Genomic DNA, 271,424 nt, shown 5'->3' with positions numbered 1-271,424 from the left:
AACTTTGCAGTAAGGTGTTAACTACTCTCAGTGTATTGAATCCTAATAGCTAGCGAAGTATACTCTTAGGAAATTATAAATATTCCTTATATGCTTGAGTTCTTAATGCCACATTCATGGCAACCAAGAAAAGATCTTAATCCTTATAATGTGTCCCAATTATACTTTATTTACACACACACACACACCCCATGGAAATTAATCCAGTCTTAATCCAGTATCTTTTAAAATGAACCATTAATAAAAAATACTCTTTGGACCATATTTAGTTGTTCATGTTATTTAATATAAACAATATAAATGCATTATTCAAGATGTGATATAACACATCTTTCTTTCATATTTTTGCACATAACAGAAAAAGATTTACATGCAAGATTCTTTTATTTCACTGGAAAGAATTTACATGCAAATGTGTTTTTCAAGATTTAACACCCCCCCGCCACCTTAATCATCTATTTGTACATATTCATTGCCATAGCAACATTACATCATGACTCCTGTATTCTCGTAAACCAAAAGATAACAACAACAAATAATTGAGGGGTTCATAGCCCATCAGTAAAACAGATTTTGTCTGAGTAAATCTTATATAAGCAAGGAATCCAGGTATAGGAACTGTAAATTGTAAAGATTTGATACATTGCAGAATAACACCCCAAGTTCATAAGGCAGAGAAATGTGTGTAATAATTGAACTTTGAAAAAGACTATCTGTTGGGTGTGGTTTTTTTGCTTGGGATTTTTTTTATCATGCAGGTTCCTTTTATTATTACGCTTTCCAGAATCTCCAAACCCATGCATCTTAATTTCTCATTTCATCTTGGAACATGAATTTATCATGGAATGAGCATATGGTGAGGAGGCATGCTACAATAATTTGCTATGCACTATCAAGGCCTAATCTTTTCTCATTTTACTGCATTTTTCCTTCCCCAAACTCATATTACCCCTAAAGAAGTGCATGGCACACTCAGCTCCACTCATCTCATCTCATCTCTTAATCCCAGAAATCTTTGCTTTGGGAAATCTTGGTTTCACTTCTATTCTTTTTTACTTTTTTTTTTTTTTTCAGTTCTTAATTTCCATTCCATGAAAATACTCATGTGTTTCAGGACCTTTATTGAAAATTTGCAATATGTGTCCTCAATGCATCTACCTCATGAGGCAGGTCTGGTTTCATAAAGAAGAAAATATGGACCCCTCTGTGGACATGGTTAACGAGGAGATATCAAACTGTTTCTTAGCTCAACTGCTACTGCTAAATCTTAAAGTCTATTTTCAGTACTTACATTATCTGTTTTCACCACCTTCCAAAGTGGTTACACTCCTTCACTAATTTTCTTTTCTTTATTTTTAAATTATTTTTATAGATTCAAGGGATGTAAGTGCAGTTTTGTTACATGCATATAATACATAGTGGTCAAGTCTGTGGTTTCAGTGTATCCAGCACCTGAACAGCGAATACTGTACCCAATAGATACTTTTTCAACCCTTACCACCTGGCTCCTTCATCTGCCCCTCTTTTGGAGTCTTCCTATCTTCATGTCCATGTGTACCCTTTGTTTAGTTCCCACTTACATGTGAAAACATGCAGTATTTGATTATCTGTTTCTGAGTTATTTCACTTAAGATAATGACCTCCAGCTCCATCCATGTTGCTGCAAAGGATATAATTTCATCCTTTTTATGGCTGATTAGTATTCCCTGATGTATATATACCACTTTTTCTTTATCCAACCATCTGTTGATGGACACTTAGACTGAATCCATGACTTTGCTATTGTTAATAGTGCTGTGATAAATATACAAGTTCAGGTGTCTTTTTTGAAATAATGATTTGTCTTCCTTTGGGTACATACCCAGTAGTGAGATTGCTGGGTTGAATTGTAGTTCTATTTTTAGTTCTTTAAGAAACCTTCATATTGCTTTCCATAGAGGTCATACAAATTTACATTCCCACAAAGAGTGTATAAGTGTTCCCCTTTCTCCACATCTTTACCAACATCTGTTGATTTTGACTTTTTAATAATGGCCATTCTGACTGGTATAAAATGGTATCTCATTGCTTACTGATTTTCATAGCCTTTTAATACTGTTGATAGGGTATTTTCCCATAACTCAAATTTTGTCTGTTTTTTCTTTCACTGATCAATGTCAGTATGCTGGGCTGATAAGCTATATTCTATATAGGCCCTACAAAAGGCAGGTCAGAGATTCAGTTCCAAGTAAGCAAGTCACACCACTTGGATGATTTTCTTAGAATTGGCCCATAATTACACCCTACCCGAATGAGGTCACAAGGATGTAAGAGAATTAGGTGGCAGAGTATAAGTCTATTACTTCCTGGGAAGACTCAAAGAAGATAGTTATTAAAAACCCCAGACAAAAACATGAGGGTTCTGATGATCTTGACTGAAGTAAATGAGTAGTTTAAAGCTGCTGTGTCAAAGGTGGCAGCCACTAGCCACTTGTGGCTATTGAGTACTTGAATGTCACTTGTCTAATTTGATGTATACTGTGAGTATGAAATACAAACTAGATTTCAAAGACTTAATACCAACAAAAAGAAACTTAAGTTATCTCAATAATGTTTATATTAATTACATGTTGAAATGATAATATTTTTGATATATTGGGTCAAATAAAATATATTGTTATTAAAATTAATTTTACTTTGTTACTTTTTAATACAGCTATTAGATCATAGATGTTGCTTTCATTATATTTCTACTGGATAATGCTCATCTAATGAATCCTTATTCAATATTAAGGATTATTTTTCCTGTACTTGAAATGTACCAGCAGCAAGACTATATGAGTCCATTCTCACACTGTTGTAAAGAAATACCCAAGACTGGGTAATTTATAAAGAAAAGAGGTTTAATTGACTCACAGCTCTGCATGGCTAGGGAGGCCTCAGGAAACTTATAATCATAGCAAGGTCAGGCGCAGTGGCTCACTCCTGTAATCCCAGGATTTCGGGAGGCCGAAGTGGGCAGATCACGAAGTCAGTAGATCAAGACCAGCCTGACCAACATAGTGAAACCCTGTCTCTGCTAAAAATACAAAAAATTAGCTGGGCATGGTGGCAGACGCCTGTAATCCCAGCTACTCTGGAGGCTGAGGCAGGAGGATCACTTAAACCCAGGAGTCAGAGGTTGCAATGAGCCGAGATCACGCCATTGCCAGGGTGGCAGTGCAAAACTCCGTCTCAAAAAAAAAAAAAAAAAAATTCATGGCAGAAGGCACTTCTTCACAGGGTGGCAGGAGAGAGAATGAGTGCCAGCAGGGGAAATGCCAGACACTTATAAAACCATCAGATCTCGTGAGACTCACTCACTATCAAGAAAATAACATGGGGGAAACTGCCCCCATGATTCAATTATCTCCCACCGAGTCCCTCCCGCAACGTATGAGGATTATGGGATTACAATTCAAGATGAGATTTCGGTGGGGACATGATGCCAAGCCATATCAAAGGTCTTTCTTCCAATCACATTGCTCCAAATGCAGTTATCTGTTGCTCTTTTCATTTCTTCAATAGTAATTCATATTCTGTCAATAAGCAAGTCACATTTATTTTTGTTTTATGTTGTCTATTATCACGTTAGCTGTTATTACCATAGTTGGAGCCAGAGTAATTTCATACCCGAATTGTTGTAATTACCAACTAAATCAACTCTGTATCTTCATGTTATCCCAATCTTAATGTATCCTCGAGGTTGCCATGAGGACAACTTTCTATTAGCATGACTCTTACTATGTTATTCCTTGCCCTCCAGTCTTTGATGATCACCCTTGCCTCTGGAATCAAGGCAAAATTTTCTAGCACAAAGGTTCTCAAATTTTGTATATCATTATCCCTTTTCACACTTCAGAAATTTTAAGGATCCCAAAGAGTTTACGTTTAAGTGGGCTACATCTATCAATATTTGCTATATTAGAAACTAAAATTGAGAAATTTTTAAAACACAGGAATATATGCAAAGACATATTTCATTGACCTTCAGAGCAATGACGTGATTATACATCACGTAGTCTCTGAAAAATTTCAGTGTATACTTGTGTGAGACCAAGAGAGGAAAAGGCAAATAACATCTCGGTATTACTTACAGAAGTAGTTTTCACTTTGTGGACGCTGAAAAGGTCTTGAGCACCCTCAGGTGTATCTGGGCCACATCTTGTGAACCACTGCCCTAGCTCATTTCCATACATTCTTCCTAGATGATATCCTCCACTCCCACAACTACAGCTTTGATTTCTGTTATGTGCTTAAGACACCCAAATCTCTGTCTCTAGCCTCGATCTTGCTTCTCAACTGCAAATCTGTATATCCTATCATCTTTACCTAAATAGCCCAAAAGTAGTCAAACCGAACATGTGTCAAGCAGAACCCTGATCCCCAAACCTGCTCCTCCTCCTGTCTCTTTTATTTCGGTAATTGTCACTACTGAAGCCAATTACCTTATTTTTCTCCTTATCACTTTCCTCTCCCTCATCCCTCATATCCAGTTAATCAGCAGTTTCTATGGATTCTAGTCTCTATAAAAGTCTCTCCAGTTTTTTCACTTCTCTCCACCTCACAGCCACCAGCCTAGTTCCATAAAAGAGTCTTGCTCTATTACCCAGTCTGGAGTGCAGTGGCACTATCCAGCCTAGTTCCATGAAATAGTCTTGCTCTATTGCCCAGGCTGGAGTGCAGTGGCATTATACAGCCTAACTCCATAAAAGAGTCTTGCTCTATTGCCCAGGCTGGAGTGCAGTGGCACTCTCAGGGCTCACTGCCTTGACCTCCTGGGCTCAAGCGATGCCCCTACCTCAACCTCCCAATTAGCTGGGATCAGAGGCGTGCAACACCAGACCCAGCGAATTCTCCCTTTCCTGAGGCTCGCTCCCTTCTGACCCATTCCAGAGCCATAAGCCAGAGAGATCTTCTTTTAGCACAAATGTGAGCATATCACTAAAAACCATCTAAAATATAATGCCTGATCTAACACTGGCATTATTTATTATTTAGCCTCTCTAAACTCTAGTTTCCTTATCTGTCAAATGAAGGTAACATTTGTAGCTGCTTCCTCGGCTTGAAGTTAAGATTAAATGGCATAGCACGGAGATGCCAAGGAGCATCTGGCACATGATGAGCATCAATCCACTTTAGCATGTTGAGTTATGAGGGTGGTGTTCATGATCCTGAGGCCACTGAAGATCAACTTAAAAAAAAAAAAAAAACCCTTGTACCCCAAACTCCCAACTTGATCATTACATATTCTACACATGTAACAAACACTCATACGCAACCCATATATATGTAAAATATCATGTCTCAATAAAATAAAAACAATAACAAAAACATAAAACCTTCCATGGTTTCAGGTAAAATTGCAAACCTCCTTTTCTGGCTTAAAGGTACTTTAACATCCAGCAAAATGGGAAAATCATATTTTCCCACACAAAAAACATTTGATAATGAGGTGAGATTATGGGAAATCCTTTTTGAATTAAAAAAAATTTTGGACAAATACAAGAAACAGGTTCTTAATTACTTATGTGAGAAAAAGAGTAGAATACTAAATATAATTAAAATTTACAAGTATTCACTTAGGTGGTTGATAAATGTCTTTGAAAAATACTAGAATCTCTGTTTTCCTTTTCTGATGATAAGAGTTTATGTACAGGCCGGGCGTGGTGGCTCAAGCCTGTAATCCCAGCACTTTGGGAGGCCGAGATGGGCCGATCACGAGGTCAGGAGATCGAGACCATCCTGGGTAACACGGTGAAACCCCGTCTCTACTAAAAAATACAAAAAACTAGCCGGGTGAGGTGGCGGGCACCTGTAGTCCCAGCTACTCGGGAGGCTGAGGCAGGAGAATGGTGTAAACCCGGGAGGCGGAGCTTCCAGTGAGCTGAGATCCGGCCACTGCACTCCAGCCCGGGCGACAGAGTAAGACTCCGTCTCAAAATAAAAAAAAAGAGTTTATGTACAGATATTGGTTTCCACAAGTGACCCATTTCCAAATGAAAGGGACCACATAATTGTGTTTGCTCTCTTCTATTTGCCTGTTTTTGTTTTGTCCAGCAGAAACTTGGTTCTCCATGTTTTTCAAAACAAAATGTAAAAACTGAAACACATTATAAATATGAAACCTAGTAGGAAAAGAAACTGAAAAAAAAAAAAAAAAACAACAATGATAGAAAACACTACTACCTAAGGTTCCAGTGGTGCAAATTTAAGAATGAGGAGGAAGATGCTAAAAGATCTCAATAAAAATTCAAATCTAATAGTATGCTGTTGGATTATCATGTGACCCAACAGCTTTTCCCATTCTACTGCCGAAAAGGATACCTTTCTTCTAATGAGAGCCCCAAAATGTGTCTCTGCTCTTAGGAATTAATAAGTGTATAATAAATCATTATCAAATCACCCATTTTTATTTAGATGAGTCCTACATTAAAACGATGAACTACTATATACAGCACGCTCTGACATTTTGGAAGATGAGTATATTATTTACTTGCTCCTCTGTCTTTACCTGTTGCGTGGAGATGTAAAATAACTCTGATACCTATAGTCATTAATTCTCTGAGAATCAAGTTTTTCTTAAGAAACTCTGCTGTGTTTGGGAGAAAACATCACCCAATACTTGATCCATCACGCAAAGCCAAGTTAGCTCAAAGTTTATCACCCCTACACCTCAGCTACACAGGGCCAAAGGACTTGGGCCAGGGCCTGTTGGTCCAAATCTAGTTAAAAGAAAATATGCCTCACCCTATGCCAAAAAGTTAAGTAACCCTAGCCCATCTTTGATTCTTTCCAGCTTTACTTATTTCGTATTTTTTTACTCCTTCCTCCCACACAGTGGCCTCCTGATCTCTCACCCATTCCTCCCATTCGGACAAGAAATGTTCAGAAATCATATGTTTATTGTTGACCATTTATATTTCACAGTAAACAAGATTCTGTCAGACTATTACTATAGCCAGCTATTTGTACATTGTGTCTATAAGCTTGTTTTGAAGAAGGAAAATTTATTCTTAAAAGACTTTCAGGAAATAGCAATCCCATTAGAGAGAAATCTGAGGTCAATGGAGAAACTTGAAATCTCACTGTCAAGCAGACTCCAAAGGTATTCCTGTAAGAAGACCAGAATCTGCCTTAATCGAGTATAATATCTTCTGAGGTTTCAGTGCAGAGAATATTGTCCTGTGGGGGAGAGGTAGATAAATAGACTTCTCGATCATTCTACCACCAGTACATGAGCCCAGAGTGGGGACATGAGAGACCACAAGTAGAAGAAAATGTTCACCCTCTAATACTCCAGCTCCAATGTGGTACAAAATTGTTTTCTAAATTCCTAGTATTAGAGTTAACACGGGGCTGGAACATGTCAACAAACTCCGTTTAAAGCTCACAGATAATAAAGAGGGAAACAAAACCAGATAGGAACACATAACCAGGAAATATAGCTCATAAAATATAATTTTCTCATGTTTTGTCTTGTGTTCTCCTAGACAGGCATCTCCTCCCCTGCTCCAGGCTCATTCTCCTGTGGCCCAGGCAGCAGAGGCAGCCTCTACCATGAATTGGAGGCAAATTCCTGAGAGCAACAGGCATTCCCTCTTGCCTCCTTAAAGCCCACCTTCTAAATTCTCATCCTTTTCCAAGAATCTACCTCTTCACCACATGATTGGGCCCAAAAATATCCAACTCTCTCAAGTGAGACCCCTCACTCTCCATCACCCAGTGTGTGTGGCCTTACCACTTCATAGAAGAACCATATCAGAATAAAAGAAAAGAGCACCAAAAGAGGCTTAGGCATACATACCCCTCGCCCCCACTACGACACTCCCCATCACCACAGTAGCAAAGAACTCAATCCATTGCAGCACTAGATTTATGTCTTTGTGGATGACTGACAGTCAAGTTTGCGTGCAAAAGCACCAGAGATGAGTTGCCCCTGAAGAAGGCGGCCTGTTCCATCACCCTGGCGCAGCTGTCCCTTAAGAGTCCAAACCTAGAAAACAAGGTAGGAGCTGAGAATTGGACAATCGGCTGTCATCTGCTTCTTCAAAGTCCTGGAACATGTGCTATAGCACTGATACACCTGTCAAACTCTTATGTCTTTAGGAAAAAATGGAGAAAGAGGATTTTCCATATTCTTTTATAAACTTCAGAAGTCAAATTATTTGACAGGCCATGGCACAGAGGCAGAGAGAAAAATTATGGTTTTCTGTATTGATTTGATTAAGATTATTTCCATAAAGTCTTAAAGTCTTACATAAGTTTTCAGGGTCTTTATACATCTTTAGAGTATATTGAAACTGTATTGCTAATATCTTTCTTTTCTTCATTAATTCCATAAATGAAGAAATATTACTGTGTGAAGAGAATGGTTTCTTGACACACACATCAAACAGATTTAGGTCGTAGTGTCCCCTTTTGTTAACAAAATTTTTAAAAATTGATATAATTTTTCAGACATAGTTCTTGAATGTCTTCCACATGGAATGTGTTATCATAGTCCTGTCATCCACAAGAAGATATGTCTGGTCCTGTTTCAAGGCAGTGGGCTTATTTTTCTTAATATATTGAATTGTTGCCATCTCTACCATGTGATAACTGTGTAACTATGATCAGTTTACTCCTTGGGTCTTTTTACTTTCCCATGAATTCACAGTGAATAATTATAAGAATTACATTAGAATTAGTATTCCTTGAATTACTTAAAGGCCTTGTAAATTGCAAGCTCTCAATAAATATAAATGCTCATCCTCTTACTTCTTGGTTTTTACTAAAATTTGTGCTTAGAATTAATTTTCCTATAATTAAATAATAGTTAAAAGTAAACTTTTAATAATTTCCACAAAGTAAAATCATATAACTATTTAGAGTGGGATTTTCTAACTAATTCAAATGGGTCATCTTTTATTACATAATTTGTTTATTAATTTTTTTAACACCTACTATGTGAAATGCAATATTCCAGGCACTGGGTATATAGAGTGAAAAAGAGATGCCATTCACTGTTCATGGAATTTATGTCAAACAAAAAAGAAATATCTTAAACAAGTAGTTACATGATTTATTAAATTACAATAAGTATTACCAAGAGCAAATACAGGGTACTATAAAAACCATAATGGACTGAATCTGTCAGAGATGGCGTGAAAGATTTTTCTTAGGAAGTGAGTCAAATATATCTTGACAGTAGAACAGACATTAGTTAGGCATCAGGAGTGTGTGTGTGTGTGTGTGTGTGTGTGTGTGTAAATGAGTCAAGGAAAGAAGGCAGTTGGTTTTAGAGGAAGCTAAATAAGACCAATGTGGCAAGATATGAAAAGTGCTAGAGATGACTCCAAAAAAGTATTCAGATCAGGCAGGCAGCTTTTAGGCCATGTTAAGGATTCGAGTCTTAATTTTTAAAGTAATGGGAAGTCATTGAAGAATTTCAAGCAAGGAAATGATATAATTAGATGGAAATGTTAAAAATGTCACTCTAGCTTCTGTATGGAGAGTGGGCTGTGGCTAGGCAAGAGTGAAATCTAGGCCACTAGCTGGGAGGATTATGCAGTCATCTGGGGGAAAAAAGATGTTAACAGAAACCAGTATGAGCAGGGGTGATGGAGAAAATAGAATTATGTTAAGGGAGGGGGAGGAGGTAGGAATAGAGTAGAATGATTCAAGGTATCCCCCAGGATTCTAATGTCTGCACTAGGTGGACAAAGATGCCATTCACTCAAGAGGGAACACTGAGAAGGGTCAGGTTGGATGCATACAAATTCCTTTTCCAACCTTAAGTTTGAAAGGACTGTAGATGCCAAGTAGAGCTAAGTCAGTAGGTAGCTATATAGATCTAGGGCTTAGAGGATTGGTTGTGGCTGGAAGTAAAACTTTGAGAGTTCTTTTATACAGAAGGTAATTAAAGCCAAGATTATGGGTAAGATTTTCTGGATACATGTTTTTAGACTAGACATTCAATGAAACTGTCTTGAAGTGCTCCCTGATTTTTCAGTCTTCTAGCAAAGCTCACAATTGGTTCAACCTGACTTAAAACATTACCAAGACTCTTGCTATGGCATCAAGGTTTAGACTCTTAACCAATTACTTATGGTAACTGCATAAGACAATTTAAAACTCTTTCCTAAGAAAAATATTGACTGTATGTGTAGATACCACTGTATTGGCCAACACGTGTGCCAGCATGTTGATTTTTTCACTAAGAGAGACTTCAATTTCATGTACTCAAGGGTACATAACTGAAAGAGAACTCTGTCCCTTTAATGCTGGAGTTTAAACCTTATTACTTTCATTCTATTCACAACACAAAATAGCTACAATACAGCTACTTCCTAGAAAATCCAATCATGAAAGAAATAAATCTATTTTTGCTTGAGAATAGTATTTGTCTGGGAGGAGGGAAGCAAGATATATTCCTCTATTAGTTAAATAATCAGCAAGAAAAGTGGTGGTGATTGAAGATATTATTTTAGTCTATTATGTTGCCCTAACTGGGGATTGTTTCCTTGCATCATTGAAGGTTAAGTTATTAAAGAACAAACTTCTGCAAATTTCAAAAGCTCTGCCTCTTTTGAAGCATGGCATGGTAGAAGAGAAAGAGGGAGAAAGAGTTAAAATTTTAATTTGTATTTCTATTTGTTCCACAAAGAATTTGAGATGCTTTATAAGAATATATGGAATAAAATATATGTATGTATATTCAGAACAAAAGAAAATACAAATTGGAGTAGATGACTATGACTGAGGGGGAAGTGAAAATGCAACATGTAGGCCAAAGACTCCTACATAGGTACTAAAGTTGGATTGCAGATTTGAGTCTGAAATTTTGGCCTTTGAGTAAAGAGAAACACCATTGTATTCTTTATTATACATAAGGATTTTTTTTTCTTCTAAACACAATTTATTACTTGGAATTTTGTTTTGAAGACACTGAAAAATACGGTAAGAAACATACTCAAAAACATTCCTAAAGTAAATACAGTAGTAGATTTTGTATACCTTTTTCTGGTAGAGTTTCTTAATTCTAGACTCAAACTTGATTCCAAAACAACTTAATAATAACAATTCTGTGAGGTGAGAGGAGTAGAAAGAAGAGGCTCAGTGTGACCCAGTGATGTGACTCTATAACAGACTAACTTAATTCTGAGCTAAACCCCAGAAGAGCTAGATGACTGATTCTTTGTTGTTTCAGATGAGATCTTCTAAGGAATCTGATGAAAGCTATGGACCCCCAGAAACACACTCATATACACATATAGAACATAGCATATAAATGCAGATGATTCACAAATCCCTTAGAGCCCAGGTGGAAACATGTGATGTCAAGTCTCTATAAAAAGTAATTTAGAAGTAGTATAAGGGAGTACTTAAGAGTATATGCTAGGCATCCAACAGATCGCAGTCTGATTTTGGGTTTTGCCACTTGCTAACTGTAGAGCTTTAAGCAAGCTATTGAACTGCCCTAAGCCTCAGTTTTCTCATCCTTAAAATGAGGGTCAGTAATATTGTTTATCTCATTGGGCAGAAGTAAGGATTAAATGAGATAATGCCTATGAAGTGCTTTGCATAATGTTTTTAACATAGTAAGGACTTAATAGTTATTATTAGCTTTATGCATTCATAATTAATTGAAGCTATTGTTACTGGCTATTAGTTATGCTGTTTCCATTTCCCTACATGACCAAGAATATTAGAGAAGGGGTTATCAGTTCACAAAACACTGTGCATATAGGTATATGTAAATGTAAAGTACTCTAGGAAGAATATGTATAATCTCTTTCTGATTTTCAATGAGGCCCATGATTAAAAAATGTAATGACACAATGGAAAGAGGCAAACATAAGTTGGCTGTGTTCTTCATGAAGGTACTGACTCATAGCCACTGTTCCCCACTCTCAATTTAGAGAGAACATTCATGTGCTCAGGGCACGCATTTATCTTCTATGTTGTTCCCCTAAGAAATAATAGTGGCCTCATTGGCTGTTAATGGCCCTAAGCGTTTATTGTTCGGATTCCATTTCTGGACACTCCGTTGTTGACTTTAATGCTCCTGACTCACCCCTTAAGTCCTTGATTGAGTCAAAGATATGTTAATATTAGAAATGATAGAAAATTTCCCAGGTAAGTTACTGAGCTATGCAAAATCACTTAAAAATCCCTCCCAAAATGCCAGTAGTCACCAATGCTTCCTCTGTTTTTGTCTGCTATCGCTCTTCTCCTATTCCCTGAGTTATTTTTTCCCCACAGCTCTATTGACCTTATTTTGGCCTAACCTCGACTCCCCATTTTTGTCCTTTTTAAAGCTGGCATTTGCAATAAGAATATTCCTTTTTGTTGTAGTTCACCAGACAACCAATCAGAGTAAATCTTCAAATCTTTACTCTTCTTTACAGTGTTCATTGCATCATAAAGATTCTATTTGGTTATTGAACATACAGCATAGATTCTTTTACTCTTTTCCCAATTCAGAACCATTTTGGACACCCGTATGAGTCTCCCTGCACAGAGCCAAGAAGGTACCCTTTTGACATGAACATCATAAAGCTTTAGGAAGTGAAAACTTTTCAAAAGCCTTACAAAACTAGGGTTAGAATCAAGATGAGAATTGAGGATCTAGAGGTCAGTGAGCTTTATTTACTGGAGCTTTGCTTTACTAATGTGTTTACATATTACGTGGCTCCAATAAAAGCCATCTCAGGATAACACCATTGCTATTTTTTTCTTTGTTTCAGTGTCACAATTTCTGTTTTTAACATTTAATGTAAATATAGCCATGAATTTTTCAGCTCAAGTAATTTAATTGAAATAATCAAAAAATGTAATTAAAATAAACCAAATAATTTAATTAAATATAAATTTAATATTTGGACAATATCCTCACAGCAAATAAATCAAACCCCTTATAAGTGCCTATGATAAAGAATAAATATAGCACACACCATATGCTAGTGGCACGCTATGATGCTGTCATACATTATCTCATTTTACCTCAATCACATTCTCCTGAGGATAGTTATCCTTCCCGTCTTGCAGGTGATATAAACTAAGGGCCAGAGGATTTGGGTGACTTGCCCTTGCTCAGTGAGTGCAAAGTTTTAATTTTTAACTCAAGTTTGTCTGACTATAAAGCCCTTGCTTCTCTGACTAATCAAGAAGGAGCCAATTAATTTCATCAGAAACAATGAAGGAACTTTACAAAATTATGTATGCTGAGCTCTTCAAGCTTCTAGTTCAGTAGATCTGGGTGGAACCTGGACCTGGAATACTTGTAAGAACTCAATTAATAGTATCTATTGTTAGTTATTAGTTATGCTGCTTTAGTTTTTCTAATAGGACAAAGAACATTAGAGAAGAAGTTATTAATATTCAAAGCATGTTGTAAATATGCAAATGTGCATCTCTCTGGGAAGCATTCCATAACCTTGTTCAAATTCTCAGTGAGGCTTTTAAACCCAGAAGGTTAAAAACCACTGGATAGAGGCAAACACAAGTTGGTTTGCTCTATTTTTTAATGAAGGTTTCTACTTACATCTGACCACACCTCATTCACCATTTGAGAACATCAATGTGCTTAGGGCAGGCATGTTTATTTTATATATTGTACTCTAAGCTATATAGGTCACTAAATGTCTCTTAGCTTTTTTACTGTTCAAATTACAAATACCTTGGGCCATTCCATTTTTCACATTTGTGCTATTCATCCATCCATAGCCCCTTGGAATTTCTAAAGCCCATGTGACTCAGAGTCATAGCCAGGTTTGAGAAGAACTAGAATTTATTGAATATCTTGGTATAATAATAATCCTACTTATTAACTAAAATCTCTTTATTAACTGGCACCAGTTAATGGCCTGAAATAATGGAAATTTTTCAAAATGCATCCCATTTGTGCACAGATACTAGAGCAGTCTTTAAATAGAATATGTCTTAACACCACAACTGAATTCATAGTAGTTATCACTCCTGTGCATCTTCTATGCTCCAAGTTGTTTATGAACATGAATCTCTAATCTTTAGAAATGCCATCTTTGGTGTGAGATGGCACTCAACATCCTAGCACTAGGACCTGTTCTTTGAATTGATTTCTAGATATGACATAGCACACACTGTTGGTTATTTCCTCAACACTCACTACCCTCTCCTTTCTGATGTGTTGGTTACAATGCATTCAGCTCCATGGAATAAACTGCCATTGGTCCAATTCATTCCCTTTTGCCAATGGTTAGGCTTACGACACGGTTTTGTCCAATGATATATAAGGGGAGGGCAGCTAAGGCTTCAGTGTTCATCTTAGGTCCCTGATATGAGACTAATGCTCAAGGAGAAAGGTTCTCTTTGCCCCCACTCTCTGCCTTCCTGCCAGGGACATTCTCATGAGGAAGTAATGTTTAGAGCAAGGCAGCCATTCTGAGACCGTAAGAAGAGGCAATGCTGACCCACTGAGCATGGCAGAAGAAAAAGAAAAGAAAAAACTTGGTTCTTTATGACAGTGTTGATCTACCAAACCAACACTGAGAGTGCCCACTTCTAGTTTCCTGCAATAAATACTACATAACTATATAAGTTAATCTGCTTGCTTTCAATCAAAAGCATCTTAATTGATGCAAATAATGACAAACTATTTTGAAATATGCACATAGCTATTCACAGACATGCCACTTCTCCCCAAAATTGTGACCAACAAGACAGCCTGAATGAGGAATGTAGAATAGCCAGTGGACATATCGGAATAAAAAGGTCTTCTTAGAAATGGGATTGACAACCCAGGAAAGAAAGTGTTTTTCTTCCTAGCCCAATGCTTTAATTAGACCAACACCTACTAGATGAAAATTTACATTATTCAAGTCTCAAAACCTTTCCAGAAATCCAAGTTTAGAAACCTAGAAGTAATGGTTCAGAGTCCTGATTCCAAACATACTTTTCATGTGTGCTCTCTCTTTCTCTTTCTACCTTCTCTCTCTCTCTCTACCTTCTCTCTCTCATTCTCTCTCTCTCTCTCTGTCTCTCTCTCTCTCTCTGTCTCTCTCTCTCTCTCTCATCACACACAAACTTCTTAGGGAAGACGGTGGGACCGTATCTTGGTGGGACCCAAATATTATTTGAGCATAGATCCTACACTATGGGTCATGATCAGAACAGAAACTGCACATGTATTACCTCTATCCACTTGCCTGTCCCCAAGATAGACATTACTAAAAGATCACCAATTGTTTTTTCCCCTCAACCTGGGGAACAGTGTGACACTCCTCCTCAAATCAGTGTTCCAGGCAACCACCATTAAAGGATGGGAATTTGCCTTTCAGATATATTGCATCTACCATCCCAATAATAGCTGATTGAAAGCTAGCCAGAAGCTGTGGTTGAGCTCTGTATACAGACATTGGGGAAGCTTGTTAAAAATACTGTTTTGAATTTAGTACATTTGAGTGGGGCCTGAGATTCTATATTTTTAATAACATTTACAGGTTGCAAAATGGTGCCCACCATTTGGTTTTCACATACGTTTTATAGGATTGACTACGTTATTTTTATATTTTATATTTACACTATCCAATATCTAAAACTTGAGGGGAAATTATATAAAATCAAGAAATTTTTAATGTGCCTCTCTTTAAAAATTAGAAAATCCACAACACTGGGCTCTGTTCCAACATGATAACAACCAACTGGAGCTAAACAGAGCTGCCTTCTTCAGATGGGGCATGCACTTACCGTTTTGTCTTAGTCCTCTTCCTTCCCTGATGCCTCCCTGACACTGCAGATGAATATCACTGATGTTTACCATCGTGTTTGCTCTGTTATTTCCTTATACAAATAGTTGTTAAAAACAGGAAAACAAATGACAGACCCAAAAGGTCAGTCTAAAAGACAGAAAATTTAGTGATATTAGGGCATCAATCTCTTTCTCATGAAATTTCAAGAAGGAAGATTAACAAGGTCCTAGAGCAAGGGCTTTGCCAAACAACTGTAAGTCCATTTCACAATTTCAGTGACAGCAGGGAAACTTTATACTGCCACTGTTTTTCTTACATGTTAAAGAGCAAAAGCTCCGTAGGATTACAGCAGAGAAAGTCCATTCCAGACTGTGACACTACTTGCTGCATAGCAGAATTTAGTATGATGGGGTTGGGTGCAGTTTACCAGCAAAAATCACCTCATTATAACCCATGTCCCACTCTAATGAGGAGCTAGGCATTATCTTAAAACGTGCTGCAGCAAAGCCAGCACCTATATTTGGTGGTTTGTGAACAATCCTGTCATATGCCCTGAATATTTGTAATTTCACAATTGATTCTCCAATTGTATTCCGAAAATATAAATTATCCTCGGCTAAATTTTAGAAGCAATCACTCCGTTACACATCACAGCAAACAGTATTATGTAAGGTTAACCACGGCATCTTTTTTCCAGTTTATTTACGGAAGCACACATGAATACGTTCTAGTTATAAACGTTTTTAACAACAAAGAGGTACAGAGAATAAGAAGTGAAAATCTCTCATATTCTTTTACCTCCCCACTGCCCTGCCCTCCTTGCTCCACTACTCTCTTTATTAGAAGCATTCTAAATTAACACTTAGTTGTGTGTTTTTCCAGACATTTTTCTATGTTTATATATATATATGACATGTACTTTTGTCTGGAGGATTTCTCATCACTTATGACACTATTACGCTATACATTTCTCATCACATACATTTTGTTTTGCGACTTGCTTTTTAAAATAATAATATGCTTGGGAAATCTTGCCATATCAGAATTTACTACATACTTCTTAACCATTATATAGCATTCCAAATCAACCATTCTTCTATGGATGAATATTTAGATTGTTTCTTCTTCTTTATGATGTTGCAATTAATTCCCTCAATCATATATCTTACTGTACACACATGAGTATGTAGAAGAGATATCTAGGAGTAACATTTGTCTGTTCAAAGTATACATATATTATTAATTTTTACCTACTCCCAAATTGCATTCTACCTGCAATGTATGAATACCTAATTCCCCATGCTCTTGGTTAGTATAAATATTTAAAATATTTGCCTATCTGAAGGCCAAAAACATATCTCTATTTTAATTTGCATTTAAACATTTTCACATTATTTATTAGCCATTTGTAATTCTTTGAATTTCTATTAGGCTGTCTTTTTCTTCTTAATTTGCATGAAATCCTTAGATACTAAGGTGGTTATCTTTTTATGTATATATGCTGCAAAATTTTTTACCAGGTTGACAATTGTCTTTTAACTTTGTTCTTTGACATCAATTGCACAGAAATATTCTGAATTTTTAAATATTAAAATCTGTTGAGGCTTTCTTTTATAACTTCAGAATTTTTGAATTCCCAGGAAGGTTTTACCTACCTCATGGTTATAAATATATTCTCCTTTATTTTCTATACCTGTTACCCACCAGGCCTGCTGGCCTGGATTTGGATCTCACAATTAGATGAATGTGAGTCTGCAGGCTTCTTGAAAAGCTTGGTGGACACTGGGCATAAGCAGGACCCTTCAAAGTCAAATGATAATGTGCAATGCACAATTAGCAAACAAGTCCTAACCAGCTCTAAAATTTTGTGGCTTTTGTGGTATGGCATGACTAGAGACAACACCTTAGACAATAACATTCCCACTAAGTGCATCGTTTACACCTTAGACAATAACATTCCCACTAAGTGCATCGTTTTTTGTTTGTTAGTTTGTTTTGTTTTGTTTTTTTAGATAGCATTTTGCCATATTGTCCAGGCTGGTCTTGAACTCCTGGGCTCAAGAGATGCACCCCCCGAGGAGGCGGCCTCCCAATGTGCTAAGATTACAGGTGTGAACCACAATGCCTTGGCACTAACTGCACCTTTGACATCACTGAAATCCTCTCCAGATCAGCAGAGAAAGCTATCTTATTGAGACTCTACTGGCAATTAATAACAACACAGTATTATCAATTATTAACAAAAACAACATTAATAATAATAGTGATGAAGATAACAGCTAACATTACCACGTACTTACTATATACCAGGCATTTAGCATGTGTCATCTCACTTAATCCTCACAGCAATCTTACGATAGCAACATTACGACTACTATGGCCATTAGCTTCTGCTGAGATTTCCTGAAGGTGCCTCAGCTAGTAAACAGAGTTATAATTGAAATCAAAGTCTATCTGACTTCAGAAGTCACAATTATAACCAAGGAATTGTTCTCTCTCATACCAGACAGTTTGTGAAATAATCCTTTGGGAATATCCAAAAAAACAACCAAGGGAGACTAATGGAATGGCTGATATAATCAAATCCAGTAAATAGGAGTTTGTGTAATATAAGATGATCATTAAATCAGTATAAGTAGATTTAAAACTTGGTATGTAAAAATAAACCAAGTAGTTTTCAGATGCATGTGAGAACTAACGGAGAAAAAAATAAGCTATAGAAGTACTAAAAAGATTAAGTGATTTTAAAAAACAATTTGGAAGAGGAAATAAACTTTCAATATCAAAGAAAACTCAGAAAGCACTAAAAATAGATGATAAATTCTATTAGGTAAAAATGAAAACTTTTTTCATTGCAAAATAATCACAAAGCCAGATGATAAATGATAAATTTTGCTTGAAGGGGGCGGGGTAGGTGAATTTGCAATTAATATCACCAATAAAAGGTTATATGTGAAGAGTTTACATGACTCTTCAATGTCCAAGAAATGTCCAAGAATCAAATTTGGAAGAAAAGGAAAAAAAAAAAAAATATATATATATATATATGTATATAGAAAAGATAATACAAATGGTTCTTAAACACATGAATTATTTTTCAGCCTCACTGATAATTTTAAAATATAGAAAACAAAACCATAATGAGGTATCATTTTTTAATCTATCAATTTGGACATGATAAAAAGAGAGGGGGAGAGAGAAAGAGAGAAATTGTGCTGGACAATTGTAGGGAAAATGCTTTTATATATTCCTAGTACAAGAGTATACTGTTACAACTTCTCCATACAAAAGGTTTAAAATCTGAAATTTTCCAGAACAAAATTGCATATGGTTTTTGACCTGCCGATTCCACATACATCTGATACTATAGACATATGTTCATCTGTGAAAATGGCATATGTATAAGGTAATAGAGAAGATGGAAAACAAATTAATAAGGAGCTATTTAATATTTAATGGGTTAAATAAATTACACTATATCCATATGATAGAATACTTCATAATAGAAAGAAAAAAGGGATAGGCAGTTTAAACCAACTGATCTATTATTAAGTAAAAGAGCAAGGCACATAGGAGTGTATAGATTATGGTAGCCTATGTGCAGAGAAATTTTGTATACATATACATACACACTAAATAATCCCCAGAAGAACTCTTTAAAAGCTGAGTGGTTAGGAAATAGGAGTAGGAGGGAGATTCATTTCTTAACATATATGTGCATATCTTGAATTTTGAGTCAAGTATGGATTTAATCAAGTATAAAAATCAGTATTAACGTTATTGGGAGATCTATCAGGATCTTTTCACCAGGAATCATTTTATAGAAAATAATTTAGAAGATGATTTCAATATCTGTAAATAAGGAAATTATTTTTTAAAAGATGATAGATGGAATAATATGTAACTGTTAAAAAATTAATTTAATCTTTATAGGTGGCTAAATTTAAGATTTAGAAAAACAGGTTACCATACAGTAAGTATAATCTGATCTCAATGTTTATAAAACAAAATTAAAAATGTGTCTGTAGATGCATATACGTAGATAAGTTTGTGAAAGAGAGCATGGAATTTTATACACTATGGATATGTAAGAAATAGAGAGTGGAGGTGGGCAATCACTTTTTTAAATTCACTTCTGTGTTGTTTGATTTTTACAAAGTAATGTGTTACATTCATGGTTAAAAATGTATGTTATTCATAATTTAAGTCATGGAGACATTATTTGTATTCAGAGGATGGATAAGTTAGGGATCCAGTGATTATATAATATTATTATTTTTGTCTGAGTTTCCATGGTATTTTCTACTTGATATACTCAATATACTCAAACATTAGGAAATACATATCAAATAACTGAAAAATATTTACTTGCTTACCATATGTTAAAGTTTATATGCTGAAATCAACCTATAGTCAACATTTAGACCTCAATGAAAAAGAGCTTAAAATAAAAGACACTTGATTTGGTCTCAAAACAACAACTGGGATTTCAAATTAAGTTAAGAAAACAGCCTCAATTCTAACTCTGAATTTTTTAGTATGTATTTATTCTTTTGAAGCTCTATGTCAGGCCAATTTACAGATGGTCTGGTGAGCCACAGGAAAATAACCCTGTTTAGCTCATGAATCATAAAGAGTTACTCTAAATAGTTATTAATGCAACTTCTCAAGGCATCTGCCTTAACGCAAGGGAATATTTTACCCGTAAGTTTAAATCTTGCTCAAAAGCAAACAGGTAGATTGATGCTCTGCTTATAAGTGAAACTGTCTCATAATGAAGCCCTTTGGGTACTCCATAATCTAAATTCCTCACCACAAAGAAGGATTAAAATTAGTTCATTAAAACCAGATTCTGTTCTGTAATTAATAGAACTTATAAGAAGAAACATGTTCTTTAGTTTTCACAATTGAATACTACTGAGTACCCTAAAATACTAGGAGACCTTCCCTTCCATATTTTTTAGAATGTCAGCTATTAAGATGAAGAAAGCTTATTTTCCACACGTTCTTTAGTGTACTTGAATCTTTTTTTTTTTTTTTTTTTTTTTTTGATAAAGAGTCTCTTCTGTCGCCAGGCTGGAGTGCAGTGGTGCAATCTTGGCTCACTGCACTCACTCTGCCTCCCGGGTTCAAGTGATTCTCCTGCCTCAGCCTGCCAAGTAGCTGGGATTACAGGTGCACGCCACCACACTCAGCTAATTTATTATTATTATTTTTTTTTTTAGTAGAGACGGGGTTTCACCATGTTGGCGAGGATGGTCTTGATCTCCTGACCTTGTGATCCGCCTACCTCGGCCTCCCAAAGTGCTGGGATTACAGGCGTGAGCCACCGCGCCCAGCCTACTTGAATCTTTAGTTGTATTCAGCACATATTAACCAATAGCAATATTTCAGTTTTCAAAACAAGCAACTTATTTATCTTGTATATACCTAAAGAACTAATCATGAACTGGCATGGAATGGTGCAAGGATTGAAAAAGGCAAGCCAAGTCTCATTCAAAGTTACTCAAGCACCGTTCAACTTTGTTCTAGGGCTGTGAATATTTAAATTTATTGTTATTACATACTAGAAAGGTATACTATGATTTCGTGATATAACTCAATATTACTCAGTTATGAATGATATGAAGACAATAGGTATAAAAATACTGGACTACAACCCTTCAGAATTAAGGATGCTGGAGATAAAATGGCTTCCCTAAAAGGCTAAAAACGAATCATTATTCTACGCCATTTATGAAATATCTTGGTTAACAGGGCCTCACAGGTAGTAATGAATATAAAAATAGCCCTAGAGTCCAATTTCATCAATAGACTGAGTCTCCACTCCTACCAAACATTGTATTTGTGAAAGAGTGTAAAGCTTTGGTTTCTACCTTTTTTCCCTTATGAAGTGGACATTCTAGTGGAGATTAGATTACCTAGAAAATAGGGGATAAAGTATAATATTAGATCACTGGACTAAAAGTCAAAAAATGTGAATTCTAATCAAAATTCTATCAAGAATTGGTTGACTGTCAAAGGAAAGCCAGTTATTTTCAATGGGCCTCAGTTTGCTCATTTTGCAAAATGAAGGACTAAAATTAAAATTGCCTAATGTCTCACCAGGTCAAAGGCAATATAGAATAATGTTTAAGAAACTGTCCTCAGTTATATAAACTAGGTACATACATTTGGGTAAATTATCAAACTTTTTGCCTCAGTTTCATAAAAATAATCAAGATAATAATATTATCTACCTCATTGACTTGTTGAAAATCACCAATGAGTTGATATGTGTTAAGTTGTTAACACGTGCTCAGTAATAATAATGGTGTCTTTGTCTGTCTTGTGCTGCTATAACAGAATATCTAAGGCTGAGTAATTTAAAATGAACAGAAATTTATTGGCTTACAGTTCTAGAGGCTAGAAAGTCCAGTTTCAAGGTGCTGGCATTTGGCAAAGGCCTTCTGGCTGCATTATAACACGGCAGGAGACAAGAAAGTAAGAGAAAGCAAGAGGGTCAAAATTAATTATTTTATAACGGTATGAACCTCACCCATGGGGTGGAGCCCTCATGGCCTAATGTCTTCTTAGAGGTCCCCCTTCTTAATACAATTACAATGGCAATTAAGTTTCAACGTGAGTTTTGGAGGGGACAAACATTCAAACCATAGCAGATGATAATGATGGAGAAGGTGATGATGGTTGTGATGAAGGTAATTTTATGTACTTAATGTTATAATGGAAGACTGTAAGGTAAAGAAAGTATTTGGATAATTTACAAACTACGTAACATTCTATAAAAGTACAAAGTGTGATTAAATATGGTGGTCAAGAAAGAAAGTGAGTAAATAAACTTTGTTTTATATATCTAATGCATGTTTATCATTTTTAAGGCAACTTTTGCCTAAGGCGCTTAATCATCGGGTAAGTAAATCTCCATTTCTATGAATTTCTTTAAATATAAAATTACATCAAATTTAAACATTTGACTGCATGTATAGGCATTGAACAACAGACAAGCTTTTTATTAGAAACAGAGATTTGAGAGTGAAACCAAATATGTTATCTGTGATGACTAATACTGAGTGTCAACTTGATTGGATTGAAGGATGCAAAGTATTGACACTGGGTGTGTCTGTGAGGGTGTTGCCAGAAAAGATTAACATTTGAGTCAGTGGGCTGGTGAGGGCAGACCCACCCTTAATCTGGTTGGGCGCCATCTAATCGCTGCCAGGGCAGCTAGAATATAAAGTAGGCAGAAAAATGAGAAAAGACAAAACTGGCCTAGCCTCCCAGCCTGCATCTTTCTCCCATGCTGGATGCTTCCTGCCCTGGAACATCGGACTCCAAGTCCTTCAGTTTTGGGACACAGACTGGCTCTCCTTGCCCTCAGCTTGCAGACAGCCTACTGCAGGACCTTGTGATCATGTGAGTTAATACTTAGGAAACTCCCCTTTACATATATATATATATATTCTATTAGTTCTGTCCCTCTAGAGAACCCTAACACATTATCCCTTGTCTTGTTCTTATCCAGTGGTATTCATCATACCATGCTTCACTCACCGTCTTAACCCAGAGACGGATATTTCTCAGTAATTTGGTCATAAAATGTTAATCTTTGAAGAGTGAGCCACTCATCCAAATGGATTACAAAAGCATGAGACAAGCACATACAAACATGTAAATGCAAGTCAAGCGATCTGCATTGTATTTGCAGCTCTCCCCATTTTGTTACTTACTCTGCTACTCTTGGTCAAATTCTCAGTTGCTCTGTGTCCAAATATGGGATTCTTAAAAGTGACTAAAGCACTATATATCCCTTTCCTATATCACTAAAAAAGATCAGAAATTTATAATTGATATCTCATCTTTAGCATCTTTAGATTCAAATATATACTTTTCCTTAGGTAACTAACATATTATAATTGTTTAAAATGTGAAAATGAAGCCCTTCTTTTTTACTGCCTCTTTCCTCCCCTCACAAACAGAAATACCATTGGGTCATACTTTATAAATCCACTCTCAGAAATATTCCTAAAATATTCCTGCAATAAATATTCCCACATATTCCTACAATTAAAAAAACCCTTCACAAGTCAATGAAGTAACAATGTACCACCTGCAAAAAGAAGTATTTAATCCATAATTTCTCTGCCCAGGTGACCAGTAGCAGTTTCACCCCAGAGTTGAGTGTGCCCACTGGTTCCCCTACTGATTCATAGAGCCTTTTTCTCATCACTCTTGCTGTTCTCTGGAGAAGCCTCCTCTAGCCACTGACATGATGCAACTTAGGCAGGCCCCAGGAAGTACTCCTTTGCCAAAAAAATGGTGTAACTCCAATTTGAGATTTTCTATTTGAAGTCCAGATCCTTATTAAAGAATGGGGTATAAGATTAAAAGCCACTCTCTTTTGGTTTGTGGGAACTCTGTAGTTGGTACTTGACTGGACCTGTTATCAATGCACTAGAACCATTGTCAGTTGCACACACCAGTGGAAAATGAGAGGGGATGAAGCAAAGGGTAAGGGATGCAGTTGTTTTCAATAAAAGCTGTGGTGGCTTTGAAAACAGACTTAAGCTCAATCACATCCTTCATAAGAAAAAGTCAAATCAAAATTGTCTGTTTTATGCTTCTTGTATTTCTAAAAATGCATTTTCAATACTATCTCCCAATTCAAGTGAACAGAACCAGCCCTCAACAAAATTATTAGTATTTTGGAGGGAAATCTTATCTCTTCTTTTGACTAATGCCCAAGGATAAGTAGGTTTCTTTTTAAATCTGCTGTGAGCTACAAGCAGACACCCAAACACATTAAAATTTTGTGTGAGATAGGAGTAAATTGGTTAAAACAAAGGCCTGAATTATTTTTCTGCAACTAAAGCACATGAGCTTTAGTTGATAGACCCAGTGACTTCTATTTTAGATGCTCAGAGGCTTATTTTTACTTACTGGATTGCTGTTATTTTTCAAAATTTGAGATTCTTGAATTAATGAGCTATTGCACCTAATGAGCACATTTGTCATCACCCATACAGTTGTTCAGTCATCTCCATCAGTCTATTACGTCTGCCATGAAGTATGAAGATGCAGAAAGCATGGGCTCTGCCTCAGCTCTTTCACACAAGTCCTATGTGGCATAGGCCATGTGGCACTTCTACTACTAAGTAAAAGCAACAAAAGAGATTGAAAAAACAACTTGAGTTTGGAATAAAAAATGAAATCCATATCTTCCTGTTTGGCATAGAGTCCATGAGGCCCAAAACAGTGATGCATTTACCTTTGTATCCCCAACAAGAAATGCAGTGTTGGCATATTACACATTCATTGCCTTAGTCATTACTTGCTGAAAATAAATAAATAAATAAAGCCTTTAAACTCACTTATGAAACAATGCAGCCTGGTGGAATGATGGGAACAGCTTCCCTCTGTGAGTCCAGTTTCTTCATCCACAATTTGACTGGAATAATGCCTGTCCTACAAGGTAATGGTAAGGAGTTACTGAAATAACCTGTGCTGACACAGGACTTGGCCCATAGAAGGTACTCTGGAGCTATTTGTGGAAATAGAATCATAGATACTTTTAAGTGAGTTAATAGACAAGGAAGGAGCATGCGTTTCACCCATTCACAGAGTTTATTTGGATCGGAACAGCTCGCTACAGAAGGAGGAGGTAAACTTCCCTCCATATGGAGAACATTTATAGATAGCCCCATTCCCTAGATATGTAGACTGCATTTATAACAGTGAAGGATTTTGACAAGAGCAACATGCAACAATCCAGAATCTTAAATCTGTATAATTGTCCCATTCACCCTGTGCTCCATCAAGTCATTCAAGGGTAGTAAGGAATACAACTAAAATTTAGAATTGCAAATCTCCTTGGGTCAGCGTCTCCAGCCCTTCCCACCTGAGAGACTACTTCAATGAATCTACATAACCAGCTTCATATTTCAAGGGCCTGAATACCCACTTTGGAACATTGAAGTCTCTTTTGTTTCTTTTAGACACAATTTTTATTTTAATTGATTCATTTGAAACTGCTTCAGAGATATGGTAAAGTGAAATAAAGAAAATTTTCAAAACCAATCAAAGGTATTATTTATTAGCTATAGAAATGGTTTTAGTAAGGGCAGAAAAAGGTGACATCAAAACCATGGTTTTTAATCCATTGCCATCTCCTGTTACAGTTATAAATTGAGAGTGCATAGGACTATTATCCTCAGGTTCCAAATGATACAAAGTGTACTTTTACGTAAATTAATATGGTAATACATTTAGAGCATGTTTTCCTCTTTAATAAAGGAATCTGAGCCCAAGGTTAGTGAAATAAAAGACTTGAGCAAAACAACAGCAACAAAAACAGGCAAACAAAACCAACTTCTGTGTCTTCCTCACTGCAACAAAATGTTTTAGGGATGGAGCTAATGATGAGATTTATTAAATTTCCTAGGTGGACACACTGGGTCTGTCCACTTGCAAAAGAGTACTCTGTGCCCTTGACTTTAGGTTTTATTTTGTATTATTTTGGAAGGGTAAACAAATCTCCTCCTCTAAAGGGGAACATCATGTGCTGCTGGAAACACTCTCTGCCTTACCACGTAACTAACTTACAGAATATTTCACAGCCCTTGCTAGTAATCACATGGAAGTTTTGTTTGATGGCAAACACTATCACACTGTTCCACTGCTCAACATGATTCTTACAGGGTTCCAGGAATTGTCCCCAGTGTGATGTCTCAAGAATAATAAAAAATAGCCTTCTTTTGCATGACTTTTTTTAAAAAAGTTAGAGCCACCAAAATAAATTATGAATAGCAAATGACAGCTTTTTAGAAATTCAACCCAGCCTCTCTTCCTCAAAGCTCAGAAACAGTGAAGTGGACAGAGAGTGGGGGTATTTTTGTCATTGCAATAAAATGGAGCACTGTGGTGTATAATAAAACAGCAACAACTTCTGACTAGCATCACTAATGCTCCACAGCCACTTCTGGGCTCAAAAAAGAAAAAAACATGCTCAGGGTTGGCCTCCTTGGCAAAGTACATGGCTGCTTAATGGTGTGATTTGAGGCATACTTAGAGTCCTTCCATCCTCCAAAATATTCACTTTGCCAATTTCCATAATCCTGAGATTCCATCACCAAGGCTTTATTTCTTGTGTTTAAAACATATAGCCTGTTAACGCAGTGATACTCCCAAAGCCCATTAATGTTAGGCCACCATCCAAACTATTTGCACATCCTAGAGGCAATGCATTATCAAGAGTGAGTTCTATTGGGGCCCTCCTCAGTCTCCAAAGATACTTAGATCAATGTTTCTCCAACATCGACATGCATATGAATCACCCGAGGATCTTATTAAAATACAGATTCTAACTTATTATGTTTGGGGATGGACCTAAGATTTCTGTATTCAAAGGAGACTCCTTCAGTCTGATGCTGCTGGTCCACAGACCACACTTGGAGTAGCAAACTCCTAGACTCTTCCCAAGATCTCCTAGATAAGGACTCAAGACCAGGGGTCAGCAAACTTTTATTGTAAAGGGTCAGATAGTAAATATTTTGGTTTTGTAGGCCACAGGGTCTTTGTTGCAACCACTCAGCTCTGCCATTATAGCAAGAATGTATCCATAGACAGTATGTAAATGAACGGATATGCCTGTGTTCCAATAAACTTTATTTACAAAAATAGGCTGCAGGCCAGATTTTGTCCACAGGTCGTGGTTTGCTAACCCCTGCTCTACCTATGCCTAATAAAGGTAAAGAAAAATACATTAGGAAGCCAAGAAAGCAATCAGAAAGCAAGCTGGGTTTGAGTATCTTTATAGGAAATTCGGAATCCCCTTCAAAAGCCAAAATTTGGTGCTCTAGACAGACAAGACATGAAAGGTGGAGGTGCAAGAGTATCAGTCACTTACCCTACTTCACAACTTTACATAGACCTTGACTGTGCTCATCTTGGGCTTTCCCTAGGGACCCTAGGAAAGGGAAAGGAATAAAGCAAGTTTATATTCTGTGAGTTTATATGCCAACAACTCGCCTTTTGTTAATACAGACAAAATCACACAACGCTTTTTTTCAGTAGCCAGGAGAAAAGGTATGCCTGAAGGGCAAGGTCTGTGTACAAGTAACACAGATGGCTCACCCCTTTGTCTCACTGTTAAACACCCTGTACCTATCCACTCCACTACTGAGGTCTTACAGGTGTTGATAATCTACTAGGCATTCTCATATGTCCAGATTTATTCATTTACTCATCAAATATTTCCTAAGCATCTATTTGATAACTGACAGAGCAGTAATTCCTGAGGAAAACATGGAAAAGACATCCCTGATCTTTGCCCTCAGAATCTATGCTATAGTGATGGCCTCAGACAAATATATGCACAGTTAAGCTTCAATGTGGAAAAAACCATGAGGGTAGAAATACTGGTGTCTGAGTGATGGTAGAACAGACATATAACAGAACCGTGCCATGACCTGAATAATGACTTGCCATTAGGTAACGTTGAAAGAAGATAAAAAATGACCCAGCAGGAGAGAAGAATATGGGCAGTAGACTGGAAGCCAAAAAAGAAGTATGTGTCAGGCATTTATGAGGCCAAAAACATATGAAAAAACGTTTGTCATCACTGGTTATTAGAGAAATGCAAATCAAAATCACAATGAGATACCATCTCACACCAGTTAGAATGCTAATTATTAGAAAGTCAGGAAACGGCCGGGCGTGGTGGCTCATGCCTCTAATTCCAGCACTTTGGGAGGCCGAGGTGGGCAGATCACAAGGTCAGGAGATTGAGACCATCCTGGCTAACACAGTCTCTACTAAACCCCATCTCTTCTAAAAATACATTAAAAATTAGCTGAGTGTGGTGGCAGACACCTGTAGTCCCAGCTACTCGGGAGGCTGAGGCAGGAGAATGGCATGAACCTGGGAGGTGGAGCTTACAGTGAGCCGAGATCGCACCACTGCACTCCAACCTGGGCAACAGAGTGAGACTGCATCTCAAAATAATAGTAATAATAATAATAATAAAGTCAGGAAACAACAGATGCTGGCGAGGCTGTGGAGAAATAGGAACAATTTTACACTGTTGGTGGGAGTGTAAATTAGTTCAACCCTTGTGAAAGGCAGTGTGGCGATTCCTCAAGAATCTAGAACTAGAAATACTATTTGATCCAACAGTCCCATTACTGGGTATATACCCAAATGATTATAAATCATTCCATTATAAAGACACATGCACACGTATGTTTATTGCAGCACTATTTACAATAGGAAAGACTTGGAACCAACGCAAATGCCCATCAAGGATAGACTGGATAAAGACAATGTGGCACATACACACCATGGAATACTATGCAGCCATAAAAAAGAATGAGATCATATCCTTTGCAGGGACATGGATGATGCTGGAAACCATCATTCTCAGCAAACTAACACAGGAAAAGAAAATCAGACACCATATGTTCTCACTCATAAGTGGGAGTTGAACAGTGAGAACACATGGACACAGGGAGGGGAATATCACACACCAGAGCCTGTTGTGGGGAAGGAGGCAGGGGTAGGGAGAGCATTAGAACAAATACCTAATGCATGTGAGGCTTAAAACCTAAATGACAGGTTGATGGGTGCAGCAAAGCACCAATGGCACATGTATAACTATGTAACAAACCTACATGTTCTGCACATGTATCCCAGGACTTAAAGTAAAACTAAAAAAAAAGAGTGTGTGTCAGAAGAACTGAAAGGCATTTAGTGATACTGGAGCAGAGTTCAGTTAGGGAATGGTGAGAAATAGGCTAAAAAGGTACGTAAAAACCCAGATGACAAAAAGCCTTATAAGTAGGGTAAGCATATAATCTATTGACCAGTCCTGGACACTTGTGAGAACTGTTAATAATTGTGCTGAAATAACAGGCACAAATTGAGACTTTAAAAGCATATAAAGAAGATAGGTCTATGTACAAAGGGCAATGGGAAGCTGTTGAATATTCAGAGTGAGTGGTGACATGACGAGATGTGTGCCTCAAAATGATCATTGTGTCTGCAGTTGCAGCAAAGCTGGACGGAGGAGATCATTAGGCAACTGCTGTAATATCCAAGTGCGAGAGGATGGTTGCCTCAAATAGGGTAGTGACAACAAAGATGAAAGAAGTAGATAGAGTCGAGAGCTGCTTCAGGCTTAGATCTGCAGAACTCAGTATCATTAGGCTGGCTGGGTGAGGTAGCAAGGGGAAAGAGGAAAGGAGGAGTAAGGATGAATTCTAGGTCTCCACCTTGAGCAAATGGATTCATAGTGGTGCCTTTCAATAAGATTAGGAAGCACGATGGTTGTTGTAGATAAGATGGAATAATTATGAATATAGTTTTATACATACTAAGTTTGAGAGGTCATGGAATATCCAGGTGGAAATACTCACAGGCAATTAGCTACATAGCTGGATCTGAAGCACGTGAGAAAAGGTCAGGCTGTAGAAATGATTGGATTGTCATTGGCTTGTAGATGGTAATCACCTTTGTAACCACAAGTTGCCCGTAGAGAATGTGCAGTATGAGAAGAGAAAGTACCTTAAGACTGAGCAGGTATGAATTTCACAAGCCCCAGACAAAGGCATGCAAAAATGTTAACTTCCTTTATTTTTAGAGGCATTGTATTACATTTTCACTGCCTCTCAGATGAATGTCCTTGGTAGAGTGAATTACTTTATTAAAGTTATCATTAAGTGTATATTCTGGCCGGGCGCGGTGGCTCAAGCCTGTAATCCCAGCACTTTGGGAGGCCGAGACGGGCGGATCACGAGGTCAGGAGATCGAGACCATCCTGGCTAACACGGTGAAACCCCGTCTCTACTAAAAAAATACAAAAAAAATTAGCCGGGCGAGATGGCGGGCGCCTGTAGTCCCAGCTACTCGGGAGGCTGAGGCGAGAGAATGGCGTAAACCCGGGAGGCGGAGCTTGCAGTGAGCTGAGATCCGGCCACTGCACTCCAGCCTGGGCGACAGAGCGAGACTCCGTCTCAACAACAAAAAAAAAAAAAAAAAAAAAAAAGTGTATATTCTACAGCAGGTGTTTACGTAGACTGGCACATAGTAGGCTTTTTATTGTATCTCTTATGCTAACAAATATCCAGACCACGTATTATTTACAGCAGTGGACCCAGTCATGATCAAATTAAAACTGCTAACTGAGGCAGATTCCTCCCTATAAATCTCTGAAACAGGGCCCACCACAGCAGTACTCAGGCCAGGAAGACTGTTACTGTGTAGTTTCTCATTTCTGAGTTAGATGCTTTGTTTGTCTTTAGCAAATCTGCTAACCTTTTGGACCCTACATTTCTGCAATGGGGAAACACTAATAAATAATTTTGTGATGCTAGTTATCGACTTAGTTCTCTCTTACCCTCTTTTACTTTCTGTTTCACTTCTAGTCCCCCCTTCTCTTGTTCCTTTCTTGTCAAGATTTGACAGAATCAGTGCCACATTTCACCCACACTGGGCAATTTGTCATTATTGTCCAAACCAATAAAACGTGAGTGTTGTGTATAATGACTCATATTTTAAAACATAATCCACGCTAATACCATTTATTAGGTGCTTAGTTTGCACCGGGTATTGACATGATGTAGCACAGAGTAGGCCTACATTACCATTTGATGAGCTTCACACAAAACTCTCCCGGCCATTCTTACCAACCTAAAAGAGAGTTTTATCTTCATTTCACAACCAGGGAAATTAAGGCATTGAAAGGTTATTTAACTTGTCAAAGTCAGAAGCTAGAAATGGCAGAAACATGTCTATGAGTCCCTGCTTAGGGCGTCTGATACACCAAGTAAGTAATTTTGTTGTTTGAGGTGTTTCTCAGTAACACTTACAGGAAACACTTAAAGGAACACTTAAGTAACACAGTAACACTTAAAGGAAACACTGAGAGTAACACTCTCTGAGGTAGTAAGTCCTTGTCTTCTAAATAGGTTTTTTTTTTTCTGTTCAATTGAAAGTTTTTGGCGCTCTTGATACCAGGTGCTATGACTAAAACAGGAGATTGGCACACCACGAATCCAAAGGCTCCTCTGATCTAGCAAAGTCATTACTTTATAATGGCAACAAGGACAAGGTTAATCAAAGCATATCAGGTAGAGCAGCAGAGAGAAAATGCTATACACAACTCACTTTTTAACAATCCATCCTTTATTAATTCAACAAATACTTAAGGAGTCTATTACCTACCAGGCACTATGCTTGGCACTGAGGTGCAGCTGTGAACAAGAAACAGTCCCTGCCGTCAATGGACTTCCAGCTCATTGAGGAAGATGGCAAGGAAACAGCGGACACAGCACAGAGTGGCAAGTTCTGTGACGGAATTAAATTTGTGTTGCTTTGGGAACATTTAAGAGGGGATACCCAGCCCAGTGTACGGGGAAGGAGAATAGTTCCTGATCTTGTCCCAGTAGTCTCAGAGACCACGCCCTTTGCCTCCTTTCTGTAAGATCATTTGTTTTAGATCACTGCCTCAGTTAACAGAAGTTTTATTCTGATCATGGCTGGGTCCACTGCTGGGAATAATACATGGTGCATATGTCCACTGCTATGTTCTCATAGAGGAAATCCAAATCCTTTTTATCTATTGGGCAATCGAGGGCACTGTGATACAGTTCTGAGTAGAAAGACATTTTTTTAAGACTTCAAGTTTTGTGGATTTAACCTTTTTATAAAGATCATTTATAATACTGTTTTAAAATGTGAGGCAATAAGAATTACTTTATGTTGGATCTGAGGAGCCTTTGGTAAAACAGTTTCATATAAAAGAAAGTGGCAATCCTCTTCTAAAACAGCAGTAACTGAAAATGAAAGTGTTAATTTTACCTTGTTTAAGTTATCAGGGAACTGAGTAAGTAATATCAAAGCATTTTATAAATGGCATCAAAGAAGAGTCAACAATGATCCAGTAATTCTATTTTGTAATATTGAGGGATAATTTTATTTTGTAACATTGAGGGTTATTAAACAGAATCATTCAGGACACTTTACAAACCTTTCTTATCTGGAAATAATGTCATTTATAAAGGGACATTTTTATGTTTTTCCCTTTTTTATGTTGGTTAATATAACACAAAGAGATGTTTAGGAAAATGCTTACTGATGAGGTTTATTCTATCTGTTTTGAAAGCACAGAGGTTGCATTCTAGATAACCTTGTTTATTAGCATGGCATATTTTAATCATTATTTGAGACTATACTGGGCCTGATTATTTTAGCTAAATTCTTGGAGATTGTGTGAGACAGGAAAGCATGCATCGAAAAATTTCTAACCACGGTTATTTAAGCATGATCTGAAAACATCTAGCCCAAAGGTAAGTTGCTATTTTCATCACAGTTGCCTATGCCCAGGGAATAAGCTGTATTCTTTATAATTGAATTGGTTTTTCCCGCTTCTAACTGGAAACAAAACAGAAGGGGTACCATAAATTTGAATAAGCAGAACATACTGTTCTCAACATACTGCAATCAAAAGGAGGAATTTCAGTGTGTCTCTGTGTGTGTATGAGAGAGAGGCTGTGTTCATGTGTTTCAAGGTCAGAACAGGTTTTTTTTCAACTTGGTCAGTAGAAAATGGACATCAAGTTTGAACAGATAAAGCACGGACAGCCTTTTGTTATTGAAATGCTTGTAGGTTTTGTGCCAATTTTCCACCACTGTTTACTTGGTTGCTATTTAAAACTGTATCAAATCTAACAGAAGAATAAATTATTTGTGATTAAAAAAAAAGAAATGAGAAGCTAAAGAGTAGAATTTGAGGTTTTCATTCTTTGTGCACGAAGGAGTTCTCACCAAGAATGGGCAGAATAAGGCCGGGTGCAGTGGCTCACTCCTGTAATCCCAGCACTTTGGGAGGCCTAGGCAGGTGGATCACCTGAAGTCAGGAGTTCGAGACTAGCCTGACCAACATGGTGAAACCCCATCTCTACAAAAAATACAAAACTTAGCCAGGAGTGGTGGTGTGTGCCTGTAATCCCAGCTGCTTGGGAGGCTGAAGCAGGAGAATCACTTGAACCTGGGAGGTAGAGGTTGCCTTGAACTGAGACAGTGACACTGCACTCCAGCCTGAGCAATAGTACAGACTCTAACCTCAAAAAAAAAAAAAAAGAATGGACAGAATAAGACTGTATATTTGAAATGTAAACATTTGGGTGTGTGCCTTGACAAATTCTTTACATTAAATCACGTGCAACCATTGACAGAGTTCCAATAGACGAGGCAACAGATGACAGACAGATTCTGGAGGCAATTAAAATAGCAATTTACTAGGTATGGAACACTAGAACATGAAATGGAAACAACAACTGTGATATTGCTGCTAAAGAATTTGGCCCACCTTTTTCTTCCCTAATTACTCACATTTCAGAATGAAAGAGAGTTGCATCCAAAAGTACTTCAATACACCGAATCAGCAAGCTTCATTCCAAATCGCCTTTCAACCACTAGAGTGGGCTCCTTTGATGTACTGGCAGGGTGAGCATCACTGATATGAAGATTAAACAGCTCCTCATTCCAAAATCTCTCCCCCAGATTATTTAGGGGTCTTAAAATATGAAAATATGTACTATTTGTTCAACTTTGTAAGAACTCTTTCAAGAAAACAATCAAAATAAGACAGAGTAGGTGCTTAAACATATATAGACTGAACAAATGCAATAATGAATATATGACTGACAGAAAGAAAGAAAGAAAGAAAGAAAGAAAAAGAAAAAATATTTTTGGCCAGAGTGAAGTATAACATAGTAAGGCAGAATATTAATTGTCCTAAGATCCATTTTACTCTCCTTCCTGTGCACATAGCCAAGATGTGGTCACAGCTAGATGAGACCATATGACCAAGTTTGGGCCAACTTCTGTGACATGCGCCACTCCCAGCTTATTTTTAACCTGAAGACAAACTACTTTCTTGATTTTTGACTTTTCTTTTTCACATGGGCTGGAACTTTGATATGACAATGACCAAGAGCTGGTAAAGCTATAATTAGAAGAAATGTGGATCCCTGAATGTCTTTGTGGAGCAGAGCTACCTAAACAACTTAGACTAACTATGAAACCATTATATGAGAGGGAGGGGAATCAACTAATATTTTATTTAGCCCACTATGTTCTGGGAGTCTCTGTTATACTAGCTAAGTCTTTACAATTTTACAGTAAGCAGCAGTATCAATGAAGATAGGGAAGGAGTTGAGGAGCATTGATGACAATCTTGAACTTTTTCACAAGTAAGCACCTCTCTAAGGTTCAAAGGAGACATAATTGATTGCAGTCATTTTCTTCACATACTTTAAAGCTTTGATTAGAAATAGAATGGGTGAGGACATAAAACGTTTTGAAGGATTTTGAAGAATCAGTAGTATTTTTGTAGGAGACTTTAAGTAGGGAATAAAATAAAGGTTCAAGATTTGAAGCTGGAGAATTGAGAAAGTAATTTTACCAAATGGGGAAAGTTGGGAAAGGAAGACAGCCAATTTGTGGCTGTCCCAAATGTTAACTTGGAGATAGGACTAAAAAAAAAAAAAAGCCATGAGAAAGGATTTCAAGATTGAGTTCCTTAATACAGTAGTTTTCCATACTTTTAATACACTAACGTGCAAGAGGAATCCCAAGAGGGAAGATACAGCATGATATCTAAACTTAGTTGATCACAGACCATCTCCTCAGAGAAGCTGAACTTGATGTTCCTTTTTTTTTTTTTTTTGAGACAGAGTCTTGCCCTGTCACCCAGGCTGGAGTGCAATGGCACGATCTCAGCTGACTGCAACCTCCACCACCTGGGTTCAAATGATTCTTGTGCCTCAGCCTCCGGAGTAGCTGGGATTACAGGTGCCCACCACCACGCCCAGTTAATTTTGGTATCTTTAGTAGAGAGAGGGTTTCACCCTATTGGCCAGGCTGGTCTTGAACTCCTGATCTCATGATCCGCCCGCCTCGGCCTCCCAATGTGCTGGGATTACAGGCATGAGCCACCATGCTCGGCCAGATGTTCTCTTGTTATGTTATGGCCTCTATCAAAGTTCAAATTTCAGATGCTGTGGTAATACCAGTAAAGAGGTGTGGGGCCTGGCTTTGAAAATAGTTGGATTGATTTTAATATAGTCATATTTTAGGAGACTATTCTAACATTCAACAGTCTCACTCCTGACCTTAAGAGAGCTATCCCTTTGTAAAAATTAGGCTGTGAGAGGTGAATGTAAGTATGGCAGTCCCGAGAAGACAACCAGGCAAGCTCCTTGATGGCCCAAAGTGGTATTGTAAAGCACCAGCTAAGGATGGACTTAGAATTTTCTGGAGTGATGAAAATGTTCTGTACCTTGATCTAGGTGATGGTTACATGGGCATATACTGTGTGAAAAAAGTCATCAAGCTGCACACTTAAGAGCTATGCTTTTTGCTATATGTTAATTATACCTCAATTTTTTTTCAAAAAGTAAGAAAAATGGAGGGGGGGCAGATTGCTTCTGGTGAATAAAGAAAGCATTTAAATAGATTTTATATAATGACAAAATAAGCAAACCTCACAGTCTGTGATACCTTCTCCCACTCAAGTCTCACACTTGATTACTAGAATGTCTAAAGTCACAAGGGTCTGAAGTTTATCACACATAATGAGATAGAGCCTGAATAGGAATGCTAATACAATTTAGTCTTTGGTCTTCAGAAAGAATTTATTGAGATCTCGCTACGCACCAAGGAATATAGAGTTTGGCCTAGATTAACTCATTTAATCTTCACAATAACCCTGGGATATAGGTACTATTACTGCTTCCTATACTATATTACAGATGAAAAATTTAAGATGCAATACATTGTCTACATTTATATTAAATCTAGGCAAACTGTCTCCAGAACTGTACTTTTTACCACTATGCTATATAGCCTCTCAATAAAGATGGTCATTTCTTTTGGAATCCAAATTTACATAGAACTATAACATTATCTTTTCAATGAGAAAGTTGAGTTTGCTTCTACTGCCTTCACATCTTCGTCATTTTGCCCCTGGATTGCTGCCACAGGTCTCGAATTGATTCTTCTATTTCTGATCTTGCCCTCCTCTAAATTTTAAAACATTCTTCACACTACTGTTATTTTTGTTTCACTTATCCATGTCTTCTAATCAGCCAACTTTAATCTTCTTAAGAACAATAAAGACCTTGCCTTTTTTTACTCCGTATCCTCAGGGTCCATCATCAGTACTTTGCACTTTATAAATATGCGATACATATTTGGTAATTAAACTAAAGCCGGAAGGTGAATGGAGCAGGGTGGGGAGAGAGAAGTTTGGAGCCAATAGCATTTAGTCAACTGTTAAAGGCGTGTCTCAAATGTTACCTCCTCTGCGAAGTATTCCCTAAATCCTGAGGCTGGAGGAATGTTTATTATTAGGTTGGTGCAAAAGTAATTGTGGTTTTTGCCATTAAAAGTAATGGCAAACAGTGTGATAATCTATATATAAATGTGTAATACCCCAAATCCAATCCTCCACCATTTCATCTATGCCAAAGTCAGTGACTCTTACTATATATACAAACTGAACTCAAGAAACAGGTTGTATATATAGTAAGCGTCTCAAAAAAAGATACATTTAATACATTGCTGACTCCAAATGCAGAGAAAATGTGTCATAACCAGCCTTGGATCCCAGAGCCTAGCACACCTGGAATATAGTAGATTCTCAATAAATATTTGATTGCTTAATGAGGGAAAACACTTTTGAAGGTGCTTGGGAAACTGTACTATCTTGTATATAAAATAGCAGCATTAAATTGATTGAACAGCAATCGAAACTGACAAATACACATTAAGATTAGTCATTGTCTGATTGCTAATTATCAGTCCGCTCTAATAGCCCTTGCATTTATTTGGCTAAGCAAACATTGTTTCCCAAAAATTAACTAGTAATTTTTGAAATCATTGACAAAATCCCCTCTATGAGTTCTTCCATCCATCCCCCCAAACTCCACCCTACAACCAACAATCTTGAGGAATCTATTAATGTGTTTCTTATTTTAACTTTTGCAATACTTGACAGAGTAAAGCATTTTATAATTTTGATTTCCTGTTTTTTGCAGCAACCTATACATTAGTGTTTAGATTTGAGTTCTGGATAGTTCCTTAGCCCAATCTACCAAATGTCCTTGTGAGAATTACTGGGGCTATACATCTGCTTCCGTGCTCAGGGCTCTAGCTGACCTTTTGAAATGATTCAGCCCTTTTCCCTAAAGCTTCTGAATCCTCCTCAACACATTATTCAAGACAGTCTCTACTAAATAACCAGTTGAAGCCTATGTGCTATTTCTTTCTTTTTTTTCTCTTTTCTTTTCTTTCTTTCTTTTTTTTTTTTTTGAGGGGGAGTCTCAAAACTCTGTCGCCCAGGCTGGAGTGCAGTGGCGCGATCTTGGCTCACTGCAAGCTCCGCCTCTGGGTCCACGCCATTCTCCTGCCTCGGCCTCCCGAGTAGCTGGGACTACAGGCGCCCGCCACCACGACTGGCTAATTTTTTGTATTTTTAGTAGAGACGGGGTTTCACTGTGTTAGCCAGGATGGTCTCGATCTCCTGACCTCGTGATCTGTCCTCCTCAGCCTCCCAAAGTGCTGGCATTACAGGCGTGAGCCACCACACCCGGCCCTATGTGCTGTTTCTGATGCCCAAGACCTATCTGTCCATACTGCCAGGTTTCCTTCCAAGCCATGTTTTTCCGGTCATTGTCTGTCTCCCTCTCATTCTTTCACATATACCTGAATCACCTAATAATGCTAAATTTGTAAAGTTGCCATAGTACTCAATGTTCTACTCCACCCCAGAGACTTGAAATTTTCTCTGCCCCTAAAGCTCTTGCAGGTCTGAAGGCCTTGGTCTTCTGGCTAGATTTTGAACCACTTGCTCCTTTCTCCATGAGTACTTTTTTTCCTCCTCACATGACATTCAGAAGATTCTATTCTTAAATTCATCAATTAAGGTCTTCCAGATTGAACTCAGTAAGTGCAATTTTCTATGCTTCTGAATCTCCAGGAAAAATAGAAAGTGTGAATACTCAGAAGAACCCTAGGAAACATTAACAAAGGGAAAAACCCAGAAAGAATCCTAAAAGATCCAATAAATCCTGTTGAACATAAAGTCTTCAGTCCCTTCATTAGCACACTATCATTGTGAATGCCAGATTTCCTAATGGTAATAACTGGAACTGGGTCTCCAATTAGTAACATAGTTTCATGAGTGGGGTTGCTGATAATGGAAAATTCCTAGAAGATGGGATAGTTTATACATAAATGCAGAATATCCCCAAATCCAAACCTCCACCTATGTCAAAGCCAGTGACTCTTACTATGTATACAACCTGAACTCAAGAAACAGATATATTTCATTGTTTATTGGCATAAATTAAGCCAAACTGAGTTGTTCCAAGTCTGTAACAACACTTACTGTCTCTCCATTCCTAGTGCACCTTTTCGCTAAGGAACTGCTTTTCATTTATCCCATGTGATCAAGGCCTGACCAGTCATCCTCTTGCTATCATTATTGGTCCACAAAGTAGGCAGTCAGGCAGTCAGAGTTCCCTCCAGACTTTTTTTTTTATATATGGGCGCTAAGACTGAAGCTTTTCTAATCTTCCAGTATGAAATCTCTGTATGGGCCACAGACTCAAGTTGACCATAATTCCCATCACATGGACAAAGTCTGACTAAAAGTCAAGGCAACACAGAGGAAAACAGATCCAGGAGATAAAGAAATTTCTGCTGACATTATCTAAGCATCCAGATCCATCCATATCTGACTCATTCTAACAATGACTTTGTCAATCACGTAGGCCAATAAAATTTTTTTTCTTGCTTAGAGTGTTTTAAGACAGGTTTCGGTCAACAGAAGAAACCTGATTAATATGTACCTGTATATAAAATAGACTTTATATATATGAAATATGATCTTGAAATTTGGGAAAACTAAACTGCATATTAAAATATACTCATTGGAGCTGCCACTATTCTAACTTGCTGCATCTAAACTACTCCCCTGAGTTGCTACCACCAAGGACCTAAGGATGAGCTAAAAACAAAAGCAAGAATGACTTCAATTTATTCCTCCTTTAGTTGGGTGACTCCACCTGCCTCTTGAGGTAGGTAGGTTGCTCTTCTTACCTCCTCTATATTACAACTAAAGCAATGCCATTAACATTCCTATCACTAACACAGCATGCACCCTCCCACTTTATACTCATATTTGTATATTAGATAGTCCCTCCTTAGCCCCGGGGGTCTTAGATTCCAGTGGATGCCTGAAACCATGGATAGCACCAAACCCAATATATACCATGTTTTGTCCTATCTATATACAATTATGATAAAATTTAATATATAAATCAGGCACAGTAAGAGAATAAAAACAACTAATAATAAAACACAACAATTATAACAGTATACTGTAATAAAAGTTATTTGAATGTGAGCTCTCTCTTTTAAATATCTTATTACAATGTACTTACCCTTCTTGCAATGACGTGAGATGATAAAAATGCCTACATGATGAGAGAAAGTGAAATGAGTGACGTAGGTGTTATGATATATGTAGTGTTAGGCTATTATTTACCTTCTGATGCTACATTAGAAAGAGGATCATCTGCTTCAGGTGATCCTGGGTCACAGAGCCATGACGATGTGGATGGTCGGATGTCAGGAGCAGATGATGTCGATGACTAACCGATGGGTAGCATGTACAGCGAGGATACGCTGGACAAAGGGATGATTCACATCCTGGGCGGGATGGAGTGGGAAGGTGTGAGATTTCACCACACTATTCAGAAGGGCACACAATTTAAAACTTATGAATTGTTTCTGGAATTTTCCATTTAATATTTTCAAACCATGGTTGACTGCAGGTAACCGAAACCATGGGAAGTGAAGCTGTGAACTAGGGGGACTACTATCCTATCTTTCTCCCTGACGAAATTGTGAGACCCTCAAGGAAAGAGACATATGTGTTTGGGTCCCCCAGAGCCCAGAGTGAAAGATCTGTCTCAAGAGTGTTTTCTGTGGATTTTTAAAAGTTGTCATGTGAAGTATTAGTTTTCCATACAGAATGCTTCAATGATTTATTGTGATTCTGGAGTTTCATTAGAGGCAGCAACTGCAAAGCAATCACTAAAACAGATTCTGGGTGAAAAATAGTTGCTGTATTGAATGTAGGCTCAAGCCTACAATTCTGTAGACTCAGCTTCTTCTAACTAAGCACACTCCCTAGTTAAATATTCTGCACAACTGTTCATTTACTTACTTCTGTGCCATAAAGCTAGAATAACTTTGAGAATTAGAACATTCTGGTGAATGTCTTACAGCTAACCTGAAATACCTTCACATCTACTCTCACTGCTAAAACCTCTTCTGAAATGTCTGTTTCCACTTTACTAAGTACAGATAGAACATAATTTAATGTGTATTTGATATAATGTATTTTAGTGCCGTCAGGTCATCATTTGCAATATATTTTTTGTCATTTAGATCTAGAAAGTGTGGAATGTGGCCCCACATCTCTTCAGCCCCAGAACACATACCAGAATATTTATTTTTAAATTTAACTAAATGCCCAGTTGTTACTTTTGAATTTGTTTCTCTCACCTAGAAGCTGAATGCAGTGGGGAAAATAATCAAACCAGCGGAAAGATTTGCACTTCTACGGTACTGTATTTAGATGAAGTCAAAGTTTATGAATGAGGCCGGGCGCAGTGGCTCATGCCTGTAATCCCAGCACTTTGGGAGGCTGAGGCAGGCAGATCACCTGAGGTCAGGAGTTTGGGACGGGCCTGGCCAACATGGTGAAACCCTGTCTCTGCTAAAAATACAAAAAATTAGCTGGGTGTGGTGATGGGCACCTGTAATCTCAGCCTACTCAGGAGGCCGAGGCAGGAGAATTGCTTGAACCCGGGAGGCAGAGGTTGCAGTGAGCTGAGATTGTGCCATTGCACTCCAGCCTGCACAACAGAGCAAGATCCCGTCTCAAAAACAAACAAAGAAACAAAACAAAACGAACAACAACAACAAAAACAAAGTTCATGAGTTCATGAATGAGTTTTTCTTTTATATACTATACTGTCAGGCTTTGGTAACCCCTCATTTAAGTCATAATTGACACATTAAGAGACACAAATGCTATTATAGTATTTGTGTATACTATTGAGGGGCCCTACGTTTTCCAAGGCACAAGGAACAGTGGAATTGCCACTAGACTTAATCTGGTCAACGTCTATATTTGCTAGAGTAGAAGAAAAAGCAGACCTTCAAATACATGTTTACATTTCCAGAACAAGATTTGGTAAAAGATACCACAAACAGAAGAGATCCCAGCCACAGACTTTTGGAAACTGAAAAAGAGATGGATGACTTAGCAGACCCAAGAAACTAAATCCTAAACTGACAGTGAGGAGAAGTGAGAAGCAGCTCATTTTACACTGTAGAACTCCTGAAGACACAGGAATTGCTGGTGCTAGGTACCTCTGGAAGCATGAAGGTAAGATTAAAATCAGAATGGTTGGTTCTAAGTGTTTTGAAGAAACAGTCTCCAAGATTCCTTCCCTCTCTTGGGAGAAAAGTGGAGCTCATTCTCCAGAGAAGGTAAAATAGAAGGTTTTGGGCTGGGAGACTCTAGACACAATTGACAGTGGGTGCCCCAACCAGAAACAAAAAGGAGAGGATGCGTATAAGTTGGTATAGTAAATTTTGTGACCCTCCCAATCTTTGCCCCACTTGGATTCCTTAGTATTGGCAGCCTAGCATATACCCTTTAGGTCAAAGATTGTAACAGTTTTCTCTAGGGATCCGACCAGCGGCTTTGAAGAAGATGACATTGAAAGCTTTTTAATTAAATGGCTTAGCCATGCACAAAGAGCTTTCAATCAGCTTTTTGGGGTCCGACTCTTACATATAATCAGCAAACATTTGGAAAACAACTCTAATATGAAGATACAAGTTTAAATTAATAAGAGGATATAACAGAGAGGAAACAATGTATTTTTATGAAGAAAAAAATCTGGAAAATCACACGAGCCATAATTAATATCCAGAGAATTCAAAGACAAATAGTGCAACCATTGAACAAAAATAAAATGTGTGTGTATGTGTGTACATATGTACATGTATTATATATATTCAGAAACAACGACAATAAGAAAAATCCCCTGGGAATTTAAATGGCAGTAGAAATTCATAAAAGTCCAAATAACTCTAGAAGGTAGAGTTGAGAAAATCTTCCCAAAAAGTAGGCCAATATGACCTAGTATGGAAATAAGGGAGAAAACATAAGAAGATTTCAGGAAGAGTCCAGATGGTCTAAAATCTGATTAACAGGTGTTTCTGAAAGAAAAGACAGAGAAAATGAAGGGAGGCAACCATCAAAGAAATAATTCAAGAAAATTTTCCCAAACTGAACAACATAATTTTCCAGACTGAAAAGGCTCATCAAAAGCTCAGTATGATGGAAGCAAAAAAGACCCGCACTGAATCAGACACCTCTTGTGTATCACATCAGATCCTCTTGGTCCCCGTTGTCTCTCATTTCAGTTGCTGTGATGGCAACCAGATCTGCCAGGCTCTGCCAAGCTTCACATATATCTCAACTCATGCCAGCACTGCAGGCTTCTTGACTCTTGCCCTAAGGCTTTTGGTTGGCATTGAAAAGTGGGATGCCCCAGAACCCTATTTTACACCGCACATGTTCCCACCCTGAAGTTCAGGACAAATCTTTGACCAGTGGGAAGTGGCAGCTCAAGGAGGAACTTCTTTCACCTTTCTTACCTCAGGTAGATGATCCTCAGATGCACTCTGTCCTATAGGGATAGTTCCATGTTGTCAGGGCATTAGTCATTCATCTTCATATTGGCTCTACTTCTTTTCTGTTTCACCCTCCTTGTCCCTTACTCTTAATGTCTGGATTTGCATTCACAATAAAGTAATAGCAAATAACTCTTTGCCTCAAGTTTACTTTCTGGGAAACCAGTGTTAACATATATCAAAATGTATCATCAAGAAATTTGAGAAGATTAGAGATAAAGGAAAAAATCTTAAAAGCTTCTGGAAAGAATAAAAGATAGGTCACATACAGACAGTCGAGTATCACAATAGTAACACTGGAAAGCTAGAAGGAATGGAGAAAAGTTTTCCAATTTCTGAAGAAAAAAATCTAACCTTTATATTTATTGCTACAGGCAGAAAAGGCATTAGATGAAAGTTAACACTCATTTATGAAAAAAACACTTAGAAAATAAGGGGAGAAAATATCTTCAATCAGGTAGGAGGTATTCATAAAATGTAACCAGCCAAACTATTAATCAAATAGGCAGGTAAAATTAAGGCATATGACTTTTTAAAAAGCAAACAAATAAAAACAAAATGAAATAAAACAAAAAGACTTCTTATGTACCCATTCTCAGTTAATTGCCAGAAGATTTGCTCCACCAAAAAAGAAATAGTGAACCAAAGAAAAAAAATATGGGATATAGGTGGCCAGACACAGTGGCTCACGCCTGTACTGCCATCACTTTGGGAGGCCAAGCAGTCGAATCACTAGAGGCCAGCAGTTCAAGACCAGCTTAGCCAACATGATCATATCCCATCTCCACTAAATATACAAAAATTAGCCAGGCATGCACGTGCCTGTAATCCCAGCTACTCAGGAGACTGAGGCAGGCGAATCACTCTAACTCAGGAGACAGAAGTTGCAGTAAGCCAAGATTGTGCCACTGCACTCTAGCCTGGGAAACAGAGTGTGAGACTCTGTCTCATAAAATAAAATATGGGATATAGGGAACAGTGATAACCCAAGAGAAAGGCAGAGGTAAACCTTAGGATAATGGTAAACTAAGATGCCAAGAAAAATGTTACACCCAGGACTCAGAGGACAAGATCATGTTAGAGAAGGTGAAAAGGCTCTAGAAACTTCTCCAGTAGCATGATAGAGATAAAATATCTGAGCTGTTTGAACAAAATAAAGTACTAAAGGAGATTTAGAGATGAACTTTTCTAGTCCTAGAAAATTAAGTAAATAAAAAAATCAAAATAGTTATCAACTCCAGGGAAACTAAAAAAAAAAAGTATGTAATAAAAATATTATAGTATACCATGAGACTCAGCTAGGAAAAATATTCACATACCATAATAATGTATACTGACTATCTAACCAAAATAACAATATACTAATATTGAAAGGATGGGGGATGGGAAAAGTATATGTATTGGGTAAGTTTGGAGAACATGATAGAGAGTCAACTCTACGTTCCCTGGTAGGAAGTCAATGTTTAAAAGCTAAAGACTTGGCCAGGCACAGTGGCTAATGCCTATAATCCCTGCACTTTGGGAGGCCAAGGCAGACAGATTGCTGGAGCCCAGGAGTTTGACACCAGCCTGGGTAACATGGCAAAACCCCATCTCTACAAAAAAATACAAAAATTAGCTGGCCATGGTGGCACACACCTGTAGTCCCAGCTACTAATTAATAGAAAGGTCTAAAAGCGATTGCCTTTGGGAGTGAGCAACAGGATCAAGGACAAGGGAGTGTGTAGTTTTGTTTTGTTTTTATAACAACTTTGCAACACTATTTTACTCTTTAAATTATGTGTATAACTTTGGATAAAAATTAAAATTATGACATATGCTTCTGGCCATTAGGAAGAAACAAAGTTTGGACTTACTGCTAGGCCATAATCAACTAGAAAACTGAACAAAATATATGGAACAAAGGTTTTCAGAAACATACCAATAGGCAGCAGAGAAGGAGTGTGATGTCTGAGAGATGGAAAGCAAATTAGGTAAACCCTGTGAGTACCTAGGAGTCCCAACTAGAGGTAATTTCCAAAACAGTGCAGAAAGAGGAAACCCAAAGATCCTCCCAAACTCTCACGGAGTTGAAGAGACAGAGTTCAGCATTCAAGGAGGCTTAGAAAGTTAGAGTGTGCAAGGAAGAGTAATAGAGAAGAGAAAAAGCTTCAGAAATATATGGGTCCCCTTTAGTCTTTGGTCAAATATTAATCTGCACTTGTACTGGGTAAAAGTCTACAAGTCTGTGCAAAAAGCACTTCTGAAGGGAGACCAATTTCCAGGGAGTTATAAGAAGAGTAATCCTATGGTTCACATGTGATTGGGACTATTTGGAGCACACATGAGCCAAAGTGAAATGACCTTGTTAAATAGAGATGACATTCAGTAGAGAACACAGAAGGGTCAACCCTTAGTAATGCTAGCCATAAAGTTAAAACCTGCTATAGACATTCCCTAATAAAGGTTTTAAAAAATAAATCTGGAAAGATTAATCAAATTGATCTGTCAATAATCTAAATGACTGCCAGAACAAAGTCCAAAAACACTTTTTAAAGGAAGACAACAAAATCTAGCACTGAACATAAAATTTATAATGTTCAGAATCTAATGAAAAATTACTACAAATGTATAAAAAAGAGGAAATATATAAACAGAAGGAATGTAGTTCTATAGTAATAAACCTAGAAATTACAGAGATATGGTTAGTAGACAGGAACTTTAAAACATCTATGATTATTATGCTTTAAAATTAAGGAAAAAATAAATACAAACAAGAGGGAAATGGAAGATATATAAAAAAGAAATTCTACAGATGAAAAAATCTGAAATAAAAATGTAACCGGATAGGACAAAAAGCAGATTACAAACTGAAAGAAAAAAAAGAGTGGATCTGAACACAATACTAGATAAACTCTCCGAAATGAAGTGAAGAGAGGAAGAAGACTTGAAGAAGAAGAGGAAAAATAAAGAGGAGGAGGAGAAAAAGGAGAAAGAGATGATGATTCTCAGTGACATGCAGAAAAACATCAAGGTGTCAAACAGAGTATACATGTAATTAGAATCCCACCAAAGGGGAATTATGTAAAGTTATATTGCCAATATTTTTCCAAATTTGAAGAAAACTGCAAACCAAGATTGAAGAAGCATGATGATCCCCAAACAGGGCAAGCATAAGGAAAACCACAGCACATCATAATTACACTGTTAAAAACCAGTTGATATAGTTTGGTTCTGTGTCTCCACCCAAATCTCATCTCTAATTGTAATCCCCATGTGTTGAGGGAGGGACCTCATGGGAGGTGATTGCATTATGGGGTTGGTTTCCCCCCTGGTGTTCTCGTGATAGTGAGTGAGTTCTCATGAGATCTGATGGTTTTAAAAGCGATGGTTTCTCCGTGCTCTCTCTCTCATTCCTGCCACCTTGCGAAGAAGGTGCCTGCCTCCCCTTCACCTTCCACCATGATTGTAAGTTTCCTGAGGCCCCCACAGCCATTCAAAACTGTGAGTCTATTAAATCTCTTTCCTTTATAAATTACCCCATTTGGGGCATTTCTTTATAGCAGTGTGAAAACAGACTAACACACCAATAATAAAGAGGAAAATATTAAACCAGTTAAATGGAAAAATAAAGGTCATTATATAAAGTGGAACAAATATAAGAATTACAGCAAGTTTCTCATCAAAAATTGTGAAAGCCAGAAGACAATGTAACAATATATTTAAGTGCTGGGAGAAATTTTCAATTCAGACTTCTATGCCCAGAGAAAATATTTTTTAAAAATAAAAGCATTTTCATATAAGCTAAAACTGACTGAATGCATTGCCAGTAGAACAAGAAAAAATATGTATCAGATGATAATTTAAATCTACATATAGAAATAAGGAGTAACAGAAATGTTAATTAGGTAAATAAAAGATATATTTCTTATTTGAAAAATTTTTAAAGATAGTTGACTGTTTAAAACAATAATAAATAAATAAATAAATAAAAATAAAACGATAATGAAAACAAGGTTTATAATTGTATAGAAGTAAAATGTATGACAATGAAGCCACAAGAGATGAGCAAGAGAAAATAAATTGTATTGTTACAAATGACTTACAATATATATAAAGTTTTTCAACATTTGAATATGCTAAGTTTAAAATGCATATTGAACATCTTAGAGCAAATACTTTAAAAAAATGAATCAGAAGTATAGTTAATAGGCCACTAGTAGAAATAAAGCGAAAAGAATAAATGATTAATCTAAAAAAAAGGAAAAGAAGAAATAAACAAGGAACAAATAGGACAAATAGAAAACAAATAGCAAATTATTAGATTTAAACTCAAACATAAATGTGCTAAATGTAAATAGTCCAAACTCTTCAATTAAAAGGCACATTACTGAACTGAGTAAAATGCAAGTTTCAATTATAGGCTGTCTTAAACAAACTCACTTTAAATGTGAAGACACCAGTATACTAAAAGTAAATGCATGGCAAAGACATATATTGCAATTAATAATCAAAAGAAAGCTAGAGTGGCTAAATTAAAACCAGACAAAGCAGACTTCAAGACAAGAATCGTCAGAATGGATAAAGAGGATTATTTCATAATAATAAAGGAATCAGTTCTTCAAGAAAATATAATAATTCTAAATGTGTATACACATGACAACAGAACTTCAAAATATCTGAAAAAAAAGACTGAAAGAATGAAAAGGACAAACAGAAAAATCCATAATTACAACTAGAAGTTTTAAAACTTCTCTCTCAGTAAATTATAAAGCATGTGGAGTACTTTAACAACACTGTAAAGCAAATGGACCAAATGACATGAATAGAACATTATACCAAAAACTATAGAATACACATTCTTCTTAGATGCACATGGTAAATTCACCAAAGTAGACTCTAATGCAATACAATAAATGTCAATACATTTAAAGAGTTGAAATAATACAGAATATTTTCTCTGAAGAAAATGGAATTAAATTAGAAATTAATAAAAATTTCCCAATATTTGGAAATTACATAACACATTTATAAGTAACCCATGAGTTTAAGAAGAAATCTCAAGGGAAATTAGAAAATATTTTGAACTGAATGAAAATGAAAACAAACATAAATGTTTGTGGGATGGAGTGATATTTAGAGATGTGCTGTCTAATACAGTAGCCACCAACCATGTTTGACCACTAACATTTTAATTTTAATTATAGAAGACTGATAAAATAAAAATGCATGTTCTCTGTCACACTAGCCAGATTTCAAGTGCTCAATAACCATGTGAGGCTAGTGACCACCTTACTGAACAGTAAACCATCACAGAAAGGTCTATTGGTCAGCACCCTCTTAGAAGAAATTGTCAATCATCAAATGATAATTTTAGGGGAAAAGTCCAAAATTAATTACCTAAATTTAGCCCTTAAAATGCTATAAAAAGAAGAGCGAATTAAATTCAAAGTAAGTAGAAGGAAGGAATAATGGAGATGAGAGTGGAAATTGATGAAATAAAAAACATAAATAACAAAGAAAATGTGATGACATCAAAAGCTGGTACTTTGAAAATTTCAATATAATTGATAAACCTCTAAGTAAACTGCATAAATGAGAGGGAAGTTGGTAATGTGATACCTCTGGCTTTGTTCTTTATGGTTAGAATTGCTTTGGCTATTCGGGCTATTTATTTATTTATTTATTTATTTATTTATTGGTACCATATGAATTTTAGAATAGTTTACATTAGTTTTGTGAAAAATGACATTGGTAGTTTGATAGCAATAGCATTGCATCTGTAGATTGCTTTGGGCAATGTGGCCATTTAACAATATTGATTCTTCCAATCCATGAGTGTGGAATGTTTGTGTCATCTGCGATTTCTTTCAGCAGTGTTTTGTAATTTTCCTTATAGAGATATTTTACCTCCTTGGTTAAATGTAATTCCTAGGTTTTTTTTGCAGGTGGCAATTGTAAATGGGATTGTGTTCTTGATTGGGCTCTCAGCATGAATGTTATTGGTGCACAGAAATGCTAATGATTTTTGTGTATTGATTTTGTATCCTGAAACTTTACTGAAGCTGTTTATCAGTTACAGTTCTTTTGGCAGAGTCTTTAGGGCTTTCTAAGTACAGAATCATAGCATCAGTGAAGAGATAGTTTGCTTTCTTCTTTCCCTTTTTGGATGCTTTTTATTTCTTTCTCTCACCTGATTGCTCTGGCTAGGACTTCAATACTATCTTGAGTAAGAGTGGTAAGAGTGCACACCATTGTCTTGTTCCAGTTCTCAAGGGGAATACTTCAAGCTATTGTCCATTCAGTATGATATTGGCTGTGGGTTTGTCATGGATGGCTCTTACTATTTTGAGGTATGTTCCTTTGATGCCTAGTTTGTTGAGGGTTTTTATAATAAAGGTATGATGGATTTTATCAAAGGTTTTTTCTGTTTCTATTGAGATGATCATATGGTTTTTTAAAAATTCTTTTTACATAGTGAATCAAAATTTATTCAAGTATGTTGAATCAACCTTGCATCCCAGGAAAAAAGTTGGCTTGATCATAGAGTTACTTTTTGATGTGCTGCTGAATTCAGTTTGCTAGCATTTTGCTGAGGACTTTTCTGTCTGTGTTCACCAGGGATATTTGCCTCTAGCTATAAGAATCAAAGGGGAAAACCTAGGAAACACCATTCTGGACATCAGACTTGGGAAATAATTTATGATTAAGTCCTCAAAAGCAATTGCAAAAAAACAAAAATTGACAAGTGAGATCTAATTAAACTAAAGAGTTTCTACACAGCAAAAGAAAGTATCAACAGAGTAAACAACCTACAGAGTGGCAGAAAATATTTGAAAACTGCATCCAACAAAAGTCTAATATCCAGACTCCATAAGGAACTTAGACAATTCAACAAGCAAAAAACAAATAACCTCATAAAAAGTATGCAAAATACATGAACAAACACTTTTCAAAAGAAGACATACAAGTGGCCAACGTATGAAAAAATGTTCAACATCACTAATCATCAGAAAAATTCAAATCAAAACCATAGTGAGATACCATCTTACACCAATCAGAATGGTTATGATTAAAAAGTCAAAAAAAGAAAAAAAAAAAACAGATGCTGGTGAGGCTGTGGAGAAAAATGGAACAACTTACACTGCTGGTGCAAATGTAAGTGTAAATTAGTTCAACCCCTGTGGAAAGTAGTTTGGAAATTTCTCAAAAAACTTAAAACAGAATTACCATTCAACCCAGCAATCCCATTACTGGGTATATATCCAAAAGAAAATAAATCACTCTACCAAAGAGACACATACACTCATATGTTCATCACAGTATTATTCACAATAGCAAAGATATGGAATCAACCTAGGTGCACATCAATGGTGGATTGGATAAAGAAAATGTGGAACATATACACCATGGAATACTACGCAGCTGTAAGAAAGAACAAAATCATATTCTTTGCAGCAACATGGATGCAGCTGGAGGCCATTATTCCAAGCAAATTAATGCAGGAGCAGAAAAGTAAGTACTGCACTTATTTAGTGGGAGCCAAACATTGGGAACTCATGGACATAAAGATGGCAACAGTAGACCCTGGGACTACTATGTGGAGGAGAGGGGGCAAAAACGGAGAGAAGGGGGAAAAGGTTGAAAACCTTACTATGGGTTATTATGCTCATCACCTGGGAGACTGGATCTTTCATATGCCCAAATTTCAGCATCACACAATATACTTACGTAACAAACTTGCACATGTATCCCCTTGAATCTAAAATAAAAATTGAGATTATAAAAAAAGTAAAACTGTCTTTATTTGCAGATGATATAATTATATATGTACACATACTTCAAAAATCTATTATTATGTAAGAATTTCCTGCAAGTAATAAGTTAATTTAGCAAGGTCTCAAGAAGCAATATTAACACACAAAGAAATTTGGATTTCTATATACTAGCAATAAACAATTGGGATGTTAAATTTAAAAATAAAACAACAAAATATTTAGAAGTAAATTTATGAAGAGATATACAAGAAGCTAGGCACAATGGCTCATGCCTATAATCCTAGCACTTTGGGAGGCCAAGGTGGCACATTGCTTGAGCCCAGGAGTTTGAGACCAGCCTGGGCAACATCATGAAGCACTGTCTACAAAAAATGCAAACATTAGCTGGGCATGGTGGCATGTGCCTGTAGTCCCAGTTATTGAGAAGCTAAGGTGGGAGAATTGCTTGAGCCCAGAAGGCAGAGGTGGAAATCTGCCAAGATCGCACCATGACACTCTGCCTTGGGTGACAGAGCCAGACCCTGTTTCCAAAAAAAAAAGGACAGAGATGCAAGATGTCTACACTAAAGTCTAAATTACATTACTAAGAAAAATTAGATTATAAAAAGAGACTTATACCATGTTCATGGACAGGAGGAACCAATATTTTTAAGATATCCATTCTGCCTAGATAGATTTAATGCAATTCTGATCAAAATCACAGTGAGCATTTTTGTAGAAATTGGCAAGCAGATTTTAAAATTAATATGAAAGTGCAATGGACCTAGAGCAGCTAAAATACTACACTAGAAAAAGAAAAACAGGATTTGAGGGCTTTCACACTTGATGAAGTCACAAGAATCAAGAGAGCTTGTTATTGGCATCAGGATAGACGTACAGATAACAGAACACAGATAACAAAAAATAGATTCCATAAATAAGGTCAGATGAGTGTGACAAAGGTGCCAAAGTAATTCAATGCGAGAAAAGAAAGAGTTTTCAACAGCTGGTGCTGGAAGTAAGCATCTTTATGGAAAAATGAGATTCGTGCCTCATATCCTTTGAAACCATTAACTCAAAATGGATTATGGGCCTAAATGCGAAACCTAAAACTCTGAACACTTCTAGACCAAAAAAAAAAAAAAAAAATTGAGTGAGGAATGAGGAAGTCTTTGCAACGTTAGAGTAGGCAAAGTTTTCTCAGGACACAAACAGCATGGATGATAAAAGCAAAAATAATAAATTGGTTGTCTTCTTCAAAATTTAAAACTTTTACTTCAAAAGTGGCCTAAAGAAAATGATAAGGCAAGACAAAAATCAGGAGAAAATATTTACAGTACATATACCTAAGAAACATACTTGCATCTAAAATATATATCAAACTTATGCAACTAAAAACTAAGAAAACAACTCAATTAAAATAAGCAAATATTTTAACAAAACCTTCACAAAAAATATACAAAATGCCATTAAGTCATGAAATGATGCTTAATATTACTTATCATCGGAAAAATGCAAATTAAAATCACAGTGAGATACTTCCACTTCCTACCTACTAGGGTGGCTAAAATTAAAAAAAAAAAAAGAAGATTGACAATGTCAAGTAGTGGAGAATATGTATGTAGAGCAACTGAAACATGCATACTTGCAACATGTATTTGTCACAACGACAAATGTGACTCCAAGAATGCAACATAATACTGGAATTTTCTTATAAAGTTGAACATACGCTTAACATATGACTCAGTAATTCTACTCCTACATATTTACTCAGAAGAAATGAAGATATATAACCACAGAAAGACTTGTACATAAATGTTCATTGCAGATTTATTCAGAATGGTCCCAAACTGGAAACAACCAAATTTCCAACACCTGGTAAATGGAGAAACAAATTGTAATACATTCATACAATAGAAAACCGTGCAGCAATTAAAAAGAACAAACTGCTGGTGCACACAACAACCTGAATAATCTCAGAAACATTATGTTGAGAGAAAAAGCCAGGCAGAAAAGAGTACCTACTGTAGGATTACATTCATATGAAACTCTAAAAGACAAATTTAATCTATGGTGATAAAAAGCAGATCAATAGTTACCTATGCTATGTTTGCAGTTGGAGATTGAATGGGAAGAGGTACAAAACTACCTTTTGATACCTGATATAAATGACGAATTGATGGGTGCTGACGAGTTGATGGGTGCAGCACACCAACATGGCACAAGTATACATATGTAACAAACCGGCACGTTATGCACATGTACCCTAGAACTTAAAGTATAATAAAAAAAAAAATTGAAAAAAAATTGAAAAAAAAAAAAGACTACCTTTTGTGGTGATGGAAATGTTCTATATTTTGATTGTGGTGGTGGATCCATATGTGTACACATTTTTCAAAAGTCGTTGCCTGCACAGTAAAATGTATGCATCTATTGTATGTAAATTATACCTCAATAACATTGATTAAAGCACTAAAGTAAAACTAAAAGAAGGTAACAAATGGAGAGATAAGAAAGGAAGAGAAAAAGAAACTGAAATAAAATAAAATTATGACCAAGTTAGGAAAGGGAAGAGGAAAAAGAAAATTGAAGAAAACAAGGAGGCAAAGTGGAGGGAGTCGCAAATTAACTCTTACAGAGATCACTGTCACAGGCTTGGCACATTACTACTTCTAATACAACAACCTTGCAAATTAGAGATAATTGCCCTCACTTTATTGAGAGATCAAATAATTTTCCAAATTTTTATATTTTGTCAGTGGCTTCCAAACATTTTCTAAATTAATAATAGCCTTTGGAAGTCAATTTTCACAGGGTGAGTTCTCCAGATTCAGATGCAGAGATGGAGTTTGCATGCAGAGTATGTATTAGGAATCAGCCTCTGTGGGAGTGGGGCTGAAGCAGCAGGACTGGGCAGAGGGGCATGTCAAACTGCAATGCAGGCCAAGAAAGTCTCTGGCAATATAAGGGGGTCACTGAAAAGTATATGGACCCTCAGAGTGTTCCATATTCGAGCAAAATGGCCACTTCTTAATACCAGAGCTGTGATCAGTCATTAAATATGGGATGTCCCCGGAAGGGCATAACCTTGGGTGAGATGGTCCCTTGCAACTCAAAGGTGACAACTGAAGGGCATGTTCTTACAGCTGGGGTGACAAGTCCTTGTTTAAAGAAGGATTTGGATGGCCCATCTCTGTGTCTACCACAACACGAAAAATATTAAAAAAAAAATAAATGGCATAAGAGGGGAAATATTCAGCTTTTCCCAACAGAAAAAGGATTGGGGAAAATGAATTTGTGTGGTGACAAATGTGACTCCAACTTGGATGCCGATCTGCCATGGTGACTTCTGATTAGCCCCAGTCCTGACAATGCCTCCTGATTCCTACTTTATTTACTTTCCTTAGTGCAAGAACATGCCAACCTTGATGTTTTCACACAAATTATAGGTTATGACACATACAACATTCTCACCTGTTCTGGTGAGAACCTGTTCAATCAAATCTGTTCAATTAAATCTGCCTTTAATTGTCTTACATAGAGCACTTACATCCTTTTCCTATGACATATCAGCCCGGGGTCTAGTGGTAACAGGTGTAGAGATCTACCTGTCTTGCAGCTGCCCAAGAACATGCTTCCATCTCTAAGTTTCCCAAATATCCTTTACAGACAAACTGTATTTGTCTGACTCGTTCTTTTTTTTCCATCTTATTTGGGATGTGGGGGCTGCTTTGCATATACAGCCCTTTCACAGAACAATTTGCAACCATTCATGTCCTCACCTCCCCATGTGCTGTGGCAGCTGCTGTCATGCAGGTCTAAAGGGAGGCATCCTCTCCTAGACAATGTCCCCTTTCACGGGCATGATTCCAAGACAAGAAAGAAAGGAGACAAAATCATACCAATAACTGTAATGAGGAACACAGTTGCTAATATGTTTCACGTGCCAGGGATGGTCCAAAGCATCATACATGTTTTAACTCATTTCAAACTCATAACAACCCTCCAAGGTAGATGCCAATTTTAAATCTCCACTTGACATTATGGAAACTGAGGCAGAGAAAGATTTAGCTTCCAGCCTAAGGCCACACAGCTAGGAAATGTCAGGATAGTATCTTATAGTCTGGCTCCGGGAGGACCCACCTTCTTAGCCCCTTCCCACTCACCGCCCCCACCCCCCCCAAACCAACACGACAGTTATCCCAGCCTCATAAAGACACCTATCCTTTATTCAGTGACATACTCTAGATATTCTTGATTGAATGCCACCTGGAGTCCCACAGCTCCTCAAAAAAAAGAAAAAAACATAGCCACCCACCAAAGTCCTCAGGTTGCTCTTCCATTTGAAACAAGAGCCTTCTGATTAAACACAGTCTTTTTTCTTCAAGCAATCTGTTTTGACCCACTTGGGCTTGAACCAACAGCTTTGCACATAGGAGCCTCCTACAGTGGCTTTAAGTTGTGAGGGAAATGCTCTAACTAAAGCAAAGAGCCACCTGGAGGGAAAACAGAGTGAATTTACTTTGAATTTGAAATGAAAGGTTTTTGGGTACCGATACCCTGCCTCCACTAAGCCCAGATTGGTCTGTAACACAATCTGACTCTTGAATACTTAAAAATAGAGATAATTGAACACCCCACGCTGTGATGTGGGGCCTTGAAATTCAGTACTGAATTCAGTGGTGGGAGGGCTGATTTGCATTAACTTAGTCATGCCCACCTCATCAACTTAGATAACTGATGCTAAGTCCCTCGAGTTTCCTAGGAACCTAAATGTGCCTAAGAACACAGCAGACTAGGAATCAGACAAGGATTTCATTCCCAGTTCTGCATTTAACCAGTTTTGTAATCTTAGATAATTCACCCTGTGTCTTGGGGTTTCAGTTTCTTCATCCATAAACTTTGGGGCTTGGATTGGATAAGGTCTTTTCCAGGTCGTTCTGTAATTTTCAGAAATTGAGCAGAAAACTTAAAGATCTGAGTACAGGAGACACAATAATTTAATTGGAAACCGTCCTTCCCTAAAATGTTTTTCTGGGCTTTGCTTCCGTAATGCAGGGGCACATTTTCCGCTTTCACCACATAAGAAGCCTCTTAAAGTGAACAGTGTCCTTAACATTCCCATGTTGAGATAAATGAGGGAACAGACAAGCCACAAAGGGATCAGCCCATTTTCAGGAGGCGGCATGATTTGTGGGAAGAGCCAGGCTTGGGAGAGAACTCTAGTGTAGCTCTCCCATAACTCATCCTACCTTCCTCTCTGTTAAACACGCTTCGTAGTAACTGTATCCTCCTCCCAGGAAAAAGGATCAAAGAATGAGAAAAAAGACATAAAGAACTCAGAAAGTAAATGTTGCCTATAAAATGAAGTGAGTTCAAGAACAAATTAAAGAGTTTACTTCACTGAGCATGTAAGATGCATTTTGAGTCCCCTAGATTTTATTTCCAAAACCATAAGACAGGTATTGAATATGACTACCTCTACTTCGAAAGAAAATTAGAAGGATAAAAGGGAAAGTTAAAATAGGCCTTGTATAGACAAGCTTCCCTCATTTCACTGTTAAGGAAATTGACAGCCAGGGAGAAAAACTGACTTGTACAGAGTTACGCAGAAAATTAACTGCAGATCTATTACTAGAATCCGGGTCTATATTCGTCTATTCATTGAGCACCTTGATAGAAAAGAAACCATCCTACCTTTGTGAGTGGACAATCAAATAATTCCATCTATATATAGAATTAGAGCTGTGGCAAGTGACAAGTAAGGCACAGAATGGTATGAGAGTGCAGAACGAGAAGGGAGATTGGAGAGGCGTGTTGAAGATAGACCATAAAAGACCTTGTAGGTCATGTTCATTCATTCATTCAGTCATTCTAACATAATGTATTCATTCAACACATTTTTTTGAACACTCACCAAGAAATAGGTATTGTACGAAGCACCAAAGATTCAGCTATGAGCAAAACAGTCCCTGCCCTCATGGGGATGACATTCTAGTAGGAGGGAGTAAGAAGTAAATAAAAATTATAATGTGTCAGGTAGTGAAAGGTACCATGAGGACAAATGAAGCAGGGAAAAAGAAACGGAGAGTGGTGGTGTGAAGTGTTATTTTAGAAAGAGTGACTGGAAAAGCTCCTTTACTAAGATACATTTTGAGCAGACAGAGAAGTGAAGGAGAGAGCCATTCAGCTACAGGAAGTGTGCTCCAAGTGGAGGAAACAGCACAGGCAAAGGGTCTGAGATGAAAAAGATGCTTTGAATATTTAAGTAATAGCAAAGAAGCCACTGTGCCTGGAGCCCAGTCAGCAAGAGGAAGAGTAAGGATCTGGGAAGAGGACTTAAAGGGATAGGGTTAAAGAGCCCTGGGGCTAAAGACTTTGACTTTGACTTTGACTCTGAATGGAATGGAAAGTGATTGGAGCGCTTTGAGCATAAGAACAAGATGATCTGACTTACGTTTTAGAATGATCATCCTGGCTGTTCTGTGGATATAGACAGGAGGAGAGTATGGGCAGAAGGGGAGAAAATTGTTGGTAATACATTGTAATAAACCAGGCACAAAAAAAAAAAAAAAAAAAAAGATGATGTCTTGGATGAGGGTGGTGATGGAAGGGACAAGAAGTGGTCAGATTCCGGATGCATTTCAAAGGCAGACACTGCATGATGTACAGATGACTCAGATGAAGGGTGTTAGTGAAAAAGGAGTCAAGGAGGAATCCAAGGTCTTGGCCTGAATCCTGGTTAAATGGAGTTGCCATTTGCTGGACAAGGAGAGGATGCTAAGACATTTTAAGTTGGAGAGAAGGGTGACATAATTATACGGTTGAATGGAGTTGCCATTTGCTGGACAAGGAGAGGCTGCTAAGGCATTTTAAGTTGGAGATAAGGGTTACATGATTATATTTGTATGTCCAAAATATCACTCTCGCTGTGATATGGGGGAATGCATTGGACAATGGACAAGAGTCCAATGAACAAAAGTGGATATGAAGTTCTTAGGAGGCTATATAGGTTGCCCAGACAAGACATCCATTAATGGATGATTTATGAATATTTTTCCTATTTTAACAGCTTCATTTAGTAGTTATATGTAATATATGTGTGTATATATATACATAACTACTATCTATGAATGATATATATGTCTATCTATCTACCTGTCTATCTAATGAACATTCAAAAAAAGCTAGACACATCAAACGTGTGACTTCAGGAAACTGCTTAAGAAGCAGGGTAACATGGTGCCTTAAATTTTAAGTAAGAAATATATTTAGTAAATAATGACGTAGTTGTTACTTTAAAATGGAAAGAAGGCTGAGGCAGGAGAATCACTTGAACTCAGTAGGCGGAGGTTGCAGTGAGCCAAGATTGCACCATTGCACTCCAGCCTGGGCAACAGGAGCGAAACTCCATCTCAAAAGAAAAAAAAAAAAAAAAAAAAAAAAAAAAACTATGTACATACCTTAATTTAAGAATATTTTATCACTAAAAAAAAAAAATGCTAACAATCATCTGAGCCTTCAACCTGAGTCATAATCTTTTTGCTGGCAGATGGCCTTGCCTCAATGTTGATGGCTGCTGACTGATCAGGGTGGTGGTTGCCGAAGGCTGGTGTGGCTGTGGCAATTTCTTAAAATCAGACAACAAAGAAGTTTGTCAAATTGATTGACTGTTGCTTTCACAAATAATTTCTCTGTAGCATCTGATGCTGTCTGATAGCATTTTACCCACAGTAGAACTTCTTTCAAAGTTGGAATCAACCTCAAACCCTGCAACTTCTTTATCAATTAAGTTTATTGAATATTCTAAATCCTTTGTTGTCATTTACACAATGTTCACAGTACCTTCATCAGAAGTGAGTTCCATCTGAAGAAACCACTTTTTAAACTCATCCGAAAGAAGCAACTCCTCTCATCTGTTCAAGTTTTATCACAAGATTGCAGCAATTGGCCAGGTGCGGTGGCTCATGCCTGTAATCCTAGTACTTTGGGAGGCCGAGGCAGGAGGATCACCTGAGGTCAGGAGTTTGAGACCAGCCTAGTCAACGTGGCAAAACGTCGTCACTACTAAAAATACAAAAATTAGCCAGGTATGGGGGTGCATGCCTGTAATCCCAAATACTCAGGAGGCTGAAGCAGGATAATTGCTTGAACCTGGGAGGGGGAGGTTGCAAAGAGGTGAGATTGTGGCACTGCACTCCAGCCTGGGTGACAGAGTGAGACTCCACCTCAAAAAAAGAAAAACAATTGCAGCAATTCAGTCACATCTTCTGGCTCCAGTTCTAATTCTAGTTCTCTTGCTATTTCCAATACATCAGCAGTGTCTTCCTCCACTGAAGTCTTAAATCCCCCAAAGCTATTATGAGGGTTAGAATCAACTTCTTCCTACTGTGCATGTTGGTATTTTGACCTCCTCTCCTCTCATGAATCATGAATGGTCTTCATGGCATCTAGAATGACGAATCTTTTCCAGAAGGGTTTCCATATATTTTTTTTTTTTTTTTTGAGATGGAGTTTTGCTCTTGTTGCCCAGGCTGGAGTGCAATGGCATGATCTCATCTCACCTCCACCTCCACCTCCTGGGTTCAAGTGATTCTCCTGCCTCAGCCTCCCGAGTAGCTGGGATTACAGGTGCCTGCCACCATGCCCAGCTAATTTTTGTATTTTAGTAGAGACAGGGTCTCGCCATGTTGGCCAGGCTGGCCTTGAACTCCTGACCTTGGGTGATCCACCTGCCTCAGCCTCGCAAAGTGCTGGGATTACAGGCATGAGTCACCGTATCTGGCTTTTTTTTTTTTCTTTTTTTTTTTTTTGCCTAGATGCTTCAGAGGAATTACTATGGTGGTTGCAGCCTTATGAAATGTATTTCTTAAGTAGTAAGACTGGAAAATCTAAATTACTTCTTAATCTATGGGCTGTAGAATGGATGTTATGTCAGCAGGCATTAAAACAACGTCAATCTCCTTTTACATCTCCATCAGAGCTCTTGGGTGAGCAGGTACATTGTCAAGCAGTAATAATATTTGGAAAGAAATATTTTTTCTGAGCAGTAGGTCTCAACAGTGAGCTTTAAATATTCAGTAAACCATGCTATAGACAGATGTACTGTCACCCACAGTTTGTTGTTCTATTTGTAAAGCATAGGCAGAGTAGATTTAGCATAATTCTTAAGGGCCCTAGGATTTTCAGAATGGTAGATAAGCATTGGCTTCAGCTTAAAGTCACCAGCTGCATCATTCCCTAATAAGAGAATTGGCCAGTCTTTCGAAGATTTGAAGCCGGGCACTGACTTTTCTTCTCTGGCTATGAACATTCTAGGTGGCATCTTCTTCCAGTATAAGGCTATTTCATCTACACTGAACAGACATTGTTTAGTGAAGCCACCTTCATCAATCATTTTAGTTAGATCTGGGTACCTTGCTGCAGATTCTACATCAGCATTTGCAGCTTCACCTTGTGCTTTTATGTTCTGAATACAGCGTCTTTCCTTAAACTTCATGAACCAACCTCTACCAGCTTCAAACTTTTCTTCTGCAGCTATCTCACTTCTCTTAGCCTTTATAGAATCAAAAACAGTGACAGCATTGCTCCGGATTAGGCTTTGGCTTAAGAGAACATTGAGGCTGGTTTAATCTACCCAGACCACTTAAACTTTCTCCATATCAGCAATAAGGTTGTTTTGCTTTATCATTTGTGTGTTCACTGGACTAGTACTTCTAATTTTCTTCAAGAACTTTTCCTTTACATTCACAGCTTGGCTGTTTGGTGCAAGATTCCTAGCTCTCGGCCTCTTTTGTCTTTCAGCATACCTTCCTCACTAACTTTAAACATTTTTAGCTTTTGATTTAAAGTAAGAGATGAGTGACTTCTTTTCACTTGAACACTTAGAGGCCACTGTAGGGTTATGAATTGACTTAATTTTAATATTTTGTGTTTCAGGAAATAGGGAGGCCAGAAGAGAAAAAGAGAGATGAGAGGACAGTGGGTTGGTGGAGCAGTGAAAATACACACAACATTTATCGATTAAGTTTTCTGTCTTATATGGGTATAGTTCATGGTACCCAAAAACAATTGTAATAGTAACATCAAAGATAATTGATTACAGATCACCATAACAGATATAATAATAAAGAAAAAGCTTGAGAAAAAAAGCAAGTATTATCAAAATGTGACAGAGACACGAAGTATGCACATGCTGTTGGAAAAATGGCACCAAGAGACTTGCTCGACGCAGGGTTGCCACAAACCTTCAATTTGTAAAAACGCAAAATCTGCTAAGTACAATAAAGCAAAGTGCAATAAAATGAAGTCTGCTTGTATTTCCAGAAGTGAGATTGCTGAATCATATGGTAGTTCTATTTTTTTAGTTTTTTTGGAAAACCTCCCTACTGTTTTCCAAGCTGTACTAATTTACAATACTACCAACAATGTACAAGGGTTCCCTTTTCTCCACATCCTCTCTAACACTTATCTTTCATCTTTTTCATGATAACCAATCTAACATGTGTGGGATGATATCTCTTTGTGGCTTTAATTTGCATTTCTCCTATAATTAAAGATGTTGAGTATGTTTTCATATGTCTGTTGGCCATTTGTATGTCTTCTTTTGAGAAATGTTTAATCGGGTCCTTCGCCCATTTTTAAAGAGTTATTTGTTTTCTTGCTATTGAGTAGTTTGAGTTCCTTGTGAATTTTGGATACTAGTTCCTTCTTTGATAGATGATTCCCAAATATTTTCTTCCAGTCTGTGGGTTGTCTCTTCACTCTGTACATTGTTTTCTTTGCTGTACAGAACCTTTCTAGTTCAATGCAATCCCATTTGTCTATTTTTGCTTTTGTTGCTTGTGTTTTGGCGTCTTATACAAGAAATTACTGCCGAGAACAATGTCATGGAGGTTTTCCCCTATGTTTTCTTCTAGTAGTTTTATAGTTTCCAGTATTACATTTTTGTCTGTAATCCATTTTGAATTTTTCGTGTATAAGGGGTGAGGTAAGGGTCAAATTTCATTCTTTTGCATGTGAATATCCAGTTTTCCCAACACCATTTATTAAAGAGGTTGTTTCTTCCCCAGCATGTATTTTTGGCATCAAAGAAACAATTTTAAATTATTAAATTTTATTAAAGTAGGTTTAAAAATTAATTGCTAACATTTTTTAAAAATCAGACTACTTCACATAAAAATCATTATTGAATTCCCACATTGTAGAAGAACAAGTGAAAGCACATCAAATTGATAAGTCTATTTCCAAATGAAGTAGGGTTTTGATGTCATCTAAAAGTCATAATGTTTTGCTTAAAAGTTACTACAAAGCATTGCATAACTAGATTTTCCTCACCTCATCCCTGACCCTACCTTATCCCCCTCAGCCATAACAGTTGTCTCTCTTTCTCCCAACAAATGTCAGAGCGGGGAAGAAACTGTGGCTAACAGAATCATGACAAGCCTCAACCACAGTATATGAAACTGCTCACAGATTGTAAATTTTATGTCACTGATCTATTTCTTGACTACAGTGAAAAATCAGGTATTTTGTTTTTTTTTTTTTTATTGAGATGGAAAATATAAATGAAAGAAAAACAATGAGCCACATTGCTTGCTTGATATAATGGAATTTAACATACAGAATTTTGAAATTTTTCTCTTTTATAAAATAGCCCATTTGAGAAATAACGATCAGAAAATTTTTAATAAAATGTGCTTATTTACCCATAGTGAACTTGGAGAGAGATCGATCATAACTGCATCCAATGCTTGTGTATCACCTGTGAGGCTTTGGAGGTTGGAGTATTGCCTTTTCCCTTAGGGAGGCCCCAGAAAGTCCCAGAGTTCTTTGTTACTCAGGTACTCCTTTAGTAATGCATTACTACTACTACTACTACTACCACCACCACCACCACCACCACCACTAGTACTACTGCTACTACTACTACCATCACCACTGGCAGCAATCACTACTGTTACCACCACATATTGTGTTTTTATTTTGTGTGAAGTACATCATATGAATAATTTCTAATGTTCACAATCACCCTAGAAGGTAGATACTATTATAGTCATTTTACACATATCTCAATGAATACATTTTCTTGAGGCCACAGGCTAGTAATCATAAAAAATGGGACTGAATACAGGATTACTGGAGTCTTCTCTTTACACCATTTTGCTCCATATGACATCTACTCTCCCACCAAACCTTTCATCTCATGGCCCACTCATTTAGGACATACTTTCTTTGGTTTATTTGGTAGAATGTTGCAAACTGATGAAGATTTCAGTTGTCGTTTTTCCTTAGATAATATCTTAAATAAGACCTTCCATGACCTAACTCCCAGAAGTGATTAATGACAGGAATCTTAAGCCATTACTGTGGCTCTATTTTGGTATTATTTTCACCCCAGAGGCATGTAACACTCTGCTAAAGTCATGCTGTTTGTGGTCATATCCTCTATCAACATCAGACTGACTCAGCTGGCACAGTGGGCTCTGGAATCTAAAGGTGGTGTCAGCAGATTTTTTTTTTATGAAGGGCCAGGTGGCTGAGATTTTTTGGCTTTGCAGGCCATGCAGTTTCTGTTGAGACTTCTCTGCCATGACTAATGCACTCTGTTGCTGTAGGGTAAAAGCAGCCACAGAAAATAGTATACAATTGGGTATGGCTGTGTCCCAAGAAAAGTTTATTTATAAAAAGAGACAGTGGGCCATATTTGGTCTACAAACTGCAGTTTGTCTACTCTCGGTCTAAGCTTGGTGTCAGACAAGCTCTGTGATTCTAGGGAAAGATACTCAAACCTTCCGAACTTCACTATTTCTATCAGTAAACATGGGGATACAACTACCATATCAACAACTTACGAAGATGATAAGGTTTTATTGAGGATGAAATTAGATAATTTATGTAAAATTATTTGATACGCTGCCTACTGCTAGTGTAATTGTTAAAAATGAGTACACAACACATTGAGGCTTAACCCACTAATACCGGCCTCTTGTAAACTATCACCTTTATTTTCCATTCTTTTATCTCTCTACCCAATTCTCCATCTATTTTTCCCTGTTCACTCTTCCTCCTACACATATGCCCATGTATGCACATGCACACACACACACACACACACACACACACACACACACAAGTCCTACATCCCTAGTGCTATATTCTTACTTGCTCCAGCTATATCCTTAGGCCCTCTTTTCCCATCCGTTCTCCACTAGGCTTGATTTTTACATGCTCCCTCTCAGTTGTCCCTCTTCAGATTAGACAGAATAAACATCATAACTGGCCCAACGTTTTTTCTAAACGGGATGATTTATAGATAAATGGCTTATTCCATGATGCTCCTGGAGCAGCTCACAAGAAAAAAAAACTATCAATTCAAGTGGAGTGTGTGATTCTTTGTAGAGTACATTAGATTACTTCTGAGAAATTCACTTATGACCAAAAGCAGCAATGCAGCTCTAGAAAACCGGAGAAATTTGGGCTTAGAGGATGCCAAGCGAAGCCACTTCCACACCGGGAGTTGTGTTTATAGGGCAGAAGCCATGGACAGTGTGCAAAGACAATACAGCTAGAGAGAAAGGCTAAGTCTGAACTCACCTGCCAGTTGCTGAAATGAACAAATTTTTTAAAATAATGGGTTATGGTAGTGGTGTGCTGCTGAAATGGCTCCCTTGGGGAAAGAAAAGAGAGAGAAAGAGAGCAGCCTGATTTGTAGAATTTATTAACTTCCATGATGTAAATCGGGGTGTCCAATCTTTTGGCTTCCCTGGCTAGAAGAACTCTCTTGGGCCACATGTAAAATACCTAATATTAACAATAGCTGATGAACTATTTAAAAATCACACACAAAAACTCATAATGTGGCCAGGCGCAGTGGCTCACAACCGTAATCCCAGCACTTTGGGAGGCTGAGGCGGGTGGATCATGAGGTCAGGAGATTGAGACCATCCTGGCCAACATGGGGAAACCCCATCTCTACTAAAAAAAAAAAAAAAAAAAAAAATATATATATATATATATATATATATATATATATAAATTAGCTGGGCCTGGTGGCAGGCACCTGTAGTCCCAGCTACTTGGGAAGCTGAGGCAGGAGAATCACTTGAACCTGGAAGGCAGAGGTTGCAGTGTGCTGAGATCATGCCACTGTACTCCAGCCTGGCAACAGAGCAAGACTCCGTCTCAAAAAAAAAAAAAATCATAATGTTTTAAGAAAGTTTACGAATTTGTGCTGGGCTGCATTCAAAGCCATCCTGGGCCACATGAGACCTGCAGGCCGTAGGCCTCACAAGCTTGGTGTAAATACTTCCACTATGGCCAGTGTCAGGCTACCAATAATTTAATAACTGTTAGTTCACAAAATGGCTGAATACTTCCCAATCACTTGTTCCTGCCAGCTCTGACACATCACTAGCTCCATCCATCACTAGCTTCAACTATTGGGAAGTTTAAATGATATAAAAATTTACCTCTAATAGTCCCTAGAGGAATGAAAGCCCTCAAATTTTCTAACTCAGATCAAGTAAGTCCATAATCAGAACCTTTTCTCCATTTCTTAATTCTTGTTTCCAAGAAAATGCACAGATATTAATGTTTTCCTCTGAATAAAATAGCATAAATAGTTAAACTATTTCATTCATCTACACACACACATACACACACACACACACACATACACACCTTACTACATTTTTTATAGGTTAAAGATTCTTTTTCTCCCTGAAGTTATGCACTCCACATGTTCTTTTATACATGTTAGGAAAATTTTTGACAATTACAAATCTAGGTTCTTGCTATTCAAAGTGTGTTCCTTAGAGAAGGAGAAGCGCATCACCTGAGAGCATATTAGAAAACTGAAATTTCAGATTGCACCCTTGATCTAATAAATCAGAATATGCATCTTAACCAGATTTGTATGTGCATTAACATTTGAAAAGAACTGCTGTAAGCTCCATTCAACTTACACTTAGGAGACAGACAAAAACCCTGATGAAATTTGCTGTTGCTCATACTACAAAAACAAATAATCAGTCTTGTCGCTTGCAGTAATTCTTAAAATTCTATATAGATTTTTTTCATTTAAGACTTTAAAATATTCCAGAAGTAGTGAGATTTAAAACACAAAAGCAAACTGTCTTTTGCAGAATCATGACAGTGTGCTCCTAGGTAACTACCAAAAAAGAAGGCAAATTAGACAAATGTTCTTGTGTGGGTTCCAACCTTCCTCTTCAACCTTATGTCCATCATTTAACTGTATGCTGTGATAAAAAGAATAATGCTTCCCTAGAATGTCCACTCTTAGTCTCTGAAGCCTGTGAACATGTAATCTTATGTAACAAAAGAGACTTTACAGATTAAGTCAGAGATCTTGAGAGAAGATTACCCTGGAATATCCAGGTGCCCAATGGAATCACAAGGTCCTTAAAAGGGAAAAAAGAAGGCAGGAGGGTAAGTAAAGATGTGATCATGGAAGCAGAGGTTGAAGTAAAGTAGGAACACAAGCCAAGGGACATGGGTGGCCTCTAGAAGCTTGAAAAGAAAAAATACACATATAAAAACAATTTTCCCCTAGAACCTCCAGATGGAACATGATCCTGCCAACACCTTGATTTCACCCCAGTGAAATCCATTTCAGACTTCTGACCTCCAGAATTGTAAGAAAACAATGTGTGTTGTTTTAAGCCACTAAATTCATGAGAATGTGTTACAGCATCAACAGGACACGAATACAAATGCCTTTCTCCCTGATTAGACTGTGAGCATTTCAAAGGGATGACTGTATCTTGCATATTTTGGTTGACTCCAGTGTTTAGCCAGTAGGTTCTTAATAATGATTTGAAGAAGAAATGAATGAATGATGTAGCAATCCATTCTTCCACACTGCAGCTAAAACTGATCTCATTGTCTTACTGCCTAAAACCCTTCAGTGGGTGTCCATTACTCTTAGAAAAAACAAAACCCTTAACATGCTCTAAGGACCGGCATGACCAAACCCATGCCCATTGGTTTAGCTGTGCCTCCAGCACTCACCGTCAGCTCTGTTGACCATTTTTCATGTTGAATCCACTACAGCAAGAACTCTTTCCCTCCCCTTTGCTTGTAGCTCCCCTATACAGGTTAATACCTATTTCTTTCTTCAGATGTCTCTCAAACGTCACTTCCTCTTTGCTTCATAAATTGTATTCCTTTCTTTTTTAGGACTTGTCTTCAATCATAAATACAAAAAGTTTTTCTTCTCTACTAGATTCTAAGCTCTGTGAGAGCAGAGACTGTGTCTATTGTACATTTCAGCACTACTTCAGGGCCTGGCATAGAGTAGGAACCCTGTAATTATTTGTTGAATGAAAAATATTTGTTAAAAAAAATTAGTCATTGAATGTATAAAATAAAAAGAAAAATGCTTTAGTAATTTCTCAGCTTCTAACTCATAAGGAATTATAAGGTAGAAAAACAATTTTAAGAAAAACTGAACTTTCTGGAGTCCTCATAGTACACAGTACCATTTTTAGATTTCATTCTCTAACCCTGATTTAGAATCCTCCACATTGAGCTACTGCCCACATTTAACAGTAGTTGTCATCTTTCTGTTAGGGAGCTGTTAATGACTCCCCAGATTGGTTAAGGTCCTTCAATCAACATTTCCTTCTAGGGCTGTTACTCAGAGCCAGTGCTGTGGAGTCAATTGTATGCATCTCTTTCCAATTTTGTAGTCATTCCACTTTGGTATTTTGAAATCTGCTTTGGTAGGAGTATTTACACACCATGGAAACGAGCAAATGCTACAAATCAGTTTTTCTTCTCTTTTCTTTTATTTGAGCCAGTTGCTAAACATAAACCTACAGACCACTACCTGGAGCCTTTTATTTCACAGACTTATTAAGTGGTACAGAGCTGGATATATGAAGTCTTGAGACATTGCCAGGAAATTCTAACATGGGAGCACCAATTCTAAATTAATTGTGTCAGGTCAGGCTCTGAGACAGTCATCTTCCCTCAAACCTCATTCTGTCATGAGCTCCAACTTCTCCCCAAAGTCAGCTAAGTTTGAATGACCTCTGATTCCTCTTAAAATTAAGGATTCTTCAAATTCATACATAGCACTCTTCCTTGATGGAGCTGGGCATTACGTCTTCCTGCACTTTGAGGTTGTAGGGAGAGAAAGAAATTGAATGACAAATCCCAAATACATTACTTTATATTCACAACTCATATATTTCAATAATTTAATATTATAATCTCATGGATGCATGCTTATGGGCTCAAACAGTTTAGAAGGTGTAATAAAAGCCATCCTTAAGTATCTCAATCTACAATTCAATGAGCCTTCTGGTTTTGGCCAAGCAAAAAAGCAATATTCATTTACCTGCCTCATAAATGTCTTGAACACTCATAGGAGGATAGACAGGACCCTTACAGTGACCACCAGTTGAGCAATAGTCTTAAATAGTTACCTTCTCTCAAGGTGGAAAAGCTCATGAGGTGTTTTTTGGGGGCTTTTACTTACTAATGACTCAAATCCCATTTAACAAATGCTTAATGGGGTGATAAAGTCTCTCTAAAGTCTGCTTATCACTGTTCTACACACAGTAGGGTTTTGCTAAATGATGAAGAGTGATTTCAACCATTGTAAATGCCCATTAGCATCCATTAACATAAAAGTTAATTACACTAATGACACTTTGTTTTACCATTTTCATGGGGTTGAAAAGCTTATTCTTTCATCCAGCGTGTTTTGGATGCTGCTTTAGCTCTTAGCAATGGTTATATATATAATCCAATTCTAAAGGAATTAAGTATATGAAGGAAAAAATTGCACTAGTAAGAAATTAAGTTAATCAGTAGATAAAAGAGAACATATCTTAAAAGAAACAGTAAAATAAAGTTAAAATTAAAAAATGAATTCTGGAATCTGGTTCAAGATGGCTAAGCAGAAGAATTTCATGTCTGTCTCCTTCACCTAGAATCACCAGAGTAGTATATAGATAGTCAAACTTTGAGCACATTACCCAAGAGAAAATGGTGGAATTCAACAGGGAATTTGGGACAGGGGACACAAAGCATGGAAGGAGAAGGAGAGGCAGTCTTACTGGCTGAGATCAGCTGGGAGCCAGGAGCTCCCCGGGAAAGGGGTTGGTTAGTAATAGAATTCCAGCAGCCTGCATTCCCACCTGCAATTGTGCAATCCTGGACACAGGAGAACCCCTCAACTCTCCCAACTGCTGAAACTAACATAGGAAGCTGCCAGGAGTCTGTGGGACAGAATTGCTCGGGAGAGAGAGCTCATGCTGGGCCCCACATCTTTCGTGAGACTGAAGTAGCTACAGCAAGATGCCATTTTCAAACCATCTTCCGGCAAACAGCATGCGGTCTGAGGAACCAAAGGCACTGGGACTTGGGCATTACAGAAACTCAGATTGTCGATACTGGACTGCCACTAAAGAGGGTGTAACTCCCATTGGTGGACGTAACCTGAGCTGGCAGGTGGGCAACATGTACCCCTTTTGCACTTTTGTCCTGGGAGTCCCAGGGGAGTAAGCCAAGAGCACTCCTTAAGCTGGGGCCATAAAGCAAGTGTGGCAGGGATGCAACCCCTGAATCTAACATAGGGAGCTGCCATGAGTACATGGAATGAAACTGCTCCAGAGAGGGAGTGCATGCTGGGTCACTCCAGCATTTCTGAGACCTAAGTGGCTACAGCAAGGTGTCATTTTCAAAACTAGCTTCTGGCAAACTGCATACCGTCCTGGGACCCAACGGTCCCAGGACTGAAACTCAAGCTGTCACTCCTAGGTCAGAGGAAGGAGCAGGGAGTCATCCCACAGCTGGGAAATGAGTGGGGCTTGTGTGGCAAATGCCAGTACCAAAAAGCAAACAATGCGAGAATCTGAGACAAGGATGTGAGTGGGGATGAGTTGTCTCTGATAACTGGTTGTGAACTGAGTGTGAGCTCCTGCAACCATAGCAGGTAGGGAGAAAACCCTACCAGGAATAGCATGTGAAAGGGACATACATCCCCCACCTGCTGGTCCAGGCTATGGCCACCAATAGTGGCTCCACCCTCTTCAGTGGCAAGGCCTAAGTACAGCTCCTATTGCATCTCACCTGAGCACTCCTTCTGGGACCTGAGGATCACCTGGCTCCCACCCATCATGGATGGTACCTATGCTCACCATTGGTGGGCCAGAGAGCAAGCTTGCTCAGGCCAGCTTTGCCACCTACTCCAAGACATAGCATGTAGCCTCGGGTCCTGGGGATTGTTCAACCCAATCCGCTACCTTGGGCACCTAAGCACTCCTCCAAGGGACCTGAGGATGGCCTAAATTCCTAGCCACTATCACTCAGCTGGCTCCCACCTCCAAGTGCCACCTGTGGGCCTGGAAACTGGCTTCCTCAGCCTACCCTATCTACCACCACCATTAATGCACATGACTTGGGACCCAGAGCATCATCCCATCAATGCTACTCTCATGCCATGCTGGCTCCCCAGGGGCCTAAGAACCTGTTGGCCCACTAGGTCTGCTGTTACCACTACTGAAACCTGAGTAAGCCACATGGAGGCCCAAGAACAAATCACTGGTAACTGTTGACACAGGTGTCAGCATACACTGTCATGGGGCACAAAGATAGGCATGCTCAGCCCACCTCTGCCACCACTGAAGACTGAAGACTGGCACACCTGGCATCCCAGTGCCCAGCACAACTTCACCACAGCCTCCACTAATTGCATCCTAGCCCACTAAGGAAATCACAGACACCATTAATGCTGTTTACAGCCAAATAAATCATAAACTATATTATTACACGCACCCAGAATGAAAGACAAAATATCCTACCCAACCAACACCATAGATACAACTTCAGGAAAAAGTCCTACCCTGTGAAAGCAAATTGATACATAGGAAGAAGTGACTGTTACACTAGATGCTCATATATCAAAGTAGGGACACAAGAAACATAAAAAAGCAAAGAAATATAACACCTCTAAAGGAACACAATAATCTTCCAGCAACAGATATTAAACAAAAAGAAAATTTTTAAATCCCAGATATATTAGTTTTAAAGAACCTTGAGGAGATACAAGAGAACTCTGAGAAACAATATAAATAAATCAGGAAAACAATTCAGGATATGAATGAGAAATTTACCAAAGAGATGGGTATTTTTTAAAAGAGACAAATAGAAATTCTGGAGATAAAGAATTCATTGAAGAAAATACAAAATACAATTAAAAGCTTAAGGAATGACTAGGTAAGCAGAAGAAAGAATCTCAGAACTTGAAAACAAGTCTTTTGAAATAATCTAGTCAGATACAAATAAAGAAAAAAGAATAAAAAAGAATGAGCCAAATCTTCATGACATTTGGGACAGCATAAGGTGAGTGAATTTACAAATTATCAGTCTCCTTAAGGACAAAGAAGCAAAGAAAGGATTAGAAAACCTATTTAACAAAATAATAGATGAAAACGTCTCATGTGCAGCAAGAGATTTAGACATTCAAACACAAGAGGCTTAATGATGCCCAAAGAGATACAATGTAAAGGGTCATGCCCATGGCACATTATAATCAGATTGTGTAAAATCAAAGTTAAAAAGCAAATCCTAAAAACAGTAAGATAAAAGCATCTAGTTACCTATAAAGAAAACCCCATTAGACTAACAGCAGATTTCTTTTTTTCTTTTTTAAATTTTTTTATTATACTTTATGTTCTAGGGTACATGTGCACAATGTGCAGGTAGATTAACAGCAGATTTCTAAGCAGAAACCTTACAGACCAGAAAAGAATGGGATGATATATTCAAAGGGCTGAAAGAAAAAAAACATGCTATCCAAGAATACTATATCTAGCAAAATTATCCTTTATAAATGAAGAAAAAATAAAGTCATTCTCAAACAAATAAATGCTGAGGATACTTGTTACCATTAGACTGGCCTTACAAGAAATGCTCAAGGAGGTCCTAAACTTGGAAATTAAAAGATAATATTTACCATCGTGAAAACACACGAAAGTACAAAACTCATTGCTAAAGCAATCACACAAAAGAGTAAGAGGAAGGACCCAAATTAAACCACTATAAAAATCCACTAAGCCAAAACAACAAACTATAAGAGAAAAAGAAAAGAACAAAGAATATATAAAACAATCAGAATAAAGTTAACAATATGACAGGAACAAAGCCTCATATATCAATAATAACCTTAAATATAAACATTAAATTCTCCTTTTAAAGATATAGAATGGCTGAATGAATAAGACATGATCTGAATACATGATGCTTAAAGAAACTCACCTTACCAGTAAAGACACATGTGGACTGATAGAAAAGCAATGGAAAAAGATTTTCCACACAAATAAAAATCAAAAGTGAACTAGAGTAGTTATATTTATATCAGATAAAGCAGACATTAAGCAAAGGACAGTAAAACCAAGACAAAGAAGGTCATTATATAATGATAAATGGATCAATCCAGCAAGAGGATATAGCAATTCTAAATACATATGTACCCAACACTGCAACATCCAGATTCATAAGCAAATATTATTAGATCTAACTAGAGAGACTGCAATATAATAATAGTAGGGACTTCAACACCCTACTTTCAGCATTAGACAGGTAACCTAGACAGAAAAGGAATAAAGAAACATTGGATTTAAACTGGAGGTTAGGGAAACCATCATTCTTAGCAAACTATCACAAGAAGAGAAAACCAAACACCGCATGTTCTCACTCATAGGTGGGAACTGAACAATGAGATCACTTGGACTCGGGAAGGGGAACATCACACACTGGGGCCTATCATGGGGAGGGGGGAGGAGGGAGGGATTGCATTGGGGAGTTATACATGATATAAACGTTATGCACATGTACCCTAGAACTTAAAGTATAATAAAAAATAAAAAAAGAAAAAAAAATAAAAAAAATAAAAGGTTAAAAACAAAAACAAAAAAACAAAAAAAAAAAAAACTGGATGTTAGATCAAATGGACCTAACAGACATTTGCAGAATAACTTCTCCAACAACTACAGAATGAACATTCTTTTCATCAACACACTGAACATTCATTCTCCAGGATAGACCGTGTTAGGCCACAAAATAAGCCTCAATAAAATTTAAAAAATCAAAATCATACCAAGTATTTTCTCATACCACAATGGAATAAAACTAAAAATCAATAGCAAGAGGAACTCTAGAAAATACAGAAATACATGGAAATTATACAACATGAGGTGACTGAATTTCCTGAATGACCATTGGGTTAACAAAAAAATTATGAAGAAAATAAAAATAAATTCTTGGAACAAATAAAAATGTAAACATAACATATCAAAACCTGTGGGATATAACAAAAGTAGTGTTATGAGGGATATTTATAGTAATGAACACCTACATCAAGAAAGTAAAGAGATTACAAACCAATAATCTAAGGAGGCATTTCAAGAAACTAGAAAAGCAGGAGCAAACCAAATCCAAAATTAGCAGAAGAAAAAATAAAAATAAAAATCAAGCAGAACGAAATAAAGTGGAGACTTAAAAAAACACATACACACAAAGTTGGTTCTTTAAAAAGGTAAACAAAATTGATAAGCTGCTAGCTAGAATAACCAAGAAAAGCAGAGAGAAGAACCAAATAAACAAAATCAGAAATGAAAAAAGACTTTGCAAATGATACCACAGAAATACAAATGATCTTTAAAGACTATAGAGACTATTATGAACTATACACTGGCAAACTGGAAAGACTTGAGGAAATACATACATTCCTAGAAACACATAACCTACCAAGATTGAACCAGGATGAAATAGAAAACCTGAACAGACCAATAAAATTAGTGACATTGAATCAGTAATGAAAAGTCTCCCAACAACAACAACAACAACAAAAAGCCCAGGACTGGATGGATTCACAGCTGAACTCTACCAAACACACAAAGAAGAACTGATAATACAAATCCTCCTGAAACTATCACAAAAACTCAAGGAGAGGATTCTCCATAACTCCACTATGATGCCAGCATTACCCAATTCCAAAACAGTAAACAAAGAAAACTACAGACCAACATCTCTGATTAATATAGATGCAACAATCCTCAACAAAATACTAGTAAACTGAATCAAACAGTACATTAAAAAGATAATGCAACATGGTCTGGTGGGATTTATTCCAGGGATTAAAGGATGGTTCAACATAAGCAAATCAATAAATGTGATATAACACATTAACAGAATGAAGGACAAAAACCATATAAGGCAGAAAATGTAGTTGATAAAATTAAACATCACCTCACGATAAAAATTCTCAACAAACTAGGCATAGTAGGAACATATCTCAAAATAATAAAGTCCATATATGAAAAACCCACAGCTAATCATATTAAATGGGTTGAATGCATTTCCCCTAAGAACTGGAAAAGGACAAGGATGCCCACTTCCACCACTCCTATTCAGCATTATGCTGGAAGTTCTAACCAGAGAAATCTAGCAAGAGAAGAAAATAAAAGGCATCCAAAGTGGAAAAGTGGAAGTCAATTTATTTCTGTTTGCTGATTATAAGATCTAATACCCAGAAAACCAAAAGTCCACCAAAAGTCTCCTAGATTTGCTAAATGAATTCAGTGAAGTTTCAGGATACAAAACCATGCACCAAAATCAATAGCATTCTTATACACCAGTAACATAAATCAAGGCAGCAATCCCATTTACAATAGCTACCAAAAAATGCTATAAATAAATTTTAAAAAGGTACTGAAAAATCTCTACAAAGAAAACTACAAAACACTCATCAAAGAAATTGAAGATGACACAAATGGAAAAACAAACCAAGCTCATGGATCAGAAGAATTAATATTGTTAAAATGGCCATGCTTCCCAAAGCAATTTACAAATTCAATGCTATTCCTATCAGATAACCAACATCATTTTTCACAGAACTAGAAAAAACTACTCTAAAATTCATATGGACCCAAAAATGAGCCCAAAATAGCCAAAGCAATCCTGTACAGAAAGAACGAAGTGGGAAGTATCACATTACCTGATTTCAAATTATGCTACAAGGCTATAGTAATCAAAACAGCATGGTACTGGTATAAAAATAGACACATAAGGTGGCTGGCAAGATGGCTGAATAGGAACAGCTCGGGTCTGTGGCTCCCAGCGAGATCAATGCAGAAGGCGGGTGATTTTTGCATTTCCAACTGAGGTACCTGGCTCATCTCACTGGGACTGGTTAGACAGTGAGTGCAGCCCACAGAGGTCAAGCAAAGCAGGGTGGGGTGTCACCTCACTTGGGAAGTGCAAGGATTTGGGGAACTCCCTCCTTTAGCCAAGGGAATCCCTGAGGGACTGTGCCTTGAGGAAAGGTGCACTCCAGTCCCAGATACTATGCTTTTCCCATGGTCTTCACAACTCCCAGACCAGGAGATTCCCTTTGATGCCTATGCCACCAGGGCCCTGGGTTTCAAGCACAAAACTGGGCGGCCATTTGGGCAGACACTGAGCTAGCTGCAGGAGTTTCTTTTTATACCTGAGTGGTGCCTGGAATGCCAGTGGGAAAGAACTGTTTATGCCCCTGGAAAGGGGGCTGAAGCCACGGAGCCTAGTGGTCTAGCTCAGTGGATCCCACCTCCGTGGAGTCCACCAAGCTAAGATCCACTGGCTTGAAATTCTCACTGCCAACACAGCAGTCTGAAGTCAACTGGGATGCTCAAGCTTGGTGGGGGGAGGGCCATCCGCCATTACTGAGGCTTTAGTAGGCAGTTTTCCCCTCACAGTGTAAACAAAGCTGCTGGGAAGTTCGAACTGGGTGGGAGCCCACTGCAGCTCAGCAAAGCTGCTGTAGCCAGACTGCCTCTCGAGATTCTTCAGCTCTGAGCAGGGCATCTCTGAAAGAAAGGCAGCAGCCCAGTCAAGGGCTTATAGATCAAACTCTTATCTCCCTGGGACAGAGCACTTGGGAGAACAGGCAGGTGCGGGCACAGCTTCAGCAAGCTTACACATCCCTCCCTGCCGGCTCTGAAAAGAACTCAAGCTCTGCTGAGGGACAGACTGCCTTCTCAAGTGGATCCCTGAGCCCCATGCCTCCTGACTGGGAGAAAACTCCCACTAGGGGTCGACAGGCACCTCAGACAGGGGAGTTCTGGCTGGCATCTGGTGGGTGCCCCTCTGGGACAAAGCCTCCAAAGGAAGGAACAGGCAGCAATCTTTGCTATTCTGCAGCCTCCATTGGTGATACCCAGGCAAGCAGGGTCTGGAGTGGACCTCCAGCAAACACCAGCAGACCTGCAGCAGAGGGGCCTGACTGTTAGAAGGAAAGCTAACAAATAGAAAGGAGGGGCATCAACACCAACAAAAAGGACGTCCACACAGAAACCCCATCCAAAGGTCACCAGCATCAAAGACCAAAGGTAGATAAATCCATGAAGATGAGGAAAAACCAGCACAAAAAGGCTGAAAATTCCAAAAACCAGAATGGCTCTTCTCCTACAAAGGATTACAACTCCTCGCCACCAAGAGAACAAAACTGGATGGAAAATGAGTTAGACAAATTGACAGAAGTAGGCTTCAGAAGGTGGGTAATAACAAACTCCTTCAAGCTAAAGGAGCATGTTCTAACCCAATACAAGGAAGCTAAGAACCTTAAAGAAAGGTTGGAGGAATTGCAAACTAAAATAAAAAATTTAGAGAAGAATATAAATGACCTGATGAAGCTGAAAAACACAGCACAAGTACTTCATGAAGCATATACAAGTATCAATAGCTGAATCGATCAAGCAGAAGGAAGGATATCAGGGATTGAAGATCAATTTAATGAAATAAAGCATGAAGACAAGATAAGAGAAAAAAGAATGAAAAGAAATGAACAAAGCCTCCTAGAAATATGGGACTATGTGAAAAGACCAAAGCTACGTTTGATTGGTGTACCTGAAAGTGACAGGGAGAACGGAACCAAGTTAGAAAACACTTCAGGATATCATCCAGAACTTCCCCAACCTAGCAAGACAGGCAAACATTCAAATTCAGGAAATACAGAGAACACCACAAAGATACTCCTTGAGAAGAACAACCCCAAAGCACATAATTGTCAGATTCACCAAGGTTGAAATGAAGGAAAAAATGTTAAGGGCAGTCAGAGAGAAAGGTTGGGTTACTCACAAAGGGAAGCCCATCAGACTAACAGTAGGTTTCTCTGCAGAAATCCTAGAAGCCAGAAGAGAGTGGGGGCCAATATTCAACATTCTTAAAGAAAGAATTTTCAATCCAGAATTTCATATCCAGCCAAACTAAGCTTCATAAGCAAAGGAGAAATAAAATCCTTTACAGACAAGCAAATGCTGAGAGATTTTGTCACCATCAAGCCTGCCTTACAAGAGCTCCTGAAGGAAGCACTAAATATGGAAAGGAAAAACCAGTACCAGGCACTGCAAAAACATACCAAATTGTAAAGACCATCAACACTATGAAGAAACTGCATCAATTAATGGGCAAAATAAACAGCTAGCATCATAATGGCATGATCAAATTCACACAAAACAATATTAACCTTAAATGTAAATGGGCTAAATGCCCTAATTAAAAGACACAGACTGGCAAATTGGATAAAGAGTCAAGACCCATCAGTGCGCTGTATTCAGGAGACCCATCTTATGTGCAAAGACACACATAGGCTCAAAATAAAGGGATGGAGGAATATTTACCAAGTAAATTGTAAGGAAAAAAAGCAGGGGTTGCAATCCTAGTCTCTGACAAAACAGACTTTAAACCAACAGAGATCAACAAAGACATGGAAGGGCATTACATAATGGTAAAGGGATCAATGCAACAAGAAGAGCTAACTATCCTAAATATGTATGCACCCAATATAGGAGCACCCAGATTCATAAAGCAGGTTCTTAAGAGTCCTACAAAGAGACTTAGATCCTCAAACAATAATAGTGGGAGATTTTAACACCCCACTGTCAATATTAGACAGATAAACGAGACAGAAAATTAACAAGGATATTCAGGATTTGAACTCAGCTCTGGACCAAGTAGACCTAATAGACACCTACAGAATTCTCCACACCAAATTAACAGAATATACATTCTTCTCAGCACTACATCACACTTATTCTAAAATTGACCATATAATTGGAAGTAAAACACTCCTCAGCAAATGCAAAAGAATGGAAATCATAACAAACAGTCTCTCAGACCACAGTGCAATCAAACTCAGTACAAAGAAACTCACTCAAAACCGTACAACTACACGGAAACTGTACAACCGGCTCCTGAATGACTACTGGGTAAATAACAAAATTAAGGCAAAAATATATAAGTTATTTGAAACCAATGAGAACAAAGACACAATGTACCAGAATCTCTGGGACACAGCTAAAGCAGTGTTTACAGGGAAATTTATAGCACTAAGTGCCCACAGGAGAAAGCAGGAAAGATCAAATATCGACACCCTAACATCACAATTAAAAGAATTAGAGAAGCAAGAGCAAACAAATTCAAAAGCTAGCAGAAGACAACAAATAACTAAGATCAGAGCAGAACTGACAGAGATAGAGACATGAAAAACCCTTCAAAAAATCAATGAATCCACGAGCTGGTTTTTTTAAAAGATCAACAAAATAGATAAGACTGCTAGCCAGACTAATAAAGAAGAAAAGAGAGAGGAATCAAATAAACACAATAAAAAGTGATAAAGGGGATATCACCACCGATCCCACAGAAATACAAACTACCATCAGAGAATAGTATAAATACCTCTATGCAAATAAACTAGAAAATCTAGAAGAAACAGACAAATTCCTGGACACATACACCCTCCCAAGACTAAACCAGGAAGAAGTCAAATCCCTGAATAGACCAATAACAAGTTCTGAAATTGAGGCAGTAATTAATAGCCTACCAACCAAAAAAAGTCCAGGACCAGACAGATTCACAGCTGAATTCTACCAGAGGTACAAGGAGGAGCTGGTACCATTCCTTCTGAAACTATTCCAAACAACAGAAAAAGAGGGACTCCTCCCTAACTCATGAGGACAGCATCATCCTGATACCAAAACCTGGCAGAGACACAACAAAAAAAGAAAATTTCAGGCCAATATCCCTAATGAACATCAATGCGAAAATCCTCAATAAAATACTGGCAAACCAAATCCAGCAGCATATCAAAAAGCTTATCCACCATGATCAAGTTGGCTTCATCCCTGGGATGCAAGGCTGGTTCAACATATGCAAATCAATAAATGTTATCCATCACATAAATAGAACCAATGACAAAAACCACATGATTATCTCAATAGATGCAAAAAAGGCCTTCAATAAAATGCAACAACCCTTCATGCTAAAAACTCTCAATAAACTAGGTATAGATGAAACGTATCTGAAAATAATAAGAGCTATTTATGACAAACCCACAGCCAATATCATACTGAATGGGCAAAAGCTGGAAGCATCCACTTTGAAAACTGGCACAAGACAAGGATGCCCTCTTTCTCCACTCCTATTCAACATAGTTTTGGAAGTTATGGCCAATGCAATAAGGCAAAAGAAAGAAATAAAGGGTATTCAAATAGGAAGACAGGAAGTCAAATTGTTTCTGTTTACAGATGACATGATTGTATATTTAGAAAACCCCATCGTCTCAGCCCAAAATCTCCTTAAGCTGATAAGCAACTTCAGCAAAGTCTCAGGATACCAAATCTTGTATGTGTAAAAATTACAACCATTTCTATACACAATAATAGACAGAGAGCCAAATCATGAATGAACTCCCATTCACAATTGCTACAAAGAGAATAAAATACCTATGAATACAACTTACCAGGGATGTGAAGGACCTCTTCAAGAAGAACTACAAACCACTGGTCAACGAAATAAAAGAGGACACAAACAAATGGAAAAACATTCCATGCTCATGGAGAGGAAGAATCAATATCATGAAAATGGCCATACTGCCCAAAGTAATTTATAGATTCAATGCTGTCCCCAAAAAGCTACCAGTGACTTTCTTCACAGAATTAGAAAAAAACTACTTTAAATTTCATATGGAACCAAAAAAGAGCCTGAATAGCCAAGACAATCCTAAGCAAAAAGAACAAACAAACTATAATACAAGGCTACAGTGACCAAAACAGCATGCAACTGGTACCAAAACAAAGATATAGACCAATGCAACAGAACAGAGGCCTCAGAAATAATGCCACACATCTACAACCATCTGATCTTTGACAAACCTGACAAAAACAAGGAATGGGGAAAGGATTCCCTATTTAATAAATGGTGTTGGGAAAACCGGCTAACCACATGCAGAAAACTGAAACTGGACCCCTTCCTTATACCTTATACAAAAATTAACTCAAGATGGATTAAAGACGTAAATGGAAGACCTAAAACCACAAAAACCCTAGAAGAAAACCTAGGCAATACCATTCAGGACCTAGGCATGGGCAAAGACTTCATGACGAAAACACCAAAAGCAATGGCAACAAAAGCCAAAATTAACGAATGGGACCTAATTAAACTAAAAAGCTTCTGCACAGCAAAAGAAACCATCATCAGAGTGAACAGGCAAGATACAGAATGAGAAAAAATTTTTGCAACCTATCCATCTGACAAATGGCTAATATCCAGAATCTACAAGGAACTTAAACAAATTTACAAGAAAAAAGCAACCTCATCAAAAAGTGGACAAAGGATGTGAACAGACACTTCTCAAAAGACGATATTTATGCGGCCAACAAACAGATGAAAAAAAGCTCATCATCACCGGTCATTAGATAAATGCAAATCAAAACCACAGTGAGATACCACCTCACGCCAGTTAGAATGGTGATCATTAAAAAGTCAGGAAACAACAGATGCTGGAGAGGATGTGGAGAAATAGGAACACTTTTACACTGTTGGTGGGACTGTAAACTAGTTTAACCATTGTGGAAGACAGTGTGGTGATTCCTCAAGGATCTAGAACTAGAAATACCACTTGACCCAGCAATCCCATTACTGGTATATATCCGAAGGATTATAAATCATTCTGCTATAAAGATACATGCACACATATGTTTATTGCAGCACTGTTCACAATAGCAAAGACGTGGAACCAACCCAAATGCCCATCAATGATAAACTGGATAAAGAAAATGTGGCACATTTTATACCATGGAATACTATGCAGCCATAAAAAAGGATGAGTTCATGTCCCCTGCAGGGATGTGGATGAAGCTGGAAACCATCATTCTCAGTAAACTATCACAAGAACAGAAAACCAAACACCGCATGTTCTCACTCATAAGTGGGAGTTGAATAATGAGAACTCATGGACACAGGGAGTGGAACATCACACACCAGGGCCTGTTGAGGGGTGGGAGGAGATAGGGGAGGGATAGCATTAGGAGAAATACCTAATGTAGATGACGGGTTGATGGGTGCAGCAAACCACCATGGCACATGTATACCTATGTAACAAACATGCATGTTCTGCACATGTATCCCAGGAAAAGTATAATAATAATAAAAAATAGATACATAGATCAATGAAACAGGATATAGAACCCAGAAATAAAGCCACATATTTACAGCCAACTGATCTTTGACAAAGGTACTAGTAACATGCATTTGAGAAAGGACACTCTTTTCAATAAATGGTGCTGGAAAAATTAGATAGTTGTACACAGAAAAGTGAAACTGGACCCCTGTTCTCACCATATATTAATACAAAAGTCATCTCAGATGGATTAAGGACTTAAACATTAGATATAAAAACTATAAAAATATTAGAAGAAGAAAACCTAGGAGAAACTCTTCTGGACATTGGTCTAAGCAAAGAATTTATGACTATGACCACAAAAACACAGGAAACAAAAACAAAATCAACAAATGGGACTTAAACTAAAAAGTCTTTGCACATAAAAAGAAACAATAAACAGAGTGAAGAGATAACTTGTTGAATAGATAAAATATTTGCAAACTATTCTTTTTTTTTTTTTGAGACGGAGTCTCGCTCTGTCGCCCAGGCTGGAGTGCAGTGGCCGAATCTCAGCTCACTGCAAGCTCCGCCTCCTGGGTTTATGCCATTCTCCTGCCTCAGCCTCCCGAGTAGCTGGGACTACAGGCACCCGCCACCTCGCCCGGCTAGTTTTTTGTATTTTTTAGTAGAGACGAGGTTTCACCATGTTCGCCAGGATGGTCTTGATCTCCCGACCTCGTGATCCGCCTGTCTCGGCCTCCCAAAGTGCTGGGATTACAGGCTTGAGCCACCGCGCCCGGCCAACAAACTATTCATCTGACAGGGACTAACATCCAGAATATAGAAGGAACTCAAACAACTACACAAAACTCCCAAATAATCCCATTAAAATGTGGGCGAAGGAGATGAATGGACATTTTGCCAAAGAAGACATGAAAATGGTGGACATATTCAACATTGCTCAATACCACTAATCATCAGAGAAATGCTAATCAAAACCACAATGAGATATTATTTTATCCTAATCAGAATGGCTATTAAAAAGACAAAAAAAAAAAAAAAAACATGTTGGTAAGGATGCAGAGAAAAGGGAACTCTTACACACTGTTGGTGGGAACGTAAATTAATACAGCCTATATAGAAAACAGTATAGAGATTTTTCAAATAACTAAAAATATAGCTATCATTCAATGCAGCAGTCCCACCACTAGGCCTCTACTCAAGGAAAAAGAAATCTATGTATCAAAAAGTTACCTGCACTTGTATGTTTATTGCAGCACTATCCACAATAGCAAAGGCATGAAATCAACCTGTGTCCATAAATGTACAAATGGTTAAAGAAAAGTTGGTATACATATACAATGGGATGCTATTTAGCCTTAAACGAGAATGAAATCATGTCTTTTGCAGCAACATGGAGGGAACTGCAGGTCATTATCTTAAATGAAACAAGCCAGGCACATTTGTGTCTTCCAAGGAATTTGTTCATTTCACTTTAGTTACCATATTTATTGGTATAAATGTATTCACATTTCCTTACTATCATTTGAATGTCTGTAGGATCTCTCATGATATTCCTTCTTGCATTCCTGATACTGATAATTTGTCTTATTTTTTTCTTGATGGTTGTGAACTATCAATTTTATACATTTTTTAAAATGTTATGCATTTTATTGTGTTTTTCAAAACAGCAGATATTTTCATTTTGTTTGTTCATTGTATATTTTACTGATTTCTGTTCTTATATTTATTTCCTTTATTTTTTACTTTGGATTTAATTTGCTTTTCACCATGTTGGCCAGGTTGGTCTTGAATTCCTGACCTCAAGTGATCTGCTTGCCTCGGCCTCCCAAAGTGCTAGGATTACAGGTGTGAGCCACCATGCCTGGCCTGTTCACAATATTTTCTACTCTTTCTTGTGATTTCTTCTTTGATTTATTGGTTACTTGGTTGTTCAATTCAAATTTTGGTAATTGTGTTAGTCCATTAGTGTTGCTATAAAGGAATACCTGAAGCTGGGTAATTTATAAAGGAAAGAGGTTTACATGGCTCATGGTTTTGCAGGCTGTACAAAAGGCATGACAGCAACATCTGCTTCTGTGGAGGGCCTTAGGAAGCTTACAGTCATGATGGAAGGCAAAGGAGGAGCAGTTGTGTCACATGGCAAGAAAGTGAGCAAGAGAGGAGGAGGTGCGAGGCTCTTAAGAATCAGAACTCACATGAACTAACAGAGCAAGAACTGACTCATTACTGCAGGGAGGGCACCAAGCCATTCATGAAGGATCTGCTTCCATGACCCAAAACCCACTACACCACTAGTCACCACCTCCCATTACATTTTGACATAAGATTTGCAGGGGACAAATATCCAAACTATTTATTACTGTTTATTGGGTTTTGTGTTCATTTGATTTCTTAGGGTTTTTTGAGCTTCTTAGATATGTATGTATATAGCATTCATTATATTTGTAAAATTTTTAGTCATTATTCCTTCAAATAATTTTCTTTCTCCTGCTTGCATTCTGGGACATCAATGACAGGTCAAAATCACTGAGGCTCTCTTCGTGGTCTCCAGTATTTCTTTCCTCTCTGGACTTCATTTCATGTTATTTTATTGTTATGTTTTCAAGTCCGCTAACTTTTATTTTTACTGTCTAATCTGCTGCTATCCTAGCCTGTACATTTTTTCATTTTATATATTGTAGTTTTCATCTTTAGAAGTTTCATTTTGTTCTTTCCATATCTTTCCTCTCTCTCATTATGTTCACATTTTCTTTTAAATTCACAAACAAATCAGACAGATTTAGAATAGCTGATTTAGCATCCATGCCTCATAATTCCATCATCTCTGCCATTTCTTGGTCTATGTAGGTTTCTGATTTTTTTCTTGGTAATGGAGCACATTATCCTGTTCTTGGGTAACAGATCACATTTTCCTGTTTCTTTGTATGTGTAATTTTTTACTTTATGTAAGATATTGTAAATTTTATGTTGCTGAGTGTGAGATCTTGAAAGAATTTTGAACTTTGACCTGGAGAATATTTATTTGTGAAACAGTTTGCTAATTAGAATGCTTGTTTTTATTCTTTAGAGTAATCCCACAAGAGCCTTTATTCTATGGTTGATTTAGCCCTGCCACTAGGGTGTAACCCTTCTGGAGGATCTATGGAATGTTTCATGAATTCAATGAAGATTCTTCAGGCTGGCTGTTGTGAACAAAGCTTAGGGAATTATTGGGCTTATAAAGCTCCCCTATGATCATTTATTCCTTAGCAGTTTTTATTGTCTAGTCTCTTTGGGTTTTAGCCTAAACATGTGCAAATTGTTCTTTACCCAAAGGTTCAAGCACATCCCTATAAACATTTCTGGTGCTCTTTCTCTGCATAGTTCCTTCTTCACCATTACTGCTGCCTCACAAATTCTGGATGCCTTGGTTTCTCCAATTTCCTCAACTCAGCAATATTGTGAACATATTTTGAGTTCTCCATTTCTATATTATAGAAATATGGTGTATGTGGGCTTACCTGATTTGTAAGGCTTACCTCATTTGACGTTCTGCTTTCTACAGCAGAAAGTGGGTATGATTATAGGGCTTACTTCATTTGTTTTCCTTCCTTAGCGTGTCACAGTCCTGTCTGATGTTTAAAACTGGCTTTTCATATATTTCATCCAGTTTTCTATTTATGGCAAAAGATTAATTTTGAACTTTATTATTAAATACTTTCTCATAGTCAGAAGCAGAAATCTACCGTGTTTTAGGTGAATTTTACTAACACTTCAAAACAAGTCTAATTTGACAAAATTGACTAATTTTAAGGTGTATTAATTTTCTACCCACTGCCATAACAAACTATCAAAAATTTATTCACTTACAATAATACAAACTTATTACCCCACAATTCTGTAGGTCAGAAGTTCAGCACAAGCTGGGCAAACAACGAGGTGTTGGCAGCATTGCAGTCCTTTCTGGAGACTCTAGGAGAGGATGTTTTCTTGCGTATTACAACCTCTAGAGACCCACTTCCTCCATCCACAAAGCTGTATTACAACTTCTAGAGACCCGCTTCCTCTATCCACAAAGCTGGAAATATTGTGTCTCCTGTGCCTTTCTTTCATAGTCAGATCTCCCTCTGACTCTCTCTTCTGTCTCCTTCCAATTTTAAGGACCTTTGTGATCCACAGGGTCCATGTGAATAATCCAGAATAATCTCTCTATTTTAAATTTAGTTTATTAGGCCAGGTGCAGTGGCTCACGCCTATAATCCCAACACTTTGGGAGGCTGAGGCAGGTGGATCACCTGAGGTAAGGAGTTTGAGACCAGCCTGATCAACACTGAGAAACTCCATCTCTACTAAAAATACAAAATTAGCCAGGCATGGTGGCACATGCCTGTAATCCCAGCTACTTGGGAGGCTGAGTCAAGAGAATCGCTTGAACCTGGGAGGTGGAGGTTGCGGTGAGCTGAGATCATGCTATTGCACTCGAGCCTGGGCAACAAGAGCAAAATTCCGTCTCAAAAAAATAAAATAAAATAAAATAAAATAAATTTAGCTGATTAGCAGTCTCAATTCCATTTGAACCCTTAATTTCTCTTTGTCATGCCATGTAACCTAACATATTGCCATGTAACAGTTCTGAGAATTTGAATGGGGACATCTTTGAGGGAAGATATTAGTCTGCTTACTACAAATGGTGCTTACCGTCTTAAAAATATCCTTGGCAGGCCGGGCGCGGTGGCTCAAGCCTGTAATCCCAGCACTTTGGGAGGCCGAGACGGGCGGATCACGAGGTCAGGAGATCGAGACCATCCTGGCTAGCATGGTGAAACCCCGTCTGTACTAAAAATACAAAAACTAGCCGGGCGAGGTGGCGGGCGCCTGTAGTCCCAGCTACTTGGGAGGCTGAGGCAGGAGAATGGCGTAAACCCGGGAGGTGGAGCTTGCAGTGAGCTGAGATCCGGCCACTGCACTCCAGTCCGGGCGACAGAGCGAGACTCCGCCTCAAAAAAAAAAAAAAAAAAAATCCTTGGCAATAAACTTTCTAAAGCACAAAATTAATTTTCATTTTGTATTTTTGTGAACTAGATGTGAAAGTGAATTTAAAATTCCCATTTATATATTTCTATGTTGGTCAGTTATTCATCTTAATATATGTTATAGCAAATAGATAGATAGATAGAGCTATAAAGAGAGTCATTATAGTTCATCTCCTGTATGGTAGCCACAGATTTTACTATAAAGCCATGTGCTTAAACAGATGCACATCTTCATTTCTAAGATGTGGGATCTTTCTGGTTTTTATTTGGTTATAATTCTCCTTTTCATACTAATATCTAATGTTTTAACCTAGGTCCAATCTAGGGACAATATTCACAATTAGGAATATGGTCTGAGAATGATGTTACTTGGAGGCCATATTAAGTTTTCATAATAGTTGGTAAAAGCTAATAAGGCTGAGGTCTTGTTAAGTATTAAAACAAGGGGAGAATATTTGACTTTATGTTTTGCAATATTACAGATTGCAATAGAGTGCAAAGTAAATAAGTGTTCATATGTGAGGCAAAACTGGCAGAGACTCTCAGTCAAAAGTCAGAATGCTTGCTTCCTTCTCTGATTTCTCTCATCTCCTCCTTCTCATTGTGCAACTTCTTTGAGTTTGCTCCCCTGTGGCTGGCTATGTTTTCTTCCCAAGCCAATTGTACATTTCTGAAAAGATAGACAGCACTTTTATTTCTTCTTACCTGTTGTTCCTCAGAAGTTACTTATGACTATGCCTAGTGCATAACAGGTGTTGAAGAAACAGAGAATCAGCAAATGCTTCTCATTCTCCTGAAGATGGTGCCATCCTCCAAAATAATCTTAACGCATTTCATATGAATGTATGATATTTTCAAAATCATCCTTGTGAAAAATTATTCTTTCAAACCTTGTGTACTGTTGTGGGCTTGTAGTAAACATTAATAATGATTATGAGTGTGACTGCAGGCAAAAGGAGTTTCTAGAAAACATTTCCACAAAGCAGCAGATGCCCCAAGAAGCAACTCAACAAGGACATTCCCTCTAACTCCAAAACAGATAAAGTTGCCACCCTGCCATTTTGACACCACAATGACAAAGCATCACACTTTCTTAGCTATATCCTATGAACAGCCACTTCAGTGACAGAATGCCCTGTTTGGGCAGTGTGGAGATTTTCTAGATTTTATCCATCATTCCAGAGGTGTTTTCATTGGTCTCCATTTTTCTCTAGCTCGTTCTCTCTCCTTTTGAAATCTTTGCCTGTAAGTTGACTCATCTGAATGTATCCCATTTACTGGTTTCATGACGGCTTCATCTGATCTGGTCTGTTACTGGATATCATCATAAACTACTGTTTTTGAGTGCTCAATTTGTGTGTCTTTATATAATAAATCATCTATAAAACAAAACTGTGATTTACCTTTCTTACAAAGTAAAACATGTGGAATTCATATAGAAAATTTGGACCTCAGGGCCAGGCGCAGTGGCTTGTGCCTGTAATCCCAGCACTTTGGGAGGCCAAGGCGGGTGGATCACGAGGTCAGGAGTTGGAAACCAGCCTGGTCAACATAGTGAAACTCCATCTCTACTAAAAATACAAAAATTAGCCGGGCGTGGTGGCACACACCTGTAGTCCCAGCTACTCGGGAGGCTGAGGCAGAAGAATTGCTTGAACCCAGGAGGCAGAGGTTGCAGTGAGCCTAGACCATGCCATTGCACTCCAGCCTGGGTGACAGAATGAGACTCTGTCTAAAAAAACAAAAAACAAAAAACAAAAAAAAAAAAAAAAGAAAAACAAATTTGGACCTTGGATTTTCTGGGATCAGCACAGTGTTTTTTAAATAGACAAATTTTACATAATAATCCAGATTCCTGACTTGTCTTGAACAACTAGAAAATTTGGCAACATGGGGTCATCATCATTTTTGCATGGCAGCAATTAGCTGGAAGTGAACAGCAGCTACCTCCATTAATTAGACATATACTCTCCAGTGTATCTTAGGCCCCACCACTCCCTCTTGTCTTACCCTTAGCCTACCTGATTCATTTAAATGTAAGAATGCTGAACCAGACAAAGCTGCCAAATAACGCTGGTACTATGTGAAGGTCCAGCAGCATTTATGACACCTTCAATCAGTATCTACTATGGGGAGAAAAAAAATAATATTTATTAGGTATCAAGTACATGCCAAATGATTCCTGCTGTTAAGTGACTCACATTCTAGAAGAAGACAAACAACCCAGGTGTAATAAAATACACACCAGGACCTAGCTAAGGTACAGTTTCTTGTTTGCAACTAGTATTCTTCTAGGCAGACACTGAGTGATTGCAGAAGCAAGAAAATATACACTTAGACATGGAAATCTGCATGTCCCCAAACTCCAACAACCAGAGGAGACTGTCACTGCAAGGATGGGGATTGTCTAAATTCTCCATACCTCAACTTCCTCATCTGCAAATGGAGATAGTCTCTCATCAGGTTGTTGTGAGAATTAAATGAGTTGAGGTATTAGATGAATTAATGGTAAGCCCTTAGAGACTGTTGGCATATATCAAATGGCTTATTAATATTAGTCATTAAATCACAATAATCATACTATAGTAACCTTTAAGACAGGGCTCTAAGGTAAGAACTTGATTATGGTGGTGGTGAGGTCAGGGAATGTGGGGACAGCAGATGAAGGCAGACTTGGTTACAGGGAACATGTGCAGAGTTCAGTGACTGTACCCAGGCAAAAGAGGCTGTACATACCTTGCCAAAGCAATAAAGAGCCACTGGCTCAGGACTCCTGATACACAGAGAGTATCCTTTACATTTTTGCATGGCTGTCTCCTTTGAAAGCAGCAAGGATACTTCTTGTTTTATGTCTCCTGTACCTCCTACAAGTTTGGCTCTTAGTAGATCATCATAAAAGATTATAGAAAAATGAAGTATGTGAACAAATGAGGACAGTTCAAACTGCACTGACACCATAGCCTTGGGAGTGGCTGGGCTGAGCCTAGAGATTAGGGTAAATGAGCACCAGCTAGGGGAGTAAACAGCTCTATGGGGGAATGATATATGGTAGCTATTTATTCAGTTCCTAAGTACTTACAACTTTGGGGCGGGCAATTATATCAATTGGGGATGCATATATCATCCAGCCATTAGTAAAATCCGTTTCTTTTTATATATATTACATCACTTTCTTGCACTATACAAGGTGTTTCTCAGGTTACCAATCTTTCCTTCCTAAATTAGGGTCTGATCAAGGACAGTCCCCTTTTTTTTTTTTTTTTTTGAGATGGAGTCTTGCTCTGCCCCCCAGCCTGGAGTGCAGCGGCGCAATCTCGGCTCACTGCAAGCTCCGCCTCCCGGGATCACGCCATTCTCCTGCCTCAGCCTCCCGAGTAGCTGGGACTACAGGCACCCGCCACCATGCCCGGCTAATTTTTTGTATTTTTTAGTAGAGATGGAGTTTCACCGTGTTAGCCAGCATGGTCTGGATCTCCTGACCTCGTGATCCGCCCGCCTCAGAGTTCCAAAGTGCTGGGATTACAGGCGTGAGGCGTCGTGCCCAGCCAGAGAGCCCCATTATTTTAAAATGAATAATTTTACCCTGTGGGAAGAAACAAACTATTTACAGAAACAAAGAGAGTAGTAACTTTTGTCTCCTTTTCTCTGTTCTTCTTGTCTCATGCTTGAATGACAGGAGAGGAGGAGCCATCATGTGGCCAAGGGAGACAGATCAAGAGGCAAGAGTGAGTCCTTTTAGACAAATCTGCCTGTCTGGGAAGCTGGCCCACTGCTGTTAAATGGCCATTTTTCTCCGGAAAAATGCTTTTGCCCAACATTTTTGCAACTCTTGTCCAATACATGCTGCCCTATGGCATGGACTCCTCTCCTCTTTATTGATGCTGCCAACTTCCCCCTGTGGAGCCAATAGCCTGTTTACCAGACATGGCACCAGGAACTAAGAAATCCCAAAGGCTAGGGACATGGTCCCTGGGCAGTCCCTTAGCTTATTAGCCTTGAAAACTTTACATGCACAATAGAATTAGTTACTGTTAGTGCTGAACTTTCTCATATCTCCCATACTCCCTCTGCTATAAGCGGGGAGGGGATTTGGAACGAATTTTTCTAACCAAAAAACTTTCCGAGAAGATGTTTTCTATTCCCTATATTCTCTTCAGCTTAAGTAACCCCTATCTTCAATTATCTGCCTGATTAGGGCCAACCTGGGTGCAGGTGAGATTGGCAGCTGCCTGATTATAAGGATTCGAAGGCACTTAAAGTGTTTTCTAAGACTCCTTCCCCCACGTACTCAAACTGTGCTTCTAAAGCACTGGTTCTCAAACTTTAGCACTTAACAGATTTATCCAGAGGGCTTGTTAATAGACATATTGCTGGCTCTACATTATGCCTCCTCACCCTGAGTTTCCAATTCTGTATGTCTGAATTGTGACCTAATAATTTGCATTTGTAATAAATTCCCAGGTGATACTGATACCATTGACTAGCAACCACATGTTGGAAACCACTGCCCTAAGGTGTCAACTCAAGATCTGAAAAAGTAATCACTCAGTATCACTCAAAACAGTACAAAGATTTCAAATGGGACTTTCTGCAAGCAAAGGCCTATAATTGTATGCACAGTATTCACCTGGGCACTAATCAGTATGTGTGTGAAGAAATTATCTAGAACAGGCTTAGGGGCTCATGCCTGTAATCCCAGCACTTTGGGAGGCCGAGGTGGGTGGATCACCTGAGGTCAGGAGTTCGAGACCAGCCTGGCCAATGTGGTGAAACCCCATCTCTACTAAAAATACGAAAAAAAAAAAAAATAGCCAGGTGTCGTGGTGGGCGCCTGTAATCCCAGCTGCTTGGGAGGCTGAGGCAGGAGAACCACTTGAACCCAGGAGGCAGAGGTTGCGGTGAGCCAAGATCATGCCATTGCACTCCAGGCTGGGCAACAACAGTGAAACTCTGTCTCAAAAAAAAAAAAAAAAAGAAAAGAAAGTATCTAAAACTGAAGAAGGAACAACCTGAAAGGATTATAAGCAACTGCCCTTAGTCTTCATACAGGGCCAGGAATAGTTTTGTTTCTATCAGGTAAAGTTGAAAAACTCATTGTTCATGGGGCACTGGCCAGATTGCATAGAACAGTTCTTGCCTTAGCAGTGGAGAATACCCCTAGGCTGAGCACTGCTCTAGTCCCACCTAACAAATCATAAAAAAAAAAAAAACTTAAAAAATCTTAAAAGCAAGATTCAAAAGGACCAAACTTTCCCAAGTAACTTAATTGTATTCTAGAAAAAAGTTTAGAAATATTTATAGAAATACAAAAATATCTGACACCCAGTAAGGTAATATTCATAATGTCTGGCATCCAATAAAACATTACCAAGATTGTAAAGAAACAAGAAAATATAACCTATAATGAGATCATTAAAAGTTATTATAACTATATTCCACATAGGCAAAACTTTAATTGGAGACATGGAAGATATTTTTTAAACATTCAATTTGAGCTTTTAAAGATAAAAAAAAACTCCTGCAATATGTGAGATGAAAAATACATTAAATGAGATTAATGGCAAATTGGACACAGCAGAAGAAAAACATTAATGAACTTGAAAACACAACAATAAAAAAAAAATCCATAATAAAATAGAGGGCAAAAAGACTTTTTTTGGGGGCGAAAAAAGACTTTTTTTTTTTTTTTGAAAAGGTCAGAGTATCAGTAAACTGTGGCAAAACTTCAAGCAGCCCTAACATCTGTGCTCCCTGATGAAAGTCCCCAAAAGAAAGAAGATGGGAAACGAAAAAAAAAGATGTTTGAAGAAATAATAAAAATGTTCCAAATTTGATAAAGACTAATACTCTCAGTTCCAAAAATCTCAAACACCAAGTACAAGAAAAATGAAAGAAAAAAAACCTCCAAAACACTGACACCAAGGCACAACAAAATCAAATTATCAAAAACAGTGAAAGAAACACACTCTTAAAAGCAGTCACAAGAGGGGCAAAAAGAGAAAGGAAGACAAATAAGAATGGCAGCAGATTTCTCACAGGAAACAATGCAAATGAAAAAACAGTGGAACAGCATATTTAAAGTACTGAAAGAAAAACTGTTAGTCAAAAACTCTATACTCAGCGAAAACATTTTTTCTTTTTTCAAAACTGGGGCTTTAAGACATACATAAGCTGGAAGAATTCATCGTTAGCAGGTGCACACTATAAGAAATGTTAAAGGAGGAAGGAAATTGACACCAGATGAAAGTATGGATCTACACAAAAAGAAAAAGAGCACTGGATATGGTAGCTACAAGGTTGAGTACATAAGATTTCAAAATTAGCATTTAAACTATTAAAACTTACCATTCAGCCTCTCTGGGTAACTAGGAATTATCTGGATGAGTTCTTTTTTCTCAACTTCTCACACCATCTCAGAAAAAAAGAAGAAGAACAAAAGCCTGGAAGACTGATAGGTAACATAAAACCCACCTGCCCTTGTCTTTTCAATGAAACAGAAAAAATTTCAACACGGAGTCTTAATAAATTTTTATCAATTTATAAATAAGGGTTGTGTTTTAATAAGACATAAGAGTCACAATGCAGTCAGCTTTTACATTTAAACTGACTTTTAAGAAGCTGCCCACTTTCTGGAGGGTTTCAGGTATGCCTTGTTACTCTTCTGGGAAAACTGTATTTTCCTCTTGCTCAGCTTCTTATTTTAGGGCTATCAAATCATCCTTTGTCATTAATTTTCCAAAAATCTTATGTCTGTATTATCCACATCCAAATCTATTTTATAAACAAAAATTGTTTTAGCCGCTTGTTAAACAACCAACTATAGAAAATCTAGAATTATTAAATGCAAGGTTTTCTCATAGAAAAACAAAACAAAAACCAAAAACCATTCATGATGATTCCTGAGGATTTATTTGGGTTCCCTCCAAGCCCCAGAAATAGCCAGAATCACATTATAGAAATAATCATTGCCTTCTGGATGCAGGAAATTGCCTCTTTCGGTCTAATCTCTGTTATCATAGCTCCCTTCAAACTTTCCCAGTCTATCCAGAGTTCTACAAATTACAAAATGACAAATGTAAAGGATCCATCATTTGATAGATAGGAAAGTACATTTTTAAGCACTCAGGCTTTGGACTCAAACTGACCTAGGTAGCGAAGGCTCAGCTCAGCCATTTAGTAAAAGTATAATCTTCAGCAAGTTCCTAACCTCTCTGAATTTGTTCTTTCATATGTAACAGAGGACAGATGGGAATTCATGAGAATCAAATTAGAAAGTCTAAAGTGCACTCACAGTTCCTATCATATGGTAAGTACCCAATAAATGGCCACTATTACCATATTCCTGCTCAAACAATGTCCAAAATCCTAACTTTAGTATATCTTTCTCTCTTTTGAACCAAGACAAAGCCATACTTAATCATATCTGACAAATCACAACTTAAATCTTTTTATATCATGTGACATTTACAATGTACCCCATTCAAAAGGCAACTTTGGACACAAATGTTGGAAGTGGAATGAGGTAAATAGTCTATGTGTATGATATACTCTAAAAAGTCTAGGGGCCGGGCATGGTGGCTCACGCCTATAATCTCAGCACTTTGGGAGGCTGAGGTGGGAAGATCACGAGGTCAGGAGTTCAAGACCAGCCTGGCCAACATGGTGAAATCCCGTCTCTACTAAAAATACAAAAATTAGCCAGGCATGGTGGCACAAACCTGTAATCCCAGCTACTTGGGAGGTTGAGGCACTACAATCCCTTGAACCTGGGAGATGGAGGTTGCAGTGATCTGAGATCACGACACTGCGCTCCAGCTTGGGCAATATAGTGAGACTTTGTCTCTAAATAAATAAATAAATTAAGTCTTGGGTCAGCATTATTTACAATAGCCCAAATGAGGAAACAATGCAAAAATCCATCCACAGAATGACTACACAAAATATAATACATACATACAATGGAATATTGTTCAGTCAGAAAAAGGAAGAAAACTCTGACATATGCTATAGCGTGGATAATTTACGTTAACACTATGCTAACCAAAACAAGCCAGACACAAAAAGACACTGTATGATTCCACTTATGTGAGATACCTATAGTAGTCAAATTCATAAAAACAGTAAAAGTAGAATGGTGGTTGCCAGGGACTACGGGGTAGAAGGAAATGAAGAATTATTGTTTAACGAGTATCGAGTTTCAGTTTTTCAAGATAAAAGGAGTTCTGGATATTGGTTTCACAACAATGTGAATGTATTTAACACTACTGAACTGTACAATTAAACATGGTTAAGATAGCAACTTTTATGTTACATATATTTTACCAGAATTTTTAAAAAAGGACTACATCCATGACCTAGCTGAATTTGAAACATTGTTAAGTGAAATAAGCGACACATAAAAGGGCAAATATTGTATAATTCCACTTATATGAGGTACCTAGTATAGTCAGATTCATAGAAACAAAGCAGAATAGTGGTTCCGGGGGTAAGAGGAGAGGGAATGGTGAATTATTTTTTAATGAGTAGTTTCTCCTTGGAATACAAACATTCTGGAAATAATACAAGTGGTTACACAACATAGAGAATGTACTTACTGCCACTGAAATATACACTTACAAAGAGTTAAAATGGTATAAGTTATATATATTTTGCCACCATAAAAAAAGCATATGATTTTTTTTTCCATTTTCTAACCAAAAGGATGCTTATAATAGAAGAAATTTAGGTGTTATATATTTTATATTTAGTGCTTTGTCTTTTCTAATTTTACATGTTGATCTACATACAGGGTTGCACATTTACATTTTTATCTATTAAATTCTTAGCACCTGCCCCAATTTTGCCCTTCTTGAGACTGGTCAATAATAAATTACACCTAATGGCATTTCCCCCTTTTCCTGGCCAAACAGCAGCACAAAAATAAATTTAGGCTGTTTTCTTAAGATGCATTTATTTTTGCATATTATTAGATTGTGCCTATAGAACTTTTTGCTAGAGTCTTTATAGAGATGGATCCAGTGGCAAGGACAGAACAGATTTCTTCCTAAGAAGGTACTTTGCTAATGAAGGTTTAGGAAGCAAGCACTTTAACTGATGGAGAGAAATAATATGAGAGAACAAAGTTTACTCCTTTCCTCTTGATCAAACAGACATTTATCTCTTGTGTCTGCAACAGCTGGAAATGAAGCTAGGGAAAAACTAAAAAAAAAAGTCAAAATGAATCAGCAAATCCCAAGAAGGCAGCTGCTTTCCTGCAGGCAGTTGTTTGCAGAGATCCTCTGAGTATCTCATGACCTTGACCACCCAACCACAGTGGCATGAAGTCCTTCGCAGTTCTTCAGAGTCCATCATACTTCTTCAAAGTACAGTTGTAGTTCTTCTAAGAACCAAATGAAAAATTCATACAACTGCTATACTGTAAGAAATATAAGATACAAAGGATAAAAGAGGGAACAGGATTTTATGAGTCATGATGGTCACTGAAGAGTACAATTTTTCTCTTCAGATGCTCTATGCCAACCACAGTAATCAAAACAAATGGATTGGTGGTGGAGATTATGGTATATTTAGTTTGCTGACTATTTGGTTTAAAAATCTGCTACTGGGAAGTATAGCAGTTAAGGGTCACTTAGACTCAAAGATTGGCTGTATGTCAGATTTCTGTATTTTATAGGCCTCTTTCTGCAGATGAAGCCTCAATTTAGTTTCTGTGGAGTTAATCAGGCCCCTAACTGAACTTCAGAGATACTGCATCAATACCTAGTTGGGTATACAATTTCTCCCTGTATTTTTCTAGCTTACTTCTAGTCATTAAGCATAAACTCTCTACCATTGCTGGCTTTCTCTAACTCCACCTCGTCTGCTTTTCAACCTCATTACAGTGACCCTCACATTTTCATTCCTCTCCCAAGCCTCTGGGGCTCTATATTTGTTCTTCCTTCTTTCTAGGATCCGTTGAGCTCTTCCATATAGTTTGTTTACTCAGGACCCTGCTCAAAAATCACTGCCTTGACCAATTACTGTCAATTTATACTGCTAAACTGGCATATATGCAATGTCTCTCAATTGAAATGTTTAAAAATCTACCATTGAGCAACAAAAGGTTGATGTCACTAAATCCAACTTAGGCTCAATTTCTGACTGTGGACTGACATACTGGTTAACTCTTAGGGATTATTTTCTCTGGACCTGAATTTTTACATTTTTATAAGGATAGAGATCATCTTCTGTTACAAACATCCTGGGCAATGAAAACGTTAATTCCAATAAAAAATTTTCAATCCATCGTGGGAAAAAGAAAAAACAACTTCTGCCATGTGGGTGACTAATGGAATGCTAGCACTGCAAAAGACCTTCAGCTAGATCACTTCTCACCCAAACTTTTCACTTGACTGAATAGAGACATGAAGAGAAGTCAAGTGCCTTACCCAGGTAAGTAATCTGGCAAGGAAATACTTGAACTTGAATTTCCTTATTCCACCTAATGTTCTTTCCCTACCACTTGTTCCAAAATGAATGTGGATGGCAACCACTTTCTCTGAATCACTACGGTGAGTCAAAAATTACAATCTCCCAGGCTCTAGCCAGAATGACGTATCTGGCATTCTTACTAAATAATCCACATTTTTAAGTCCTTAGTTCCAGAGAATCCTGATGTGCAGCTAAGTTTCCAACTACACCCTCCTGACTGCCTGGGATCTGAATTAGTTGACCCAGTGATGATGAGAAAGAGTCCCCAAAATGCAGGCTCTGGGGTCCATACATCACAGAGGTATACACGATGAACCACTGGGGGATGGAAAGAAATATATACATATATTTTACATCTAGAAAAAAAGATTTTAAGCATTACTAATATTAATCCAGGGGTGGGCACTGATAGCCTTACTGTGTCATATATCAGACAAAAAGAGAGGGTGATCTCCAATACAGATAAAGGGGGAAAAAAGAAGAATCCTGAAGAAGTGGAAACAAAAAAGGACTTAAAGAAGACTTTTAAAAAATCTGTGACATTCTCAGAGAGCTATATGAAGATGTAGCATCATATAACAAGAACAAGAATCTTTTAAAAAGTCCTTTCACAGCTGGGCATGGTGGCTCTCAGCTGTAATCCCAGCACTTTGGGAGGTCAAGGTAGGAGAACTGCATGAGACTAGGAGTTTGAGACCAGCCTGGACAAGATGGCAACACCCCATCTCTGCAAAAAATACAAAACATTAGCCGAGTGTGGTGGTGCAAGCCAGTAGTCCAGTTATGCCAGGCTGAGGTGGGAGGATCACTAGAGCCTGGGAAGTTGAGGCTGTACAGTGAGCCATGATCACACCACTATACTCCAGTCTGGAGCACAGACTGAGAGGCCCATCTCTAAAAATAATAAAGGTAAAATAAGAAGGTCCTTTCACAACTTTTGGAAATTAAAATATTGTTAAGAAATTACACACTAGGAAATAACATATATATGACTAAATATACAATAATAATGTAATAAGGTAAAACTGAATATTAAGAATAGCTGCGGTGGCTCAAGCCTGTAATCCCAGCACTTTGGGAGGCCGAGACGGGCGGATCACGAGGTCAGGAGATCGAGACCATCCTGGCTAACACGGTGAAACCCCGTCTCTACTAAAAAAAAAATACAAAAAATTAGCCGGGCGAGATGGCGGGCGCCTGTAGTCCCAGCTACTCGGGAGGCTGAGGCGAGAGAATGGCGTAAACCCGGGAGGCGGAGCTTGCAGTGAGCTGAGATCCGGCCACTGCACTCCAGCCTGGGCGACAGAGCAAGACTCCGTCTCAACAACAAAAAAAAAAAAAAAAAAAAAAGAATAGCTGATATTCATTGAGAATTACTAGGTGCCAGGCACTGTTCCAAGTACTTTACAGATATTAACTTATGCAATCCTCATAACTATATGAAATAGGTACTATTCTATATCCTCATAACTATATGAAATAGGTACTATTCTATAATTACCCTCCATTTTAAAGAGGAAGAAATTAAAAGCTTAAAGAAGTAAAGTGACTTGCCCAAAGTTAGACAGCTACTAAGCAGCAGGACTAGGACTATAATCGCACCATTGTTTTGTAGAGTCAATGTTCTTAATCTTTATGCTATACTGCAAACATAAAGATCTGGGAAACAGAAGAGATTTTCTAAACATTAGAAGATCAGCCCAGAAGTTCCAACATCCAAATAACAGGAGTTCCAGACTGAGAGAACTAGGGCTCTATTCTATATCCCACTGGGGATACATAACTAATTAGTTGTGAAGGTAAAATAAAGACATTTTCAGATCTGAAAGGTCACAAAGGATCTTACTGGAACATGCGCTTCAAAAAAACAACAGAGTAAATGATAAGGAAGATATCAGAAACCATATGTTTTCTATGTTTGTTTCCTACATAGAAACAAACCAGGGGAATTGTTTGGAAAGTGTTTGGTCAGGAATTAATGACAGTACAGTAAAAACTTAGCAACTGCAAATAAAAGAAAATGGCCAACTGCAGGGAAGACAAAATGCCTGTACAGGAAAGGAAATGTAATCACTAGTGAATTAATATTTACTTGGTGACAATAAAATAAACAGCAGACATTGACTTAACTCACAATTATACTCTGCAACGTTATCTGAAGGAAGAGATTTTTACTTGTTTTGCTCACTGCTTTTCTCTTGGCAATCAGAGCTGTGCCAAGCACATAGTAGGTGCCCAATAAATATATGTTGAATTTAAGAATAAATACAATGAGTCTGTAAGAGAGAGGATGTATATATGTGTGTAGGATGAGGGTGAGGAAATGCTGGTAAAAGAGCTCTATTAATGTTTACAACTCACAAAAAAAAAAAAAAAGAAATAGAAGGGTAATTATGCTATTTTGAAAAACAAAGCAAAGACCAGTAGAGATCATTTAAAAAACAGAAAATGTTCCAGGCACCACTGGGGTAGAGAATAAAATACCTAGGAATATAACTTACCAGGGATGTGAAGGACCTCTTCAAGGAGAACTACAAACCACTGCTCAACGAAATAAAACAGGACACAAACAAATGGAAAAACATTCCATGCTCATGGATAGAATCAATATTGTGAAAATGGTCATACTGCCCAAAGTAATTTATAAAGTCAATGCTATCCCCATCAAGCTACCATTGACTTTCTTGAAAAAATTAGAAAAAACTACTTTAAATTTCATATGGAACCAAAAAAGAGCCTGTATAGCCAAGACAATCCTAAGCAAAAAGAACAAAGCTGGAGACATCATGCTACCTTACTTCAAACTATAATACAAGGATACAGTTACCAAAACAGCATGGTACTGGTACCAAAACAGATATATAGACCAATGGAGCAGAACAGAGGCCTCAGAAATAACGTCACACATCTACAACCATCTGATCTTTGACAAACCTGACAAAAACAAGCAACAGGGAAAGGATTCCCTAGTTAATAAATTGTGTTGGGAAAACTGGCTAGCCATATGCAGAAAACTGAAACTGGACCCCTTCCTTACACCTTATACAAAAATTAACTCAAGATGGATTAAAGACATAAACGGAAGACCTAAAACCATAAAAACCCTAGAAGAAAACCTAGGCAACACCATTTAGGACAGAGGCATGGGCAAAGACTTCATGACTAAACCACCAAAAGCAATGACAACAAAAGCCAAAATTGACAATGGGATCTAATTAAACTAAAGAATTTCTACACAGCAAAAGAAACTACCATCAGAGTAAACAGGCAACCTATGGAATGGGAGAAAATTTTTGCAATCTATCCATCTGACAAAGGCTAATATTCAGAATCTATAAGGAACTTAAACAAATTTACGAGAAAAAAAAAAAAACCTCATCAAAAAGTGGGCGAAGGATATGAACAGACACTTCTCAAAAGAAGACATTTATGCAGCCAACAAACATATGAAAAAAAGCTCATCATCACTGGTCATTAAAGAAATGCAAATCAAAACCACAATGAGATACCATCTCATGCCAGTTAGAATGGCAATCATTAAAAAGTCAGTCAACAACAGATACTGGAGAGGATGTGCAGAAATAGGAATGCTTTTACACTGTTGCTGGGAGTGTAAATTAGTTCAACCATTGTGGAAGACAGTGTGGCGACTCCTCAAGGATCTAGAACCAGAAATACTATTTGACCCAGCAATCACATTACTGGGTATATACCGAAAGCATTATAAATCATTCTACTATAAAGACACATGCACACGTATGTTTATTGCAGCACTATTCACAATAGCAAAGACTTGGAACCAACCCAAATGCCCATCAATGATAGACTGGATAGAGAAAATGTGGCACATATACACCATGGAATACTATGCAGCCATAAAAAAGGATGAGTTCATGTCCTTTGCAGGGACCTGGATGAAGTTGGAAATCATCATTCTCAGCAAACTAACACAGGAACAGAAAACCAAGCACCACATGTTTTCACTCATGATTGGCAGTTGAATAATAAGAATACATGGACACACAGGGAGGGGAATATCACACACTAGGGCCTGTTGCGGGATGGGGAGCTGGGGGAGGGACAGCATTAGGAGAAATATCTAACGTAGATGACGAGTTGATGAGTGCAGTAAACCACCATGGCGCATGTATACGTATGTAACAAACCTGCATGTTCTGCACATGTATCCCAGAACTTAAAGTATAATTAAAAAAAAAAAAAAAATAGAAAATGGTTGCTACCGGGGAAGGGGAAAATGAAAGCAGAAAATAGCCCAAGATCGCTGCTTTTTATTATAAACCTTGTAGAACTCTATAGACCACCTGACCTCCCAAATCAGCACAAAACTGCCATAACTTCAACCTTCCAAAATACATTCTCATTTTAGAAAGATGGAAACCACAGAATGTGTGAAGAAATAACACAGAGCAACACCATTCAAAGATAATCATGTTAAATATTTTGGTATAACTGGATATTTTTTCCTAGGCATATTTTCAACAACTGACTTCATATCTGGCATGTAAATTGGTATCCTGAATTCATTTATAAAAACACTGAAACTAAATAAGAGGAAAAGATCATTTGCTGGAAAAAGAAAGCCAACTTCTCCCAACTCATAACACAGCAATTCAGTACGCATATTCTATTGAAAAGAAGTCAGTAACATTTTCACCCAAAAAAAAGGAGAAAAAAAATGTGTCATCTCTTTTAACAAACAGCCACATATTAATTAAGAGTCCAGGTGCTAGAATAGTCTACCTGGGCTCAAATTCCAACTCTACTGTTTTTGTGGTTGTGTGATGGGCACTATTATAACCTCCACAAGCCTCAGTTTCTCTAAATGTAAAATAAAAATAATAATGGTACCTACCTCCTAATATTTCTATGAGGAGTACCTGTTCAACAGTAAGCAAATAACCCAGCATGTTGTAAATGCTCAGTAAACATTAGCATTGCAATTATTATGATGAGTAACTATCTAATGGGTGAGACACAACAAAAATATGTAAGACCAGCAGAATAAACAAAGGGATTTAACAAAGCCAAACGCAAAGGGTCACCAGTGTGAGAGGAAGGACAGGACAGAAGCCTCTCCTCTCTGATATTTGACACTAAAATTTATTTGTCAAATAAGCAAATCATGGATGCACTTTAAATTTCAAGCTGAGGAGTTTCCGAGCAATTTTAGTGACCTCATCCAATAAGAGAGAGTTGCATGGAGAGGGTAACAGCTATTCAGGGTGATTCGGCTAATGAAAACTGTCAAAATGACAGTGCAGTGGGTCACACTCTAGAGTACAGGTCTTGCACAATAGGACACTCCTCAAAAATGTGAATTAATTAGGTTTTGAAATACAGTTGACCCTTAAACAACACAGGTTTAACGACACGGGTCCACTTATATTCACAAATTCAATCAAAAACACAATATTCGCAGAATGTAAAACCTGCATATAGGGAGAGCCAACGTTTCCTATGCAAGGGTTCTGCAAGGCCAACTGTGGGACTTGGGTGTGCATGAATTGGTGTCCTGGGACCAATTCCCTGCGTATACCGAGGGACAAGTCTACTGCATCCTGGGTCCCTGGCAGAGGGAGAATAAGAGTCAGAATGCCTTGAAAAGAAATCTTGGGAGCCAAAGAAGTGCTCACATATAACACAGGCCTGTACCGAATGAGAGAGTCCTTCAGGGCATTCCAATTTCAGTGAAGAAATGATTATTTTGGGATGCGGTGAGAGGAGACAGGAAGATCATCCCTTCTTGTTGCGGAGTAAATATTCTAGAAAAAAAAAGAGATTTGCCCAGGACTTGTGTCACTTGATCTTCCTGTGAAATATAAACACGTTAAGAAATAAAACAACAAATGTCGGGCCAAATGCCCTTTATTTTCTTAGTCCTTCCCCTAGGAAGATATATAAACTGAAAGGCAAGGGTGGGGATAGAGGTGAAGGAGTCACAGGTAACTAAGAGAGCTCTAGCCTAAAAACATAATAATTTTCTGTAATAATTATCTGATTTTAGTTCTGCTACTAATTAGCTGCACAATCACACTTCATCACTGCGGCAGTTTTCTGGTGTGTAATTTGGGGATATAACATCTGTTCTACCTACCTTAACAAGTATCATGAAAGAGATAATGAATGGGATAATGCTTTCATCAGTCCAAGTCCAGTCAGGTGACAGATACTACATCAGTTTTTTGTTATTTTTCAGTAGAGAGAATAGTTGACTAGCAATAACAAATTACTAATTATGTAACAGAAAAGGCCAAAAAGACATTAAAGTGGCATGGAGATAGCTGGGCATAGAGGTACACGACTGTAGTGCCAGCTACTTAGGAGGCTGAGATGGGAGAATCAGTGGAGCGCAGTTTGAAGCTGCAGTGAGCTGTGATTGCACCACTGCACTCCAGCCTGGGCAAAAGAGTGAGACCCCATCTCAAAAACAAAAACAAAAAGTACCACAGAGGAATCAGCCAGAGACAGCAGCTTGGCATTGTTGTGTCCATACCAAGATTTCCCCATGCAAATCTCAGCTTGAATTGTAGTTTCCATAACAATTGTAATCCCCTTGTGTCATGGGAGTGGGAGAGACCTGGTGGGAGACAACTGAATCATGGGAGTGGTTTCCCTCACACTATTCTCATGACAGTAAGTTCTCCTGAGATCTGATGGTTTTATAAGAGGCTCCCCACTTTGCTCAGTTCTCATTCTTCTCCCTGCTGCCATGTGAAGAAGGATATGTTTGCTTTCCTTTCTGTCATGACTGTAAGTTTCCTGAGGCCTCCCCAGCCATGCTGAACTGTGAGTCAATTAAACCTCTTTCCTTTATAAATTATCCAGTCTCGAGTATATCCTTATAGCAGCATAAGAACAGACTAATATACAGCTACACCAAGGCTAAAGGAACAAAGGGAAGTGGTTGGAATTACCAGAACTTTGAGGTTTAAAGGGGAGCACCCAGAGAGCTGATCCTTGGGCCTCTGAGGAGGAGGTCCTGTTGAGCTGATACTGGTGTCTCTGAGTTTGAGGGCAGGGCAGCCCTCTGGGGTGTGAACCCTGGTCAGTTGATACTGGCATCTCTGAGGTAAGGGTACAATAAAGGTGCTTCTGCAAATTTTAGAACTGCAAACTAGATTCACCTACTGCTACTGCAAAAAATGGCTGTTGCTGGGGTTAAGAAGGGAGGCTGGGGTAAGGCTGACAGAATAGGAAGCAGGATGGAAGGGCCAAGTCTCTTCAAAAAGACTCGCTTGAGGGGAATGACAAGAGCTCTTTAAATAGAATCAGTTATTCACTGTCTCTCCTTTGTGTCTTTGTTTTGCTGAAATGTGCATAATACTCAACAGAAAGACTAAAATGAAAAGTAAAAACATACTAAGTACTGTTGAAGATGGAGAACCAGAACTCTCATGGGCGGCTAATGGGAATAAACACTGAATAACCCTTTGTGAAGAAGACGGTTTGGTAACATATACTAAAGCCTAACATACACTGGACCCTGTTACCCAGAGAGTGCACTCCCGCATGTACACATCTTGTATGATTCCATTTATAAAGTCTTCAGTAAGAAATGAATATGATCAATGCTCTTAGCCGTCAGGAAGGTGGTTACTCTTGGGGTTGGAGAGTGAGGTAGCAGCAAGAGGGAGACTTCTGGCATGCTCTGCTTCCTCATCTGGGTGCTGCTTCCATGGATGTAATAAATTCATAAAAATTCATAGGGTTGTACACTTTTATATATGTATACTTTGGTGTGATTATGTAATATTTTAATAATAGTTAAATGTAACACCATTCCGCTTCTGGGCACATACGCAAAAGAGTAGAAAGCAAGAACTCAAAGAGACATTTGCATACTCATGTTCATGGCGGCATTATTCACAAAAGCCAAAAGATGGAAGCAACTCAAGTGTCCCTCAGTGGATGGATGGATAAGCAGTTTCTATATACAAATGTGGAGTATTATTCAGCCTGAAAAAGGAAGGAAATTCAAACACATGCTACAACATGAATGAACCTTGAAGATATAATGTTAAGTAAAATAAACCAGTCTCACAAAAGGACAAATACTACATGATTCCATGAGGTGCTTAGAGTAATCAAACTCACAGAGACACAGAGTAGAATAATGGTTGCCAGGGACCAAGGAGGGAGGAATGTGGAGTTATTGTTTGACAGATACAGTTTCAGTTTCACGTGAGTTCTGTGGATGGATGATGGCGATAGTAGCACAAGGTGAATGTAGTTAACGTACACTTTAAAATTAGTAAATTTTATGTTATCTGTAACACAAATTAAAATTTTAATTTTTAATTTAAAAAAAGTGATTCTAATATATACCTTCCAAGTAAATGCATGCATCCTAATGAAGTTATTAACTTACCTCTGGAAGACATTCTAGCACGTTCACACCTCTTCTCTTATTGGGCTACTGCTAACTCTACCTTTTTAATCTTGTGTACAAGAAGTGAAAAAATCAAGAATGGACTCTCCCAAGCAGTAAGGGGGGATGCATAAGATCACTTTACACTCACATGGAACCTTTCACTAACAAAATGCTTTAACATCCTCCTTCCCGTTTACACTCACTACACCCCCCTGCAAGAAAGGCAGGTCAGAGATATCTGTTACCCTCACCTTACAGCTGGAGAAACTGACTGAAAAAGAAAAAACCAAAAAATCACAGCCAAAGGAAGAAACAAATTTTCTTTTACCAAATTCAAGCTGTAAGACATCCTTATGATGTCTTACGTAAGTGCATGAGTAGATTTAAAAAGCAAATTCAATTTACAAATTAGTTTTGTGCTTCTGTTGCTCCCATAGTAAAATGCGTAATGTTACACAGATCTTTTTTATATTTTGAAAAACAATTTCACTGTTTGACTTGAAAACAGTTTATTTAATTTATACAAATAACTACTAAATACAAAAAGTAGATTAAAACAAAATAGTTATTTTTTTCTGGCAGAGTTTAAATGCACATAATGGATAATTCTGAAGAAAATGCATTTTCCCCATAGCGTTCAGGACTAAAATTCTACTGAAATCTTTGCTTCTAAATCAGTAATATATTCGGTGGTGTCACGTGGGTAATGGCTAAATACGTTCTGCATATGAACTGAAAAAAAGTTACAGTCTACACACATACAAATGTGAAGCACTTAAAATGTGAATTTAACTGATAATAAAAGAAAATGTCCATTTTAGAGTATAGTGTTAAAAACATTTCGGTAATAAAATCATAAGACCACATAAAAATAAGCTTTAACATATGCACGAAGCAGTTTTGTAAAAACTACCAAGTGCACAAGTAATAAATAATTTGCAAAGTTGTGTATAAACAATTCCTAATGTTCGGCATCATTGTAAACATCAGCACATGTGTAAAATGCAGCAAAGTCTGACATTACATTTTGTTTTGCCAAATTGAATTCCTATTATCCAAAGACAGACCAGTGGAGTACGCAGCCAACATTTTGGCAAGTTGGGTCTTTAAAATTAAGAGTAACAGTGCAAGTAAGGAATGCAAAGAATTCCTAGTGCAATAAAGAAGAGAAGCACAGGCAATATTGCTGATTAAAAATTCACCACCTCCTTGAGTTTCCCGTGGGGAGTGTCTAGGAGACTTGTGAAAGCTATGCAAAGCCACTGTCTTAATGCCCAGATCTCTTTTAGGATTTCTCTGTGTTCCTCCAGTCCCTACCTTTGCAACAGTGTCTGTCCAACATTAGTCTCTGCAGTGTGAACAGTTCGTGAAATGCCCAGTTCACAGTCATCGAGCGAGGTTAGGGTGGTTTTGATGTCTCCCCAACACATGGCTGGGTACGATGTCTGCCTTGTCAAAGCAGCCATTTGGGGAGGGAGACAGATGGATTCTGTTCTGACAACCAGTCAGGCCAGCATTAGGTCCCAGCTGGACAATGACAACAACGTCAAATCTTCCTTCTTGACACTATGAAAATGTCAACAGTCAGTTTTCAATTTGTCGAGGGAATTATCAATTTTGGTCAGAGTCTTTTTGATACGCAGTGCTGTGAGTCTTGCGGATGGATTTTGATACCAGCATTCTTTCATTAGCTTGGCCAGAGAGGTTAATGTCTGAGGAGAGAAAGAACAAATACTATAATGGCAAACTGGCTTTTTAGTGGCTCTGGAAGCTGGGCTGATATCATGTCAACTATTCTGAAGAACTCGCAGGTCTTGTGAAATTCGTGTTATGTTACTGTCATCTTCTTTAAACAAATATTCAAGCTTTAACCACTGATAAAGAGGCCACTCGTAGAGTTTCATGAACTCTGTCCTTTGGACTCTTAATGCTACCAATTTACTTTATCAGATAAATGACATAGGCCAGATTGGACCCCTTAATGATTTTATGGGTGCTAAAAGCAGCAATACTAACCTAGAGATAATCCTGAAATTTCCAAACAGGGTCATTTCTCATTGTTTTATATCTACTACTACTTATGAGTAGCAATACAGGATCTTCAGCATTCAGCAGCTTGTGTTTGGGATTTCAGATATGCAGAGATGGGAAGGAGGTTAAAAGCTTCACTTAAAGTCTCTTGGTTTACATATGAAACTGCAGTCTTAGGGCTAGTAGCGGTAGTCATGAGTCTCCCGATTCTTGGAGCTGCTCATTCATAGAAATTCTTACAAATATGGTCATTCACTAGCAAACCCTATCAGATATGGCTTCTTCGAGAATGGGAGTATTTGTCTGAGCTTACTCTACTAGATCTAAACCCTTCTACATAAAATAGGAAGAGAAAACAACAGATACACAGGACAGATCACTCAGATGCTATACCAGTTGAAACTCAAAGGGAAACAAATAGCAAACAATGGAAAAGAGCTCTAAAACTGAGACACTGGCATTCTTACCGGATCTGAGAACCATCTGTTGGGTATGTTTGGCCTTTGTTGATCCACACAGACTACTTTCCTCATATCTTCAAAACTTGGGTCATTGGGAACCACGTCGTAGAACGGTGGCTTGTAATCCTCCACTATACCTGCACACAAGGACAAGAATTGTGTTGGGTTAGCAAGAGAGTACAGGTTCCCCCAAGATTTCACTGATGGGTGTCACAGGTTATAATGTGACAGAAGAAAATACTAATCACCTTCCTCATACCTCAGGGCAGTCCTGGAAGCTAAAGGTAGGTCCTAAAACAGGCGGAGAAAAAGGCAATAAATATACACCCTGCAGGGCTACTGGAAGAAGGATAATTGTTAGAAGGAAATATGTGAAAACTTCTCATGTAATCATAACTATTAGCAAAATTCTCCCACAGTGTATATTAATAGCCCTGTAATGCCCAACAGGGCACTGGAGACATAGAACAAAAATTCCTTTGGTGATCAAAAACACCCAAGCCACCTAGGGAAAGCACATGAATCTAGTGGCTTCAAACCATAAATAGAAATAAAAAGTTGTCCACAAACTAGAGCTAGGGAGTAATAAACCAAGACCATCATCAAAATACCCCTTTTTTGTTATAAAAATATTTTGTTAAGAAAAACATTGTTATACATTAATCTCTTCCATTAGGAGGGATGCAAATAATATAATAGGAAATACTCATTTCCTCATTAATTCATTCTACATGTACTGAGTACCCACTAACTGCCAGGCACAGCTGTCTGACTGATGGTTCTATTATTTACAATCATATTGAAGGTATAAAATAGAATGTAAAGAGGATAGCCACGTGGGAAGGCAGAGGAAAAGAAGGATAAATAATGAGCTCTTCCTCTGCCCGAAAGCAAATGTGAAAAGTAGCTAATTTCAGCTTCTGCCCCTGCATGATTTCCAATGGCCTGGGAACCTTTTCTTTTCCAGCAGAATTATATCAACTCCTTAAACAGAAAAATGTTTAACTTCATTATTTGGAATTAGAAAATGGATTCTTCCCCTTCATAGACATAAAACCAAGACATCTATTATTTCTTTTCCCTCAACAAAGGGTTCAAACAATGAGGTAATAACTTGGTTTACTGCTCTCTCTTTTCTTCCTCCAGGTCTTTCTTCTATTCCTAAATACCTAAAAAGTTGTTGGAGGGCACAGAAGGAGACAGTGAGGCAAGTTGTAATTCAGTTGTTCTAGTTCCTAGAAGCCACCTGAAAAGCTTCAATTCCCTTTTCATTTATCATAGAAATTACTAACAGTGGGAATCTATTCTTACAAATTCCATACAAATACAAACCATTTATGCAAAAGATTAGCTATGATAAGGAGCATCTTTTCAAGAAATACTATAGATCTTTTTAAAACTTCACAAATTTGGCTAAATAAAGGTTTACATTTGAGATGGAAACTAGTCTAAATTATATTTTTAAAAAATCTAGGCTGGGTGTGGTGGTTCACGCCTGTAATCTCAGCACTTTGGGAGGCCAAGGCGGGTGGACCACTTGATGTCAGGGTTCGAGACAAGCCTGGGCAACATGGCAAGACCCTATCTCTACTAAAAATACAAAAATTAGCCGGGTGTAGTGGCATATGCCTGTAGTTCCAGCTAACTCAGGAGGCTGAGGCACAAGATTCGCTTGAACCCGAGAGATGGATGTTGCAATGAGCCAAGGTCACACCACTGCACCCCAGCCTGGGTGACAGAGTGAGATTCTGTCTCCCAAGAAAAAAAAACAAAACAAAAAAACTAGTTAATTCCAAATAACTTACCCACATTGTGTAACTGCATTTGAAATGCATATCAGTCAGTGGATTAAAACCTTCCTGGCAAATCATAAACAGGCCATACTGGGTATAAACTGCTACTCTCAGAAGTCTTGGAACACCTCATCTTAGAGGCCCTTCTTCTCCTGTAAGAATCCCAGGAAGCATTCAAACAAATATCTTTTAATTATTTTCAGTACTAACAGACACCATCTAAAATACAGCTGAACATGGACCTAGAGAGATATTTTATATGTTTTCTAGGGTCACAAAAATTTACAGAAAACAGTAAGACATGTGCCCTTCACCATCTCTCAATTTTTCTGAAAGAGAGTATATTTAATAGCCTACCTTAATATTTAAATATCTAGCATAACAGCCATCTATTTGGAGTAATTTATCTGTTGAGCTTAGAAAGGGTTATGTGAATGTGAACAGTAATACAAAGTTGAAGTTTTCTATAAATGCAAAAGAAAACAAAGCATGGCTGGATTTTTAAAACATGAGATCCGGTGATACCAAACAATGAATTTCACTATACAAAGCTGAAATTTACCCTTTTGTTTCCGTTTCCCATGTTTTAATTTTATTAAATGTCCCCATGTTTTAATAAAAGGAGTCAAGTTATTTTTAAAAGACCATTTAATTGATTATCCCTGGGACTTAGTCAAGCCTCTTTTTCCTCAATCATTGGCCAACTGTTGATTGTTTTCACCCGACGCTGGCCATACTTCTCCAAAATAAAATAAACCTGGGATTAAGCTCGAACAGTCACTAGGAACTCCCTCTGATCAAGGAAAGCAATAAATCAGTTGAAAGTGCATTACTACTATGGTGGGATGCCGTATTAAATGCTGAGAGTGATAAAAATATAAGACATGCTCTTGTTTTCCAAGGAAATCAAAATCTAGTGGAAAAGCAGGACAAGTCTCTCATTTTTTTTCCCCTTAGACAATGGAAATCTTGTCAAAAAGAACCTCAAAATATTTTTTTCACCCATTTATTTTATATCTTGAAAGGCAAAACCATATTAGAAATTCTCATTCTACTTTCACTCTGAGATCCTAAATTCTCAATGACCATTTTGATTAGCTGTGTGTGCCCGAGACTGCGCTTGGCAGGAGGAATAAAAAAAATGAAAAAAACAGTGGCTCATGCCTGTAATTCCAGCACTTTGGGAGGCCGAGGTGGATGGATCACACGGTCAAGAAATCAAGACCATCCTGGCAATATGGTGAAACCCCGTCTCTACTAAAAACACAAAAATTAGCTGGGTGTGGTGGCATGCGTCTGTAGTCCAGGCTACTCAGGAGGCTGAGGCAGGAGAATCGCTTGAACCTGGGAGGGGGAGGTTGCAGTGAGCAGAGATAGTGCCACTGCACTCCAGCCTAGTGACAGAGAGAGACTCTGTCTCCAAAAAAAAAAAGAAAAGAAAAGAAAGAAAAGAAAAAGATGCAGTGTTGGTGATGAGAATAATGAGAAAGGTGAAAGAAAAAAAATTACAGACTAGCTATAGAGGGAAGAGCACAGAGAAGACGGTGGGGAGGGACAGTGGCACTTGGCAGTGCTCACAGGAGAAAACACCTCCATGGTATCCCAAGTCCCCATATATAAACTGGGTGCCGTGGAAGCACAGGTAAGCTTTCCAGGAGGGAAGTGGGGCATGGGCAGAATAGAAAGATCAAGAGTTTGCAAGGCAGAAAAGATGACAGGGAAGAGAAACCCCCACGGAGTGGGTGCATTCCAGGCAGAGGGAGGTTATGGGGCAAGGACAAGAACTGACAAACCATCCTCTGATGTTGGAGAGATGGAGAGAAGTTCTCTGGGGCTGAAATGGGTGCATGTGGTGGCAGGAGAGCTGGGGGAGAAGAAAGGGACAGGAGGTGAGGCCAGGCTGCGAGGTGACGCATGTTGTCAAGGTAGGAAATAACTGATTGACAACAGTGCCTCATTTCTGCCAGAGAGTGATAATCAGCGTAGCCAGGCAAAAAAGTGAACTCTAAGTCCTTTAGAGGCAGCACCCAAGAAGTTACTGCCAAATCGTGAGCCAGCAAAGAGCACAGCATGAATTCAGGCAAGTAACTAAAAATACAAAGCACTTCAAGTGCCAAGTGAGCAGTACAAACAACAAACGACACAGGAAGGCAGGGGAAGAGGCGCTCTTAAATGGTGGCCAGGGACGGAACAGACTGAGCCAGGCCTCGCCTCCCATTTAAGGCGGTCAGCGTGACTCAAAGGGCCACGAGAAAGAAATCAAAAACATTATTCATAACCTACGCCCCCACAACTTTTGACAGGGGTGTCTGATTTATACAATAGTTTTTTCCTGGGCATATATCTAGTTGAAAGTTTTCTCTTTTCTGGGGTAAGCCTATCTTCATCAACCAATATCCCTCCCATTAGTTTGCTATACGGCTCTGAGTAAACCCCTTAGCTGCCAGGCCTTAGTTTTCCAATACCTTCAAACACACATCACAAAGCCAACGTGCAGATCAAATATGTCCTAGATATGCACTTCGAAAAGCATGAAACACCAGTGGCCTCACAAAGGTCGAGAAACAAGTCCTCCCTCAAGATCTTGCCCCCGAGGCCCCGAACTAGACACCTACTTTCTTTCCGCTTGACAGCTGCATGTGGGACACACAGGTCTCTCTACGTCGGTCCTTCCCTGCCAACCTCCACCCTATCCCACTGCCCCCAGTGAGATCTGTAGGAGAAAGTTGAGAAAGGAGCTCACCATGCCCCTCCTCTGCATGTATTCCATCAGTGCCGTCCATGGGAGCCCACTCCTTTCCCACTAAAGTCCATTCCCCACCACTGTATTTCACATACCTGGACATCAGCCACACCAGAATTACTTGTAGCTCCATCAATAGGGCACCTTTATGGGATCCTTCAGCTCTACCTTTTGTCTGACATACCAATTGTCATCATGGTCAAGTTTTATTTCTCATTCCCACCTGCACCTCACATCCTCCCAAGCTTGTCCAACTATGTTCTTATTCAACCCACGGACGACTCAGTTCATACTTCTCACCTTCCAAGAAGACTGTCCCATCCTGCTACCACAACGCAGAGGCTTAAATGCAGTTTAGTGCCCTCACCCCCATACTCAGTCACCTTCCTATATACCTCAACCACAGTGGCTTGATCTATTTATTTATAATAATTTGACTCTTCAACAAGAATGTAAGCACCTTTTAATCAGATATTCTGGGGGTTATTTTGCTCAAGTGCTTGAGCCTAACACACACCTAGTGTATTACAGACACTAAATACACAAATAAATGTTGATTATATATGTCCACAATCCTTTTTCAAAACTCTCAAGGTTAGATGCATTTGCCAAATTTGGAACTTTTAACATTTTATAAATGTAATAGCATACCCTATATTTTATGTGACATCGCCTCCAACTTGGGTAGTCACGTCAGATATCCAGGTAATAAGGACAGACTCTCTGGCATGTATATCCATACAGAGAGCTATTTTTAACAATTAACTCCTACAGAAGTGCTGAAATCCTTCAGAGAACAGAACATTAGAAGTATACTATTTTAGAGAGGGAAAAAAAGAAAATGGCCCATATCTGGCATCTGAGAGGACTATAAGTGAATACAGTGTTTCCTTCAGGTGTGGCACGTGAGAAAATTTGGTATGGTTCATGGACTAAACTTTTTCATCTCATTAGTTACACATTTATTTTCATAGTTACCTTCCATTTTATGCCATGTGATACTGGTTTTCCATTTCCAGCAGTGATAATAATTTCCTTTCAAAACAAAATTAACTTCAAAAAGAGCCAATTTGAAGGAAAAGATTCTGTAAATGATGGTACAAAGTAGCATTTGGATATGGAAAAAAATGATGAGGGCAGTATGAATGAATGAATCTTGGGAAACACCGAGTTCACAGAAAGGCATCATTCTTCCTGGTGAGACATGATTCAAAAAGGTATATCCAATATTTGTGTTACTTCACCTAACAGACCTCACAAGAGGGCTTTGAGATATTTCTCATCCCATGGCACAGATAAAATATGACTGATGAATAAATGGATGAGGTTGTTCATGGCAGAGGGGATGACAGCCCGAGTTCTGGCCCCTCGGCCCTGCTGCACTGCCAGAGGGTTATGAGAATCAGTACCTCAGGCATTCCTGTAACTCATGGCAGGCACTTCTTCCTGAAAGCAGGAGTTGGAAAGACAGCCTTGTCCCATGCTGGGTAAAGTACATGCTGTGACAGCTGTGTCCTGCCCCTCTAGCCCATTGTAATTCATGGGCTTACAGAACCATGTACATTACTCAAAGTCCAAACTAACTGCATTCTCAGGAATCTGTTAAAATTATAAAATTAATTTCTATTGTTGGAATTCTCATCGATGTAACATAGCAAAAGTAAATGGTTTATAGATTACTGTGTAGTTGGACCCTACTAAAAACATGTGTCAATATTACTGTAAGTTGCCAAAGGAGAGGGCAAAAAGCCTAGAGATGCTGCATGGCTATTCCCTGAGTTAAACTATGAACAAGACAGCCTTAGAGCTTGCATACCTCCAAAACTGAGAAAGAGAGGAGTACCACAAGAGTTCCAAACATTTGGTAGCTATGAAGGAAGGCTTCTTCAGAAAAATGTATCATTCACCGAATGTTGTGGCTGTTATAAGGCTTATGATACAGATATTTGTCTTGGTGGAAGACTGCTTTTAGAGGTGTGTCAAGGCAAAGAGACTACTAGTCAGTAAACAGCAGCCAATAAACTTTTTCAGCCTTTAATTTATTTTGTCATGAGGTTAGTTGACTACTCTCCTCTGTTCTGGATCTCTAAATCAGGCATATGAAATTCCAGGAAGTCGGGGAAAATAATTCTTCCCTCCCACCCCACCTCCATATTCCTGCCCCTAGTCACGTCCTAAATTTTAAAACCAAAACAAAAAAAAACAAAACTGAAATTAATATGAAAAATTGGCCCTAATATGATTCATCCTCTTATGCAAACCTTAATACACACAAAAGTAGGTAATTAACGTCATGAAACATGTTGAATATTGAGTTGCTGACAAAAATAAGAGTTGTCATGGTTTCCATACACAAGCCCCATTGCACTTAGGAGCAGAAGCACATAAGCAGCTCCCTGGCTGGCTCAAAGATTCATTAGAAGAGGTTCTTTTATCAAAGTAAGTGCACCAAATATAAGCTTATTCTAACAAGTATGTCCTAGTCCCTACCCCATAAGAGGCGCAGCTTGGCCAGCAAGGATTTTTCTATGAGATACAAGTGGTTTTTGATACATTTTAACCCTGGATTCCATCATAAAATAACCAAAGTCAGTAATAGTGAAAAAAGAGTATGTCCACAGAGCCTTCCTGTGGGCAGTGAAGAGGGGAAACAAATGTACCAGGGCCAAGAGGTAGCAAAACAAGAGGCAGAAGATGGCCACTGTGATCTGCAAGCTCCCGGGTGGCCTTCATCACCCATTTTCCATGGAAAGGAAACCGGACCAAAGCACTTTCTTCTTATACCAGACACACGGGATGCTTTACATATACGATCTCATTTTAATCACCATAACCCTTTAAAGTAGATATACATATATATTTTTTAATAACGAAACTGATGTAAGTCATTGAGTCAGAGAGTATGACGTCAGACCCTGGAATGTTAGTGATTCCATTTCACTGCCTCCCACAGACCCAGCACAAACCCCACACAGTTCTAGAGGGCACTCTTCACACAGGCTTCTTCTGTGTGCAGTGCAATGGCCCTAGGAGAACCACAGCAAAGAAGACAGAAGGACATCACGCTAACGTGTCCAACCAAATTGGTGTTTGTCTATTCAATCTGGGCACACTGTCTTTTTTCAAAAACCCTAGTGTGTATTTGGATGGGAGCCTTGGCATCACATTTTCTTACCTTAGAACTACCAAATCAGAAATGCTAGGGCTGGGCCCCAGGAATCTGTGTCTTAAGCACTCTAGGTGACTGTGATGCACATTCCAGTTTAAAAACTATTGATCCAAGTGAACCCCTGTCTTAAGTTCATATAGAAAATTCACACAGGGAAGGGAAGAAAACCATTTTCTTTCCTACCAATTCCAAATTCAATGTCAAATTAAACACCAAAAGTAAATTCCAAAGGACATTATTGAGAAATGTTCAGACGCAAAAACGGACTCAACTCTCATTTCCTGTAAAGAAACAGCATGAGGTTTATTATTAGTAGCAAATAAATGTAAAACTCCAATAAAAAATAAAAAATGCAACATATTTTTATGCTCATGGTTCACTTGAGGATCATAGTACTCCAAGAGAACTATCTGGTCATCAATTTTTATAATGGATTCAGAAACTCCAAGGATATATCATTATAATGACCTTCCTCACCGAAAATATTCATATATTTAAATGAGATACATTTTATATGCAATAATTTCAAAAATATATATTCTTTTAATGACAGTTCCTAAAGCTGGTAAGAAAATGAAATAAGTACATCACACCCTAGGGTATGGGGGATATTGTAAATTAGTACAGCTGTTATGAAAAGCAACTTGGCAATATGTGTCAAGCCATAAAAACACCCATATTCTTTGACCTATTAAGTCTACTTCTTTTCAGATTAAGAATCAGTTCCCCAGACGAAATCATCATATGCACAAAAATGTCTACAATAAGCCCCAAATGGTAGAAACAGGATATCTAACAATATGGAAATGGTTAAGCTAATAAGATGTCATGTGACCATTTAAAATAAAAAGAGACTATTAAGCAACATTTAACAAGCACGAATAAAAAAGATGATACGGAATTATATCTATATATGATTACAGCTACGTTTTAAAAATGAGTGCATACAGAAGTAGAAAAATATGTAAATGTTGAAATTTGAAGGCAAAATTTCTCTTTCTACTCTTTTTTTCTGTTTTGGGAGAGTAATAATTAAAAGATTAACAGTAGTAAAAACAGGTTTGCAAGCAGCATCGAATACTTACAGGTTTAAGTTTAGATAAACTGATTTGTGGGTGAGGGAGTATACATTGTGTGTGTACACACGTGAATGTTCATAGAAGAGGGAACAGAGAACAAAAAGAGAAAATATCAAATTAGTCATTGCCAAAGGACAGTAGATAATTTTAAATGAGACAGGAGATACCCTTACCGCCCCTCTAAAAAAATCAAACCACATCACAGCACAGAAGCTCAACCCACAACATTCTGGCAACTAGTTAACAGTCTTGGTGATGATGCAAGGGAGAGATCAATAAATCAGAAAACAATCAAAACATTCTCCCTTCCTCTACCGTCCTTTTTTTTTTTTTTTTCAAAAATAATGTTAAACACAGGCACTACCAAGCAAGCCACCATTTGTTGAGCTAAATTTTAAACTGATGACTCTGACTTCAAACTGACTACTATTAATCACAGCTGATCTTTAAAAGCCACTTGCGTTTATGCCTGCAACACAAGGAGCGGGTTTGCAACACGAGTTCCTACAAAGCCTGAATCCCAAGTCTCTGCTGAGCAGGCCTGCTTGGCTCAGCTCCGGCACCCCCACAGCTGGAAATGCTACTGTCTAGCTATGGAACGCCAACTTCCTCTTCATCTGGGGCAAGTTCCACATCACACAGTTTATTTGGACACCAATCCTTCTCTAAATTGTTAAGATAAACTAATCAGAATTAAAATTTTCAGTCTGAAGGTGTTCAAGAATGATTGGGGAGGGGGTGAGGAAATGGAGCTGATGTGCAATTTCAGGCAAAGTTCAGAACTTTATAAATCTGCAAAACAATTTCTCTGTTGCAAACAATTCTCAAGGGGCATCAAGGGCACAAACTGCAAGGCAGCAGCTTCCAATGGTTGAGAAACGATTACCAAGAAAACGTTCATATAAAAAAAAAAAGAAAAAGAACCGTCAATTTACAATCCATGTATGTTTAATCTGAACACTTACTTTGATATCCTCAGATGGTTTGTTCAAAGCAGATCCACTCTGCTATTAGAAAAAAAAGCCACCTAAAGGCATGCCAATTTTAATTATTGTACACCAAAACTATATAAATTACCCCAATTCCACTACCTCACAGAAAGTCCTCATCTCTGGCTGTGCTATTCACGAAAACTATGATTGTCCCACAAACCTCAATCCTTAGAAGAAAACATCAGTGGAACGTGGAATGGAAAACAGCTATTAGAGACTTCATGCATTATTTCTTCAAATCCAGGATTCCAGTGGGTCACAGGAGGCTAAAATGTAAAGCATCTTTTGGAAATGAACATTAATCTAAATATATGGCATTTTCTTCTGTTTTCCTGGAATAGTTTCAGACACATGCTCTGTGAAATAAGATTTTCAGTTGTGAAGATATGAAGAGGTTCATCTAGTTAATTCAAGGGATTTTGCTATAAAAACCACTTTGTGGGTAGTTGGGGCATGCCCAATTTGAAAGAGTATACTTAGTGCTTTCAGAATACAATGTACTGAAAGTAAAGTTCAACAGTATATTCGTGGCTGATTTGGGTACATGAAAGGCAAGGGTGAGAGCGCACTGTAGGGAACACAGGTTAAAAATGACAAGTGCTTCTTTAACTGCTAAGGCATCGCCATTTAATAAAACTACTTACAAGCAGATCAACATGGGCCATCTATCCAGGGTTTCCTGCATTTAAATTTGACTCGTTCAGTAGGTACAGTCTGCTCATTATAAATAAGTGACTTCTGAATGCAAAAATTGAGCCTTTTCTCAACAATCCAAACTTAACAAGTAAAAACACCTAAAAAATAGCAGAATTCACCCTTAGATTTACTTGATCATTCTCCTCAAGTTAAACCTTCCTTGTGAGAAGAGCAAAAAAGTAAGGAGGGTGGGAAGAAAGGTAAAATAGGAAGATGGAGGAAGACAAGAATGAAATACGAACCAGTCCACTCACTATCCCTGATGTCTATAGGCATGATCAGAGGGGTCTGAAAACAGGCCTGCCCCACTCACCACTAGGGCCCAAGCATGCCATCTGGAGGTCTGAAGAAAGGTTTCCTCCACCAAGAATCACCACGTGCAGTGCCTAAGCACAACTTCCAAGGGTCTAGGGATGAACTTGCTCCACCCATCACAGCCTGCACCCATGTGCACCAATGGGAGGCCTGAGGACAGGTTCATCCCACCCAGTGCTGCCCCTGTCAGGGCCCATATGCATCATCTGGGGGCCTAGGGATTGTCTGCTCAGCCCCCTGCCACCACCAGTGTGTGTGTATACCTTCTGGGGGATTGAGGATGAGCCCATCCACCCTGCCAGCACCCGCACACACATCATCTGACAGCCTAGGGAGTGACCTGCCCTGCTGGTCACCACTGGGGCCTGCGCATGCCTCCTGGGGACCTGGCGACTGGCCTTCCCAGTTGGCTGGTACCCAAGCTTGCTGCCGGGAGGCCCAATGGCTGGCCAATTCCACTACTGCCATCATCAATGCCACACATGCCACCCAGAAGCCTGATGACCAGCCTGTCTACCTAACCCACTGCTGCCACTGCTGGGCCCTAAGCAAGATGCCTGGAGACACAAGGATTAGTCCATTGGACTTGATTCCACTGGTGCTCACATATGCCACTGAGAAGCAAAGGATCAGCATGCCTGGCTTGCTGCCATAACCACTTGTCCCAAGGACCAGTCTTCCTGGCATCCCCATTCCAAGAAAAGCCTCACCATAGCCTCCATTAATCTCAGCCTAAACTAAAAAAGACTCACAGACACCCTGGCGCCAATAACAGCTGAAGTAATCATACGGATACTACACTAGTGAACCTACCCAGAATGAAAGCACCCTACCAACCCAATATAGGAAATAGTCTTTCCCTACAAAAACCAAACCATAAAACTGGGAGAAACAAAGGTTACACTAGATGTGCTGATATCAATGTAAAGACACAAAGAACATGAAAAAAACAATTAAACACGACACAGTAAAGGAACACAATAAATCTCTAGCAACAGATTCCAATGAAGAAAAACTAGGTAAAATGCCTGAAAAAAAATTCAAAATAATATTAAAGAAGCTCAGTGAGATATCAGAGAACACGTTAAAAATACACAAAGAAATTGGAAAAACAATTCACAATCTGTGGCAAATTCAACAAACAAATAGGTATCATTTAAAAAAATCAAACAGAGGTTAAGGAAAAGATGACAGATAGGGGGCATGACTAAATTGCAGCTCCCACTCGGACAGAACAACGTATGGAGACTCGCACCATAAACCTTTGCTCCAATAACTACTCCAGGAATATACCAGGAAATCTGAAAGAATCAACGGACCCTTTGAAGGAAGTGGATTGCTCCTGCAGGACCTGGGAGATAGCCCAAATACTCTGAGGGCCCAAACTATTAAAGTGGGAAAGGAGGACTGACTGTCCACCCCAAACACACACTCTCACTGGGGAATCTGAAGATCCAGATTATGGAAGAAGGATTTGACCTTACCTGGAGCTGAAACAATTGAGAGAGCTGAATGAAATACAGGGGCACGGGAAGCAGCGGGAAATGCCCTATGGGCTCTCGGTCCCCAGGGAAGCCATTTCTGACTTGCCTTACAGTGGTCCTTGGGAACAGCTGCTGGAGGAACTGGGAAAAGACCACAGGGAGAAGGAAACCTCCAGCTGAACTTTGTAAAAATTCCAACCGAATGCAGTTTCCTTGCCCGAACTCAGGGGAGGGCATGAATCTGGTGTCCAGACTCGACAAGTGGGAAGGCATGCAAGCCCTGCTTGCTTCCTCAGCCGGAAAGCTGGTAGCCTGAAGCAAGTTCTCAGCCCTGCTGGCCCACTGCCTGGAAACAAACTTGGTGCTGTTGAGGGGGTGGGGAGCATGGTGGGAGTGAGACATGCCTTTTGGGTTGCGTGGGAGCTGGGTGAGGCCTATAACTGCTGGCTTTCCCCTACTTCCCTGACAACCTGCATGACACAGCAGAGGCAGCCATAATACTGGGAACAAAGCTCCACTGACATGGGAACCACAACCCCATTCCCCACAGCAGCCACAGCAAGCACCACCCAAGGAGAGTCTGAGTTCAGACACGCCTAACCCTGCCCCTAGCTGATGGTCTTTCTCTACTCATCCTAGTAGCTGAAGATAAAGGTCATATTCTCTTGGGAGTTCTATGGCCCTGCCCACCACCTGATGCTCCCCTATACTACCATAGCTAATACTCTCTTGAAAGCGCCACCTCCTGGCAGGAGGCCAACCTGCACAAAGCTAGCACATCAAATAACAACAACTAAAGACCCTCACAGAGTCGACTTCACTCCCCTGCCACATCCACCAGAGCAGGTGCCGGTATCCATGGTTGCGAGACCTGAAGACAGTTCACATCACAGGACTCTGTGAAGACACCCCCCAATACCAGCCTGGATACTGGTAGCCCTGTGTGGGTGGCTAGATCCAGAAGAGAAATAATAATGACTACAGTTCGGCTCTCAGAAAGCCACATCCCGAGGAAAAGGGGGAGAGTACTACATAAAAGGAGCACCCTGTGGGACGAAAGAATCTGAACAGCAGCCTTGAGCCCTAGACCTTCCCTCTGACATAGCCTATCCAAATGAGAAAGAATCAGAAAAACAATTCTAGTAACATGACAAAACAAGGTTCTTTAACAACCCCCCAAAATCACACTAGCTCACCAGCACAGAATCCAAACCAAGAAGAAAACCCCTGAATTGCCAGAAAAAGAATTCAGAAGGTCTATTATTAAGCTAATCAAGGAGGCACCAGAGAAAGGTGAAGTTCAACTTAAGGAAATCCAAAAAATGATACAAGACCTATCAGATTAACAGCAGATTTCTCAGCAGAGATCCCAGAAGCTAGAAGGGATTGGGGCCCTATCTTCAGTCTCCTTAAACAAAACAATTATGAGCCAATAATTTTGTATGCCCTGAAACTAAGACTGATAAATGAAGGAAAGATTCGGTCTTTTTCAGATAAACAAATGCTGACAATTCGCCACTACCAAGCCAGCACTAACAAGAACTGCTAAAAGGAGCTCTAAATCATGAAACAAATCCTGGAAATACATCAGAACGGAACCTCTTTAAAACATGAATCTCACAGGACCTATAAAACAAAAAAATATATAATAAATACATTTTTTAAAAACCAAGGTATTCAGGCAACAAATAACATGATGAATAGGAATAGCACCTCATATCTCAATACTAATGCTGAATGTAAATGGCCTAAATGCTCCACTGAAAAGATACAGAATTGCAGAATAGGTAAGAATTCACCAAGCAACTATCTGCTGCCTTCAAGAGACTCACCTAACACGTAAGGACTCAAATAAACTTAAAGGGGTCAAAAAGATATTCCATGCAAATGGATACCAAAAGCGAGCAAGGGTAGCTATTCTTATATCAGACAAAACAAACTTTAAAGCAACAGCATTTTAAAAAGACAAGAGGAACACTAAATAATGATAAAAGGCCTTGTCAGCCGGGCGTGGTGGCTCACGCCTGTAATCCCAACACTTTGGGAGGCGGAGGTGGGCAGATCACGAGGTCAGGAGTTTGACACTGGCCTGGTCAAAATGGTGAAACCCTGTCTCTCCTAAAAATACAAAAATTAGCCAGGCCTGGTGGTGGGAGCCTGTAATCCCAGCTACTCAAGAGGCTGAGGCAGGAGAATCGCTTGAACCTGGGAGGTGGAGGTTGCTGTGAGCCAAGATCGCACCACTGCACTCCAACCTGGGTGACAGAGCGAGACTCCATCTCAAAATAAAAGCCTCGTCCAGCAGGAAAATATCACAATCCTAAACATATATGTACCTAACACTGGAGCTAGCAGATTTATAAAACAATTATTACTAGACCTAAGAAATGAGACAGACAGCAACACAATAATAGTGGGGGACTTCAATACTCCACTGATAGCACTAGACAGGTCAAGACAGAAAGATAAGAAAGAAACAACGGATTTAAACTATACCCTAGAACAAATGGACTTAACATATTTACAGAACATTCTACCCAACAACTACAGAATATCCATTCTATTCATCAATGCAGGGAACTTTCTCCAAGATGACCATATGATAGGCCACAAAACAAGTCTCAATAAACTTAAGAAAACTGAAATTACATCAAGTATTCTCTCAGACGACAGTGAAATAAAATTGGAAATCAACTCCAGAAGGAACCTTCAAAACCATGCAAATAGATGGAAATTAAATTGCCTGCTCCTGAATGATCACTGGGTCAACAATGAAATCAAGATGGAAATTAAACATTTCTTTGAACTGAATGATAATAGTGACACAACCTAACAAAACCTCTGGAATAGAGCAAAGGCAGTGCTAAGAGGAAAGTTCATAGCCTTAAATGCATACATCAAAACATCTGAAAGAGCACAAACAGGCAATCTAAGGCCTCACCTCAAGGAACTAGAGAAACAAGAACAAACCAAACTCAAACCCAGCAGAAGAAATAACCAAGTTCAGAGCAGAACTAAATGAAATCGAAACAAAAAATACAAAAGATAAATGAAACAAAAAGCTGGTTCTCTGAAAATATAAATAAAATTGATAGACCATTAGCAAGATTAACCAAGAAGAGAGAAGATCCAAATAAGCTCAATTAGAAATGAAATGGGAAATATTACAACCAACACCACAGAAATACAAAAGATCATTCAAGGCTACTACGAATACCTTTAAGTGCACAAACTAGAAAACCTAGAGGAGACAGATAAATTCCTAGAAATATACAATCCTCCTAGCTTAAACCAGGAAGAATTAGAAACCCTGAACAAACCAATAACAAGCAGCAAGATTGAAATGGTAATTAAACAATTACCAATGAAAAAGAAGTCCAGGACCAGATGAATTCACAGCTGAATTCTATCAGACATCCAAAGAATTGGTACCAATCTTACTGACACTATTCTGCAAGATAGAGAAAGAAAGAATCTTCTCTAAATCATTCTATAAAACCAGTATCACCCTAATACCCAAACCAAGAAAGAATATAACAAAAAAAGAAAAGTACAGACCAATATCCCTGATGAACATAGGTGCAAACATCCTTAACAAAACACTAGTGAACCAAGTCCCACACCGTATCAAAAAAATAATCTACCATGATCAAGTGGGTGTCATACCAGGGATGAAGGGATGGTTTAACATATGCAAGTCAGTAAATGTGATACACCACATAAACAGAAATAAAAACAAAAATCACATGATCATTTCAATAGATGCAGAAAAAGCATTTAACAAAATCCAGCATCCCTTTATGATTAAAACCCTCAACAAAACTGGCATACAAGAGACATACCTCAATTTAATAAAAGTCATCTATGACAAACCTACAGCCAACATACTGAACAGGGAAAAAGTTGAAAGCATTCCCTCGGAGAATTGTAACAAGATAACAACGTCCACTCTCACCACTTCTATTCAACATAATACTGGAAGTCCTAGCCAGAGCAATCAGACAAGACAAAGAAATAAATGGCACGCAAATCGGTAAAGAGGAAGTCTAACTGTCACTGTTTGCTGATAATATAACTGTATACCTAGAAAATCCTAAAGACTCCTCCAAAAAGCTCCTATAACTGATAAAAGAACTTACCAAAGTTTCTGGGTGCAAAATTAATGTACACAGATCAATTGCTCTGCTATACACCAACAGCAACCAAGCTGAGAGTCAAATCAAGAACTCAATCCCTTTTACAGTAGCTGCAAACAATACAATACAATACAATACAATACAATACAATACCTTAGGAATATACCTAACAAAGGAAGGGGAAGACGTCTACAAGGAACTACAAGACACTGCTAAAAGAAATCATAGATGACACAAACGAATGGAAACATATCCCATGCTCATGGATAGGTAGAATTAATTATTGTGAAAGTCACCATAATGCCAAGAGCAATCTACAAATTCAATGAAATTCCCAAAAAACTACCACTGTCATTCTTCACAAAACTAGAACAAGCAATCCTAAAATGTATATGGAACCAAAAAAAAGCCGACATAGCCAAAGCAAGACTAAGCAAAAGGAACAAATCTGGAAATAATGTATTACCTGACTTCAAACTATACTATACAGCCATAGTCACCAAAACAGCATGGTACTGGTATAAAAATAGGCACATAGACCAATGGAACAGAATAGAGAACCCAGAAATAAACCCAAATACTTACAGCCAACTGATCTTTGACACAGCAAACAAAAACATAAAGTGGGGAAGGATGTCCTATTTAACAAATGGTGCTGGGATAACTGGCAAGCCACATGTAGGAGAATGAAACTGGATCCTCATCCTTCACCTTATATAAAAATAGTTAAGGGAGTGAGGAGCAAGATGGCCGAATAGGAACAGCTCCAGTCTCCAACTCCCAGCGCGAGCGACACAGAAGACCGGTGATTTCTGCATTTTCAACTGAGGTACTGGGGTCATCTCTCTAGGGAGTGCCGGACAATCGGTGCTGGTCAGCTGCTGCAGCCTGACCAGCGTGAGCTGAAGCAGGGCCAGGCATCGCCTCACCTGGAAGCGCAAGGGGGAAGGGAATCCCTTTTCCTAGCCAGGGGAACTGAGACACACAACACCTGGAAAATCGGGTAACTCCCACCCCAATACTGTGCTTTAAGGAAACAGGCACACCAGGAGAATATATCCCACACCTGGCCGGGAGGGTCCCACGCCCACGGAGCCTCCCTCACTGCTAACACAGCCGTCTGCGGCGATCTATCCGCAAGGCAGCAGCGAGGCTGGGGGAGGGGCGCCCGCCATTGCTGAGGCTTAAGTAGGTAAACAAAGCCGCTGGGAAGCTTGAACTGGGTGGAGCTCACAGCAGCTCAAGGAAGCCTGCCTGTCTCTGTAGACTCTTCCTCTGCGGACAGCGCACAGCTGCAGCCCAATAGGGGAAAGAGCGGGGGCCGGTGCAGACGAGAACGACTCTGTCTGACAGCTTTGGGGAGAGCCGTGGATCTCCTAACGTGGAGGTTGAGATCTGAAAACGGACAGACTGCCTGCTCAGGTGGGTCCCTGACCCCTGAGTAGCCTAGCTGGGAGACATCCCCCACTAGGGGCAGTCTGACACCCCACACCTCACAGGGTGGAGTCACCCCTGAGAGGAAACTTCCAAAGAAAGAATCAGACAGGTACACTCGCTGTTCAGCAATATTCTATCTTCGGCAACCTCTGCTGCTGATACCCAGGCAAACAGGGTCTGGAGTGGACCTCAAGCAATCTCCAACAGACCAACAGACAGTCCTTCTGACTGTCAGACGGAAAACTATCAAACAGGAAGGACACCTATACCAAAACCCCATCAGTACGTCACCATCATCAAAGACCAGAGACAGATAAAACCACAAAGATGGGGAAGAAGCAGGGCAGAAAAGCTGGAAATTCAAAAAATAAGAGCGCATCTCCCCCGCAAAGGAGCGCAGCCCATCGCCAGCAACGGATCAAAGCTGGTCAGAGAATGACTTTGACGAGATGAGAGAAGAAGGCTTCAGTCCATCAAACCTCTCAGAGCTAAAGGAGGAATTACGTACCCAGCGCAAAGAAACTAAAAATCTTGAAAAAAGAGTGGAAGAATTGACAGCTAGACTAATTAATGCAGAGAAGATCATAAATGAAATGACACAGATGAAAACCATGACACGAGAAATACGTGACAAATGCACAAGCTTCAGTAACCGACTCGATCAACTGGAAGAAAGAGTATCAGCGATTGAGGATCAAATGAATGAAATGAAGCGAGAAGAGAAACCAAAAGAAAAAAGAAGAAAAAGAAATGAACAAAGTCTGCAAGAAGTATGGGATTATGTAAAAAGACCAAATCTACGTCTGATTGGGGTGCCTGAAAGTGAGGGGGAAAATGGAACCAAGTTGGAAAACACTCTTCAGGATATCATCCAGGAGAACTTCCCCAACCTAGTAGGGCAGGCCAACATTCAAATTCAGGAAATACAGAGAACACCACAAAGATATTCCTCCAGAAGAGGAACTCCAAGACACATAATTGCCAGATTCACCAAAGTTGAAATGAAGGAAAAAATCTTAAGGGCAGCCAGAGAGAAAGGTCGGGTTACCCACAAAGGGAAGCCCATCAGACTAACAGCAGACCTCTCGGCAGAAACTCTACAAGCCAGAAGAGAGTGGGGGCCAATATTCAACGTTCTTAAAGAAAAGAATTTGCAACCCAGAATTTCATATCCAGCCAAACTAAGCTTCATCAGTGAAGGAGAAATAAAATCCTTTACAGATGAGCAAATGCTTAGAGATTTTGTCACCACCAGGCCTGCCTTACAAGAGACCCTGAAGGAAGCCCTAAACATGGAAAGGAACAACCGGTACCAGCCATTGCAAAAACATGCCAAAATGTAAAGACCATCGAGGCTAGGAAGAAACTGCATCAACTAACGAGCAAAATAACCAGTTAATATCATAATGACAGGATCAAGTTCACACATAACAATATTAACCTTAAATGTCAATGGACTAAATGCTCCAATTAAAAGACACAGACTGGCAAACTGGATAAAGAGTCAAGACCCATCAGTCTGCTGTATTCAGGAGACCCATCTCACATGCAGAGACATACATAGGCTCAAAATAAAGGGATGGAGGAAGATCTACCAAGCAAATGGAGAACAAAAAAAAGCAGGGGTCGCAATCCTAGTCTCTGATAAAACAGACTTTAAACCATCAAAGATCAAAAGAGACAAAGAAGGCCATGACATAATGGTAAAGGGATCAATTCAACAGGAAGAGCTAACTATCCTAAATATATATGCACCCAATACAGGAGCACCCAGATTCATAAAGCAAGTCCTTAGAGACCTACAAAGAGACTTAGACTCCCATACAATAATAATGGAGACTTCAACACTCCACTGTCAACATTAGACAGATCAACGAGACAGAAAGTTAACAAGGATATCCAGGAATTGAACTCAGCTCTGCACCAAGCGGACCTAATAGACATCTATAGAACTCTCCACCCCAAATCAACAGAATATACATTCTTCTCAGCACCACATCGCACTTATTCCAAAATTGACCACATCATTGGAAGTAAAGCACTCCTCAGCAAATGTACAAGAACAGAAATTATAACAAACTGTCTCTCAGACCACAGTGCAATCAAACTAGAACTCAGGACTAAGAAACTCATCAAAACCGCTCAACTACATGGAAACTGAACAACCTGCTCCTGAATGACTACTGGGTACATAACGAAATGAAAGCAGAAATAAAGATGTTCTTTGAAACCAATGAGAACAAAGATACAACATACCAGAATCTCTGGGACACATTTAAAGCGGTGTGTAGAGGGAAATTTATAGCACTAAATGCCCACAAGAGAAAGCAGGAGAGATCTAAAATTGACACTCTAATATCACAATTAAAAGAACTAGAGAGGCAAGAGCAAACACATTCAAAAGCTAGCAGAAGGCAAGAAATAACTAAGATCAGAGCAGAACTGAAGGAGATAGAGACACAAAAAACCCTCCAAAAAATCAATGAATCCAGGAGTTGGTTTTTTGAAAAGATCAACAAAATTGACAGACCGCTAGCTAGACTAATAAAGAAGAAAAGAGAGAGGAATCAAATAGACGCAATAAAAAATGATAAAGGGGATATCACCACCGACCCCACAGAAATACAAACAACCATCAGAGAATACTATAAATGCCTCTACGCAAATCAACTAGAAAATCTAGAAGAAATGGATAATTTCCTGGACACTTACACTCTCCCAAGACTAAACCAGGAAGAAGTTGAATCCGTAAATAGACCAATAGCAGGCTCTGAAATTGAGGCAACAATTAATAGCCTACCCACCAAAAAAAGTCCAGGACCAGATGGATTCACAGCTGAATTCTACCAGAGGTACAAGGAGGAGCTGGTACCTTTCCTTCTGAAACTATTTCAATCAATAGAAAAAGAGGGAATCCTCCCTAACTCTTTTTATGAGGCCAACATCATCCTGATACCAAAGCCTGGCAGAGACACAACAAAAAAAGAGAATTTTAGACCAATATCCCTGATGAACATCGATGCAAAAATCCTCAATAAAATACTGGCAAACCGGATTCAGCAGCACATCAAAAAGCTTATCCACCATGATCAAGTGGGCTTCATCCCTGGGATGCAAGGCTGGTTCAACATTCGCAAATCAATAAACGTAATCCAGCATATAAACAGAACCAAAGACAAGAACCACATGATTATCTCAATAGATGCAGAAAAGGCTTTTGACAAAATTCAACAGCCCTTCATGCTAAAAACGCTCAATAAATTCGGTATTGATGGAACGTACCTCCAAATAATAAGAGCTATTTATGACAAACCACAGCTAATATCATACTGAATGGGCAAAAACTGGAAAAATTCCCTTTGAAAACTGGCACAAGACAGGGATGCCCTCTCTCACCACTCCTATTTAACATAGTGTTGGAAGTTCTGGCTAGGGCATCAGGCAAGAGAAAGAAATCAAGGGTATCCAGTTAGGAAAAGAAGAAGTCAAATTGTCCCTGTTTGCAGATGACATGATTGTATATTTAGAAAACCCCATTGTCTCAGCCCAAAATCTCCTTCAGCTGATAAGCAACTTCAGCAAAGTCTCAGGATACAAAATTAATGTGCAAAAATCACAAGCATTCTTATACACCAGTAACAGACAAGCAGAGAGCCAAATCAGGAATGAACTTCCATTCACAATTGCTTCAAAGAGAATAAAATACCTAGGAATCCAACTTACAAGGGATGTCAAGGACCTCTTCAAGGAGAACTACAAACCACTGCTCAGTGAAATCAAAGAGGACACAAACAAATGGAAGAACATACCATGCTCATGGATAGGAAGAATCAGTATCATGAAAATGGCCATACTGCCCAAGGTTATTTATAGATTCAATGCCATCCCCATCAAGCTACCAATGACTTTCTTCACAGAATTGGAAAAAACGGCTTTAAAGTTCATATGGAACCAAAAAAGAGCCCGCATTGCCAAGACAATCCTAAGTCAAAAGGACAAAGCTGGAGGCGTCACGCTACCTGACTTCAAACTATACTACAAGGCTACAGTAACCAAAACAGCATGGTACTGGTACCACAACAGAGATATAGACCAATGGAACAGAACAGAGTCCTCAGAAATAATACCACACATCTACAGCCATCTGATCTTTGACAAACCTGAGAGAAACAAGAAATGGGGAAAGGATTCCCTATTTAATAAATGGTGCTGGGAAAATTGGCTAGCCATAAGTAGAAAGCTGAAACTGGATCCTTTCCTTACCCCTTAGACGAAAATTAATTCAAGATGGATTAGAGACTTAAATGTTAGACCTAATACCATAAAAACCCTAGAAGAAAATCTAGGTAGTACCATTCAGGACATAGGCATGGGCAAGGACTTCATGTCTAAAACACCAAAAGCAACGGCAGCAAAAGCAAAAATTGACACATGGGATCTAATTAAACTAAAGAGCTTTTGCACAGCTAAAGAAACTACCATCAGAGTGAACAGGCAACCTACAGAAGGGAGAACATTTTTGCAACCTACTCATCTGACAAAGGGCTAATATCCAGAATCTACAAAGAACTCAAACAAATCTACAAGAAAAAAACAAACAACCCCATCAAAAAGTGGGCAAAGGATATGAACAGACATTTCTCAAAAGAAGACATCCATACCGCCAACAGACACATGAAAAAATGCTCATCATCACTCGCCATCAGAGAAATGCAAATCAAAACCACAATGAGATACCATCTCACACCAGTTAGAATGGCAATCATTAAGAAGTCAGGAAACAACAGGTGATGGAGAGGATGTGGAGAAATAGGAACACTTTTACACTGTTGGTGGGATTGTAAACTAGTTCAACCATTATGGAAAACAGTATGGCGATTCCTCAAGGATCTAGAACTAGATGTACCATATGACCCAGCCATCCCACTACTGGGTATATACCCAAAGGATTATAAATTACTCTACTACAAAGACACATGCACACGTATGTTTATTGCGGCACTATTCACAATAGCAAAGACTTGGAATCAACCCAAATGTCCATCTGTGACAGACTGGATTAAGAAAATGTGGCACATATACACCATGGAATACTATGCAGCCATAAAAAAGGATGAGTTTGCGTCCTTTGTAGGGACATGGATGCAGCTGGAAACCATCATTCTTAGCAAACTATCACAAGAACAGAAAACCAAACACCGCATGTTCTCCCTCATAGGTGGGAACTGAACAATGAGATCACTTGGACTCGGGAAGGGGAACATCACACACTGGGGCCTATCATGGGGAGGGGGGAGGAGGGAGGGATTGCATTGGGGAGTTATACATGATATAAACGTCATGCACATGTACCCTAGAACTTAAAGTATAATAAAAAAAAAAAAATAGTTAAGATCGATCAAGGACTTAAATCTAAGATCTGAAACATAAAAATTCTAGAAGATAACACTGGAAAAACCCCTTTAGACACTGGCTTAGAAAAAGACTTCATGACCAAGAACCCAAAAACAAATGCAATAAAAATGAAGATAAATAGGTGGGACTTAATTAAACTAAATAGCTTCTGCACAGCAAAAGCAACAGTCAGCGGGGTAAACAGACAACCCACAGAGTGGGAGAAAATCTTCACAATGTATACATCCGTCAAAGGACTATTATTCAGAATCTACAAGGAACTCAAACAAATTAGCAAGAAAAAAACAAACCATTTCATCAAAAAGTAGGCTGAGGACATGAATAGACAATTCTCAAAAGAAGATATACAAATGGTCAACAAACATATTTTAAAAATACTCAACATCTCTAATGATCAGGGAACTGCAAATCAAAACCACAATGTGATACCAACTTACCACGCAAGAATGGCCATAATCAAAAAATCAAAAAATAACAGATTTTGGCGTGGATGCTGTGCAAAGGAAACACTTCTACACTGCTTGTGGGAATGTAAACTAGTACAACCACTATGGAAAACACTGTGGAGACTCCTTAAAGAACTAAAAGTAGAACTACAATTTGATTCAGCAATTCCACTACTGATTACCCAGAGGAAAAGAAGTCACTATACGAAGAAGATACTTGCACACACATTTATAGCAGCACAATTTGCAATTGCAAAAATATGGACCTAGCACAAATGCCCATGAATCAACAAGTGGATAAGAAATTGTGAGATATCTGTCTACCTATCTACACATATAATAGATATATATATATATATGTGTGTGTGTGTGTATATATATATTTGAGATATATACATAATGAGATATATATATATATAATAGAATACTACTCACCCGTAAAAAAGAGTGAATTAATGGCATTCACAGCAACCTGAATGGAAATTTAAAAATGCAATCCAGGCTGGGTGCGGTGGCTCAAGCCTGTAATCCCAGCACTTTGGGAGGCCGAGACGGGCAGATCACGAGGTCAGGAGATTGAAACCATCCTGGCTAACACGGTGAAACCCCGTCTCTACTAAAAAATATGAAAAACTAGCCGGGTGAGGTGGCGGGCGCCTGTAGTCCCAGCTACTCGGGAGGCTGAGGCAGGAGAATGGCGTGAACCCAGGAGGCGGAGCTTGCAGTGAGCTGAGATTGCGCCACTGCACTCCAGCCTGGGCGACAGAGCGAGACTCTGTCTCAAAAAAAAAAAAAAAAAAAAAAAAAAATGCAATCCAGAGACTAAATCAAGCAGAAGAAAGATTTCTGAACTTGAAAACATGTCTTTTGAAATAACCAGTCAGGCCGGGCGCGGTGGCTCAGGCCTGTAATCCCAGTACTTTGGGAGGCCGAGACGGGCGGATCACGAGGTCAGGAGACCGAGACCATCCTGGGTAACACGGTGAAACCCCGTCTCTACTAAAAAAAAAAATACAAAAAACTAGCCATGCGAGGTGGCAGATGCCTGTAGTCCCAGCTACTCGGGAGGCTGAGGCAGGAGAATGGCGTAAACCCGGGAAGCGGAGCTTGCAGTGAGCTGAGATCCGGCCACTGCACTCCAGCCTGGGCGACAGAGCGAGACTCCGTCTCAAAAAAAAAAAAAAAAGAAATAACCAGTCAAACAAACAAACACTTGACCAAAAAGGAATGAACAAAGCCTACATGATATATGGGACATCATTATACAACCAAATATTCAAATTTTGGGTTTTCCAGAAGGCAAATAAATGGGCAAAGGCATAGCAAACTTATCCCTACCTCCCCAAAAAAGCTGAAACTTCCCACATCTTTCAAGAGATATATAGACATTCACATAGAGGAAGCTTAAGGATCCCCAGAAAGATTCAGTCCAAAATGGTATTGTCCAAGGCACATTATAGTCAAACTTTTAAAGTCAATGACAAAGAGAAAATTCTAAAAACAGCAAGAGAAAAGCATCAAGTCATATATAAAAGATTTCCATCAGACTAACAGTGGATTTCTCAGCGGAAATCTCACGGGCCAAGAGAGAATGGGATGACATATTCAAATGTTGAAAGAAAAAACAAAACTGTCAGCCAAGAATACTATACTCAACACAAAGCTATCCTTTCTAAATGAAGGAAAAATAAGTTACTTCCCAGATAAGCAAAAACTGAGGGAATTTATCATCACTAGACTGGCCCTACAAGAAACACATAAGGAAATACTATATCTGGGTGATATATGCCATCACAAAAAGACATGAAAGCAGAAAACACTGGTAAAGCAGACACAAAAATAAGAAAGAGAAAAAATTCAAATTTAAGGAGAAAATACACAAACCACACACACAAAAAAACAAACAGTAAAAGGAGAAGAAATGTAGGATATACAAAACAACCAGAACACAATTAACAAAAAGGCAGAAATACGTTCTCACCTATAAATAATAATTTTGAATGTAAACAGATTAAACCTCCCCAATTAAAAAATATAGACTAGTTAAACAGATTAAAAACAAGACCCAACTACATGATGTCTACAAGAAACCCACCTCACCTGTAAAGGCACATACAGACTGAAAGTGAAGGGATTAAAAAAGGTATTCCATGCAAATGAAAACCAAAAGCAAGCAGAAGTAGCTATACTTGTATCAGATGAAACAGACATTAAGCCAAAAACTGTAAAAAGAGACCAAAAAAGGTCATTATACTGTGGTCCCTCAGTATACATGGAGGATTGGTTCCAGGACCCCAGTCTAAACCAAAATATATACATACTCAGTACCACAGTTGGTCCTGTGAAACCCACAGATACAAAAAGTAGGCCCTCTATATACTCAGTTTTGCATCCCACAAATACTGTATTTTTGTTGTTGTTGTTCACGTGTGGTTGAAAAAATCATGCAGTTCACACCTGTGATGTACCAGGTCAACTGTATAATGATAAAGGGAGAGAGAATATCATGATTCTAGATATATATGCACCTAACACTGGAGCATTTTTATACAAAGCAAGTATTATTAAACCTAAAGAGACAAACAGACTCCAACACAATAATAGTTGGGGACTTCAACATCCTACTCTTAGCACTGAACAGATCATCTAGACAGAAAATCCAAGAAACATTGGATTTAAAATGTACTTTAGACCAAATGGACCTAACAGGCATTTACAGAACATTTTATCCAACAGCTACACAATATGCATTATTCTCATCAGCACATGAATAGACCATATGTTAGGCCACAAAACAAGTCTCAACAAATGGAATAAAACTAGAAATCAATAACAAGAGAAACTCTGGAAACTGTACAAACACATGGAAATTTAAAAACATGCTCCTGAACAACCACTGGGTCAATGAAGAAATTAAGAAGGAAATAAAAAAAATTCTTGAAACAAATAAAAACAGAAACACAACATACCAAAGCCCATGGGACACAACAAAAGAAGTGATAACAGGTAAGTCTGTAGCAATAAACACCTACATCAGAAAAGTTGAAAGATTCCAAATTAAAGATGGGCCTCAAGGAACTAGAAAAGCAAGAACAAACCAAACCCAAATTTAATAGAGTAAGAAAGGTCATAGCAAAACTAAACAAAATAGAGACCAAAAAGTAATAATCATACAAAGGATTAATGAAATAAAAAGTTAGTTTGTTGGAAAGGTAAACAAAAGTGATAAACTGTTAACTACACTAACCAAGAAACAAGGAGAGAAGACCCAAGTAAATAAAATCAGAAACAAAAAAGAAGACATTATAGGCGATACCACAGGAATACAGAAATCATCAGAGATTATTACAAACAAATTGGAAAACCTAGAGGAAATAGATAAAATCTACCAAGATGGAACCAAAAGAAAATTTAAAAACTGAACAATCCATAAGTAACAAGATTGAGTCAGTAATAAAAAGTATCCCTATAAAGAAAACCTCAGGATTGGATGACTTTACTGCTGAACTCTTCCAAACTTAAGTAGAACTAACAGCAATTCTTCTCAAACTATTCCAAAAAAATTGAAGAGCACTGAATTGTCCCTAACTCATTCTGAGTCCAGAATTACCCTGATACCAAACCAGACAAGGACACCACAACAAAAAAAGAAAACTACAGGCCAATATCCCTAATGAACATAGATGCAAAAATCTTTAACACAATACAAGCAAACTGAATCCAACAACACATCAAAAAGATAACACATCATGATCAAGTGGGATTTATCCTTGGGATGCAAGGAAGGTTCAACATATGCAAATCAATTAATGTGATATATCACATCAACAGAATCAAAAGACAAAAACCTTATGATCATCTCAATAGATGCAGAAAAATTCTGTATCTATTCAACATCTCTTCATGATATAAACTCTCAACAAAGAGGTATAGAAGGAATATACAAACTTCAACATAATAAGGGCCATATGCGGCAAACTCACAGGTAAATTTATACTGAATGGGGAAAAGTTGAAAGCCTTTTCTCTAAGAACTGGAACACGACAAAAATGCCTACTTTCACTATTCTTATTCAAAATAGTACTAGAAGCCTTAGCCAGAGCAATCAAGTAAGACAAAGAAATAAAAGGCATTCAGTGTGGAAAAAGGGAAGTCAAATTGTCCCTCTTTGCAGATGACATAGTCTTTTATCTAGAAAAAACTAAAACTCACCAAAATATCTTAGAACTGATAAGTTCAGTAAAGTTACAGGTTACAAAAATCAACATACAAAAATCAGTACTGTTTCTATATACCAATAACAAACTGGCTGAAAAAGAAATCAAGAAGGCAATCCCATTTACAATGGCTACCAAAAAAAAAAAAATCTAAGAATTAATTTAACTAATGAGGTAAAAACCCTCTACAAGAAAAACTACTGATGAAAAAAGTTGAAGAGGATACGAACAAATGGAAAAACATCCCATGCTCATGAACTGGAAAAATGAATATTGCTGAAATGACCATACTACCCAAAGCAGTCTACAGATTCAAAGCAAACTCTATCAAAATACAAGTGACATTCTACATAGGAACAGAGAAAACAATCCTAAAATTTGTATGAATCCACAAAAGACTCCAAATAGCCAAAGCAATATTGAGCAAAAAGAGCAAAGCTGGAGGCATCACACTACCTGACTTCAAAATATATTACATCAAACTATAGTAGTCAAAACAGCATGGTATTGGTATAAAAACAGACACATAGACTAATGGAACAGAATAGTGAAACCAGAAATAAATCCACATATTTTTCAACAAAGGCACCAAGAACATAATTCGGGGAAAGGATACCCTCTTCAATAAATGGTGCTGGCAAAATTGGATAGCTATATGCAGAAGAATGAAATCAGACTCCTATCTCCTACCACATAAGAAAATCAACTCGGCCGGGCGTGGTGGCTCATGCCTGTAATCCCAGCACTTTGGGAGGTCAAAGTGAGCAGAGCACGAGGTCTGGAGTTCGAGACTAGCCTGGCCAACATGCTGAAACCCTGTCTCTACTGAAAATATAAAAAAATTAGCTGCGTGTGGTGGCACACGCCTGTAATCCCAGCTACTCAGGAGGCTTGAACCCCAGAGGCAGAGGTTGCAATGAGCCGAGATGGTACCACTGCACTCCAGTCTGGGTGACAGAGCGAGATTCTGTCTCAAAAAAAAAAGAAAAGAGAAAAAAAAAATCAACTCAAAACCAATTAAAGACTTAAATTTAAGACCCTGAACTATAAAAATCCTAGAAGAAAGCACAGGGGAAGCACTTGATGACATTGGTATAGGCAAAGATTTTATGGCTAAGACCTCTAAAGCACAGGCAACAAAAACAAAAACAGACAAATTAGATTAAACTTAAAAGCTTCTATACAACAAAGGGAACAATCAATAGAGCAAAAAGACAACCTGTAGAATGGGAGAAAATATCTACAAACTATTCATCTGACAGGAGGCTATTATCTAAAATATAGAAGGAACTCAAACAACTTAACAACAACAAAAAAAATAATTTCATTAAAATATGAGCAAAGGTTCTCAACAGATATCTCTCAAAAGAAGTCATATAAATGACCACCTGGTACATGAAAAAATTCTCACCATCACTAATCATCAGAGAAATGCAAATCAAAACTACAATGAGATATCATCTTACCCCAATTAGAATGACTACTATCAAAAAGACAAAAAATAACAAATGCTGGTGAGAATGCAGAGAAAAGTGAACTCTTACACACTGTTGGTGAGAATATAAACAAATAGGCTCATTATAGAAAACAGTATAGAGATTTCTCAAAAAACTAAAAATACAGCTACCATAAGATCCTACAATCTCACTACTGGGTATTTATCCAAAGCAAAGGAAATCAGTATATCAAAGAGGTATCTACATTTCCATATTTATTGCAACACTCTTCACAATATACAAGATATGGAATCAACCTAAGAGACCATCAATGGATGAACAGATAAAGAAAATGTGGTAAATATACATTAATAGAGTAGTATTCAGCCATCAAAAAAAGAATGAAAGCCTGTCATTTGCAGCAGCATGGATGGAACTGGAGGTCATTATGTTAAATGAAATCAGTCAGATACAGAAAGACAAATACAGCCAGTTATCACTCATATATGGGAGCTAAAACGTTGATCTCACGGTGGTAGAGAGTAGAATGATAGTTACCAGAAGCTGAGAAGGTTGGGGAATACGGGTGAGGATGGCAGTGGGATGAAGAGACATTGGTTAACGGGTACAAACATAGAGGTGGATGGAAAAAATAGGTTCTAATGTTCAACAGCACAGTAGCATGACTATAGTTGACAATAATATACTATATATTTCAAAATAGCTAGAAGAGACTAGTTGAAATGTTCCCAACACAAAGATAAATGTGATGTACAGCCTAAATACCCTGATTTGAGCACTACATATTACATACATTTATCAAAATATCACATGTACCCCATAAATGCAAGTATTATGTATCAATTTTTTAAATTTAAAAGAAAAGAAATATGAAACAAATCCAAAGAAAAACCAAGGAATGGCTGGTCTCTCCAGAAATACTGGTTTCAACCATCACTTACTGTGGTGTATTTCAAACATAAAAGTCATTACACTCCATCTACCAGCCATAAATCAAATACGAATGCCTGTAACTTGACAAATATGATTCAAAGAACAATGTGAACTTCAGTAGTCCCTTCAGTCCTTTTAAAGGTAGCTGGATCAAGAGAACTTGGATTAAGACAATATTAGATTAGATACCTACCATTGCTCACCATCCGCCTGGCCACTTCCCACAAAACAAGTCCAAAGGCCCAAATATCGACCCTCTTGTAAGAATCGAAACAATCCACCTGAATGGTTTCATCTAGAACTTCGGGGGCCATGTAGCGCTTAGTACCCACACGGGGATTGTTCCCCACATCAAGCTGATTGGTGCTCTGGGAATGCATGACTGCCAGGCCTGAAAGGAAGAAGATAACAATGTAATCAAACCACTTCCTTTCTCATAAGGGGCTGCTGAAGGATTTTAAACCAACCCCAATCAAAAGTGCCCTCTTGTGGATCCAGGGTCACTGTTGCATTACACTCAGAATAATCCCTAGAATGCCCTTTGTGATTATTTCTGGGGTGAGAGCAGAAAAGGGACTACATGTCAGAAACATTCTGAGGCTATTAGGTTAATATATGAACCTCGAAGAGACACAAAGTTTTGGGTATATGGTAGACCAATGCACTAAACCAACGTGGTCAGTGTTTGAAGTCCACAGGAAAACAGGCTCACATGTTAAATGTGAGCCTCTAAGTGGCTTAACAAGCAGCAAATTAAGCTCTCAAGCTCCACCACTGCTCTTACTAGTCTCCAAACACAAATTTCCAACAGTGTGAGATAGAGCATTTAAAGTAATTTATCACTACATAAAGGGCAGATTGCTATAAGCACTGCTTTATTCCTAAAGGAAGAGCTGCTCATCTGAGCAATGATACTGACCAAACCCACAAGCCTTTCTCTAGAATCATGGAAACAGACAGCATTTAACTGGACCTCAGCTGAAAGTACAACTCTGGTTACATGAAAGGTTAAATGGCTTTCAAATGCTTTCTTAAACCATGACTCATTCCAGAATTCCTCAGTCAATTAGGGAGACAGGCTTTCTTCACTGGCCAGTGGGGAGACAGATACATGCATGCTGTATTTGTGGATGACTTTATGTTATTGATGCATACACAGACTGACTGAAAATGATTCCTATAACATTTGTTGTAATGAAAGTGCCAAACTGGAGCAAGCAGTCCCTGTAAACCACTGCAATGCAAATATCCCTTGGTGATCTCTCAAGCTGACTACAGAGAATGCTTCACCTTCCACTCCACGGCTTTGAATGTGCAGGATGACAATTTCATATAACATCAGGGAGCCAGCACACCTTATCTCATCCTTAATAATTAGCAAAGATACTGGCAATTGCATTAGACTAAAACAGACAGTGTTCCTCTTTCACCTGTTTTTATAATCAACCCCAAGATTCTGTGGACACTGTGAACATTTCCCAAATCCTATGCAATAGTCCCCGCCTTATCCTTCAGTTACCCACAGTCAACTGCAGTCCAAAAATAGGTGAGTACAGTACGATTAAAGTATGTTGAGAGAGACCATATTCACATAAATTTTATTATGGCATACTGCTATCATTGTTCCATTTTATTATGTTATTGTTGTTCATCTTTTACTGTACTTAATTTATAAATTAAACTATAGTAGGTATGTAACAGGAAAAAACATAGTATATATAGAATCTGGTACTATCCTGGGTTTCAGGAATCCACTGAGAGTATTGGAAGGTATTTCCCATGGAAAAGAGGTGACTACTGTATGCCCCTCCACCATCTGCAGAACCAAACAGTCAAAATATCAGAATATTTAAAAGGTGCAGGTTAAATAGAACATGGAGATATTCGGAAGATGGGAGAAACTTCAAAGACCTTGTGGACATATTTTAAAGCCACCACAGCTAGGATCTCCAGGTGAGGCATAATTCCCCATCCTTTGAGTGTATGTTGGACTATTGAATAGAATGTGGCAGAAGTGACAGTGCATATCTTCGCAATTAGAATATAAAAGACATTATAAAATTATAAAAGGCTTCCTGTTCAGCTCACCATGCACCTCTCAGCTCACCACGCACCATGTTATGAAGACACTCAAGCAGCCCTGTGGAGAGGTCCCCCTGCAAGGAACTGAGACCTGCTGCCAATCATGGCTGTAAGTGTGTCGTCACAGAGTTGGAACCTCCAGCTCCGGTTGAGCATTCAGATGACTGCAACCTCCATAAGACCCTGAGCCAGAACCACACTGCTAAGTCATTCCAAAATTTCTGACCCTGAAGGGACTGTGTGAGATAACAAATCTGTGTTGTTTTAAGCTGCTAAATTTTACAAGTAATTTCTTCTTATAATAAGTGATTTTTACACTAAACATGACAAAACAACCAGATGCAATTTGTAAACTTTGGCTGAGTTCTTCTTTGAAAAAATTGAAAATATCTGAAAATGAATATAAAATGATACTAGAGAGTTATCAATAATTTGTAGATATGATAAACTGATTATGAAGAAGATGCATTTTTAAGTATTTTGCAATTTTGGGATAGAATAAAAATAGGGATGAATTTTGAAGTATTGAGATGCCTGTAACACTTTATTTTCAAATGGATTGGCAAAAATATACACACAGCCACAGACTGATAAAGCAAACATGGCAAAGTTTTAACAATTTTTGAATCTAGGTGTTTGGGATTTAAGTGATCATTGTAACATTTGAATTTTTTAATAATAAAAAGTTAGAAAAATAGGCAAGGCACAGTGGCTCACATCTGTAATCTCAACATTTCGGGAGGCCAAGATGGGATTGTCACTTGAGCTTAGGTGTTCAAGATCAGCCCGAGCAACATAGTGAGACCTCATTTCTACTAAGAACAAAAGTACTTAGCCAGGTGTTGTGGTGCACATCTGGAGTCCCAGCTATTTTGGAATGCTGAGGCAAGAAGATCGCTTAAACCCAGTAGATCGAGACTGCAGTGACCTATGATCAGCCTGGGCAACAGAATAAGATCCTCTCTCAACCAATTAATAAATAGAATACTGACCTTTTTGCAGGATTAATCATAGAACACTATTTCTAATATGTGATCCTTAATTGCTAGGTATACACTGAAAAGTTATATACAAATCATGGTCTTACAAGAGTTGTTTCCTGTACTGCACTGTTTACCATATCCTGAATAATAACTCCTTAACAGATTTTTATACAAACCCATATATCTAATTGGAAGGTTACAAGCCAAAACAAATGTAGTTGAAGAATTAATTAGCTGGACTTACTGCAAAGTTTCCCTCAACTCCTTCCCTACCAAGTCCCATAAACCAAAACCAAGAGCCACCTTGATTTGTCCACCCTCCCCAGACCACTGGATTATAACAGAAGCTACAACTTGAATCCTTATTATTACCAGACATTTATAATATTTCTGGGCCTTACCAGAATCCTGTGATGTGGGCTTATTTTTTAGTTATATGAGTACTATACAATCACATTGGTTTTTTTTTTTCTTTTTTTTTTTTAGACGTAGTCTAGCTCTGTCGCCCATGCTGGAGTGCAATGGCACGACTTCAGCTCACTGCAACCTCTCTGTCTCTCGGGTTCAAGTAATTCTCCTGCCTCAGCCTCCCCAGTAGCTGGGATTCCAGGCACGTGCCACCACGCTCAACTAATTTTTTTTTCTTTTTTTTGTATTTTTAGTAGAGACAGGGTTTCACCATGTTCGCCAGGCTCGTCTTGAACTCCTAACCTTTCAAGTGATCTATCCGCCTCAGTCTCCCAAAGTGCTGGGATTACAGCCGTGAGCCACCATACCCAGCCACGATCATCACACTGTTACGAAAGTTTCTAATAACGCAGAAGTACAGGGCACAGTGTCAAACCCTGGAGTTCCTCTTGGCTAACTCCCAACCCCACCTGCCTTCGCCCTCACTGTCCCTGTCTCACTGAGTGAAAGCAGTGTCAGTACTCGGGCCAGGTAAATAGATAAACAGACTTGCACAAATATACAGGGTTAGTAATTAAGAAAGCCAGAATTTAAACCCAAATCACCCTGGCTCTAAGAGCCATGAAATAAGCCATAAAAGTCCTCTACACCACAACTAAAAATGCCTGCAAAAAACTTTAGGGCCATGCTCTTTCAATGCTTATCCTAAAATCTTTCTTCTCCTGCTTGGGAAACATTGTAATTTCTCAATGTAAAAGCAAAGACTTTAAAAGGATTCAAAGGAAGTAAATTTTCCTAACATGTCAAATCCCTTATGTTTAAAAACAAACAAAAATAAACGTTGTTATTTACATAATTAAAGCTATTTTTGTCTAAACCTTTATCAGTCTAACAATAATTGCAATAATATGAATATCATATAAACCATGTTTAATCAAGTAGAAGGCCCTGAATAGTTCACTGAATTGAATATAGTTATTACAACTCAGTTCTCATTAGCACAATTATTCAGTCAATATTCCAGGAATCCAGGAAGAACATGGTTTTATATAAAATGCCACTATACATGAAAATACTCTTATTTATAATGCAATTAAAACTACATTGAGTACTACTCTAACACCATAAGAATGAGCTATCCTAACAGGGGAAAGAGTGAATCCATTGGGGATTATTTTCCTATTTCTTAACTTGATTCTTTTGCCTTGGTTACAGAATGATTTTAGAGACCACTTTTAAGACAAACTAATTATACAGAGTATTTACTGTGCACCTACTTTATGTGAAGGTTTGTGAAATCAGAATGCAAAAGTACTGGTTACTTCTGAGGTGGGGTGTGGCAGGGACTGACTAAATTAGAGTGAGGTAACTGTCAAGAGTAATGGGAAACTCTGTATCTCAACAGGGATTTGGGTTTTACAACATTTGTCAAAACTCTCAGACAGTATTTAAAATTTGTATATCTCTCAGTATATAAATTTTACCTGAAAAAAGAAAAAGCAAATAATGCATTCTTGTCAATGATCTACTAGTGTACACGCCGAAATCATCAGAAGAAAGAATTCCTTTGTCTGCAATTTACTTTGAACTCTATCAAAGGTTGAGCTGGACTGATGGATGGGAGATTAATAGATTAATAAATATGTAATAATGCTTAAGGATAGTAAAATGTTAATGCGAGAATCTATGTGGTGGGTATAAAGGTGTTCATTGTAAATGTTCAACTTTTCTGCATGTTTGAAATTTTGCATAACGTGTTGTGGGGGAGAGATGCAACTCAGCTAAACATGGAAACAAAAGTAAAACTGGTAATGAAAAAATATTTTTAGAAATTTACCCAAATCTGCTATGCAACACTGTCCATTCTTCTTAACCAGAATATTTTTGCTCTTTAAATCTCGATGGGCAATGGCTGGTTTCCCTTGGGTCCCAAATATCTCTATGTGCAAATGTGCAAGACCACTAGCTATGGACAGCACTATTCGAAGGCAGCTAACTGTATCCAGAGTAGTAAGCTGAAGATAGTCGTACAACGATCCCATTTCGTGATAATGTGTAATTAACCACAGCTGGGTACTGGAGTGTCTTGATGTCATATCTGAAGCAATGAAACCTGAAGAGACCAAGAACAAAATTAAAATACACATGAGAATTCCACATTATAACTTTAAGTATTCAGAAACAGCAACCTACACAGTAAATGTCATCTGTAACAAAAAGTAATTAAACTGACCAATTGCCCTAAGAGGGGGTTTACAGAAGCATCAACAGAGAAAAATAATAGCATTTATTCCTTAAAAGGGCACTGCTAATAGGAAAAGTTCATATTCATTTCATTATAAGCAATACTTTTAAGTATATTTTACGTTCCTTAAGATTCAGATAGCAATAATATCTTTGTGCTCACCCATAATGACAGTGCCAAGCCCTTCAGCATGTTGATGTTTTAGGAACAGGCCATTCATCAACCATCCTAAAAGAACACCAAACCTAAAACCTGAGTACTGTATTCTAGTCCTGACTCTGCCTGTGATTTACTTGTGTAATACTGGGCAACTCAATTAGGCTCCCTAGCCTATGTCTGCTCAAATGTAAAATAAAGGGGGCGAGTTTACATTAAATGATTGACTGATTCACAAAATAAAAAAAGAAACCAACCAAATATAATGAGCATTTATGATGCTCTCTGTCAGTCACACACAGAAAAACCAAGATGATAGTGTTTGTTGGCCGAAGACAGGTGTAAAAATGAAAACATTACAATAAAATGTGAAAAGTACTATAATATATATCTTCAAAAGGCAACGTGAGCCCAGAGCAGGAAATTATGGTAATTCAGACTAGATGTTACAATAGGCTTCCATTAGGAAGTAGCGACTCAACTGGTCTTGAAGTAAAGTGAGAGACTGACAAATGTGGATGAAGAAAGTGGAGGAGATTTTTCTTTTTCTTTTGAGATGAAGTTTCACTCTTGTTGCCCAGGCTGGAGTGCAATGGTGCGATCTTGGCTCACTGCAACCTCCGCCTCCTGGTTTCAAGCGATCCTCCTGCCTCAGCCTTCTGAGTAGCTGGGATTACAGAGGCCCACCACCACACCTGGTTAAATTTTTATATTTTAAGTAGAGATGAGGTTTCCCCATTTTGGCCAGGCTGGTCTCAAACTCCTGACCTTCAGGTGATCCACCCGCCTTGGCCTCTCAAAGTGCTAGGATTACAGGCGTGAGCCATCGCTATCAGCCCGGACAAGATTTTTCTAGACATCTGGAGGGAGCTTTTGAGCATGCAGAAGACTGTCTGGAAGTTAGGGGCACTTCCTAACTTATGAAATAAATTGCGACGTGTGCTTGCCTTTTCTGCTACAGAGGTGCCTTTCTAGGATTATTCTCACATATATGATCCACGCTGGTAGACAGTGAAGTTTGGGACTTAAAAAGAAGTGAGAAAAAAAAATTTTAAGACGGATATGGCTTGAGGAAGAATTAAATGACTTATGAAAATGTAAGAGAAAATACATTAAAATGCTTTATACTTGCATAGTACTTTATATAAAATTTATGTCACTTTCACATATATTTTCTCATGAGATTTTTCTCAACAAGCTGGTAAGAAAGACATCATTATGCTCATTTTACAGATAATAAAGTTGCTGCTGGGAGATGCCAAGGATCACATAGCTATTTAAGTTGCTATCAACTTTGAATTTGGTGCTAGCTGTCCTGATACCTTGCATAGGAAGGCTCTGTGAGCCAAGAAAGGTCCCCTATTTGATCATCATCATCTTCATCATCGGCAACCACAACAGAAGCAGTTAATAATTATTGAGTACTATGTGCCTGGAACTTTATATGCAATCCTTCAAAAACCACATGAAGTAAGTAGATCACATCATTGACATTAGATTCCTGTAGGTCTGATTCTAGAACCCAGACTCTTACCGACTACGCCATATTGCCCCCAAACAAATGATTTCTACTCAGAGAAAAAATAATTTCACATTTTCGCCTGAGGGACATATGCAAAGCAAACTGAATAATATTTTAGCACCTTCACCCTCTACTTCTTTCTCTCTCTTCCTCTAAGCCTATTCCCATGGCCAGCCCTGAGTCTCCCACTCCTTGCCTACTCCCCAATCTGCTTTTTCCCCTTGAAGCTGCTTCTCTTGGAGCCCTTAGCTGGCCAAAACATGCATCAAAATGTGTTCTTGGACATTAGTTATTCTTAATAAAGAAAATGTTTCTGCTTTAACAGTTTATGAACCAGATAATACTAATCTTTCATGATTTTCTTAAAAAATACCCCCAACTCTAACAGCACCACTCAAAAGAAATTAAATTACTGTTATATATCTATGTAGCCTCTACTGATTTCCTCCCCCAAGAAAAAGGAGCTTCTCATTAAATAAATAAATAATAAACAAATACATTTGTATTATCTCACCTTCACTAAGCCCCTTAGGTCTTAGGGAAGAATTTTATCTGTCCCATTAATTATGCTCTAGACCATCAGGAAAAAAATACTTTTAAATAATCAGGTTTTTTCTTTTTAACTGTTTATCTCTTAAGCGTGAATTATATAACTTCGTTTGCTTCACGATTCTAGATTACTTTCATAGAATGTTTGTGTTTTGAGTACAAAACTGTGGTTAAGAGTTAGGCTGCCTGGTGTAATTCCCACCTCCACTATTTCACCTCTCTGTATATATTGGTTACCTCAACATTTAAAACTGGGAAAATGAGAGTGTCTATTCTCTTACGGTCATGGTGAAGATTCATAACAAAATGCACATAATGCACCCGTGGTTACCGCGTAGTAATGATCCATTACATGTTTGTTGTCACGACTGTTGCTATTCTTGTTACACAGACATTTAACTGCAACACAAGGCAGTGTGTGGTAAGAGTTAGAACAGAGATACAAAGTGAGGGAATGCAAAAAAGCACAATTAATTCCACAGGGCAACACTAAAGGGGGCCAAGAGGTTTTGACGGAGGAAGGAATGGTTGGAGGATGTGAAAGGGATAGTGAGTGATCAAGAGCAACCTGAGGAAGGACAATGAGACCTAAATGTTTGTGGCAAGCTCAAAGAACGGTCAGTATTAGTAGTAACAGAATGGGGCATACTTGTAAAGGATGGTTAAGTGATTCCTTGGAGCCCCAAACCAGGGAGTCTTGAATACCAGCCATCAAAGACACTGAACAGAATTATCTCTGCTCCCCAATGGAAGACAACTCCAAGTGGAGAGATGAATTGGAAAGGGAAAGCTGACAGCTGAGGTGAGGAGGATTAAGTGATGACTAGGACCCGATGGGTAAGCAAAAGTGAGAAATCAACTACAGAAACTGAAACAATTTTGAGATGGAACATCACTACCACACCACGGAAGCAAAGCTTTGAAGCTTTGGACAACTGTCAAATCATTATTTGCAGACAACTTGACTCATTTAAATACTAAATTGGCAGTGCTAAAATAGAAATACATTTTGGCAATGGCCTTCCTATGAGCCAGACCTAATCCAATAGCCATAAGGTGGCCAACACCATTCTATACAGAGTTAAATTCTATATAAACTTTATATCCACTACTGAAGAAGCACTCCAGGCAGCATTCACCATACATGTATCAGTATAAACACATTTGGAGAAACTTTTCAAAAATATAGAAGTCAATGGGCCTAAGGAGTGTGCTCACCCTTTATACTGCCATAGCAGTATTTCAGCGGGCACTTTACATATTTCACAAATGTTGCTAAGCTTTAGTTTCTAAATTAAAATGTATCCTGAATCCCTCTGAAAATCTGGGTTTTAAAAATGATGCCTAGTTTGAGGGAATGTGCATTTAATTACGATATCCCTGGGAGCTGTGAATCTCTAGGAAATAGTCCAAAGATCTTTCTTAGTTTGATTCAAGTAATAAATATTCAAAAAGGGTGGGGTAAGTAGAACAACCAATGAGCCTTGAAGTGAACAATATGGGGCAAATTTTTTGTTATTTAAATAACGATCTGCAGATGTAGGAATAAGAATTAGCACTAGTGGATTTCCTTTTCATCATCCAGAGAGTCTTAAACTTATTTGCAGATTTAAATAAGAAATTGGTGTTTGAGAAAATTAAATAGCATATAAATGCTAAGGATCCCTATATTGCTTTTTAGGAGACACTCTCAAATTCACATTCACCAAAACGGAGAGAGCAAAGGCGGACAATTATTTCTCCCTAGATACAATTAACGAGGGGGTTATCCTTGTACTTACCTAAGATATTTTCATGCCTCAGCATCACAGTGTTGTACAATTCCGTTTCCCTGAACCATGACTTCTCATCACGGGAAGAGAATATCTTCACGGCAACATTCTCCCCTTGCCAGCTGCCCCTCCACACCTCACCATACCTGCCTTTCCCTATGGAAAACAAAACATAGGTGACACAGAACAGTAGGCATTTTGGAGGTGGCAGCCCATCATTAAGAATAAGCCAATTAATTTAGTGCCTGCAACTCTTAATCCCTCCCACTGCTTACTGGAGAAACTCAGCTTGGGAATATAAATATCACAACCTTTATTTTTTAGTTTTTTTTTTTTTGGCCTATAAAGACATACAAAAATAAGGTGGAAGCTGCCCCTCTCATCTACCATATTGTGATAACAAACTGCCTTCTGTATCTGCATTGTATAATTAGCTGCTAATTACTCAGTGTACATTTAAATTCCTCTGTTGAAAGGTATAAAATGCATATGACTTTTAAAACACTTGAAAGTAAAACTTATGAAATGGTACAGATTATTAAATTTCAATTGTGTTCCGAAAGCCAAAAAAGTATACATCAGTAAACTGAATTCCTTCCTTGGTTCCTTCCCTTCACAGAGGATCAACATAGGCACTGTCCAAATTGGTGAATTTAGATATGCATTTTTTCCACAAAGGAGAACAATTAAGTTTAAAATGTGTGTTCGAAGGATTAAAAAACAAAAACAAACCAAAACACAATGCTGTGTAGGAGATCGACAAGCAGCCACTGCCATCCATAAAGATTTCTTGGCGGAAGATATATTTCAAAAAAGAGGATTTGCAAAGTCTTAAATACATAATCCCAGAACAGTTTTGACTTCTTCTGATACTGGTCATGGGTATTTGTTTGTCAGACAGCTCCTGTGATGCTACAGATGGGCTACACTGAAAAGGCTACTTGGAGAACACATTTTGGAAAACGTGGCAACTCTACTTGTGATCTAATCTGTTTGGTGCATGGCCCCCTCTTGCAGCAGCAACACACTTGTCAGCTTGTCAGCTATATGTTCCCTCTTCCATTCGTCTCTTTAATTATAGGTAGGGGTGAACAGGGAGGTTGGAGGAGGAGGTAATTACCACAAGACTATGAGGATCAACAAGGGGTATAATCAGCCTAGGTAACAAGGCAAGAGATCTAACTTGGAGGGCAGTGGGGCTTTCTACCCAGGCAAGTGGCTGCTGGAATCACACAGCTTCTAATAAGCAGCTGCAGCACCACCTGCATATACAGGAATACAGTTATTTGCTAGAACACTAAGCCACTGAAAACCCAAACATGGAGAGAGAAGCAGGTCTGTCCAGGAGATACACCTGAATCATAATCACAACCACTAAATCTAGATGACCTGACAAGAAAATAATGTCCCTATTAAATACCAACAACTAACCCAAAAGGATGTTGAATGTGGCTAACAAGTGCTCACTGTGGGCCACTGTTGGGTCACACAAATATAATTTAGTACAGGATTCCTTTTAATAAAGTCATAGCAATTTGCCCAGCATTTACAGCTCAAGATGAGGGCTAGTGCTAAGATACTACCAATACTGGCTGCCAGAAAACGATATGCTAACCTTTTCCTGTCTTTGGTTCTATTTTGTATCTTTATTTTCCCTTTGTCCTCATTTTGTCATTAGGGATGACAGCAAAATATCCCAGGGAATTGTGGACATAAAATTATCTCACATCCTTTTTTTGGGTGATGTTTTAAAGAAAACAGGAGATGAATGTCGAGGTAGGTAAATTAAAACAGAAATATTTTTCAATGGTTTTCAAATGCTTTTAAGTTGTTAAATGCTTTTTGCAAACTCATCATTATGCAGAAGCCCCTAAAACAAAAGCAGAGCTGCTCAAAAACCCTGGCCATGAAGCCCCACAAAAAGGCTCCCCTAAGGTACCTGTAAGTTGTAGTTTCACTGATCATCATCCAGAAATGACTCCCCTACCCCAACTTCCCATGTTTTTGAACCAAAAATAACACACCATCCATGCAGTTCATCACATATATTTTTACTAAAAGCTGTACCGCATGAACACACTAACTACAAGCTAATGAAAGGCACTGCTTTTATTAAAGTCTTTAGTCCTAACCCAAGAAAATGCAACAATGATGTTTATACTGTTTCAAAAAAAAATGCTGAGGAGTATCTATAGAACCAGAAACTACATATTTTAAAGGTGCATTACTCTTTTGCCATTTGGACTCTGGAGCCAATCTCTGAAGACTAATCTTGCGATAGCTTGCATGGAATAGGAGTAGACAGGGGAGACGAGGCAGGGAAATGTACCCCCTCAATGCCTTCCCACCACTATCCAGATAATTTTGTTCATAATCAAGTAGGATACTAGTTGTGTAAGAGGACAACTCTGGTTGAAATTAATGAGCTCATTTGGGGCTTTTCCATCTTTATTTTCTCTGCTCACAATCTGCCGTGGAGAAGCAAGAAGTGGGAAACAGTGACAATAGCTATAGACCTAGAGAAAGGACAAACAAGCTCCTGCTGGTTACTCCTGTGCCTTAGGGTGGTAGCCACTGCTCTTCCTACCTCTGCCTTTCCCCCTTTCTACTACTCAGATTGGGGGTGTCCCTCTTTCCAAGAAAACAAGAAGAAAATCTGGAGAACAGCAGCCAAGTGATGGGGGCAGCTTAGAGGTCACCTCCCAAAAGCAAAAGATGCAACGGCAGGAACTGCAAAATCCAGCCCTCGGAAACCATGAACACTAGGAAGAGGGTGTGGAGACATTGCCAACCCATGAATGCTACGGTAGCCATCCCTGCAAGTCGTCTAAAAGAGAAAGTTAGGAAAATGATTATGGAACTTGCAAATACCTGCCACATAAAAGCAAAGCTAACAAAAATCAGGAAATTGGTACTTTGTACCATCTTCCTAGAGAGCCAATCAGCAGCATATAAAACAAACTATTAAAAAGAAATTACAAATTTTGACCCAGGAACCCCCAATTCCTGGGAATTTTTTCTGAGAACTCAAAGGAAAGAAGCAATGTGTGCAAAATCTTTTTCAAGCAGTATAGTTATAGTGACACTGTCATTTCATGGACAGCTACATAATCTTCAAAAATATTTGTGACGTGTACAAACATGAAATGTTCATGAGCTTAAAACTGAAAAAAGGGACATAAATTATATGTACAACATGATTATGTCCACATACAAACATGTTCATGTATGGGGAAAATGTGCGAGGTCATGGAGAAATGTATACAGCTCATATTTAAATAAAGGAGTTATAAAGATCCCTTTGCTAGAATTAGTTTCATTAATTATTTTCATTAATTATTCCCATCAAAAAGAAGAAAAGAATGAGAGGAATTAAAGAATTTCAATAAACAAGTTTATTGTCCAAAAGCCTACTTACTTCAGATTATCCAATACCTATGGTAAGGAGCAACCATATCAATTCATTTCTTAGGCATTCTCTCACCATCCCAAAGGGTCCACTTACAATTGAAAGCTTTTGACGAGGCATTCTGTGTACTCATTAGTGATGGACTCCTTTGATAAGAGCTTAAACAAGTTCAGGTGCTCCAACATGAGTCATACAGAATAGAGACCACATCTCATAAGTTTAATAAGGAAACAACTGGTAACAAAAAGCAGATTTTCCAAGTTCCATCTTTTACTTCAAATACACAACTCACACTGCATATTACCACAAAGAAAGGAAAAAAAAGAATTACCGACACACTCCAACAGTGTAATCTGGCGAGCCACTGTTCTTTGTACCAGAAAAGGAAGACCAGAGCCACTTCCTGATGTACATGAATGATCCAGTAAATCCTGTGGTTTAAGACAAGGGGGAAAAGAAACAATTGACCAATATAGCCCCCACTTTGGAATATTAGCATGCATGACATTGTAACTCACATGAAGGGCGGCAATCCGGGACACATGGCCTGTTAGTGTACATGTAAAGCTCCTCTGGAACAAGGAAGAAGGATTGGTTTTATTTCTTTTTTTTTTTTTTCCCTGAGACGGAGTTTCACTCTTGTTGCCCAGGCTAGAGTGCAAAGGTATGATCTCGGCTCACTGCAACCTCCGCCTCCCGGGTTCAAGTTATTCTCCTGCCTCAGCCTCCCGAGTAGCTGGGATTACAGGCATGTGCCACAACGCCCAGCTAATTTTGTATTTTTAGTAGAGACGGCATGACTCCATGTTGGTCAGGCTGGTCTTGAACTCCTGACCTCAGGTGATCCACCTGCCTTGGCCTCCCAAAGTGCTGGGATTACAGGCATGAGCCACTGCACCTGGTCAGGACTGGTTTTATTTCTTCGGAATGCTAGAAGCTAGCACTTCACCTAATATATGATAGGTTTTCCCAAAGGATAAGTAGTCCTTTCTTATATGCAGAGTTTCCAAATAAAATATATAATGAAAGAAGCTGAGCAGACAAAGTTGAAGGTGTAAATCAGAAAGCCCAAGAAGCAGAGATGAGCACAAGAGAAGCAGTAGAGAGAATAGCAGGTGGAACAGAAAGAGGGGGGACGTCCCTTCAACTTCAAGAACTGGGTATAATTTACCATATTCTGCTATTCTCACTAAGTATCTGTCAAATGATTCACTTTAGTTGCCATACCAACTAAGGAACTCTAATTAGGAACAAACAAACTAGGAATAAGGAACAAACAACTCTAATGTGATTTGTAACGAAAAGACTCCAATGACCACGTGGATCATTAAATTGGTAAGCTCAGGCAGCAATGGGCTGCCTGGCTGGAGGTTTCCTTTTAGGTAGGTGAGGAGCAAAACTATATTAACACTTACTTGTCATTTCTTAATGTGAATCACTCACAAATCAGAGAAGAAAACAAATAAAGCTTTCATTGAAAACATAAAACCAGTGCCCCAAGTTAATGTCTACAAATGAAGGTGTTGGCAAAAAGATTCCCAGTTAGTTCATTGATAAAGTTTTCCTTCTTACTCTCAACATAAGCCAAGAAGCAGGTATCAGGCACAGGTTATTTGTAATAAACAAGATTGTGCCGATGGGTGATAAAGGTAGGGTTGCAGTAATATTGAGTTAATATTTCCCAAAGCTCATCCTTTCCCAAACATTTTGGCTGGCCTACTAAAGCAATACATTGATTTGTATGAATTTCATCTTCTTTCACTTCCTCTGAGCACCACTGTGAAGTACTGTTGATCGGCAAAATTACCAAAAGCTGAACATCCAACGGAAGAAATTTAGAACCCTTAAAAACCACAAAAGGGATAATCAACAAGAAAATGAGTGTAGATGAAGCAGAGTTTCATATCTCCCTAACCATTTTCTCTCTTGCGGTTCTTTTTTCTCCTTATTCATTCATTCTTTTTCGAGAAGAATAATTCTTAAAATTAAACTAATGTGTTATTTTTTTTCATAATATATGATCCTGCTTCTAAACCCTGTTCATAGACCTAAGGAAGAAAAAAATAAATAATCAACCCAAGACTAACAAACATATATCTCAACTCTCAGATGCCAAGCCTTCTTTTTGTTCTTTTCTTTTCTTTAATTCAAGACAGAGTCTCACTATATTGCCCAGGCTGGTCTCGAACCCCTGGTCTCAAGTGATCTTCCCCCTTGGCCTCCCAAAGTGCTGGAACTACAGGCGTGAGTCACCATGCATGGCCAAGGCTCGTTTTTCAATGTAGATGTGCAGCTTAGTAAAGGTATGCTTTGTTGAAACATGCAAATGAGCATATTGCTTAAATAAGCGAGTATGTAGACCAATAATCACAACTTGTTTGCAATAGCATTCTATACTGTGTTATGATATCGTGATACACTGTCACATGACATGGTTGAGTTTAAAGGACTATTTTGGCATATGCTCCACTCCTCTCTCAAAATTCTAAAAGCTATTTAAACAGTAATTTATACCAGATATTCCTATTATTGCCCTTGGTAATTAGTTATGTTAGCAGCTCTGAGGAATGAAGTTCTAACTAACCTATTTTAGAATCTTGCTTTGCTAAAGCTTTGTCAGGATTCATCCTCACATCTTCTTGCTACTAACTCAATAAACTCATTTAATTTTCCTTAAAGCTTGAAATAGACTTCTAAGTATATATCTAACAAAAAAAAATTGTATTTCTCTACTTTTTGAAATGAAATGTCCTTATACTGCATTCTCTTTCCCCAGTTCCACCGTACCACAGTTTAAACAGTAGGTAAATGGAAGCTACAGAAGGTGACTTCCCCCTTTTACACACCAAAAAGTGGCCCAGTGATGGGGCAGGTGGTAGAATGGGATGTTTCCCAGCCCTTATCAGGCACTACCAAATGTTTGTGACAACCTGCCAAAGGTGGGTCCTGCAATTGTCCAGGTGTAGCATCTGTGCTACCCAGATGGCCACTGGTGAGGGGAAGTCTTCTCCAGTATAAAGGGAGCTGCAGGGCAAGTGTAACTGCAGAACTGTCAGACACCTTGAAGCTTGTTGTCTAGCAGAACAAGACTTATTGCAAAATGATTTTAAATACGCATGGGCAATGGCATTAAGTAACACTGAATCACATTAGAAAGTTATTACTTTGATTGCCTTTCAATTTATCAGATTGTGACAAGGAGAGAGTCTCGAATTGGTATTGGCATGTCTCTTGCACTCTCTTAACACCCACAAATCTCAAATTTTTTCAAAGTAAGCATCAGACTCAGCATAATATCCATATAGAATGCTATTATTTTTTCTTTTGCACTTTATGATAACCTTCTATTTAGAGCAAGTGATACCCTTTCCCCACTTAAAGTTCAAAGCGTCCTTAAAATGAACACTTGGTAAGCAACTTTAAAAGGTAAATAAACGGAGACAGTCACTTTTTAATGTGATTTTATCATTTAAAAATATGCAGAAGAATAATTTTTTAATGTATAAATACAATGGTTTCTAACACTGTGCAGTCCAATGAGTAAGTCACTAGCCACACATTGCCATGAGCAAGGAAACTGTGGTTGGTGTGAATTGATATATGCTATAGGTGTAAAATACACACAAGATTTTGAAAACTTACTTCAAAAGCAGAAAGAATGTAAAATTTACATTAATAATTTTTTAATCAATTATACGTTGAAATGACAAAAATGGTAAATATTTGGTTGAATATCTGTTAAAATTAATTCTATTTTTAAGAAACTTTTTGGGTTTTTTCATTTGTTTGTTTTTAAGGTGGCTATTTGAAAATTTTAAATTACATAGGTGACACACATGCTTCTTCTATTGGACAACACCGGTTTAACCAAATGACTGCACTCCACAAGGGGGCACCACAGGAGCATACAAAATTTAAAAGCTGCTTTTTTTGGATGTCAAGTTTTTAAGCCTTAAATTACAGGGTGTTGAAATAATCTAGAAAGGAAATTAATCTTTAATATTAAGCAAAAGGTGCCTTTTTCAAAGAGCACTTTTATGGCTTAAAATAGAGTACCTGAAGACCACAAATGCCAACCCTCCAAAATTGGAGGCAACCATTCTTTTTTGCTTTACTCCTCAGAGAAAAGTAACTAACTACCAACACTACTAAAATAAATCCCATCCCTTATTTAAATGTCTGTCTAAAATGGCTGTTCTGATATGGGAAGACTACACAGGTGCCAGCATGTGCTTGTTTAGGACATAAGTAACCAACAGCATGTGTGTACACTGTTCAGTCACTCATTACTGGTTAGTGTTTCATGTTCGAAATAAGAACGTGTCTCCAGACATCTTCCTTTTGCTTGGGATTCCCTGTGGGGTCATGACTTACTGCTAAAGTGCTGTCTCCAACATTGGTGGTGATGAGCCCTTCAATGGTGCCATACTCCACATCTCGGGGATTGAGGCGTTCTTGGTTGCGCCTTTTAAATTTTCGGAGAGCAACTCCCAGCAGGCAGGCTAAAAGACATACTGCGAACACTACAGAGAGAATAATGAGGCCGACCTCCAAGTGGAAATTCTGTGTTCCAGGGAAGGATTTTCCTGGAGTTGTGGGGGAAAAGGGGAATTGGTTGTAAGGATCACTGCTTACTTATTATTAACATAACCAATATCCTAACAAGTGGCTCCTGATTCTGACCACACAGTCTCACAACTCACGAAGTATTAAAACTAAAACACTTCCTAATACCTGGCCAATGGCCCAGACATTTTAACCATCATTCAATTAGACACAACTAGAACTTGAAAAAAATTCCACTGAGAATCAATTGTATTAATGCATGAATGTGAGAGTGCTTTTAAAATATAAAGTACTGTACAAATCTTTGACATTACTCTTAATAACTTGGATTTGGTATGTTTCACCATCAAGCCCTTACAGACACTGTCCTATCCTTAAGAGAAAGGGCTACCTGAGCTAAAACCAAATTACCCATCTGTGGTCTCTGTCTTTCACATATCCTGGGTGTCTACTACTGATTTCTCATTCATTTTTTCACATCACAATTTCTGCCTAGGAACCCACTCATTCCTCTCTTCGTTTACTCACTTATTCATTCATCACTGATTCACTCCCTCGGTTCAGACCTCTTCATGACATTATGTCATGAGGTCCTGTTCTTCCCTACACAGGCCTTATCCATTTCCGTATTACTGGTCTCTTCAGCCATCCAATCACAAGCCTAACTTCCCTTACATATTTCTTTAACTTTCCAAGACCAACTAATCAACAGCTTGACATACATCATACTCCATGGCATATGTCATTCATATGAGAAAGTGCAAAACTAACAAAATGCAACATGGAACTACAAATACTGTGGCCACCCTAATCAGATTAGAATGTCCTTAAACTAAAAAAAAAAAAAAAAGCTTCTATTAAAACTCAAGGTAATCTGCAGATGAGAAACTTCACACTGTTGGTATAATTTTTGTATGAATTCAGACATTTGTTCATGTCTATCCACCCAATTAATAAAAATTTAACTCACAAAATATAACAGTAAATTTTATTCCATCAAGAACCTTTTAGTTTTAACCATGTAAATACTTGATCTCTTTTAAAACCCTCTTTGATTATTCAGTCCTATTTGCTTGTCAGAATTTAACCTTTTCCATATGCCTTAAAGTCATCACCATAACTTCAAAATTACTAGAACATGATCTTGCATCAGCTTCTTTGTTCTTCTGCCTCCTTCCTTGCTGGCTGACATTTCTAGTTTTGGATGCTCCTTGTTACCTCTCCTCCACTTTTTGGTTTCTTTCTTTTTTCTGAGTACAAAATTAAATAACTAAACCTATTAAAAATGTGCTATATGGTAAGAGAATAAATTTGGCTTAGAATGAGTCTACATTAATGTTTGCAGAGACTTTAAGATTGCAATTTAGGGCTCATTTAATAGGGAAACAGTTTCAGAGGTGGACTGGTTTTCTTAGCATATGCAATCTGTACTGGTGGTAGAGAGAAGATTCCACATAAACTACAGGGTTTGTGTGAAATCTCATCCTGCTTCAAGTTTCAGTGATAGGGTCATTGGGCATCAGATATGGGAGAAGAGATCAGTGAGCCTTCTTTTGTCTCCTTCCTCATAAAACAGTAAAGGCATTCCACTCAGTCATCAGTCCGTTCCGTTTTCCTCCCTACACATTTGATATAGAGATGAGTATTTACTAACAGAATTGTTTCAGAAATTATGAATGACATCACAGGTCAGTAACCTAAAAAGGTATTGGGAGCTGTTCACCTGAGTCACAGCAACCAAGAGAGAGCTAACTGGTCAGCCAAGCTGTCCCCAAGATGGACATCACCTTGCTTACATTCCCCCAAAATGCCCATCCTTCTTTTAGATGCCAAAAGGCTGGTCCTTTCTCTTCTTCACCCAGGGCTACCTTCCTTTTAGCTCTTCGCCTCTGATTCACAATGTAGGTGGAATGCATCATAGCTACTTAGATCTTTAACCCACACAGACTCAGGACAACACTAACAAAACCTCTTGATCTAGAAATAGAAAAGTCTATGGGAACCTTTAGTGGGCAGCTGGGCCGTGATGTTCCTGTTACACCAGTCCCCTTGGCAGCACTCCACAGCTTGCCCAGGGGACGGCGGGGTCTTACAGGTCATCTTTCCCTGCTCATAAACCTGGAAGCAGCCTTTCTGGTAGACGTGGAAGCCATCGTTGATGCTCAGTGAGGAAAAGCACTGCTGGCCTTCACAGTGGTCCTCATTACCGCAGGAGAGACCTTCACACACACACATGTAGAGTTTGGGGTTGACCTTGGGCTTCTCATCTGCAAGGGAGAGAAAGGAAGGGAAAAAAAAAAAGAATTACTGTATGAGTTTCGCCTTCATTGAGGGAATGACCATTCCAAACACTTCTATTGAACAGAAAGTCAAGTTAAGCATCACCATCAACCACGAGGTCCACATTCTGTGATCTTGTCACCTAACCAACCAACAAATAATAATTGCCTCTCAACATAGCGATTCATTTATATAAGCTGTGCACCCTCTTGGATCATATTAGGACAAAGACTGGCTATCATCTGTCCACAGACTTCTGAAAATGAGCCTCTCCCCTGTGGTGTTCATATAACCTTCATCTTGATTGGCTCTCAGATCCCAATTATTGCATCAAAATAAAATGTTTTACTGGAACATAATGTCGATCACCTTTATTCTATTCAAAAAAAAAACAGCTCCTAAATATACGGCAGCTATTAATACCAATTCTTGCTAGCTCTGTACAAATCCCCATCAACTAGTAACACAAGGAATGCTGACATTCTTGCAGCTACATGGCAGAAATATACCACAAACTGAGTATCCCTTACTCAAAATGTTTGGGACCAGAAACGTTTCAAATTTTAAAATTTTCTGGATTGGGGAATAGTTGTATTTATCCCGGCTGAGCATCTCAAATCCAAAAATCCAAAATTCAAAATGCTTCAATGAGCATTCTATTGAGCATTGGGTCAATGCTCAAAAAGGTTTGGATTCTGGGGCAGTTCAAATGTCAGGTTTTGAGATTCGGGATGTTCAACCTGTAATATAATAAGAGTTTGTAAGGCTGCACAATCTATCATTACAATCCATGGTACCAATATTTCCAGCTAGATACCTAGACTAACTTTTTCAATAGTGGTTACACTAAAGTTTACATAGATTATAGTGGGAATTAATAGCTGCTTAAGAATTTTTGGCTGGCAGAAAAAAAAAAATGGTGCCAAACATGGAGAATGAGGACACAAGGAGACAAAGAGAACCAAATAATGTTTGAACAGTAAGGTGACAGGTGGGACCACCGGAAGAAAACACACGTGGGAAGTTCAAGGTGCAATGGAAAGAGGCAGAAATGGATGATCAGGGAAGCACACCTAATCATTCCGCTTAATTGTCTCTGAGAATACTTATTTGCAGTTTCATTTTCACATTACTCTTTTCTCTTCCCTTGTCAGTATGATTAGTTTAGACTTGCTGGTCCCACAGTTTCTACTAGTGGGGAAGGAAAGAGAGGATAAAATGTAAACAGCCAAGTCCTAGAGGCCACTGATTAGTTAGCTGAGACCTCTTTTGCCAAAGCACTGCTCATATAAGGAAATTCCGTTTTCAGAGCTCCCTCCAAAGGTCTATGGCACATAGAGGCTGCCTTCTAATCCCTGAACCCTCAGTAGTGGGTCTGTGAGATAAATGCTTCTTTCTTAAAATAACAGGTCGGGTGGCTGTGCTTTCCAGAGGAGACCTTAAGGTAAGGTCTTTGAAAATGTCAAGTTCATTTACACAGATTTGTGTGGGTGTGTGTAGAGATGTGGGTTATCTCAAAAAGAGAAAAGCATTCTTAATCTTTCTTCTTCCCTCTTCAAAGAAGTGGAAAAATAGTTCACTGCCCACTGTAATGTGGGTGCCTCGTCCCACAGAGTAAGTGCATGCAGACACACAGACACAGCCTTCTATTTATAATTGACTTGCTAGTTCCTTTGAAAACCACAAGGGGCTCATCCAAGAGCAAAGACATGCCTGAAAGCACAAAATCCAAAATAGCCGCTGACAGTCTATGTATGTCACCAGTCTCACCCCTGAGAATCAAGAGCCGTCAAACATTTTTAATGAGCAAAAGTTTTAATGAGCAAAGAGATAGTCTTTATGTTCCTTGCCTGGAGAAATCCGAAGGAAATACCAGCACCAATCTATTTCTATGGGGATGAGAAACATGTATATCTGTTGACATAATCCAGCAAAAAGTTTACACTTGCCAAAAGAGAGCTGAAAGATAATATTTCCAGGGAGTCTAGACATGCTTGCCACTCTTGAATGGCACAAAGCAGGCTGAGGGCTGCCAACTATGCTGCCCAACAGGTGATGATTCTTTGGAGGGAAGTGGATGGGTGGGGTGAGGGGGAGAGGTCATAGTGTCAGACTAATTTGCTTGTGATCTATGGCAGGGAATTGAAAAGTCTATGCTAAAAACTGAAATAATGCAATTTATGTAAATTTGAAACACAAACATATATTTTAAAATCCTGAGTATTTTTAGAAGATCATAGATACCCCAGGATATACACCTAACCCACTGAAGAGTATGTGCCTGTTGACACTGGTTTGGGGATAAGGGGTTAGTGCTGGGATGAAGGAGCAAAATAAAAATAAAGTAGGAGGGAGCTGTTCATGGACTGATAATGAATTGACGAGTATGATTTACTCAGTTCGCTGCACGTATGGGCTGTTAAGAATAACAATAAACCAGCAACGCTACACTAGAGAGAGCCTGCTCATCATTGGTCCTGAGGAAATGGACGGTTCAGGGAACCAAAGGATTAAGGACACCAGTGCTTGTAATTTTAAAATGCCAAATTTTAAAAAAATAAAGTAACAATAACAATCATTTCTCTAATGTGCTCTCAAAATAAACTCTGTTTTTAAAGTTCCATCCCAAACTAAATTCTAAGTACACAGATGCAGGAAGGGGCATTGTTTTTCCAGGGTCTCTAGTTATTGATAAGCTGCGCAGAGAGCCTGACGTTTGTACTATAACCTAAAGAGTTTTGCCAGACGTGACAGCCTCAAGTGAATATCACCTTCAGTAAAATTCAACTCACTGCACCTAACTCTGTGGTATACCTAGGCTTTAATCCTGCAGGTCACAAACTAAGTCAAAGGGATTCATCTGTTTATTAAGCACTCTCCTTAATTCTTTATGTACTTCCTGTAGTTGCATGTAGACAACCAGGGATTAACTACCTGTAAGTTGATGATTCTTTTCAGTAAGATGTCAAATACCAGGGTTTTTATAACCTACCCTCCACAATCGGGGGAAAAAGGCAAGGAAAGACAACTGTTAATGATATGTAATAATTAACTCAATCTCTGATATGAAAGAACCCTGAGCTGAGTCCAACAGTTAGCTAACGGGGAAGTACAAAACCTTCCCTAACTTCTCTTTCCTATTTTGTTCCTCATCCACCATTCAATCTTCTTACTTTCTGTATTCCCACATAACTCATTAGCAAAGTCCTTCATCATGTATTTATTTTTTATATATATCCAAATATAAATGAAGACCCTAAATTCGTAAGAATGACAAAATGATCACACAGGTGAACACATATGCAGGCACACATTCACATTCGCTACATGCCACTTTGGCAATTTCATCTGACAGAGTGGAGTAGATGGAAGTATTTTCTGAACTAGAATTACTAAGTCAACAAAGAAGGTTAAAAGCAAGGTAGTAATAGCATTCTCAGATCTTAATATCCACAATTCTAAGGAAGACAGCAGGACTCAAAAAGCCCATGACTCACTTTTTCAGTCTTGTCAAATTTAGGAATAAGCATAACATGTGTGGGCCTGTGATATTTTATTTGGTGTGGGAGTGGGGGTAGGGTTCGAGAATGATCACAAAACCCCTTTCAGGGCCACAGGTATGGGTGTGTAGACTCCTAATCTTTCAGACTGTGATATAAATACAGCACACATCAAGGAACACCAAGGAACAGATAATCACATTCTGTGACTGATTTTCAACAGTACTGACAGGAAGCACCGTATCTGATGTAAAGTATTTTACACTCGCCTGTGCGAATATCCAGGAAGTGCCCTGGCAGAAGGCAGAAAGTCTACTCCACCTAATTGACATTCATTTGAATAATTCAGTAATTTAAATGTCAAGCCAGAGGTATTCCCTCTCTGCAGAGCTCACCCACATTGTTTGTTCTAGAAGGCACCTCCCGGCATTACTCAGTGTTATGGCTGGCACTGCGTGCCCTTTGTATCACCAGAGCCAGAGCCGTGTGAAAACACTCGCAGCCTGGGCTGGCTGGGAACAGCAGGGAGTTCTGACCACAAACAGAGACTGCCTCGGTGCCACCAGGGAGAATGCGGGGCTGACTCCACAAACCAGCGGTGCAGGCTGGGAATCCCAGGAGTTCACCATGGCCAGCTCTTTAAAAAGATTTGTCCTGCTCTGGATGATACTCAGTTCACCATCTGGGCATATCTCCTCCGAGTCTAATGCTGGACTGGCAGAGAGAGAGGCAGACCAAAGAGCATCGTGGACTTTTAAAAACTGTCCACAGCCTGGTATAATCTTGTATTTCATGATAAAAGTATTCACATTTATGTTTAAGTGGGACTTTAGTAATCACAACACTGTGGACTTACCCATTCACACCTGCCCAGTCACGCACTCTGCAACGCTTTAAGGCATTGAAACTGAGTATCACTCTAAATGGTGCACAAAAACCAACATTTCCCACTAACGGCTTTGACAGAAAAGACAAATAAGAAGATGCTACAAGTAAACTGGCCCATGGCCATGATCTGTCCTAGAGGGCAGCAAAAGGAACAGGCTGAATTTTTTACAAGTTCACCTCAAAGTAGCACAAATCATAATGCAGAAATTAGACTGTAATTATAAAAGTCCAATAGCTTAGAATTTGTATAGCTAAAAAAGGAACTCAAGCATCCCTGGACTCCTTCCAACACTCTAAACAATTCATTCATTTGAAATGGCAAGCTTATATGAGGTTTATAGATTATAGGAGTCCTTCCATCGTCTCCTAATCCGGGAGCACAGTTTGGCACCTCTCCAGAATCTGAAAGCATTTGAGATCTCTGGCATTAAACAAAGGCTTTAAGAAGGATTTTGCAATGCTAGGTATCATTGCCAGCAAGCCTGCTCCTAAGACAGAAACACAAAGGTCTGTCTGGAATGCCTAGTGAAGGGCATTTGATCCTCTGACAAGAGGACAGGCTATACTCTCAGGGATAAAATACACCCAGTGCCTAAATAATCTCTCATTATAAAACACTCATTTAGGGAACTCAAATCATTTTTTTCCCCTTATCCGAGAGACTGACACTTAGTTAAGTTGTAAAGTCAAGAAGAAAATGTGTTTCAGCAGTTATGAAGGCAAATAGAGGCATTCAAATAAGATTGCATATAAATTGAATATCAATAACAAAAACTTCCATGATTTTGAACTCCAGATGTATTCTTCCTCCAGTGTTTCCTGCCTCAGGAAATGGCATTCCCATTCATTCAGGTACACAAGCCTGACTCTCTTGGCTTCCATCACGCTCAAAGTGGAGACCAGTCATTAACCTGGCCTACAAGTGCTGGCTGACCTGATCCCTGCATGCTCTTCAGCCTCCTCTTCAGTTATTGAATGTTCTTAAAAGGCCTTAGGGATCTCAGGTCCTTTTAAGTATGGAATTCCTTCCATGTTGAATGCTTATCTCCCTCCAGCCAACACCGCTCCACCTAGTTAGTGCCTATGTACTGTGCAGATTTCACCTTACATGTAACTTTCCCAGAGAAGCCTTTGTCCACATGTCATCTTTCCTGTAGATTGTAAGCACCATGAGGGTGAGTTGCATCTATTAATACTTTGCTCACCGTTCATTACATACCCCACAACAGCCTCAGTGGCTGGCAGGAGTGCAAGCTTGATGAGTATTTGCTTCAGAATGAATTTTCCCTTCACAGAAAGGATTTAGAGGTGGGGAGAGACCTGAGGCTGGTTTTCAGAGCAGGCCGAGCCCATAAAGTCTTTAAATGTCAGCACAGATCTTAAGGCAAGGCTTAGTCACCAAGCCGGCATGCCTGAGCAAACCATTTCTTCCTAGAAGAGCTTGCCATACCATCACATCTGTTCACCTACTTGGGCTCACAAATACAGAAAATTAGTACTTTTTGTGGTGTGGTAGGTTTTTTGTTTGCTTGTCAGTTAAAAGAAACAGGTAAAATACAAGTGTTCCTAAAAAAAATTGAGGAACTATTTAATACGTTAATAGAACAGCTGGGCTCTGTGGGTGGTCCTTCTCTAGATGGTTGATTTGAGGACTCTGGGCTATAGTGATTAGAATCATCAAAACACAACACATGCCTGCAACTCGTCAGCTTGGAGGGGTCAGTGCAGGACTTGGCTGCCTAGTACAGAAAAAGCTGCCCCTGCTCTTTGCTGTCATTTTTCCCTGGTCTTCGCTGCCATATTTTTTCCCTATCAGTGAAATAATGGCACCTTCAGTAGGGAGTGGGGAAGAGTGAATGACATCATTTTCCCCTTCTTGCTCTGCTGAAGGTGATAAGGATTCCTAAGTCATCCTGCATTTGAACTGCTGAAGCTGAGAAAAAAAAAAAAAAAGTGCCATCTGTTTATTTTGTGTCTGGGCTGACTCCTTGTCTCTGAAATAATCCCTGTAAATTAAGCCTATTGCAGCAGCCACACCTTCTATTTAGAAGCCAAAAAACTCAGCCTGTGTTCAAGTGACTAACAAATGAAAGAACACTGTGGGGTAATGACCTAAGACAATATTGGTCTGTCTTTTCCATGCTTTTTATGATCCTCTGAATGTTGCAAAGACTTGGCTTTAACAAATACAGCATGTCCGTAAAACAACTCCTTAATATGGGAGAAAATAATGACCCCTTTCTTCATTTTGTCTTCAAACTTCTTGAATCTCTGCTTCAGAGAAACAAAGGCTTACAAGGCCTACTGGGAATTGCCTACTGAGGAATACTTTAAAGCCAAAAAATACCGTCTCCTCAGCATATGTGCTAATGGCCATGTCTAAGTGGAACTCCAGTGATAGGGAGAGTAATAGAGAATAGAATAACCTGGAGGAAGAGGGAAGAAAATCCCAGTGAATTGTAAACATTTCAGAAGTCATTCCTTGTTTAGTCTTAGGAGAGAGCCAGGAATGTGGTTCCATCTATTGAATGTCTCAGGCTGGAAGGTCTGTTCAAGCCACAGGAAGAAGTGTTGACTCTGAGGACTTACTTTTTGTTGCTTCCCCCACCTCCTTGGGCTAACCAGAGAGTATATGGCATTTCAGTGAGGATTTCCCACCTGGGCTCTACACTGAGAATTTTGGTTTTACAGGAAATATTTAACGATGGGCTCTAGGTGAGACAGAGCAGTGGAGAAAGAACCAATGGGTAGCTTTTGTGCTTAGCTCTCCACTTCGATTTCTCTCTCCTTGCATCCTACTTTACCTCTGTCTCTGGGATGCAGGGACTGGACCTCCTCCAAGGTTGCCAATCTTGGCTCTGGTTGCCATCAGCAAGCCTCTACCACACCCCTACAGCCTTTCTGGAAGCTTTCAAACCACAGAGACAAACCTTTCAAAAGTTATACAGGGCTCCAATTTGTTTAACAAGTCTTGAAATGCAACCTTTAGGCACTGTGGCACCCACAGCTAAAGGTGAAAATGTCCTGAATTAGTTAAACTCTCCTTCCTAGCTCCACAACCTATCCTACCCTAAAGAAAAGCACAGAGGGAACAAAGTAACTTCCAGACTACAGTAGTCCCCGCTTATCCTCCCTTATCCACCATTTCACTTTCCATTATTTCAGTTACCTACCATCAACCACAGTCCAAAAATATTAAGCAAAAAATTCCACAAATGGATATTTCCTAAGTTTTAAGTTGTGTGCTGGTTGAGTAGCATGATGGAATCTCATGTTGTCCAGCTCCATCCTGCCCAGGACATGAATCACCCCTTTGTCCAGCGTACCGACATTGTAGATGCTACCCTCCTGCTAGTCACTGAGCAGCTGTCTCGGTTACCAGATCCACTGCCATGGTATTGCAGGTTGCATTCAAGGAACCGTTCCTTTACTTAATAACTGCCCCAAAGCAGAATAGTGGTGATGCTGGACTATTGTTATAATTGTTCTATTTTACTTTAAGTTATTATTGTTAATCTCTTCCTATGCCTAATTTATAAATTAAACTTTATCCTAGACATAGGAAAAGATATAGTATATATAAGGTTCAATACCATCTGTGGTTTCAGGCATCCCCTGGGGGTCTTGGATCATACTCCCCACGGATAAATAGGGGGCTACTGTATTTACCTCCCATCCTAGATGAAGCCAAAGCGATTTTAAAATAAAAGTCAAAAGGGTAAAAACTTGGGGCAGAGTCCAAGCCCCTGATAATACTACTTCCCTATCCTCCAATTTCCCCATTATTTCCCAAGGCCCTACCAAGTCCAGAACTCCATGAAAGGTTAATGAAGAAAGGAATCCCATGTCTTCAATCCCAGGAAGACATGCTTGTGCCTCTGTATACCAGCCTTTATAACTCGATCTTTGCTTTACATGTCTTCTTTCCCCATCAGTCTAATTAATATGGTCCAAAACAATTCATTAATTCTCAGGTTTAACATATTGAACAAGATTGGCTTATCAGTCATAGAATAAAGATCTTACAGTCACGATGAGACCGTTACATTTGAGTCATTTTGAGTTTGTTCTTTTGTACCCCTGGGCCCACAGAAAGGCTCCAGGTGCCTACACTCCAGGTAGAAACAGAAAGCATCCCATTTGAGTGCTGTGAACCAGAACTGGTTTTTCAAGCACACAATCCCTCCCCCTCAAACTGTGCCATGGCAAACCATTCCCAACTTCCACAATAATCTTGGACTTTGGCAGAAGATAGCCAGCTAAATCTGAGATGTGTCACGAGGCCACTGGCCGGGGAGCAAGAATATCTAAACACAAATCCAGGCGAGAGCAACAAGCAAGAGTTTCCGCAGATTCCCTCTGGCTCCTGTAGCTGCAGATCACTGACAGCCTAAAGATAACCCAAGTATCTACAAAGGGTCACTTTTAAATAGTAGCTTTAATGCCACCAGTCATTTCAGAAGCATTTCCTTCCAGAGCCTGCTTCCATCCACACTGGCCACCAAGTCTGTCCAACAATGGCAAGCTCACTGAAGAGATTAAAGTCCAGAAGGAAATGGAAGAAATCCCAAAAGGGAACAGACAGCACCTGACATGCTGGGATTCTATTCTGTGATTCTACTTGTGCCAACATTTGGACTACTGAGAAATAATAATGTAGCAAAGAGACACCTTGTAGAAATGACTAACAATCACGGGGGTTTAAAGAGCAGGTATAAAATGAAACAAAATAGTTTAACTCCAAAACTTTCTAAAGCTGAGGCTGTATAAACCATGGATGGCTACCCCTAGGAGACTATTAGGAAAGCCTTTCCCTCCAAGAGAAAACTTACTTAGTTTACTGAACTGCTGTAAGGAGAACAATATGAAGTCTTCAGACACAAACTATACATACATAGCCAGTGTGGACACCCACTAACCACAGAAGCAACAAATGGAACTTCTCAGAAGCCTGCTGCTTTTTGTCTTCCTTTCAAGTAGGGCCAAAGTTCCCAAGATCTTCCTAAGAACCATTAAAATCTGCTCAGCACCTCACCTGTCTACTAAGTAAGTCCACAGTGTCCAAATGGCAGTCAGCCAGGGGCTGGTGTACAAGGGACAGGTGCTCAGTGGGCTATTTTCAGTTGCTATCAGCTCAGTCAGGAGCTGCACATGCTCAGTAGGCAGGCAAGTTTTGGTTCTGTTTCAAACTCTGGGCAGCCAAGAGACATACACCTTCACAGCTGCCAGGGCAACCAGCTGCCCAGTGCTCCTCCCAAGACGGGAGCAATGAAAACAGTGTAACCTGGCCAGCCAACATGCCAGTGAGCAAGCTGTACCTCTCATTTCACTGCCTGGGTTATTCTGAGCTGGGCTTATTGACACACCATGGCAACACAGGAACAAAGGGCCAGCTAGAGGGATTTAAATGTCCTGCAAAAGTTGCTAGGAAAGTCAGCAGCTCTGGCTTCTGCTTTCCTAATAAAACTAGCAATAGCATTATTATTAGATTATTGTTGTTTTGTCACTGTTGTTGTTATCATTTGTGAGCCACCTATAACAGTTCTACTTTTGCACTAAGGCTTTGTTTTTGTTTTGTTTGCCACCATTTAGTTGCTACAGTTGGGATGCCTTTGAAAATGGAGTATGTGTGCCTACCTGTCCCTAAACTGCAGGAGGATTAGTTTTTCCCATCCCTTTACTTCTCATCTTGCCACACTCTATGATCCACTTTCACCACACACCACTCTTTCAAAACACACAAACTGCACCTACTTAAGTTCTCCACAGTTCTCCATTGCCTTCGGGATAGAAGACAAACACCTCAGCATAAGGCTCTGCCACGCTTGCAGGTCTCAACCCTCACCCTAATTCCGTCTCATGACTTGGTGACCCCCCCATGGTCTCACGTCTCTGGTATTCACCTTTCCCCTGCATGCAACGTCCTTCTTAGTCCCTCCTCTGCTGGTCTAATGGCTATTTATCCTTCAAAACTCAGCTTCCCTGCATCACCAGCCCCAAACCCAGCTCCATGTGGGATGCAGGCCTTTCCTGTCCATACCCCTCATGCTATGCTGTGACCTTTGCTATACCCAACTGGACTGTGACTTCTTGAACCAGGAACCATTTCTTGCTTATGTTTACAACACCAGTGCCTACCAGTATTGTCAACTGGTACTCCTGTTAATTTAAATTGACTAAAAGAATATAAGTTTGTCTTATAACTGATTCACTTTTCCCAAACTCATAATAAATTATTTGAAAGAGTACATGTGATCAGCCCAGATCAGTCCCTCTGTCTCTTATAATATTATCTTTTCTCTATTACCATAATTACTATTGTAGCCAACATTATTCATTTGTCAAATATTTATTGAGCACCAACTGCATACCAGGTAGTGTCTTAGACACTAGGGATAAAACAATGAATACCTCCACATTCTGGCCTCTCACACTCTAGTGCTCACTATGTGCTGGGCACTCGGCATGTAGTCTCATGACTCCCCACAACAAGATGGGTACCATTATTGTTTCCATAGTACCAGGTAGCAACAAGCACAGAGAGATGAAGGAGAATATACGCAAAGGCATAGTAAAACAGAAGATGACCAACAATGGTGTTTTGGCCCTGTCTCTTTCCCAAGAAAGGCTCGATTTCTATGCATGGCCAAAGCCTTCCTTTCAGAACACATTCTTTGACTCTGACCATCAATACTATGTCAAACATGATCCTAATCCTTTGCAAAACTGAAATTGTGAAGCATATGAACTGAGACGTGAAGTTAAGGATAAAAAGAAGTCATTACTGTAACTCTACATGGCATGCTGCAGTATTATACATATATTAGAGGAGTCAAATTCTAAACTGGACTATTGGTAATTTTTTTCTATGTAACTTTTCTGAATGAATCTCCATTTTGCTGTTGTTTTTCAACTGAAACTATTTTGGTGTGGGTACCATAATTCAGAAGACAAAACAAATGCAGCAAGAAATAAAACGAAGGAGCCATCCCCACCCCAATCCCCCAAATCGTCAATTTAAAAAATACTGGCAGCCAGGCGCGGTGGCTCATGCCTGTAATCCCAGCACTTTGGGAGGCCAAGGTGGGCAGATCACGAGGTCAGGAGATCAAGACTATCCTGGTTAACATGGTGAAACTCCATCTCTACTCAAAATACAAAAATTGGCCAGGCGTGGTGGCGGGTCCCTGTGGTCCCTCGGGAGGCTGAAGCAGGAAAATGGCCTGAACCTGGGAGGCGGAGCTTGCAGTGAGCTGAGATCGCGCCACTGCACTCCAGCCTGGGTGACAGCGAGACTCCGCCTCAAAAAAAAAAAAAAAAAATATATATATATATATATACACACACACACACCAGCAGGTTGTTTTTTTTTAAGGTGAATGTCACCACCATGTGCCCAAGAGGAATTTCTCATTCTTCCTTTTATTGTTTCTCTTCTTCCCACATCTCTCCTCCTCACATCCCATATACATATTCTCAGCAATGTCCATGTTCTGTTCTAGCCCATAACAAAGAATTAGATGTAGCATTAACCATGGCTCTAGGAAACACCCTGCTTGCAGGGCTCAGATTCAGCTGATGAGAATCAGGCTGCAGGTGCTCCAGTGTTATGATCCAGGCTGAGAAGGTTCACATGTAAACTTCCCTCTTCCTGCCAAATCACTGACTTAGAGAGAAAGGATGGTCAGGCTACATGGAGTTGTGAAAAAATAAAAGGTTCTAGACCGGCTTTGTTGAGGAATACACCAGATGACCTATAGTCAGGTGTCAGAGCTGTCACATGAGGGCAGTAGGAACTCCTGTGTAGTGAATCCTTGAAGCAGACTGGTGTTGTCTTTTTTAATTTCAGTATGGGGTAGGACCCACTATTGGGTAGCAAAATCAAGTTAGTAGTTTAAAACAAGGTTTCTTCCTGTCTTTTTAAGTGAAATAAAACTGAATAAAAATTTAAAAGACAAGAAATAGGTGCACATTAAACATAGTAAGAGTAATTACTGTTTCATGAAATTTTCATTTCAGATGTGTGTGGGCACTATCCATGCAGTGGGACTTACTCCAAAATGCTTCTTGCTGTGAGTCACAGTCAAAAGTTTGAAAGCCACCTCGCCTGTGTCTTACACTATCTTGGAATGACATGAGTTCTGAGTCACTATGGCTATTAGGAAAAAACATTATGTATGGAATCTTGCCTGGGGTCATCCCGGGCTGCAGAGGAAAGTTCCGCAGGACAGTTTGCAGTGTTTTAAGAGTTACAAATTAATTTTTAAGTGTGTTTTATTGTCCCTGGTGTTTTCCTTTTCAAGAGTGAAAGCGGCCTATATGACATGCCTACAATCCTTCTGCTTTTTTTCCACAAAGAGCATATGGCATTAATCCTCTCACTCTGGAGACCTGTCTTTATAAACGGGGACACTTAGAAGTGACTGCACTGCACACTGCTGACCACAAGGAAATCATTTCATGAGCTTGGGTGTGGAATTTGTTTTCTCCTCTATTTAATATTTGACTTTCTTTGAATGAATGTTTAGCATCCTCCCACACCCTACTGCTATCCATACCCCTCTTCTACTGTCCACTAAAAAAAAAAAAAAAAAAAAAAGAATATGGCACTAGTTTAACTACTCATGGCTGAAACAAGCACTTCCCAGGAACGAAAGGCTGAAAGGATGCTTTCTCACAGCTCACCTTGCATCAACTAGTATAGGATCATTTTGTAAAATAAGAAAACTTGATAATAAAGAAGCAGTGTCTTAAAAGTATGATGCTTCATCAGATATTTACATTCTAGTTCCAGTAGTAGCAACTGGCTTAGTATATGTCATCTCTCTCCCTAAAAACATCTTCCATTTGATGATATGCCAAAGAAAAAGATTTTATTCTGAACAAGAGATAAATTATAGTAACAAGAAGAGAAACAAATGTAATACTAAGACATTTCTCTTACATTCATTCACCCCTTCAAGAACTTCCTGAATCCCTAATAATGAGAAAATCAAAGAAAGGCTTACTCTATTCTTCCCCCCCGCAGCAGCAAAGAGGGGCACCTTTGTAACCCTAACAAAAAGTCCACTGAAATTATCTCCTTCCTTCCCTCATTGGGTAGTGGGGCTGGAAAGTCTGAGTAGTGATGGCTTTGGAAATACTAAAATCAAGTTAACTCAGAAAATAATTTAGTACCTAGCAGTCTTCTCTAGAACAGGCCGAAATCTCTTGCGAGAAAATTCTGCATAAGTCTGGCCTTCGTTGCTATAATAAAATCTAACTGTGGTTTACAAATTTAATAAAATGTGGGTCGTCTCAGCTTTGAAATATTTCCAAAGGAGTAATATTCCCTTTAAAGTAATTGTGTCATAGTCTTCACCTGCAAATGCATACAGGGACAAAAGAAAAATCAAACATGGAGGTTCTGCCTTCACCCTGGTGGTATAATAGTAGTATTAGAGCATGATTAGTCTTATTAACGGGAAGGAAAGGGAAGGATATACAGGTAATTAGGACTCAAGTGCTCTTCTCTATGAGAGCAAATAAAACTCTTCCTGCAGCTAGAGTTGTATATATAATGAATATGAAAAATGATTACTGGTAGGAGAGACAAGAAAAGTAAGAAACACAACCCCAGGTGAAGGGGCCTCAGCATTTGCTATTACAAACTCTCTTCTCACGCTCTCAAACAGACTGGATTCAGCTGGATTCTAGCATGCACCAAACATAATATGAATGTGGATGTAGCTAATTTAGGGCACAAAAAAAAAATGCAAAATTTTGAAGAGGACTGATAATGACTGGAGCTCTTGAACACCATTCCTCAAAGTATATGATGCCTTTTGTTGGCTGTGTAACCTTAAGCAAGAGCTTTAACCAATCCAAAAGCATATCCAAAGAAAATGTATCTTATGAGGGCATTTGTGAGGATTATAGGAAATTTTGCATGAAAGCTAGCCCAACATCTGGTGCATATTAAGCACTCATTAAATATTACCTATAATCAGCAAATAGGTCATTATATTGGAAAGCATTTTCCAAATATAAGTGGTGAAAAAATATTTTATTGCCCAGAGCATTTAGGATTCCATAGAACTTGAGAAATACTCTGAAGTACACTCAAACTCTACCAAAAAAAAAAAAAAAAAATCACTGTTTGGAACTAATATTTGAAATATTACCACTATTTCTAATCGATATTTATGAGACATTTGAGAGACAAAGGGGTAAAAGTTTTTTTTTTCATAGACTAAGAAGAGTACACTACTCAACAAAATGTATTAGAACAAAATCTCATGACTCTCTTATTTATGTCCCAAGAATGTGATCTAGCTTCATTAAAGCATAATTAATAGAATGCCTTAGCTGTTCTATAAACATCAAATATGGGTCTATTTCCTTTTAAGCTTAGTAGCTAAATAACCTCTTAATGCCACAATGAAGACATGTAAAACATGTAAAGCTTGTCACTCAGCAGTAGACAAGCTACAGAGATATTACAGATTTTTGTGATCGGCCCCATTATTTACCTCTTTTGGTTAAGTATTTGTACTTAATATTTGCTTTTTAACTAATGCTGAGGATACTAGAGTGTCTTATAAATAGGGTTTCTCTTTGGTTTTTATAATTTTCCTATTAAATATATAAAAACAAAATGCCTTCCATAGAACATACACACACACACAAACGCATAATAGGGAGCTGAGTCACAGAAGAAAGACAGCACTAAGGCAACTGCTATTATGATGAGAGTACGCTAGGTTATAGCACTCACTGGATATTCTATTTTAAAAAAAAAAAAACAGCCATTGCGATTAAAGGATGATATGCTCTTTTCCATACTTGCAAACATCCTAATGGTGGTGACAGATTAAATAGCAAAACCTTAAGTGTCGATCTACTTCCATTTCCACTTCAGCCTAAACTAATTTTTACATGTTTTACATGTCTTCATTGTGGCATTAAGAGGTTATTTGCTGGATTCTTGGACAGCTTAAGAGCTGAAAGCAGGGGAAAAAAACAACCAATAGCATGGCTATTAGCATTGCTCCATAACTGTCCTTTTTCCGCCCCACTCTTTTCCCCATTCTCTCTCCACCTCTCCTTCTCTCCTCACACTACATTTCCATTTCTCTGTCTCTTCCTCTCTCTTTTTGTATACCTTGCCTACATCGCAGGTCCACCCATGATACCATCTGAACTGCCTCATACCACAGAGGCAGGGTGCGGTGGCTCGTGCCTGTAACCCCAGCACACTGGGAGATAGAGGTGGGCGGATTGCTTGAGCCCAGGAGTTGGGAGACCAGCCTGGGCAACACAGTGAGACCCCAGCTCTACAAAAAATACAAAAACTAGCTAGGCATGGTGCCCTGGGAAGCTGAGGCAAGAGGACTGCTTAAGCCCAGGAGGTTGAGACCACAGTAAGCCAGAACCGTGCCACTGCACTCCAGCCCTGGTGACAGAGTGAGGCTCTGCCTCAAAAAAAATAAAATAAAGTAAAATAAAAATAAAAGGCAAAATATCACACAGAATCGATGGCCAGCCAAGGTGGCTTAAGCCTATAATCTCAGCACTTTGGGAGGCCAAGGGGGTGGATCACTTGAGCTCAGGAGTTGGAGACCAGCCTGGGCAACACAGCAAAACTCCATCTCTACCAAAAATACAAAACAATGAGCTAGTTGTGGTGCACAAGCCTGTGGTTGCAGCTACTCAGAAGGCTGATGTGGGAGGATCGCTTGAGCCTGGGAGGAGAAGGTTGCAGTGAGCTGAGATCGCACCACTGCACCCCAACCTGGGTGAAAGAGACCCCGTTTCAAACGACAACGACAACAAAATAGCAACAACAAAAATATCATACAGAATTGATATGGTAACTAAGGAAGAGAGTGAAATTTGGAGGGACTTTAATTCTCAACATTCCTTAGATTTTTAAGTAATAACCGTATTATTTACCAACTTAAAAGAGGTAAAAATATACTAGAAACTTGACTGTTAGAAATATCTCCAGCAATTGTCAAGTATCCCCTGGGTGATAAAATTACCCCCAATTGAAAACCACTGTTAGCTCATCAAATCCTCCCAGCTTTAATATAAGCCCATTTCCTCGTATTAATTCCTTCAACATTGCCACTCAGGATCCTTTTCCCATACCTTCTTGGCACTAACTGACACAACTGCCATACTATGGGAATATCTTTAACAACACTGCTCAGGAGTGGAATATAAACTAGGTATCTAAATGGTCTATAACCGCACTGGCCAACAGAAACAAAATGTGAGCCACCTAATGTAATTCTAAGTTTTATCACAGCAGTAGGAAAAAACAGGTCAAATTTACATTTTTATTGTGTTCAAACTCCAGCTTGTATCTTACATTTACAGCATATTTCCACTCATATTAGCCACATTTCAAATGCTATATGTTACTATCAGCTACCATATAGGACAATGGAGAAGTATAATATATGTCATTAAGTATGGGAAGGAGATAGGAACAAATCAAATATTATGAATCTAATATATAATGAAATAGACATAATATTTTAAGTACTGATTTTTTTCACACTGTTGGCTATACTAACTTGTCAAATTATATGCCTCCTTGAAAACTCATCAATTATATAAAGAAGACCACTATACCCCGAAGAGCCTGTAACAGGGGCATTAGTCTTACTGTCCCATGTGACCATAACAAGGCCAAGATTCCTACAATAAGCACCACTCTTTATGGAGGAACACTTGTAAAATAAAGTGGGTGCTGCTCAATGCACAATAAAGTAGTGTTTAGGCTTTCTATATCCAGAAAGATATATATCAACATGTTAAAAGCAATTACATGTAAGCGAAGGGAATTATGAGTAACTTTTACTATCTTTCTCTCTTGATTATCTATTTTGTCCTTTTCAACAAGGACAGGACCATCCCTGAGCAACTTTTTGGAAATGAGGGGATGGGAAGGTGAGTAATGAAAGTAAGTAAGCAAGGGTCAGAGACGCCAAAGGCACTGAAAGCCTGGATGGTGCCACACAACTAAGAATTAGCCTTCTATGGCCTGAATGTTTGTGTCTCCCCAAAATTCATGCCACTATCATAACTCCCAAGGTGAGGGTATTAGGAAGTAGGGCCTTTTGAGGTGATTAGATCATGGGGGCAGACCCCTCATGATTGGGATTTGTGCTGTTATAAAAGAGAACCCAGAGAGCTAGCTAGCCCCTTCCACCATGAGACAACACAGAGAAGGCACCCTCTATGAGGAACGAGCCCTTACCAGACACTGAATCTGCCAGCACCTTGAACTTAGACTTCCCAGCCTCCAGAACTGTGAGAAATAAATGTTTAGTTTTTGATCCACCCAGTTTCTGGCATTTTTGTTATAACATCCCAAATAGGCCAAGACATAGCCTTTGCCCCACAAGTATCAACTATCCCACTGAGCATTCATTTTCATGAATAATCTTTGTAGAACTGAAACCAGTACCTAACTCTGTCATACATAAAAACACAAAGTATGTGTGTCTCACACTGTCTTAATGTATACTAAATATTCCAAAAATATAACTAGTAGATAAATCAAGGGCCAACGGTTCTGGTTTTTTTTAATTCCACCAAAATCTGTTCACCAATTCATAAAATTCAATCACTGAAGGTAAGAGACCACTTATGACAACTAAGCCACCAATATAACACACCAGTACCAATCTATTTTCGAAGATGTTGAAGATTATTACCTATATACATGCAAGCATGTATTACTTCATCATATCTTCTTGTAGACTCATGCCTAACTACACCATAATATATCACATTTGGGCTTTTTTTCGGGGGGACGGGGGGTGGGGGTTTGAGATGGAGTCTTGCTCTGTTGCCCAGGCTGTAGTGCAGTGAGTGATGTGATTTTGGCTCACTGCAACCTCCGCCTCCTGGGTTCAAGCAATCCTCCCACCTCAGCCTCCCAAGTATCTGGGATTACAGGTATACACCACCACACTCAGCTAAGTTTTGTACTTTTAGTAAAGATGGGGTTTCACCATGTTGGCCAGGCTGGTCTTGAACTCTTGACCTCAAGTGATCCACCTGCATTGGCCTCCCAAAGTGCTGGGATTACAGGCATGAGCCACTGCACCCAGCCTCGCATTTGTTTAAACATATGCTTTACTGTTAATTACAGAATTTTCTCTTATTTCTCCTTATTTATTTATTTATTTATTTATTTAGAGACAGAGTCTCACTCTGTTGCCCAGGTTGGAGTTCAATGGCACGATCTTGGCTCACTGCAACCTCCACCTCCCAGATTCAAGCAATTCTCCTGCCTCAACCTCCCAAGTAGCTGGGATTACAGGTGCCCACCACCGCGCCCAGCAATTTTTGCATTTTTAGTAGAGACAGGGTTTCACCATGTTGCCCAGGCTGATCTCGAACTCCTGACCTCAGGTGATCCACCTGCCTCGACCTCCCAAAGTGCTGGGATTATAGGCGTGAGCCACCATGCTTGGTCCTATATTTATTTTAAGTAGAAAATCAGGTTGAATTTTTAAAAAAATAGGTGTATGTAAATATTCAGATATAATGTATATAAGAATTTCACTTCAAAATAGTCAATAATCACCAAATATTTATTATAAAAAGAGTGTGTTAACTTTGATAGGCTTAAGAAGTAGTTTATAGTAAGCCAAAAAAAAATTCACAGTATACTTATCTTAACCCAAAAAGATGTGAGTCACTTACCTTCCATACTAGGGGAGGGGAGAGCAATCATGATAAGCACAGGAAGAATCATCACTCCATCTACCATTGTCCAACTCTAAAGGGAAAAGAAGAGATGTAAGTAAAGCATAAACATCTAACTGCAGGAAGACAAATTAAATTAAGCATACCACCTTCAAACTGCCACTCAAGGCCCTTCTTACGAATCATCCTCAGATATATTGCCTTATGTATTACTACATTTAAACATACACCTTTTATGTGGACCTAAACATATCACCTTAAAGAGTTAGACATACTCACTTCCAACTGGCAGTCACTCCAAGGGTACTTTCTCAGAGTCTACTCTCTTACAAAGAAATCAATAAGGAAACGAAAAATTTTCAGCTATAAAGTGAGGCACGTTCCAAAAGATTTTAGGTTTGAATTTTATCTTACCCCATTTGAATGCAAAATTGGCACTAAATTAAAAACCCTGAGAAGCATGAATAGACTATTTTAACACGATGTTAAAGATTAAGCGACTGAATAATTCAAGCCAAATTACTATGCTAGAGTCTCATTTCTCCTTTAAAAGGACTGAAGGTAGAGCAACCTACATCAACATACAGACCTAAAGCAAAAACAAAGAACAAAAAAATACAAACTTTTACCCCATCTAAGGCAAAGCAATGCATTTCTCCATTAAACAAATTTAACAAGGATAGACAACAACTAAAATCATGTAAAAATTTTTTTAAAAACTTTTCCATTTGAACAATGTGAAATATCAGAATGTGATGGGAGTTTGGTTAGCTGTAATTTTCTGGATGGTAAAATAAAGAAAAAGCTGGCAAAGTTCTTTAATGATAGGTTAGTGTGCTTGTACTCTTTCAGCTTTAAAGCAAAGAGTGAAAGCCCGTTGCTATCTAGCATGTCTGGAGTGTTGACCTTTAAAACCAAATTATTTAGGCTGGGTGCGGTGGCTCACAGTTGTAATCCCAGCACTTTCGGAGGCCGAGGTGGGATGATCACTTGAGCCCAGGAGTTTGAGACCAGCCTGGGCAACACGGTGAGACCCCATCTCTATTTGTTTTTAATTATTTTTAAAATTAAAAAAAAATCAATTTTTTGGGCTGGCAGTCTGTTTACCATCCATACCTCCATCACATCTTACCACTCTTCACTTAAATTTATTTCTCTTTGGTTCCATAATTATATTTCAGTCAATCCCTTTCCTAAAAGCAAGGTAAGGAAGGAAGTAAAGGGGATTTTTATGTACCTTCCTTTTCTATTTTTAAAAGCATATGAAACTTGAGCAAGATCCTAACTACTGTTGTTGTTTTTGTTATTTCCAGGTTCACATAGATCTTTCCTATAAGTGAGTCCTTTTGGGGACATACAAATCCTTCATCTTGGCCCCTCACAACCAGAATGTGACTCCTCCAACACATCTCTGTACCTTTGGACATGAATATGCTTTTTGTTCCCCTCTGCTTGAACTGCTCTGAGCCCCCTCCTCCACCCCTCTCCAACCCCATTGCCTCCTCCTGTCATACATGATTCCAGCTCAAAGGTAAGTCCTTGGTGAAAAACCTCTCCCTCAGCAGTGGTTTCAGCCCCCAGCATGGACTCATAATCATCTGTCTAGGGCAGTCTCCAGCACTGGTCCACTCATCTCCAAAACAGGTATGCACATCCAAGGAGCAAGCAAGGGTCATTCATTGAGCTATGGAATGAAATTATTAAACTGCTTTTTCATAAGAATGTTTTAATCTAATAAAGTAGAAAATAACTTGAGACTTAATCTGGTCTCTGTCTCAGTTCTCTATGACAGTCTAGTACAGGAGGTATCTTTCAGAAAGACTACGAGTTACATAACGTTAGAGTGGACATGATTTGCTTATAGAGTACAACCACGTACTTGTAGTTTTGAAGGTCCGTTCAAGTGGAATTACAGGTTACATTGGCTACTTAACAGTGAAATGAGCCTTCCCAAATGGCAAGTGTTCTAAAACCATTAAAGAAACTAGAGATTGCACATATTATTAATGCAAGCACCAGAGAAGAGTAAGAAAACGGTAGACTTAACATCACTTATTTCTACTGGTTCTTCCTTAACCACTTTACTAGAGAAAAGTAGTAATATTCAGTTCAATCTGACAAGAAACAGTCTCCCCAAATTCAAAATTTGAAAACATTTGAAAAATGGATTTGCAACTACTGTCATAGATAGTAAACACTATCCTGAGTGGCTTGAGACTTTCATTGATGATAACATTATTCCACTGCCATTGGCAACACCTTAAATATTTTATGCTTATTTAATTGCTATTTTATGTATGTTTTATAATATGTACTTATTTATTTTATGTAAAATGTATAGCCAATTTACATATTGCAGGTGCATCAAAAAACTTTCTATGGTATATGTCATCACAAACCATTGAAAATTGCTGAACTAAACTATTTCTTATCTCAGTCTTATCTGAATTCCCAGTCCTTCATTAACGCATTAATGCATTCAAAAACTACTCAAAACCTACTATGTGCTACATATTAGAAGCCTAAAATGGCAAATACAAACAGGGTCCTTGCTATCGTGGCACTTACAAGATATGTCTATGGTGGTAATCAAATAATCATCAAAAGATTGCATAATTAAAAACTGAATTAAGAGTTGGGAAGAAACATAGTTAAAATAACCGTGTTAACAAAACAACTTGAGACTTTCTGGAGGGTGCAGAGGTTCCCTGGGGAGGTAACATCTGAAAAGGAATCAGAAATCAGAAGGATGAGTAGAGGTCCGAGGAAAAGGGTAAATGTTTTGGGGAATGTGGTGGGAGAGGGTAAACAAAGGACACAGATAGGGTAATACTTAAGGGAAAAGGCACTTCTATTGAGGTGCCTGTGGCCAGAGGAAGCATGGTGTGTCCTGAGGACTTAAGGCAAACCTCAGGACTGAAAAAAACGCAAGAATGGCCAGGACACAAAGTGTCTGGAAGAGTTACAAAAAGTTGGAGAACACCCAAGAAGGCTAGAGAGGAAGGCAAGGGTCAGAACAGAGGTAAGGCACTCAAGGCCCTCTACTTACCTAACTTCATTGCCCCCTTGGCTCTCACCAACATTCTGCAGTTCCTCTGTCCCCACTATCCACTATTATCACCCCCACCAGGCCACATTCTGCCTATCTCTGGACATTTTTACGTGATGCTCCCTATGATTGGGCCCTTCTTTCAGGGCCCAACCTACTGAATTCCTACTCACCCTGTAAGTCTCGATGGCTTCTCTAAAGGCTACCACCTTCTAGAAGCCTGTCTAAACCCTTAAATACTCTCTGCTCATTCGTATAGACCACTTTAAGTTTCACTCATACAAATCATCCTAATAATTATGTATTCACACCTGTGTGTGCTTTTGAACATCTGTCTCTGTCACTAGACTGTAAACTCTATGGGAGCAAAATCTATAGTCTATCTTGTTCATCACTGCCAGAGCCAAGTAGGTGCACATTTAATAACAGTTTAATTAGAACTTTTCCTGAATTAATCAGCTCAATTTAAGTTTGAATTCTAAAGAATTAACAGCAGCCCCTCCCTACCATGTACACAGACACACACACAGAGACCTGCAAAGGAATGGCAAGATTAAGAGATTTATCATCTCTATAACTTTAATCTGTAGAATTTAGCTAAAGTAATAGTAAAAGTCAACAGTTAACAAGCTTCAAAATCAAGACTCCTTTTAATATTAAAAAAAAAAAAAAAAACTAAGAAACAATCACCACTGGCAATATTTTCCACGTCACAAAGCCAGCAAAAGCCCACGTCCCAAATACCTATTAACAGATTATCATTGTGTGAACAAAATTAAAACAATAATTTAGGCTCATAAATAGAAGACAGAAAAAGAATTATAAATTCAGACCTTCAAACAGTAGGGACTAATTCCGTCTCCAGTGTTTAAAGACAGCTCAAAATCTGCCAAAAATCTTTGGGAAAAAAGTCAACTTACTGGTTGCCATTTTGTTCAGGGTCTGCAGTGCTTCTCCTGATCAGTAAACTCAGCTATTAAAAACAGCACCCCCAGCCGGGCGCGGTGGCTCAAGCCTGTAATCCCAGCACTTTGGGAGGCCGAGACGGGTGGATCACGAGGTCAGGAGATCGAGACCATCCTGGCTAACACGGTGAAACCCCGTCTCTACTAAAAAATACAAAAAACTAGCCAGGCGAGGTGGTGGGCGCCTGTAGTCCCAGCTGCTCAGGAGGCTGAGGCAGGAGAATGGCGTGAACCCGGGAGGCGGAGCTTGCAGTGAGCCGAGATCCGGCCACTGCACTCCAGCCTGGGCGACAGAGCGAGACTTCGTCTCAAAAAAAAAAAAACAGCACCCCCAAAAGGAAAGAAAAAAAGAATGTAGAAAGGGGAATGTTCTGGTATTTCCTGACTATATTTCAATTATAAGAAACATCAATATGCTAAAATCTCAACTTGAAGTCCCAAGGATCTATTTTTAATTTTAAAATATACCAAAAAGAAAATATCATTTTTTAAAGTAAAATTTCAACTCTCCTGCTCTCAAATATTGTTGGCTAAGGAGTTTTCATATGTAAGTTGGCAAGAAAGAGAGACTAATAGTGGAAAATGGGAGTGGCAATAACTCAATAGTTCTAGGATTGCCTTACTCCAGTATTTTTAAAACTTTTTTGGTCTCAGAATCTCTTTAAACTCTTGAAAATTACTGAGAAACATGTGCAAGTAGGCTACATCTCTTGATATTTACAGTGTTAAAAATTTAAACAGAATCTTAAAAATATTCTATTCATAATAAAATAACAATAACATACTACCTTTTTTTATTTTAAAAGAGCTATGATGTATTTTTTAAAAAACATGTTGTGAGAAAAGTGGCATTGTTTTCCTGCTTTTTTGAAAATCTCTGATTTAATAAAAGACAGCTGGATTCTCATATATGATCTACATTCATTCTGTTACATCATGTACTGGCTGCAGTATACATAGAAAATCCAGTATCACCCATATCATTGGAAGAAGGAGGACCTTGTGAAACCCCTGAGAAAGTCTCAGGCGCCTTTGGAGTTCTTGGACAACACTTTGAATAACTTAGTCCTTAAATGTTCAGTCTTTGTACTCTATCAGATAACTAGATGGTACCAGATATTTTAGACTTAGCACTTACTAGATACCTGACAAAAATGACACTGTTCTACAATTTTAGAAATTTCATTAACCTCTCTAACATCACAGACGTCAACAAGTCCAACAGTCAAGGAAGAAAGCATTAACTTTTTTTTAATGTTGGAATAATATTTTATGTATACAGCTAAATATTTTTGAAATGGGATATAGACTTGTATGAAGGTACTCACAGCTGCTTATCTTGCTTGGGTTCAACCAAATCCTTGTGCAAGGCTGTAATGCCAAAATCTCTAACCGAAAAATCACAGGCTACTGAGGACTGCAAAATATTATCTGAAGTGTTCAGAGTATGAATCCGTGCCTCTCACGTACACACATCTCCCTTCTGTTCTTGGATAAGACCCTCTACCCCAGTAACTGGTTTTCATATTTCAGACACAAGAAAAATTGCTATTCAGAAAATGGTTAGAGACCTCCTGACTTAAATAAGGTACCCTCTTTTAAACCGATACTGTTTCTTACAATGTCTCAGGCCTACCTTCTTAGAAGACAGAACATTCCCATGATATTCTACTAAAAACAGACACATCACCAGGTCAGTACAAAACGACTTTCCAAATCCCACGGTACTTTTCAAATTCCACTTGAAGATCAGATTGTATGTAGTTAAGGAGCTAGCATTTAGCTCAATTTCTAATGTATGTGGGCTTGAAACCAAGTTTGGCACTTTTTTTGCTCATCACAATTTTACAGCTAGGTAAAGCCACAGATACCCCACAATGTACTACCCAAAAAATTACTGTGATATTGGTCACAGAATAACTGAGAATATAATACACTTCTATATACAACTTTCAGAATCCATATTAGGCAATCTAAGTGCTAATCTGCAATACAGCTATAAAGGATGTTTCTGGAAACTAGACTTACGAGTAGCATACACTTTGTTAACTACAATATTCAGGATGAGAGGAAAGTTATAAGATGAACCCTAAAATTCTTTCCCATTGGAAAATTTGACAAAATGTTCATTTATCTGGTCTGATGGTCTAAACTCATTCTTCAATACATATGTTAGTGACTACCTTCATTCAATAAGGACATTCTTGATACCCTTCTCAATTCAATTTCTAACAATCTGTGAATTAGAAAGAATCTTGGAAGACAGGTCATACAATCACCCACCCCTATTTTGAATGACTTTTACATTGTCCACGTGTAGACACTTTCTAACCTATGCTTGCTCACCATTGGTAAGGGCTCTCACTACGATTCTATGACAGTTTTTTTCTTTATGTATCTTTAGACATTCTGTACTATGCCTTCCATAAGGAAAATATAATAATTCTCTTTAATATAAAAGGCAGAGGCAATGTGGAAAAATAATTTGTGGAAACCTGCTTTTTCTTAGTCATCTAGGAAGGCAGAAGAAACTTGCCTAAGGACACAGGTCAAACCGCAAACCACCACATCAGAGCATTCAGGTCTTAACCAACCACTACTCTACACAACTTTCACTTAACTAGCCAGCCACAGTTTAGCAAACTTGTTCTGTCATCCTTAACAGTTTTTTGTTTGTTTGTTTTTGGGGTTTTGTTTTTGTTTTTGTTTTTTTGAGGCAGGGTCTTGCTCCATGGCCCAGGCTGGAGTGCAGTGGCGCAGCCTCAGCTTACTGCAGCCTCAACCTCCTCGGCTCAAATGATCCTGCTGCCTCAGCCCCTCAAGTAGTGGGGACTACAGGCACATGCCACCATGTCTGACTAATTCTTTTTGTATTTTTTGGTAGAGGTGGGGTTTCACCATGTTTCTCAGTCTGGTCTCGAACTCCTGGGCTTAATCAATCCCCCTGCCTCGGCCTCCCAAAGCTCTGGGATTACAGGTGGGAGCCACCAACCTCTACCATCCTTAACATTTTATTCAAGCCTCAATTCTTCTGAACTTCAACTGAAAATCTTGATTTTCCTCTTAAAGAACAACCTTTACTCATGGTTATTTAATACACCATTCAATCATGCCTTCTTTCCATTTCTCCAACCTTAAACAATTTCATATTACTCTGTGATCTCCAATTATCTCCTCCCTCCCTCTGCCCCCAGAAAAGATGTTGACATCATAGAAAAAAACAAGTCTCTTTGATAGTGCATCAGTGGTTTCTAGCTCCCATCTTCCATCCCTACTCTTCAGTTCTCTTGTAAACTCACCCTTCAAAATAAACGGAAATTAGTGTAAGACACATTTGGGGGCAAAGTTTGGCCCAGCAAGGCAAATTCTAGACATGAAACTTTGAAGGAAAATAGACTTACATCAGCCATCACCGAGCAGGGCCAAAATCAGCCACTGCAACTGATTAGATAATACAAGAACAGTCACATCTCTTCTATGCTCAAAAGGCAATGAGCTAACCCAAAGGCAGCTTGTGCCAAACTACCTGGGCCTTTGGGAGGAGTGAAATGAGACATGGGCTGTCAGTAATAGCTGCAAAGAAAGGTTAAACCGAAGTTATCATACCATATAAGTTAAGTCAGGGTCTTTTCTACAGTTCAAAATGACCTGTTAAATATTTTTAACACCACACTCTGTCTGAACTGGCAATGTGCAAATTGCCAAGGCTAGGTTTTATATAGACTTCACTGCTGCTGGAGGGTTTCTGGCGGGGTGTTACTTTCAGAATATTAGCATGTAATTTGATCTTTCATGATAGATGAATACAAATAGCTTCTTGGACAAGTCCTATAGAACTGAAAACCAGGCCCTGGATCGGTTTATCCTGTAGTTAGAGGAAATAATTATGGATTATTTCAGGAAAGAATGGGTTTTGACTGAGTTACACTATAAACATTCCAGCTGTAACAGATGGACCCTAGATATGGTTTGGGAAGGAAGGGAAGCAAACAATATGATCTGTAAAATGAAAAAAGATGAAAAAAAGATAAGGCTTAATGTGAAAGAAAGTGAAAGGTTTAGCTTAGGCTACTATGTAAGAATCAAAGGTTCCCCAATAAATTTATTTTAACTGTACACAGAATGAAACAGACTTTGCTATACCCCTTCCAGATATACACGAATACCTACGTTAAACTTCTAAGAATCCAGTGTTTTGATCACCTGCTGCGTGCCTTACTCGTACCTCAAAACTAGGTTTTATTTCCCCAGGTTTGACTATATGGAGACTGTCCCTCATTTTCCACTTCATTCCTTTGTTTCAAATAGCCATGGTCCACCTGCTTTGTTTCAACTGATAGGACTCCATCATCTCCCTGCTGTTTTGTTACATTCTCCATTGCAGCTCACAGCTCACTCCCTGTCCCTTGTTTGCAAACTGTGACTAGAACCTTTTTTTTTTTAACCTATTAGTAGGAAAAGCCCCATTATTCCTTCCCATAAAGCTCATCTAGACATGTAACTCTGAAGTTCATTTCAAATCCCACTTCTTCCCAAAGTCCTCAGGTAGACACTGTCTCAGTGCTCTGTCTCATTTCTAGCTGTGCCTGATCTGAAGCTTCCCCTCTAACCTAACAGTGTAGACCTTTCTATCCCTCCCATGACTTACAAGTGGTGTTAGAAGCACTGCCCATCTGACACAGCTGTCCCAATTCTCAGGCTAATGTGATTAATCTATAATAATTTTTGGGTGGTGGGTATAAGATGAAAGGAATGTCAAGGCCAGAGAGGTACATTTCTCTCTCTCTCTCTCCCTCTCTCTCTCTGTCTTTACTGAGAGACACTGGAGCACTTTTCTGTTGTAGTGAGAAACACCACACTTTATACACTGGCCTAACCAAAGCCTTCTGTCTCACTCCCACACTCCAAGCCCATTCCTGTTTCAGACCTTCTCACCCGCCCCCATGAACTATATTACCCCACCATACCTTCTTCATAGCACTTAACAACTAGGTGAAATTTGCCACTTACTTACTAGTTTATTTATTTTTATTGTGTTTCTCCCTCTTCCACACACCAAAATGTAAGCAAATGAGAGTAAGAACTCTGCCTGGTTCATGGCTACATGCTCATGCTTGGCACCTACCAGGAGCATAATAAAAATTAAAACATACTCATTTTAACATTTTAGCCTTGGCTACACTTTGATGTGGAAAGAGGAAGGTGAAGTTTAAGTTTTATATATCCTAGCAAGGAAATGGGGGGGAGGGGTGGGTTTGTATGTCCCCAATTTAATATAGTAGCAAGCAGATATTTGAGATAAATTAAAAGATATCATTTGTAACTTGGATTCCAGTTTTCAAGGGTGTCATCCAAGAGAGGCAGCCAAACAAAAAGACGGCTGGCAGACCTCGGGTGTACCAGACAACTCCCTGGTGGACAATATCCCAGTTGGAAGGGATTGCTTGGATCTCTAGTTGCAGACACCAGCTGATAGGCCCAGAGCCATCCCTAGTGACCTCTGAGACAGCGTCTGTCTCTTGAAAATACATCTCCTACAAGTCAGAAATTGACATATTATCTCCCCTGAAGGCTTCTAACATTTATTGACGCTATTTGGAAAGCCATGCTTCCATGCCTATTAATAACCTTCAGAAAGAACCCCAAGGAAGTGTCAGGAGAAAAATAGATCCAGCCGATGAAAGCCAAAGACTTGACCAGAGGTTACAGTCAGTAATACATTTAAAAAAAAAAAAAAAGGAAAGTTGTAACCTTTCTGAATTAGATGTTATCTTTTCAGGAGGCTTAAAACAAAATACTTAGCCAATGAATTACAGCAATGTGAGGCAAGAACCCTGGTCTTTACAAAAAGGAACTCTTGAAAGACCCCGTATCTATTTAAATAGACCAGCAGCAGCAACTAACTTTATCTGCACATCAATTATTCCAAGGAATTTTGCCTACACGGCTGTTATCATTAAACCTTTTATAGTTATTTTTACAGTTATTTAAACTTTGTAAAGTTTCTCCAAGTGACGCATTAAATAGCAACCAGATCAACCTACTCTAAATAATGGAATCACTAATTAACACTAATCTTGGCAAAGAATTCTCTTAGTGGTCTTTCTCCTCTCCCCTCCCCCAAATAGAATGTGATTAATGGAATTCTCTCACAATTTAGCTTGAAATATGCTTTTGCCAGTCAAGCAGCTAAAGCAGAATCAGATAATTGTGGTATGACTCAACAAACACACAGCTGTTCATTTAAATATATCCATCAAAAGTATAAATATGATCATGAGAAAGAAAACGAGCCATGTACCAGGGTCAGTGCACAAGTTGAATGGGTTAGCATCCAAGTAACCACAACAGAAAACAAGAAGGAGACGGGGAGAGGAGGCAGGGAGAGATTCTGGATGGACACCGGGTGGAGAGAGACTGGAGAACGGATGTAACCAAAAAACCACCCACCCAACCAGAAACACTCACTGAACTAAATAAGAAAACAATGTTAACAGTAAAAATAAATGCACTCTATGAAGTAGGGAGAAAGAATGAAATCTTAAAAATAGGTGATGCACCCAAGAACACAAAGGTAGAAAGTCGATAGAGTAGAAAATGGTGAATTTGGTCTGTTATTAAAAATAAAATGCAGTCCGGCACAGTGGTTCATGCTTGTAATCCCAGCAGTTTGGGAGGCTGAGGCAGGAAGACTGCTTGAGCCCAGGAGCTCAAGACCAGCATGGGCAACATAGTGAGATCCCATTTCTACAAAAAAAAAAAAAAAAGAAAATTGGCCAGGAGTGGTGGCGGGGGCCTGTAGTCCCAGCTGCTCTGGAGGCCGGGCCAACAGGATCACTTGAGCCCAGGAGTTCAAAGTTACAGTGAGCTATGATCATGCCACTGTACTCCAGACTAGGTGACAGAGTGAGACCCTATCTCCAAAAAATATGTAAAATTAAAACTAAAAACAAAACAAAGACCCCAAGGCAGTGGCAAATAGGAGAACAGTATTCTCACCTCAGTCCTTGTCCACAACCTTCAAACACTCTGATTATGAAATCACTGTGGAAACATGGGTATGCTTCCAATAGTCCAAAAGTATGACTGAAAAACACCACTCTGTAGCAGGATATCCCTTAAGGAGGTTCTACATATACAAGACTGCCATTTAACATGAGGCAAGGAAATGGAGAAAGAGCAAACTGTAAGAACATGATGGGGGACAGGTGGCAGGGAGAGTTCCCTGCATCCAGTGTGCCAGGCCCCATTCCTTCTTTCTTTCTCAAGGATGGGTCAGAAAGGCCCAATAAGAACTTGAGAAGCAAAGGCACTGAGAAGCTCTTGAGGCTTCTCCTCCCTTAATATGTAATTCAAAATGCTAACAAGTGAAAGAAACATCTAATCCATGATAAACATTTCCAAGCTTTCCCTGAACCATCAAAAATCTCTCTTTCCAAAAAATAATCTCTCTGGCAGTGGCGGGCCTAAGCACATGTGTAGCCAAACTGCTCAGTTATCCTGCACTGAAAACGATCCACACCCTTCCCATCTATAGGCAATCTCTCTGACATCATCATAGCAACAATTTCAACTACCACTACCTCCTTAGCCCCAAGGTCCCCAGTATCCACCCTCTTCATCCTTTCACCGAACACTTTCTGGAACAGCAACTACACAGGCTTCCTCCATGTCGCCCATCCAGTCTTCGGTCCACAGTGTTCTGTCCTAGTCAATGCACTGAAATACCCCTTGTTAAGGTTCTACCTCGTTTTAGTCTTTTACCTTATCCTTCAGGTTCACAAAGGAGCTTCCTCAAAATATGGATTCCCAAGCCTCACCCCTTAGAGATTTTGATCAGTGATGATGAGGCCTAGGAATCCCCCACCCCACAACCCCCACCCCAAATCCGGTGATGCTGAGAATGACAAGGAGGTCTCACTCACTTATGAGGTAGGATGTGGGGTTGTGACCACCTTCTTCCCTTGGCTTCCTCCCTAGCTGGGATTTGTGGGCTGCACTCTCAGGTATCTTTACTTTTAATGCTTTGATCTTTCTCAGTTTCCTTGCATGGAAGCTTCCTCTTCTGTCACTCATGCCTTAAATCTTGGTTTAGGCCCACAGCTCAGCCTTTACTTTTCATTCAAGATGTTACTTGTTTTCTTAGACTCAGGAACCACTGTAGGCCACCAGGCTGGACTACCAGGTTGAGAATGAAATCACCCATTCTTTTTTTTTTTTTTTTTTTTTTTTTTTTTGAGACGGAGTCTCGTTCTGTCGCCCGGGCTGGAGTGCAGTGGCCAGATCTCAGCTCACTGCAAGCTCCGCCCCCCGGGTTCACGCCATTCTCCTGCCTCAGCCTCCCGAGTAGCTGGGACTACAGGCGCCCGCCACCTCGCCCGGCTAGTTTTTTGTATTTTTTAGTAGAGACGGGGTTTCACCGTGTTAGCCAGGATGGTCTCGATCTCCTGATCTCGTGATCCGCCCGTCTCGGCCTCCCAAAGTGCTGGGATTACAGGCTTGAGCCACCGCGCCCGGCCAAAATCACCCATTCTTTAGTCATTCCCCCCTCCCTATCTATTCCTTCCTTATTACCCTCCTCCCCATATGTTCTTTTCTTTTCACTGTTTATAAAATTAATATTTAAATTTTTTATTACACATAGTTCAAGTTACAAAGAAACAGAAAGCATAATATGCCTCCTTTTAAAATCTTCTAGTTTCAAAAATAAGCAACATTCTACCCCCCGTTTCAAAAATAAGCAGCCTTATTTCCTCCATTCCCATTTTCTTCCTGAGGTATTTTAATAAGAATCACAGATGTCATATCATTTCACCCACAAATTCTCTGACAGATAAGGATTTTTTTCTAAACATAACTAAAACTTCACATCTCACCCAACAAAGTTAAAATTATTCCTCCTTCAAATATCATCTAAGAGCTAATCAGTGTTTAAATCTGCTCAATTTTCAACAACTAAAACACCCTCTAACAATGACAACAACAACAACAAAAAAAATTAAAAGGAGAATGGAAATAGCATTCTATTTCAACAAAAAGAAATTGTTTTCAGTTTTCATAACTAGCGGTATAGTGTTAGTATTGTGGCACTACTGAGAATACTGTGTGTATAATGTGGAAGAAAGCAAATGAGTATCTATGGACTATTCTGACTATCATCCCCTATTGTGTTTGAGGACTAGAATTCTGTGTCAAATAAAGGAGATAAAGATGTTACACAGAAAAGGTTAAGATAAAACCTTTTAAACTGAATTTGAATCACAAGTATCAGAATGAACTCACGAAGTATTTTATAAATATTTAATTCCTGGTTCTGTCCACTAAATGGGCATAGAAATAAGGACCCACTCAGCAGCAGTGAGCATCCCTGGTGTCCAGATTGTGGTGTTAATACAACATATGCCACTAAAAGAAAAACAAATTGAACCATGTGGATGCAATCACCAAAATCTAGCAAGTAAGAAGCTGGAGGTCAAATGGCCAGTTTCTTCAACAGAGAAACTGTAAGGGAAAGAAAGGGCTGGAGGTGGAAACCCCAGGTTTAAGAGACTTACAAAACATAAAGAGCTAATACGAGACCAACCTATAGGTCTGAACACCTGGTTGATGGACCCACATAAAAAGGCAAGGAGGCAATTACTACAGTGTATATACTACATAATATACTGTTTCTTGGCCTGCATGGTGATCACAAAAAATATTCACCTTGTAATTAACTAAACTATGTACGCTTCTTGTATAAATTTGTGTTTTATTTTACATTAAAAAAGGTAAAAAGGAAAGGACAAAAGCTGAATACATGTTGTTAGAAATATATACACACATACACATACACTAAGCAAGTTATAAGCACTGTGCATCATATATATGCCAACAATTAGCCCAGGTTTGTATATTACAAATAAGTCTATGTGATAAACTTCTGAAACATCAACTCTTCCTTATCTTCAAACTGAAGAAATTGTTTTTACAAGTTCCAAGTTTATTCCTAAAAGAAAAGCGAAATAAGTATGTTTCCTGGTCATAATCAGAAATCATGTATTGAAATAAAATTAACATATCATATAAAGTGGTCCTTCCTCCCACGTACTTCAATAAGTGTCACAGGTCAAAGGATATAGAAAGTCTAGGGCTCAGATCAGTGTTTCTCAAAGGAACTGTGCAACACTACGGTCAAATAAGAAAAATTAACATCATAAAGAGTGAACCTTCACTAATGAAGTCTATACATTTAACAAAATCCCAAAAATAATAGGTTTTCTTCATGGGGGAAGAGGGTGGTAACTGGGTATGATTCTTTTAATGTTCATATTTTTAAAACACACACGCAAGTATTAAAATTCTGTGAAATAGGACTTAAAATGGGGAGACTTACCCCTATGAAAAAGAAAATAAAAATAAAAATAAGCCTCAGAAAGTTAAAACAATGCGATTCTGCTGCATGAATGGGCAGATAGATTAATGAATCTAAACAGTTATCCCAGAAATAGACCAAAATCTACATGGAAATTTATACTATAAAAGAAACGAAAGGAGAAAAGTTGGGATCGTTCAGTAAAATTGGAATTTTAAGCCAAATCTCTAGGTAATATGGCAGAGACTGCTAATTTTCCACCAAAATCCCTTCTTTCCTTCTTCTTGGGTACAAGGTGGCCAACACAGACTTCACTTTTCAGTCTCCACTGCAGCTAGATGTACCCACATAACAAAGTTCTCATCACTATAGTTCTCCTCTGTAGTGATGTCTGCAGTTTCTTCTGATCACTAGCCCTGGACTTTCTCCTTTGCCCTTCCCATAGAGGGGACCCAGATACAGCAGCAACTCAGATAGGATCATGCAGATAACCACAGCAACAATTACTAGAGCCAAAGGACAGAAGGAACTCAAGCCTCCAAATGACCAGTGGATATGGGCGGTTCTGCTGATCTGTTTTGCTTACATGGGGACTGTTAAGAGAAGAAAAAATAAACTTCTGTGTTCTTTGAACCACAGCATATTTCAGTCCCTTGGTTACAGCAATTCAACCTAACCCGAATTAATAGAGCATCTAGAGAAAAATTCATTTGAATTCATACCTAACATTTCAGATGGATCAAAGACTTAAATCTAAAAAAACCCCACATGACATTAGAATGAACCAGGAGATGGTAGGTCTTGAAATCTAAAAATGAAAGGAGGTCTTTTAACTACAACACTATGATATTGACCATTTCCTCCGATGTAAGTAAGAATGTAACTTTCGCTGTGGAGCAAGAATTGGGGTCTGCTTTTTTACTACTGTATAGCCTGTTGCCTAGAACAAATTCTCATACACAAGAGGCATTCAATAAATAATTGTTGATTGAATAAATTGGCAATTTTAACTATATAAAATTTGTAATAACCTGCACAACAAAATAATAATTATTTCTATATAAATGGCCAACTGAGAAAAATATAAATAGCACATATCACAGGGATAAAAAGGGGGGACTGATAATTTTGATGTCATATTTTGATAATAAAAATCATAACCCAACAGCAAAATAGACAATGAACACAAACATAGAAAGAAGATAACTAGAAATAAAAGTGGCTTTTAAACTCGTGAAAAGATGCTCAATCTCAATCAAACTAAGAAAAATGCAAATTAAAGCACATTAAACTGCCATTTTTTACCTATTGTACTGTTAACCACATTAGAAACTATGAAGAATTTTAACTCTGTTTCATAATTATCACAGGGGTAGCAATTAAATACAGCCATCATCTACTTCTCCCTCAAATAAATATATACAGAAAATAAAGATGGTCTCCTACTACCATCTCTGTTATTCATTACTTCATTACTTCCTCTTAAAACTAATTCAACCTCACACCACCTTAAATGGGCATAAAAGTGTCTCAAAATGCTCAAAGGATGGTAGCCAGAACTAACAACTATGCTAATATATTAACAGCCTCCAAAAAATAAAAATTTCCCAAAACTGACACCTTGGCAACAACCCCAAGCAGTGCATCGTCTGCCTTCGAAAATAAAAACACACATCCTTAGTGACCAAAAGTCCAATGTCAACAGTCATGGCCTTGGTTTTGTCCATAATGTGAAAGGCCTCTTGCCTACCCCCTTTAAATTATGGACTAACCTCTCACTTGAGGACTGGTGATTATTATGTTACAGCCACATAAGGGACACTAAGCAGGGATTACTCACCCTGAGATTAAATTCTGCTTAAAAGGAAAAATATCCACAATATACCAAGTCAAGCCAAAAAGCAAGTTATAAAATAGAATGTATGCTCATGTTCCACCAATTTTTAACATAATTAATATGCATATTTGTTTGTGTATAAAAATATCTGTAAATGAAAAGGTTTATAAACGGGAAAGTTTATATTCCAAGATTTTAGCCAAAGGTGAAAGAGAGAAGGGAAGAACTTTTATCTTTATATATGGCTATACTTTATACTGTTTTGTATTATCTGAAATGAAATAATCAAAATTAACTTTTACATAAAATATAAAGCTATGGGGGACTAAGGCAGGAAGATCACTTGAGGCCAGGAGCTCAACACCAGCCTGGGCAACAGAGTGAGATCCCGTCTTTAAAAAAAAACAAACAACAACAAAAAATAGCCAGGTGTGGTTATGTACATCTATAGTCCTAGCTACTTGGGAGGCTGAGGCAGGAGGATCCCTTGGGCCCAGGAGTTTGAGGCTGCAGCGTGCCATGATTGCATCACTGCTCTCCAGTCTAGGCAACAGAGTAAGACCATGCCTCAAAATAGTAATAATAATAATAATAATGACTGTTTTATAATAATACATTGGACTTTCCTTTAAAAAGAATGCACCTAACAGCCATATCAGAGACTTTCCTCAAAAGTATTAAATCTAAGAAGGCTGCATAGACCAACCCTGGCAGAATTTAATCCTCAATTCCTTGCTTCTGTCTCCACATACATGGTTCAAACCATATCTGAGCAAATTAAGAAAGACACACACATCAACGTTTTGCACTTCAGGCTTCCCCTCACAGAAACATCTTACTGACTCTATTCCAAGTAGGTATACATATTACCCCCATAACTTATCACACCCTTAATATCGTTTCATCCTGGATAGCGAGACTTTTGGGGTTTGTTTGTTTGTTTTTGATACAAGGTCTTGTTCTATCGCCCAGTCTGGGCTGCAGTGGTGCGATCACAGCTCACTGAAGCCTCAACCTCCCAGCTTCAAGTAATCCACGTACCTCAGCCTCTCAAGTAGCTGGGAATATGTGCACCTGCCAAGACGCCTGGCTAATTTTTTTTTTTTTTTTTCCTTTTTTGTAGAGACAGGGTCTCACTATGTTTTCCAGGCTGGTCTCAAACTCCTGGACACAACCGGTCCTCCTCCTTTGGCCTCCCAAAGCACTGGGATTAGAGGCATGAGCCACCATGCCTGGCTCAAGGCTTCTTTATGCTTTCAAAGCACCCCACGGGAAATGTATTATTAAAATGTAGTTCTAGAAAAGGTAAATGTATGGACACAGTAAAAAGCCCAGTGATTGCCAAGGGCTAGTGGGGATGGGAAATGAATAGGTAGAGCACAGAGATCTTTAGGGCACTGAAGCTACTCTGTATAATACTGTAACAGTAGATGCATGTCATTACTCATTTGTCCAAACCCACAGAATGTACAACACCAAGATTGAGCCTAATGTAAATTATTGCCTTTGGGTGATAATGATGTGTCAATGTAGGTTCATTGATTGTAGTAAATGTACTACTCTGGTGTGGGATACTGACAGTAGGGGAGGCGTTGGGGAGATAGATGAGAACTCTATTTTCTGCTCAATTTTGCTGTGAACCTAAAACTGCTCTAAAAGAAATAAGGTCTATTTTAAAGGAAAAAATTAGGGCCGGGCACGGTGGCTCACACCTGTAATCCCAGCATGTCAGGAGGTCAAGGCAAGGCGGATCACAAGGTCAGAAGTTCGAGACCAGCCTGGCCAATATGGTAAAACTCCATCTCTACTAATAATACAAAAAAAAATTAGCTGAGCGTGGTGGCGCGTGCCTGTAGTCCCAGTTACTCAAGAGGTTGAGGCAGGAGAATTGCGTGAACCCGGGAGGTAGAGGTTGCAGTGAACCGAGATCATGCCACTGCACTCCAGCCTGGGTGACAGAACAAGACTCCGTCTCAAAAGAAAAAACAAAAGAAAAGAAAAACTTAATGTAGTGGCCCTGTAAGGTGAAAAGGATGGCAGGGGCATTTTATAGGTAGGGAAACATTGGCAGTATTTATCTGAAAAACTTGGCCAAATTTAAAGAATAGCTGTGCAGATCCACCCAACAAAGCCTCCTATGAAAGCAACGTCAGAACTAAGAACTATTAGGCTGGTCCTAACTTTCTTATGTTGGATTCATATAAAAAAACAAAATAATCATTTGTGGCAAAGAATTTACCCTGTAGACTTGATCTCTGCCAAAGAGTATTAAAAGAAGTGATTTGTTGAAGTGGCTGCACTGCTGGTTCTGGCAACGGCGCTCTGAGAGCTCCTGGGTAAAGCTGACTCAGCTACCTTAACGCAGGCTCCTGGTCACATCTGCCCAAAGTCCTTCAAGCTGCGTGCCCTCGTTCAGGGTTTCTCTCACTCTGGTCACTGGGGTACTCGGGGAGTAGAAGAGGCGTTCCTGGGATTATGAGTTCTCCAGCAGCTTTCACTTTGGCAGTGTGAGGCTTAACAATGCTCCAGGCTGCAGAGGGAAAGAAGAAAGAAAACCAGCTAAGCAGAAGAAAATCCTGTAGTTGTGAATGTGGTGGCTAAAGGAAGTGCACATTTGGCACGTCTTTCAGTTTGTACCACAAAACGAAGCCCATCTACAAGTGCAGCAAGTACAGAAAAGTTTGAAAACACTGATAGGAAGAGTGTGAAGGTCATGGATCTATACTGGTCTTCAAATATTTTTCTAAACAACACAAAAACCAGTAAGATCTGCAGTCGGCACATTTCAAAATCAAGTTCCTTTAAAGCCTATACACTATGTACTCTAGCCCTTTCCTCTCCTTCCCTTGCCACACACAAAATCAAACAAAAATTTTGACTCTGCATGTACTAACTATTATGTGCATCTGAGGCAGGCGGATCATGAGGTCAGGAGTTCAAGATCAGTCTGGTCAATATAGTGAAACCCTGTCTCTACTAAAAATACAAAATTAGCCGGGTGTGGTGGCACATGCCTGTAATCCCAGCTGGTGGGGAGGCTGGGGCAGGGGAATCACTTGAATCTAGGAGGCGTAGGTTGCGGTAAGCCAAGATCGTGTCATTGCACTCTGGCCTGGGCAACAAGAGCAAAACTCTGCCTCAAAAATAGAAAAAAAATAGTTTGAGCAGTACAAACTATAGAATGAAAAGTCTTCCTCCCGTTCTAACATCCCTGGCCTCTCCTAGAGGTATCCAGTGTACCAGAGTAACCAATTTCTTGGATATCTACTCAAATATATCTGATTTTGGCCTATTTTCAAGCAACAATCTCTGGCATAGACAGATCTGGTTCAAAGGCTCATAAAACAATGGTGGGGAAGGAGCACAAAGCGGAAGGGAAGAGGAGCGGAGCTCTAGATAACTAATAAAAAACAAAAACCCACCCAGGCCCCCTTTTCCTTTAGGAAGACTTGAAAAACATCAACACTTGCCAAAGGAAGAGGAAATTTTTATTAGAACCAAAGGAAGAGGAAATTTTTATTAGAACCAAACTTTCCCATTCAAATTGTTAAGTAATACAAAACACTGATAAACTTACTGCTTTCAGAAAACAGCACCTTTTTTTTAACCTCAAGGAATATTTTGCCAAGAAAACCTTCACGTAAATAAATCTAAGCAGAAAACAAGCCCCAAATGCAGCATTCTGCAATAATTATGGGGAAAAATCTTCCCATCCACCTTGGAATTCAGGGGAACTGTTTTACAGATACTATCAAACTGTTCCTCACTTCAAATTAAATTGAGGCTCACAATCTATTTGAAAATAAAATCTAGACATATAATAGGCGCAGTAAGAATAAGACATGTAAAACTATCTTCCATAGAGAGGTCAACCAGAAATTTGTCTTTTTCAGCAGTCACTTAGCAAAGTTAAAGAGCAAAAATGCATTTCTAACGTGGGCATCCTTAAAAACAAACTCATCAGCTGAGCTGCACCCACAAACCCTTGAGTTTCAGAACAAACTGTTGAAATACTGGTATTTTCCAAGACGCTGGGGCCAGGGAAATTTGGCAGAGTCACACTAAAGCTGCTTTCCCCTCTGCCAAAGACTAACTGCATTTTAAGAGGAGGCCAGTGTTCAGCTGTCCTGCCTAGGGTCAACCATGTCTTTTAAGTGAGAGTTACTGTATTGGTGGGAAGAAGTTTAGATAAACCAGAAAATAAACACCGGTACGTATTTTTCTGATTCTCTTTTTAAAAATCAGAGACTCTTCTTTTGTTTTTTCCTTATTATAAAGGTGCTTCTGATTTGACATCCAACATCCCAGCCCCATCATCTTCACTGCATGGAATTCCTTCTCATCCTTCAAGACAGTGTTTGGGTTCCCCTGCCTCTGTCCAGTCTTCTCTAAAGATTCTTATATTTCCCAGATCTTTCTAATTCCCCTGGTATTTATATTCTATATGACGAACAACCTGGCATTAATTCCCTGCCATGCACTGGGTTTCTCGAAACCAATTTAAAACTAGATAAAGATCACACATTATTCTTCAGTGTTTAGCCCTCGTTCATGATACTTAGCATATACTTGGTGCTCAAGAGTTTAACTAAATCTCCAAGTTAAATATAATTTAACATTTGTTTTAAAATTCATTGGGCTCTCAAACAAACCATGGACTGAAATCAAAACTGTGGTGCACTATAAGAAAGACCAGGTTGGTAAAATGGCAAATAACGTGTTGAACTGGATACTTAACTCTTCAAATGTTCTACTTGGCACCCATCTCCCAACAAATACCCTTCATATCAATAGGCAAGCTCGGCACACCTGAAAGGTAGCTAAAAACTGTTGTGTTCAAAACCCCAAGAGGGACTGAAAATATAAAAACCAACTCCCCAAAAAGATATACTCACTAATTAAAATCAGTGCTATTGTTCAGGTGCAGTGGCTCATGCCTGTAATCCCAGCAGTTTGGGAAGCCGAGGCGGGTAGACCACCTGAGGTGAGGAGTTCAAGACCAGCCTGGCCGACATGGTGAAACCCTGTCTCTACCAAAAATACAAAATTAGCCGGGCATGGTGGCAGGCACCTGTAATCCCAGTTACTCGAGAGTCTGAGACACGAGAATCGCTTGAACCTGGAAGGTGGGGGTTGCACTGAGCCAAGATCAGCGCCACTGCACTCCAGCCTGGGGAACAGAGGGAGAATCTGTCTCAAAAAAACAAACAAACAAAAATCAGTACCATGAAATAAATATCTATATAATAAACTCTAGCAAATTTTCAAAAACCATTCATTGAGCTGAGTTTTTTCCAAAAATTTGCCAACTTATTTGGCAATGGAGTTTCAATTCTTGGCAGCTAATCAAGCTGTGTAAAAGTCTGACCCTAAAGGGTCAAAGGCACATTCCTGAGCAGGGGGTTGGAGGATGACAATGAAGAAGGAGAAGGAAAATCCAATCCAATTTTCTAACTCTAATTTTGGGCATTTAACATTACAGTACAGTTTTCTTTAATCCAGTTTAAAAGAACATGCATAGTTTCTTAAAAGTTGTTGCAATATGATGGGACCTGAGTAACAGGCAAGCATAAAAAGCGCTTAAAATCAAACAAGCTCTTGGCAGTCCACAAAGCAGCTAAGCAACAGGGGAAAAAAAAAAAATCAAGACAAGTTTTCTCAGTTCTTTAGTTACATATCCTTGGCTTTTAGAAACTGTGGCTTCTAACATTGCAAATCCTTACCCTTTCAAGAACCATTCTATACTCTCCCTGTCTGTTCACCCAGTCCATAAACCAAATAAACCATGGTGTATCTTGCTGTGGAATTGCCATTAACCAGAACTACTTCAGAAAGCAGGATATGGTAGCAAGAATATAGACTTAGGAAGCAGCCAAACTCAGTTTTCCAACCTATTAAATGTGACCTCTGCAAATCATTTAACCTCTGAGTTTCAGTTTCCTTTTCCATGAAATGGGGTAAATACTTCCCATCTAGTTACTAATTATAGTAGCTATCATTTAGTGAGTTCTTAGTTCTATAACTGTGCTAACCACATTACTTGCACTGTCTGACTTAATCCTAACAATGAAATTGAGAGGTTATATTGTTCCCAAATTATGCATAAGAAAATGTGAATGACCATGAGAAATGCGAATTTCCAGGAATTTCTCCAGAATATATTGTTCTTAAAATACTTTCATTCTTTACTCATGATTATAGATATCCAAAAACATTGCTAAATGGGAACTATCATACTTAGTAGTATTTACAAAGAATTGTAGCCTATAGCAAATACTAAGATCCTGGAAAATGCCAGTGAACATTATTGGATGTTATGCCAGTAGCGAGCAAAATTCAGCCCACAGTCTGGATTTGTAAATAAAAGTTTTATTGGAACAGACACACTTGTTCATTTTAAGTATAGTCTATGGCTGCTTTCACACTGAAATGGTAGAACTGATAGTTGTAACAGAGTCCGTATGGCTTGCAAAACCTAAAATATTTACTATCTGGCCCTTTAGAAAGAGACTTTGTTGACCACTGCAATAACCTACATTCAGATCTACAAGCAAATTAACAGTACGACACAGACTCGTATGTTGAAGTTGCCAATTTAAAGACTCAGTTTCTTGTAATACCAAGCGTAGGATATGTATACAGTATGCTATGCATATAAACTTATTTTATTTGCAAACATGACAGATCGATGGTAGTAGCAGATTGGGTCACAAAGACACATTTTTAACATGGCAACAGCGAGAAGAAATCATGACCCATTCTCTCCCACGTGCTCCTATCCTGCGCTGGCTCCAAAAAAGGTGGATCTTATCCTTCAACTCCACAAGTCAGCTTTTCCTGTTCTTGCTTTCAGCTTGACATCAGTGAATTCTTTCTACTGTCATTGTGTTGACTCATACAATTCTCACAGGAGAATTATAACACTTTTTCCCATTTACCTCATAAGTGATGTTTCTAGGGATTTGGAAAAACATATATATTTCCCAAGAAATCCTGAGATGGAATTCTGCGACAGAAACACTGTTCTCTCCTGGTGTACATCTCCTGGTGTACATCCTACAGAGTAGGAATCATATGTTAGACTTCTAGAGAGTGAAGAAAAAAAAGCTGGGGAGGGAGGGCAGAGCATGAGGAAAAACAAAATCTCCAAGATGTTTTAAGGAAAAGATTCAGGTCTGCCTTACAGCCTAGAAAGAAGACCAGGCCAAAGTGGAAATACAGTGAAGATGGGTTTTCCTAATGCTTTGGCTGAAATATTAGACCACCTTTCTCCTCCAGAATTTAACGTACAATTTGGCTAAGACAAAAGGGGCCCACTGTGGATTACTTAATTATAGAGTGTAATTAAGTACCAGACTACACTTCTAAAGATAATCTGCCTACACTCTGTAACCCCGAAACCCTCAAGTGAAGTGGTTTGGTGATCCATCAAAATCCCTTTCATTTGTCCAGCCAAAGATTCATTTACTCCTGCCAGAAATATAAAGTAAAGGAATCAAGGAGAAAACTTGAGGCAACAAAGGCAGTGAGTGGGCTATAGCAGTATAAAGAAGAGTTCCACGCTTGAACCATAGGGTTCCGAGTTGGATCCCGGCCGTGGCCCATGTAATCTTTTCTGACAAAACAGGCGTCATGACTTCCTTGCAGAGTCGCCATGTATGAAGCACATGGCACTCAGTGTATGCTAACAAATGGTAGCTAATGTTGTGAACTCAATATTTAAGGAGCAGCTATAAGAAGAGAAGTGATGATTACCAGGGTTGAATTATTAGGTTGAATCCTATGCAATTGCTGAAATTTGACCATTTTGACTTATCAAAATAGCAATTTAGGGCCAGGCACGGTGACTTATGCCTATAATCCCAGTACGCTGGAAGGCCAAATTAGGAGGACTGCTTAAGCCCAGGAGCTGGAGACCAGCCTGGGCAACATGGTGAGACCCCATCTCTACAAAAAATTTAAAAATTAGCCAGGCATGGTAGTGCACACCTGTAGTCCCAGCTACGCAGGAGGGTGAGATGGGAGGACTGCTTCAGCCCAGGAGGTCGAGGCTACAGTGAGCCATGTTCATGCCACTGCACTCCAGCCTGGGCAACAGAGCAAGACCTGTCAAAAATAATAATAGCAGTAAGAAGCAACTTTGAAATAAATATTACAAAGGGCTCCACAGGAAGCCTGAAAAGAGAGACCATGAAAGACTAACAGCCCAATACTCATTCTTCCACTGGTGATGACTTAGAAAAAATCCAGACACCAAACAGGAAGGCTACAGACTAAAATAGAATACCCCCTTAAGTCAGCTTCTCACCAGATATGAGGTGTGACTTCAGAGAAGATCAGATTCCACAAAAGACAGACACACATACACTCCTCACTCATAAGTAACCCATATCACTCACTCCTTTCTCTTTTTTTTTTTTTTTTTTTTTTTTTTGAGATGGAGTCTTACTCTCTCACCCAGGCTGGAGTGCAGTGGCACAATCTCCACTCACTGCAACCTCTACCTCCCAGGTTCAAGTGACTCTCCTGCCTCAGCCTCCTGAGTATCTGGGATTACCGGCATATGCCACCACGCCTGGCTAATTTTTGGTGGAGATGGAGTTTTGCCATGTTGGCCAGGCTGGTCTCGAACTCCTGACCTCAAGTGATCCGCCCATCTCAGTCTCTCAAAGTGCTGAGATTATAGAAGTGAGAGATTACCACACCCAGCCACCCCTTTCTCTCTCTCTTCTTTATTCCTGCTCTCTCCCTTTTCTATCCTGATTTCTTTCCCTATGCAAGGCCCACTGAAATCTTTGATTAACCAGTTTAGGAAGGAAATAAACACAGCCTTTCTGGTTAACTGATGTTACCAATTACACAGAAGGCCTTTCTATAAGCTTTTTAGAGCAGCCAGTAGCTCAATATAGACATCCAATGGATCCATCACACTTTCTCCCTATTTTTCTAATTGTCCTTCATTTTTTTCAAGTCCCATCAGCCTTCACCCAGTTAACAGGTCTGTGGTGGTTCTATGGAGTCATATCAATTCTTGAGTGAGAAATGAGTTTCATGACAATCCCCAGGCCAGCGGTCCCCAACCCCCAGGCTGTGGACGGGTACTGGTCCATGGGCTCTTAGGAACCTGGCTGCACAGCAAAAGGTAAGTTGCTGGCAAGCGAGCATTAGGCCTGAGCTCTGCTTCCTGTTAGATCAGATCAGCCGCGGCATTAGATTCTCATTGGAGCGAACCCTATTGTGAACTGTGCACGTGGGGGATCCAGGTTGCACTCTCCTTATGAGAATCTAACTAATGCCTAGTGATCTGATGTAAACAGTTTCATCCTGAAACCATCCCTCTTCCTCCCCACTACTCCATCCGTAGAAAAAATGTCTTCCATGAAACCAGTCTGCTGTCCTGGGCTAACCCCAAGTAGCTTTATTACAGCCATATATACATCTCCAAATGGTTCTCAGAGAAGAATCAGAGCACCTTGCGTGAAGAGGGATTGAGAACAAGTGGAAGGGCAGAAAGGAGGAACTGGTCATTTCTTCCATTCCCCCAACACACGACTCCCTAAACAGAATCAGACTTCTCTGGTAATCAGATCACCTTTCTGTCTGTTTGGCTCAGCTTTCATGCGTGTACACCCCATTGCAGCAGCACTCCAGCTCTCCTCATTACCATGAGACATCCGTGTTGTAACTGTTGTCTGGCAGGAATGTGGTAATCCTTGGTGATTACACTCACACATAAGACTATACAGGCTTTCATCAGCTCATGATCTCAGGCACTTTTATAAGAGTTCGCAAGACTGCCACCCACCAGGCCAGGACCAGATTTTCTGGTTTTCTAATGGAGTGTCTGGCATTTTGTTTCACCTAGGCTGTACTATTTACCTTCACTAGACAGATATTTAGCAAAATTTCAATGAGGAGTCTCTTGAAAGTAGGAACTCTGTGTATTCAATGTGCTGCTATATCTCCAGTGCCTGGTCTAGCATCATGCCAGACTATTTAAATATTTGTGGTGTAAATGAAGTTTAAAATTGCAGAAAAAACAGGCTGGGCACAGTGGCTCATGCCTGTAATCCCCACACTTTGGGAGGCCAAGGCAGGAGGATTGCTTAAGCCCAAGAGTTCGAGACAAGCCTGGACAATACTGTGAGACTTCATCTCCAAAAATCTAGCCAAGCATGGATGGCACATACCTGTAGTCCCAGCTATTTGTGAAGGTCATGAGGGGAAGGATTGCTTGAGCCTGGGAGGTGGAGGCTATAGTGGGCTATGGTCACACCACTGTATTCCAGCCTGGGCGACAGAGTAGGACTCTGTCAAAAAAAGAAAAAAAAGAACAAAAAGGAAAGGAAAGGAAAAGAGAGGGAAGGGGAGGGGAGGGGAGGGAAGGGGAGGGGAGGGGAGGGGAGAGAAGGGGAGGGGAGGGGAGGGAAGGGAAGGGAAGGGAAGGGAAGGGAAAGGAGGGGAGGGGAGGAAGGAAAAGAAAAGGAAGAAAGAAGGAAAGAAAGGAAGGGAAGGGAGGGAAAGAAAGAAAACGAAAGAAAGAAGGAAGGAAGGAAGGAAGGAATAATTTCAAGCTAATAAGCTTGGCAAAGAAAAAGAAACTTCTCTATCACTAAGTGGCTAAATTTCTACCCTAGGCTTAAATTAAAAGCAGTAGCAGAAAGTACCAAATACCTTCCTGCAAGTATTTATGTCATTACCAACCTAAGAAAAATTTTCACCAGATCACGCTTCCTAATTACGATTGAACAGGAATAAACTGAACAAAAGACAATCAATACTATTTTTTATTGTTTGGTTCCATTTATTGTTTGCCCACCAGCATATAGGCATTTCTAAAGCTAGTCTAGAAACTGCTTGCCCACTGTGCAGAGAGAACAAGGTAACAAGCAAAAAAGCAAAACAAAACAAAACAAAATCCAATAAAGTTAGGGAAAAAAGAAAAAAATGAACAATGTTTTATGTGGCCTCATTTTCTCATTGGTTTTGTGTGTGTATATACTACATACCTATAATTATGTCAGACAAGTCATGAATTTTATAAGTATTTGCCAGTCCTGTAATGAGTTAACCTGAAAAATTAACCTGCACACTTCTTGAAGAGAAAAATAGCCTCTCATTTATCTTTGATTGTGTAATAATTGGGATAGTATCCCTTCCATACTAACTACTCAACAAATACTTGTCGGCCTATGAGCAGTGAGTTAATTTAAAATAAGACTAAAGTCAAGAATTAGGCAACTCTGGGTCTGCCGCTGACTTGGTGATCTTGAGCACTAGTGTCTCTCAACTCAGCTCTATTGGCTCTATGGGATTGAGCAGGGAGTCATCCAGGTCGATGGAGATAACACTGAACTGGTGAGCTAGACATGACCCTGCACCACTGCTGTGTGACACTCAGAAGTCACTAACCCTTCTCACCCTTCTCTGTTATCCTTTTATACTAACTATAAAGACAGAGCAGGCCGGGCACAGTGGCTCACGCCTGTAATCCCAGCACTTTGGGAGGCCGAGGCAGGCGGATCACGAGTTCAGGAGATCGAGACCATCATGGCTAACACGGTGAAACCCTGTCTCTACTAAAAATACAAAAAAAAAAAAAAAAAAAAAAAATGCGCCGGGCGTAGTGGCGGGTGCCTGTTGTCCCAGCTACTCGCCAGGCTGAGGCAAAATGGCCTGAACCCGGGAGGCGGGGCTTGCAGTGAGCCAAGATCGCGCCACTGCACTCCAGCCTGGGCAATAGAGCAAGGCTCTGCCTAAAAAAAAAAAACACAGAGAGAGAGAGCAGTGGCCCAAGTCATTAAGTCTCCTAGCTCAAAGATTCTGCTTAGATATTTCTTTCGTGATTGTTACCAGGATTCCTCAAGAATTATGCTAACGGCAAGGGGTATTCTTTAATTAAAGATTTTTTTTGGGCCAGGCATAGTGGCTCACGTCTGTAATCCCAGCACTTTGAGAGGCCGAGGTGGGCGGATTGCTTGAGACCAGGAATTTGCTGGGCAACATGGCAAAACTTAATTTCCACAAAAAAATACTAAAGGCCAGGCGTAGTGGCTCACGCCTATATTCTCAGCATTTTGGGAGGCCCATGCAGGCGGATCACCTAAGGTCAGGAGTTCAAGACCAGCCTGGTCAACATGGTGAAACCCCGTTTCTACAAAAATACAAAAGAAATTAGCCGGGCATGATGGCAGATGCCTGTAATCCCAGCTACTCAGGAGACTGACGCAGGAGAATCGATTGAACTTGGGAGGTGGAGCTTACAGTGAGCCGAGATCGCGCCACTGCACTCCAGCCTGGGCAACAGACGAAGACTCTGTCTCAAAAAAAAAAAAAAAATTAGGTGGACATAGTGGTGGGTCCCTGTAGTCCCAGCTACTTGGTAAGCTGAGGCAGGAAGCTTGCTAGAGCCTGGGAGGCAGAAGCTGCTGAGATCATGTCACTGCACTTCAGCCTGGACAACAGAGTGATAGCAAAACCCTGTCTCAAAAAAAAAAAAAAAAAAAGACAGCTGTCCAATGTACCTCTGTACTGAGATGGCACCCAGCCCACTAATTAAAGAAAAAATGTAAAAATAACATAACACTTTTTATGTAGGAGTTTCATTCTTTTTTTCTTGAGACAGAGTCTCACTCTGTCGCCCAGGCTGGAGAGCAGTGGCACAATCTTGGCTCACTCCAACCTCTGCCTCCCAGGCTCAAGCGATTTTTGTGCCTCAGCCTCCTGAGTAGCTGGGATTACAGGTACCCGCCACCATGCCCAGATAATTTTTGTATTTTTAGTAGAGATGAGGTTTCACCATGTTGGCCAGGCTGGTCTCGAACTCCTGACCTCAAGTGATCCACCCGCCTCGGCCTCCCAAAGTGCTAGGATTACAGGCGTGAGCCACTGTGTCTGACTGAGGTTTGCCCTTAATTTAATTTGCTCACCAATCATTTGCTCGCCAACTGAAGGGCAACTGAGTAAGAAAATGTACAAACAGAAGTAGAGTAACAGTGCGTCTATTAAGAACAGTCTCTCAAGGGGGCAAAAGAAAACATCCAGGTTCCCAAGACTAAAGGCATCCTGTCCATGTCACCCACCATCCCAAATCTACTAATCTTTCTTTATGCCCTATCTTCTGCAATGGAACCACTGAAGAATCTTGTAGACAAAGCCAGAAACCAAATTCGCCTTACAAACCCCACCCCTACCTACATCTCAGCCCAGGACCTCTCCTACCAACAGCGCTCCAGCTGACCCCTTCATGGTCTCTTCTACACCTCTGCCATCAGTGTAGTAAATCGTTCATTGAGTAAGGCACAGTAGTGCCTCTCCTCTGCTTAAAGCCATCAATGGCTCTCCTAGCTCGTGTAGATTTCCTGATTGTCACGATCTGTCCCCAGACATCTCCAACATCATCGAATTATCATCTCATAAGTACCCTCATCCTAATTGTATCTTACAGCTCCCTGGGGACACCATGGCCTTGTTCACCTTCTGCCTTTGCAGTTGCCTGCCTGAAATGTCTTCTTCCATCTGGCAAACTCCTATGCTTCAGGATCAGCCCCAGCATCACCTCCCAAAGCCCCCATGTCTACATCCTGTCTGAAATATTAATACATGCCCCCTCATCTGTTGTTCCCAAACTTAACTATTGTGCCCCTTAAAAGTGCATTTCAATTTTTAAATTTTACTATTTCCCTGATGAGTCCAGGGACTCCTCAAAGGTAATCAGTATTTTTCACCTCTGAAACATCAAGGACAGTCATATAAATAATAGGCCAAGAGGCTGGGTGCAGTGGCTCACGCCTGTAATCCCAACACTCTGGGAGGCCAAGGCAGGTGGATCACCTGAAGTCAGGAGTTTGAGACAAGCCTGGCCAACATGGTGAAACCCCATGTGTACTAAAAATACAAAAATTAGCCAGGTGTGGTAGCAGGCTCCTGTAATCCCAGCTACTTGGGAAGCTGAGGCAGGAAAATTGCTTGAACCCAGGAGGCAGAGGTCGCAGTGAGCCGAGATCATGCCATTGCACTCCAGCCTAGGTGACAAGAGCAAACTCCATCTCAAAACAAAATAAAATGCCCTTAATAAATATTGATAATAAATGGTGTACCCTGATAATGGATTCAAAGCATAAGAGGTACCATCCAAGAGAAATAGGAACAATTTAAAAAATGACAGAGAAATAATTAGGCTAATGGCAAAAAAGGAGGTAGACCTACTAGAACCCATTTTCAGTGTTGTCATGGCTTTTAACTCAAAGTAAAAAACAAAACAAACTTCCCCAAACCCTCAGTTATAGAGACAGAGAACTACCAATGTTTCTGATTTCATACAAAAAGACAACATGTAAACTAAATGTATATATTCAACCACAGCTTCCTCCTGACTTATATTTGAAAACAAAGTATTCCCTACTCTAACATTTTAGGACATAATCTTTTTTCTAAATTTTATATACACACAGAGAGAGAAAACAAAACTTGAGAACAATACTTAAATACCATGCTAACAATGTAATATTACTGGAAACTAAATTGTTACCAATAAAATGTAAGAAGGGAGATGCTTTGTTTCACCAAAAAAAAAAAAAAAATGTAATTTTTTCCCAGAGAATTATTCCCAAGATGGACTCATGCCCCCATACAATTCCCTTGGCTAAGCTCTCGCTGGCTGGCCTGCTTCCAGATGTTGTCAGTCAAGGTGACTGAGGGAGCTAAAGTAGGAAAAAGAAGTGTTCTTCCTCTCACCATGACAATATTACATTTGCTACATTTTTTGTCTTAGAAACAGGGTCTCACTCTGTTGCTCAAGTTGGAGTAGAGTGGCAGAAACATAACTCACTGTAACCTTGAATTCCTGATCTCAAACAATTCTCCCACCTTGGCCTCCCAAAGCACTAGGATTACAAGAATGAGACACCACACCTGGCCTTTACCTTCTTAAAGGTTTTTCCCCACTCCACTACCCATTTTCTCAGCCCCGGCCTGTTTATATCACACTGGGAAGAAAAGACAAATAACACACATTGCTATATAATGTTATTCAATTTACTTTAATAAGCATGAAAAAGTTAACAGAAAGGAGGCAATGGCCAAAGACAAATGTTAAAGAAAAGAGTAGGAAGATCCAAGGAATAATAAATGGCTGTTATTAGCATTTGCTGGCTGGGATCACTTTAACCCATGAAATCACTTAATGTGTGAGTCATGTGAACTCATGACTGCGCTGAATCATGTCATGTGTTCAACCAAACCTGCAATGAAAATAACCCAGAAGTCTTGAGATGCCAATGACTCTCCAAGCAAAATAATGTGGGTGGCAGATCTACCCTAGAAAAATAAAAAAACATAAATAGGTGCTTAGAAAAAAATTTTAAATCCTATTGTTTTCATAAAACAAGTGGGCAAAGGGAGATTTTTTAGTTTACCAAAATTGGGACTGGGTTAAAATTTCAAAAGTTGAGAATTCACTGTTCTAGAGGATTCTGTGAGAGTCAACACTGGTGTCTACTGTGTGGCCACTGCAGGGTTGGACCAGGAACTGGGTTTCTATCCTCACTCAGTTCACAGGATTATCAGGAGAGCCCAATCCTTGGCTTCTACTCCAATGTTAGCTTTCAAATTAGTCTTACCTGCTAATAGTTTCTCTGTCAGGGTGGTGAAAATGTTCTAACATTAGATAGTGGTGTCAGCTGAACAGTTCTGTGGCTGCACTAAAAACCACTGAATCGTACATTATAAAACGGTGAACGTTTTTGGTATATGAACTAACTCAATAAAACTGTTATTTTAAAAATCAGTTTGAAAGGTCTTACAGCCTTTTTTCCGTACAACTTAGACCTCGAGTACATTCTGGGCTGTGCCTCTTCACCACCTGGACATAGCTTATCTCTCAGTTAATTTTTGTGAAAAGAGCAAAAGCTCTGGAATCACACAGCTTGAGGAATGAACCTAGGCATGTAACTTCCCAGGCACTGGTATCTTAAGCACATTACTCTCTGCCTGTGTCCCATCCATAAAACAGGCAGACACCACCCCCCAGTTAGATGAGAACTACTACTGAGAAACTGCAAATCACCGCCGACTTCAGACTAAATTAGTAAATTGCAGATGATTAAAATGAAATGGCCTCTACCAAAGGACACATGAGGTATCAGAAGAAAATAACAGGAAAGACAAAAACGAGAAAGGATGATGGCAAGTCAAGAGTTAGGACTGAAGCCAGCCTACCTGAAGCCAAATCCTCTTTGGGATTCCAGTGATACTTTGGAGTAGGGGTGATGTGGGGTGGGAAGATGGGGACGGGTCTGCTCCCAGAATTATGTGCTATTATCAAGACAACCTTGTCTATGATGCATAAATCTCGAGACTCTTTAACGCAAGATCTTTTATATGAGTAACTACAAAACAGAGACATTTTCTATACTTTACTCTCCTCAAGTGTCACTCAGCATTCAGTTCACTAATGGAATTTTAGCCTCTTGATTTGGGTTACTATTAATTAGAACACACAGTTTTGGATCAGGATTCATTTTTTATAGGTTAATTCTATAACATAAAACATGCCTGAATTTGACTGTGTTAGGAGTCTTTTCATCACAAGCCTCAAGATTCCACACCTGTGATTAATTTACATAAGCACAAGTTGAAACATCAGCTTTTTGATCATTTGTGACATTGCAACTCTTAAGAAGCAACTCAACCGACAATTAATACAAACGATCTATATTTATCATCAATAACCCAAATTCCCAGAATTTGGGCCAGAATTTCTAATGTGAAATTAATTCTTCATAGCCATTTTAATACCATTCTCATTTAAAATGTGCTCTATTTATCCGAGCAACAATGAAAGGAACTTTCATTGTTCAAAAAGACTTAAAAACATCTATTTTTATATATAAGTGTGTGTGTGTGTTTATACGTGTGTGTACAGACACACACGTATAAACCTTTTGTCACACGTTTCTACCCTTCAAAAGCAATTCAAGAAGAGCTAGAGACTAGCAAATTGTCAGCCCTATCCTTCCTCTGGTAGAGGTGATACTACAGCCAGCTGAATTCTCTAAGTAAAAGTTCCTCCAGAGATCAGTAAGTTAACAAACTAGTCTCCATACTGCACAGGTTGGCTTCCTGTATCTTTGCATCCCTGATGTTCAGCATATACTTGAGCTTTGTGGACTGAAGAGAAAGGGCAGACAAGCATCACCCAACACCCCAGGGTTAAAGGACTAAATGAGCCCAGTTGTTCTCACCCTTGGCTGTACATTAAAAGTGCCTGAAGAGTGCTCTCTGGTGGAAATGGAGGATGGCCATTGTCCCAACTCTCCAGGTGGCTCAAATGAGCAGCTGGGAGTTGAGTATCACTGAGAGAGACAAGGTAAGAAACAGTTAATACTTTCAGGATTGCTTCAATGTGACAGGACATGAAAGTACAACACACATATAAAAAGGAAATAAAACGTTAGCAATTGTCTGTTTACCATTCACACTGTCAACAATTACGAGAAAAATTCAACTGAGTTTCGGGTCACTAAACCCTAGTCCATTTCAAAAACATCTGTCTACCTAATTTTGCTTTTTTACTTTCTAAATCCAAGAGGGAAATGATAATCTTCTGTAAGTTTTAGAATGGCTTATTTTCTAAAACTGTCAGAAAGGAAAAGGTTAGCTCCTGTTAGTTTTAATTTTGAATGCATTAAGTATTGGTGGAGGTAACTCTTAGATAACAGCTTTTTTAAAAATCCATTTTAGTTGTTTTATGGGCAGTATTTTTGTTGGTTCTGCCAGAACTGCTGTGCACTCAGGCTTAAGACAACACATACTAGTATGAATTCAACTGAGTCTCTTATAACTTCTAACCAAATTTAGACTGGTTTAACACAACCATGAGGTATCCTTCCACTGTTTTTCAATAATACTTTGGACATACAAAGGGCAGGTCACATACATGTCTAGAAGCTATTTTCCTTTAAATATAATTTTGGATTATATTTAAAATCACCTGTCGCCCAGGCTGGAGTGCAGTGGCGCGATCTCGGCTCACCACAACCTACGCCTCCCGAGTTCAAGCAATTCTCCTGCCTCAGCCTCTCAAGTAGCTGAGATTACAGGCGCGTGCCACCATGCCTGGCTAATTTTTTGTATTTTTAGTAGAGAGGGGGTTTCACCGTGTTAGCCAGGATGGTCTCAATCTCCTGACCTCAGGTGATCTGCCTGCCTCGAACTCCCAAAGTGCTGAGATTACAGGCATCAGCCACCATGCCCAGCCTGGTAATTTTTTTTTAAGAGGCAAATAAATGTGAATGCTCCACAGAGGTAGGGGCATTCCAGGGTTGAAAAAAGCTTCCATATGTGATTATGCTCTTTCTCTAGAGGTAGATGGGTGGGTCCCAACTGTGGGGTTTACTGTATTAACACATCAAACAGCAAGAGTAGGGAGCTACATATATCACACACACATGCCATTCGTACTGCCATTTCTCAAATACAGTATGATTTCATGTAGATGTATATCAAATAAACAAATATATTCATATATAAAAAACATATAGTATAGGACTACATATATTCAATCCATGCTATGGTCTAAATGTTTGCATCCACAAATTAATATGTTGCAACTAATCACCAATGGGATGACATTAGGAAGTGAGGGTTTTGGAGGTGATTAAATCATGACAGCAGGGCCTTATGGGATGAGTGTTCCTGTGGATTTAGTGGCCTTATAAGAGAGACCCCAGAGAGCTACCTTATCCCTTCCACCATGTGAAGACAGAGAAAGAAGATGCCAACTATGACCTAAGAAGCCCTCGTCAGACACTGAATCTGCCAGTGCCTTGATCTTGGGCTTCCCAGCCTCCAGAACTGCGTAAAATAAACGTCGGGTTTTTATAAGCTACATAGCCTCTGGAATTTTGTCATAGCAGCCCAAATGGACTAAAACAATCCATATATACTAAAAATGCAACTAAAACCTTTAGTGAAGGTCCTGATGTTTCCTTTTTAGGAAAGTGCCAGCACTCCACACCCCACCGCACCATACCCCATGTGTCCTCAACCACTATGCCCCCTTCCTCCCCTACACTGTGGTTAAAACCCAGAACTGAGCCAGTCAGAACTGTGGTCCTGCCACGTGCTACCTTTCAGGCCTCAGGAGCTAACTTAATGTGCCTCATTCCCTTCATCTGAAAAGTTTAGATTACAAATTATACCTTCCTCGCAGAATTATCCTAAGAATTAAATGAGTTAATATATGTAAAGCACTCAGAACAGAACATGATATAAGCACCATTAAAGGGTAAGTTATTAATATTATTGATGCTCTTATAACCATAATGCTGACTTCTGTGATACTCATTTCTTTCCTTTCCTTAACAATTTTTCTTTTTCTTAATAGTGTATTTTACTAATTAAAACATACAGTACTTTGACTTGCCTTTGAGTTCCATTTTTTTCTCACTCTGAAAGACATAATGGAACGCATGGGAGAGTATTGTGCTGAATCAGCTCCAATGTATGTCAAAATTTCTTTACCTCAATAATGAATAATAAATTACTTAGCAATACTCACAATGGACTGCAGGGTAGCTCTGCCCCACAGCAGGGCTGAAAACCAGTGGTTAAAAACAAGGATCTGGGCCGGGCACAGTGGCCCAAGCCTGTAATCCCAGCACTTTGGGAGGCCGAGACGGGCGGATCACGAGGTCAGGAGATCGAGACCATCCTGGCTAACACGGTGAAACCCCGACTCTACTAAAAAAATACAAAAAAACTAGCCGGGCGAGGTGGCGGGCACCTGTAGTCCCAGCTACTCAGGAGGCTGAGGCAGGAGAATGGCGTAAACCCCGGAGGCCGAGCTTGCAGTGAGCTGAGATCCGGCCACTGCACTCCAGCCTGGGCGACACAGCGAGACTCCGTCTCAAAAAAAAAAAACAAGGATCTGTTAACCAGTAAGGTTTATTGACAGAACAAAGGGAAACCTTCAGATTGATAACCAGTATGAAGATTACATCCTCCAAGCATCATCTAGTGAACAGAAAACAGAAAGCAAGTCACCGCCAACCAACCAGCCAATAATCTTTAATTTAATATACTCTACTGTTCTTCATCAATATGGACGCAGACAAGCATCTATCAAGAATACCATGGAGCCTTTCAACTACTATGAAATGTAAAAACGAAAACCAAAGTGTTACACCTGGAATTCACCCAAATCTTTTAAACATATAAAATTAACAGTGACGACCTGACATTTAGAAAAAGACAAGCTGGCACAGTAATGCATGCATGACATGTTAAAGGCCATTCAATATCTAATATTCATCATGGGGAGTCGTATTTCCTCAGAGCAGGCTCCCTACTTTGCCGTGTAAATTAAAACTGTGTCAGAAGAGGCAAATACTTTTTTGGAAATGCCTAACATAAAGGCTTTATCTGTAAGAACAAGGTTTGCCCATGACCTTACTTTGTAATCTTTAGTGATGAGAGAAGAAACCAGGTTGAGATACTGTGGCCACTGGCCACTTAGCGTGGCCTGAGAGTGAGAGGTCTGCAGTCAGGAACCTTGAGACAGCTCACAATTCACATGGGGTCTCCAAAAAGGAAACACAGGTCGTACCTAAAAGCATTCCTTATTGCTCCTTCCTACACATTTTATCCACCACCTTATATCTGCGCACAAAGTCCTCCATTTCAGGAAGAAAACCTGGACAAGTGTCACTCCCAGCTGAGCTCTTTGCCAGGTACTTTTCTCAAGATTCATCTCCTCCAGAGTACTTGGATACCCACCCTTGTTCTCCCCTCCCACGGCTCTGCCCACCAGGAAATCATCACCACCTTCTGACAACAGAAGGACTTTGTCCTCTTTAGCACTAAGTCCCCAGTCCCTACCAGGGTGCCTGACACAGTAAGCACACTCAAGGGGGTGTGCTGCAAGATAAATGAATGTCTCTCCTCCTTTATGAAGCCTTCCAGGATTTATAAGGCTTCCAGAATTTAAAAGTAGTGCGTGCCCTTACCCCATGACACCAGCATTCTGAAGGGACTAGATAAAGAACACTCCATCTCCTCTTCTGGATGTCTACTGTAATTAGGTGCAATAAATACCAGATGAATTGGTTCATATCATGTCCTTCATTACATCTGCACCTATGAACAGGAAGAACAGACTTTGCAGCCTTGAGTAAATGAGCTCCTTAAGATTTACATTTCTTTCGCCTGTAAAATGAGGCTACAGATACCAACTTCCTAATATATATAAAGTTTGTAGCACAGGATGTGGCACAAAGATAAACACTCAAATATATTTTCCCTTCCCCATGTATACTATGAATAAAAGTCAAAGTAATTTAAATTTTACACTCACGTGTAACAGAGGCAGAGCTAGGTAATCAGCTCATCTCTCTTTTGAATTTACAGGGATGCTTTGCTAAACCATTCAAACAGCATGTCTTTCTTTCCCTTTGGAGATCAAAGGATTTACCTGACCAAGAGACAGTAAGTTCCCAAAGTCAGGTCTCCTCTGCACATAGCCTTACCTGGCCCAGAGTCACAGAAGAGAGCTTCACTCAGAGAAAGGGTTCAGGAAGTACACATAGAATGAAAGCTGACTAAAGCAAGCCTTTGCCATTTTCCATTATCTTCTAAAATGAGATGCTTTAAAAAAAAAAAAAAGTTTTAAAATTTTTAATTTAATTTTGAGCATGGAAATTTAAAGATATTTGAGGGAAAATAGAGCAGTACATCTGTGATAAGTGACTGTTCTGTCAAACTTTAAGGACTGTAACCCTTAGATACATTTTACACAAAATAACAATTTCTATTGTCACAAACTCAAAGGAAACCAGACAAACAGGCTTGGAAACTACCAGCCAACTTCATTCTGTGAGTAACCATTAAGTTTTAATCAGATGTGGTTCAATTTCTGGAACAGTGAGCATTAAGAGGGGCTCATCAAGGAAAATGGGCAAAAGTAGGAGGAGAAGGAGGAGGAGGAGGAGGAAGAGAACAAAAGAACTGCCCCCCAAGCCAGTCATTGAACGTGGACTCTTGACTCGAATTCTCTGCCCCTCTTTGCAGCTGTTGTCTCCTACAGTTGGCACGAAGCGTTGCCAGTCTGGGACCGGCTTCCAGTGAGGACAGCATTGTTTTATTGGCTACTTAGGCAATGCACACACCATTAATGGAGTTTTTATCTCTCCATTTTCCTGTCAGTACAGAACCAGCCAGTCTGACTCTGTTATTATCATCAAGAAAGCTTTTTTTTCCCCCCTCCCCACACACACTCTTTAATCCAAACAACATCTGGGAACTTCAGCCTCTATCATGTAAAAGCGAAACAGATTTAGAGGGAGAGCAGGAGAAAGTACAGTTCCAGCCACACTGAACAACAAACGAATTCCAACAGGCGAACTAACCTTGAGCCACCCAATATCTCTGAAACACTATTTGCTTCAAAAAGGCAAGGTACTTCCCGCTGCATTGCTTTAAACTTCCGATAGACCCTTGCTATCAAGAGGTGGGGGAAAAAACCCACAGTGACAAGCTGCTTATTGTACAAAAAGAAAAACAAAATGTTGGTACTGTTTTCCTACATGGAAAGTCCTGTTGTGAAATAAAAGTCAAGAATAATATTTAGAAGGTGATTTTTTAAAAGAATGTCTTTTTTTTTTCAAAAAGGAAAAAATAAAGACCCTTTAGCAGACATTACTAGTAAGTACATTTCTAGTGTACAAACTATTAGGAAAAATGTGGCGCCATTAAACGCAGAAAATATGTCCTCCTGTAACAGACAGCTGTCTCCTCTGTAGTTTAAGTATGCTTTCTGCTTAGCTCATGCTCTGTGAGTCATGGAATCAATACAGGAAGCACACAGAGCCAGCCACACTGCAGATTCCGAGGAGGGTCAAGCCACACAGCTCCTCTGTTCCTCTCCTCCGCTTGCTGCATGGCTCTTCCAAGTATGTACATCTGGGGAGAACGCACAACCCCATTTCTACTTCATGTTTAAACCTGCCTCATAAGGGTCTCCAATACTGGTCCTTTCAGCATTGTTTCTAGGTAGGTAGAACCAAAAATTACAGCCCTCCAACATGCAGGTGTCAAGCAATCCATCCTGCCCCTCAGCCCCACTCCTTTCTGAGTTTTCTGCAATGCACCAATAACTATACTTAGGTTAGAAGGGATTTACTTCCCCAGAAATGCTCATCACCCAGTAGAAGACACAATCAGAACTGAACAACTGAGTGTCAGCAAAGGTTAATGGTTTATTTTTAATTTATTTATTTTTGTTCCATTCAGCAAAACAGGGGAAAATCACTAACTGTCTGAGCCACAGGCTCCTGCTCACTGGAAGCTGTGCCCAGAGCCCCTTGCAGTCTGTTGTTAATGACAGTCTCAGTAACCTGATCCTCTCACAGTGGGAGACTTGAGTAAGCACTGGCCTCTCTCGGGTCTTGCCTTTCTATTGTCCCACCCTGCAGGGCCAGCTGTTTCTGACAGCCAAATTGCTGCGTGCTAAGCAATGAATGCTGTCAGAGAAGGAATTTTCATTTCTATAATGCATAGGCCTCCATGGACAAATTATACAGCTTATGGTGCTGGCTGCAGGATGCTGCTCCAAGCCTGAAGCACTGCCAAAACGAAGCCTGTCCTCCCCTCTCCCCAGCCCCAAGCTGACAAGACAGTCACCAAAATGAATCTGAACGGTCAGAGAGAAATGGAACACGTGTTTTCAGAGACAAACAAAACATATGTTGAGAATAGCTGTCCAGCAACACTCTGTGATGTAATGGTGTACAGGGAAAGCTAATTGATCTAATGTCACAACACACAACTACCTGGGCATGGCATCCATTATGACCTACTGTAATCTGGTATCCTGCAGTGAACATCCCAAGGGCATCAGCAGAATCACTGGCTCCCTGCTTCTGGGGGATGCCAGACCTCCCCAGAAACCACACAAGAACTTAGTACTTTTTGAGAATCAAGCAACACTGTATGAGGTCCCAAGAACAGTGCTCTGTTATGAGAATGAAAGTCCCCAATATGTGCTTCACGGAATCATTCTGTAGAAACTCTATGCTTCCTCAGTTCCTCCCCCTCTCTTTCCCAGCAACAACTCCTGAACTGGGTCTGGGATACACCCCCTCGTATTCTGCGTGCTGAGGTGTGGTTGGAAACCATCACACTGCAGTGGATTGCAGGGTGTGATGTGACCTGAGCCCACCCAATCAGAGTGACTCTTGGGATTTTACAGGAACTACTAGAAAAGAAAGTGTGGTTTTCTCATTATACTTGAATGTACGATATGCCAGAGCCATTTTGCTACCATGAAAGGAGAACCTGCTGAGAATGGAACTGACAAAGGAAGAACTGGAGGGGAAATCATAGGGCTCTAGGGATACTGCTTGAGCACTGAGTCAACCCAGATCTAAAACCTATTTTACCCTGGACTGCATAGAATGGCAACCATTCCATGTTCATCTTACTAAGGCTCGTCTGGGTTGGAGTTTTCCATCACCTGCAAAAGGAACTGAATGCATAAACTATCACTCCACCATTAGAGCATCCAAGAATCAACATAAATACGCATATCATACATTGCTATGAATGCAAGAAAAAAGTTTTCCATTCTTGGTTATTTCTTGTGAGAACTTATTTTTTCACCTTTTCCTTCCAGTCCGTATACCTTAACGTGAGCTAAAAGGTGCAAAGTGTCACCTGATCTTGGCCCTTTTTACAAGGCAAATCTAGATATTCGACCTGAACTCAGAGAGAGGAGGAAGCTAAATTCATGACCTGTTATAAATCTTAACCTGACATGGCACATGTGGAATAAAGAAAGTGGACTCTGGTTAGCGAGTGGTCCATCAGCTCCATGTCAGTGAAGCCAGCTCAGAGAAAGGCCAGGAAGCCAGCATGGGGGCAGGGAGCACCTGCTCTCTGGCTGGGTTCAGGTCAGCCAAAGCACAAGCACCTGCAGGCTGTGAGCCGCCAAGGCCATCACGCGCCACATCCTGCAGCCGTCCACTTTATCATTAACTACTGTCTGGCCAGCAAGGGCAGGGTCCGCTTCAAGAACAGCGGGAACTTTAAGGCAGGAGGCATATTCAGAACCATGGTGGGCTCACAGCCACTCACTGCAGACTATAAATAGCCTCCTGGCTGTGATCCTGATGGCAACCACAATTCCTGTTCCCCTGATGGTAACAGAACTTCAGGCCTTTTGCCCAAGAAATTCAGCACAACCCACCAGGTATGGCAAAAATTATGAAATGTACATACATGCTTACTCAATGCCCTGGCCACTCTCCTCTTGTCCATACTTGGCTTCTAATCCCCAAAGATCAAAAAGTGGGGATATTAAAGTTGAAAAAGATATAAATAAGATTTCCGTTTGATGCTGAGAAGCAAAAAAAAAAAAAAAAAAAACTATAGAATACACAGGCTCAAAATTGACAAGGAAGGTAGGGAGGAAAATAAGACCCACTCACTCTCAACCCTTCTCCTTCAAGACAATCATAGGGATTTCAAATCTTTATAGTCATTATTTTATCTGAAGTTATCAGGGGATAGGATGAAGCAGGGGGAAGGACTTGCCCTAACTTCTAACTTGGGAGGAGCAAAAGGAAGCCCAAGAAGGCCACTAAGACTGCTTAGACATGTATTTTAACGACCGCATTTACCTAGCTGCTTCTCAGGGACAATAAAATGAACCAAAATTGTCAGGACTGACTTAAACTTACGGTTCAAGATCCACCCAGAGCTGGGAGTGGTGGCACACACTTGTAGAGCCAGCTATTAGGAAGGCTAGGACAAGAGGATCACTTGAGCCCAGGACTTCAAGGTTGGAGGCTATGGTGTACCATGATCTTGCCTGTGAATAGCCACTGCATTCCAGCCTGGACAACATGGCAAGACTCCATCTCTTTATAAAAAAGAAAACTGGCCAGGCACAGTGGCTCACACCTGCAATTCCAGCACTTTGGGAGGCCGAGGCAGGTGGATCACGAGGTCAGGAGATCGAGACCATTCTGGCTAACATGGTGAAACCCAGTCTCTACGAAAAATATTTTTTAAAAATTAACCAGGCGTTGTGGCGGGCGCCTGTAGTCCCAGCTACTCGGGAGGCTGAGGCAGAAGAATAGTGTGAACCTGGGAAGTGGAGCTTGCAGTGAGCCCAGATCGCACCACTGCACTCCATCTCAAAAATAAATAAATAAATAAACAAATAAATAAAAATAATCCAATCCCCTGAACTCAGGGATCACTCTGCTACTTTAGTGGGAGTCATACTAGGGAAACATCCCTTATTACAATCACTGTCAAAAGAAAAAGTAGAACCCCCAACAGTCCAATACTGAAGAAGACCTTGGAAAAGGTTTTTATACCATCTCATCTCCAGGACTGGCACAGTGCTGGCACACAGTTGATGTTCCAACATGTGGATGGATCTCTCTTCCAACCAACTTCCTGACCCTTAGCAAAGGCCAAGCCAGAAATAAACTGCACAAAGTACAGAGTACAGAAAGTGTTCTGAACCACAACAAGTTCACTACCTTTCCTTCCCATATTCATTCATGCCCTTGGCCAGGAGGTACTGAGCACCTACAATGAGCCAGGTACTGTTTAGGCACTGGAGGTATGACAGCAAATGCAATCAAGTTCCTGCCCTCAGAGTTTACATTCAGGCAGAAGACTCCACATGGAAGTTCTTTCATGCATCTAGCCCTGTATCTCCCGCTGTAAGACTCCAAATCTTAGAAGATTTCCTCCATGTATGAACACATGACCCTACATAAGGAACTCTTCAACTTATGAATCAATGAACTCTGGCAAAGTCTTCAACATCCAATTACATCATCAATATTTAAGGTTCAAAGATGACACAATTTACTCAATTTCTAGCATTTTATGTTCCTGCTTCCCCCATCCCCGGAAAATTTCAAAAATAATCTGCTACACAGAGGAATTTAAGGAATGTAATTTTAATCCAAAATATTAACTCTGGGCAGGGGACTGACTGTTCTAAGGTTCACCTACTATGATTTTTTTCTTTGATCTGAAAACCAGCAAGGCAGTGTACAGATTCCAGGTTTCCTAGCACAAAGAATGTATTTAATACATCTCTATTATAAAAGCCATGTGATACAGAATAAACCTCTCAGACTTTAACAGTCACAAAATTATTCTTAAGAATACAAATTTAACACTAATAATTAAACCATACTCTAAATTCTATCCTCCCATTGAGTTTGGAGGTAAAGGCCTTGAACTTAGAGGAAGTATAGCTTTACACAGCCAGCATGATAAATGCTTCAGATCAGTAAGAAAGTCAATAAGTGTGCTTTTATTCATGTCATTTGTCTATCTTTCTGCAAACTAACCAAATAAATACCATAGAGCCAGATTGTAGTAACTGACATATTCAATACTGCAATACTCAACACACTAATGGTCTGTTTTCTAAATCCCACAAGTTAGGCTTTTACTGTGGGTGACTTGGAAACATTCCATAATTATCGCTAGTGCCTTGGTTTTCCCTAAAAAATGAGTAATAATAATAGCCACAGTTTTTTGAACACTTCCAAGGTACCAGACACTACTGTGACAGAGATTTGCATCCATATTACCACACTCAATCCTCCCAACACACATAATGACATAACAGCAATTATCATCTCCATTACGCAGACGATAAAACTGAAGCTCAGAGAGGAAAAGTAACTTCCCTAATGTCACAAAGCTGGGATGTGACAGAATGAGATTCAAACCCACACTTGCCTGACACCACAGGCCATTCTTACACATTATGTTACAGTCTCTGCATTCTTTTCCAGCCTTTCTTTTCTCCCATGATATCATGGGAAAGGATTAACATGTATCTTCTAGGCCAACCCTGCAATAGAATACTGGCACTGTAAGTAATGGTTATGTTGCACAGACCTGAGCAGTTATATTAGGATTCATGGATATAGTAAAACTCCAAATGAAGATAACCATTGAATATTAGCCTGAGCATACCAAAGGCTGAAAATCAGTCACCTTCAAATGCTTAATACAAAAAACATGAGAGCACTACTTAAACTTTAATGGGGTTAGACTGCCAGCATCCATTCAAAGACGAAAAAGAAAAAAGGAGCTATTCGCAGATAATCTTGAAATTAAGCCAAATAAAGAAAAGAGAATAATTGGGAAAACAGCCTAAGACCCATGCTCACTGGTAAGCTTCAAAGAGCAGCTGTGCTTACAGGGCAGGCAAAGGAGGCCCTGTCATGCAGAAGACATTGTGAAACCATCATCTCCTATGGAAAGCAAGGCTGGGGGCCGCCCTCAGCATGGCCCTCCAATTGTGCTGTGGGAGATCAAGTTCCAGTGCTCACAAGAGTGTCTTCCAGGTTTGTAGAACCCACTGGAAAGGATTCCAGTGAGGATCAAGACTTCCAAGAGCCCAGGTAAGACAAATTCCCAAGTAACAGTGACGGTTCGGCCCCCAAGCCTTCCAAGCTGTATCTGGCCGTTCTCCAAACCCACCCTGTCCCCACTGGGTTTGCGCTTCCCTGCAGAGGTCTTTCTCAGCTTGGCTACTCCAACATCAGCTCTGCTCCCTACTCACTTAAGGTTCCAGACAATCAAAAGCGGTTACTCCACACCAAAAGTAAAGTACCAGCAATTAACAAACAAAAAAGAAACTTGCGATGAGAAAAATCACCTGTGATATTTCAAAATAAAATTCTGATAATCACACCAGGATTTTTACTTGACACCTTTCATTTTATTAAAAAAAGAAAAAAAAAACAGTTGATCATCTGATAGATGCTGCTTCTGAAGCACTACAGGGCTAAGCACCCTGCTAGAAACTGAGAGTTTCAGAGCAAAAGAAACCCTTTTGACCTCAAGGGCTGCCGTGGTCTGAAGGTTGATGCCCCCGCAAGAATTCACACATTGGAACCTAATACCCAATGAGATACTATTAAGAGGCAGGGAGCCTTTGGTGGGTGATTAAGTCTTTAGGGAGATTCATGCTTTTATAAAAAATAGAGCTCCCTGGGCCCCCTTTCCACCATATGAGAACACAGCAAGAAAGTGCCATCTTTGAAGCAGAGTGAGCCCTCACCAGACACTAAATCCTGCCCACACCTTGATCTTGGAGCCTTCAGAACTGTAAACAATAAGTGTCTATTGTTTATAAATTATCCAGACTAAGGGATTTAGTTATAGCAGCACAAATGGACTAAGACAAGGACTTATGGTTTAGTGAAAGAGGTGAGAATTATCCAAAAATAGTAAGATAGAGATGATGGGTTCCCAATAAGTTGTGTAGGCATGCCAGTCATGTCAAGAGGTCACAGAAATAAGTTACGACTGCTGACTGAGGTAGTGTAGTGGGTTGAACAGTATCCTGCCAAACAATTTGTCTGCGTTCTAACCTTGGAACCTGTGAGTGTGACCTTATTTGGGAAAAGGGTCTTTACAAATGTAAAAAACTTAAGAATCTTGAGATGAGATCATCCTGGTTTCTGTAGGTGGTACTTAAATTCAATGACAAGCATCTTTATGACAGACGCATGGAGAGGCACAGAGAGAAGGTCATGTGAAGATGGAGGCACACATTGGAGTTATGCTGCCACAAGCCAGGAAACACCTGGAGACACCAGAAGCTGAAAGGAGCTAGGAAAGAGTCTCCCCTAAAGCCATCAGTTACAGCATGGCTCTACTGGCACCCTCATTTCAGACCTCGGGCCTCCACAGCTTTGGGAGATACATTGCTGTTGTTTGTGGTAATTTCTTATGGCAGCCCTAGGAAGCTAATACAGATGGTTAGGGGGATGCTGCTGAGAAGGCCTTGAAGGGAGGGTAAGGGCCCCACAGGCAGGAGGAAGAGTCAGAGCAAGCAAAGACAAGCCGATCATGGGGGCAACAGTGAGAAAACACATGCTGCTGCATCCATGATGAAAGAGAAGGAGAAAAACCTGAAATGTGACTTGGGGTTAAATAGCCACCTGAATGTCAATCTAGGCCCTAATAATTGTATTAGCCAATGGGAAGTCACCAAAGATGTTTGAGCAAAGAAGTAAAATGTACAAGGTGCTGTTTTAGAAAAATTAATCTAGCATTAAAAAGGAGAATGAACTAGCAGGAAATATACGGCAGACCTTCCCTTTATGAAGAAAGATCCTTGAAAAACAAAACCAAGTATCCATGCCCTAATCCCCAGAACCTGTGAATGTTACCTTATGTGACAAAGGGACTTTGCAGACGTGATTAAATTAAGACTTTTGAGATGAGGCGATTATCCTGGATTATCCGGGTAGGCCCTAAATATAATCACAAGTGTCCTTTTAAGAAACAGACAAGGAGATTTAACTTCAGAGAGGAGAAGGCAGTGTGACGATGGAAACAGAGATGGAAAGAAGGTGCTTTGAAAATGGAGGAAGAGCCACAAGCCAAAGGAAGTGGATTCTCCCGAGAGCCTCCAAAACTGGAAGAAAGTAAATTTGCACTGTTTCAAGATACTAAATTTGTCATGATTTGTTACAGCAGCAATGGCAAACTAAGTTGTATGTTTTCCCTTCTGAAATTCAAATAAACCTTGCTTCTCCTGAATTCTTCGTGATGACTCCTCTTTGCTTTTCCCCTTGTTTCACTCAAGCTCGTCCCATTTAATTCTGCCAAAGCTCACATTCAACATCCCATCTCCCTGTTTTAACACTTTCTAACTCAGTTGCTTCAGACCTCTGCGATCTTCAAAACTAAACATTATTACCATTACCTACATATGCCATATGAAGGAATCAGAGAGAATCTACTAATTTACTCACACCACCATACCACCACCTTGTTCCAGAAATAATTTAAGAATAAACTGACCCCTTCTGGATGGATGAAACTGTTTCTACATCTTCATCTGCAGTGATACTTATAAGGATAACTACAGATGCAAAAATTTATTGAGTTGTATACTACAGATTTGTACACTTCACTGTATGGATTCTATACTTCAATAAAAACATAAAAGAAAAAAGAAAAGAATAAGCTAATTCCACCTCCTGGCCTCTTGAGGGCCGGAGAGTAGGTGTAAAGTCTCCAAAGGAGAAGAGAAAAAGCAACATATGTTATTCTGGGAAACTAAGATTTATTATAAAAAGAGGCTAGATAGGTAAAGATTAATAGAACATGTGTGTATGGTCCCCAGAATCAATATGTACATACATAAGCCCTCAGAAAGGACACCAGAAGAAATAAGCTAAAAAAGAAAAAGCCAAAGAAATGAACCAGGACATCAACAGTTTAGAATGAAGTTCCATAAGAGAGTATCTTTCAAAGATTTTTAATACTTATTTTATATTTGAACTTACTATACACATGCATATAAAACTGAAACAAAAATTTCATGAAACAATTCTTACCCTTGCAATTCATAAGCTTTATTCAAAACTTCAATTTCCTTTTATTTCTAGTCTTGGGTGTGACTCCCTAAACTGATCCAGTAATGGATTGAGATCTAAAGTTCACAAAAAAAAACACTAGGGCATGCCTATCAGAGATTGACCTGAGCAGGAAGATGTTGATAATATCAAAAACCAGTTAATCTCTTTTAATTTTATGGCCAAAGGAGAAAAAAATTAGAAGTTTAACTCTACAACAGAGAGTTCATTTCAAAAGTCTTAAAATACAACATCAGAAACTATGTTTTTAAGGAATGTTTTAAATTTTCTCATTATATTTTCTGTTTAACCACTGTTCAGTCCCAACCCATCTGGGTATCAGATGTGAGACTCAGTTTGATATTGAAAGTTCCATTCAAAAAACTTACCTGCTATGAGATATGCAAAGGTAAGCAAGACATGGTTTTTACCTTCAAAGAGTTTATAATCTACCAAGAAAGAAAAACACTGAAAAATGACCACAGAAGAATTACAAACAGTAATGCTATGGGAACACAGAAGAGAGAAAAACTGATTTTAGCCAGAGGATGAGACATGACAAAGACTGCATGGAGAAAGAGATGGAGTTTGAACTGGGGAGGGGGTGAGGAGTGGAGACAGAGAGCAGCTGATAGAGAGACTCAGAAAGACAGAGAAGACTGGTGAATAGTAGGATGTGGCCATTTAAAAATATCCTCCCACCACCCCATTTGATTTTTTTTAAATGGCCCCCAAATTCTTTGGCTCTCTTCCCATCAAGAGGTGGGATCTGTATCTCCTCCTCTTTAATGGGGCTCTGTGACAGCTTGACCAACAGAATATGGTGGAAGTGACACCGTAACAGCTTCCAGAACCAGATCTTAAGAAACTGGAAGCGGCCGGGCGCGGTGGCTCAAGCCTGTAATCCCAGCACTTTGGGAGGCCGAGACGGGCGGATCACGAGGTCAGGAGATCGAGACCATCCTGGCGAACACGGTGAAACCCTGTCTCTACTAAAAATACAAAAAAAAAAACTAGCCGGGCGAGGTGGCGGGCGCCTGTAGTCCCAGCTACTCAGGAGGCTGAGGCAGGAGAATGGCGGGAACCCGAGGGGCGGAGCTTGCAGTGAGCTGAGATCTGGCCACTGCACTCCAGTCCGGGCGACTGAGCGAGACTCCGCCTCAAAAAAAAAAAAAAAAAAAAAAAGAAACTGGAAGCTTCCACTTCCTGTCTTTTGAGACACTTGCTCTTGGAACCCAGCCGCCATGCTCTGAGGAAGCTCAAAATAGCCCATGCAGAGAGACCACATGTAGGTGTTTCAGCTGACAGCCCCAGCTGAGCTCCCAGCCAACAGCCAGCATCAACCGCCAGACATGCGAGTGAATGAGCCTTTGGATGATTCCAGCCCCCAACCTTCAAGAATTCCCAGCTGAGGCCCCAGACACTGTGGAACAGAGACAAGCTGTCCTTGCTATGCATGTTCCAAATCCCTGACTCACTAAACTGTGAGCACAATAAAATGGTTGTCGTTTTATGCCATCAAGTTTGGGGTGGTTTATTATGCAGAAAGAGACTGACTGGACCAGCAGGCAGTCTAGTTGGGCTATTGTCAGGAGCAACAGAGGATATGGAAAAGAGTCTGAAAGAAGACGCACCTCATATCTTAAAAGTCAACCTAAGCAGTTTAATATTTTTTTTTATCTATAATGGTGAGCAGTTGATGGTTGAAAGTCAAGGGAATTACATGATTGGATTAGAAAGATGGTATTAGCAGCAATGAACATAAGGGATTTCCAGCAAGCTCAAAGAAACATCTGACACAGCTACAACAAAAATGAGTGTTGCTGTCATAACTACACCCATTTTACAAATGAAGCAGTTTAGAGGGAAAGATAATCTAGAATAATCTATCATCTAATCTAGTAGCAAATCCCATTGGCTCTATCTTCAAAGTATATCCTGATTCCAACCAATCTCTTCTCATACTTCCAAGTCTGGTTCAAGAAATCACCACCTCTCACCTAGACCAGTACTTATACAACTAAATTACTATCTGTAATGGACCAATACTTTTGTAAAACTCCTTGTTCGGTGGGTTGAATCCACTGATCACAGGTACTGATGGCAATGTCAAATTACCACAACAGTCTCTAAACACTATCTCAATTTCTGTACCTATCATATTATCAAAAGAAACAAGGAGTTCTTTGGACAAGCACTATGTACTATTGTTTCAAACTATCAATATCAATATTCAAAATTTGAGGGGAAAAAACTGTAATTTCTGAAATCATAAACTATTTTTCAAATACTTCCAATACTGCTTATTCACTATTATAAACATCTTTTTAAATTGTTTTATTAAAAATGTGAAGTATAGTAGTATATATCAAAACTGTAGCTCACAGAAAATATCCAAACACTAGGAAATGCCTACAAACATTATTATATAGTATTTGAATAACCTAGCAAGTTTAGCAGTAGTATACAGAATCAGGCGTAGAAACTGCCAATTTAAGAACTTACTTTGTTTCCAAAGCACACTATCTTTTGGCACACTACACATAGGCTTTTATTAAAAATACTCTACACATATATTTATTAATATTTACTTTATTTGCAATAATGACTTATTGTTAGCAGGAGACAGGGGTCAGGAACCTATACAGATAACCTGGCAACAGCCAACAAGCAAGTGTAACTAGTTAAATTGTGGCCACTTTCGTGCTCCTCTCTCCATTCCTGGAATAGTCAACCTTAACCTTCTACCCAGGTATCAGTGTTTCCTATTCTGGCTTTCAACTTGAAATCAGTAGATTCTTTAAAGCCAGTGACATTTCTATGCTAACTGTGGCTAGTAGCTACCTTACTGGACAACGTAAGCATAGAGAATCTTAAAAGACGCAGATTGAAAGAGAGAGGAAAAGCAATCTCAGAAAATTCCAAAACTTGGGGAAAAGAGGTCAGCAAAGAATGAAGTCAGAAAGGAACAAGATGCTTCAGAAGATGCTTTAGAAAAATTAAAATGAGAAGGCCGGGTGTGGTGGCTCATGCCTGCAATCCTAGCACTTTAGGAGGCCGAGGTAGGCGAATCACTTGAGGTCTGGAGTTCAAGACTAGCCTGGCCAATACGGCAAAACCCGTCTCTATTAAAAATACAAAACTTAGCTAGGTGTGGTGGCGCACCTGTAGTCCCAACTACTCGGGAGGCTGAGGCAGGAGAATCATTCAAACCCGGGAGGTGGAGGTTGCAGTGAGCTGAGATCATGCCACTACACTGCAGCCTGGGCAATAGAACAAGAATCAGTCTCAAAAAAAAAAAAAAAAAAAAAAGAGGGAAAAATGCCAACAGACTACATAGACTCAGAACAAGTCCCAGGCAAGACTTGAGAATGGATTTTAAACACTTACAAAGTAGTAATCCCTGTGAACCCTAATAGTAGGAACAAATCATACAAGATTAACCCAGTTTCCTTTTCTCGTTAAGATTCCTAAACTGGCAATTCAAGGGAACATACACATCTAGACTTGACAACATGTCTTATGAAATATTTGTGATCAAGATAAGTAAAAAGTTAAAAGAAAAAGAAAAAGTTTACTTGGCCATGGGCCGTGGCTCACACCTGTAATCCCAGCACTTTGGGAGGCCAAGGCAGGCAGATCACTTGAAGTCAAGGGTTCGAGACTAGCCTGGCCAACATGGTGAAACCCCATCTCTACTAAAAATACAAAAGTTAGCTGGCTGTGGTGGTGCATGTCTGTAATCCCAGCTACTCAGGAGGCTGAAACACGAGAATTGCTGGAACCTGGGAGGTGGAGGTTGTAGTGAGTCGAGATCGCACTCCAGCCTGGGCAACAGAGTAAGACTGTGTCTCCAAAAATAAAAAGAAAAGTTAACTTAGCAGATCTGTTAACAGATCCATCTTAACTTAACAGATCCATCTTAACTTAACAGATCTATCTTAATAGATCAGATAGATCTGTTAAGTTACTACATTCAAAGGGTACTATTTCAGAAAAACTCCTATCTTCCCTAAAATAACAGAAATGGAATCCAATGCAAACTGCTATGGGCAGGACCTAGCAAACTGAAAGTTAACTTAAGGTAAATTTAAGATCCCACATGCAGTAAAGGGAATAAAAGACAAAGGTATAAGCCGACAAGGAGAGGCTGAGGAAGACAGGACCTAGCAGTATCATCTATGGAAAAAAACTGAGATTTCCGTTGGTGATCAACTCTCCAAGTAGAACCATGTGGCCATCTGAAATATAGCAGTTTGGGCTGCATAATACAAGCATGGAAGTCAAAAAATCAGAGGAGAGAAAACCCAGTCAGGAATATTACAATCAGCTCTAGACACCAATTCTTAAAGACTCAATCAAACAGAAGTATAAGGAACAAGGCGGGCAGGATGGTGAAGACCCATGGAAGCTATGAAGACATGCTTAGAAAAAAGATATTGGGGGTGAATATGACAGTTCAAATCATGTAAAAATACTATTATACTCTATATTCTGTATAGCTGAAAAGAACTGTGATCAAAGGATAAATAGAAGCAAAATTCATTATAGACCAAAAAACCCTCTGGCAGTCAGATTAGTCCAAAGGCAGAGTGGGCTCCTAGTAGATATTGCATCCCCTAACTTTGTAGAATTTCAGTGAAGGCTGAGGATTCACTCAGAGGGTATAATGCAGAGCAACTGCAGGCACTGGAGAGATGGGCTAAATAACTCCTCCCAATCTTGTGACCCTACCACTAAAAAGAGGCCTCCTGGGAGGGAAACAAAGATAAACACACACACACCCTAGTCCTGGCGTTTGGTAGGCACTTCCAAAACCTTTAGGGAGCAATGTAAGATTATTATGTTCTGAAGAAGACTACAGGCTGAAGAGGCAAGAGCATTGAATGTGGATTCGTTTTTTTAAATGCTTCCTCAGGAAGGGGCTTATGAGAGGTATAGGCGTCAAAACACTTTTTTTTTTTTAAAGAACAGAATACCTAAGCCTATTTCTAAACTCAAGAGAAAAGGCCAATAAAGAGGACAAATTAGAGAGAATTGGGGAGAAAGGACAGAGTTTAAAAAATAAAGAATAGGCCAGGTGCGTTGGCTCATACCTGTAATCCCAGCACTTTGGGAGGCCAAGGCGGGTGGATCGCTTGAGCTCAGAAATTCCCGACCAGCCTGGGCAACATGGCAAAACCCTATCTCTATAAAAAATACAAAAATTAGCTGGGTGTGGTCCCAGTTACAGGGAGGCTGAGATGGGAGAATTGCTTGAACTAGGGAGGTGGAGACTGCAGTAAACAGAGGTCATGCCACTGTACTACAGCCTGGATGACAGAGCGAGAGCCTGTCTCAAAAAAAAAAAAGAGCAAGACCTTGGGAAAAGAAAGGGAAACTAGATTCAAATATCGGGCACAAGTTAAGTGCTGGATAAAATGTTTAAGACAGATCTTCAGACATAAAAACAAAACTATGAAAAATACTCTCTTTTAAATAGTTATTCAAACATACACAAGATAGGTACCAATTTCATCACAAACATCATCATCTATGGCATAGTTTTATCTGCCATAGTTACATGATCCTCTAAATGGTATTAATTCCCACAGAACTCCTAAAACCATATATAGAAGATTCCTTTAAAACACTATAAATATCATAGTATCAAAATTAGATAAAGCAGAGGGCTAACAGATTTAACACTCAGGCACTAGGTACTGAGAGTTCAGCTGTACCAACCTGCTTACCGGAAGACAATGAAAAGACCCAAAGCCTCTATAGTGAAGAGAATCAGTGGATTACTTTAATAAAAGGTAGGATGTGGAGATGTTCAAGGGTGAAGGTTCTCTCATAAAACTTATTATAGCTAGTAATATCCTAACAATAAGATCTCAAAACTAGAAGTTCAGTTATAATGATTTGTTCCATGGCCAAATATTCTTAAAACAGAAGAGAGTAGCCAAATTATTGCTACTTACTTGAATTACTATAATATTCTTCCTGTTCCTAGTTTCACAATTACCCAAATAATAAATAGATTGTATTAGTCTACTCAGGCTGCCATAATAAAACATCACAGATTGGATGGCTTAAACAGAAATTTACTTTCCCACAGTTCTAGAGGCTAGAAGTCCAAGATCAGGATGCCATGGTCAGGTTCTAGTGAGGGTCCTCTTCCTGGCTAACAGAGGGGCAGCCTTCTTGCTGTGTCCTCCTATGGAAAGAGACAGCAAGTTCTCTGGTATCTCTTCTTACAAGCTCACTAATCCCATCAGGAAGGTCCTGCCTTCATGACCTCACCTAAACCTAATTACCTCCCAAAGACCTCATCTCCAAATAGCAGCACACTGAGGGTCAGGGCTTCAGCACATGAACTGGGAAGGACACAATTCAGTCTAAAGCATAGATGAATAGACACCACTGAAAAAGAACATTCTTATAGCTGCTGCTCATAACTGTTCCAAAATCCAAATCTAATCAGATCCTTTTCCTGCCTAAAATCCTAGCTAGCATATTTCAGGATAAGACCTGAATTGTTTAGGAAGCAATAAGTAGTCTTCATGACATAGCCATTACCCACCTCTCCAGCCTTATGTCACATCAATTCCCATAGGCACCCTAAGCTGCAGTTCAACTAAACCACCTGCATTCCCAGCTTGTACTATGCTCTTCTTATGCCTTCTATCTTTACAATGAAGTTTCCCTATGCTAAAATGCCCTTCCTCTACATTACCAGGCTAACTTCTACTTATTCTTCAAGTACTCACTTAATACCTTCCAGGATCAGAACCTTCCCTACATCCTTCTCCCCAACGCAGGTGAGGTTTCCCCCTCTGGGTCACTGCTGTACATTGTGCACACCCGCATTTGCCAAGCTGTACTGTAACCACTGATTTACATGTTCCTTTTACTAAGCCATGAATTCTCTTGAAGCCAGGAATAGCACCTTTGGTCTCAGTGTCACCAATACATAATCAACACAGAGCCTAGCACGTAGTTAGTATTCAAAAAATTTCAACAAATAAAAAAGCATGAATCAATCAGACCCTAAAGGAGTTAAAAAAAAAAAAAAAGTTAGGAAGAAGCATTTTCTTTTTCCTAACATTTCATATCTATCTTCCACACACATATTTCTAGTTAGTTACCTCTCTTGATTTGCACAAAGACTTGGTGATAATTTGATACCCAGCAAAATGGAACACAACATAAAAAAATCACTGAAAGATCAAGAACAGAGATACAGGAAGACAATGACAGTGTTCTGCCATCATATTGACAAATCCAAAATGAAAAAAAATGTCTATCTTTTTCAGGCCAGGTACAGTGGCTCACACCTGTAATCCCAGCACTTTGGGAGGCCCAGGTGGGTGGATCACAAGGTCAGAAAATGGAGACCATTCTGGTCAACATGGTGAAACCCCATCTCCACTAAAAATACAAAAATTAGTTGGGCATGGTGGTGGGTGCCCGTAGTCCCAGCTACTCAGGAGGCTGAGGCAGGAGAACCGCTTGAACCCGGGAGGCAGAGGTTGCAGTGAGCCAAGATCACACCACTGCACTCCAGCCTGGCAACAGAGCAAGACTCCATCTCAAAAATAAAATAACATAAGTATGTAAGACAAACCTCACACTCTCCCAATGTTACAGGCTAGTTTACTACCTTTTAGCATTTTTCAAAAATGCCAACGAACTGGCCAGGCATGGTGGCTCACATGTGTAATCTCAGCTCTTTGGGAGACCAATGAGGACAGACTTCTTTGAGCTTAGGAGTTTGAGACCAGCCTGGGCAACATGGTGAAACCTCGTCTCTAAAAAAGAAAAAAAAAAAAAAGAAAGTGTGTGTATATGTATATATACACACACACAAAAATTAGCCGGATGTGGTGGCTTGCACCTGTGGTCCCAGCTATTCAGGAGGCTGACATGGGAGGATCACTTTAGCCCAAAAAGTGGAGGTTGTGAGCCAAGATCGCGCGACTGCACTCCAGACTGGGTGACAGTCCATGTCATTGTCAATGAATAACTGATGGGCCCTCACAAAGGAAAACTCTGTCCCATTCGGATTACAGATGGCATTTTTAGGTTTTAAATCAAAGCACCTTCCCCAGAAGAATAACTCACTTGTGCCCCCCTCATCAGAAGTGCCAATGTTATACAAAGAGTCAGCAACACTGTAAGTGGTCTTCAGGGGGAAGAGCTTTATAAACTGTGAAGTCTGCTTCAAATGCCAGTGGTCATCACTGTCTGAATTACACTTGCAGGGTCGATGGTCCTTCAGCAAAAGGGTGGCTGCATTGAGTGGTGGGAAATGACTTGATGTTTTGTCTGACTCATATTTTGCTTTTTTCTCCTCCCAAGAGAAACATGCTCCTCATGCTACATTTTCTGATGACCAAACATTAACTCATCCGCCTAAATCTCTTCAATGACTAAAAAGTTCCTCGCTTCATCATGAAATAGTAGCTTGAAATTTTAATGTAAACACAAGGAATCAAATGTTTATTCCTCTTCCTCAACCTGCGACACCCCAAAAACTTAAAAAGAAATACATTTCAATGTAGTCTGAAGTGCAGATTCTCTGACAAGACTCTACGAGACAGATTATATCCTCCTAGCCCTTAGTAGAGGTAGAAACAAAGTGCTATAATGTGCTTTTGTCCTGTGGCTATGATTAAAGTTGAAAAAAAGCCTTCAGTTTCCGCCTTAAGATATCAGCTCTGCATTACTCCTGTCTCATCCTCATATCCCCGTGGTCTGCTGTCTTAAAAGTGCCTCCACCTATTTCCAGTTTCCCCTGAGCAACGCCTTCCCGCTTTCAACTATTCACTCACTCAAAACTTCTCATCTCTTGTCCTAAAACTTGCTAATTCCATTTCTGTATTCTCTTTCATCATTCCCCTTCCCCAAATCCTAGTGCCATATCTTTAATGACTCATGGAAAAGATCATTACAAAAAATTAAAAATTGTCAGTGGTCCATTGTGATAAATGTGGAGAATGTTTAACACAAAACAACACCTCCCTCAATTCAAACTAACAAGTATTTATTGAGTGCCTGTGGTGTGCCCTGTGGTGGTTACAAAACATCGTCTTTACTGGACTTGAGCGTTGTTAGAGGGGCTGGTTCATTTTCATGTCCTTCCATGCACATACAGAGAAGGGTCCCTTTGAAGTCGAGAAGTTTGGGCCACTTCCACTATAGATGATTTCTGGTATCAAAAAATGTTTTTTAAATATAAAAACAGGATGACAAAAACTGTGTATGTTTTAAATATATACAAAACATGCTAAGCAATACTATTGGGCTGGTCTCAAGATAATTACATGGTCCAATACTGAGACACAAGTTCAAAGTTATATGATCCATGCTACCTTCTTTCAATCCTGTTGAAAATACACAATCCTGGGCCAGGCACAGTGGTTTATGCCTGTAATCCCAGCATTTTAGGAGGCTGAGGCAGGCAGATTGCTTATGCTCGGGAGTTCAAGACCAGCCTGGGCAACATGGTGAAACCCCGCTTCTACAAAAAAATACAAAAATTAGCCAGGTGTGGTGGCACGCACTATAGTCTCAGTTATTCAGGAGGCTGAAGTGGGAGGATCACCTGAGCCCAGGAGGTTGAGGCTGCAGTGAGCCATGATTGTGTCACTGCAATCCAGCCTGGGTGACAGGGTAAGACCCTGACTCAAAGAAAAAAAAGAAAGAAAAAGAAAATATACAATTCTGGATATTTCTGGGACTCTGTGATACAAAGGTAATATCAAGACAATGTGAAGTCCTTGTGTGTGGTAAAGCTTGGACCAAAGGGCTCTCCTACCCATCACCAACATCCACAGTCTCAACAATGAACACATGGTCCCCATCCTCAAGGAAATTATAAACTGATTGGAAAAAAAAAAAAGAAGACACCCTTCCCCCACCCTCCTCCACCATAAGGAAGAAATACTGTACCAGAGAGACCAGAATTGCACCCTGGATCCATCACTAAATCATTCATCATTAGCAGGTCCTCCTTAATACATTTAAACCTCAAAGGCTTTTTTCTCCCTGTAAAATAAAATAATATCATTTTCTGCCCTGCCTCCTGTACAAGGTTATTAAGAGGATCATGTAAAATGCAGTGTTGCTTTGGTAAACTACAAAGCCTTCCAGAAATGTGCACCACATATAGACAAAGGTTGAACACTTAATCACAAGCAGCCTTATCAGCACCATAAGAAATCCTAATGACATTTACAAGAATATCAATTCAGAAATTGAGATTGTTGTGTCTAGAGAATAACAAAGCAAACTTTAGGGAAGATGGGGAGAAAAGGTGAGAGATTACGATTTGAAAATAAACGGATTTTATGGAGCCCCAGGTAACTCTGGCACTTTTTCTGTGAATATGTGAATGTTTCTTGTAATTTTTTCTTCCTTGTTGACATAACTTCATGAGTAACCAGAAGATGATTACTCCCCAAAGAAACCCATACTTATTCCCTAAGGTTCCCACACTATGCCAGGCTTTTTCTTCAGTAAAAACTTAAAAAAAAAAAAAAAGTCACTTGATCTAGTGGTCTCCTCCCTCTCAACCCACGAAAAGTTGGTTTCCTCCTTTATGCTAAACTTACAAACACTACTAATGATGACTAACTTCCAACAAAACACCCTCCTGAGCTCTTCTCTTACTGGGTTCTCAGGGCTACCTGGGAGGAGCCTTCCCTTCCTCTCTATGATGACAGGAGCCTCTCTTCAGTGTTCCTCCTACCTCTCAGGCTGTTCCCAGACTCTTCTCTCAACGTCCTTCTCCAAGAACTCATCCCTTGGACCGAGGGGACAGATCCACCCTCTCCCCTTTCTCCAGGGAGATTCTGATCCCCATTTGAACTTTACTGCCTCCTGTACCAGGAAGTAGAGGCTCTCATCTCTATCCAGCCCTCTCCTCTCTAAGCTATTAAATATTAATTGTTTTTCTTCTTTTTAATTTTATTTTTATTTTTTGAGACACAGTCTCGCTCTGTCACCCAAGCTGGAGTGCAGTGGCGCGACCTCGGCTCACTGCAACCTCCATCTTGCGGGTTCAAGAGATTCTCCTGCCTCAGCATCCAGAGTAGCTGGGATTACTATTGGTTATGGATTACATAACCATTACGCCCTGCTAATTTTTGTATTTTTGTCAAGACGGGGTTTCACTATGTTGGCCAGGCTGGTCTTGAACTCCTGACCTCAGGTGATCCCCCAGCCTCAGCCTCCCAAAGTGCTGGGGTTTACAGGCCTGAGCCACTGCACCTGGCCTATTTTTAATTTTTTAAATAGAGATAGGGTCTTGCTATGTTGCCCAGGCTGGTTTCCTACTCCTGGCCTAAAGCAATCCTCCTGCCTCAGTCTCCAAAAGTGCTAGAATTATAAGCATGAGCCAGCATGCCCCGTCTGTTTTTCTTCTGACAACCCACCAGACAGCTCTACTTGGACATCCCAAGTCCTCTCAAATACAGCCTGTCACCTTGCTGCATTCCCCACACCTTCCTGCTCTGTTATGCGATTGTCAGAGGCATTTGAATCAGAGCAACTCCATCTTGAATAGGGGCTGAGTAAAATAAGGCTGAGACCTACCGGGCTGCATTCCCAGACAGTCAGGCATTCTAAGCCACAGGATGAAATAGGAGGTCGGCACAAGATGCAGGTCATAAAGACCTCACTGATTACTGCAACCACGGTTGCAGTAAAGAACCCAGCCAAAACCCACCAAAACCAAGACGGCAATGAGAGTGACCTCTGGTCATCCTCACTGCCATGCTCCCACAATGACGGTTTACAAATGCCACGGCAATGTTAGGAAGTTACCCTATATGGTCTCAAAAGGGGAGACATGAATAATACACCCCTTGTTTCACAAATAATTCAGAAATAACCATAAAAATGGGCAACCAGCAGCCCTTGGGGGGCTATGCCTACGGAAGGGCCATTCTTCCTTTACTTTCTTAATAAACTAGATTTCACTTTATAGACTCACCTCCAATTCTTTCTTGCGTGAGTCCAAGAACCCTCTCTTGGAGTCTGGATTGGGACCCCTTTGCGGTAACATGATCATCATGTACCCCCAGGTTGCCTGCAGTTATCAGATTCTCCTTTTCCTACTCTATTCCACCCTACAGACCACATCAGTCACCACATCTCATGGGCTCAGACTCCCAAACAGCCCTGAAATCTGCAATATCGTTTCCAGCCACACCACTCACCAAATAAGCTCCAGCCCCTAATTTTTGCCCACACTTCGATTATTCCCCTAAGTGTTTCCCAAAGTGTGGAACATGTACAACTGGTGGTTGCCTCACATGCTGCTAGGTGATTCTTCAACTATTTTTTTTCTTTTTAATGGTCGTTTTTTGTGTTATATATTAAAATAAATTCTTAAGTAGCATTTCAAGACTACGTTTTCACAGGTATAATTGCTTTGGACAAACTTTCATGACGTTTGAATAACCTGAGGACTTTTTGAAAAGTCTCCCTCATACCCCAAGGGCCAATGCATACCCCAGAACAATTAAATCACAACCTCATGAGGTGGGCACAGGCTCAGGTCTGGAAACTCCCCAGGTGCTTCCAATGCAGACAAGTTGGGGGACCAGTCCATGAAAATGAGACTAAAACAGGCATTGAAGGAAAGAAGGCTGAGCCCACCTAAAGAAAATAAAGTAAATAGTAATATATGTGGTAAACTGCTAGGAAGGGTACCCAACTCCACCCCAGTTTGCCCAGTTTAGCAGTGAAAGTCCGGCATCCCAGGATCTCCGCTAAACCTGGACAGTCAGTTACCCTACTCAGATAAGGCAAAGTGTCTAAGGTTTAGGAAGCAGCACTAGCATTTTCCAAAATGAGTTCAGCAGAATGCTATCCACCATCCCTCGGGTATTAACAGCTGTGAGGCTACAAAGAGTTCCACTGTGGAATAAATGTGGAACACCCTAGGGATATTCCAGGATAAGTGGTTAAGTTAATGGTTTTCTTCAAAGTTAATTTCTCAAAACTTTCAATTTACTATGATACTTTATATTGTCTGAGAGAAGAATATAATATCCTGCATTTTTCAAACTTATTTGAGGACCTTTTTGGTGAAGCACCTTATATACAATTAAGGTTTCAAGAAACATTCTTGGCAGATGCTACTCTATATGTACTTCCAGACAATTTTTAGAAAGTATAAATCTGATAATGTCACTTCTCCATGATCAACTTTTTGCTAGAAAAAAAAAAAATCCAATCTCCTTTGCAGGTGGTCTACTTTCCAAGCCCTCCCATCTTTTACCCCTTCCTATGCTCAAGTCCAATGTTTCTCAAACTTTTGGAAGCATTCAGATCACTGGGGGATATTGTTGCAAAGCTGATTCTGATCCAGCAGGATTTCAGGCAAGCCTAAGACTCTTTATTTCTATTGATGCCATCACTGCCGACCCAAGGACCACACGCTGAGTAGCAAGGTTCTAGCCAAACTCAGTTTTAAAGGTTGCTGTCTCTACTGAAAGCCTCTGTGCCTAGAAGGTCCTTTCCCTACCTGATAACATCCTACTTAACTTTGAAGATACTCAAGAACATCCGTTCCCTGAGATGACCTCCAGTGCCCTCAAACAGAACTGTACGTCTCAATTTTACGTTTAGAGCTCTAATGTGGCGCTTCACTCTACTGTACGTTGGCTATTTCTTTTTCTGCCTCTGCCAAGCTGAGCTCTCTGACCGTCTGTCTACATTCTCAGTGCCTGGCACACAGTAGCTACTTAATAAATCTCTATGGAAGGATAGAATGGCCATGAAAAGGAGATAATATGTGAACTTTGTTGAAGGAGCGTTCAGAAAATAAGGATGTTATGCAACACCAAGTCTGTCAGTTTGGAGTTATGTGGTTGGAGACCTTCAGCAGGAGACAGAATGAGATTCTACGCTATCACTGCATAGAGTCCTATCACAAAGGAATAGCAGCACACATTTTTTACACTATATAAAAATAAAATAAAATTCCCAGGTTTCTTGACATGAAAACTAAATCCAGGTAATCTTCTGTTTAACATTTAACAGATGAAAAATCAACAGGCACAGTGGGAAATGAACCACCATTTCACCTCTAAATCTGTGTTCATCCACTTTATGGAGAATCCTTCTGACAATTCTAAGTTTAAACAAATCTTTGTGAAAAGAGTATTCCAGCAGATTTAATGTAGTCACAGCTGTCAAAATCATGGGCAATGCATCACACTTAAGAGTTGGAAATGTGTCAATAATTATAATTACACACTTGTAGCAGGTCTAATATACTTTCACCACCCTTTAACTTCAACTGATGTGAAATTAAAGCCAGTTTCTTAAAAGTGCAACTCTTAGATCATAATTTAATCCTAAAGTAGATATAAAACCTGTCACACTACAGAGATACAGTACATTTTACTCAAGAGGAGAAAAGGCCATGGTATTGTAATATATCATTTTAGGTAAGGTGACCACCTTTAATGTGGAAAGGGTAAAATACATTATCAAGGTGACATAATCTTCAATATTTACTTCACCCATTTGTATTTAAAGATTGTCTCTTCAAAATTAAGCGTGACCCACAGCACAGAGGTAACAGCTAAAATTTAGGATTATTTCCTACCAATCTTTTTTCCTCTACATCCATATATATATGTTAACTACAAATCTGAAAGTGTACTATGTTTATGTTTATGGAACTATACTACAGAACTGTACATAATTTATATGAAAGGAATTATACTATGTTTTTAGTGTCCTGCTTTTTTCACATAATATTATGTGTACTCTCTACAATATTATGTGTACTCTCTATGGTCATTCATTCATTGCAACAAGTTATGTGTGCCTCCTATGCATAAGACAGTATAGTAGGCATAGGATAAACACACACACACAGTACAAAATAGACATACCTTGTATTTACTGATAATATATATCACACACATAGTACAAAATAGACATGCCTTGTATTTACTGATAATATATATAAGGTAGTATATGTAAGATACGGAAAATAATTAAGGCTCAAACTAGATGGAATAGCCAACAAAAGCCTCTTTGAAAAGGTAACTACCTTTAAAATGAGATCTGTCTCTGAATATTCATCAAACATAGTGTTTTTAGTGATTACATAAAATTCCATTCTGTGAATATATGTAAACCTAACCTCTGCTGTAGAACATTTACCTTTTTTTTTTTTTTTCAGAGAGAGTCTTACTCTGCCGCCCAGGCTGGAATGCGGTGGCATGATCTCAGCTCACCGCAACCTCCATTTCCCAGGTTCAAATGGTTCTCCTGCCTCAGCCTCCCGAGTAGCTGGGATTACAGGCGTGCGCCACCACGCCTGGCTAATTTTTTTATTTTTAGTAGTGACAAGGTTTCACCATGATGGCCAGGTTGGTTTTGAATTCCTGACCTCAAGTGATCTGGCCTCCTCTGCCTCCCAAAGGGTTGGGATTACAGGTGTGAGCCACCATGCCCGGCCTGTAGAACAGTTGAATTGTTTCTTTCTTTCTTTCTCTCTCTCTCTTTTTTTTTTTTTTTTTTTTTTTGAGGCAGTGTCTCGCTCTGTGGCCCGGACTGGAGTGCAGTGGCCAGATCTCAGCTCACTGCAAGCTCTGCCTCCCGGGTTTACGCCATTCTCCTGCCTCAGCCTCCCGAGTAGCTGGGACTACAGGCGCCCGCCACCTCGCCCGGCTACTTTTTGTATTTTTAGTAGAGACGGGGTTTCACCGTGTTAGCCAGGATGGTCTCGATCTCCTGACCTCGTGGTCCGCCCGTCTCGGCCTCCCAAAGTGCTGGGATTACAGGCTTGAGCCACCACGCCCGGCCAATTTTTTTTTTTTTTTTTTTTTTTTTTTAGCTACTCTACACCTAGTTGAATACATTTATATAGTTAAAAAGATTTAGGCAGGGTGCAGCAGCTCAGGTCTGTAATCCCAGCACTTTGGGAGGCCGAGGCTGGTGGATCACCTGTGGTCAGGAGTTCGAGACCAACCTGGCCAACATGGCAAAATCCTGTCTCTACTAAAAATAAAAAAATTAGCTGGGTGTGGTGGCACATGCCTGTAATCCCAGGTACTCAGGAGGCTGAGGCATGAGAATCGCTTGAACCCAGGAGACGGAGGATGCAGTAAGCCGAGATCACGCTACTGCACTCCAGCCTGGCAACAAAACAAGACTCCATTTCAAGGAAAAAAAAAGAGACAGAGAGAGAGAGAGAGATTTTAGTAAGTGATTTTCCTAAAATGAGTAACTAAGGGCTCAAAAATTTTCCAGAAGAAATGCATTTATATTAACAACCCAAATTCCAAGTCTTTTAACTTGGAATCCAAATACATTGCTTAATGTTGCAGGAGCCAATTCTTTTTTTTTTTTTTCCTGACCTCGTGATCTGCCCACCTCGGCCTCCCAAAGTGCTGGGATTACAGGCGTGAACCACCGTGTCCAGCCTTACAGGAGCAAATTCTAAAGAAAAAATACAGTATAGGAAATAAACATAAATTTATATTAATTTTTTTTGAGACGGGGTCTTTGTCACCCAGGCTGTATGGGATACAATGGCACAATCATGGCTCACTGCGGCCTTGACCTCCCTGCTCAAGCAATCCTCCCACCTCAGCTTCCTGAGTAGCTGGGACTGTATACAGGTACATGCCACCACATCTTACTAATTTTTAAAAAATTTTTTTGTAGAGACACAGCCTTACTATGTTGCCCAGGTTAACCTCAAACTCCTGCACTCAAGGAATCCTCTTGCCCTGGCCTCCCGAAGTGCTGTGATCACAGGAGTGACCCACTGTAACCACACTGGACACCGCGGTTGGCCAAATGCCCATGAAACTTTGTTTACTTGGGTTTCAGTTTTTAAATAGATCTAGCTTGATAATCACCAGGTAATCCAATCATCTTTTTACACAATACTGGCTAAATATCTCAAAATTTCCAAAAATTCCTATTTTACCTTCACATTACAAAATATCAAAAGCTCAAAAGATCAAATCCAAAAGATCAATTCAAAAGATCAAAAGCTACCTCTTCTGGTCTGTCCCAAAGTCATAAATAAAATTTTGCTGTTTCTTAAAAACTGTCTATCATAGCCCTACTGCTTTTTTTTTTACAGCTATTATAAAAATAAAACTTTTTCCTTAAGTCTAAAAATCCACTGCCTCCACTCTTGATCAATAATAAAAAGCTGACTATATGAGTTTCCTGGTCACTAACTGCCTACTTACCACTCACCATATTTTTTTTTTTTTTAAAAAAAGGTAATCAGCCATATAAGCTCTGCTTTTAACGTAAAGCAACACACCAGACATAGTGCTTTAAAACAATCAAAGTAAAGCTGTGGTTAGCAAGGCTTCCAAAGCCCAGAGTTCTTTACAGACTCAAACTTACACAGAAAAAAAAAAAAAAAAAATCATAAAGCTCCATTTACTGGAAGGACCAAAAAAGAGTGAGACTGAGAGAATCAACAAATTACTAAACTTTAGAAATAACTAAGTCTGTGCCCTTCTTAACAAATGAGGAAAGGAAAGCACCACAAAGACAAAGGTTAAGAAAACGACTTTCTTGGGCCACACAATTGGTTTACACCAGAGAACAGATGAGCATTTGAGTCTTAGGGTCATCTCCACACCACATTGCTTCACAGATACAAAGCAAAAACCCAACTCATGGCACAGCCTACACTGAAATTTAAAATGCAACTATCCCTTGATTCAGCAATTCCAATCCTTGGTATTTATCTCCAGGTACACAGGAGATAGATTATAGATAGATAGATAGATAGATAGATAGGTAGGTAGATAGATAGATAGATAGATAGATAGATAGACAGACAGACAGACAGGGTGCGGTGGCTCACACCTGTAATCCCAGCACTTTGGGAGGCCAAGGCGGGCAGATTACCTGAGGTCAGGAGTTCCAGACCAGCCTGGCCAACATGAAGAAACCCTGTCTCTACTTAAAAATACAAAATTAGCCTAGCATGCTGGCGGATGCTTGTAATCCCAGCTACTCGGGAGGCTGAGGCAGGAGAATCGCTTGAACCCGGGAGGTGGAGGTTGCAGTGAGCCAAGATCGCACCATTGCACTGCAGCCTGGGCAAAAAGAGGGAAACTCCATCTCAAAAAAAAAAAAAAAAGAAAGAAAAGAAAAAGATAGATAGATAGATAGATACATAGATACATAGATAGATTTCTGTAGGCATGGGGATATGTTTCAAGACCCCCAGTGAACGCCTGAAAACTCAGGTAATACTGAACTCTATCTATGGACAGTCCCTGAATTAAATGGTTTTACTGTACACCCTTCCTGTACTTCAAATCTTGTATTGTGCACACATATTACTGTCATAATACGACTAGTATCAAAATTAAAACAACATAATAAAATTATTTTATTTCTAGGAAAAAATGTATAAGAACTCATATTACTGTGCACATGTAATGAAATTGAGCTATCCAGGAACGAAAAATAAAAACACCAATTTGAATTAAACTAAAAATGTCAGAGTTATATGGCCCCAAAAGGAGACAAGTCTCTATGAGAACAAAAGAAATGCCCTCCTGGAAGATTTCCATGTACAACACTCACATCTGAGACAGATTCACCCTACTTGTGCTTAGAATGTCCTAAAACAATAAGACCTTTAGGGATCAAAAGGGAACCAAGTAGGAGAAGACAGAGGAGCTGAGGTGGACATAGCTGATTAAGAAACAATACGTTGGAGGGAATCCTAAGCAAACAAGCCAAGGAGGAAAAAAAAAAAAAAAGCTTCTCTGAATTTGAAAAGGACATTCCATTCTAAACTGGTTAAAAGCAAGGATAAATCTCAAGCACAGAGCATTCTCTTCTGGCATTTTTTTCCCATCTTGGGGCTCCAGCAACTTCTTTTTCACATTTTGTATCATCTATGATACCAAGAAAAGGTCACTATTAGAATCAGTTTTACCTTAATAAGGCTCAGTGAAATAGGCACAGACATAAGTTACAGGTGTCACCCATCAAACAGCATATCTGCCTTTGATTCTCCGAGCAGAGGTTTTATCAGTTGCCATGTTCAAAAGTTAAAGACTGTTATTTTACTCCTCTATTCAGATAAACAGTTGATTTATTTGCAAGATAAGGCACTTGACCCCAAAAAGTCAATATGAGACTTTGAACTGTTTGTAGCTGGTTCATTGTTTCATTCAGACCTCAACCCACTTCTTCCCATTTCCAAAAGGAAGCTCTCCCCCAGGGCATGTTCATTCTCTCACCAGTACAAATCCAACAGTCAATACAAAGCCAAAGCCCCAAACCCTTATCGCCAGAGTTCAGTACCATAGTCCCAGCCTCTCATAGGGCTCATGCAAGCATTCTTCTGGGTTCTTGCTCTACCAGAACCTCAAACCCAACACCACAATCCATTCCAAGCCAGGTCCTCTTGGCAACCTTCCATTTTCTTTTAAGAGCAACACCGTTCTCCCCGTCATCCAGGTTCCAAAAGTCATATGTTCGCCCAACCCTCTCATCGCAAAAGTAATTTATTCACCAAGCCCTATGGCTTCTCCAGCCCAAGGCTAAAACCCCAGTTCCATCTATTCTCATTTTCTCCTGGCTTCTGGGCTTCCCACTCCACTAGAACAATCATCCTTGACTAAGAGAAGGCTATGTGCCAGGGCCTCAAACTCTTACACCTATAGGGTCAATCCAGTTAGCCTACAAGAACCAGGTAGGCGAGGAGTTTAAAACAAACAAACAAACAAACAAACCTGTCAGTGCAAGAACAATAAATAGCAACTAACACCGAACCTCAGCGTCTGGGAGAAAACAGGATGAACTGAGACAGTAGCAGCCACAGCACACACGTCTCCCTCAGACAGACACGGTCAAAAGAAGATCTGGCAGTTTCTTGTAGGAAGGAATACCGCCCTGGGCTGCCAGAGTTTTCAATGTTGCAGGAGCTGCTGGACATTTTGATTTTTTTTATTTTTATTTTTATTTTTATTTTTTTATTTATTTATTTATTTATTTTTTTTGAGACGGAGTCTCGCTCTGCCACCCAGGCTGGAGTGCAGTGGCCGGATCTCAGCTCACTGCAAGCTCCGCCTCCCGGGTTTACGCCATTCTCCTGCCTCAGCCTCCCGAGTAGCTGGGACTACAGGCGCCCGCCTCGTCGCCCGGCTAGTTTTTTGTATTTTTAAGTAGAGATGGGGTTTCACCGTGTTAGCCAGGATGGTCTCGATCTCCTGACCTCGTGATCCGCCCGTCTCGGCCTCCCAAAGTGCTGGGATTACAGGCTTGAGCCACCCCCATTCTTACATGTTAGCAACCATGTTTTTTAAAAAATGTCTTAAATACAGTATCAAACAGGACAGAACTCTGAGGTATACTGAGCTCAGAGACCACCAGTTTTCAACCTCTGCTCTGGTGCACACTGATGGTGATGTAGGAATTTACAGCCTGAGTTAAAGTTCAGATGTGTAACCTTAGATATTTATATCACCTCTCTAGGCCTCAGTTTCTCCCTCTATAAAATAGGCATAAGAGTAGGTGCTTTAGCTGGGCACGGTGGCTCACGCCTGTAATCCCAGCACTTTGGGAGGCTGAGGCGGGCGGATCACAAGGTCAGGAGATCAAGACCATCCTGGCTAACACAGTGAAACCCCATCTCTACTAAAAATATAAAAAATTAGCCGGGCATGGTGGCGGGCGCCTGTAGTCCCAGCTACTCGGGAGGCTGAGGCAGGAAGATGGTGTGAACCTGGGATGTGGAGCTTGCCGTGAGCCGAGATCACGCCACTGCACTCCAGCCTGGGTGACAGAGCAAGACTCCGCCTCAAAAAAAAAAAGAAAAAAAAGAGTAGGTACTTTATGGAGTGTGAGTGAGCATTAAATGAGATAATGCAAGAGGCTAGACCAAGGCCTGTTTTCACCCCATATCTTAACTTCCAGCCTGTCATTCAAAGTAAACCATAATGTGCCTCCAAATCTCCCTTTCTAAGCTTGCTCCTATGGTGCTCATCTTGATGTGCTCTGTAGAGTCAAGCCACATCACAAAGCACTTTTAACTGTGAACGTGCTGTTCCTTTCAGTTGTCTAAGGTCTTGCATGTTACCCTGAGAAGCTACATCCCAGGACACAGAGTCTGAGACTAGTGATTAAAAATATGTGCAACTGCCAGGCACAGTGGCCCACGCCTGTAATCCCAGCACTTTGGGAGGCCAAGGTGGGTGAATCACGAGGTCAGGAGTTCAAGACCAGCCTGGCCAACATGGTGAAACCCCATTTCTCCTAAAAATGAAATAAATAAATAAATAAATAACTGGACATAGTGGCAAGTGCCTATATCCCAGCTACTCAGGAGGCTAAGGCAGGAGAATCACTTGAACCCAAGGCGGAGGTTGCAGTGAGCCGAGATCGCGTCACTGCACTCCAGCCCAGGCAACAGTGCAAGACTCCGATTCAAAAAAAAAGATTTAAAAAGAAAGATGTGCAACTATCTTTTCTACAACTTGGCCTCTAAATAAAAAACAACTCCCTTATATTTACTTGTCCCATTCTCTCTTTTTGGTTTGTTGCCTATGCTACAACCTATACACGTACAGATACCTCTCAAAATAACATCCAACTGGTACCTCTTTCAGAGGCCAAACAGCCACCTCCTTAAAGGTGTAGGTTGATCCTTATCCCTCTGTAACTTGTGACCAAGATATTCAGAGTTCTGCCACTAATAGTTAGACGTGTAATTATTCACTCCCTTACTCAAGTGAACCTTAATATTAACTTGATATTAACTGAGCTTTCTATGCCCAGCCTCACCTACAGGAAGACTAGATAAATGCTCAATAAATAAAGGACAAAGAAGAGGGGAAAAGACGAAGGAGGAGGAAAGCAAGATTTTAATGATAAGGACAATGACAACAAGTAAGCTCTTGTGTCTTTGAATGCAAAGAGCTGTCCCTACTAATGATTTGCTTTCATTTTTTATTTCTGAACAATACATGGGGGTCCTCTTCCCTACCTCCCTCTCATCCTTTGGGTGTGTGTAACCTTGGCTTCTCCTTATTCCTGAAAGTCAACAACCTCTTCAAGTATAATCTAAATAAACAGGGAGTTAAGTGGCTCCTGCCACCATTCTAAATGAATCAGTCCCACCTTTGATGCTGATGGGGATCAAGATGATGATGATGATGATGCACACTGGAGCTGGTCCAAATCACATATTACTTTAATCTGATTTTGAAACAAGTAAAGACCCTTACACAGAAAAAATAATCTGGCGAGGGAGAGGGGCATAGGGGTATGAACTTTCTGTAGAATGACAGAAATCCACACAAAAAGAAAAACAAAAGTCTCATCCAGACTAGCAACTATTCAATAAACAAATTAAGGCTAATTTCCACAACACTTAGAATAGTTTTTTTCTGACTGCTTATTAGGACTCATTAGCAAGTTGTAAAATCAGTTTAATATATAAAGACTAGAATTTTTAAAATAAAAATTGAATATTAATTAAAAAGCATTATAATATTTTTTGTAGAACTTGTAATTCAGCTTTATTTTTAACACCCGTGCACATGCATGTATGTTTGTGTGTGTACCAGGTCATGATATAAAATGTACTGCTGAGTGTTAAAATGTTTTGAAAATACTGAAATAGAACATTTATGTTTATATAAAGTAATCTCTGCTGACTGAGCTTTTCTGTTTTTTACTAGGCCATCCTCGTAAGATATTTGTTCTTGCCACCTATTGTTCACAACAACTTGGGTTCTTCAAGTTCAAGATAAGCATATGAAAACTGTATGAAAAATAGCATTGGGCACATGTGCCCCTTACTCGTGAAAAGGAAGGTGTCACTCTAGATAACTACGTACACTTTCACTCGTGTGCATATTTCTATCTTGTGTAAGTCCCTGACATCAGGACAAGGGATATTCTTCCCTAAGCTCCAGCCTTTATGGTCATGTTTGCTTATACACATTAACTCACTACTTACAGAGAGTAAATCAAGCACATCTTACTTTCACTCCAAGCGTAGTCAACACTCATTAATAGTTGCAATAGTGGAAGTTTCGGAACTTGGTTTAAAACATCACTTCAACCCATCCCTTCTATTCCAGAATGCTCAAGTTCTTCTTATTGCACATTTTCCTCAGTACCCACTTTCCAAACTCCCAAGTATCATCCCACTTCTAACATCCAACTTTGTCCAAGATCACCTCACCTTCATTCTCCCCTCTGCACATTTCTAAAGTTCAAGGTTATATTTTTGGAGGGCCTATCAATATTCTTCCATAACTGGCTAAAAAGGAATCCTCCAAACCAGAGCAACCTTGCTTTTCGATGGCATGGTGATATTAATAGCCAATTTGGCTTGCTTAGATGAGCAAAAACACACAGCCATCAAGTATTGAAGATGAAAAGTTACATGTGGTATGTCCACTGATTTCAGCCCTTAAAATCTCTCAAAAGAGGAGTTTACTTTGGATTCCATCCATTTTCCAAGAGGTCACCTACATTCTTCCACCGCTCACACAAGCATTGCCCACCACTATATTTTCACTGTCAACTGTTTGGAAACATACGCAACAGGAAAAAGTCCAAGTAAAGTAATTGATTCACTGAGTGTTTGGGTCCTAACTATAAATAATGAAGGATTCCCTGCTCTGTAGGATATAAAAAATTAGTGAGATATTCTTCCCAAAAATGGAGGCATCATCCTTAAATATAAAAACAAAGAAAGAAACATATGCTGAAGGGAACACAATAAATGTTTGTGGAACTGACTGAGCACAGGTTATAACATTAAGCACTAAGAAGAGGTATCAAAAGCAGTTCCTTCTACATAGAATGTCTTTCATTCCCACTTTCCAAACTCGTCCTTACAGACCACAGTGACTGGTATCATCTTGTCCCCGATTTCCCTGATTCCCTAGAGGACTGGGTCCCTTTGCTCCCTTAACATGCAATCATCCCTTCATTCTCTCGGCAATTCAAAAACGATTTATTGACCATGTGGTCTAGGCCAAGCATTGTGTTAGGTGCAAAAGTTACACAAAAGATGAATAAAACAGTACCTTGCCTCCAGGAGCCTAGGGAGAGAATTTGAAAGGTTTTAAATTGGTGAAGGGCAATGACTTGTGCAGAAAGAATCAATGGAGGAATGAACAACTTGAAGTCTTTGCCCTCAGAGAGATCAATCACATCCCAGAATAAGAAATGGGGATGATAAAACCTAGGAGACTGTCGAAAGGCAAAACGGCAAAATCCAGAAAGCAGTCTTGCTTAGTAAGATTACTCTGAGCCTTGAAGAATCTGGGTCCCCCAAAAAGGAGGGAAGTGGGGGGCAATGGAGAGACCAGAACAGCCAGGGTTTGGCCTCAAGATGAATGAGAACTGACCTTGGGCGATCCCTCAGGACACCTATGCTAAAAGTCTCACCCGGATCCCCCCTCTTCAAAACAACCTTCACCTACTGCACAAACCTCCACAAACTTTAGGAAGACTGAAATTTAAAGTTACTTTCCCAGTCACAGAAATAAAGGCCAAATACCCAGAGTCAACAATGAAGCAACTCTAGTGGGCAAAGTGGAATGTTGGTCAGAGAGTGAAACCCAAAAATCAAACAACTGAAGAGCAGTGGCTCTGGAAAACAAAGCTGACAGATCACATAAGAGCCTTCATACATATAAACAATCTCACATTTCCAGAACTAGAAGAGCACAGGAATAGTATTCGCATATGCGGTCAGTTTGAATATTAGGGGCAGAGGGTGTATTTGTGTTAACTCAGAAAAGGAAGCTGCCGAATCTCTTATTAGTTAATTTTGAGAGTGTGAGTTCAAGCAAAACTACCTCCCATCTGAACCAAAGGCTGTGATGTGCCAACCACACCAAATTGATGAGGCTCTTTCAAAAGCAGTCTTTCATTTGAATGTCCTTCCAACAGACAAATCCTAGTTTAGAACTTCTGATTCTGAAACTTAACATGGCAAGCAAGAACACTCCATGGTCAACTGCTAAAAATGAGGAGGTAAATCTTCCATTTGGTTCTTCTGAGAACTGGAATTGGCCACAGAAAGAAACACAAAGTTTTCACTCCAAAAGATCAAAGAAGGCATTTTGTACCAGGAAACCCAATTCCAAATCCTCATTTCCAGGAATAAAGCCACAGTGCCCAGTGCTTGCTTGGGAAAATAAAACAGGAGATTCTGCGGATTCCAATTAAAATTTCTGATGGCTTTATTTCCCAGCCTCACCAGTTTAATGTTGCTAACATTTCATCCAGGCCCTGCTTTAACTTAAATACTGCTTCCAGCTCTGAATGGTCACACCTTACTACTGGGTAAAAAGGAAAGTGTCTTAACACTTCACGACAGCATTCTTTGCCCCATCCCAAGTGCTAGATATATAAGACAAGGTGATGCTGAAAAGTGCTAGCTTCAGCCCAGGCTGTGTCTCCCATAACTACAGCCAGGTGAAACCTCACTGCAGCCCACGCTATTTAGTTGCAATATTGGAAAGGAGAGTAGAAGCAGGAGAAAATAGGGGAGGAGGGGGACATACCTCAACCTTATTCAAATATAACAAACAATGAGCTTGCTTTACAATTATTTCCTGGGGTCTTGTCAATCAGCCAATAGTTCTTGTGTGCCTACTGCATACAAGGCACCAAGCTAAATCTATAGTCAGCATAGTGCAGTAAAATATTCCTAAATAATCATTATGTTAACGGTTATGTGTTTAATTTTCTTTATCATTTTACAAAAAAAGTATCATGTATGTAGGTTATAAAGTCTAAAAATAAAATCAGCACCTATGAACCCATCACCCAATCCAAAAACCAGAACATCACCAATACTGTATCATCTACCTACCTCCTCCATTTTTATTCCAGGTCCCTGCAACATACGCACACTCCACATAATCTTAATTCTGAAGTTGGGATTTCAGTGCAAGTACAAACACATATTTATGACTACCTCCTATTCCTAACAAGTGAGTTGGCTTTCCAAATACGGTAGTAATACATAATTTCCTCTTTTAAAAAAAATGATGTCTTTAGGTTCTTTTCTTTAAGTAAATCGTTGCTTTAAAGAAAAATATTAATAGAGTAAGTGGGACTCAGCCATGGTAAACTCAGGAAGACAGTATGTGAGTGAATGAAGTTTGACAATCACTGACAAAAGTGGCCAAGAACATGAGTTCTGAAGTCCTGCAGACCTCTGGTTCAAATCCCCATTCTACCACTGAAATTTGCCAAGCTTCAGTTTCTTATTGTAGAAAGGTAAAGTAACAATAAGACATACGGTATTTGTGGAAATGTCATGAAAAAGCACCTGTAAAGCCCAGTGCCTAGCACATATCCAGCACCCCTAAACTATCCTGTCATTAAAGCCACCCAAACATATCAAAGAGTTTTGCCACCATCAGTGGTTTGCTTCTCCAGAATTCCTACTGAGTTGGGCATGAGATCTCTTCACATAAAAATAAATCAAGATGCAAGGATCCAAGAGCAGAACAAGCCACAGACGACAGCTCCCAGTCCCAGCACTGATTCCATCTTCACCTCATGACCTTGAAGAGCAGGATCATTTTTCAAGTCCATTTCTGTCCTGTCCCCTCTCCCTCAGAAGACTGGACTACTCAATCCAAGCCTGAGAATTACCTAGAAGCCTATCATGACCATCATGGGACTAGTTCAGTCCAATCTAGGGCAAGATAGAGGCATAACCTCTATCTCCTGACTCAATCTCTGTTATACCTTTCTTGGACACATGAAGAAAATCTGGCAAATCACTACTTTGAAAAAAATCCATTACAATTCTATTAATCAAATTAAATTCCTCACTTCTGAAAGTAATACATTACATTCCTGAATATGGCATCTTTACTCTGAATCCTTAATAGTCCTTTAAATTCCTCACAGATAACAACAAACTTGCTTGGATTCAAATGATCACTCTCTTTCAAGGTACAAAAGTTCTAAGACTACTATCTAACTCAGGTTTTATTTAAAATCACCCTCTCCATTTCAAGTAAAACTCTACAACACAGCTGGAAAGGGAGGGCATGAACCCAATCTATAATCATCCCAAATCCTTAGTCTTTGTCACTTATCCGAAATTTATCTATACATCATTCACCACCTGTGAGTACCCCCATAAGGGGTAACAGTAGAAGTGCTATTATCCAACACCCAGTTACATCAACTTAAGGCCTACATTTCAGCTTCAAAAGAATTCCGTTTTTTAAAATTCCAAGACAGAAAATAAAAACAAATGAATCACAAAACAAGTGATCGAAGTCCCATCCAGGCATAAGATAACCTTCTGACCCCTATGTCCCCATCAGTGAAATGGATGAGGCCCATATTCCAAACTTAAGCAGTCTGCACACTACAAAGCTGCATGGAGAGGCCGATGTCTGAGGTCAGCACAAGTCTAGTGTCTGCTGGCTGCCCAAGCCTGGGCCCCTGGCCAGCAACCCACCTCCAGAGACAAGTGCCAGGACATACTATAGTGTTTCCATTTAAGGCCCGCCACTTGGATCAGCCCATCTCTGAAATTTCTTAACACCACCTTTCCAGGAAGAATTTTTTTGGGGAAAAGGGAGGTGGTGTCTATTTTTTGCCACCGCCTTCCCTTGGGCTGTCAGAGCAATCTGCATCTCTGGGACAGGATTCTTTAAAACCACTGGGTTATGTCTCAATTCATGGGGCTCTTTTCAAAAATATGTAAAAACACGTATGGAACGGCCCCTTTGCCCATCATCTAACTCTTATTATACATCCCTCAAAAAAGAAAGAAAAGCCCAATAAAATTGACAAGTCCATTGTATTACCTTGCTGCCTCTCCCCAAAAGTCAAATTCATGACAACTTTTTAATCAAGACTTTTCTTATGTTACTAAGTGGAACGTTTTCTTCTCTAAGTAGCTTCTCTTCCATGCAAGCGGCGTTCAAATCTCCAGGGGAAAGGAGGGGAGGGGAGGGGTGGGAGACTATCTGGCACAAACTGGACAGAGCCGAGCCAGTCTAGAACCCGACGGAAGTTACTGAATCCAGCGGCCCCAGAGGCCCACATCTCTTCTTAGGGCGCCCAAGGTTCTAGCCTCACTGTTTTGGTTACAGTGCTGAAGGAAGGGTTTTAAACTTGGCAAAGTACCGTGCAACATCTGTAACCACATTTGCCTTCTGGGGATCGGAAGATGAATCCCACATTCCTGGCTTTGAAGCTTTTTGAAACTGCAGCTAGGAAGAACCGAGGGAGGGAGGGAGTTGAGCAGAGTTTATTGGCTGTCTCTCCAGCAGAAAATTCCTCTTGGAAGAGATGGATATTTTGAGGGTGGGGGAAATTCGCCTATCTATCTCCTTACTCTCTACCAAGCTCAGCTAGGAAGGTGAGCTCCGTGGCCCCGCGGCCAGATCGATTTACAAGTCAGAGTCGCATACCCTGAAGGAGTTCACAACACACACACACGCACACACGCACGCACACACACCCCAGTGCAAACCTGAGACCCCAGCTCCACGCCTCTGCCCTCCCCCCCCCCCATATCCCACCAGCAGTTCAGGCCCAAAGCAAGACAGTTTTGTTTCGCGGCTGCTTCCCCCACGGAGTGGGGATCAAGCTTGGGGGAGAAAGGAATGAAAGCGAGGGGGAGGCACCGCAAACGCCCACCCTGCCACCCCCGATCCCTGCCTCTTCTCCCGCTAGGCTACCTCCTCCCTCGGTCCTCCCGGCTCCAGCAGGCGCGGCAGGCGACCTGCGCTCACCTCGGGTCCCGCCGCGGCCGGGGGCTGAGCCGGGGGAGGCGGAGTGCGAGGCAGCCGGGCGCTGCAGGTCGGCGCGGCGCGGGGCGGCGCGGGGCGGGGCGGGGCGGTGCAGCCGGCGAGGGAGCCCGGAACTCTGCGGGGCCGGCAGCCGGGGACCGAGGGCCGGCCCAGAGCGGCGGCGGCTGCGACTGCGGCGGCTGCAGCGGAGCGGTGCGTGGGGCTGGGGGCTTCCCAGCCCTGGGGCCGGCGCGGCTGGCCGAGGAGCAGGCTGGCAGCGGCAGCGGCGGCAGCGGCAGCCACCCGGGGGAAAGAGCCGGGGGAGGGCGGGAGGCGGGGTGAAGAGGAGGAGGAAGGGGAGGAGGGCGGGCGGAATAAACTTCCCGAGGCGCAGAGGCTCGGGCTGGGAGCACGGTCGCGGGCGGGGCGGGCGGACCAGCGGGACTTGCCCCTGGGGGCGGTAGGGGAGACCGTCACAGAGAGTAGAAAAGTTCCCCCAGCGCCGAGGGGGAGGCTGCGGCGGCGGCGGCGGCTGCAAAGAGCAGGAGCCGGAGCGGGAGGAGCGGGAGGAGGAGGAGGAGGAAGTGGCTGCGGAGCGCTCGGCCAATGAGTGTCTGGAGCTGTGATTAACCAGGCAGCAACACATCATTTCCTCCCGGCGCGGATCCAGGGAGCCGGGAGGGGAGAGAGGAGGCGGCGGGGCGGGGCCGTCCCCGCGCCCCCTGCAGGCGCCGGCCGAGGGCGAGCCCGCAGAGTCCCGCCGAGCCTGACCGCGCCGCCCCCGGGGCGCCTGGCGCTCTCTGGCCGGTCGCTCGGTCCGCCGGATGGAAGCTACAAGCGCGCCGCCAGCGGGGCTCCTCGGAGGCGGCGGGGCAGGCCCGAGCTGGGCTCCTGTGGCCGGGGTGGGAGGAGAAGAGGCCGCGCGGCACGGGTGAGTGCCCAGGTAGGCGCGGGCGGGGCCGTCTGGACAGCTCCCGAGGGCGCGCGGGGCAGGCGGGCGGACGGGCAGGCATCCCAGGCCCAGGGACTGCGGGCGGCGACCTACTCGAGCCCTGCATGTCAGACTTGGGCTGGATTCTCAGACAGAAGCCTTAACATTCTCATCCAGGCCATCTCTGACCTGCCTTCAAATCCCCTTCCACTTTGCTCATTTCCTCACAAGGTCTAGGGTTATGCAAGAGCTTGCCATGTTCGCCGTTGGCTTCCTTAGTAACAGAAATAAGCATGGAGGGGCTTCTGCAGTGATCTAGCCCTGTCCTAGGCGCCATGGGAGCTTACAGTGGAAAAGCAGGAACATTCTCCGCTGCAGAGAGGCTGATAACCTCCGTCCTTAGATACACAAAAACGCCCCAGTGTGCTAATATTACCCAGAGCATCAAAAAGGCAAGCAGGGATCAAATTTTGCATGGTTCCTGCTGAGTGTAAAGGAAAGCACTAAGCCATTTTCTCTGCCCTCTAGAAGCTTATAATGTACAGTCCTATCACAAAGCAAAATAAAAACATGAAACCTATAAATGGGAATGCCATAAAGTATTTTTATCTCTACAGGTTCATTCATGCAGAGGGCATTTATTGGGTGACTGCAGTACTGCAAAAGGTTGCAAAGGAAATGGAAGATCTGATCCCTGCAGGTTGGGAGTTTACAATCTAATTAGAAACACAAGGCATATATACGTGAAAAAACTAGAATCCCCAGCTGTAAGCAAAAAGATGGAGTAGGTGGGGGCATTTTTTTCATAAAGAGGAGGGCTTTGTACCTGTACGATTGGTGAGGATCAGGAGAGGCAAGTTCAGTACCAATCAAGGCAAGAGCACCTATATGTGTCCCTGCTCTATACAATGATATAACAGGGCCCTCATTGTCACTGGGCTGAAGTGTCAGCTCTGCCACTTACAAACTGTTTTGACCTGGGGCACATTTTTAACCTAAGAAGGGAATAAAGGTTGTCTCGTGAGGTGGTTGTACAGTTCAAATGAGATTACAAACGTGAAAGCTTGTGAAGCTCAATCATGTACATTCATGGAGTCCTCTTTGTACAAACTAGCCCCTTCTTGGTAACCTTTAGAGTTCCCTCCTAGGTTGTAAGCTGCAAGAGGGCAGGGACCAGGTCTGGTTGTATTCATCATGTATCACAATGCCTAGCAGAAGGGTTCATGTGGGTGTTCAATAACATTTTGCTGAGTAGGTAAATGAATTAATGAATCCCGTTATGCTTTGAACAGTTCCTATTATTTGCTCCTTAAGCAGTTCTTTCAATAGTGGTCTTATTGTGTGGCTGGCTCAGTGAAAAACCCTCTAACTCAACCTCCTGTGACTAACTGGTGTGCGAGGAGACTGGGAGAAGTCTGGATGGTACTGTCAGAGGCATTCGAACCAGAGAAACTCCATTTTGAATGAGGGCTAGGAAAATGAGGCTGAGACTGGCTGGACTGCATTCTCAGAAAGTCAGGCTTTCCTAGCCTCTAGACGTTTACAGCTAAGGGAACAAATTAATAATGTTTACTAAACAAACCCAGACTTGGGAGTGTCCAGATATCCCGATATCTGGAGAACAAAGGTATTCCTAATTTTGCTTTAAAAGTAATATTGATTCTTGCAAAATATAGTAATTAAGTTATTTATCACAAACTCTTATAGCAGAGCACATCTCCCGGTATATACAAGTGATGTACCTAGCATGGAATCGTTCCTCCTCTTACTTTCAGCAACATCCTATTTTGTCTATGGAGTAGGTGTCCTTTCACCACTTTACTTTCTTAATAAACTGGCTTTTACTTTACACTGCGGACTCGCCCTGAATTCTTTCTTGCATGAGATCCAAGAACCCTCTCTTGGGGTCTGGATCGGGACCCCTGCCCTATAACATATACCTGGCAACCACAGATGGGACTTCAGTGCAGAAACCCTGATCCAGCAGCTACCTTTGGGTAAGTGTTGGGGTCCTGTAACAGTACTGTGGCCTTTTAACATAAAGAGAGAGTGTGTGTGTTTGTGTGTGTGTGTGTGTAAAGCAAGAGGCAAAAGGCTTCTGTACTCCTCCACCAGGATACAGCCTTCCACACAAGCCCTGTGCACACAAAGATACAGCCCTTTGGCTTGGATACCTTAATCCGGGGTTTCTCAGCCTTAGCACTATTGACATTTTTGACTGGGTAATTGTTGTGAATGCTGTCCTGTGCATTGTAAGATGTTTGGCAGCATCCTTGACCTCTACTCACTAACTGCCAGAACACCCTCCCGTCACAGTTGTGACAACCAAAAATGTCTCCAGACAGTGCCAAATATCTTCTGGGAGGGGGTGCCAAACTACCTCCTGTTGAGAACTGCAACCTTACTCTAAGATCTAATTCACTGATTGAACTCTGGTGGAAAATCACACTAGTAAAGTTACTTGGAGGAAATACATCTTCTGTTATTCTAAGATTTTCAGATCTCCTCAATCATATGTTTCAAGGAGCACGACTCTTGCTAATTAATTGCCTGCTGCATTGTGAATTGGCATCTCTTCTGTTTTCTGCATATCCTCCTCCTTTACGCCCAGATCAACATGTTCATTTCTAAAAGTCAACAGCTTTCAAAAACTATTAAGAAACAGGGTCTTGAGCAACATAAGAGTCCCGTATGATATTTTTCTATAAAATTGGGGGAATTTATTTTATAAAATTTTGCAGACAGCTTCTCTGTCACAGTGTGTTAAGCTTTTAGACTTACAAACAATAACCACATCCTCTTTGTACTCAGATTGTGATACAGTAAGTATATGTCTTAATTTTTTAAATTATTTTATTTAACATATTTAACCTCACTGAGTACTTTTCTTTCATCTTGGAACCATTTCTTTTTGGTTTCAGAGAGAGGTTTTATTTCATAATGGGATAAAAACATGTTTTCTTAGCTGGGTGCAGTGGCTCACGCCTGTAATCCCAGCACTTTGGGAGGCTGAGGCGGGTGGATCACTTCAGATCAGGAGTTCAAGACCAGCCTGGCCAACATGGTGAAACCCTGTCTCTACTGAAAATACAAAACTTAGCCAGGCTTGGTGGCACGTGCCTATAATCCCAGCTACTCAGGAGGCTGAGGCAGGAGAATCACTTGAACCCAGGAGGCGGAGGTTGCAGTGAGCCAAAATGGGGCCACTGCACTCAAACCTGGGCAACAGAGTGAGACTCTGTCCCAAAAAAAAAAAAAAAAAAAAAAAAGCATGTTTTCTTAAAATGTATAACACAAAAATCAGCTTAATTATCAACTTCCAGAAGCAGATTCTTCAGAATATTGGTGGGATATTTGAGAGCTGGTGATAATTCATAAAAATCCTGATGGATTGATGTGCTGTTCAACTTAATAAAGGTTTCTTAAAGAAAAATAAAGATTAATAGTGGAAGGAAGGAACAAACAAATCCAGATAAGTCTATTCACTAAGTAATGGGCATGTAGAACGAAAAAAAAAAAAAATCCCTCCTTATAGAAGACCATGTTTGTGATGTGAACAGATTTTTATTCAGCAAACAATATCATCCGTCTTATTAAATAAGGTTATTTGAAGCACAAGTTTTATATAGTTTTGTTTATATTTAGTTTTAGTTTCATAGTTATATAGTGGTTACAATATATGCAGATGAGTTTATACGGGTGGGCATCCACACAACCTAGAAAAATGGCAAAGGTTGAGGGTTGAATGTGGTATATGGTTAAAATAATTTTCCAATTTCTATTTTGTTAGACTAGAATAATGACATATACTCCTAGGGAGGTCTCCAGGTTCTCTATGAATTCTTGAAATTTGTGCTTTTGCATCAATCACGTTTTCACAACAATATATTAAAGAAATTCATATTGTGTATATTGTGGAGCATATGAGTGTCTACCATGCAACTATGAATGACCCCATTGCCTTTTTTGCTATGTGCCTAAAAGGACATCCACCTTATTTAAATGATGTTTTAATAAAAATAAGGCATTACTGAAGGTTCATGGTCATTAAAAAAAAAAAAAGGTACATACATTTTAAAGCTATGTATATCACTCAAGTGTGAGAAATACTAGCCCAGATGCATCATAACTGTTCTTAGAGAATAATGAATTAAAAGGCCCTGAGATCTGAAATTTAGTCCTAATCCTGAGGCCCTAAGAAACCAATATTATATTCTAAAGATCTAAGCAACTCGATCAAAACAGTGGGGGGTGGAAGAGAAAATCATAAGCAGAAAGGATCACTAAAAGCCCTGTCTGGCTTGGCACCCTTTTTCTCAAAAGGTAAACATTTAAACCAGTCAGGACAGACATCTGTTTATCTTCCAAGTTAAACTTTCCCAGGTGTATCAATGACTCATTAATTGTGCATTTCATATAAGAGTTCACTGGCCACCTACCATATTCAGGGAACTGTGAGAGTTATACACAGAGTCCTCAAGCTGCCTATAGTTGAAATGGGAGGTCAATGCAGTCACTTCTGGCATGGCAGACTACATACAAACCACTGTGTGACTATGGGCCAACAGTGTGATATAAGAGGCATTACAAAATTATGCCAATTATTTATTAAATGGTATTGAGGCACTTGGAAAAAAAATTCTGTTAGTGCCTCCCCTCAAGCCATCCCTGAAAATATTTCCAAAAGGAATAAAAAGTTAAATATATCTACATATATTTAATCATAAAATTAACTCAAAGCAAATGTAGGTAAATATTTATCTTTAGATGGGAAAAGAACTTTCTAAATAAAAGCAATGGAAGAAATAAAGGTTGATTTGCTTGACTACAGGAAAAAATTTCCCTAACATTTTGATTTTTGTCCAAAATGTTCCCTAAAAATTTTTAAGGAACAATCAAACAAAAGAAGATATTTTCTTTTTTTTTCTTTGAGATGGAGTCTCGCTCTGTCACCCAGGCTGGAGTGCAGTGGCATGATCTCGGCTCACTGCAAGCTCCGCCTCCTGGGTTCACGCCATTCTCTTGCCTCAGCCTCCCAAGTAGCTGGGACTACAGGCGCCTACCACCACGCCCAGCTCATTTTTTGTGTTTTTAGTAGATACGGGGTTTCACTGTGTTAGCCAGGATGGTCTAGATCTCCTGGCCTGGTGATCCACCCACCTCGGCCTCCCAAAGTACTGGGATTACAGGCGTGAGCCACCGTGCCTGGCCTTTTCTTTTCTTTGTATTTTCAACACATGCTCAAAGGGTTAAAATCTTTAATTATAAAAAATTTCAAATAAACAAAATGTACCATCTAATAGAGCGTTAAGCAAATAGTATGACTAGACAAGGAAAATTTAAATTATTACATATGAGATTTAGGAAAAAAGTTTACCCTTTCTAAAAATCTAAGAAAAGATAATACATACAAACAAAACAGAAAAAATATTTAATATAATTATTTCACACAATTTGTCAGCAATTAAACATATTCTGTATTGGCGAAATTGACTTTATAAAGGACATAGTTGCTATGGAGCGTGTAAACTGGGAAACAATTCTGGAAGATAATTAGGTGATATGTATCAAATATTTTAAAAGATTTGTACCCTTGGACATTTTAATCCCATTTCAGAAACTTATGCCATGAAAATAATTATTATTGCACAAAAATTTATGTAAAAGAATAATTACTATCTAATAACTTCTGAAATTCCAACAATAAAGCCTAAGTTGAAAAAAAATAAAAAACCAAGGTAGTATTCCAATTCCATAACCCTTATAAGCACATTCCTCCATCAAATGTATACACAAAGAAAATAGAAGGAAATATTCCAGGATGTGCAATACTTACATGAGTTATGACTGACTTATTTTCTTCTTTACACATCTATGTGTTCCAATTTTTCTATAACATACTACTTTTATAAGCAGAAATAATAAATTATAAAAATAGCAGTGCACATATTTTTAAAGGGTCTGACAATCATGGGACAAGACCTAACTGGTAAGGAATGCATATGGATTTTTATTTGTGAAGTGGGAGGTGCGGTGTTGTGAATGGAATTCAAATTTGACATTTTTGTTCTCTGATAGTAGATCCATCTCTTTCAGAAGAAATTTTTTCAGAGAACTCATAGACCTTTGACTTGCCTCTTTTGCCTGCATCTCAGGTTCTTTGTGACAACCTCCTTGTAGCCTCAAGGGATAGATGCCCATCAGGACTGTCCATGGCCTTGCTCACATTCTGAAGCTTCTTGAGTTTCTAATTTACTTAATTACGTTAATTTAGCTACGTTGTTGAGATGTGGATTTTAAAAGCTAGTCCCATGGCGGGAAGATCAAATTAATTTCTTCCTGAAATTAAACAAATGTCTTTCAAATATAACTGTGTGGCTCTTAGTAGAATCCAGCACTACAGTGGCTTTTCAGGTTTAGGAAGCATTCTTTTTCCTGATGGATCTTCTGAGCAATGGCATCATGAAGACATTTTCATGGATAAGAAATCAGATTAATTTTCTACGTCCTAATGTAGCCCCATTCTACCAATATCTAAAATCCAAAGGCTTCCTTTTTATTAACCTACTTTTGTTCAGTGAAACTCCAGAGAGCAACTGCTAAAGTTAATTACATATATGTAGTGGAGAACTAGGTGTGTGACCCTAGGCAAGTAACTTCAGATTTCAGAGCCTAGTTTTTCCTCAGGTGTAGAGTGAGGGGTAGGTTGCACCTTGGAGGTCTCTGCATTTTGAAATCCCTCAAGTTAAGTTGGAATTCCTAGGAAGTTAATTGTTTGAAGTTGCTGATACTGCATTTGACGTTTCTGAGGAAGAAAAGCTTAAAATTTCTAGAAAATTACAGAAGACCAGTATTACTAGAGTGAAGTGAGCATGTGGTGAAATGGCTATGGAGGAGGATGAGGTAGCCTGGCCAATTATGCAGGTCTCACAAGTCACCATCAAGCGAAGTGATTAAAAGGGGCTAACACCTGTAATTCCAGCACTTTGGGAGGCTGAGGCGGGCGAATCACCTGAGGTCGGTAGTGCAAGACCAGCCTGACCAACATGGAGAAACCCCATCTCTACTAAAAATACAGCCGGGCGTGGTGGCCCATGCCTGTAATCCCAGCTACTTGGGAGGCTGAGGCAGGAGGATTGCCTGAATCCGGGAGGCGGAGGTTGTGGTGAGCTGAAATCACACCATTGCACTCCAGCTTGGGCAGCAAGAGCAAAACTCCATCTCAAAAAAAAAAAAAGAAACGGGTTTAAGCAAGGAAGTGAGTGACAAATTTGCTTTACATCGCTTATCACTATACCCAGTACATCCGTATGTCTCTATTAATCATGTTTTTTCCTAATAATTATTTTACTGTTTAAAAAAAGAAAGGCTGGGAGTAGTGGCTCACACTTGTAATCCCAGCAGTTAGGGAGGCCGGGTTGGGTGGATCACCTGAAGTCAGGCATTCAAGAACAGCCTGGCCAACATGGTGAAACCCCATCTGTACTAAAAACACAAAAAATTAGCTGGTCATGGTGGTGGACGCCTGTAATCCCAGCTACTTAGGAGGCTGAGGCAGAATTGTTTGAACCTAGGAGGTGGAGTTTGCAGTGAGCCAAGATCGTAGCATTGCACTGCAGCCTGGGCGATAGAGCAAGACTGTGTCTCAAAAAAAAAAGAAAGAAAGAAAGAAAAAATGCAAGTATGCCAGCGCAGTGGCAGATGCCTGTAATTCCAGCACTTTGGGAGGCTGAGGCAGGAGGATTTGCTTGAGCTCAGGCCTTGGGCAACATGGCAAAACCCCATATCTACAAAAAATACAAAAATTAGATGGGTATGGTGGTACCAGCCTGTAGTCCCAGCTACTCGGGGGGCTGAGGTGGGAGGATCACTCGAGCCCTGGAGGTCAAGGCTGCGGTGAGGGAAGATCATGTCACTGCACTCCAACCTGGGCAACAGAGTGAGACCCTTTCTCCAAAAGAAAAAAAGAAACGAAAACGTACAAGTACAAAAGGATATATTGGATTCAGAGTCCAGAGTGCTAACTATTACACCATGGAACCCACAAAAGGATATATTGTATAGTGAAAAATAAATTCCAGAACCACCATTGTTTCTCAACTACCCATTTCCTTCTCAATAATGCCAGCTTCTATGTATCCTTAAAGAGATGTTCTAGACATATGAAAGTATACATGTATTCTCTTTTGTCTTAACACAGATGGTATGCTATCCACACTCTTCTATCCTTTGCTTTCTTTTTTTAAAATTAACCTAAAGGTTTATCTTGAAGATTAGTAGTTCTCTATTGATAAACAGTCTTCATTATTTCAACACAGTTGTTACATCCAAGCGTGTACTGTTGTTATAGTGCCACCTCCCTCAAGGAAGCAGAGAACTCTATAGACTTGGAAGGGACAGAAGATCTCATTTAGTCCCAGCCTGCCTTTTACGCAGAAAAAGTTTGTCCCTGAAAATCAGTGTGACTCTTCAGGTTCCATAGCAGGTTACGGCAAGGCTGGAACTAGAACTTGGTTCTTCTGTGATTATGAAGTTATACATGTTGTAATAAAAAATACTTTTTTGTTGTTTTAGAGACAGAATCTCACTCTGTAGCCCAGACTGGAGTGCAGTGGCGCTATCATAGCTCACCGTAGCTGCGAACTCCTAACCTCAATTTATCCTCCCAATTCAGCCTCCCAAAGCCCTGGGATCACAGGCATGAGCCACTGTGCCTGGGCTAAAAATACTTCTTAAATGGTATGCCTGGTAAGATTTAATTTTTGTTCTTTAAACAACCATATATGATGCGTACAAATGAGCTTGAAAGGCTATATGCCAAGATACTGACAGTGGTAATCTTGGGATGATGGCAACGCTGATGATCTTATACTCTTATACTTTTCTGGGCGTTTTTCTTTTTTGACGGAGTCTCACCCTTGTGCCCAGGCTGGAATGCAGTGGCACGATCTTAGCTCACTGCAACCTTCACTTCCAGGGTTCAAGCAATTCTCCTGCCTTAGCCTAATGAGTAGCTGGGATTACAGGCATGCACCACAATGCCCAACTAATATTTTTTATTATTATTTTTGGTAGAGATGGGGTTTCACCATGTTGGCCAGGCTGGTCTCAAACTCTTGACCTCAAGTGATCAGCCCGCCTCAACCTCCCAAAGTGCTGGAATTACAGATGTGAGCCACCACTCTCAGCCTCTCTTTTGGGTTTTGACAGCAACTTTATTGAGATATAATATACATATACATACCATACAATTCGCCCATTTAAAAGTGTACAATGGTTTTTCACATATCAAATAGTTGTGCAACCATCACTGCAATCAATTTTGAAACATTTTCATTACCCCAAAAAGAATTCCTGCAACCATTAGCAGTTTCTCAACATATTTATACATCTTTCCACAATTTAATTTTTTTATTTGTATAAATTTAATGGGTACAAGTGCAATTTTGTTACATGGATATATTGAGTAGTCATATGTTTTTTATTCATATATTGTATTTCCTAAAAGTCTTGCAATAATTGTTACTTTATAATAAAAATAAACATGTTAGAAATAAAGTTAAAATAATGCAACATATACTATAAAAAATAAACATAGGCTGTGCACAGACGCTCATTCCTGTAATCCCAACACTTTGGGAGGCTGAAAAGGGAGGACTGTTTCAGGTCAGGAGTTCAAGACCAGCCTGGGCAATATAGTGAGACCCCTGTATCTTCGAAAAAAGAAAAAGAAAATTAGCCAGGTATGGTGGCACATACCTGTAGTCTCAGCTATGCAGGAGGCTGAGAGACTGAGGCAAGAGGATTGCTTGAGCCCAAGAGTTCAAGGCTGCAGTGAGCCAAAATTGTGCCACTAGGCACCAGTCTGAGCAACACAGTGAGACCCTGTCTCAAAAAAAAAAAAAAAAAAAAAGTATTTCAATGCAGGCAAAACTGATTTTACTGTCCAATGTAAGTAGATATGATATTTTAGATAAATTTATCTTGCTTTTTTCATTATTCACATGTTATATGTAAATATAAATACACATGGTTTTCTGTGACTCCTCGAGTTTTATTGTGAGCATTGTCCCAGATCATTAGATAGTCTATGAGAGTATGGTGGTGATGGGGAATCTCACTGTTTCCTTAGGATACATTCTTTTTTTTTTTTTTTTTTTTTTGAGACAGAGTCTTGCTCTGTCACCCAGGCTGGAGTGCAGTGGCACGATCTTGGGTCACTGCAACTTCTGCTTCCCAGGTTCAAGTGAGTCTTCTGCCTCAGCCTCCCAAGTAACTGGGATTACAGGTGCGCACCATCTTGCCTGGCTAATTCTGTATTTTTAGTAGAGACGGGGTTTCACCATGTTGGCCAGGTTGGTCTTGAAATCCTGACCTCAAGTGATCTACCCGCCTTGGCCTCCCAAAGTGCTGGGATTACAGGTGTGAGCCACCGTGCCCAGCAGGATAGATTCTTAAAAATAGGACTCCAGATCATATTTCCAATTGTCCAGTAATAAGAACTCTCTGCAGTGGTTGTCCATCTTACCACACATCTTTGTCACCACACCTTCTATTATCATTGCCAGTTTGGAAATTTTAAAAGTTAGTTACTTCAATCTGAGTATTTGATTGCTAATGAGATTGTACCTTGTTCATAAATATATGTTAGCTGTTTATTTTTCTAATTTTCTTTTTCATTAAGGCCCTTTGCATACTGTTCCATTAGCACTTTAGTATTATTTTTGTTGAAAATAGTATAAAGTGGTTTGAGTTTTTTTTCCTGCTGAGGAAATTCTGACCAGGTAGAAATTCTAATCTGTAAACAACTTTTAAAGATTAACTTAGTTCCCACTTATTAATTTTCCCATCTTTGCAGTGGGGCTGGCTCCCTTTCTCTTGGGAACTCTTTTCATTTCCATTATACTGAAGGAGTCACCAGTGATGAGGGAGGGAACAGTCTGAAAAGTTTGTTTTATTTTGATAAAATGGTTGTTTGCCAATTTTATTCTAAAGCTTCCAAAATAATATTGTATATACTATCAATAATATAAAAACTGCATTAAGTAATGTTTGATTTTCCTAAGTAACCAGAAAAATTGAGATCAACCAAATTCATCTATCCCTATCAAGGTTAACATCAACACTGAGTCAAATAGTACCAGAGTATAAAATTTACCAAATCTTGCTTTACTTTTCTCTTTGACGAACATGAATTTTTAAACCAATGAACAGTCTGAAGTTTGACTATGACTCAGTTCCTCCTAGTGCTCTACCACAGAGTACAAAAGGTTACCAAATCCTCCAGTTTCTAACACAGAAATCCAATTTGGAATGAAGGAAATAAACGTCCCACTCTTTAACAGCTAAAGATGTTACTGATCACATCTAAGAATTTAGAGTTTCAAAATGTGAATTGTGAAAACATTTTAATCTCTTCATAATGGAAAGGACTTGGAAATGGAAAAGAAATACGCATACAAGAAGGAAAAAAATGTTGGTGCCAGTGGTTATTCCTAGATAGAAAATGGCCACATAATCTATTTGGTGATAAAGGAGAAGAAAAAGGCAATTTATTGATCTGGATGAACATGTTCCACACGACCTCTCGTAGAGCTGAGATGAGCTTGCAATTCGAAAAGCTTACTCTGTCGCTGCTAAAGGTCAGAAGTTCCCTGTTGGCAAATCAAGTGTGGATTTGTTGACAAATCAAGTGTTCATCAGAAGTTTTTCTGCAGTGAATTTTCTGCTTCCACTTGATTCTCAATTAGATAGATATTAGGCACCAGTGAAATTTCATAATCATAACACAGTTTTACTTAGATACTATTTGATCTTGAAAATAAAACAAAAATTGCTTTAGATGTTTACAATTATCACTGCTCAGTCTTTGAAGTAGAATGGTGGAATTTTCTATTTTGAAGAGAATTTTGAACTAATTTAATACAGCCCTCAGTTTTTTTTTGAAAATTTGATGATATTAGGGTTTCTGTTTAATGAAGTTTCAAACATAAGCAAAAAGAGAAAAAATAGTGTAATGAATGCCATATATCTATCACCAGGTTGAACAACAATCAATATCAAGCCAGACTTGATTTACTTGATTTGTCTATTTCCCACTTTCTCTTTTTTTTTGAAAGTATTTTGATGTGAAGTTTAGCCATCATGTGATTCCATCCTGACATCTTTCACTAAGCATGTCTAAAACATATGGACACCTGGGCGCCATGGCTCACACCTGTAATCACAGAACTTTGGGAGACCAAGATGGTCAGATCCCTTGAGACCAGGAGTTCAAGACCAGTGTGGCCAACATAGTGAAACCCCATCTCTACTAAAAATACAAAAAATTAGCTGAGTGTGGTGGTGCACACCTGTAGTCCCTGCTGCTTGGGAGACTGAGGCATCAGAATCACTTACACCCGGGAGATGAAGGTTGCAGTGAGCCGAGATAGGGCCGCTGCACTCTAGCCTGGGCTACAGAGTGAGGCAGTATCTTAATAAGTAATAAATAAATAAATAAATAAACAAGCATATGGACATTTTCTTACACAACCATAATGCTATTATCACATCTAACAAAATTAATGATTCTTTGGTATCCTCTAATCCCCAGTTCAGATTCTAATTGCCTGAAGTTTCTCAGGAAAGTCTTTCGTCAAGTCAGAATCCAGACAGTGATCACTTACTGCATTTATCTGTTTGGCCTTTTAGGTCTCTTTTAACTTTGAGATCAGTTAGTCCTCCCTATTCCCCTAACCCTACCCATATTTAGAGTTGTTGTTGATGATGATCATGATGGCAATGCTACTGACTTGATGAAACCAGGTCAGTGGACTCCACCTCCATTTTACTTTTTTTTTTTTTTCAATTGCTAAAGAAATGGAGGCTTAAAATTTGAATTAATTCCTCCAAAAGAGGTAGTTACCCAATGCAGAGTAGAATTCGGGTTTTCTAATTCCATTCTATCATGCTGTTTTCTATAATATATCATACTGCCATGCCATAATTTTACATTTTAGTGCTATGGTGGTTCAGAATATATTGAAAACATTTTAAACACTCCTTCTTCCATATTTGTTTACATTTACAATTCCTAGTATTTTCCAAAAGGTAGTCGGGATTTAGAATTTGCAGCTTGCTTTTCCCCAAAGTCTGACCCATTGAAGTTACTCTTTCAATGTTACTTTCTGAAAATATTCCAAAATTGATAGAAAACCTTAAGTTTTCCAAGAACCCAAATAAATAATCTCAGAGTAAATCAATAAAAAGTATTAGTGCTGTCACTCAGATTTTGTAGCAGGACTAATTAAAGAGTATGCACCAAAACTTAAGATTAAGCATTATCAACTTAGAAAAATTCAAAAACAAATGGGAGTTTTCATTGACTTACTGTATTCTATCTTAGTTGAGCAGGGCACATAGTTTTCTGTTGGTGATACAATTAGTACATGAAATAAAGTATGGTGTGTGAAATAAAGCCTTTCTGTGTGTCCAGGAAGCACAAAAGTGGAAAGGACACAGAGGCATTGAGGAGAGAGAGAGCAAATCCTTCCTCATCCGTTTCTTAAAGTCTCCAGAGAAGACAGGGAGAAGCACAAACTTAAATTCATTTAAATGGTTCCAGTTTTGCCCTTCTGGACTTTAAGAAAATCAACCAACAAATTATTTTTTAAAAAAACAGTTTTAACTAACAACTTTTATTTGCATATGCTCTATTTTTTTTAAGTCTGTGTTCTAGAATTCTGATTGTTGCTTTCAAACACCATAACTTTCTTACATAAAAATGAAAAATTATTGGCCACACTTTTCCCCTCAGTCGTTATAAGGCTGTTAAACCAGGGATCACCTATCATTCCCTGGTGTGTGTTTGTTTCAATCCCCAGATATATCTTAAGAGATTTTAAAACGTTATTTGTTATTGTGGAATAGCTAATAGATTCTGTATGGTTGTGGCTGAATCTTTTTATTTCTTTGAGAAAGAAGAAGAAAAACCACATTGTTTTGAAAAACATGTTTTAAAAATAATTTTATAGATTGCAGAGTTTGTAAATGATCATGTTAATTGTTGGGAGGGGGTTCCCAACCTTGTTAATGTCCTCTTAGCATTAGGCTTTTGTTCCCCGGTATTGAATATGTCATTTTCTCCCACAGACTGCATTTCTAGGGGTATAATTGCTGTCTCCATGTAAAAGACAACTCATGTGCATAAATTTCCACTCGCTGAAACAAGACTCTGCCTCCCCTCATTTTAATGCAGATGTGATCCAGGGGGTAGAGTTACACTTACTTCCCCAAGCAAATGAAACAGATTACACATTAAATATTGTCTTTGGAACCAGGTGCACAGAAACAACCAATTACCTAGACAGCTCATCAAGGCCTGATATGTTTACCACATTGTTTTTGTTTTCTCTTTAAACATTTGGGGAATTATTCTGAGGCTTTCATTTCTCTATAATGAACAGAATATGTTTATTAATAAAGGCCCCCTTTGTGTGATTCACTAACAGTTGACTCACAAAAGCCTTTAAAACCATGTTTGAAAGTTTCTGAACTGAACTTGAGTTCCTGTGAAGACAAAGCCTCATTACTACAAAGAAGATACTGCTTCTGGTTCTTCTTGGCTAAATAATTGATATCTAAAATGACTTAAAGCAGGGAAAGGGTCATTAATTTGTGAAGAAGAGAGAGAGAGTGGGGAATGCTTGTGTTCCCCCTTTAGATATGTTTTCATTGTTTGTAAAGGACAGTATCTATATAAATTTATGAGATTTTGGCCACTGCCAATTATATAATCTTGAGTTTTTATGCATATCATTGTTTCTTTAGGGATTTTAATTGGCCTAAAATGCAGATGAACTCAAGAGCTCTTTCAAGACTTGTTTCTGTTATTCTAAGAGACTTTTACCACTTCCTGAGGAGGGGCTGTTTCAGATTTCCACAAAGTCATTAACCTCCCAAAGAATGAGAATAGTAAGTGGAGTGGCAGGGCCCCAAAGATGTAGTTGGTACAAACTATCAGGAATGCTGGAGGCAGGGGTTTTGCAGTGGAGATGCCTGACAGTGAGCTGATGGAGGGAGGGTTGGCAATGGGGAACAGGGAAATGGTATCAGAGACCCCCTTGAAAGACTTCGTGGTAAATGGCTTGGAGCTGCAGCATCGGCTCGTTGAGTGGTTAAGCAAGACTGACTTGCTGATAGAATCCCAAGCCCTTAAACCATTTATCCTCATAGCTTCCTTTCAAAGTTGGGGGAGCTCTAAGCAAAGTAGGTAAAAATGTAGAACAGAAAAAAATTCTGTATGTGTGTGCATGCCGGTTGGAGGCAGGGGAGAAACTGGTTGTAAGACTTTTGGTTTTCTGTTGTTATTTTTTAGAGTTTTTTATAGAGACAGTTGGAGAAGGGTATTGCTGTGTTGCCCAGGTTGGTCTTAACTCCTGGCCTCAAGTGATCCTCTCATCTCAGCCTCCCAAGTAACTGGGATTACAGGCACAAGCCACCATGCCCAGCTCTTCGTTTTTCTTTTTAGAAAAGCAATTTAAGACATTCTAGAGAGGACGAAACTTTTAAATGTGAGAGTAGAAGAAGACCTTGAAATCATCAAGAATACTGCAAGTTACTCTTGTACATTGTGGTCAAAGTGGAAGTTGATACAAGGTCCATGGGAGGCATTTGACATTCTTTTGCAAAATTATAAATTCACATACACTTTGACCTTGGAATTTCATTCTAGGAATATTTCCTACACATATACTCACCCAATTCTGAAATGACAGATGTAGGAGGTTTTCTTTGCAGCACTATATATAAAAGCAAAAGATTGAAAACAACCTGCCTATCAATAGGATATTGAGTCAGTAAATTATGAAACATTCTTAAAATGGAACACTATGAAGCCACTTTTTAAAAATAATAATAATAAAGATGTTTTCAATGTATCGATATGAACTGAGCTCCTCAATTAGCAGTAAGTAGGAAAAAAAATCCTGCAAGGTTCAGCAAAATAGATCGTATGCTACCATATGCTATCATTTAAATAAAAAAAGAGATACACGTCTATGTTGGGTAGTATAATTGGACACAAATTCTCAGAAGTGGATGGGGCTTTGAACAACGAGAAGGAAGGAAAGGACAGGGCAAGATGTTTCACTATTTTGAACAGAAAAAGAAAGACTATGTGAACGAATTACCTATTCAAAAATTGAAAAGAAGAAAAAGTTGTAGGGTCTGGAGTGAGGCAGTCCTGGTTCTGTATACTAGTTCTAGCACCTTTATATATATATACACACACACACACACACACACATATATATGTATATGTATATATTATTATTATTTAGAGATGGAGTCTCACCGTGTTTCCCAAGCAAAGCTTGAATTCCTAGGCTCAGCCAGTCCACCCACCTCAGCCTTGTGAGTAGCTGGGACTACAGGCACATGGCACCATGCCCATCTGGTTCTAGCACTTTCTAACACCATAACCTCAGAGTCCTTTTCTATAAAGTGGAGTAGATAATATTACCTGCCTCATGAGCAAGAAGGCATGCATATAGCATGCAGTGGAGGTGGCACAGTACCTGGGTCCAGTAGATGCCAGGCATTACC

At 39.4% G+C, this 271,424-nt stretch overlaps 2 protein-coding genes across 5 annotated transcripts; both read right to left on the bottom strand.

Moving 5' to 3' along the window:
- Positions 1-106,151: 106,151 nt before the first annotated feature.
- ACVR1 (activin A receptor type 1) lies at positions 106,152-254,037 on the bottom strand. 3 transcript variants are annotated; one of them, XM_033231430.1, is made up of 10 exons: positions 253,910-254,037; positions 177,530-177,603; positions 158,159-158,422; positions 155,964-156,175; positions 151,921-152,020; positions 148,190-148,336; positions 143,774-144,049; positions 138,657-138,854; positions 108,158-108,288; positions 106,152-107,371 (listed from the first exon to the last, which is right to left on the bottom strand). In XM_033231430.1, exons 2-10 carry the CDS (start codon positions 177,594-177,596, stop codon positions 107,237-107,239), a joined length of 1,530 nt encoding a protein of 509 aa, XP_033087321.1. In that variant the 5' UTR covers positions 177,597-177,603; positions 253,910-254,037; the 3' UTR covers positions 106,152-107,236. The 3 variants fall into 3 exon arrangements, with proteins under 3 accessions (XP_033087321.1, XP_033087320.1, XP_033087319.1); XM_033231429.1 differs by lacking the exon at positions 253,910-254,037 and adding an exon at positions 196,093-196,228 and having other exon boundaries at positions 177,530-177,605; XM_033231428.1 differs by lacking the exon at positions 253,910-254,037 and adding an exon at positions 195,977-196,109 and having other exon boundaries at positions 177,530-177,605.
- LOC117094981 (formin-like protein 3) lies at positions 196,099-255,701 on the bottom strand. Of its 2 annotated transcripts, XR_004441762.1 has the most exons (3): positions 253,856-255,701; positions 210,981-211,091; positions 208,760-209,055 (listed from the first exon to the last, which is right to left on the bottom strand). XR_004441762.1 is itself a non-coding variant. In XM_033231431.1 (2 exons), the coding sequence occupies exons 1-2, from the start codon at positions 254,553-254,555 to the stop codon at positions 196,131-196,133; spliced, it is 837 nt and encodes a 278-aa protein (XP_033087322.1). In that variant the 5' UTR covers positions 254,556-255,701; the 3' UTR covers positions 196,099-196,130. The 2 variants fall into 2 exon arrangements, 1 of the variants encoding a protein (XP_033087322.1); XM_033231431.1 differs by lacking the exons at positions 208,760-209,055; positions 210,981-211,091 and adding an exon at positions 196,099-196,267.
- Between the last annotated feature and the right edge of the window lie 15,723 nt (positions 255,702-271,424).

Source organism: Trachypithecus francoisi, unplaced genomic scaffold (assembly GCF_009764315.1).
Source record: "Trachypithecus francoisi isolate TF-2019V2 unplaced genomic scaffold, Tfra_2.0 Lachesis_group13, whole genome shotgun sequence".
NCBI classification, from domain to species: Eukaryota; Metazoa; Chordata; class Mammalia; order Primates; family Cercopithecidae; genus Trachypithecus; species Trachypithecus francoisi.
The sequence above is the reverse complement of the archived record's forward strand: the minus strand, read 5'-3'. Positions and strand labels throughout refer to the sequence as shown.

What these genes read in the sequence shown, in the direction of transcription:
- ACVR1 (XM_033231430.1), bottom strand. Translation starts at nt 177,596, where the DNA reads ATGGTAGATGGAGTGATGATTCTTCCTGTGCTTATCATGATTGCTCTC. An exon ending in TACACTGTTGGAGTGTGTCG is followed by an intron (nt 148,337 to 151,920) that starts GTAATTCTTTTT and finishes TGTTTTCCATAG; the next exon opens with GGAAAGGCAGGTATGGTGAG. An exon ending in GTGTTGCATAGCAGATTTGG is followed by an intron (nt 138,855 to 143,773) that starts GTAAATTTCTAA and finishes TCTTCCTTTCAG; the next exon opens with GCCTGGCAGTCATGCATTCC.
- LOC117094981 (XM_033231431.1), bottom strand. Translation starts at nt 254,555, where the DNA reads ATGATGTGTTGCTGCCTGGTTAATCACAGCTCCAGACACTCATTGGCC. An exon ending in CGGGAGGACCGAGGGAGGAG is followed by an intron (nt 196,268 to 253,855) that starts GTAGCCTAGCGG and finishes TTCCCTCTGCAG; the next exon opens with CCTGGAGCATTGTTAAGCCT.